This window comes from Callospermophilus lateralis, chromosome 8, assembly GCF_048772815.1.
Source record: "Callospermophilus lateralis isolate mCalLat2 chromosome 8, mCalLat2.hap1, whole genome shotgun sequence".
In the NCBI taxonomy this organism is placed as follows: Eukaryota; Metazoa; Chordata; class Mammalia; order Rodentia; family Sciuridae; genus Callospermophilus; species Callospermophilus lateralis.
The window spans coordinates 37453078-37728715 of NC_135312.1; the positions used below are offsets into that span (position 1 = coordinate 37453078).

The 275638-nt window shown below is 38.2% G+C and overlaps 3 protein-coding genes and 2 non-coding genes across 7 annotated transcripts; 2 read left to right on the forward strand and 3 right to left on the reverse strand.

Annotated features, from left to right (window-relative positions):
- The first annotated feature begins 37161 nt into the window (after positions 1-37161).
- On the forward strand, positions 37162-47264 carry Nipal1 (NIPA like domain containing 1). The gene is made up of 6 exons (XM_076864017.2): positions 37162-37183; positions 38749-39015; positions 41273-41329; positions 43838-43928; positions 45972-46132; positions 46636-47264. The coding sequence occupies exons 1-6, from the start codon at positions 37162-37164 to the stop codon at positions 47262-47264; spliced, it is 1227 nt and encodes a 408-aa protein (XP_076720132.2).
- Positions 47265-69692: 22428 nt separating this feature from the next.
- Txk (TXK tyrosine kinase) lies at positions 69693-111020 on the reverse strand. Of its 2 annotated transcripts, XM_076864243.2 has the most exons (14): positions 110950-111020; positions 109818-109920; positions 108944-109149; positions 106913-106978; positions 101859-101913; positions 96518-96597; positions 95560-95687; positions 89461-89532; positions 86538-86709; positions 79723-79939; positions 76647-76711; positions 74397-74515; positions 72424-72581; positions 69693-69761 (listed from the first exon to the last, which is right to left on the reverse strand). In XM_076864243.2, the coding sequence occupies exons 1-14, from the start codon at positions 111018-111020 to the stop codon at positions 69693-69695; spliced, it is 1581 nt and encodes a 526-aa protein (XP_076720358.1). The 2 variants fall into 2 exon arrangements, with proteins under 2 accessions (XP_076720358.1, XP_076720359.1); XM_076864244.2 differs by lacking the exon at positions 106913-106978.
- Positions 111021-129137: 18117 nt separating this feature from the next.
- Positions 129138-232752, reverse strand: Tec (tec protein tyrosine kinase). 2 transcript variants are annotated; one of them, XM_076863899.1, is made up of 19 exons: positions 232732-232752; positions 200163-200235; positions 198757-198942; positions 162927-163031; positions 157144-157225; positions 156322-156450; positions 153065-153105; positions 151546-151718; positions 149243-149308; positions 143968-144022; positions 141119-141198; positions 139649-139782; positions 136386-136460; positions 135494-135665; positions 135157-135373; positions 133356-133420; positions 130889-131007; positions 130653-130810; positions 129138-129422 (listed from the first exon to the last, which is right to left on the reverse strand). In XM_076863899.1, the coding sequence occupies exons 3-19, from the start codon at positions 198892-198894 to the stop codon at positions 129339-129341; spliced, it is 1893 nt and encodes a 630-aa protein (XP_076720014.1). In that variant the 5' UTR covers positions 198895-198942; positions 200163-200235; positions 232732-232752; the 3' UTR covers positions 129138-129338. The 2 variants fall into 2 exon arrangements, with proteins under 2 accessions (XP_076720014.1, XP_076720015.1); XM_076863900.1 differs by lacking the exons at positions 157144-157225; positions 198757-198942; positions 200163-200235; positions 232732-232752 and having other exon boundaries at positions 162927-162980.
- Positions 148631-148762, reverse strand: LOC143406589 (small nucleolar RNA SNORA2/SNORA34 family). The gene has a single exon (XR_013092234.1). It is a non-coding gene; the product is annotated as a small nucleolar RNA SNORA2/SNORA34 family (small nucleolar RNA).
- Positions 228169-228245, forward strand: Trnaa-agc (transfer RNA alanine (anticodon AGC)). Its single transcript has one exon. It is a non-coding gene; the product is annotated as a tRNA-Ala (tRNA).
- Positions 232753-275638: the final 42886 nt, after the last annotated feature.

Sequence of the window (275638 nt, forward strand, 5' to 3'; positions counted from 1 at the left end):
TTAGCAAGAAGATAGAAGCAATCTTTAAAAATAAAACAAATTCTTGTAAATTGCAAAAAAAAAAAGGAATTAAGAAGTATGAGGAAATTTTATGGGAACTTTGAGACAGAATTAAAAGAGAAACTATTTGGGTTATTGAGGTTCAAGAAAGACTAGATTGCCAAAGGTGTAGAAAGTTTATTCAAAGAAACAAGAGCAGAAAACTTCCCCAAACCAAGAAAAGAATACAAATATCCAGGCACAGAAAAGCCAAAGACCACCAATCAGATTTAACTCAATAAGGTCTCCCCCAAAATATTTTGTAATCAAGCTCTCAAACGTGATAAAGAGAAGATTCACAAGGCTATGAGATAAAAGAAACAGAAAATATATAGGCATGTCCCAGTTTGCCTGACACCAGACTTCTCAGCAGAAACCGTACAGGCCAGGAGAGAGTGGCTTGAGATTTTCACAGTACTGAAGAAATATAAAGCTGTCAGTCTAGAAAATTGTACCCAGAAAAATATTTTTTGGAAATGAAGAAGAAATAAAGATATTCCCAATCAAAAGCTGACAGAATATACCTTCACCAGACCCACTCTACAGTGTTAAAGGAAATTCTTCAAACTGAAAGAGAGGGGCTGGGGATGTGGCTCAAGCGATAGCGCGCTCCCCTGGCGTGCGTGCGGCCGGGGTTCGATCCTCAGCACCACATACAAGCAAAGATGTTGTGTCCGCCGAGAACTAAAAAATAAATATTAAAAAAATTCTCTCTCTCTCTCCCACCTCCCCACTCTCTCTCTCTCCCACTCTCTCTTTAAAAAAAAAAAACTGAAAGAGAGAAAGACAGTAATGACTAAGAAGAATATATGGAATCGTATAAATACTCACTTGTAGGAGCAATTATACAAACAAATTCAGAATGCTCTAAAATTGTGGGTATGGCACATAAACCAATCATGTCTTTGATGTACAGACTAAAATCAATCAAAAATAATAACTACATTTATATGTTAAGAGATAGGCAATATTGAAAGATATAAAATAGGATATAAAAAATTCAAAATGTGGGGTGCAAGTGTAGAGTTTTCACATCATTATATATATTGTCTCTTGATCGTGTGTGTGTGTGTGTGTGTGTGTGTGTGTGTGTTCCTGAAGATTAGAATCCAGGGCCTCTTCATGCTAGGCATGTGCTCTACCTCTGGACTAACATCCATAGCCCTTTTTATTTTTAATTTAAGACTGGATGTCACTTAGTCATCCAGGCTCTTTTGGAATTTGAGATCTCCCTGCCTCAGCCTCCTGAATAGCTGGAATTACAAGCATGTAGCATGATCCCCAGGTTGTTTCTTTATGATCATGTTAAGTTGCTATCATTTCAAAATGGCTCATGATAATCAAAAAGTGTTTTTTGTAAACTTCATAGCAACCACAAAGCAAAAGTCTGTAATAGACAAACTAAAAACAATAAGCAAGGAATTGAAACACACTAATAGAGTAAATCCTTTAACCACAAAGAAAAATTGTAACAGAGAAAAAAGAAAGATACTAAAACAAAAATTTAAAAATAAGTTACATAATATCTCTTAAGACTTTAACCTATCAATAATTACTTCAAATGTAAATGAATTAAATTTTCCAATTAAAAGACATCACATCAAGTAAATTAAAAAATAAAACAAGACCCAACCATATGCTGCTTACAAGAAAATCGCTTTACCTATAAGGACACATAGACTGAAAGTGAAGGATAGAATAAGATATTCCATGCAAATGAAATCTAAAAGGAAGCAGGGATAGCCATCCTCATATAAGATAAAATAGACAAATATAAGGAAAAGTAGACAAAGGGATTACATCAAACCAAAAAAGCTTCTGCACAGGAAAGGAAACCATCCAAAGAGGGAAGAACTAACCTACAGAATGGGAGAAATATTTGCAAACTATATATTTGATAAGGGGTTGGTATTCAGAATACACAAGGAACTCCAAAAACATAATAGCAAAATATAATAGTAGTAGCAGTAGTAGTAGTAGTAGTAGTAGTAGTAGTAGCAGCAGCAGCAGTAGTAGTAGTAGTAGTAGTAATAGTGATAATCCAGTTCAAAATGGGCAACCAAAAAAAGGTAGCTGGGCATGGTGGTGCACCCCTGTAATCCCTGCAACTTGAGGGAGGCTAAGGCAGGAGGATCCCAGGTTTGAGATCAGCCTCAGCAACTTAGCAAGACCCTAAGCAACTTGGTGAGACCCTCTCTCAAAATGGAAAGTTTTTAAAAAGAGTTGGGGATGTGGCTCAATGGTAAAATGCCCCTGAATTTAATCCCCAGTACCAAATAAATAAAAACAATAGATCTAAGTAGATGTATTTCAAAAGACATACAAATGGCCAACAGGTACATGAAAAAAAATGCTCAATACCACAGATTATTAGGGAAATACAAATCAAAACTACACAGAGATATTCCCTCAACCAATAAGAATGTATATTTTCAAAAAAAACTAAATATAACACATGCTGGCAAGAATGTAGAAAAAGGGAACCCCTGAACACTATTGGTGGGAGTGTAATGGCACAGCCACTGTGAAAAATACTATGGAATTTTCCCCTAAAAAATAAAAAAGAACTACCAGCAATCCCATTCCTGGGTATATATCCAAAGGAAATAAAATCACTATGGGAGAGACCTCTCCATTCCCGAGTTCATTGACGTACTATTCACAATAGCCAAGAAATAAAAGCAACCTGAGTGTCCATCAACTTAAGAATGGATAAAGAAAATGTGCATATACACAAGGGCATACCATTCACTGTCCAGGCACATACACACAAAAAAAATCTGTCATTTCATTCTAACATGAGTGGAACTGGAAATCATTGCTGTATTCAGGGAAATAGGAAATAGGCATATGTGGAATATAGAAAAGTTGATCTCATGAAAGTTAAGAGTATAATGGTGGTTACCAGATGTCAGGGAGAGTGGTAGCAGAAAAGCCATGTGGAGAACATTGATCAGTAGTACAAGTTATAGTTGGATAAGTGTATTCTGGTGAGCTCTTGCACAGCAGGGTAACTATGGATAACAACAAAGTACTGCACATTTCAAAAAGCCAGAAGGAAGGATTTGGAAAGTTTTCACCATAAGCAAATGATACATATTTAGTAGATAAATATGTTTAAAATGACTCGCTCACTACACAATTTATCTGTGTATTAAAACATTACATGGGCCAGGTATGGTGGTGCACACCTATAATCCCATCGGCTCAGGAGGCTGAGGCAGGAGGATTGCAAGATCAAAGCCAACCTCTGCAAAAGCGAGGTACTAAGCAACTCAGTGAGACCCTGCCTCTAAATAAAATACAAAATATGGCTGGGGATATGGATCAATGGTTGAGTACTCCTGAGTTCAATCAATCCCCAGTACCCAAAAAAATAAACCAAAAAAGCAAAAAAAAAAAAAAATTACATGATACCTCATTGAGATGTATAATTATTATGCTTTTGTGTATCATTTAATTTTTTTAATTTTTAAATTTTTTCTTTGTAGTTGTACATGACAGTAGAATGTATTTTGACATATCATACATATGTGGCATACCAGTTATTGTTTTTAAAAATTAAATAGCCAATGGACACATGAAAATGTGCTTAATATTACAAGTCATCATTTTCTTTTATAACCATAATTAAATACCATTTCATGTCAAGTACAATGGCTAAAATTTAAGACTGACAACACCAAATGATATAACACTGATGGGGGAGAAGTTGATACAATCTCTTTGGCAAAATGTTTGACTGTTGCCTACAAAAATAAACACACACCTGCTCTGCAAGACTCTACAACATTCCAGCTCTAGAAGTCTGAAACATTTGATGGGTTCTTACAGAAAAAAAAGTCCCAAGCAACTATTACAACTTATAATAAAATAAGTTAGGTTTAACTTTGAAAAACAATTGGTAAAATTCATTATATTAATAAAAGATACAGAGAAACAGCATATGCTCATTTCAGCAGATATAGAAAATGAATTTGACAATATTCAACACTGCTTAAAATAGAAAGGCTTAGCAAACCAAGAGTAGAAGGGAACTTCCCCAATCTGATAAAGAGCATGTGCCAAAAACCATGCAATTAACGTTATGTTTTAATGATGAAAGACAGAACATTTTTTCCCCTAAGATAAAAAAAAACTAATTAAAACAAATTTAAAAATTAAAAAAAAAATCAAGGCTATTCTAGAAATGTTCAACATTGTACTCTATGCCCTAACCCTTGCAATAAGGCCAAAAGGAGAAATAAAAGGCATTCTAATTGGAAAGAAAGAAGCTAAACTATCTTTATTTGCAGAGGACATAATAGCATACATAGACAACCCTAAAGAATCTACAAAACATATTAGAACAAATAAGTGAAATCAGCAAGATCATAGGATTTAAGGGCTGGGGTTGTAGCTCAGTGGTAGAGCTCTTGCCTAGCATGTGTGAGGCACTGGGTTCGATCCTCACTGACACATTAAAATTAATAAATTAAACAAAGTTTAAAAACAGTCATTGTAAAAATGAATTTTATTTCTAGACACCAGCAAAGTGCAATTGGAATATAAAATGAAAATGAAACCCCAACAACTAATCATCATCTGTGCTCAATTAATTAATAAATTGCAAAGATTACCAGAGCAGGTAGGAGTGGGCAGTGGATCTCAGAGCAAAGAGAAAATGGGAGGCATGGGATCTTGTGGGAATTTGAGATAAAGCTTCCTGAAAAGACAAGGCTACAGCAATCTTGGGCAGAGTAAACCGTTATCCGAGCACATTATGATGTAGAACAGGATTCCAGGCAGAAGTAGAGGAGGATAAAAAGAAACTCACGTGAAAGAACAAGGTGCTTCCAGCAACTGCTGCAGGTCAGATGGTGAAGAGTAGTTTATGGGAATAAATGGCAAAGAGAGGGGTGGGAGGGAGAAGGTGCAGGAGTTAGGTCACTGAGTCGTTGAATGTTCTATTGTCCAAAAAAAGATGAGGACTGGAGGGCTGGAGGACTCTAAGTGTGACACTGACGTTTTCCAATGCTTTGAGAACCTGGAGACGGTAGCACAGGTATGTGACAGCCACCACTGGCAAGAGAGAGCCAGGGTAGTAATTTGTAGGATCTCGTGGTATCGGTGGGATGCCAGTGATGGGACAGTGCACCACGGTGCTGTGACGCTGGGTTTTCTCTCACAGAGCTCAGTGGTTCACGTAAAAAGAACCAAAAATGTGGGTCTCTGATAGAAGCCAAGATTGCACAATAATCTCGAGATTAAGGTGTAGAAGAACAAGGGAACCAAGGAGATTGGGAGGTTGTGAAACAATCATTTGTTCTAGGCTGCAGGGAGAAGAAGGAAGACTGGGAACAGAACAGATTAGCAAATTAAGTCAAGGAGACAAATATCTCAATATGGTTGAAGAACCAGTCTAGAAGGAAAAGGAAAAAAAAAAAAAAAAGAGCTGGAAGCAGAGGAGCCTGTGGTCAGGAATGAGATGCAATAGTAGAGGTTATGATGGCGAAGGTGAAGCATCTCTGAGTCAAGTGCTCAGGTGACCAGAGTGGAAAGGAAGAGAAAGTCCCCAGAAGGAACAAACCTGTGATTCAAGGGACTCAGATGTCCCAGATGTGTCAGATTTCACAGCCATGCCGTTTGCCAAGAATGACAGTGAGACTCAGGAGGAAGAGGAAGTCAGAGGAGCATGCACCAAATAATCTGATAAATGTGGAGATAGCAGCGAGCATCTCAATGGACACCCATGACAAGGAGTAGAAGAGAAACCTCAGTGGGAAAAGATAAAGGTATAGTGAAGGATTTAGAGGTGGCAGTTGGAAGGCAGGAAAAATAAATCAGCCTCCCTAAGATGATAAGGTGCTTCCCGTCAGCATCATCAGAATCTTCCCAAACTCTGAGCGGTTCTTCAGATTTAAAGTGAAACATTTTTGATTGCCTCAGAGAAGGCCTCTGGGAATTGTTGGTGACAGGCAATTGAGAAAGGCCTTCTGGAATCCGCCTTCCGCCTCTACATTCACAGACCATAGGGACACAGAAAAGAGGGAAAGAACGGTTTATCAAATGCCTTAGAGCTTGGGCGTTTGCACATTTAATCTGAGACATGGGCCTCACAGTTTTGAAGCTCAGAGAAGTAAAGTGATTTGCTCCTGATCATCTGATTTTATTGTAGAGCTGGTGTGCAGAAACAAACTGAAAAGTCCAAACCATTTCCATGTAATGCAGAAAGGCATGGTAGAGGAACACTCACCAGCTGCCCCAGTGCTGCTTGCTAATCCCTGCTTCTTTCCTGTCAGTGTGGCAGCCTCCATGAAGGCAGAGGCCAGGCCTTTCGGACTTAGTCAAGTGCTTAAAATGCAGGGACATATTTTTAACCTGCATGTCTTAAAACATCAGCTAAGCATTAAAGGAGTCGTCTTGAGAGGTTTACCTTCTAATTTACCTTTTAGGATTCCCAAGCCACCCCCAAATAAAAACACTCTTCTAAAAAGTAAGTTTGGTAAGTAAATGCAGACTTTAAGGATAAGTCTAGGCTCCTTCTTACTGGACGGCTGCTCCTAAATTACAACTGTACAGAAATTCTGGATCTCTTACTGTCTTTAGGGAAAATACCAGAAAAGGTTTTTCATGGAATTTCACTAGACTGGGTTCTTTAAGGGAAGGAATAGATCTGGTTTTGAGTTTTTATTTTGTTCATCTTCTTAGCATTTAGCACAGTGCTTAGCACCTAGCAAGTACCCCATGAATTTTGTCGAAAAGGAAGGAAGGAAAGAATGGAGGGAGGGAGCAAAAGAGAGGGAGGGGGAGAAGTAGGGGTGAAAGTAATGAGGAAGTGAACCCCAAACCTCTTTTCTACCTCTCCAACTCTTTATTGAAGCCTCCTTCCCCATCTCTTCTGCTTATCACTTTCTCCCAACTCATAAGATCCTGCTGTAGCAGGTCAGGATTGTAAGGACATTCAGTTCTGATGATTCTGTGGCCAATAGAGAGGTGCATGGACTTGGCCTTCACTTTTTCTTTGATCAGTAGTAAGTTCAGGACCACCAAATTATAATCAGTTCCTAAGCACTGGAGCTTTCTCTGTTCCAACATTTTTTTTCCATTCTTCTATGTGTAGTAGTGGCACCATATATTATATAGAAATTAGTGGTCTACACGGTTCATGTTCAGCATCCTGCTCTGCTGAGGAACAGGAGGCTCCTGCTTTTACCTATCTTTCTCAGAGTTCAACCTTCACCTTTATGCAGGTACCTCCTAATTCCACATATTCGGCCTTCGCCACCTTCCTTAGCTCGTGCACCACATTTCATTCATCCATTCATTCCAAATATTGTGCATACTTCCTACTATTCAAACATCTTTAACTTTGTTTCTTAAACAACTGTATCAGAGTCCTGTGTCCAATATGTCCAAAGTGACTTTCACTTCTTTTCTCATTAAACCAGCTGTTTTTCTGACTTTCCATCTCTGTTCACAGAATCTGTTTTTACTTAGAGTTAGTTATTTTTGACTCCCCTACTCATCCATCATCCATGTCAAGTCTTGCGGTTGCCTTGCCTTTACTGTCATCTTTTCATTTGAATTTCCACTAAATTTGTTAGTGCTTGTTATTGCTTGTCTTTGACTAAGCCTTTTAACTGGTCTATTCAACTCCAGTCTCATTCTTGCCAACTCATCAGAAAAATTACTCCCAAATTAATCTCCTTAAGGAGCATCTACTATCATTTTCCTGTTCTAGAATAGTCAAGATATCACCATTGTCTAGTGAATTAGCATCCTTTTTTTTCTGCAACAGAGACCCAACTCTCCTTCCTCCTACCCTCTTCCTTTCTTCCTAACCTTTTAAAAATATTTTTTTTGTTTTACCAAAAACATGTCCCATCGGATGAAATACTATGAAGTCATTAAAAATAATAGAGTATATATATACTCTATTATATATATATATATAAATATATATATATAAACAGGTATTAAATATATCTCAGAAATATAGTATGCTATCATTTTTAAGGGGAAAGAACACATGTTTTCATGTGTGTGTGAGTGTTTGTGTGTATGTATGTGAGGAAGAGAAGAGAAGAGAGGGAGAGGGAGGGGAGGGGGAGGGGAGGGGAAGGGGGATCACACACATATGTGTGTAAAGAGACAGAAAATTATTTCTGAGAAAATGCAACCATCAGTGGTAATAGTGATTTCCTATCTCGGAGGGAGATGAACCATAGGATTGGAAAACAGAAGGAGTAGAAGGGGAAATATTTTTCACTGTATATCTTTTGTAGATTTTGAGTTTTATATAATGAATTACTTAATGGACATGTATAATACCCCTCATTTCAAAATGCAAAACAGTTTAAAATTCTATCATCCATATTTCTACCATCAGGAATTAATAATGATTGACTTTTGTCAAATTGGCAGTCTTTGGAGATGTGAAAAAATAAAACTTTATGACTAAAGTTAAAGCCTTTAACAAACAGTAACTCCTCAGGTCGTCCTTGTCTTCCCTTTCTCTAGCTCCTTAGAAACAGCCTCAACTCTAAGTCTGTTGTGCATCCTTTTACCTACATAAGCATCCATAACCAACATATAGTTTGCAGCACATATTTTAAAGTTTACAAAGCAGTATCTTGCTCTCTGCATACTTCTGAAACTTTTTTTCCACTCAAAAGAATGTTTTGAAAACTATGTACACTAATAGGTATAGAGCTATCTCATTTTATAATATTGTTTGTTAATATTGTAGCCGGTAAGTACTCAATAATTTTTCTATTTCATTTCCCTTTCTACTAAAGAAAAATGGGTTGGGGGTTTGGAGTTTTTTTCCTTTGTTTCTTTTTCTTTTTTTTTGCTCTTACATTTCCCCCTACACACTGATGGACTCTTAAAATTGTCAGTTTTAAAGTTTACTTCAATCCAAAGAGTGAAAATATTTTTGCACTATGGTTTTGATTTACATTAACCAATAAAGCTAGATAAACTCTTATATTTATTACTCATTTGGATTTCTTTTTTTAATATTTATTTTTTAGTCATAGGTGGATACAATATCTTTATTTTTGGGGGGTGCTGAGGATTAAACCCAGTGCTTCACACATGGGAGGTGAGCGGTCTGCCTCTGAACCATGACCCCAGCCCCTTGTATTTCTTTTGTGAATTACATATTTAGATTCTTGGTTCATTTTTTTTTTCAGTTGAATTATTTTATTCATTTAACATTTAATGCATATTTAATAAACACTTGCTAGATATCAGACATTATTATTATCCTACAAGAAACTAAACACCACTGGTCTTCTGACTACTAATTGTACTTTCATTTTACATTTCTTAAGTAAGCATAAAATTCTGCCAACTATTTATGTCATTTATGTACTTTACTAACTTGTAAATCCCTTAAGTCATATAGCAATATACTCTTACTCACCAGTTTATAGCTTGTACAGCGATTTAACTCATATAACCTCATTTGATATCTGATCATCATCACAACTATGTAGTGATTCATATATATATACATATTCATATATACGTATATATGTATATATATATATGTGTGTATGTATACACACATATGTATAAAGTAAAATTTGTGTAAAATCACCCAAACAGTGAATACTTCTGTATAAAATTGAAAACTAAATTGAGGATCCAGTTTGTAAGGTTGGCATAGCACAAAGATTCTAAAGAATCACTTTTAAACAAAGATAGTTATATTATGCATCTCAAAACACTCATAACATCTAAATATTTGAAGATGATCAAAGATGTACTAAGATGATTCAATGAATGCAAAGTGCTCTGTATGTTTGGGGTTTCTAGAATAGAATTCTGTGCAAATGTCCCTAAAGATTATTATAAACAATATATTTATTATTTATATATTATTTTATGTTGAATTTTAAAAATTCAATATGCATATTTTTTAAAAACACTGTTCTCTTCTCCATTAGTTCAGTTTTTATAAAGAAGATATTCCACTCATCAGTGCAACCAATAAAATTCAAAAAAAGTACAGCACACTAGGCACTAAACTATAAACAGTAGTAACTTCTGGAGAGAATAGAATAATACACCTTTGTATTGTTTGAATTTTATATAATGAGCACATATTCATTTTATAATAAAAGGATACACTTCAATATTTTTTCCTTAAAGAATATTATTTAACAATGTGAAAAAATGTTCACAATATATTGTTAATCAGAAAAAGCATTTTGCTAAGCAATATTTATATTGTCATAGCATTCTACTTAAAAATTGTGTATATTTACACAGAAAGGATAAGCACTTTAAAGACATTAAATTTGGAGTACTAGGATGATTGATGATTTTGCTTTTATCATAGCATTCATCTGTATTTTCTCCTACTTATATTTTAATGAGGAAATGTGTATTTTTTAAGCAGGGTTCTGTTTAACAGGAGAGATCATTTGTGTCAGCAACTTTGCTCTAAAATATTTTCCATTGGTGGAAAGATACATGTTGGTGACATGGTATAGAATGTCAGACAGGAGGATTAAGTTCTGGAGATCTATTGTAGGAACATGGTAAAATTTGATTCATCAGTCAATCCCATATTTCTGTCTTTGCCCAATCTCAGTATTTAAAGGTAGAGCTAAGTTTGTTTCTTCATATTTAACAATGCTCAAGAAATTGTGTAACACTCTGGAACGGGCTTTGCCTGCTCTGCAACAGACGGCAACTGAAAAACAGCAATCACCTGCTCAGCAAGGTCTTAATTTCTAGCTCCCAGCACTTCAGCCAATTGCTGTGAAACTTTGGCAGAAAGCTTTCTGAGCTTCAGTTTCCTCTTTTGTAAAGCAGAAATGATAACATCTTCCTGGTCTGCTGTAAAGAGTCTCTGTGGAGAGCTAATGAGATATATATAAAGATTTATTGAAAGCCATAAAGAGTTATACAAATGTTGGTACATACTATTATTATAGAATCTCCAAAATCAGAGAGAAAGAGAGAGAGAGAGAGAGAGAGAGAGAGAGAGAGAGAGAGAGAAAATTATCAACTTTTTACGGAGTCAAGACAGCTAACATGATTAAAATAATCTTTCTTTAACTCCTCCCATTGAACCATCACTTTGAGAAGTCAAAATTGACAAAGCAACAATTAAGAAAATAATGATTAGCTCCACAGGATCTGAAGCCAGCTATAATTCCCATGAAAAACAAAAACAGAGCTGACACCACATGGTTGTGATGTCAAACACAGGGACCTGTCAAGCTTGTTAAGTCAATTGTTCTCAGTGTAGGAAGAAATCCAAGTTTTTCTTCAGTTCTACCAAGGAGACCATTATTATCATGATCATTATTGTCTTAACTATCTAAGGAAAATTTACAAAGTATTCATCATACAATGAAAATCCTGATCAATCAAAAACAAATAAACAAAAGCCATCAAGTAACCTAATCTGTCTTACAATATGCATTTTATTAGTCAGAATATTTTAAAAGAAGACAAAGTGACATAGAAGATTGTTTTAAATGTCAGCACAATAGGAGAAAAATTTCTATGTTGCTCACTACTATAATCCAGTGTCTAGAATTATGAATATGTCAATTTGTTAAATAAATATAAAGAATTGTTTATAATATATAATGTATTAGTATTATTATATAATTATATTAATTTTATATTTATGTATATTATAGTGTTAGCTTTAATTACTATAACCTAAATGTATGACAATCAACTTATAAAGAAAAAAGGTTTATTTTAGCTCATAGTTTCAGGTCAAGATCAGGTGGACCCATTCCTTTTTGGCCTCTGATGGTGCCAGATGGCAAAGGCAAAAAGTGCTTGCTGAAGCAAAACTTTTCACTTCATTGCCAGAAATAAAAAGAGTAAGAGTTATGGGCCAGGGTGCAACAATCCACTCCATAGGCACAGATCCCTGACCTAACATCCCTCCACTGAGCCCAACTCTTCAAGGTTCTACTACCTCCTAAAAATACCAGCCTGGGAATCAAGTCTTTAACACATGAGCCTTTGGGGACATTCAAGATCCAAACTATAGCATATATATAAATTATGGCCCTGGGGCATCACAAGATACTTCATCATCAAAGAAAGTTTTTCTCTAAAATTAGTATGTTAGTATGTCACTTGATAAGAGTAATAACAAAGACTTTGCACAATCTTAGGGGGCTTAATGTGTCATACTTCTTACTTCTTCAACTCTGTTGGGTCAAGAAGTATTCTGAATTCTGAATTTGATCATAAAAATGGTAAATTCAGTTAAGCATAGTGGCACATGCCTGTAATTCTACCTACTCAGGAGGCAGAGGCAAGAGAACTGCAAGTTCGAGATCAGCCAGGACTACTTAGTGAGACCCTGTCTCAAAATAAAGAATAAAAAGGGTTAGGGATGTAGCTCAGTGGTAGATAGAGTTCTTACCTAGCATGTGCAAGGCCCTGGTTCAATCCCCAGTAATGGAAAAAAAAAAGAGAATAAATTCAGATTAACCAAAAATGTCCTTTCCTTTTATATAAGGGTACCTCACTCTAGTATCTATTCCACCATGAAATTGTTCCAGATATTCATGCTGATGACAGGTGTTTTGAAAGTCTAGCTCAAGGATTCATCTTTCATAAAATACTTTATGATTTCACCATCCATTGTCTATAGTGCCTGAATTTTAATTTATTCCTTTGGCCCTACTATGGTTTAAATGTCTCCTGCAAAACTCATGTTAAAATTTAATTTCCATTGTTACAGTATTAAGTGGTGGGACTTTTAAGAGGTGATTTGTCCATGATGACTAATTAATGAATTGATGCCAATATCATAGGAGTGTTAGTTCTTCAGGCTATGATTCCTAATTTAAAAAAAAATGAGTTCAGCCCACTTTTTTCTCCCTATCTCCAACATGCTCACTCACCTTCTGCCATGTTATGATGTAGCTTGTAGGACCTCACCAGATACTAACGCTGTACTTTTGGATTTTCCAGCCTCCAGAATTATGAATCAAATAAACTTTTATTGTTTACAAATTATCCAGTCTGTGGTATTGCATTATAGCATCAGAAAATAACTTAAGATAAGCTACAAGCATTTACTGACTGGTAAATGCTTGCATCTATGTTTAAAGGCATACATTCCATTTCCCCAACGTTCTGTAAACTTCTTAAGAGCAGGGAACTTATTTTGTTTCTCTTTCTTCTTTTATTACCGTCACACTTTTGGATGGCGATTCAAAAGGCAAGTAAACTTCTAAAAGGCAAACACTTAGAAGCCAGCATGTGAGGTTTCCTGGACACTAATTCCACAGAGATTTTGTAGGTCACAGTGAGTCCAACATGTAGGATAACTTTTTCCTATTTCTCATACGTTTATAACTTAACCCCAAAGGAGCACATTTAAAATAGCGTATTTTTACTGTAAATAATTTGTACACAACACCTAATCCAACCTGCACCTAATTAACACTTTTGCTTCTCCACATTTGTTGAGCATTTGCAATCACAACAACAACACGTAGTTGCTGAGGTATAAAGGGAAGAAGAAAAAGAAAAAGATAGAATGAGACAGACTTTCAGCCCTAGAAAAGCCAATAAAAGAAAACTGTAAGCAATAAAAGTCCAATATAATAATGTTGTGTGCAGAGGCCAATTCTGTTAGCGTTGGGAGAATCACAAAGAGTTTCCCAAAGGAGGAGATTTGTGACTGGATCTTGAAGAATGAGTACAGGTTTGCTAGACAGAGAGGAAAATGAATTTTCCTGGCAGAGGAAATATCATGAAACAAAAGGTGAAGAATGAAAAAAAGAATAGCTATTTCTAATGGCTGCTTTGATGAGCTAAATTGTATCCCCTCATAACTCATATATTGAAGCCCCAAATTCTACTACCTCACAAAGTGTCTGTATTTGGAGATAGGCCTTTAAAGAGGTGATTACACTAAAATGAGGTCATGGAATGTACCTAATCCAATCTGATTGATGTCTTTTTAAATTTATTTTATTTTTGGTACCCGAGATTGAACCCAGGGGTGCTTAATCACTAAGCCACAACCCCTTTTTTCATTTTTTATTTTGATACCAGGCTCTCACTAAGTTCATTAGGGCCTTGCTAAATTGCTGAGGCTGGCCTCAAACTTTCAATCCTCCACTGGGATAACAGGCACACGCCACCATTCCCAGCATGATGGGTGCCTTTAAAAGAGGAAATTCCGACATGCAAAGAGACAGGAGGGCATGCAGAGGAATGAGCATGTGAAGACAGAGCAGAAAGATGGCTATCTGCAGGTCAAGAGAGAGGCCTTAGAAGAAACTGAAACTGTTGACCCTTCAACCAAGGACTTCTGGCCTCCAGAACCGTGAGAAATAAATATCTGTGTGTAAACTACCTATCATCCGTCAATGGTGCAGTATATGCATATAACCTCCTTACATGATCCCTTATGCTTTAAATTGTCTCCAGATTACTTACAATTCCTAATACATTGTTAATGTTATGTAAATAGTTGTTGATGATAAGAAAAAAGTCTGCACATATTCAGTACAGATAATTATTTTTTAATATTTTTGTTCTGCAGCTGATTGGATGTGACTATCTTTTTATGACATTTCTAGTAGACCAACCCAGCTGGACTTGGGATGGACTGAGTGCTTCTGGTTCCTCCCCTGTACTCACAGAGGACTGAGAGCTTATCATCAGTGCAGTGACCTTTCATTTTATTATAATTCACTTATGTCAGTGTCTCTTCCACCAGACTTGAGACAGGCACCAGGGAGCTCCAGTTTTTCCGTCTTCAGCATCTTATACAGTGCCAGACTCATAATAAGCAACCAAAATTTTCTGTTCACTCTTTTATTTATTTTATTACACAAATATTACATGTGTGTCCAATTAAAAATATATATCTAGTCATCATCACTTTAATGACTTCATTTAAATGACTTTATTCCTATTTATTCTTATTCTATTATAGAACAATATGTACATTTATTATTGACAGTTGCCTTTAAAATAATTTTATCAAGTTTCCAAGAAAGCCCAACATATGCTTTAAAAGGAAATTTTATTAAACTTATGGGTTAATTTTGTGAAATCAACATGTTAACATTAAATTTGTTATCATATTATAAGGTATATCTTCTCACTTTTTAATAGCTTTTCAAAAATCTACTGTGTAATTTTCATTAAGTACACCATGCATATTTCTCATTAAATATACTCTATTAATTTAAATTTCTCATTTCTCAGTAAGTTCTGTTATTCCATTGTCTAGTTACTGCTGGCCTATAGGAAAGCTATTAATTTATAAATTGATTTTGTAACATATCATCTTACTGACTTTCTTATCAGTTATAATTTTTTTAGTTGATTCAACTGAGTTTTCTAAGTAGACAATAATCCACAGGTAAAGATAATTTTATCTTTTCAAGATATATATATATCTTATAGAACAATGTTAAATAATAAATAATATAATGGCACTTCTTGTCTTCTTTTAGCATCTAGAATTCCTTCTATTTTTTCCCATTCCTTTCAGATAAATTTTCCTATTGTGTTAAGGAAGTTTTATTTTAATTTCTCATTTTATCAAGAATAGATGCTAAGTTTTATTAATTATTTTTCATCAACTTCATATGAATTGTTAAAGCCCAAGTTGATTTGTACTTTGATATTTGGGAATTGTTAGTTGTAACTGAAAGCATTCATCCCAATGTAGAGAGTACCTACATTAGTATAGTTCAAAATCTTGGCACAATAGTTGTCTGCTGATTGGAAGGCACATCATATTTCTCCTTTCAGGAGATGGGGGAAAGGAGTGGCTGGGAAAGTCTGGTTAAGGCCACACCCACAACTTAAAACTACAGCAGCCCAACTGTCACACATTATCACCCAATGTCATGGCTATAACATGTGGATTTGCTTCCTTGACATGTTGATGGGGATGCAGTAGGGAACAAAGGAGTTTCTGTCAGAAAAATGTCTGGCATTGGAGTAGGTATTAAAGAAATACTTGTTGAATAAATTATTAAGTAAAAAATATTTAGGATATAGTGACTTTTTTTGGAGGCAGTTCTTAACATTTTTTTAAAATGTTTTTTTCTATTTTATTTTTTAGTCAATTTCTTTTGATTTTTAATTACATTTAGCCATTTGTTTTTCTATAAAATATTCTATTTTACCCAGACTTTTCACTTTTGGCATTAACTCCATAACTTAGAAATTACCTCCGTGAATAAGAGAAAAATCCACAACAGTTGTTTTGTCATTATTTTCAATGAAAGAGTTGTTGAGGTTTCTTTTCTTTTCCTTTTAAAAAATCATTTCTAAGAGATACTTTCTTTACTTTACATTTCCTCATTGATTTCTAACTTTAACCATGACCATAGAAGTTAACTTGTGTACACTTTTTGAGATCATTTTTATGATTAATATTTGTAAATTTTTCTGGAGTGGAGGGATATAAGGTGCAGTAGCTAAGGATTAGGCCTTTCAATTACATTTACAACCATTTGCTTCATACACTACTCTTTTTTATCTCCTGATTTGATCAAACCAGAGTGAGTGATGCTGGTGGATGTTGGCTGAGAGAAAGAACCAAAGTAGTAGAACAAATTGATTATGGTATCTATAAACCAAAAGGACAAAATGTAAAAAGCCAATCATAAGATGAATCTGTATTAATGGGAACATTTTAAAATTTTAGTTTAACAGTGTCTAATTTTCTAAATAATGAAATCACTAATATTTGAAAACATATAAACATCACACAATAAAAATAACAGTTTTTTAATTTATAAAAATAAAACATAAACAGTAGGTGATAGTAGCTATTTGAAGTCTAATTAAAATACAAATGTCTATCTAGAAGAATTAAGAAGGCAAAGTGGTAGAAATTCTAGTCCTGTCATAATACTGTGTTGTCTTGGGTGAGCCATTTCATCTCTTCAAGTCACTTACTCATTTTTTAAAGCAGGCTATACAGATTGTTATAAAAATGCTTTAAAGAACTTAAAACTTAAGGAGTTCCCAATGAGTTGGAGCTTATATTTTAGAATTTAATTCTTTATTACCATTTATGTGAATTTGATGTTTTTCTATCTTAAATTATTTTGAAGAAAATGAAAAAAATTATTTCCTTTGAGGAAAGATACATCTGCCAAATTTATTACTTTTGACATCTAAAAATGAAATTTAAATTTGCAAAACTCAGATAGTGTTACTCTATGGTCACATTCGGTTTAGCAAAATCATACTGCAAGGCTTTTATTTATTGTTATTTTTAACTGAATTGTAATTTAATATTTGCTTATCTGTCAAAAATGCAGAGAATCAATAAAGATGCAATTGTCAGCTGTACCTGAAAAACATCCAACATGGAAAACAAAGCAAAAGCTGATACTTTAGTAAATCAAAACAGAGGTATAAGCATATGTGAAAATATAACTGTACCAATGAGTTCTTACCTTTGGTTGTTTAAGTCCAGTACCTGTGTCCTCTACAGTGGAAATCAGTGCTATATCCCAAACAGACAGGGATCTACTGGAAATCTTGACATTGTCAAAATCCAGGCCTAAATTTCTTTGAAATAGTAAACATGCTGATTTTTTTCCTATCCTTAAACATGCACAAATGACTAGGTTTCTTATTCATTTCTAGAGGAGTGGAAAAAAAAATAGTTCTTCGGTGTTGACTAAGGAGGATTTTCGAGACTTGTATTGGATTTGGGGATTTATATGTGGATGAAAATAACAGCAACCAAATCATCATTATCCTTTGCTTGAACCTGAGTTCATTAATATGTATGAGAATTAGAGATAAAAGGGGGTTTCTCTAAGCCACAACTCTTAGCCACACCTGTTAGCAAATTCAAAAGCAAACCAAAGGTAATATTGCCTAGTGAAATTTATTAAAATTATAATGCCAAATTTTTCCCAGGCTTACAATTTTTTTCAAAATTGTCTAGGTTTTTAAAAAATATAATTAAATTTTCAAGTTTAGTACTATCATATTTAAAACTATTAAAATACAAACTGGGGGTGTCTTTAGTTATTCAGTGATCTTTTAATTGGGTATTTTGTAGAAGAACTGCATATTTTAAAATATCTGGTTGAGAATTAAGTCTGAGCTTGTCTAAAAGAATAATTCATACTTCAGTGTACAAAAACCATCACAAAATGTCATCTATGAGCTCAAAGTAAATTTCCCTGAGAATTCTTCATGCAACATCTGGCATTCTATAATATTCACAAAGCTTTTGTTTATGACCAAAAACCAAAAGGGCATGAAATAAATGCTATCACCTTTTATCAAAATTGCTTTTATTTTAATCTATCAACTCCCCAAACACATCATTCTCCATTACTTGCAGTATTTGTCCTACTAAATAACTAGCCATTGAACAATCAAGAGACATTTATTGCTTTAGTTAAATGGCTTCAGCTTCCAGTGGGATAGGAGGTTCTCAAAAGAGGAAATATCCCAAGATGCCTGGAAAAAAAATTTAGGAGGGTATTCCAGAATTTAAAAAATATTTTCTTTTTCTAATTATACCATAAAACATGCTGTGTATAATTTTTTATTCAAAAATGAAAATAAAACTGAAACATTTTTATCACTTGAGACAATCAATATTAACATTTTGGTTTTATCTACCACTATATTTTAAAAATAAAATCACTTTGATTTTTATTTAATACTATAATAATTTTATATTAATTAATATCTATCTAAACTAACTTTTTAAAGATTACATTAATATTGTATCATTCCATTATTGCATAATTTATTTATTGATTTCCCTGTCATTGAACTTTTTTTAAAGAGTTTAAAAATGAATGTTCTGATTTTTTAAAAATATCTTTATTTATTTATTTTTATGTGGTACTGAGTATCGAACCCAGTGCCTCACACATTTGAGTGCCTCACACTCTACCACTGAGCTACAGCGCCAGTCCAATTTTTAAGTTATGTATATTTTTAGTTGTTGATGGACTTTTATTTTATTTATTTATATGAAGTGCTGAAAATTGAACCCAGTGCCTCACACATGCTCTACCACTGAGCCACAACCCCAGCCCTTATTCTTAAGTCATTATGTCTATGGTTATTTAGTATTTTCTTATAAATTAGATTTCTAGATTGAAGTATATTATCTTTTTTATGACTCTAAATTGGGAATATAATGTTAAAAAGATCTATATTCTTTTTTAGACTTTGTAAAGTTAAATCACTATTGTTTGCATTTTATTAATTACTTTCAACTCACTGATCAATCAGCATTTTACCAAAGATAACATTTAAATTTTATTTTATTTGCAACTTTGTACTTAAGCATATACTCAGTAAACAGATTGTATGAGCATTTTTGATAAATCCCTTTCTGTTTTAATTTCCTTAAACTAATCAATGCAAAAACTCATGCCACAATTTAACTTTATGTTAAAATGTAATTGTGTCAGTCCCTTTATATTCCGCTCCTTTCTAAGAAAAGCTATGTATAATCTACTTAGGAAAATTAGCCCTTTGCCTTCCTTGGATAACATGGCAATATCTTAAACCTACCTCTATGAAATTAATTGTAAACATTTTGAAAAGCACAAAACAGTAATAAACATTACAGGTATAAAGTAAAATAAGTAATGAATAAACATATGGAGAGAAATTATTTACCTTTCTTAGTATTAAATAAATACTTTAAACCCTAAAACAATCCTGTGAAGCAGATACTTTACTTTCATTTATGGAGGAGGAAATGAAGGCTGGGAGATAAAGTAATTTGCCTAGGGTCACAACTACTGGTATTATACCAGCTGGATTCACACCTAGATTTAACAAATAAAAATACAGCATTATATCTCTATAAATATATCTCACATATTGTATGAGATAAACATACTAAAAATTGTTGTTTATCTGAAATTCAAATTTAACCGGGTATGCTGGTTTTTATCTGACATCCCTACACCTGGATCTCTCCGACTCCATAGTGCCATATTGCTTTTGTCATTTGGAAGGTGAAAACATGATTATTAGGTTAAGTCACCAATTTCAGCAATGTGCCTTTAATAGTGACAGCAAAGAATACTGTTCTGGTTAAGGCATTGCTGCTTTTCACCAACTATATAACTGCATAACTTGAATGTGCCTCAGCACATTACCTGTACGTGAATGCAAAAAAAAAAAATAGTTATCATTGATACTTTTTACAACAGTTTTATGTCTCCCACATCTAAGCAAATTTTTCCTCAAAGTATTTTAATGTTTCTTAATCACCCAATTTGAAAGTACTCAGGCCCTCTGTGGACCTCCTTAATATTTTCAGCTTGCTATTGCTTCTTGGGGAGTTAGGGTTTTCAGAAGATGACTATGTGTTGTCAAAAGTGGAAGACCCTTTTGTTCTCAATCCAATGTTCATTTTACCTCAGCCTCTTGTGCCAACTATTGCTACCTCATTTGGAGGAATTTTCTGTGACACCATTCTGGTTTTATATACAGGTTTTGGAGTCATGGGTCTGAGCTTAAAGCTCTATTTACTAACACTGGGATTTGGGACATGACAAAGTCCCCAGTTTCTAAGAAATGGGTATGATAATATCTCGTAGGCTTATTGTGAAGAGTAAAAGAAGATGTAGTGAAGATTTTATTACAGTTCCTAAAGCATGGTAAATGCTTGATAAGTGAATATTACGATTTCTAAAAGACAAATGTCAAAGTATATTATCATTTTACAATAATTTTTTGCACTATTTGCTTGGTTTCTTTTAAAAGTTGAAAATATATTTTCTGATGAGGAAGTGCACTAGAGTAAGAAAATTTTTTTTAGTCCTCCCTCATACACGGAAGATGAACTAAAACACATACCCCTAAATTAAAACAAGACAACAAGACTCTCGCCCCATATACAGCCACAGAACATTCGCTTTCTCATGATTTGCCCTTCACTTAAAACTTTTAAAAAATTATTTTAATGAGTTAAATAAAATGGTTGGAGCAGTAATTCTAGTAAACTTTCCCTCCTCCTGTCAACATAACTCCTGCTTGACATCATGAAATTTCATAGAACTTGTCACTTGAAAACAGCTCTTCCCCAATAAAACACACACACACACACACACACACACACACACACACACAGAGCTTTATGTATTGGGAACAACTCATTTATTTATTTTGAATGCTTCTTCTTTTACTAGCTCTCACACTTCGTTCATGCAACTTTCCCTCTCCAAAAATAGAACTAATTAAGGATAAATTGAAAATTACTGATTCTTGGGATAATGGATATTAGTTGTGTGGTCTTGAGAAAATGACATCACCTTTCTATGCATCAGTTTTTCAGTGTGAAATGGAAATATAATTCCTACTCTACTAGGTTTTTGTGAAGATAAATGGAGCAACATTATAGCATATCACACACTTTTGGTATATAAGAGAAAATCTAAGAAATGTGCCCTCGCTTCCTTTTCCTCACCTCTAAGCCGTTGGATGGCACCTAAACTGGAGTCTTATAGCCTATTGCTTGGACCTCACCTGTACCCAATATGTTTCAACTGGACTTTTGATAGTTAGATGCATGTGACAAAGTAACCAACTTAATATGTATATTAGTGAAGATATATTTATAAAATGTAAAGATACATAGTCATTATTTATATAACTTGTTTCTAAATAAGCTATACTATTCTAGCAAAACGTGACCAAGTGAAATAATCCGTTTCAAATTTTCAATGAAACCTGTGTTTTATGTGTGTCAAGTCCTTAAAAATGCAAAATAACAGCCCTTCATAAAGTTGTGAAATTCATTCAAGTATTTGTTTGTTCATTCGACACATAATTCCTGAGCACGTAGAATGTATAGGAACTGTCCTAAGGTCTAAGAGCACATAAGCCCTTTCCTCACCTTTCCTCAGAGACTATGCAGAGTGGGGAGACAGGCCACGGGAGGAAATGACTATGATACAGTGTGATAAAGAGCTGAAGGACCACAGACAAGGAACTCTAAAATTGGGGAAGGAAAGGAACAAAAATGAAAGACTTTGAGAGGGGGAATTTACCTTTTGCTGAAATTGAAGGGAAGTCGGATTTTTTTCTGCATATATAAAACACATGTCCTAGGATATTGTTTTAAATTTACCCAAAATTAAAAGGGTACAAGTATTGCACTTTGTTCTTATTCAGCTTTGTTTCCCCCTCCAACGGGTGATTAGCTTGACCCAGTCCACTGATCACTGGATTTCTTTCCTGGGACCTGCAGTAACCTTGACTGATAGAATATAATCATATTGGATTATTTATTTAATAGGCTACTTTTAATCTGGTTCCCTGTCTTGCTTTGTCAGCTCCCTCTAAATCTTTATAATCCCATGTAAAGTACCTCTAACTACAGATGCTTGCACATTTACACAACATTGATTCTTTGTATTTTTATTTCAGGATTTTATGTTTGAGAGATTCTCGATCTTGGCCCTAAGTTATTAAATATTTGATAGTCTGTCTGCCAACCCACTGAGACCTTCAGCCAGAGAGCTCAATGACATCTCCTCTGTGTTTATAACCATAATTAAAGGTTACTTAATTTAACCAATCAATTGTTTAATGACTATCTTCCCTGTAAGGATTATGAGTTTTAGGGTCTGTGTCTGTGTCGGCCTTTACTTGTCTATAGTGTACCTGAGCTGTTGGCTCAATGCCATGCATTGTCACCCATTCCACAACTATTGATTCGGTGCCAAGGCTCTCTGTTCAGCATTGGGGAGCCAACAGTTAATAGCACTAAGTTTCTGTCTTCATAGACATTCATTCTAATGGAGTGAGAAATACAATAAACAAAGCAGTAAACATATAAGAAGTCAGATGGTGATCAGGGCTATGATAAAGAGCAATCCAAGGTACTATCACTGGACAGGGGTTCCAGGTGATCCTCCAAAGAGAAGAATGGAACCTCAACACCCCAGTGAGTTCTTGACTTTACCTGCTGAAAATAAGCAAAGATTTTTGTTGTTGTTGTTGTTGTTGTTGTTTTTGTTTTGTTTTGTTTTTTGACAGAAAAGTGTGCACACCACAGGCAGAGTGTGGGTGCCCTTCGCCTCTCAGAGAAGACAAGTGATATACCCAGGGTTGAGCTCTCTAATTAAATATATGATTTTCCTGGGAAGCAATGTGCAGGTTTTCAGTCAGGTCTTTGAAAAGCAAGTCCATGGCAATCATTCAATATTTGGGGTTCAGAATATTTCTCTTTGGTCAAACAGTCTACCTATTAGTGATATGGATAGCAGATTGCATAAGTCTTTGAATCCAGTGGCTTTTAAATTAATTTTGTTTCCATTCTAATTGATCTGTTAAATGCTAGGCTGGAGATTTTGTTCATCTAACCAAAGGGACAAATACTCCTGGTCATGCTCTTAGAACTGGTTCTTCCTCTACTAAGTGTCCTTTTTTTCCTCTCTCTCCCCAAGCCCACATAAATTAGCAATAGGCTAAAAATGATATGAGGTGAAACAGAACTGTATTAGGTAGGGTATTTAGGGAAGACCTTGTGAAGCAGAGACTTGAAAATTGTGAGAGAACTAGCCACAACCACTTCCAGGGAAAGAGCCTGTTTGACAAGAAAATGTGTGCAAAGACAGAGCTATGTGGGTGTGCTTAAAGAACAGGAAAGCCAGTGTGGCTAACTTAGAAGAAGCGAGAAGAGGGAGTTAAGGTCTTAGAAGCCAGATCATGCCAACAACAGTTAGAAGCCTATTATAGTAATTCAGTGAGAGGTGACAGTAGTTCAGACCAGGTTGGTAGAAGTAAAATGGGGGAAAGTGGGATGGCGAGAAAAAGCCAGAAAGACAGAGTTAGTAAGATTTGCTAGTGGGTTGGTTGTAGATGTGAATAAAAGAGTGGGTTCAAGGCTGATTGTAGATTTTTTTTTTTTTTTTTTTTTTTTTTTTTACCTAAAGCAGTTAAAAAACAGGTCTTGATATAATGAAATGGGAAGGACACCAAGAAGAGCAGTTTTAGGGCAGAGGGAGATTTGGAAAATGGAAGAGTTGTGCATGTCAGTGACTCAGTAACATTCATTGGAATGAATGAATCATTCTTATACTTTCTTTTAAAAAAATATTCAACCAGGAAGAACTGGAGGATGTAGAACTCTATGGGTAGCAATATAATAAAAGAGAGAAACAGAACTACCCTCTACAGCCCTTTGAGTACCAAAGTTCTATTGTGATTTCATTGGCAGAGTTTGGGGGTTAAGGACTTGAGGCTATTATAGCATAATCTGATAAATCCATGAATGTGCTCTTTTCTGAGATGACCATCAATTTCTATCAAACTGTGTCCCCCAAACAACTAATATGAATCAATAAATTAAGACAATACATATCTATTTAGCGTCTGTTAATTCTTCCTCGGAGGTTTCAATTTAAGCTAAAATAAGTGAAATGTGCCAAAATTTTAAAAATACTGTTGTTCTTTCACTCTCTCTCCTTCCCTTCCTCCCTCCCTCCTTCCCTTCCCCCCCCTTCTCTCTCTCTTCCCCCCTCTTTCTTTCCTAAGAAACTCTCTTACATGTTGCCCAGCCTGTCCCCAAGTGATCCTCCTGCCTGGGGCTCAAGTGATCCGCCTGCCTCAGCCTCCCAAGTAGCTGGGAGTAGAGGCACACATGCCACCATATTCCTATTTTTTAAAAGGATGGATAGGAAGTGTTGCATGCTAAGCAGTGAGATAAGAAGTGTACATTATTGTCACCTACAGTGAAAGGTAGTTTAGCTTATTGTCAGAAGTATCAGCCTTGGACTTTTAGAGAAACTTTGGCTCAAATCTCAGTTCTTCTACTTGCTAGCTGTGTTACCTAGAACAAGTTACAAAATTCTCCTCCTTCTTAACTAAGTGGTCTATTTAATGTGTCAACTGTCTAACAAGAATGAGGTGCTTCACATATGGCTAGGTTTCTGCTATTAAGCTAACAAACTTTGATTATAATTTAGCCTCTCAGGTAGATTTGTTTTATAGGGAAACTCACTAATTACAGAATATGAGCATCCAGTCTGTAAAAATAGACCCTTAATGTTTGTAAGAAATCAGTCTCCAGAATCCTTTCACAACTGAATGTGTAAATAAAATAAAATATGAATTCCATAGGGTCACTATCCTACTCCTGAGAATTTTGTGCCTACTAAAGTACTGTATCATTTGATAGTAACTGAAATTATATCTTATAAACTATTATGCATTATAAAACAAATGAATTATTTTTATTATTACCTGATATTGAGAGCTAATTGCATTACTGAAAATTTATTGGACCAAACATTGAGGCTTCATAGATCCTTATTATTTTCACCATTTCCACTGGGTCCAGGTACAATCAGATAGAAGTTGATATTTTAGAAGGTCTCATTTATTGTCATAGCCTAAGTTTTAATTCAGTAAAGAAATTTACTGAGTTGTAGTGTTGACTCACTGAAGATTTTTTAAATGACCAACCCCGCTTTTTTACATTTATTCTTTAGTTATAGGTGTACACAGTATCTTTGATTTTATGTGGTGCTGAGGATTGAACCCAGTGCCTTGTGCATGCTAGGCAAGTGCTCTACCACTGAGCCACAACCCCAGCCCTTTTTAAAATGCCTTTTTTTTTTTTTAGTTAATTTAACAACATGATTTTTGATAGAAATAAAAATCCTTTAAATTAATGTCGCTCATGACAACCTCTATAGTGCAATAACTGCATAATATCCAAAGTCACCTAGAAATAGGCAGGGAAGAAAAATCCATAATTAACTTCTGCAGACAACATTTAAACTGGGAAAATAGTTGATCTGAAACAAGTTTAAGTATTTTTTGAGTGTTTTCTTTATATTTTTAGGGTTGAAAAAACAAGAATAATAACAATGTGCATCCTACTTCAAATAAAGGTACATTTTTAAAGTTTTTTTTTTTTTTTTGTAAAGCCCTATTACCAAATAGAGTAAGAGCACAGACTTAGCCAGACTTCCTTGATTAGCATCTCAGTTCCACACAGCTATAATGTTGATAGGCAAGTTAGCTTGCTCTCTGTTCCTGTTCTCCTGTGCTTTAAGAGGGAATAAAAACAGTGTCTACCTGGATGGATTTTAATAGCATTTAAAAAGCAAATTAAAATTTTAAAAGTGTTTAAAACAGTGCTTGCCATGTAAATGCTACATGTTTGTTAAGTGAGTAATAAATACCTTAGATCACACTTATTATCATGGTCAATCTTTGATAAAGGGAAATGTTCATGTCTGATGTACGAACATTTAAACAAAAGTCTAAGATTTGAGTCTTGTTAGCCAAAATTGGTATAAACTCCCCCCCTTTCCATTTTCACATATTCCCATTCCCAGGTCATTCCTTTTTCACAAGGTCACTGCATATTAAAGTGTGTGCCTTGGATTGTTATGTTGACTAATCATTTGTCCTTAACTCTTCTCTCATCAGCCTAAGAACAAGAAAAGCAAGATTGAGGCCTCTGCAGTGAAACTCAGGCAATAAAGTTAATAGCTGCTCATGACTACCTACAGCAAAGGCAAGGTAAGCAGATAAGAGTATTTTCCTCAGTGCTGAGGTGCCAGCCAAGGGAGTGGAACCCACCCCCCACCCCACCCCCATTTCTTCCTGGTTTCAGCAGGATTTCTGCCTTTTCTTCTTGCGTAAACACATGCTACCAAGCCTTCCAACCTAAGTTAAATTACTTAACTTACTCTTTGCCTCAGATCTCTCTGAAGAAAACCAAGTCCCACCTGCAAACTAGGGTTTAATTATGCTATGAGATTAACGAGTTAATACCTACCAAGTGCCTGCATAATGCCTACGTGTATAAAAGGGATGCCATAAACTTTAGTGTTGTTATTTTGTGGGACTAGATTTTTTAAGTTCCGTGATTGCTTTTTCCTTAAGAATTTGTTTCAAATAACTCTACTGCTCAGAAAAATGGAGAAGAGGGGAGATGGGGAAGGGGCCTGCTGGTTGGAAACCGAGTGGGGGTAGTTGGGAGAGGGGAGGGACAGCGGGAGACGCTTATAATAGCCCAGAAGGGCAAAGTCTGTTCTGGAGCTTCCAGAACAAACTTTAGCATGAGAATCCGCGCCCAACCCCAGGGGTCAGCAGCTTCTGCACAAAGCGGCCAAAAAAGGAAGGCTTCCAAAACCAGCAGGGTTTTCAAAGTCCAGCGCAGGAGATCTTTTGACCCCGGGAGTAGCCACAACGGGCCTCAGGACAGCCTCTACTCCACTAAACTTTCCCAGAGTCGCCTCGGTGGCCCTCACGCTCGGAGACACGCTGTTGCCCCGCCAAGTGTGTCTGTGTCTGCGCGGCTCTAGCAACCTCCCTGAGAGGCATCTGGTCCTCCCTTCAGCCATACAAGTGACCAAAGACTGCCACCAAAGCCACCAGCACAGTGAGGATTAGCACCAAACCCCGGGACCTCAGGGGCGTGGCTCGCGAGGAGGCCCCACCCGGCCACCCCATTGGCTAACGTTACCGCGTGGGTGGGATCCGCGGTCACCAGTCCTGGACCCGCAGCTCCGCCCGAACGTGGGTCCATGGGGACAAGAGGCCCAGGTGGGTGAGAAGCAAGCTCCTGTGCCCAGGAAGCCCGGTCCCCGGGCCATGGGGGCACAGGTGAGGCTGCCTTCTGGAGAGCCCTGCCAAGGAGGTGAGTTTGTACCCCGAAGCCGGAGAGATCAGGCATCTGGATGGCCAAGAGACCAGGTGGGCGGTCCCGGGGTACCTGTGCAGACGCGAAAGATGCACCGACTCCACGCAGTGGTCAGTGTAAATATTCACTTAATTGTTCAGTCAGTGCGCTGTGCCGGCCAACAAGTGTTTATTGGTGCTTACGATATTCGGGTTTCTGTGGGAAAGCCTGGGGGGATCAAGACAGTGGCGAGTCCCACTCGGTCCTGGGGGCTGGCCACTGTGAACTGCACGCAGCGTGCTCAGTATGTGACGGAGCAAGTCAGGACTATGGAGAGACTCCCAGATCCCGTCGCAGAAGGAGGTTTCCTCTGATTCAGACTCGCTTCCAGAGGGTGGTAGTCGTCACCCAGTGGGCAGAGGGCGTGCCCAGGAACCCCGCTGGAGTCGGGTGCCGAGCCCTGCGCTGGCTCTGCGAGGGTCCAGCACCCCGAGGGGTCATGCGCTCTTCACCTCCGGAAAGGGCGATGGCCAAGTCTGGGTCCCCTTGCTTCTCTTCTTCCTTGGATATGAAAACGACTGTAACCCGCTACCCTGGCTTCTGACTCGTGGTGCAGTTGTTTCTCCGCAGCTTAAAGAGAGAGCAGGATGGGAGAGAAACCCGGGAACCCGGGGCACTCTAAGTTGTTCTCGCTGCTTGCTGCTCTGGGTTTACAGCCCCTATCTGAGCCCTGTTAAGTCACTGGGCGCGGCCCCATGCACTTCACCAGGTGTTCTCAACACTGACAAGCTTTCTACACTTTCGACACAGAAGGTGGGTGTAAGCCTGGAGAAAAGGGAGGAAGCTTGCGGGTGAGAGTTGGCGGGGTGTGGGAGGGGAGTATATACCAACTGAAATAATGTTTTTCACGGCGCCACGAGGAAAGCCTATTTATGATTTACCTGGCAATGATGTAAAGACGAAGGTGGAGGGGGTAGTAAGGGGCAAGGTGAGAAATAGACTTTTTGCAAAGTTGCTGGCAACGTCCTTGGTTTCCTTTCCTTGGGCTCTTCCAACTTATTCCTGGATGAAAAAAAATCGGGGGTGGGGGCGGCAGTGAACTCGTTAAAACTGGGCAAGCAAGAAAGAAATACAACACTCCTAGAAAGGAAAAATGCCTGAACAATTTTCAAACTATTCAAAAATTTAGATTGGTGGTTACCAAGGCAGCTGTGTCCAGAATTATTTCCTAGATAGTCAGATAGTTGCCCTTTTTTCTAAATAATTCCCAAACCAGTAAGTCATACTGTTACTAATATACCCACCCTTGTTTACTCAAGGCTCTGTAAGTAAGGAGGGTGTGGAATTACACCCACTTGTTTGAGCATCCGGATGTTTTTCCTGCTTTGCTCATACACTTAGTTCCAACAAGAAATATTCAAGCTCAGTGCTTAATACCTGTGATTAATTGTGGTAATTAATTATGTAAAAAGATGGTGGGAAAGAAGAGAGAAATTAGAATCCATATTTTCAGTAGTGAGAAGAGATTAGGCTTTGGCATCAGACAGTCTTCCCAGCTTCAGTCTTTCCTCATCTGTAAAATGGGAAGGATTCCTACAGTTTACAGCTGTGGGGTAGATGCAGGTGGGATTATATATGAAGCAAGAAATAATGAATCTGACATGGGGTCAACATGGACTCAGTTTTTCATTTGTTCAAATAACAGATGAATCTCATGCGCCAAGAACTGGCCTAGGCACTAGGAAAGGCATTTGCAATATAGTCTAATCCTAAACTCTAGGAGTAGGTCCTGCTTTTGTGCAGCTTACTTTCCAACTGGCAAATAATACACAAGAAGCAAATTAACTAAAAAGTAGATTACAGCAGTGGTGTCATGAATAGTGTATTGAGGATGTTGGGGATATTTAGATTGGGTTACTCAAAGCCCCTTAAAGAAAGTACTTTAAAGAATCAATAGTATCTTCTCAATTTTATTGCTTGCTTGCATGATTGATTTTCTAGCTGAGACCAAAATGACAAGGAGTCAATCATAACATCTAAGAAATCAAGGAACTGCAACTCATTGAGAACTGGCTGAATCTCTCTTTTGTAATGATTAAGACATTTCCCATATTTATATATATAATCTTAAAAATTCAAATGTATCAGTTTGTCCTCACACATAATTAAATTCCATGAATTTTATTAGACAAGTATGTCCATTTTAAAGATATAGAAACCAAGGCCCAGAGAACTGAATAGGGTTTCATAATTATAGATCAAACCAAGTACAAAATTGTTTGGACCTTTATTTTTCCTGTGTTGCCTGCAATGGACTGAATGGTGTTTGCAGTTTATTGATATAAATGCCAACTTGTTGCAATATTATTCCTTAAATTCCTTTCCTGCATCTTCAGTTTATAAAACTTTTTTTTTTAATTTCAAGGAGATTTTTTTTATCTTTAACAATCTAGTAACTTTATTAATGAACAGTTGGTGAAGTGAAAACAACAGTAGCTCATGAGCTCTCCACTGTGTTTAGAAATACAGGTTTTATTTTTTTTAAAGAATCAATAGTACCTTCTCAGTTTGATTGATTGATTTTCAGTTCTGGGGATTGAACTCAGGAGCACTCAGCCACTGAGCCACATCCCCAGCCCTATTTTGTATTTAGAAACAGAGTCTCACTGATTTGCTTAGTGCCTTCTCATTGCTGAGGCTGGCTTTGAACTCACCATGCTCCTGCCTCAGCCTCCTGAGCCAGCCCCAGCCTCAATTTTATTTTGATTAAATGGAATAATGGGCATCTTACCAGTTATCACTTTATGTATAGATATGTCTAATAGGACATAATATCCCAATTTGTTCTAAGTTTTCATTCTTTTCCAAAGCTGCTATAAATTGTTTTCACCCTAACTTTGCTCTGAATTTGCTCTAAATGATTTTTCCTAACTGTTTTTCTCCCTCATTATTGTTTGCTTTTTCTCTCACTAAAATGGTCAGTTTTGTCAGAATAGAGACCTGTTCACCTGTCTTGTTGACCATTATCTCATCAGTTCTTGGGACAGGGCTGATACAGAGAGAAAGTACTCAATAAGAATCAGCTACATGCTGCATAGATGATAGCTAGCAGAGTGCCTTGAGCAAATCAATGAAATAAATATATGGATATACAGTGTTGTTACAAACATAATTAAGCTATAAAAAGTGTGGGAGCTATATATTGATGTGATGGAAAGTATTTGAGAGGATCTTTAGATTGAGAATGCAGAGAAGACTCTCTAAGGAGGTGACTTTGTGTGTGTGTGTGTGTGTGTGTGTGTGTGTGTGCGCACCCATGCCCCCATGCATGGACACACACACATACACACATACCTGCTAGGCAAGCACTCTACCACTGATCTACACTCCCATCCTCAGGAGATGACATTTCAGTGCTAAGAAGGAGCTAGCTATGCTAGCCAGCACTCTGTAACGTACTAGGTAATTACTATTCAAAGAGCTTTAAGATGGAGGAACAGGAAAAAAAAAAAATTTTTTTTAATCAGTATGGAATGAGGTTACAGAGATGAAGGTAGGATACTGCAGGGCCTTGTAGACTATGGTGGAGGATCTGGGGAGAGAAACAACAAGATTCGACCTACTTTTCTGTAGGCTACTACACCTGATCTTGCCCCTTTCTACTTTGACTGCATGTCGCACCATCTCCTTTCTGTCATTCCAGCCAGCCTGGCAAAGTGCAGTTCCTTTCACTTCCCAAACACATTCTTTCCTCAGGGTTTTTGATTTTTCATCTAATCCTGTTTTTAAAAATCTATTCATTCATTGATGCTGCTTTTACTACTTGCCATACTGGTCTTACCATATCATACAGTTATCTGTTCATTTGTTTATCTGTTTGCCCCACCAGAATATACAAGACCAGGGTTTTTGTTGAATTTCATGTTCTATCCTCAGCTTCCCCAAACTGCCTGACAGATAGTAGACACTCAATAAATAGTTAAATAAGTAAAAAGTTGACTAGTGTTGTTTCAGGGCTGGGTGAGAGAGGAAACAAGGCAATAGGATGTCAGAGGTGGGCATGTTTCAGAGCATACAAGGCTTTACAGTGGGGTTAGCTAGAAATTGAGGTTTTGTTAAAACCCATGGAGGGGATGGGACAGACTAAACAGGGAAGGACATAATCTGATTCACATTGGTCAGTATTTGGGGATAAATTGTAGTGAAGATACAAGATTTAATTCCATTTTTTCTATGCCACTTGGAATAGGCAGGTTTACCATATTTTTGCTTTTGTATCTGCAGGACAGCTGAGGGTTGACTGATCTAGACTTGGTTCACTTGGGTGTTTTTGATTCACACTGTAACCAGCTGGGGTTGGATTTTTCCTGTGGGCTGAGCAGGTCTTCTCCACATCTTTTTTGTTTGTCTGTTTTTTTCTGGGTGGGATTCAGGCTGAAGGAACAGCAGCTGCTCAGGGAATTACAGAGTTATAAGAGAGCAAATCTAACCAAACATCACCTCTGCTGTCTTCTTATTGGCCACAAAGTCACTTCCAACTTGATGTCAGGAGATGCAAACAATCACCCGAGATTATAGACTTCCTTTTATGGCTTATTTCATTTTGCAGTTTTGGAGGTTACAGTCTATGATCAATGGATCACATTGCTTTGGGCCTGTGGTGAAGCAGCACATCATGGCAGGAGCATGGGGTGGAGCAGAACTGCCCACCTAATCATAAGAAAGAGAATGGGGGTGGAGGGGGGATAATAAGAAAAAGTAGTCTGAGGATCACAATCAGTTTTATAAGGGCATGCCTTCACTTACCCAAACAACTTCCACTAAGCTCTACTTTTTTCTCTCTCTCTCCCAGTTTTTCTTTCTTTTTCTTTTTTTGGTGTGTGTGTGTGTTCTTTAATTACTTCATTATAGTTGTACATAATAGTTGGTTTCATTGCATGGAATTTAATTTTCTCCACTGTAGTCCCTGGTGACCCCTTTTTCCTCCCCTCCTCCTACCCGCTTTCTTTCCTCTACTCTATCTTCCTTTTACTTATTTACTTATTCATTTTATCTGGTGCTTTATAAATAAAGGTGGAATTTACTGTGGTATATTTATGTGTGCATATAGCATAACTTTGTTAAACCTTTCAACATTTCCTCCCCTTTCTCTCCTGCCCTCTCCATCTCCTTTTTCTTCCCCCACTGACCTTCCCTGTAGCTTTGTGATGTCTGGCCCCCTATGTTTTTTTCTCGCCCTTACTTTGTTCTAGCTTTCACATATGAAAAGATTCAACCCTTGACTTCTGAGTCTGGCTTATTTCCCTTAGTTTGATACTCTCCAGTTCTGTCCATTTACCAGAAAATGCTATGATTTTATTCTTGATAACTGAGTAAAACTCCATTGTGTATGAATACGTTTTCCTAACCCATTCATCAATATGATGGAACTACTTAGGCTGGTTCCATAGCTTAGCCATTATGAATGGTGCTGCTGTAAACACTGATGTGGCTATATCACTACAGTATGCTGAATTAAGTTCTTTTGGATAAATATTGAGGAGTGGAATAAATGTGTCATAAGGTGATTTCCTTTCTAAAATTTCAGGAAACTCCATACAACTTTCCAGAATGGTTGTGCTAATTGGTGTTGTCCCACCAACAGAGTATCCCTTTTTCTCCACATCCTCACCAGCATTTATTATTATTTGTATTCTTGATAATTTAGGTCCTACTTCTTAAGATTCCACCACCTCCCAATACCTCCACTTTTGAGACCAAATCTTTAATAATGGGCCTGTGCGGGACACTTGACATCCCAACTATACCAAAGGAAGAAGAGTCTACCCACAGGGACAGGATAAGGGAGTGAATGCCAGCTGAATAATCAAACTATCACAGACGAATAGAGGATGTTATGATGATTTCCTCAAACTCTACATATCTGGCAGTGATTAAAAATGTAGTTTTAGGGGCTGGGGTTGTGGCTCAGTGGCAGAGTACTTGTCTAGCTTGTTTGAGACACTTGACTCGATCCTTATTACCACATAAAAATAAACAAATAAAATAAAGGTATGTTATCCATCTACAAATACAAAAAAAAATTAAATGTAGTTTGATGCAATCATAGACATCCTAGAAACCAAATTTCGGTTTCTTTAAAATATCTTCTAGCTATCAGTGCCTATAAGTTGAGAATTGGTCCATCAGCAACATGTTTGAGTCAATGAGATTGTAAACAACTCTGGGAGCAAAGATAGATTATGTTCAAACTACAAAATTATGAAGATGTCTGTAGAAATATTGTGTCAAACTGCTTAAGAGCTCTTAAGGTAGGGAAAGATATAGTCCTATAGAATATCTAACTTTATTCTCAAATTTTAAAGGCATGTGTATAACCTATTACACCTGCTCATAGAAGGCACATATTAATTTGTGCCATATGAAATGCTATTTTGTAGGATCAAAAACTTATTATCAATTTTTTGATTCAACATCACACGAGAGTGTTAGCAAGACTCTTTGTAAAAGCAGAACATCATAAATTACCTAAATGTCCACCAATTATAAAATAGAAAACTTACTTGTGGGTTAATCATACTGCAGAAGTCTATAAAATAGTGGGAGAAAAAACAAACTTTGCAGCCACAAGTATCAACAATGATGAACCTCCAAAGAAGCAAGTCACCAGATAATACATTCTACACAATTTCATTTTTATGAGGTACAAAAGAGGTAAAACTAAACTATTTTGATGTATTAAATAGAAAAAAATCATTTTAAAAGCAAAGGAATGTTTAAGAGAAAATCAGCATAGTTGTTACCTCTGAGGGGTAATGTTTTAATTCTTAAATTGTGTGGTTGATGTACTTGGTGTATATTGAATTGTTTTTATTTATAACTGACACATATTTCCTTACTATTTATTACCCAGTAGTTTCAAGTGGAGAGAGATTATTCACTGACATTGAAGAATCCAATAAGTATAAAATTAAGGTAGTGATAAATGTTATATTTGTTAGTCTGAAAAGTACACCTATAGGCATTTATTTGAATGATTCACTCCCAACTTTCAAAAGAACAGATTGAAAAAGAAAAACAAAGAGACTCCTAGACAACTATATAGAAGACTATATTTTCTTTAAAAATGGTTATTTACAAACAGAACACATCAAAGAGTCTTCATTAGCGTAAAAAGTTTCATTCCGAAATATCGATCTGGAGATGATAGAGGAAAAATCAAAACATAATCATCTAAGTTTATCCAAAAAAGTTCTTAAATCCAATTTAAAATGTAAGTATCAGGCTGTTTACAAGAAATGAAATTAACAGAAGATGTAGCTCAGTAGTAGAGCACTTTCTTAGAATGCACAAGGCACTGTATTTGGTCCCCAGCATATTTTAAAAACAAATCTTAATCCATGGCAATGTACACCTGTAATCTCAGCTACTCAGAAGAATCGGGTAGGACGATTGCTGGTTCAATGCCAGCCTGGGCAATTCATGCTATTTCTGAAGGAAACAGTCTACCATAGCATCATCCTGGGCAGGGCTGGAGTGTGTCCCAGCTCCAAGGGCCTGATTGCAGCAGGTTGTGGCTGAGCTTGTAACCCTGTTCCAGATGTCAAAACAACAGGCCTGTTAGGATTAGCTGGTTCTTGAGGGTGGTGTTTCAGGAGGGGGTTGAAAGAGTCCTGCCAAAGCTCTGCTTTTCTCAAGACACAGGCAATACGCACTGTACCAGCACCTGGCTCAGTACTCCTGATTTCATTCTGAGATCCATGATTAAGTCCATAGTTTTAGTTAGAGTTGTCAATATCAGACAGAGAGATTCTAATGTCAGTTTTGCCATAGTCATGTGGTACCAGCCTTTAGGCCTCTGTTCATTCAAATCATTACTCAATATTGAGAAAAATAATAAAATTAATGAAGTTATATGTGCTTCCTTCTGAAAGGAGTATAAATTCAACTCCAAAGTTATACTTAAAGCCAGCCTCAGCAATTTAGCAAGGCCTTAAGGAACTTAGTAAGACTCTGTCTCTAACTAAAACATAAAAAGGTCTAGGGACGTGGCTCAGGGGTTAAATGCCCCTGGAGTCAATCTCTGGTGCAAAAAACAAAAAAAGTTCTCTACTACTGAACTACATCTCCTGTCACTATAAAGAGCTATTGAAACTGTCTATTAAAATAAACAACTAATATAATAGACTTTATCTTTCTATGCTAAATGAAGTCTGGATTAACCTCCCTGCAATAGGACTTTGCTTGCTCAGATCTTAAGAAGCCAACCTTGATTTGAGATAGCTTTGATTCCTCTAAAACACTGAACTCTCTGCCCACACACCCTACTTCTGCCATCTCTCCTCTGTGCCACTGCACACCCATCAATCCGCCATTCACTCCCTCCCTCCTTCAGTCACATCTACTCTGGGCTCTCTGCCTGACATATGCCCAAAACAGAGCAATCCAAGTATTAGGATCTGCAGTCTGACAAGATTTTACTTGTCCTGTTATGAAACTCAAAACATTCATGTCTGCCACTTAAAAATGAGAACTTGGAAAATGCAACAAAGATGATTTGCTCTCCCTTATCACCCTCTGCCCCCACACCCCCTAAAATGTCAGAAACATTTTGCTACGTCAACAACTTAGAAGGAATATTGTTTCCCTGGAATGAGATCCACCCACCCTGGCTTCAGAGATGGAAGTTTTGAAATGGTTATGTTAACTACATAGTAAATGACACAAATACAGCCGAGGAATTCACTGGAAAGCCAATTCAGATGTTTTCTCAGCAATGAATGTAATCAGAATTCTTACTAACAAAAATATACACACTCATTTCCATTCCTGAGGTTTAAATGAGATGAACAGTGGGCAGAACAAGACTACAAACAACCTACATGTGTATTCTCCAGTATTACAGAATATCCCTGAAAAAATATAATTGATTATCCTTTGAGTATTTAGAAGTTTTTGTTTTTCTAAGTTGATTAATTTACTTTAATTAGGTATACATGACAGCAGAATGCATTTTGATTTATTGTACACAATTCCTGCACAACTTTACATTTCTATGGTTGCACACAATATAGTGTAGCATCATATGTGCAATCATACCTGCATCTAGGGTAATGATGTCCATCTCAGTCCACCATCTTTGCTGCCTGCATGTACCCTTCCTACCCACCCTACCCTTTGCCCAAAGTTCCTCCATTTTTCCCATGCCTCTCCCCTCCCCATTATTTTAATTAGATATTAATTACTTTGCTTAGCATGATATTCTCCAACTCCGTCCATTTACCTGCAAATGCCATAATTTTATTCTTTTTTAATGCTGAGTAACATTCCATTGTGTATAGATACCACAGTTCCTTTATCTATTCATCTATTAAAGGGCATCTTCCACATTTGCTTCCATAGTTTAGCTACTGTGAATTGAGCTGCTATAAATATTTAGAAGTTTTGACTCAGAATTTATTCTGTATCTCTTAAGTAAAGTTAGTTAATTTCCAAATTACTATGAAATAGTAGTCATGAAAACCTTGAATTTGCCAGGTACTGTGGTGTACACTTGTAATCCCAGCTACTGGGGAGGCTGAGGCATAAGGATTGCAAATTCAAGGCTAGCCTCAGCAACTTAGTGAAACCCTGTTACAAAAGAAAATTAAAGGCTGAGTGTGGTGGCACATGCCTGTAATCCCAGAGGCTTGGGAGGCTGAGGCAAGAGGACTGCATGTTCAAAGCTAGCCTCAGCAATTTAACAAGGCCTTAATGAACTTAGCAAGACCCGGTCTCTAACTAAAATATAAAAGGGGTTGGGGATGAGGCTCAGTGGTTAAAAGCCCCTGGATTCAATCTCTGGTGCAAAAACAAAACAAAACAAACAAAAAATCCAACGCTTGAATTTAATTATTTATTTTTTCATTTTCCAGATAGTTGTTTACTAACTTTGTTTATAGTAATACTCAGGTGCCTTCATGATGCTTTGCCAGAGATGCCAGATCCACTTATGGAAGTTTTGTTGCTAAGACATTATTTGTCTATCTTTTGTTGTTGCTCACATGCCTTCTTCAGATTTTTGAGACATAAAACTGAGTTTTTCATTCAATTCTAAAATTATACTTAATAATCTTCCTTTGCCCTTTTTTGTATAGAGTAACTCAAACTGGGAATTTTCCTTTTTTTTGAAAGGAAAAAAACCCCTGAAAACAGAACATTTAGTGACAGCATCACCTTGTTGGTATCTGTTCAAGTGGCAAAGAGATTATAAAAATTTCTCATATATAGTAAGTCTTTTCATGCTGTATTTTAGTGTTTAGCTTCAAATTTTCAAGGCACTTAAAATAATAGGTCTGGTTCACGGGCTTTGCATATTTATTTGAATCTTATTCTTAAAAAAAGCTTCTTCATGTTTAGTTCATTTTTCTATTAGATTCGGCTTTATTTTAGAGAAGTTGGATTAGTAGACCTAAAAAACAGTCATTTTTTTTTTTCAGGAAAAGTTGTAAGCAAGGTTAAATCTACCTTAACACATGTTTTCTCAAATGCACAATTCATACTCCACCAAATGAGTTAACTGAATATCCTGTTATGGGGTAATTTATAGACCAGTGAGATTGCTGTGCTCTTTCCTATATTCCTGGGTCACAGCCCCTGCTTTCTGAGAGACAGGCTGGTTATGTGAAGCAGTGAAGTGACTGTGGGAGACTGGGATGAGTTGTTGAGGCCAAGGTGGGTCTACACAACCACTCACAGCTCCAGCAGGTTGCTGATCTGGTGGAGCAAAGACCCGAGTATTGCCAGATCTTCCAACTTACAAGGATTCCAGACTTTCATGTAAAATCCCTCATTTTTAAATGATGACAACTAAACAATTTAAAATCATTTTTCAGAACATGTACAAACCAAATCAGCAATGTCTATAGTTCTGTAGACCACCTGTTGAGTACTGCTCTGCTTGCAGTAAAAAAAAAAAAAAGAAAGAAAGAAAGAAAGAAAGAAAGAAAGAAAAAGAAAAGAAAAGAAAATATTTTTATACTGTCCACTCAGGTCTATGTTTCTTGCAGAAAGCATTAATATGTTTCCCTTTTATTGTTGACATTTCTCTTTCCTTTTTCCAGGCTATGTGCTATCTCTGGTCTGTCAGAACTCCTCCCAGTCTTGGTGTGAGATCACAAATGTGTCGCAGCTGCAAGCTTCTTCTGTCCTTTACGGAAACCTGAATTCCAGCACAACCAACTGGAGCATTTCAGCAAATGTAGAAAACAAATACAATCTTTATGTGGGCTTGCTACTGGCCATATGTTCTAGCATTTTTATTGGCTCTAGCTTCATTTTGAAAAAGAAGGGACTCTTGCAACTGGCCAATAAAGGTGTTACTAGAGCAGGTAAGGAACACATGCAAATAATGAACTCAAGTTTCTAATTACAGAAATGATTCCATCGTGAGACCACAATGCGACAGTCATAATCATTGACTCCATTTATCTAAGCCCGTGTGTCCTTGATTGAGCCAGCTGTCTCCCTCACGGTCCCTGACCTCCTACACAGAGTGGCTCCTGCTACCTCTCCAGCTTCCTGTGCCACCGTCTCACTCTTCTTTCACATTCTTGGAATAGACCAGCCTCTTTCCCACCCTGAGGTCTTTTTCATTGGTCTGGTACTCTCTGCTCCCTGTCCACTGAGCTGACTCACCCTCCAGACTTTGGCTTGAATTTCACTAGCCGGGAAAGGCCATCCTGGACCATCTTGTCTGGGAAGGTCTCCCCACCTTCATCCCCTGCTGCTCTCCATCATTGCATAACAGTTTCCTTTCCTGGAGTTATGTGTGTATTGCTTATTTACTTATTGTTAAGAGGTTTACTTGTTTATTGGTGGTAGAGAGGAACAAGAGAGGAACCTTCCTTTGCACAACATTTGATACCTGATAAATATTTCTTCATCTCTGAATGGATAGCAATAGAATTAGTCCACCATTTATACTGACATTTCAGATGCTACATAAGCACAACTGGACTATCCTTTAAGTCATGAATCTTCTATTCCTTTTCATCAAATGTAAGTCTTAATTAAATATTTTTCTAAGGTCCATATGGAAAAATAAATTAGTAGAAATTATGCAAACAAGTTTCTGAAACAGTACTATTGAGAGGATATTTGTACCTTCAGAAAACAAAAACATACTATATTAGTATATAAAACAATTTAGTATTAGCATTAAAATAGATACAGTAATAAAAGATTATTGAAAATTTACAGGTGGACTCAATTACATATCAAATTCTAATATATGATTTTTAAAAGTGATATTTCCAACAAGTAAGCACAATGAATTATTAAATTAAGAATATGCACATCAAGTGGAAAAAAGTAGAGGAGAAAAATGTGAGAGTTCTACTTTATACTATTCAGCTAAATAAACTCCAGATAATTTAGGGTTAAATTTAAAATAAAATAATTTTTTGAAAACCTAAAAGAAGTCCTTTTTATAAGCATAAAAATGACAAAGAACCTATTTTATGTAAAGGAAGAGATTTTCTGGTTTGGCAAAAATAAAAAAAAAAGAAAGAAAGAAAAAGAAAAAGAAAAAAGTACATGTGCACACAGTGAAAATACCATAGCTGAAACTTCAGAGCAAATGATTTATCAATAAGGGAGAATTATGAAATTATTGACAAAAAGTAGTTAGGTTCTATAATATAAAAACAGTGACTTACAGTCAACAAGAAAATTAGTGCCCTAACAGAAAATAGGCAAAGCTCATAGATAGGAAACACAAAATCAGAAATGCAAATGAAAAGAAAACAGAAGTGTGAATCGTTAATAAACATACATAAGTAAATATTATTTTACTAGGACCCAGAAGACACTAACTATGCAAATAAGGTTCAATATTGTAAGATGATTCTAATTTTTTCATTTTCGAATTTTGTAAGGAGAAAATTCTAAACAACCATGGTTAACTGATTTTGCAACTTATAGCATACATGTCCTATTGTTTAATTATAACAAAGCCATCAAGGTCCAATTCAGGGAGTTAGGCAAATTAAAATTGAGAAAATTCCATTTTCTATAGCAAACATACAACAGTGCCTTCAGGTCACAGGAAGGTGACTGGATTCTTGAGGACAGTTGTTTGTCCTTTTATATAGCTTTAGACAGAAGCTCAACTTCATTATGCTAAGGTAAAGAATAAGTGGAGTCCATCTGCCTAATGCTTGTTTCCTTTTATGGACTGATCCAAACTTCAAAAGCTTTCATGTCAAGCATCTTCTTCCTCGAAAGGTTACCAGCGTCATTTACAATTTAGGATTTTTTGTTTTAAATTTAAACCATGGCCAAAACAAAATATTCAGAGTATATCACATTCGATGTCCATACCTCTGCCTGAGATAAATACAGTGGACCTGATGACTAAAATTTCCTACCAAAACAAATAAACAAAAAAGCTTTCTGTAGAAATAAAAAATGAAGTGACATAATGGAAAGCTTCAAAAGATCTTTGGAAATGACCAAGGTAGTAAGCTCAAAGATTTTAGATTTTGACTTTTTCAACAGTAATTGAGTGTCTTTCTCCATTATCAATTGTTCTACCCTTTTTTCTCTAATTTGGAACCTAATTTTTATTTTTGGTGTTTTTCCTAGGACAAGGTGGACATTCTTACCTCAAGGAATGGGTGTGGTGGGCAGGATTACTGTCAAGTAAGTTCTTAATGGAGAGAATCCTGTTTACTTGTAAAATGATAAATCCATTACATGAAATTTTTCAAAATTAATTTTTCTTCCTGGCAAGGATGGAAGTTATGTGTGGTATAATGTATTGCCTTATACAGAATAGTAATAACAACAACCATTATTGTTACGATGTGTGTATCTATGTGTGTAATATATGGATTATTTTTTACTCACCACCCCCTCCTCTCAATACTGTTCTGGAACACAAAGGGGAAAGTTCATATTTGAAATATTAATATAAGCTCACAAATTTCTGATTTATTTTTTTCATGCAAAGTGAGAAAGGCGCTTTCCATCCATATTTTCCCAGCTCCTTATGTGAATCCATGACTATCCTAGCTGCATATTTCTCAGGAATGGGCACATTTTCCTTGCAAGGACCAACCATAGATAAATTGAGGGATCCTTTGGCTGTTGACACTGGAAAAAATGGGGGAGAAGATGAAAGTCGTTGGCACAACTTCTCCCAGACTTGCTTTCAGGATCAAAGGAGACTTGGCACCTGTGAAGGCGCCTTCTAAATGCTAATGTAATGTCCTCACAGAAGGAAGACTTGTCCCCCTCCACCCCTTCCCCTGTTTCACCCTTGCTCTTGCCTTCTCTGAACTTTCTTAAATCCCAAGCTTGAAACCTCCAAAGAAAGGGCACCATGAATGGTAGCTTCACACCACTCACTAATCACTTTCTTCTGCAGTCAGAAGTCGTCATGGCTCCCTATATTTCTCCAAACCAAGTAACATATTTCAGGTATTTCATTATTTGCAAGATCCTTGTAAGAAGGAACTTGGGTCCATTTCCTTAAAAAGGGGTGGGGGCATGGAATCCAAAAGGTGATGAATAAAACATATTTAAGTTTGTGTAGCCCTTTTGGTATTTGGGGGGGGGGCAGTTACCAGAGATTGAACTAAGGGGCACTCAGCCACTGAGCCACCTCCCCAGCCCTATTTTGTATTTTATTTAGAGACAGGTTCTCACTGAGTTGCTTAGCACCTTGCTTTTGCTGAGGCTAGCTTTGAACTCTCCATCCTCCTACCTCATCTTCCCAAGCCACTGGGATTACAGGGATGCCACCATTTTGATTTTTAAGATACTTGCCCATCCATTTCCTTACTTTAGTTTGAATCAAAGTTAACAAGGACTATACTGAGAAGATTCCAGATAGATAGATATGTGAACGATTCTCTTGTTTTTCTTTCTTGCATCTCCTCAGCCTGTACTCCACTTTAGAATGAGAATAGAAGGAGACTATTTTATGGCTGCATTTACTATTGCACTCTCACAATGTAAAAAAGTTGATGCTTTTATTAAGAAAGAAAAGTATACATTAGAGATTGCATCTAGTGACAAACATGGTACTTTAATCATGGAGTCAACGTTTTCCTGGAATGCTGTCCATAAAGATGAGAAAATAAGCAATTTAAAGTGTTCCAAAAAAGTTTAGTGTTCTGAGAAAAATGCCATAATTTGTTTTTTTGTTGTTGTTGTTGTTCTGCTAGAATAGTCTTCTAATTGCTCTGTAATTTTAGAGTTGTTTATAGTGCTTTCTTAATGCAGGATCCTCCTTTAGATTGGGGGAAGGAGTGGGAAGGGTTAGCAAAGCAGCCAAAGAAAGGGAAAAAGAAAACGTAGGCACTCGCACTAGTCTGGAGTAGTGTTATTTTATCTCTCCACAACAACCATTTGCTTGGTGTCGTTTGCCAGCATGAAATACTACATTCTCTGGGCAAGTGTCCAGTTACGATCTGTGAGAATAACTTGGCTCCAAGACCAGAGCCCGGCTCTAGGAGGGATTTCCCTCACTCCAGGAGTTGTTTGCACCACACTGCCTCATGGAAGTCTAGAGTTCCTCAGATAAGGAAAAGATGACATTCTGGAGCACTTCCTTAGGACTTTAAAACAGCTGCTTGGAACGTCCTGAGCGACTGAGCTTCTGTTACTTGCTACAGATCATCTGTAATTCAAGATGCCTGATGTCATAGACCTGGGGTAGGGATGTCTTAGCTCTCCCCTATGTTGACACTAGCTCTCCACAAAGCCTTCTAATTTTACAGATTGTTGTTGTCATTGTTGTTCTTAATTTGCCACAAAGAGGTATTCAAGAATGTCAAGTAGATGTTCTTGAGCAAATGGAATAACTCTCAGATTATTCCAAAGCCACCTCTATTAGATTTCATCAGGGTGACCAAATATGTTTTCAGGACTGAAATAACTAAAATTAATTCTACTTAAAATCATTTGGAATGTGTATTCATTTGTCACCAGTAGTAGAGTTTATATCACCAGGTGTATTGAGTTTATCTGACTCCCTTAATATTAATCTTTTCCCACTGTCCATTAAGAAAATGAAATCATTCGTTTTAGTTAGATCTTTGAGTGTCTTTGAGCTGAAAGTCCACTGTTTTGTGAGAGTCATTTGTTTTTCTCTTCTGATAAATAAATTCATCTCATATATTAATACTTTGACTTGCTTTCTAGTGGGAGCAGGAGAGGCTGCAAATTTTGCAGCTTACACGTTTGCACCTGCCACCTTGGTCACCCCACTGGGAGCTCTGAGTGTTCTTATAAGGTAGGTGAGCAATAAGGAGCTTGGCTTCTATAGGTATTTTAATAACATGGTCCACTTAAACCATAAGAAACACTGCTGAATACACCTCAAAAAAAAAAAAAAAAAAAAAGATTAGACTAACCTGGGATCTGAAAGCATAAAAGACTCAAAATAATTTCTGGGGCCCCAGGGAAGCTTTGAACAAGTCACTTAATCTTAGTTTCCTCATTTGTAAAACAGAGATTAAAAAATGATTTTTCTTATACTGTGGATGTAGTTGAAGGTAGAACACTGTGCAAGGCCTTGGATTTGATTCCCGGCACTGGGGGAAAAGCATTCTTGCCTTAAAAAAAAAAAAATCAATCACAAATTAAATTGAGAAGACTCCAAAAAATAGGAAGAAATAGATTATCATATTGTTATTTAAAAAAACAATGAGAGAGTAAGCTTGCTTTGTGATGATTCAGTGAAGCCTAACAGAGTTCTGTATTTTTCTACTCTTTTAACTCTGATCTGAATACATTTACAGAGTCCTTTTAATTCTTTCTGTTGTCATAGTGGTGAATGACTATAGAGGACTTTAAAAGGCATAGCATTTGGGCATAGCATAGACTTTAAAAGGCATAGCATTCTCACTGAAATGCTGTGTTGTCTGCTTTATACTTCTGTTTGTAGACCTGGTGTATTCTTTTAGTGCTGTTAACAGGAATGATTTTTATCTTTTGTAGTGTGTGGATCTGATGTTTCTAAAGTGATCTGTATTATGATCCCAAATGAATGGATCCAGTGAGCCCATACACTCTTTTATTTCATAACTATCATTTCGTTTTCATTCATTATCAACATTTACTATAAAATTTAGGATTTGGCCTCTCCATTTATCTTTACCGTCTTTAATGGATTGTTATGACAATTAAGAGTTAATACACATAAAGCATTTAAAACACTGGTCTAATGTTTTCACTGGGGTTGCAGTTCCACAAGTGGCCACATGAGGGAGACTCTAGGCAAGCCTAGTATTTGCTATAGGCTTGGGAGAAGATGGACACCATTAATTTCATTTGTGCAAGTGCCAGAGCGTCAGAGGAAGGAGACTGACATGCTGAAGCCCCCATTAGACCTACTGGTGGAGCAACAGGCTGGCATACTCTAATATCATCATGGTAGTGCCAATCTGAAGCTTCCTGAAGTCAAGGCACTAATAACAATTAAAGCATTGAGAGTATTGGCTGGGTGAAAGTACTAAGGTAGTAGCAGGTAATAAGGAAGTATTTCAATATTTTTATAATCTCCATGGTTGTACTGGTGCTTACTAGCTACATATCAGCTCTAAGCAGAGTAACTCTTCTTAGTATATATCCTTCTTTGAAATTTTTATGGGCACACATAATGTAAGTGTACTGGTTGAGTCCAAAAATCCAGAATCTACAATGCTCCAGAATTTGAAACTTTTCAGGCATGGACATGATGCCACAAGTGGAAAATTCCACATGTGACCTCATCAGATGGGTTGCAGTAAAAATGTAGGCACACCCAAAATATTGTATAAAATTCCCTCCAGCCTATGCATAATATATGTATATGAAACACAAATGAATTTTATATTTAGATTTGGGTCTCCTCCCCCAAGAGATCTCATTTCATATATGCAAGATTCCAAAATATGTAAATAAGTAGAATTGGAAGCATTTCTAATCTTAAGTATTTCAGATAGGGATATTCAATCTGTATAGTGCCAGTAAGACATAAAAGACCTTTGGCTTTGTTTGGCTTTACAGGAGATGTTACAATTGAAACTGAATTGATCGGAACTCTTAGAAGGTCAGGGATGTTGACAGGAATATAAAAGACTGTGATAACTCTTCAGATATAAAAGCAACAAAGCAGAATTAATTGACCATCACTTCTGAGTTTAAAACTAACTCAGATTTTTCAGTGTCATTTAGTATGTTTCAAGCCAATTTACTGGAATACAGAGTGGCAGGTACTGACTGGAATTCTGAGCTATTATAGAATCAAACGGCAATTCAACTATAGTGATTTTGCTTTTTTCTCTCCCAACAGTGCCATCTTGTCTTCCTATTTTTTAAATGAGCATTTGAACATTCATGGGAAAATGGGCTGCATATTAAGTATATTGGGGTCAACTGTGATGGTCATCCATGCCCCACAAGAAGAGGAAGTCACTTCTTTGCATGAAATGGAAATGAAATTGAGAGATCCAGGTCTGTGATTCAGCATAAAGAAACACTTAAAGTCTGCTCCCTTTTCCTTCTTCATCAAATGATATTTGTAACAATATTATAGTAGGCTTCCTACAAGTCTTCATGTGGGTTGTGAAATACAAAAAATTTTGCTTGTTACAAGTCTTCTGAAAGGAACACAGTTTATTTTTGTATTCATTCTTCCCCTCTATACAATGAAAAAGAGAGAGAGGAAGAGTAGGGGCAAAAGATTTATCGTTAAACTCAAAGTTTTGCCATTTCTTGCCCATATAAAAATCAAAGGGACAATACTTGCCCTACCTCACAGTGTTATCGGTGAGGTTCAAATGATATGTTTGTAAAAGTCCTTTATAAAATAATGTGAATAATGCAATTTGATGCTACTTTTAATTTAATCTCACTTCTATTTCTAAAATATCTATGCTCTCAAATTCAGGGCTAACAAGAAAGACCATGATTCTGTTAACATTTTCTGAAGTCTACTCCTGTTCTCTTCCTGACAGGATTTGTTTCCTTTGCTGTGATCATAACTGTGATCTCCTTGGTGCTGATTTTGATTGTGGCCCCCAGGAAAGGACAGACCAATATATTGGTCTATATATCAGTCTGTTCTTTGATTGGAGCATTTTCAGTTTCTTCTGTCAAGGGCCTGGGAATCGCCATTAAGGAACTACTAGAATGGAAGCCAGTTTACAAGAATCCCCTGGTCTTTGTTTTGCTGGCTGTACTTGTGCTCTCAGTAACTACACAGATAAACTATCTCAACAAAGCACTGGATACCTTTAATACGTCCCTGGTGACCCCCATCTATTATGTCTTCTTCACCTCCATGGTAGTGACTTGCTCCGCCATCTTATTCCAGGAGTGGTATGGCATGAATGCCGGAGATGTCATCGGGACCCTGAGTGGGTTCTTCACCATTATCAATGGCATTTTCCTTCTACATGCTTTTAAAAATACTGACATTACCTGGAGTGAACTGACATCCTCTGCGAAGAAAGACATCCTTTCTCCAAATGGCAACGAGAACAGTTACGTTTTACTAGAGAACTTAGAAAGTTCGACCCCAGGATATGATGATGATGTCACCTTATTTAGCAAGACTGAAGATCAGAGTCCCCATAAAACCTAAATTGTAACCAACATTAGATACTCGAAGAGGAGAAAGAAGATTTATTCTCGAAAGGACTTCAGGGAAAGTTAGTGTTTTTAAAGTTCTGGTACCTTAGATGTAAGTCCAAGTTCCATGAAATCTGAAAGTCAAGACCTGATATTCCTCCCAAGGATTTCTGCATGTTTTCACTGCTGAAAACTTTGAAATATCCCTTAAGCCTAAAAGAAGTCCAGGAGTTATATTTGTCTCATAACAAATCTTTTTCTTCTGGTCACAATGGATTTGACTCTGCCAGGTGGATCTTCACTTCTCTGGTAACTATTCTTAGATTCACAGTAATTCATAAAGTTAACTATGTTCTAATAAACAAGAGTACCAATCACCAGGCTTTGATGAGTCATAATCTCAAATTATTAAAACTGAGAAGAGAGAACTCTGGTGCTCTGAGCTCCCTTCTGCAACTTCCTTCTTTTAAAACTAGAGAGTAAATGGGCAAAGGGTTAAAGAAAAAAAGAGGCCTGCTTTGGACTCCATTCCTTCCTAAGCCAAAATGTACAAAACACCCTCACTCCCATGAAGGGTTTATGAATTACAATTTTTTTCCAAATATCATATGACTTCATTACCAATTACAGAGGGAAGACTATAGGAAGGAAGAGAACACTTGACCTTTGGGAAAGGAAACACAAGTTTTATTCTTTTTTCATAAAAACACAGAAATGATTGTTGCCATAGGTTCTTTTAACGGAGACCCTGATGACATAAGACAAAATAGACTTTCTGTAGAAGTAAAAGTAAATCAGCTTTGGAATGACTTATATTCATTTCATTTCTTTCTTTAATCATTTTCCCAAAGGTTATATTTCTTATTGACAAAGAGATTTTTTTTTGTAAAACCTATATTATTTTAGGATTATACTGTGCCTTTTTTTTTTACTAACGTTTTATCCCTAAAAGGTGAGTTTTCCATAGACTGTTTTAAAACAACTAGAAAAATCTTTTTGAAAAATTGGAAGAAATTATGCTAATGATTCTCTTGAAATTTTACTTTCACCCTTAATAAGGAAATTGTAATCAGTTACTAACTTCTCAAAATAGGCCTATCCTACCACAACAAGTGCTGGACAGCCTTTTTCTGCTAAATTCATCCTGACCATGTTTTCCATGCAGCTTATTGATGGAGTTAGAGAAGATAATGCTAAGTGAAGTTAGCCAATCCAAATAAAAACAAATGCCAAATGTTTTCTTTGATATAAGGAGGCTGATTCATAGTGGGATAGGGAGAGGGAGCATGGGAGAAATAGACGAACTCTAGATAGGACAGAGGGGTGGGAGGGGAAGGGAGGGGGCATGGGGTAATTAATGATGGTGGAATGTGATGGTCATTACAAAGTACATGTATGAGGACATGAATTGGTGTGAATATACTATGTATACAACCAGAGATATGAAAAATTGAGCTCTATATATGTAGTAAGAGTTGTAATGCATTCCACTATTATATATAAATAAACAAATAAAAAAGAAACAGTAAAAAAGAAAGAAAGAAAGAAAGAAAAGCATTTGGGGAGAGCAGGAGAGAGAGTGAACTTCCTTGAAAATTATGAAGACCTCAGAGGCTACTATAGGGAATATCTTGTACATATTAAAACTTCCATACAATTTTTCTATCTCATTCCAGATTCTAGGCAAAAATAAGTTTTTGGTTGTTGTTAGTGTTTATAGACAGATTTCCCCTCACTCTTGATTTATTGAAAAGACATTACCTATCTTAATTCTAGACTAAACTTATTTCTCTGAAAACATAACAAAAATCTTGATCAAAAAGTTGCATTTGAAAAGAAAATTTTAGGTTGACTGAATTTTTTTTCTGCCCTAACATCAAACATTATCAGTTTTGTTTTTCCTTTTTGAGCCAGCTCAAGCATACCCAGGGTAATAATAGTAACCTGTGCTTTTCAGAATTCTATTAAACTGACTTCAGCATTTCTACAGTTCTGCTGAACTGTGACTGACATTCACTGTGATGACCTGGGATGACTGCAAAGTCTTAAAATGCTTTAGAGTCTTCAACGTAGTTTAGTGTTGAGTGCAACTCCAGGCATTCTAAATTTTTGAAAATTCATGGGTTGATACCTCAGGCTAAATGTGTTTACTCTGTGCATTGCTGGTTCGCTTTACCTGTACATCAGCTATATAAGCTATGAACACAGTTTGTATGAAAAGTATCTTCAGACAAGGTAATATGTGAAAAAATTGTAGAAATTCTTTTAGCACTCTTCTTTTTAGTATTGAAAACTTTATTGGTTTCTCCAGGATACCTTCTTGGTGAGGAAATTAATAGCATTTTTCTTGACATTTAACCTGAGGCTGTGGTATTTCTCTATTCTAATGAATTTAAGTTTCAGACATTTACCAAATGTTACCTGTTACTTGACCACTTCAATGCCAATTCTGCCCTTGGTACATTGTGCCAAGGTCAAAAGTCCCTGTAACACAGGGATCCACGTGTACCTGGATTGAAAAATGAACTGGTGTCGACATAAATGCCCAGGAGAAAGACTGAGAACAATTTCATGTGTTGAGTATGTGGAGAAACAATGAACTATTTGAAAACCTCTCTATAAAAATCAATGGTGGGCATATGCACTAAAAAACATTAAAATGTTGCTGCAGATCTAACACAAAAATTGATTTCTTTCCCCAAATCAGAAGATACTATCTATGGAAGAGTAAATGCTGGATTCCTATATTAATACTATATTATTCTTCTATAGTTGTTTTATATATGTATATATTTCAATAGATATGTTTTAATTGTCATCATATAGATACCTTAGGATTTATTATATGAATATTAGTACATGTGTTGTTAAGGATTATAAAGTTAGGTGAGCACAAGACAAATTGAAAGCTTTTCCTAGTTCTGTGAAGTTAACGGTTTTATTTTGACTTCTAATTGACTCTTATGTCAATGGTTAATGATTTTATTTTTAGTTCAGACTACAGAATGTTTATAAAATCCTTTAGATTTAGCAACATGAAATCAAGTTAACACCTATTTTTAAAACTATTAAGCCAAATACATGGAAAGCACTTTTATCATGTCCAGTATATAATAGGCACTTGAGAAAATTCAGTTCTCTTTGAATCAAAATTTTAATTCTCACAGTCTTGTTATTAGAAAGGTAAGGAACACTGAATGCCAGTTGTTGTAAATCCCTTATCTTTTCTCAATATATGTCACATTAACTCACTTTAAGTACAAGTGAAAGTACATTCTAGCATTATACTATCTCAATAGCAGTACAAAATTAACACAACAAAAACATTTAATTTTTCTTAATAAACACCAGTAAACAGAACTAAATGCTATTTTTACCTTCCAACAAAGCTTTGTGAAAAAATAATTTATTTGAGTATATATGAAATGTCCTCATATATTTTAAATAAATCATGTTCATGAAATGGTATATTTTTAGATGTTTATAAATAATGTTTATTTTAGGAAGTTTATACCTTTTAAATGGTTATGTATATTTTTCATTTGTAATAAAATAATGTGGTTTAATTATGCTTTTTAGAGTTTATAGATGGTACACATATGTAATGGCAAAGATATCCTTGTTTTGAAATTAAAAGAAGGCTCCACAGTTAAAAGAAAGCCTGCACTGATGTTTATTTTACCTTTTCGCTTTCCTTATTACTGAAATTTGTTTTTAGAAGGCTGTTCACAAAACTATCTCCCGTGGGACAATAGCTTTGGCACCTCAACAAAAGAAACTGTCTTATCCTTCAGTGATTTCATTGAATCAGACAGGAGTTGAAAGTAGTCAATATAATGAAATCTCCCCTCAGTTCAATAACAGTTTCTTTTTAAAAAAAGAAAATACAACCATCTACAGGGTTGATTCTAATTCAACCATCTAATCGGATTGATTCCAGAACCCCTTGCAGATACCAAAACCTGCAGATGATCAAGTCCTTTATTTATAATGGTGTAGTATTTGCATATAACCTGAGCACCTCTGGCTGACTTGTACCTAACACAATATACATGCCATGTAAATAGTTTTCCCTGTTTTGGCTTGAACGCATGTTTGAGAACAACTTCCTCCTTTGTTTCCAGTTCAGAGAAATGAATTGTCTAGTACGAGAATTATTTATCTCATCACTATTTCAGAAACAAGGAAACCTACTGTGCTATTCCTTGAATCAATAATTAGAATGAGGTCCAACACCCAAACCTCCAGCACCCCAATGGCTGAGTCAGTGGAGTAAGACCTACGTGAGAAGGGCTTGGTGGGGGCTGCTGTGTATAAGAATAAAGCATCCACAGGCGAGTCAGAACTAAGGACAGGCTTCCTCAGCAAGCTAGGCTGGTACCAAACACATGAATGTCCTGACTATAGCGTAAAGGAAGCCATTAAGAGGTATGCTTGGGTCACAAAGATTCTTAAATTTTCCTTTTAACAAAAGAGCAATATTTATTTTTTCTGCCAATTGAAAACTTTGGTTGGGGGTGGGGGGAAACAGCTGAGAGAACTGACTCCCTGAGCCTCTTCTGGATTCAGTTCACAACTCATGAAGAAGTTTTCTTCTTGAGAACTGAATCTCTCTATAAATGCTATTCACGTAGGAGAGAACTTTGACGTAGCATGGATCCTCCAAGGCAGTTGAGGGAAAGGAGGGTTCCCAGATCTCTGGGGGCCAAGCTCTTCTCAGGAGCCTCCACTTTACCATCTACTCCAGGACCCTCAGTTTCCAACTGCCTCAGGTGAATGTCTAGCATCAGGAGACAAAGTCTCACATCAGCTTTCCCCATGGGACATCCACTAGTCCACAGTGAGGCCTTCTGCACAGCAGCCAGGTGTAGGCCCCAGCAACCTCTTGACTGGGGGAAACAGAAAGGCTAGTTGGCAGTGGAGGTAGAGGAGCCATTTCTCTTTCCAGAATTCCCTGCCACACTCTGGTCCCATGATCCAGCCAGTAACTCCTGATTGTCAGTAAATGGCACACAGCTAAACCAAAAAGTTTGTGGACTGCTCTGAGAATGCTTTCTGGAGGTACTCACCAACCACAGAAACCAAATCAGGGCCCTGGTCATTTAGTCTGTGTGGAGAAATCCATTAGCTCATCTCTGGAATTGCTTTGGCTATGGGGTAATGATATGCAGCTGCTTCCCATGTTAATTGTGCCTATCAAACATCCAGAAAGTAAACTCAAGGAGACCCTTAGCTACATCCAACAAAACAGGTTGTTTCCATACACCAGGAATGGGCAAAACAGCCCTCCAGCTCACAAAGGTCCCTTCTCTCAATTAGATTTTGCCTTTGTTTTTCACTACTAAATTTCATTGTATTGCCAAAACCTCTTCAGGCAAAGGTAATTGGACAGCCAGGGCTAAAAATCCTTGTAGCAGGTAAAATAGTTTGTGTTCCTGTTTGCATTGGGCTTCTTATGCTTGGTGGAATCAATAAAAGAGATCTCTCTTCTGTTAACCTGTGGAACTGTAAAATTGTGCTATAATAAACAAGACTTGGAGGAAAGAGACAAAAAAAAAAAAAAATGGTATGGGCAGAATGCAATGGGGCTTTATTTACCAAGGTTATCTCGCTTGAACTTAATTCCTTCTGAGTAATCTTGCATGCACGGAGAAATGGGCAAAGCTCTCTATTAGTTAGGAGAGTCTTTTTCAGGATCCTGGAGAGTAAGTTTAAGTAATGCAGTGATTCTGTCTTTTCAGCAAGTACTGAGACTAGGACACTCAGCAAAGAGAGATTGCTGTATTGAGTTCACTTGGGCCAAAGGGAGGAAAAGCATCAACTAATATGCTAATGTTGTCTCACTGTGAGAACCAAACTGGTTTAGAATGAGACAGACTTAAGGAATTCAATGCAATTCAGGTTATGCACGATTCAATTTCACTTAGAGGGAGGCACCTGCTGATTGAAGATTAGCCTGCAGCAAAGGGGAAAAATAAAGTGTGTAGGAGCTGGTCAAACAAGACCAAGTGTTAAACTATTTATTTTGCGTACAATGGCGAGTAGCTGGGACTGGAGGTACCCACAATATGAACATGTGATCTACTTTCACAATATCCTAGCAAATCACAGTACAACAGTGTGAAGATTAACCACTTCTACCCAACACATTTCTGTGTGTGGTGATTTTTAAAGGGGATAATTTTGCAATCATGAATGAGGTCAAACAGGTGAGATGCCAAATAGGCACCATGTAGGAACAGATGCAATTCTGTTACCAAGCAGACAACAAAATGAGGCTGACTTTGGTGAAAAACAAACAAACTAGCCCTGATTTTCATTTCACTAATCAACTAGCAGACTCCACAAAATAACAAATGCCCTTTTAAAATATTTGAACTTCTGGCTCTTTCCTGAATTTAGTGGAATTCTGCATGTAGCATGGTCCCCTGATCAGATGTATTAGCTTCTCAGCAACTTAACTATTTCGTACTGAGAATAGATATTGAAATCAAGTGAGAAGAAGCTGTTAAGTTCTAGCACTCAGCTTCGGGCTTTGGTAATACGGTATTATATTTGCTCTGCTGTCTGTAACTTTGATTCCATAACTGTTCTGGTAACTAACATTGCTTTTAACCCTTGTCCAACAGTGAAATCACAGGAAAGCCAGCTAGAGCATGTGAGGACATGTAGAGATAGCTGTTAAAAAGTAGTTACTCACCAAGCATTGGAGGAATGTCTCTTTCTTATTTTGTTCCATCTCTTAATAAATCTCATAAGAAGCCCAATGCAAACAGAAACACAAACTATTTTATCTGCTACAACGAATTTTAGCCCTAGCTGCACAATTACCTTTGCCTAAAGAGTTTTTTTTTTTTTTTTTTTTTAATTTCCTTGTCTGGGGTCCCTCCCAGGCCAATTATATAGAAAATCTGTGGGTGGAATCAAGTGCACAATATTTGTTAAATTCTTCTCAGATGATTTTTAAAATTTTGTTCTTATTAACATGACAGTAGAATGTATTTTGACATATTATACATATATGGAGTATAACTTCCCATTCTGGTTGTACATGATGTGGGATTACATTGGCCATGTATTCATATATGCATATAGGAAAGTAATGTCCGATTCCTTCTATTATCTTTCTTATTCTCATTGCCTCTCTCTTCCCTTCATTCCCCTTTGTCTCATCCAAAGTACTTCTATTCTTCCCCCTTATTGTGAATTAGCATCCACATAGCAGTGCCTGTTCAGTTCCTTCATCCATTTACTGATTGGGATTTTTTTTTTTCTTGGTGTTAATTTTTTTTTTTTTTTTTTTTTTTTTTTAGTTCTTTGTATATCCTGGAGATTAATGCTCTATCTGAGATGCAGGTGGCAAAGATTTTCTCCCATTCTGTAGCTTCTCTCTTCATGATCTTAATTGTTTTCTTTGCCTGTGAAGACGCCTTTTAGTTTGATTCCATCCTATTTGTTGGTTCTTGATTTTACTTCTTGTGCTTTAGGAGTCTTGTTGAGGAAGCCAGTTCCTAATGATGTAGATTGGGGCCTACTTTTCTTCTATTAGGCACAGGGTCTTTGTCCAATGCCAAAGTCTTTAATCCATTTTGAGTTGAGTTTTGTGCAAGGTGAGAAATAGAGGTTTAAGTTTCATTTTTCTACATATGGATTTCCAGTGTTCCTAGCACCATTTGTCGAGGAGGCTATCTTTTCTCCGATGTATGTTTTTGGCACCTTTGCCTAGTATGCGATAAATGTATTTGTGTGGGTTTGTCTCTGTCTTCTATTCTATACCATTGGTCTACATGTCTGTTTTGGTGTTCCCCAGATGACTTAAATATGCACCTAGGGTTGAAAACCACAGATCTAATCTAAGACTTCACCTATTATAAATTGCATCCCAACTTCAGAGCTGTTTTTTTAAAAAGTGCTGAAATACAATATACACGTTCTGTGGTTGTGGTTGTTCTCAATTTCTTAGATTTCAGCAATCTTTGAAATGAGATACATCATTTGTTTCCACTGTCCCCCAACAGTGATCCTTACCCTTTGCACTCTTTTTCGAAAAACAAAGGTAATTTAACAATGCTATTCGTAACACACCTGAAATGTTTATTTACAATGATTAAAATAAAGTATTTTTGTATTAGTCAGCTTGGGCTGCCATGACACAATATCATAGACTGATTCACTCAACAGAAAGTTATTTCCCACAGTTCTGGAGGCTAGATCAGAGTTCCAGCATGGAGGTTCTGGCAAGGGCTCTCTTCCTAGCTTGGACATGGCCAACTTCTTGCCATGTTCTACACAGTATAGGGAAAGACAAAAGCTTCAGGATGTGTCTCTTATGTGCATGCTTCCCTCTCAGAACCTCATCTAAATCTAACCTCATCTACCTCCCGAAGGCCCTGCTTCCAAATACCATCACAGTGAAAGTTAGGGCTTCAATAAATAACATTGGAGGGGTGGATTACAAACATTCAGCCCATAGCAAGCAATTTGATAATTTGAATTAAAAAACTAAATATTAGCTAAAACTCATTAAGTACTTACGATGACACTATGCTAAGTATCTCACATACAGTCTTATTTAATTCTAACAACTCTGTAAGATATAGACTATCATCCCCATTTTATAGAGGAAATAAATACAAGCTGGCAAATAACATAGGGAACTAAGAAGTAGCAAAGCAAGACTGGTGGGCTGGTCTTTGGCATTGGTAATGGCTGCTACTCTTAGCATCTTTTGTAGAATTAAGGACTTGGTAAAGATTTCTAGGTAGAAGTGTACAGTACAGAATCTACCCTCAGAAGCGTCAGTGGAGATGTATTATTTAGGAAAAGACTTGGCTCTGGGTAATGGTGGCTTGAAGAAATAGGAGCTCAATCCAAGTCTTGATGTGGAAGCTTCAAAATTGATGTCATGGCTCAACCATTCTAGGAGGAACCAAGACTCTGTCTTCATACTTCATAGGTAAGGTTGCCAGATTTAGTACATTTGAATTTCAGATAAATAATGAATTTGTTTTAGTATAATCACATCCCATGCAATATTTGTATCACATTTTTGGTAATAAAGAGTCTGACCCCATTTTTTGTTTGCTGATGGCTTTCAAGCCCCCCCCCCCCCGTGCCTCTCCTCCCTGCCTACCCCCCCCACCTTCTTCTCTGCCCCACCCACACCTGGGCAAGATGGAGAAAAAGCCTGGGTGCTCCTTTTTTTTTTTTTCTTTTCTTTTTTGGTGACTGATACAAGTTCAAATCACACAAGCTTGAGATCCTCATAAAAAGGGTCAATTATAAAAGAATAAGATTAGACCCTCCCCATGTCTGGCTTCCTCTTTCACCACCATGCCATCCTCCATGATGAGACACAAACAAGGGGCCCCCACCAGAGGTTGAACTAAAGGGAGCGCTTGATCAGACTTTCAGTTTCCAAAATTGTGAGCTAAATAAGCTTGATAAAGTGCCTAACTTTATGTATTGTATTTTCTGTTATGGTAACAGAAAATGGTGTAATATAGGAGTCGATCCACTTCTGGAGGTGACAACCTAGAGAGTGACCACAACACATACATTAAAACTACTTCTTTGTCTCATATTCTGAGTTATCTGGCAACTCATTTTATTTGGTAAGCCTATATCTGGGTCTTCATCTTCATAAATGTTTCATCAGAATCACAGATTGGGACTATACCTTCAGTTCCCAAAGCCATATCTCAAGCAGAAAGAGACACTTCCATAAGGCTGTTTGTTTGTTTGTTTGTTTGTTTGTTTGTTTTTTAGTGATATTGGGCTTTTTATTTGGTAAGGGAAACCCTCCTCAAACACTTCTGTCTCTATCTAATTATTTGGAACTTTCTCATGTGCTTGTTCTTGATTTAAGAATGTCTAGAAAACTGAGTATTTTCGCTTTTCAAACAGGAAGAATGAATGTAGCTGACTTTTGGAAGATAAACCCAGGGTCTACTAGGAAGCTGTCTATTGCCACCTGCAGTGGGCACAGTATTTTTAAAATACCTCCATTTACTTATAACCTCTTCCTGTCTGCTGTTAGCTAAAAGGGCTGGAGGAAGAAATGTAGCCCTAGGAAGAATAATATTGTCCTAGGACGAGCACCTTTGTCATTATCTAGGCCCTACCTCAGACCTTCTGAATCAGAATCTACATCCTAACAAGTTCGGAATTGGTTGCACATGCATTAAAGTTTGAGAAGAACTGAGCTAGAAGAATCCTGGTTTTCATATTTGGCTGCCGCTGAAATAACCCAGGGAGCCTGAAAAATACCAATGCCTGCCTTGTAGATTTTGATTCTATTGGCCCACAGCACAGCCTGGACATCAGTATGCTTCAAAGTTCACCCAGTGATTCTAATAAGCAGTGACATTTAAGAATGACTGGCCTAGAGCAGTGACTCTCAACCCTGGCTGCCCATTGGAATCATACGAGGTGCTTGATTTTCACATTACCCAGAGTAGTTAAGTCAGAATTGGGAGGGAGTGGTGATAAGACAGGACATGGGCAACAAGTATTTTTTAAAAGCCCTCAGATCATTCGAGAGTAAAAGAAGAACCACACCAGGAAGAGGAAATGAAAAGCTCACCTCCTCAAGCCTGGTGGTTTGTGGGCAGAAGAGGGAGAATGGTGGAGGTGGGTTGAAGGTCTTGCTGTGATAGGAGGGCTGGGTGGAGAGGACTGGAAAGGGCAGAAGAGAAGACTTTGGCTCTGATTTCTATGTGGATTCCTGGATGGGGTTACCTCACACACAGTCACTGCCCAAGTCTGGAAAACAGCCCTGGTAAGAAAAACTGTGCCTCATGACATGATTAAGCAAGAGGGTAAGGGCAGGGGTGGGAGTGTGGAGGCCCAGCTTTGGGGTTCTACTCAGAGCCCTTGTTCTACTCAGGACCTAGAAGTTCCTATGTGTGCTCAGGATGGGATCCTGGGAGCAGCTGCGCTGAGAACAAGAAGCACCATTGTGAATCCCCAGCACTGCAAGGCAAGGTGACCTGCAGCCTCCAGGCAGCTGAGGCTGGGAAGATCTAGAGTGAGGTCATGTCATCCAGGAAGTGCTTCCATACCCTGGCCAGGTCAGGAGACCAGCCCACACCAGTCACCAACTACATCTGCAAATGCCAGCAGTGCAGGCCAAAACCAGAGTGATAAGAAATGTTGTTGGGAGACCAGAGGTGCCAGGGGACACTGCTCTGGTACAAATAGCCTTTCCCCTTCCCTTCACCACTGCAAGGTCACCTTGCCAGGGCGATGGCCACAGTCCACATTGAAAAGACTGATTTTGGCAGTTTGGGCAGTCAGCATTCATTCCAATTGATCTGTACCTGTGCCAAATCAGTTGTTAAATATTTTTAATATCATCCCTGGATAAAGTCACCTCTTTCCCCTCTATGCCCAGCTACTATATTGGGCAGGGACAGAGGGAGGGAGAGGCAAAATCAGAGAGACTACCTACTCTACCTAAGGAAAATATTTTCATTGTTGCACTGGACTAAAGTCTTAGGGTTAAACTAAATCAAATTTCTCAGTGCTACGCAGCCAGCAGGGGCCCATGGAGCAGAGAAGTTATAGACAAAATAAAGTAGCTATAAGTTGTCTGCACGTCTAGGAGTAGTATGAGAAAACTTCCATCCCTGCTGCAGACAGAAGGGTAATCTGCTTCCTCTATTAAGCATTTATCTGTCCACAAAATATAGATTCAGATTTTTATGTGGATGTATTGTCTTTAATCTGATGTCAGTCCCTAACATAATACATTTTTTTTCCTTGCCTACTTAAATAGGGAAAGGGAATATAGAAAATTGTGTGTAAGCCAAATTGTTCAGGGAAAAAGCCAGGTCTGTACCAAAAAGGACTGCTGACTACCTGAGGTCATCAGATGGAACCAGACAGAAAAACAGTGCAAAAGCAATGGATTGTTCCAGAATCCCAAGAGGAAAGCTGCTCACCAGCCTGCTCCTGTCTCTGGGAGATGGAGCTTCTGGATGATTCCACAACTTTTATTCCATTAGGTCATTTTGTGAATATTTACTTAGCTCATCTCTATGCTAGACTCTGTGCTAGGACCTGGGATACAGCAGTGAATAAACAAAAATACCTGCCCTCACAAATGTTATAGTTTGGGGATGGAGGATAATTAGCAGACATTAAACCAAGTAAATAAGGAAAGATATAGGATTTGTTATATAGTGTAAAGAACTATCAGGGAAAAGCATACAGAAAAGGGAGACAGGGAATATCCATGGTAGGGTTGCAATTTTAAATAATGAGGTTGGAGACAGATACAGGAGAGGGTGACGTTTGAGGGTGACAACCAGAAGAGATGAAGAAAGAAGTCATGCAGCTCTCTAGGTGAAGCCATGCTCGAAAAGGAAACAGCAGGTGCAAAGGCCCTGAGATAACTAAGAATGGGCCCAGCATGTGCAGGGATAAGCAAGGGGGTCAGGCAGCATGAGGGAACCGGGGAATGGCAGAAAAGAAATCTGTAAGCCTATGTGCTCAGGTGACAGAGGACAATGCTCTGATCCAAGCAGAGGCTTCAACTGCATTTTCAACTTTCCCAGGAAGCTTAGTGTAGTAGAAGCTGCCCACTACAGGGGTCCTAAGACCACACAAGATTTTCAGCTATCTAAAACATATTTATATATTTTTAAGGTTCTCTAGTTGTGAGAAAGTGTACCCTCAGATGACTACAAATCTCTAAAGTGCTGGAGAAAACTGGGCCAAGGACCTGAACAGACACTTCTCAGAAGAGGATATACAATTAATCAACAAATATATGAAACAGTGTTTATCATCGCTAGCAATTAGAGAAATGCAAATCTAAGATACCATCTCACTCCAGTCATAATGGCAGCTATTAAGAATACAAACAACATTAAGTGTTGGTGAGGATGTGGGGGAAAAGGCACACTCATACACCGCTGGTGGGACTGCAAATTGGTGCACCAATATGGAAAGCAGTATGGAGATTCCTTGGAATTGGGAATGGAACCACCATTTGACCCAGCTATCCCTCCCCTCGGTCTATACCCAAAGGATTTAAAAACAGCATACTACAGGGACACAGCCACATTAGTGTTTACAGCAGCACAACTCACAATAGCTAAATTGTAGAACCAACCTTGATGCCCTTCAGTAGATGAATGGATAAAAAAAATGTGGCATATATACACAATGGAATATTACTCAGCAATAAAAGATAATAAAATCATGGCATTTGCAAGTAAATGAATAGAGTTGGAGGAGATAATGCTAAGTTAAATTAGCCAATCCCCCCCCCCCAAAAAAAAAAACAAATGCCAAATGTTTTCTTTGATATAAGGAGGCTGATTCATAGTGGGGTAGGGAGGGGGAGCATGGGAGGAATAGATGAACTCTAGACAGGGCAGAGGGGTGAGTGAAGGGAGGGGACACGGGGTTAGAAATGATGGTGGAATGTGATGGTCATCATTGTCCAAAGTACATGTATAAAGACACGAATTGGTGTGAATATACTTTGTATGCGACCAGAGATATGAAAAATTGTGCTTTATATGTGTAATAAGATTTGTAATGCATTCTGCTGTCATATATAAAAAAAACGAATAAAAAGAAACATGTTTCATAGCTGAATAACTCCAACTTGTTACTAGAGAAGAAGGTAGGCAACATGTGAAATGGCCAGAAAACAAGAGAATACATGTGGCTCTCCATATTCACAGGTCCAGCCTCCAAAGACTCAACCAACCCTGAGTCAAAAAATTTGAAAAAGAAAAAAATTTAATCTATACTGAATGTGTACAGACAAAATAAGAACAAAATATAAATTATGTATGTAGTATTTTCATCGTTCTAGCTATTATAAATAATCTAGAGGTGGATTAAAGTATACAGGAGGAGTGTGAGGGTTGTATGCAAATACTGTACCATTTTATATAAGAGACTTGAGTAATGTCAGGGGTCCTAGAATCAAGTCCCTGAGGATACCAAGAGATGACTCTAGAAGGAGAAGAGTGCCGGGTATTTGTTGGTTAACATTCCAGCATCCATTACTCCCCTTCACTGTTGGCCCTCCCAACACCTCTCAGTTCCTATGGTCAAGATAAAAGGACTTCCAGGTGAGTGGATTCCACCCTGGCTCTTGAGAGAATACCTGGCTGAGGCTTAAGTCAATCAACCCTTTGGGCCTCTGGCTACAGAGATTTTGTTCCAGGAGGCTGCAGTGATCCAATCCAGACAGAGAGAATGCCAGGACTCTGGTGGAAAGGCCTGGACAAAGATGTTCTCTCCCTCTGGATAGTATAATTTATCAGGGTCAGGTGTGAGATTACAACATTCTCTTTTCTTCAAGAAGTGGTGGAAGAGGAGGCAGCCTGAGGAAGGAGAAATGGAGCTTGAGTTTTGATCATAGGATGAATGTCTGCGCCCCTGGGACCCGAAGTCATAAGGCCTAATGTTACTCTTTTCAACCTTGGCACCACTGACATTTTGAGCAGGATAATTCATTGATGTTGAGGGAAATGCTGTGCATGACAAGATGTTTAGGAGCATCACTTGTCTGTGCTCATTAGATGCCAGTAATACCCCTTTCCTGATGGTGAAAACCCAGTCTAAATTGGAGTTTTGTTATGTTTGGTCTTTTGAAAGTGACATGGAACCACCCTGGCCTCCAGAAAGATATGATTGAACCACTTTCCCTCCAACTAGCCAGGGTAGGCTGGAGGAAAAGAGAGGCTGAAATGCCAGCATCCAGCATCTCTTTCTGCTGCCAAATGTGGGGGCAATAGAGATGCAATTTATCACAATTAGTGAAAGACACAAGGCAGGTGAGGAGGGGAATGCCCAGGTTAGAACCCAGGACCAGTCCTGACAATGTGTGAAAAGGGAGAAGCAGATGGCTCTGAGGGTGTGCAGGGCTTGGCTGGCTCTGCACATTGGGAAAGAACCCCACAGGACTGGCCAAAGCAGATCCCCAGGGGTTGCTTTTCAGCCAACTGTAAGCAGCTGACCCATTGTCTGTGTGTGATTCAGCAAACATTCCTCCAGATACAGAAATCCTGTTCCAAACAGGAGTCTTCATCTTTTTTATTCCAAAGATCCCTTTGGAAGTCTGATGAAAACTTTATCCTCCCTTGTGGAATAATGTTTTCAAATGCATAAAATAGAATACACAGAACCAAAAAGGAAACCATTAGAATAAAGTTATTGAAATATTTAAAAAGCAAATGTGTGTATTTATGATATGTTTTTGTGTGAGTGTTAAATGACTGTATCCAGTGGCAGTCCTGAAAACTGTCATGACATCGAAAAAGTGATAAATGTAAATTCAATCTCAAGAAAGCTGCAACAACTCCCACAGGATATGAAAGTAATATTATATTTTGACAGTGCCACAAAAACTGCTTATAGAAAGTACTAGAGCTTAGTTTTGAAAAAAATGGTTTTTTTCAACTATATTTAAGATTGTAAGAACTGCTAAAATTTAGTGATAGATCAGTAAAAATAAAGATGTAATTTTTTCCCCTTCCATGTTTAAGAATTATTCAGCCCAAAATGTGAACAGCACTGAACCAGGGGAAGAACACTTGGGTCTGGAGAAACTAGAGTCAGGAAGGAGCATATTCTCCAAGGGAGTTGAGAAATCTGTCCATCACCCAAACCCATCCTTAGGCAGCCTGAAAAATCTATCCCACCTCCACCCTTAGGGATGCTGGTGTCCAGAGATGTTTTCACAGTAACATAATTCAAGGCAGATAGAAGGGGAAAGAACAATACAGGCAACGGAACAGCATCTGTTATTAAAGGAAACACAATCGACTGATAGGACACCATCTTGGGTGCTCTGGTTTCTCTGTGAATTTTGTCAGGAAATAAGGAAACTGTCATTCCAGGTGAAAATGGCAGGGTTGTGATGCTCAAGGTCTGTGCTCCTCACAACACCCACACGTCCCAGGATGGAAATAAATCACACTTCCCAGGATGAAATTTAGATCCAATGAGGCCGATTAACCTGGACATGGGTGGAAAGTAGGTGGAGGCTGGTTCTCAGAGTTGAAAAATAGAGAGCCTGTCTTCTCTGAGACTGGCAGCTAACATGATGGGAGATGACAAAGACTACCCCCTTGACCCATTTGAAGTCAGGCTCCACTGAGCCCTTTTCTCGACTAGGCCCCATCTGCTGCCATCTTTGACCTGGCTTAGCAAGCATCCTGCTAAGTCAGTTTAGCAGGAATTCTCCACCCTGCATATCTGATCAAATTTCTGATTTCCTTGCCAAATATCAAAATCCCTGACTTACTTTGAGTTAGAATCCTATTAAGCCAGTTTGGCAAGATTCCTTCCTCCATGATGGGATATTTCTTCTAAGTTAACTTTGTATCACTGACCCCCTCACTAGTGCTATGACTCCCAGCTATTTTAGCTGTATTCAGAGTTGAGATTAGCTTTTCTTTCCTACCACAATAGCCTTGACCCTCATTGCAATTTCCTTGAATTAAAAAAAAAAAAAAAAAAACATTTAACAAATGTCAAAATACTTATTCTTTAACAGTCAAAGCTAAAGCTCTGCAGTTCTGAGGATGGGAAGATGATTCCATGAATATGTGGAAGGCTGAGCACTAGAGGAAAGGCTTTGTAGAGAGCAGTCGCTAGGCTTTTGGCAGCTGAGAACACTATCAGCATGGGAGTTTCCTGCAGGGGAAGCAGACAGTCAGGGGCAGCTACATTCTGGAAAGGAAAACAAAACATACAACCCCAGGACAGTCTTCTCTTTGCCCACAACCATCATCTCTGTTGCTCATACAGCAAGAAACTTCAGGATTCTTGTACTTCCCTGGGGAGTCAGGCATAGTGTCTTCCCTCTAACACATTTCCGACATTCACAGCAAGGGAGAGACTCAGACCAGATTTAATTTGATTCAGAAAAGCAATGTTAAACTTCTTACACTAAGTATTGTGGAATAACTCTATACCAGCTTTCTGTGAGTGTGGTATCTCTGTTATGAGGTTGTGTTAGTCAGTTTCTTGTTGTGACAAAAATATTTGACCAGAACACCTTAGAGGAGGAAAAGTTTATTTTGGGCTCACGGTTTCAGAGGTTCAGTCCATGGTCGGCCAACTCCATAGCTCTGGGCCTGAGATGAGGCAGAGCATCATGGCAGAAGGAGATGGCAGAAGAAAGCTGCTCAGTTCATGGCAACTAGGCAGCAAAGAGATGTGGGAGTGGGGAGGAATCAGAGACAAGATTTAATCCAAGGCCACTTCCCCAATAACCTACTTTCTTCAACCAGTTTCCCTCTCCTAGTAGTCTCTTCATCTATCAATGGTATAATCCAGCAAATGGATTAACGCAATGATGAGACCAGAGGCCCTAATTATTGCCTACAACTTCCACCTCTGAACCCTGCAGTACTGGGGACCCTCCAACACGTGAAGTTTTAGAAATATTACAAATTGAAATTAGAACAGAGGTTCTCCAGTTGACATTCAATTTCCTCTCGCAAAAGGAGTACTAAAATTCTTCTTCAGGTGTGGCTCAGAAAAATGACTCTTCCTGGTCCCAGACCATGCTTTTCTCCTTCATTATATCATTTGCTGGTTCTCTTCGGTTAGATAGCCTGTTCTAAATTTCATACCGTTTACGTCTGGATTTGTCCACTAATGCTACTATCACCCAGGTGTGAACTCATTGATTCTCCAAGTTACCCAGGGTGATTTGAAGTTAAATATCTGTAACCCTGATGTTAACTATTTAAACTGACTGAAACTACCTCTACCCCATCTTCAGTGTAGCAAGTGCACAACTGATATGTATCCAACTTCTGAAAGACATAGATACATTCTAAGGCACCTTATGTGCCTGAAGTTTCCTCTGCCTCTCAGGCTTCTGCAAGTTTCATATGGTCTTGGTACTGCATCATGTAGAACCACATATGAAATACATCCTGTACATTCCCCACACATGCAACAAAATCCATTCAAACACAGCAGTCATGATCCCAGCACACTCTACTGAATAACTAGAGGGAACAGGGAAGGAAAGATCCATCATGGACAGCCCAAGAAAACAGAACTTCCTGCTCTCTAGTTTATTACTGCCTTCAGGAATGTCATATCCAGCTATTTATCTGCTTCTGTCCTTCCCTGCCCTTCTCCAGTTTTTCCATAGGTCAAGCGGTGCATCTGACTCCAATACTAACTCCCAAACTTGTTTAGCCAAACCTATCAAATTTCTCATCAAACATTTAACAAGACCCATACACATTACAAAGCAATTAGAGACACAAGTTGCCAACTTTGTGTGTGTGTGTTTGTGCGTGTATGTGGATCCCTCAGTTGAAAAGAAGCTCACATCTGTTAGATCTCCAGCTCCAAATTCTTCTATCAAATTTTTCCTTTTTTATTCTGAATTACACCTCTAATTTTATCTCTTTTGTGTCACACAATGTCTTCAATCCTCCCCATTACTACATACTTTAGATTATACATGTAACACACTGTGATGCTAACAACAAAGAGTGGGAGAAAGTGATTACATTACAGAACAGCTCAACAAACAGAACCAAATCTGAGCCAACTTAACTCTTAACAGCTCTTACATCCTTTTCAAGGCCAATAGAGATGAGTCCAGATGTTGAGGATGTGGATCAACTGCAACTCTCCCACATGGCTGCTATTGTGACTTTGTTTATATCCACCTGGGAATACTGACTAACACTGTTTACAAAAGCTATGTGTGTACTCTGCAATTTCATTCATACCTAACAAAAATGTACACATATTTTCACCAAAAAGACATGTAGGAAAATGTTCATAGCAACACTGATTTTAATAGTTAAAAATCAGAAACAACTCAAATACCCATCAAAAGTAGAATAAATGAATGAAATAATTATACAATGTAAGACAACACAGAAATAGGAATAAGTATAACTTAACATGAATACAACATGGATAGGTCAAAGGAACACATTGAGTGAAAGATGGCAGATCCATGTTCTGGCTTCTGTTCATGGAAGGATTTCTTTATGAAAAATTAAAAATAGCCCATACCAATTCATGGTGTTGGGAGTCAGGATATTAATTACTCTTGGGTTAGTGAATTGAATAGGGAATGAGAATGGCTCCTGCAACTCTGGAATGTGCCACTTCTTGATTGTGTCTGGCTACACAGATGTGTTCACTTTGTGACTGTTAGGAAAGCTATACACTTATGGTCTGTGTGTGTGTTTATGTATGTGTGAGTAAAGGGTTAATAGCAGGCCTGTACCCTTTATCTCCAAGACCTAGGTCTACCTGGGGAAACTTTTTTATTTACTATCTCCCAGCACCAGTCCTTTGGAAATGACCTAAGTTAAGATAAATTTGGAATGTCAGGTGCCAAGTCAGATCCCTGTTATGTACATTGTGAAACCTGTAATCTGAGGCACAGCACAAAGAGCTGAGAGACCTGTGGACTGTAAGCCTATATGACTGGTAGGCAACCAAGGGAAACTGTTTCCATGAAGGTGAGCCACAGAGCACGGCCTCATCCCCAGCAATCATGCACACTCTAGGCAGGTGAGGGGGGAGCTAGGCATCCGAGTCCACGGAGAGTTGGGAGACTTGCATGGAGACTGAGGGCTGTGCGTATTCTGTTTCCTGTCTTGTATCCTTCTCCAAAGCTAAGAAAACTTAGTGGTAGATGAAATGCTGTCATATCTTGTCAGTTTGCTTGCCAGTCTCCACATATTATCTATGAGTTGATGGGACCATGTATTGGACTTCAATAAAAAGTTTACTAAAGAAAGAAATTCCTGTGACTATTCTTGCCCCCAAATAATTTTCACTGATCATATCTCCTGCTTGGCCTCCAAATCCCTTCCATTTTTTCTAAACCTCCTTTCTGCCATTTGACCTTGTGCCTGAGAGGCAAGCACTCTACCAACTGAGCTATATCCCCAGCCCCTATTGTCTCTCTTTTTAGGACTGTACAACCTGTCCCTAAAACACTTGTTCATTTCTCATGCAGAGCTGTTTAAATATTGTACTGTCTCAACTACCCACAGAGACCTTGTGTCAATAGTAAACATTAAGACTAGTTGCAAAACATAGCCCATACCCAGGAGAAGTTGTGTGGTAACCTCTTTATTTATTTTTGTTTTATTTCTTCAGCTAAACAAGGAATGGAACATCTCTGTCACAGACATTTGTATTCACACTTTATCTGGAGTCTTATTTATTGAGAAATAGCTCTAGTTATTCTTGTTTCTAATTTAGTATCTTAAACTTTCCTGAAGTGTTAAAACAAAGGTGTAAAGATTGCCTCCAACTGCCAATATGTACTCTGGGAAGTGCAGTTGCAGTCACATGACCCCTTAGAATGACTTATCTCTGGGTGTCACTCTTTGCTCTGTACTTTGTACCTCTTTAGTGATGGCAGATGCCCTATAGTGAGTGCGAGCTTCTCACTGTTTGTTTCTGGGACTTTGTTAATTTGTTCTTGTTGGTTTTCTTTTTTAAGGGAATGAGGAGTTTAAAGCTTAATAAAAATAGAAAAAAAACCCACCTTATTTCATATACAGATAACACATTAGTTTTTGTATTGTGCACTTTTGCTGTTAAAATAGTCACCTGCCCTCTTGAGATAAACTTTGTTTTATTTGAATTAAGGTCTCAATAGTTGGAGTGTTCTCTCTTTCTTCACCATGGCCAGAGTCACAAAAGAAAGGGTGTGATAGTGTCAGAAATATCTCAATATCTCATGCAAACATTTCTGAAACCACTACTTGATTGATCAAATCTTTTTCTTGTACCTTCTTCTTATTTGATGTAATGCAAATTTATTGAGCACATTGATATTCAAAGAATTCTGAGTGGAGAAAATATGATCTAAAAGCCACCAGCAACTTAGACTCTAATGAGAATCATAAACCATGTTCCTCCAGAATATCATGTAGGGTGGGAGAGTATACAATTAACACACATATATTGTTAGCCTTATGGTAATTACACTTGTGCTTTCTTCTTATAGGACTTCTGCAGCACTTAGAATGATTAAAACCAATATCCAACCATTTCTACAAACAGTGCAAAAGAAAGTAAGATTTAATCATGATTGCTTGTTATTTCATTTTGAATTCAAAGTCCTAGACATCAGAAATAATGAGTCAATGTCACATTTGGTAATCTTATTTTGTGTCTCCTGCCTTGGAAAGAATAAGTCATCTTATAGAAAAGTATAGGAGGCATTTACTATGACAAAATAAGGTTTCTTAATTTGTCCAATCTCACTTGTACACAGTGTGAAATCTCAGAATTGAAATCAGTTCTGAAATCCCCTAACAATGGTCATCACTGGAAATGGAAATATCACCAAGGTCTGTTCAAAGGAGAACTTTGGTTAAGTCCTATAATAATGTTTAAAACTGGAATACAGGCAACCATGTCTAAAATAATCACATATGTACAAAAGACTGTTAAATAACATATGGTAAGATTTACTAAAGACATTTCAGAATGCTCACTTTCATGTAGTTCCTAAAGGTATGATTTCTATAAAGATCTGTACAGTTACAAAGCACAAAATTCTGCTACAGAGGCTCCTTTACTCCATGACCTGGCAGAATCCACTTTCACCTTCTATGCATGGAACACTGAAGTACAAAAGTCACTCTTCTTTAGGAAAGAAATTTCCTTAGCCTTGGGATGATTCCGGTTCTCCTGTACCCTTGAGGGTTCTCAGCTACCGCCATGAAGAGCAGTCAGTCACTAGGAGATTTGTTATGGAACCTGTTTTAGTCAGCGTTTTTCTGTGGTGACCAAAAAAACCCAATAAAAACAACTTTAGAGGAGGAAAAGTTTATTTTAGGGTTCACGGTTTCAGAGGTCTCAGTCCATAGACAACTGGCTCCATTCCTTAGGGCTTGAGGTGAGGCCAAATATCATGGTAGAAGAGTGTGGTGGAGTACAGATGCTCAGGACATGGCCATAGGAAACAAAGAGAGTCCACTCACCACAGACAAAATAAATACTCCAAAGTCATGTCCCCAATGACCTACATCCTCCAGACATATCCTACCTTCTTACAGTCATCACCCAGTTAATCCCTATCAGAGGATTAAAGCACCAATTAGATTAAGGTTCTCATAACCATTCATTTCACCTCTAATCTTTCTTGCATTATCTCACACATAAGCTTTGGGGGGACTCTAATATCTAAACCATAACAGAGTCTTTTTTCCATCTTCACATAAGGATGTGAAAGATAAGACAGGAGTGTAGAAATCCCTCTCACACATGCAGAAAAAAACTATTGTCAGAATGTTCTCAAACTTAAAACAATTTGAAAAGCCTGTGATCTCTGCCCTATTTCCAAGAATCAGCAGCTCTACAGGAAGATATTCCCTTTAGTGGCATCCCACTCATGATCAGCTCTTGTGACAATTTCGCAAGATGATCCTCTGGGTTGGCATTCCATTTCAGGTCACCAGGTTTCTGCAATTTCTGTGAGCACTTGTAGCAACTCAGTAAATGCTGGGCGGCCGTTAGGGGTCTGGAAAAGGGAGATGAAGACGTCAGCTCAACTGATAACACTCAGACACCAGCTGTGGATCTTGTCGGCAGAGAACGGGATCCAGCCTGGTTCTCCACAAAAAGAAGAGAAAGACATCTTGGCTGATACACCATGGCGTGATTTGCATTTGAACAAGGCGAGAGTGTGAAAATTTAAGAGTAAAGATTACTGCAAAAATAACATGGCTGGAACTGACTAGCTGGGCATGGTGGTGCATGCCTACAATCCAAGACTCTGGGGTGGGTTGGGGTTTAAAGCAGGAAGATCACAAGTTCAAGGTCAGTCTTAGCAACTTAGTGAGGGCCCCCCCCCCCATGTTAAAAAAAAAAATAAAAAGGTCTGGGAATGTAACCAGTACCCAAACAAACAAACAAAAAACTATAAATACTAGCCACATGTGGTTGTTTAAATTCAAATTAAATAAAATTAAATAAAAGTTCAAGTTCACTTCTTCAGTCACATTAATCACTTTTCAAGTCCTCAATAGCCAGAGGTAGCTACAATATTGACAACGCAGATACAGAACACTTCCACCATTACAGAAATATCTATCGGACATCAGCACCACCCTGGAACCCTATTTGGATGATCTGACACATATAAGGGCATAGAAGGATTTCACTCAAACAGCAAAAGACTTGTTTCCATGAGTGACTTTGTGGATCCTGGGACACAGGCTGTGCTGTCTTTAGGCCCAGTCAATAAAATCCCTGATCATGGAGCCAGGAATCAGAACATTTTTTTCTATTTCACTGATGGATGTGATTTGGCTCTGGATTTGTGAGGAAGAAGAAATGGCGCTGTTGTTTTCGGCATCCTTGAAATCTATAAGAAATGGAGTTATTCACAATATCTGCATTCTCATGCGGGTCACTGCCAGCAGGGTGGGGGAAGACACCACACTTAGTGGCTCATAAACAGAGGGTTCCAACAAAAAGGACAGAGCAGACGATAAGAGCACACATTAGAGTCCTCTCTGAGACTCCAAAAATAAATTGTGGAGTCTCTTGAAGAGGCTGAAGTTCTGCAGGCAGAGCCTATAAAATGTGTTTATCAATGGTAATGTGATCTCATTTGAATCTAGGGGTGCTTAAACACTTGGCACAAAGTAATGGGCAAAGTCAACTTTTGCTAACAAATAAGCCAACATAATAAAAACACTGTTTTAATCAGTTTTCCAATGACAGTTTGAGATTGAGGTCATTTGTTGATCTTTGTGGGAGCATCCATTTACCCCTGCCCCTTCTCCGTCTCACATTCAACAGATACGTAAAATCTAAGTATTCTATGCACACATACATGTATATTGTTTCATATACATATGCTGGAGTTATGATGAATTTATCCCCTAATAAGTCCATCATAAGTTGAAAATATTATAATTCAAAAATGCATTCAATTCACCTAATCTATAGAACATCATAGATTAGTAACACTGTCCAACCTAGAGTATTGGTTGTTCACTGTGATCATGTGGCTGCCTGGGAGCTGTGGCTTACCAACTCTGCCCACTGTCCTTCAAGAGAATCATACCTCATTTTTCTATCCCAGGAAAAAAAAATCAAAATTAAAAATGTGGTTTCTATTGAGTGTATGCCACTTTTGTACTGTTGTAAAGGTGAACTTTGGTAAGTCAAACCATTATAACTATCATGTGTATATTCCTGAGCTCTCTATGTTGTTATTGCAAGATGTTCTTAAGACAGCTGTTTGCTCCCAACGACTTACTTAACATTTTTCTGTATCTTTCAAGATTCCCTGTGAACCAATTAATCATGTGTAATATATTTTAATACATTGGGAATTTTCATAATTCCTGAAATGGGTACAAGCACATTGCTCTTGAAATACTGGCTTTTCCAGTGTCTGTGGTCTAGGAATGGAGTGATTTTTTTTCTTTTAGGCAGGAGGAAACTTCTCATTGGGCTGTGATTTTTCTAGCCCGAGACCATCAGCGGCAAAGAGAATAGAGCTCTCAAAGCCGCAGGGGAGTCTGATGAGAGCAGAGGGGTGTGTTGAGTCAGTGCCCAGAAAAGGCAGAACTGGGACAGAAACCCCTCTACTTCATTTTTAAACTTGGCATTTCAACAAAAGAAGAAATGGGGCTCCTGAGAGATGATTTCTGAGTGGTGATTGCTGGCACACACTCTGCTTTCATTTCTAGTTTGCTTTTCTCTCTCCAGCAGGAGTCTTAAGTGCCATAGAGAGATGAAACCCATTCCTTCCAACCTTGAAAAGCAAGGAAAATCAAAGTGGAGTGAAGGAAATAAAACACCAGCCTTCTTTTTCAATGTGGAAGTTTAGCAAACCGTGGTTCTACCCTTGGGTTCACCGACCAATTCTTAAAAGGTCATATCTCATCGTTTTGGCTTCAGTAACACCAACGGTTTCTGCAAAAACTCATCTTAGAAAGATAAGATTTGGCAGATATACTGAGCTCCTCAGCAGAGAGGCCACTGTGAAAAACAAAATGCACACATGACTGTACAGTGGGAGTTTCAAATAGAATGAGATGTTTGTCCCTCAGGGTCATTAAGAAGACAAGCAGCTTTTACTGCCACGAGAGTCTTGGGTAACGTTGGTGAGAACAGGTTTGCTTTCATGTGCTGGGGCTGCCAACCAGGAAAGGCAGGACACTCACCTCATGCCAGCAGCTGTACATAACTTCATATACGGACATGGGTGCCAGGTGAGGGCGATACAGCCGGAAACCTTTAGAAATGGCTTCCACAACTTGGAGATTTGACTTATTTTCAAAAGGCATTTTTCCTTCTGTGAAAACTTCCCACATTAAAACTCCTGTGAATAAAATGCCCAAAAACAAGAGGTTGGTGGGGAATTGTTACTTAGAACTGCAAGAACAGTTGACTTCAAATTACTGTTATTTTATTTTATTTTATTATTTTTCTTCTTCAGCCTTTGAGTTATAATCATCCCAAATGAGACTCTTCTCTCTAGGAATCAGGCCATGCACACCTGAGTTTTTGAAGAGTACTGTAACTCAAACACAACCCCAGAGAAGGCAAAATCTTTCCTTTTCCATTTGTCTTGATGACCTCCATATTGGAAGAAAATGCTGGCGGCAATTTCATTTCCAAGTACCGCTCACATCCCCACACCCTGAAATCAATGAGCCTTTCTGCTACTCCATAGAAAATGACAGAATTGTGTGAACCTCTGCTGCCTGCTAAAGACTAAGTTTTTCAGCGGTGGATGGCCCAGGTTCCTCTTTTACTGAAATACCACACTGCTGGGCAGGGGCCTACACTGTCTAGTGGGAACTCTGTACATAAGGCAGTGTTTAATAATCACTGATTGATTGTTGATTGACTAGTGAAACTCCTTTAAGAACTCCCAATTTGAGTTCATTTAACTATAAACCTGTTTTACAAATATTTATTTGGTATCGGATAGAAACCAGGCCTATTCTAGGGCCGGATGATTCTATAAGAATGAAACTAGTTCACCTCCTTAAGAAGTTTACTGTCCAGGGAGGAAGAGAGAAAAGTGGTCAGGTAATATTTAGGTGGTTCTCATTGTTCTGTAGCCACTTGATGAAAGAGATGAAGCCCTCGTATCACTATTCAGAGGTCTCATAACTCACCTATGCTCCCCAGTGAAGCATAAAACATTACCTACAGCACCACAGGCAATGGAGAGGTAATGAGAGCAACAATACAAGCATAACCTTACTATGGACAATAAAATTCATACCCTTCTTAGGGCCCAAACCCAAAAGTTATCCAGGAAGTTCTGAATGAAAGAAAATAGATAGGGTTTTGCATATTTATTGCCATGTTTTGAGAATCAAGCCAAAGAACAAACTACATTGGACATGGCTCCATGGTTTCTCTCCCTCAGTGAAGAATATCACCCAGTATAAATTAACAAACAGATCCTAAAGACACCTATGTCTAAACCTACAAAATGTAAAGGTAATGAAGTCAATGAGATGGAACCACTCTTTTTTTTTCTAATTCAGGTTTTAAATTCAGGTTGTCAATTGAGCAATTGACAAATAGGCTGCTTAGTAGTTAAGGAATAAAGTTTATTAAGCACACATGAATTCAGTAGTGACTTATGATCATTTTTCCTTAAAATCTTTGTAAGATAGAAAAGTTGGTTGGGTTTGTTTGCTAGATCAGTAGAGTCTTTGCTAGGGTTTTAAAACAAGTGCTCACTAAGGAAGAAAAAGTTCCAAAAAGACAGACTAATGTAAAAGGTGTTTGATGCCAGTTGCCAAAGATGGTCTGGATGTGGTTAGAGAACAACAGGAAGCACAGCTACAAAAATACTTTTTTTTTTTTTTTTGGTACCAGGGATTGAACCCAGGGGCTCTTAACCACTGAGCCACATCCCCAACCTTTTTTACATTTTATTTAGTGACAGAGTCTCACTAAGTTGTTTAGGCCCTTGCTAAGTTACTGAGGTTGACTTTGAACTCTGGATTCTCCTGCTTCAGCCTCCTGAGCCACTGGGATTACAGGCATGCGCCACTGAGCTTGGCATAGGAAGACTGTTTTTTAAAGGTCGCCTTTTATTAAGAAATAAAGATAAAAAGATTACCCATTTGATTAAAACAAGCAGCACCAAAGGAGCACTGAATGCACTCACCAAATGACCAGACGTCAGATTTACTGCTGTATTTGTTGAAATGAAAAACTTCAGGCGGGGACCACTTGATTGGGAACTTGGCTCCAGAAGAACTGATATATTCGTCATCCAAAACATACCTACAGTCACCAGATTCAAAACACACTGTGTTAATTACCTCCACGATCTATTAACTTAAAATCCCTGATTTGCCAAAAGACATATTTTACCCCAGAAAGGTTCTATATACATTCTCTTCTCATTAGCAGAGTGTGAAATTATCCTCCAGAGGGTTTTCTCCCCAAACCAAATCTCATTGTGTTTATTTTCATTGGATCTTAGAAAACCATAACAATTCTTCAGTTCAAAATAGTGGCCTACTCTATATGTTTATTTTGACTCATTCTTTACTATATAAAGAGGCATTCCAAATGTTCTAACAACCAAAATTATTAAAAAATAAATAAAAGACCAGCCTTCTTAGACTGAAAAAGAATTAATTCTAAATTGAATGCTATATTTTCTTTCATGTTCACATTTTTGTGAGGCATAGAGAAGGGGAAGGGAGAATAAAAGCATATTAGCAGAATACACTTTGATGTGAAAAATCTCTAATATATTGGTATGATAAAAAGAACTAGGAATTGGAGAATATAATGCTAAGTGAAGTTAGCCAATTCCAAAAAACAAATGGCGAATGTTTTCTCTGAAATAAGATGACTGACTCATAGTGGGGTTGGGAGAGGGAGCATGGGAGAAATAGACAAACTCTAGATAATTGTCCTCTCCTTAAAAAAATATGAAATTCTCTCTCTCTCTCTCTCTCTCTCTCTCTCTCTCTCTCTCTCCTTTTTTTGTACTCAGAAATGTCAAAGTATGGGAATCTGGAGAGAAGATACAACAACTAATGTGTGCTTGTTGCCCCTTGAATGCACAATATAATTTTTAAATTGTTTATTATTATTATAAATTATAATTATAATTTTAAAATTATGTATTAATGCTGCTCCCATACTCCCACTTTTCCCCCATGTACTCTATCTCACATTCTACTTGGATAAAGAATGAATAAGAGGAAATAAAGGAGCAAAAGCCATTTTCCATAGACTTGGAGTTTCTAGAGTCTACACAGAAAAGAAGGACTGGGTTATTAACAAGACATTTGGGGAAATGGATCATGAATTCTCACCACCACCACCACCACCATTCATCCATTTACCTAGAAAAAGATTCCCTGAGCTAAGAGGAAGGAAGAACTGAAGGGAAAGAAAAGGAGCACCAGGCATTGGTGATACCTTCTACACTATTAGGGCTGCCCAGTCACATAGCAAGAAAAGATGCTCCCACTCCTATGTTGGGTCAGTGAGACTCAAGATCAAAACAGAACATATGCCTTCTTTTCCAGATGATGGCCCAGGAAAGGCAAAAAATCCAGAGAATAAATGACTGTGGATGTGCCTAGGTAAGTGAGATCTATGGAATTTTCTAGTCATAGAGAATGCCAGTTCTGAAGGAATTTGCAGACAGAAATTCAGAATGAGTGAGAAGTCACCTGTGTGGTTGGCTGGCTGAAGCAGGAGGATGGTGGTTACAAAAATGTCATTGTGCATGGATAACAGCAGGAGCAGAGAAGCCACCACCCTCCCAGGACCCAGTCCCATGACACATCTAGAACTGGGACACTGATGTTGAAGAAAGTCAGAGAGAAACCCTGGATTCATTGATGTTAAGTTTCTAGCGCCCCAAAGAAAAGGGGACTCAAAATGTAAACTACATTGAATTTTAGAATACATGGCTAAATCTCTCACACTCTTGAGTTGTAGACTTGAAGCCAGCTACTCCACTCCATAATACATGTGTTTGATGGTGACCTAGAAAGTCAGGGCTGAACAAATACATCTTTGCCTTTTTCTTCCAAAAATCTACACTTATCAGGAAAGTATTTTTTTTTTTAATCTTACACAGATGAGTGGACTGAGAAATTCTTTTTGATTTAAGACCTACCACAGTTTTGTTAATGATGACCTGAAAGATAAGAAAGCCCACAATAAATAAATGCCTATCTCACAGTTAAAACTGGCACATGTCCTGAAATCCAAAGTGGGTCAGCGGGCCACACAACCACACCAACACTTTCCCCAGATGAAAAGAGCAGAGGAGAACATCTCTAATTTCTCCATAGATAAATGTAAGATTCTTTATAATGAGTGAAAAATATAGATACAGATATAAATATAGCTAATTTAAATTATATCTAGATTTATCACTTACCTGGTCATTCCAAAGTCCGAAATTTTTACTATACATGTAGAACTGACCAAACAATTCCTTGCTGCCTATAAAAAGAAAATAATCCAATTTGACTATAAGTTTTTCCTTCAAGAGTTTCTGAGCTGGGGGTGTTGCTCAATGGTAGAGCCCTTACCTAGACTACACAGGATGCTGGGTCAATCCCAGCACTGAAGAAAAGTATCTGCTCTCCTTTTCCTTAGTTTTCACACACCTCTTGGTGTGGCCAGCCATGCTATTGTTATGATGATACCTATCAACGTTACATATGATTTAATAGCCTGCCTTTCTAGGATGAATTTTAGTGATTCTTTAATGTAGTAACAAATTGAAATGTCAGCAGTTTTTAAAATGTTTTATCTTTCTCATGAAATATACTTCATAAATATGAGGATTAATTTAATCTAACAATGATAAACAATGAGTCTTTGCCTAAACGTAATATGTTTGTTACTTATCAAGTAAAAGAAGAAACCCAATATCCATGATAGATAAGAAAAGTCATTTCATATCTTTAGGATCTCTACTAGGTGATAAAAATTAAGAAATTATAGTTTAAAAACTGAAATTTCACTGAAGATAACTATTTATAGTGATAATTTCATATAAAATTACTGCAGTGAACTAAATATGGTACAATATAAAATCAACATAAAATAGTTGATGCCCAAACGATCCATCTTTACCAACTTAATCAAGAAAATCATTAATTTGGTTGTTTAGCATCATAAAGTTGAACTGCTTGATAGAATTTTTTTCTTTTCAGCCAATTTGTGGTTCAATGGGTCCAGCAACAAAAGCAAAAAACTTAGCCAGGTGCAGTGGTGCACACCTGTAATCCCAGTGACTCCAGAGACTGAGGCAAGAGGAACACAAGTTGAAGGGCAACCTGTGTAGGGATTCTGACCGTGGAAATGTACAGGGAAGCATTCCCCTGGTAAGAAAACTCCCGGGGGGTTGGGGGTGCGGGCAGTAATAGGCACCCTTAGAATGCCCTGTAATCTCTCTTAGGATCTAATAATATAGCTAATAAATGTGCAATGTCTAGCTGGTATGGCAATGCTCTGAGATGCCTCTGTGTTAGAGCTTCAACAAGCCTCGCCCTTGATTGTAGGCACATAGCTCCTGGGAATAGAAGAACTTGTTTGCTAGATAACTACAATGTTTCATCAAGCTCCTGTGCTCCTGGAGCTGCCTGCCTAACAGTAACTTCAGACAATGGACTTTCTTGAGAACTACACAAAGCTCCTAACATTGCATATGGTAACTGCGAAATGTACCTGCAGAATAAGCAACCTTACTGATACTCTAAACAATAATGTGGTTATGGTACTAATGACCTAGTGTGACCTAGTGGTATAAATAAATGTGGCCCCTTAGACAAAGAGCCCTGCCTCTGCACCTTGTCTCTCTGTCTCCTCTTTATTATTATTCCTTACAAGCCTGAGCAACCTAGAGAAACCCTGTCTCAAAATTAAAAAAATAAATAAATAAATAACAAGGGCTGGCACCTGTGGGCACAATCTGTAGTATGAAAAAAAAAAAGAAAGAAAGAAAAGAAAAGAAAAAGGCAAGAAAGTTGAAATGGTAAACTGGAAGGAGCCAGCAAGAATAACGCCGGCAGGTACCAACAATGATCTCAAAGCCAAACCATAAGAACGTCCTTGGCAGAACAGACTCGTTATTAGCTGATAAGTTTTATGGAGCATGTAGGTAGATAAAATAGAGTGTAAAGAAAACAATCAAGGGAGATACCAGGCATAGGAGAACCTGTGGGAAACTACCTGGAGCAAACAGAACAATGAGGATGGTCGCACAACTGAGTTTTGAATTATAACCCAGGAAAGACAAACCTATAGAGACCAGAAACATGAGCTAGGTGCAACAGATACCACATCCATCCATTCAAAAATTTGCTCAATAGCTCCTGTGTGCTGGATACTAGGAGATGTGCCATGAGGGATGAAGAACAGGGGTCTGTCCCTGTAATAGCCACAGTTACATTGCAGAACTCTCAGATGAGCCAGGCACTTGCACATAGTCATTCATGGAATCCTCCCACCAAACCCATACAAGGGAGTTACTATAGTTAATACTGTTTTACTGGTTAACAGGCTGGCCCAGGGTCATACAGCTAGTAAACAATGTAAAAAATTAACTATTATATGAAGCAGTAAAAAATAAACGTCATGAGAGTTCTGAGTCATGGGTGGGATAAGCTTACTTCCCAAGGTGTACCAGAGCCAAGGTAACTAGGCCTCCTTTCTCTCCCCTATATAACACCTACAAGTGACAGAAACAGGAATGTGGTCACTCCTGGTCAGATGTGATGGAAGAACAGGATTAGTTCTAGGTGACAGTGTCAGAGGTTTCTTACAGAACCTTCATATACTCATTTAAGTTAATTTTTATATTCAGAAATGAGACATGGAAGGATGTAGAAGGAATAGAATGAATATCTTGAGTAAATGTGGAATGAACAGAACACGTTATTACAGGGGAGCAGTGCTGTTAACATTTGTTTGGGACAAGATAGTAACTTTTTAAAAAATCAGAATGTTCTAAGCATTTCTAGTCTCCTTCCCTCAGTAATGCCAATAACTGTCTTGCAGTACTGTCAGGACCAAAACAGCTGCACACTGTGGCAACTGCACCCCGGGGAGAGAACCACTGGAATTCGCTCTTCGCTGTTGTCTCAAGTACCTAGAAGAGTGCTTGGCATAAACTAGGCACTTGGCACATGTTTGATTACAAGTTCAAAGGCAGTAAGGTGGAAGGAAAGTAAACAGAAGTGAGAAAGAGGATAAGCCAAAGTAAATCCATTGTGATTAACTGATGGACTAGGTGGTTAATTAATTCAAGGCATATTTAGAATAAAATACTAGGTTACAACATCCCTGGGCAATAAAAAAGTACATTTCACAACAAATTACATAGGAGGAAAGGTTTTAAAATGAAATCATAGGATATATTCTTCAAAGTATTGAAAGTAATGACTGTCTCCTTCCAACCACAGGTACAGTGTGTGAAACAAGAAGGGAATTTGCACCATACTCACTAAATCTCTATGGATATAGCAGTTCCTCTCCAGGTATTCCATTCCTTCACACACATCCTGGCACACACTCAGGAGCATCTCCTTCCTAAGTTTTCCTTTTCTGTCCCTGAGGTAGTTAAGCAGGCAGCCATTTTCCATAAACTCTGTCACAATATAAAGGGGCTTCTGCTGTATACATACCCCATAAAGCTGAACCAGCCTTGAATGGGATAGTTTCCTGTTGGAGAAAAACAGAGCAGTGAGCAGAATTGGTTTTGCAATTCAAAGTGTTTGTTTTTACACAAGTGGTAATGTTTGCCATCCATATGTCATTTTCATTGTCAAGATAAACATCAGCCCAACCACAAAGAGAGTATTTTTCTTTCCACTTCACACACTGAGAAAGTGGGGTCAGAAATTTAAGCAGCGCTTCCAAAGTCATTGTTGCCGTGTGTCATATTCTACTTGTTAGCATTCTAGTTTTCTCCTTTCCATCTTGTAAGCCTTCTGCTTCCTCATTACTGCTTCTCCAGGCCCAGGCCTCAGAGATCTGCTCCTTGACTCCCAACCTTTCTAATTTTCTCCACTCAGACAAAAACTCCTGGATGGATAGAAGAGAGGAGTGATCACAACCATCAAGCTGGGCACAGTGGCGTATGCCTGGAATTCCAGCAGCTCGGGAGGCTGAAGCAGGAGGAATTTGAGTTCAAAGCCAGCCTCAGCAATCCTGAGGCACTAAGCAACTCAATAAGACCTGTCTCTAAATAAAATACAAAATAGGGCTGGGGAGGTGGCTCAGTGGTTGAGTGTCCCTGAGTTCAATTCCTGATACCAATAAATACATACATACTTACATACATACATACATTCTAAAGAGTAAAGGCATTTTCAGTGGCTTTAGAAATTTTTAAATAGAGACTAAGAAAACATTTTCCAACATGAAATCTTGCTTTGTATTTAATAATTACATACACACATACACACAGGGACCTTGAATGTTGTCTGTTAAAACATACCCAGAAATTCCTAGTCATCTAGACTTCAAAAGTTTATTGTTTCTTCTGTGGAATATAAAATGCAATCTCTAAAGGACTTTTATGCTAACTGATCACCATGGAAAACAACTTTGAATTAATGTTTGTAATTTTTCAAGATGTATAATAAGCAATTCTCTGTTAGTCAAAAGTATTTTGAAAATTACCTCTTCTTCTCCTTCAGAACAGAAAAATAAACTCAGTGACTCTGGAAGAATGTTTACCTTAAAACAAAGTACATGATGTGATTACAGACACATTACCATAAAATCGATTTGTGAAAACACTCCAGTTAATGGAGAAAAGGCACTCAGAGACCCTAAACATTATTTTAATCTTGGAGATATATATATATATATATATATATATATATATATATATATATACACATACACACACACACACATACATACATACATATACATATCTACATATCTTGTCAGATTTACCTTTCAAGTTCTCAAAGTATACTTTCAGTTAAGGAATGCAGTTTATGTGTGCCAAGCAATGGCAGAAAAGCAAGTCTTGAAATGGAATATTAATTTGCCATAAGAAAGCCACCAACCTAATATCCACAAGGAAACATTTGAGAATTGAAACGTTACACTGCATTGGCTTACAAGACCAATGGCAAAAACCTATCAGAAATAAGGCAAAAACATATAAACAAACCCTCATGTATATTCAGTCTAACAAATAAGACAAATATTTCTCATTGGCACAGGAAAAGTACATTCTTGTTTGCTTTAAATTTAGTACTTCTTAATAACTTATATGAGTCATTGTAGAGCAAATGTCATTAATTTATCAAATATTAATAAGTACCATTTATTAATATATTTGCTTATTAAAAATTATTTATTCTACATTTATTTAAATTTTTCAAACCCATAGTAGATTTCTCCATTGTCCTTTTCTATTTATTCCCTTTCCTGTTGAATCAAGTTTCATGGTTTTAAATATCATCACTGGTGATCACTCTCAAATTAATGCCCTCCACCTTGACCTTCCTCCTGAATTCCAGACTCATGTATTCACCTGACCACTTGGTCACCACTGGCTATCTGATAGGGCTCTCAAATTTAACATTTCCAAAGCAAAATTCTTAATTTTTTCCCGAATCTATGTATGTCAATAAGTGAAACCCTCTACCTAGCGGTGTACTTTGGAATCACTTTTGTTCTCCTGGTTTCCTCCCATTATCTTCCACATTTGGCATAACAGGTCTTGATCACTTTTTATCAAACATGTGTCTTGAAACAACTCTCTTCTTTCATCTTCACCTTCATTCCACCCACTGTCATCTTCCACCCGGACCCCTGCAATAGCCTTCAACCTACTCTCCCACCCCTGATTCCTATCAATCATTCTCCACAAAACAACCAGTGTGACCTACATAGAATATAAACCAGATGAAATGCTTCCAATCTTCCTTGACCATCCAATCCAACTGAGCTCCCCAACCTGCCCCTAATATCTTTGTCATATCATCTTGGTTGGAGTCTTTATCCTTACTTCTCTTCAAAGCTATACTGCTCCGTTGTTTGTTGGTCTGCTATCTGTTTTCCTCCCCATTTCCCACTAGAGCATGGGCATAAATGAACTCTTCAAGAGTAGGAAATTGACCTGGGCTACTTATCGACCTATTTCTAGAAATTAGTACTTACAAAATCAACAACAGACATTTATTGAGTGAATCGATGCAAGAAAACTGAATGATGACCCTGATGCTATTTTTTTTTTAACGAAGCTGTAAAGGATACTATGAAATCTTTGTGAAATAAAATATTTCTAATTCAAGAGATTGCTGTGGATATCATAGCAAGAGTTTGCAATGTGATCTGCATTTATGCATGGTTTAGCACAAACTCAGGCAATTAGAGCCAGGCCCTGTCTTTCCCAGAAGGCTGCCCTTGGGGTGTTCTGTCCTCTTTCTTTCTAAATCCTTACAACAATAGAAGAGCTCCTCAGAACTTACACTTCTGAAAAGTAGATTTTCTTTTATTTTTCCTTTCCCTCTCATTCCTGAATCCTCCTTCTTTTCCTGATCTGCTATACTTCTAAAACTTTCTCTTCATTCACCTTGAAGTTTTTATTCTTTAGGCAGAAAAGAAGACTCACTACAATTTTATAAAAGATTGGATGGAAAGAATAAAAGCTATAAAGAAATATGTTAGGAGAGATATTATATGAATCCTCTCCCTTTCTCAGTTTTCCAAATGTCCTGATTTTAAGTGATATTTAAAATGTGTTTCTTATAATATTATTATGTAAAAGCATTTAATTTTAATAATATCAATTATTTAATGTAAGTAATAGGGTCAAAGAATCCAATTAAAAACTTTATTATTAATTAATTGCCCCTGGAGAAAATACTTCAGTAGGGAGAGAGAATAACAAATGGTATTTTCAATTCTTGATTCAATTCTGTTTAGCATTAATATAAAATGTTAAAGCCTGTTTTTCAAAAACTAAAATATTCTTCTGTGAAGACATGACACAGACATAATGAATCAAAAGAGATTCACATCAAAGCTCTTAGAAAATTAGATGTACTTACACATATTTTTCTTTGTTTTAAATGTTACTAGATCATGTATCTCCAGATAGTGCAAGGCTATTGATATGCTACATCTAAAGATACAAACCCACAAGTGAAAAACTAAAACAAAGGACCCACTAAAGGCAAAGCAGGGGTTTAATAACTTAAAGGGAATAAAGTACTCCTGATCCAAAAAACTTCGTTCAAGTTTTGTTTTGTTTTCTGTCCTATTGGTTGCATGACTGGAAATGACTTATTTAAACTTTCTAAGCCTCAGTTTTTTATGTGTGAAATGAGGATAATAAAACATGCTGTCCTTGCTCCCAGGGAACATTTAAGTGGGATCATATTTATGAGCATATTGCTCATAATATAAACCCAGGTTAAAAATTTAAAAAATGAAGATGTATTAGAAGGTTTAATCAGATTTTACATGCAGAAGTTATCTAAGGTACAGACTGATTTTCTCTCATTTTGAACATTTTTAGAACATGCTCTGTAAACCCCAGCTAACAGGCCCCCCAGTGGAGGCAACATACAATGATCAAGAGCACAGCATATATTTGAATTTTGTTTGTTTGTTTTGCTGCACTGGAAAAACTATATGGCGACAATATTGGCTAACAGTTAAGGCAGCGACTCTTAAGATCTGCATATATTGATTGATTGTTGATTGTTGTGTTAGTTAACATTATGGGCTTTGTGCCAGATAGTTCAGGGTCCTGATTTCAGTTAGAAACTCAAATTGTGGGACTATAGATAAATTACATAAGCTTCCTAAATTTCCTTTTTCTCATCTATAAGATTAAGATCTATCTCCTAGAATTGTGGTGAGGATTCATTAACTTATTCTATAATCTACAAATTCTTATTTTTAGCACCAAGTCCTGACTAGTCATCGTTGGGGGCACTCACCAGGTTGAATTGAGAGACACAAATAAATGGCCTTGTTATTATGGAATTCACATTCTAGTAGCGGACTAACATGAAGCTTCCGAGTGGTGACAAGTATTTTGATGGAACTAATACAAGGTGACAGAACAGAAGGTGCCTGGGACTGGGTGCTCCCACTTCAACAGAGTAGTCATTGAAGACCTCCTGTAGGAGACAACATTCACACTGCACACCTTCAAAAAGGAAGTAACGTGGGCAGAGCTGTGGATATGCAGCAGATAGAACTCGATGCATGTCAACTATTTAAAGATGAATGTATTTGCAATAGGATGCTAGAATGGAGCTTTTCCTGCCTTACTTAAAAAAAAATTTTTTAAGACACGTTCAAATCCAGGAACACATTATGTCCATCTGAACTGACTTAGAAGTCGTTGGCCTCATTCCTGCTTCTATAAACTGCCAGAAGCTGTTTCTATTCTCACACTACATACATCTTCCATCACCTTCAAAATATTATCCTCGGGAGATCAGTGGAGTAGATGAGGGGGATTAAAAGGGAGGGAGGAGGGACAGAAAAAGGGAGGAACTGTGGAATGAAATTGACCAAATTATGCTATGTGCATATATGAACATACTAGTGAATTCCACCTTTATGTATATCTATAAAGCACCAATTAAAATAAATAAATTAAAAAGGAAAAGCAGTTTTTCATTGGTTCTTTTTAGTTATTTTGTTATAATTATACAAGCTTGGAATATATCATATCCTAATTAGTACTCTATTCTTGTGGGTGTACACAATGGTGGGATTTGTTGTGGTGCATTCATATAGGTACATGGGAAAATTATGTCAGATTCATTCCACTGTCTTTCCTTTTCTTGCCCACTCCCTTCCCTTCATTCCCCTTCGTCTAATCTCCTGAACTTCTGGAAACCAGTTTAATAGAAGAAGGGGAACAGGGGGAGGAATGTGAAAGGGAAAGAGGAAGTACTAGGGACTGAAATGGAGCAAACTGTTTAACATGTACGTATGATTATGTCAAAATGAACCCCACTATTATGCATAAGTATAATGCATTAATAAAAACATTTTAAAAATCACCCCCAAAGATCCTAACCCAATTTCCCAACCAAGCTTGAATCATTAAAGAATTCCCTCATCATGATATCAGATATTGCTAATTCTTGTTTGATAGAGATTCCAATATGCCTTCAATTCCCTCTGAGTCCTACCTCTCCCACTCATTTTCATATTATGCCTATTTAATCTAATACACAAGACTATAATTTTTGTCCTTTAGACATAGGAAAACCATGGTCAGATGGATATCACATCAAAGAGAGCAGAGGCCAGGCAGATAGGTGCTTGAGCTACTTTGAGACACAAAAATGTCATTGGGAATCTGATGTCACTGGAAAATCGTGCTTATCATAACCTTCCTCTGGATTCATTCTATTATGTGGCCAGAAAGGACATTTTGATCCAATACTTGGGAACAAAATTCAGAAGAACCAAGACATCATTGCTCTGCCTTCCAAGGAGAATGGGTCCAGCTGATCAGTTTGGGTTGTCGTTTGTCAGTTTTGGCATTGTTTTGTTTCCCATTCTGCAAGTTTGAGATGGAATTAAATTGCCCTGGACAACGAAGTAATGCTATTTGGGGTTATTCTTCTTCAGGGCATTGATCCTTTTCTAAGTAAAGTTGAACCAATATTTAAAGAATGTTGATTTGAACTATGCCAAATTATTGATTTGTCCTGGTTCAATCCAGGTTACAATTATAAACCACAGCTATGAGTTCAACTTAGTCAAAATGGTGTCCTGGAAACATTAAAATTTTAAGAGCACTGCCCAATGGTCTACAATGAACCACTTCTCTTTTAAAGCTCAGTATTCTTAAATTCTCTGAAAGTAAATACTTTATCCTTACCAAAAGAAAAAAAAAAAGAAAAGAAAAGAAAGAAAAAAGAAAAGGAAACCACTAGGGGATGCCCTTTCAAAAATAAGAGCAATATACTACTACCCAAACAAAATCAACATTTTTCTTCAGGGAAAAGGAAAAATATAAAGAACAATCAAGCACCTATTCTTGAACTGAAAAGAATTATACTTGCTGGTCTATTTTGTATCCTCATATTCAATTCACACAACGATCCAGAGAAGTAGGTAGTGTTATCCCCATTTTACACATGAGGACACTAAAATAATTCATCCAGGACACAGAGGTTTAAGAATTTGTCTGGATTACACAACCAGTTTGAGCAGAATTGTGTCATAAATCCATGGTGGGCCGATTCCAAAGTCCATGTTCTTTCCATGACACCAGGTATCATGCAATATTTATCTGTGTATTCCGTATACTTACATCATCACTTTGGCTTCTTCAATGAAATCCTCTTCAGACATAGAGCCTTCATTGATGGCCTTGATAGCTACCGGCAGATGTGCTCGCCATTCACCTAAGTGAACCACCCCAAACTGACCGCTTCCAATCTCCTTGATAAAAGCCAGTTCAGTCGGATCTATCTCCCACTTTTCTGGGAAAGTAAAACATCCATGTTACAAGGAGGGGAAAGAATGCTAAAATTTTAGAGTTAGAGAAGATTAAGGAATTATCTATTCCTATCCCTTTATTTTACACCGTGGTTAAAAAAAATTCATAAATGAGTGGAGAGAGGGTATAACGACTTTTAATACTCGCATTGTGGCTTACCTGTGCAATTCAAAACTTTGAGTTTAAAAATTCAAACTCTACTTCCTTGGAGAGCAATGTCCAACAAAGTGAGAATATCCAAACATGTATAAGAAATGAAACTCATTTCCATGCCTTTCTAAACTAAGCTGACCAAAACTAGGTCTGGGACATAAAATAGGTATGTCCCCAGTTTGGTTGTGTCCTGGTTTTAACTTGTAAGGCAGATGAATTTTGTGATACTCCCTTTCCTCCTTTCAGCCCCTTCTAGTGTTCTCCCTCACTTCATCCTAAAGAACTTTTCTACCTTGGTGTGTCCTCATCTTATGGAAATCTAATCAATTCATCTAATAAACATGTCCATTGTCAGAACTCTAACCCACACACATCTAAGAGTATATTTGAGGGGTTGGGGTTGTGGATCAGCAACACAGCGCTTATCTAGCACATGCGAGGCCCTGGGTTCGATCCTCAGCACCACATAACAATAAATAAATAAAATATAGGTAATGTATCCAACTACAACTAAAAAAATAAATATTTTTAAAGAGTATATTTGAAGTAAAATTTGTGTTACTGTGTATTTCTCATTCTATAGAAGCAAATGGGGTGAAGGGGAGAACTATTTCTAAAATAACCTTCATGAGTAGTGTTAAATATCAAATCATTTTTTAAGCATCTCCCTTTTATACATCAATACCAACACCTGCTGGAACTTTAGAGTAATGCACTTAAAAAAAACTATAAAAGCTGATGGCCTCATTCCAACTATATAAATTATTCCTCCTCCCAGGGGTACATTTGAAAAGGAACCTGGTAGAATATAGTCATCACCTTGGTATTAGCATAAATTTATTCAATAGAATATTATCATAAAGGAAAACAGTGAAAAATTACAGTTCATAATTTCATCTGTTCATCAAAAACACCCCATTGAGAAAGCAAAAAGGTAAGTCACAGACTAGGAAAAGATATTTCTAAAAACATATATCCATATTTATATTCCTATTTATAACATAAATGAACTAACTAGAAAAGACATGTAGCAAAAGTTATTTGGTCATAAAAGAGAATTCCAAATGGCCGCTAAACCTATGAAAGAGTGATCAAAATAAATACTCATTAGGGATATACAAATTTAAGCCATAATAAGATACTACTTCTACACACTCACCAGATTGGCTAAAATAATGATGTTTTTTGTGTGTGGTGTTTTGTTTTGTTTTGGTACCAGAGATTGAATCCAGGATTGCTTAACCACTGAGACACCTCCCCATCCCTTTTTTTAATTTTTTATTTTGAGATAAGGTCATGCGAAGTTGCTTAGGGCCTTGCTAAGCTGCTGAAGCTGGCTTTGAACTCAAGGTCTTCATGCCTCAGCCTCCTGAGCTTCTGAGATTAGAGGTGTATGCCATCATAGCCAGATAAAATGTTTAAAAAAGAAAAATAATTAATACTGAATATTGACAAGGTTAAAAATATGGAGCAACTGGAATTCTTGTACATTGTATGTGGGAGTGGAATTTGGTATAAACGTGGGAACCTGACCATAGCTACTAAATCTAAGCATGTGAATACCCTGTGACCCAATAAGACTGCTCTATGGTATATATCCAACATTCACTGGAGCACATATGCGTACTTAGCTTCATCTAAAGGTGTCGAGTAATGTTAGTAGCAATACTGTTTGTTAGGGCCAAAAGTTGGTCACAACCCAAATGGCCGTCTAACTTCACATGAGTAAATCATCAGGGGGTCAGACCGTCCTGGAATATAGCACCATGTCACAGCAAAAATGAACCTACCATGGCCAGCATCATGGGTAAAATTCACAGATGTAATGAGGACAGGAAGAAGTCAGACACAAATGGAGGTACAGTGTCAGATTATATAATATTTGATATATAAATAAGGTGATCAAAACAAGCAAATGCACTGTTTTATATGTGGCAAAAAGTGGAAAAATTTATTTCTAAGAAATTAAAGAGCATCTATTTAACTTAAATACATGGCTGATAGTGGCACTTTTATTATATATAGTTTCTACAGGGCACAGGAATGATGGAGGCAACCTGAAATCACCCTTCCATCCACTTCACCAAACAACACCCTGATATAATTATGTCATCATGATTTTCAGCATAACCTGAGTACCACTAACGAGAGAGATTTAAGGGAACAAAATACTGCCAGATTATTAAACAGGACTCCCTGGCTCCCTCTTATTCTCACAGATTCACAAATACCACTTTCTATAAAAAACATGAAAAAGACACTTTTAACGGTATTTTTTTTGGTAGGTTCTCTTGGGGTTCAGTTGTTTCCCAAACACCCTTGTAACCAGAGAGTAACACCCTGAACATCCAAATAAAAAGAACTGTCATTTATCTCAAGGGTGAAGATTAAGTCTCCTGGTGACGTGGAGTGAAATATGAAATATTTCTCCCTGGAGTTGAAATTGCCTTTATGAAATGCATTATTTAAACAGTGTGGGAGGGTTAAGCTTTGAAAAGAAGTTTATCTAAATAGACATTTCAGAAGGGCTGAGGATTTAAGGTGTCCATGGTAGGTTCTTTACTAAGTGTGCATACCTTACCATAGCTAAAGCCAGCTGTGGCTGGTAAACAACCCATCAGCCCAACCGGGCAGCGGAGGCGGGTCAGGAGACCTGCGGAGAAAGAGAAATCTGTTTCAAGCCCAGTTACTGACATAGAAGAAAGAAAGAGACACACATTATTCTGGTTGCTTATTCTTTCCATTTGAAAAACATTTTTTATAAAATAATGTATGTTCCTGGTACACAACTGAAAGATAATGGAAAATATAAAGATCCCTCCTCACAAGATCTTAGTGTCAAGAGAGAAATGGTTGCCACTTTGGTGAAAAATCTTCAAAAGAATTTTTATATGCACAATTGAAAGTATATACACATTCAATAAATTTTATGGAAATGGAAATGTTTTGTTATATGATTTTTACAGTATGCATGTAATTTATGTATACCAATGACTATAAATAGACCTTAAAATTATTTCTAAAATTTCACTAGTATAAAATATGCTGTATATTATTATTATTATTATTATAGTTTTTATATAACCTCCCCTCCTTTCTCAATAGATTTTATTTTTTAGAGCAAGTTAGGTTCATAATGAAATTGTGTAGAAGGTACAGAGATTTCCCATATATTCCTTCCCCCTATACTTGCATAGCTTCCCCCATCATCAGCATCTCCCACTCAGAGAAATGTTAAAACTAATGAACTACATTGACACGTCAGTATCACCCAGCGTCCATCATTTATGGGTTGTGTTGCACATTCTGAGTTTGGACAAATAGGTAATGACATGTGCCCACCATTACAGTATGATGTAGAGTAGTTTCACTGGCCTAAAAATCCAGTGTCCCACCTATTATTCACTCCTTCTCCCTTTTAAGTGTTTAAAAACAGTCCTGTACACAGTCAACCAAATTGAAACTTTTTAGTCAGATTTCTGCAGAGTGCTGTATATTCTTGAACATACATTTGTATGTACTTCTCAAATTATTGTCTTATAAAATGTGATTTCAGGTTGAACAGTGTCCAGAAAGGCTACTGCAGTTCATTTGACCACCATCAGTGTTTAAATGTACCCATTTCCTTACCCCCACCCCTTTGAGAGTAGTTCACTTTTTTCTTTCTTTTTTTTGTACTAGGGATTGAACCCAGGGGCACTTAACCACTGAACCGTATTCCCAGCCCCTTTTTAATATTTTATTTAGAGACAGGTCTAGCTGAGTTGCTTAGGGCCTTGCTAAATTGCTGAGGCTGCCTCAGCCTCCTGAGCCACTGGGATTACTGACGTGCACCACCTCACCCAGCTTAGTAGTATACTTTTTTGAAAAATAGCATGGTAAAGTAAATGGAACTTCATTTGACTGGGTCAATGTGCAGAATTCCAAACAATCAATTTTAATTTAGTTCAATAAGCACTTATTGTTTATTTCTTTCATTAATATTCACTAAGAGCCTGGCATGAGTCATTTACTATCACAATGTTGGGTCCCTCGGGGGCGGGAAATAAACAAGTGTATGGACACAAGAAAAGGTAGCTGAGGATAAGTGAAAGCAGAGAAGATAAAATACAGAGACTGTAGATATTTGCTCAAGGAAGCCCTTCCTGACAAGATGACAGTTATATGGCTTTGATTGACAAGGAGTCATCTCAGAAAGATGCAGAGAAAGATTCTTGCAGGCAGATAGAACAACATGTGCAGAGACTGGAAGGCAGAAACAAGCTTAGCCAGTATAAAAACAGAAAGAAATTTTTCTATTAAGTGCCTTCTGAATGCAAGACACTCATCTAGGCAGATCCAAAGATGAATAAAACAAGGGAGCTCTATCTCAGTAAAGAAGGAAAGGAGAGGCTGCTCCAACATCACGCACTGTGCCAGAGATGCACGCAAAGTTTGCTGGGATGTGGAGAGGGAGCACTGAACACATGGCTGGATTTTGAAAAAGAAGTTTTATGGGAGGAAATGACACCTGAGGTGAATCTGATAAGTGGAGTAACTCACGAGGAAAAAACTGAAAGGAGATTCTAGGCAGAGGTGACAGCATGAATGATACTGAGAGATGTGAAGCAGGAAGGTGGGTACTTGAACAAAAAGCAAGAGGTAGGGAAAGGCAACAAGTTATACTTGAGAAGTAGAAGGTATTGTGGTTGTGATGGGCCTTGTAAGTCATGCTAGGGAGCATTACATTTTCCTGCAGGTGGGAGAGAGCCATGGAGATGTCCCAATTAAGGAGGTGAAATATTCATATTTATATTTTTGATAGTTCCCTCTGGCACCAGAACAGGGTTGGATTAAGGGTGAAAGAGCATCAGAGACAATGACAGCAGTTAAGAGCCTACTGAAATTTTTCACCTGAGCACTGATTAGGGTAGCACTAATAGGGAGAGGCAAGGGTCGGAGGAGACACTTTTAGGGTATGAAATTGATTCCACTTGATAATTAATAAGAAGTTAGGCATTGAGAATAGAAAAATCAACTACCAACACATCCAGTCTCTTTAGCTGGCTAAATGATAGCAACATGCCTGAGATAAATAACAGCAAGAAGACTAGATTTGGAGGGAGAGAGAGGGTATAAGATGAAGGACCCGACTTCACCACTGAAGTTCAAGGCCAGAGAATTCCAAGTGTCTGTGTCCACCAGGTAGAATTTTGCAAAGGGAGAACCCTAGGGTGAGATGACGAGTGATCAAGGATGGACCCCTGTGGAACATCAGTGTTTAAAGGAAGAAAAGAAGGACTCTTTGGGAAGATTCATAGGGAATGATGTGAATTAGAGAAGACCAAGAAAGGATGATGTCAAACATCTAGGGAACAGGAAATTCAAGAAATGTCACCACCAGATATAACAAAAAAGCCCAAATATATGAGCACTTGAAAGCTACACTGCATGTGCCCAAGTGGGGATTACTGGCAAAGCACAGAGCTGTGGAGGCTGGAGGTAGAAGCCAGATTCCACAAGCACACCAAATGGAAAGTGAGGAATTGGAGGCAGTAGATGTAGACACATTTTTTTTTTCAAAAGTATGACTAAAAAGAGCAATACACACACACACACACACACACACACACACACACACACATACTAAACAGAAGTTTGTTTTTGTTTCTAAAATAAAAAAGTCTTAAGCGGAAGGAGGACTGTAGGAGAAGGTTAGGGAAAAAAAATGGAAGAGTGACCAGAGATAAAGGAGCCCCAGCAGAAGAGGAGAGATGGGAACAAGAGCAACGGCGAGGCCTTGGCCTCCTTACTGTTGGAGGGTTGGAGGGAACGAGGGTGATGGCATTGGCAGTGACAGGAGACAATGGAGGAAGGTTACACCAAGTTGCTTCCATTTTTTTTTTTTTAACATTTATTTTTTTAGTTATAGGTGAACACAGTCTCTTTATTTTATTTTTATGTGGTGCTGAGGATTGAATCCAGGGCCTCACGCATGTGAGGCAAGCACTCTTTCTCTGAGCCACAATCCCAGCACTGCTTCTATTTTCTTAATAAAGAAGACAGCTAACTGATGTGCTAATATAATAGGCCAGTGGTTACTACTGGCAAAGGGTCTTGAGGAGAATGGTAAAAGTTTGAACAAAAAACAGAAAACAGTATTACCTAGCAACTCTGAATACCTACTTGAGGTTAGAGCTTCTCCCTAGTTGAGTTATATATATATGTATATGATTGTAGTTAGACATAAGACCTTTATTTAATTTTTTTATTTTTATGTGGTGCTAAGGATCAAACCCAAACCCAGGTCCTCACACGTGCTAGGTGAGTGCTATACTGCCGAGCCACAACCCCAACCCCCTAGGTGAGTCTTTATAGCACATGATTCAAGTAATGATCCAAGAAAGGACGATGTCAAAACATCTAGGGAACAGGGAAATTAAAGAGAGGAATTGGAGGAATTTTCTCTAATTTCAAAGTTTTTATTTGCCAAATATTTTTATCCTGGGAAATACTACCAATGAATTAGTGATAGTCTTTCTGTGACAGAAAGAAGTCTGTCACTCTCTTGGCTTTGTCCTTACTTCTGGGTAAGATGGTGAATCATCATGGGTTTATATGTTTACATGTACACAGAAAAAGTCAAAGTTTAGGTAATAATTTTTTAAAATTCGGAGACAGGATAGCCGTGGACCCCAATTCACAACTTTTCTAAAACTGAACCTCCAAAATATCTTCCAATGACATTTGAGTTGCCTCTTTCTGGAAGATACAATAGACACTGGAAACAGAGGGCTCAATGATTTCAGTAGTTTCCGGGACTTCTGTGGGTTCAAATCTCAGCATAGGTACTTATTAGCAATATGACCTTGAGCAAGTTACCTCAAAGTTACCTCAAGTTTTTTCATCCATAAGATGAAAAAATCTCAACAGCACCTACTCATAGGTTGCTCTGAAGATTAAATAAACATAAAAGCACTTGAAACAGGATTTGCCCCAAAGTAAATCTTTAGTAAATATCAATTATTTCTGGGGCATATGATTTTCTTCTTATCCTTATCACCCTTTTTTTTTGTTTTCTTACTTCTTTTATAGTTTATTTTCTTTCTTAAAAAAATAGCACCATGGTTATGAATTTTTTTTCTTTTTGACTTTTGTAGTTGTAGATGGAGAGCATACATTTATTTTATTTGTTTATTTTTACGTGGTGCTCAGGATGGAACCCAGTGCCTCACATGTGCTAGGCAAGCACTCTGCCATTCAGCTACAGCCTCATCCCCTGGTTATCAATTTTTAATCTCCTGTTTTCACTTTTTTCTTGTTTCAGTTGTTTTATTTTTAAAATTATCTTTGTGGTATTTTGTAGATGATAAGAATGGTATACATGCATTTTAATTTTAAAAACTCTAAAGCCATCTATAAATCAGAAAATAAAATTGTCCTTTACTCCGAGTCTCAGTTTCCACAGATAAACATTAACAATTTATAGTCTGTTATAATCTTGTTTGTAAATCATATATATGCTTCTTTTTACCAAGAAAAAAAAAATGGCACTATGATCTGAATATATTGCTCGGAAATTTTTTTTAACTTATCTGCATTTTTAATGTTAGTACATCCTAATCCACTTCATTATTTTTCTTAACATCATTTTTAAAAATTATTTTTCTTTGAAGGAAGGAGAAGGAGGAATGAGCAGAAGAAACTCAGAGCCTGTCTCCTGATTCAGGGGGTTTGTATCTCCAGCCACACCTGTGGCCTCCCAGGCCTCCCCCTCTCAAACCACATTCCCTGTGACCATCTAGAATATCCATGTGGGCTCATCCTATAAATGGATACAAATTTCTTTGGGTTTATTCCTAATATTTAGGGCCAGTTTAATGGAAAAGTGGTCTCTTTCCAGAAAGGATAATTTTGGTCAACACAACTTTTCATGAGTGAAATCAAAACAGCACTGCGTGACAAAAAGTCAAAATAATATGAGAAGTCACCGTGGGTTCCAAATGCTGTAATGCTGATGTCAGAAGATTCCCCCGTGGACTCATAGTGGTCCAGCCCACAATGAGTAGGGGCTGAAGGCCAGAGATGTGGTTGCAATTGTGGTGGAACTTTCTGGGATCCTATTATCTTTATGCAGATGATAGGTTTGCACAACTGACAATGTGGCAAACAATAGCCAGGAAAGGAGGTTAAATATTTCTTCAGAATATTTAGGCCAAAGTGAACCTATAAAAGGCTGGATTTTGTATAACTTTTTCTTTTCTCCAAACTAGAAATAACAGAGAGAGAGAGAGATTTAAAGGGAGTTTTCTGTTACATTTGTCTAAAGTAGAGAGCAAACCTAGGAGAGGAGAGTAAAGAGAAGGAGGCATCATCATTTAGGGCATTTGAAACCTTATCACATTTTGCCCTCCATAAATTTCCAGAACAAATGCATAATGACCAAAAGGCCTTTTGCTTCTCAGCCACCCATCATTTTTCTAACTTGGTAGAAGTGTGAAAAATAGACTCACTTCTTGCCCTTCACTAGAAAAACAAAGGCACATCAATGAAGAGAACAGTGGCCCAGAAAACAGTGTTTTTCAAGTTCCTAAGCTCTTTGTAGAGGGAGACTTATTCCTGTTGAGTGTCTGATACCCACCATGCATTGCTCTCCAGAGCCTGGCTCCCCAGCCCTCCCAGCCCCATGTCCCTCACTTACCAGCGGCATTGTGCTGGTGATACCAGATCAACTCAGGCACTGATGGAAAAAGGTGTCTTTCAGCCACATACCACTGTCCGGAATCATTCCTTTTAATCTGATAATGCTTTATTGTAGCCTCTGTACTTCTATAGCAGATAAAATGTGAATTAGTAAACAATCAAAAGGTCACTTTAGAACTGCGACGATTCTTTAAGCAATAGAACTCAAATTCTCAGGCCATCAACACCATACACTGAAGAGAGGATTGATCAGTTTAACATGTGCCTGACCATCATCGGAAAATTCCTCAATGGTCTTATTGAGGCCTCAGATTCAAACATAACTTCAGCCAATACTGTTTAGGTGAAAAGTTCAATGTCCAAAAAAGTGGAGCTCATCATGGAATACAGAATATTTTGAGCAACTTCAATCCTTCTAGGAATCTATGACAGACTGGAGAACATACCTCAGAACTGCCCCACAGAAGCACAAAAAAAAAAAAAAAAAAAATCAGGTGTTTATCCACCAGCTCCCATTCCTCATTGATGGAGCGCTGCTCCTGATGTAACTGCAGGCATTTTCAGCCTAATCAATGGGTCCTATTTTCTTCCACAACCAGAGAACATTCTCAGGCAGGAAGACATGGGAAACTTTCTAAAGGAAAAAAACCTTCCTGCAGGTCAATTCCAGAGTAGACCAAGGGACAGGAGGAATGCAGCAATAGTATCTTCTACACCTAACCTTATCTAACCCCTTTATTTGATGGTTGAGAAAAGGAAGACAAAAGAGGTCACGGAGCTAATGTAATATCACACATAGCGTGTTAGGGATACAATGTGGTCTGGCTAGTCCTGACTTCCAAGCCAACAATCCTCTTCCTAAACTAAGCTCTCACCTCTATTTTGTACATGATGGTATCACTATAAAAACAGATTGTCCTAGGGCTTATATATTAACCAAAGTCACAGCTGCTTACCTTCTAGCTCTTATAAACACGGAAATGGTGTAAGACCCCAAATGTCTTGAATCTCTGACAATAAATGCACCTTCTTTAGCCTGAAAAACAATTTATTCATTACATAAGCCTATTCCTGCTCAGAAAGACAACATTATATCTTGGTGATGAAAACCAAAGCTATACCAACTTACTATAAGTCACTTACTATATTCTTACTAAAAAGAATGAGACTGGAAGTATACCAAATGTTTTATATCCCCTATAGGTTTAGAAATCACATTTCTAAAAGTAGTGTAATTTGGACATGAATTTATAATGCAAGAGTATTTAAAAACCTTCTGATTTTTATAAAAAGAAAGTTCTGTATCTAAGAATCTTGTACCCCACTTATTAGTTATTTTTATTGTATTAATTGGGACAACAGATAAAAATAGCTGATTGATAAGATAAACTCTGAGACTGACAGGCCTGTACTTTGGAAGAAGAGAAATAAGGTAGTAGATAGGATGAAGGAAGCAGGTAAAAATATTTTTGGAAAGACAGAGAATGGATGGAGAGATCAGAGTTCATGAGACAGAATGGATTTGGGAGAGCCTGAAGGGAGAAAGAAGTTGCTGTAGGGGTGGGAAGAAATGAAAAGAGAAATGGCAGGAGAACATTTTAACAAGTGTGATACTAAGTTAAAAAGCAGGTCCCTTGGGGCTGGGGACTATATCTTAGTTGGTAGAATGCTTGCCTTGCATGCAGAAGGCCCTGGGTTTAATCCCTAGCACTACCAAAAAAAAAAAAAAAAAAGATTCCTGTGGACATTCTTCCAGAGACTCTGATAAGGCTGAAAATTGCTTTAAAATAATTTTGAATATTAGATTCTTTTGATTTGTTTGTTTCCTATTATGAAAAGTTTCAGTCTCCCTGGATATTTTTTTTTCAAATGGGAAAACTTTTGGAATCATGTCAAACCCATGGCAGTTTACCCTTAGCAAGTGCTGTGCCCCTTAACCTGTGCTTGCAAACTGTATGACCCAAAGAGCAAGGTCCCCTCCAGGTGCCTATAATCCATTGCCAGAATCTTTTTTTCCTCCTACCAGGCATAAGCCTCATTCCCTGGTCAAGTGTTTTATTTTTATTTATTTTTTTGTTTGTTTGTTTATCCAGTGGACATTTGAGTTATTTCTACTATTTAGCAATTACAAGCAATGCTGCTATGATCTCTCATGTTCGATATCATAGGACATAGTTGTTTTTTTTTTTAATTTTTCTTTAGTTGTTGATGGACATAGTACTTTTATTTATTCATATGTGGTGCTGAGGATGGACCCAATGCCTCACACCTGCAAGGCAAGCACTGTACCATTGAGCCACAACCCCAGCCCCAGGAACATAGGTTTTTAAAACTCTTGGTAGAAACTTTGAAGTGGATTTGCTGGCTCATGCAGAACTACGTGTTTAAATTTTTGAGGAGCCTCCAGATTGCCATCCCCAGTGTCTGCACCTTTTAGATCTCACTAGAAGGGTAGAAACGTTCCAGTTTTTCCATATCCTTGGCAATGTTTGCGATTATCTGTCTTTTTTTTTTTTTTTTTTTTTTTTTAGTTCTCGGCGAACACAACATCTTTCTTTGTATGTGGTGCTGAGGATTGAACCCGGGCCGCACGCATGCCGGGCGAGCGCGCTACCGCTTGAGCCACATCCCCAGCCCTGGTCAAGTGTTTTAAATAAAAGAATCTTTTATAGTCATTTGAAATCATAAAATCTATCTTTCACTGAATTCCTACAATGTTCAAGGGTTGTGTTACATATCAAAGGGTAAAGGCGTAAAAGACAAAGATATAAAAAGCAAAGGTGAGTGTACAGTTTAGATTGCATATACAATAATATATATACATGTCAGTATATGTAATATGCAGGTAATAAAGTTGCACATGTAGTGGTCTCCTCTTACAAAGAATCAAAGTTGAAAGAACACAAACAGTATTTCCTGATCACAAAGCATTAACACTAGAAAGTCCCAACAAAACCCCAAATAAAATGCTCCTACCTCCTATAGATTTTTAATATTCTCTCTCTCTCTCTCTCTCTCTCTCTCTCTTTGTGGTGCTGGGGATTGAACCCAGGGCCTTGTGCATGTAAGGCAAGCACTCTACCAACTGAGCTATATCCCCAGCCCTCTTTAATTCTCTTTTATATAACTCAAGGAAATTAAAACAAAAATGAAAATATCCAGAAGATAATAAGGAAACATCATCTTTTGCTATGCAGTCTAACAGTACTCAGAAGTAAATTCAGTGTTATTATTTATACCAATAAGTAAAAGAAGTAAAAATAAGCATAGCCAACTCAATAAGTTAGTTATAAAATCCAAGTACAATAGAAGAAATAAGTTAAAAATATCAAAGTAGAAGATAATAAATTATTTTTAAAAAGTAGATAGAATATAAATTATAAGTATGATAGATAATAAATCATTTTTAAAAAGTACAAGTAGGAATTAAGTTCAAAGTCTGGTTGCTCAGGGAAAACAATAGATAAACAGCTAATTCACCTAATCAATAACTAATGGCAAAAGTTTATAAAAAAATGTGTCATAAACCAGGTATGGTGGCACACACCTGTAATCCTAGTGGCTCAGGAAAGTGAGGCAGGATAATCACAAGTTCAGTCAGCCTCAGCAAAAGCAAGGCACTAAGCAACTCAGTGAGACCCTGTCTCTAAATAAAATACAAAATAGAGCTGGGGATGTGGCTCAGTGGTCAAGTGTTCCTGAGTTCAATCCCAGGCACCCCATCCCCCAAAAAGTCATAGGTACAAATATGCAAAAATCCAGAAAAAGTGAAAATTTACTCAACTCTATACAATAAATTTGAAAACTTGAATGAAATGGATAATTAATTAACAAAACATAACTTGTTTTAAAATTTAGTCCAGAAGAACTGAAAGTTTTAATAAACCTATGAATAAAAAAATGGATGTTTTTAAAGAGCTAAATTTAAAAGCACCATAGTTACACATTTTGATATACTAAACCTTAAAAAAAAAGTACAGAGATTAAACTAATCCTGAACATATGAAAAGAACAAAAACTTCTAAATTTATGTACAGGTTGAGCTTAATATCAATACCAACAACCCAACTGTGCACAAACAAAAGTACTGACCAGCTTATGTCAACTTACATCACTTAACACAAAAAGTCTAAATAAAATGTTAACAAATCAAATCCAGTAGCACAAAAGAATAATACACCATGACCAAGAGTCATTCCTGTTTGTCTACAGGAATGTCAGAGAAATTCAGTGTTAGAAATCTCATTAATATAATTTGTCATACTAACAGATCTGAGGAAGGAAAAAAATTCACAGTCATCTCCAGAGATGTTGAAAAGGCATTTGACAAACTACAACTTCTAGTACAACTTTTAAAAATTCTCCTTACAACAGGAAGATATTTGTACTTCCTTACACAATAGCTTCTTTACCCTAGTCTCAAGTCCTTTATTATGCTTTATATGGATATTATTCCAAATAATGTCAGGAGAAAAAAAATCATGCCCACTAACAACACTAGAATTTATACTATTCTAGTAACATTAGGCAATGAAATTGAATGAGGAACAAAAATTAGAAGTACTGTATTAATATTATAAAAGAGTAATTGAAATCATCACTATTTGTTGCTGGTAAAATCATGTATCTGAAACCTAAGACAATCCAGTGAAAAACTACCAAAATTATGAAAACTCCCCAGCATTATTGGGTACAAAATTAATTCACAGAACTCAAAATCTTTCATAAATAAAAGCAAGATATATTCATGTATGATAGCAACACAAAAGATAAATGTACAAGCTACATGAGAAAAACTCTTTTTAAAAAAATTAAATAGGAATGGATTGGAGGTATAAATACACAAAACAAAACCACTAAGTATCAAGAAACATAAGGTTTTTTTGGTGTGTGTGTGTGTGTATTTGTGTGTGTGTGTGTGTGTGTGTGTGTAACCTTAGAGTAGGGAAGATAATTCTGACACAAACTCTCAATTCTTACAAAAATTTTCTGGACAAATTCAAACATACATAATTCAAATATTATTTATGCCAGAAAACCATATGACAATTAAAAACTTGGAGTAAATACTGCCACACCCCAAAGAATAATTTCCTTAATATAGCTACATAGGTCCTGAAAATCTTAGAAAAGGAAAAAAAATAGAAAATTATGCAAAGGATATGAACAGTTTACGGAAGAGGGAATACAAACATAAAAAATTTAATATATGAATAATATTTAAAATCCCCAGAATAAGAGAAGTGCAAATCAAATCCACACTGAGATGAGGTGTCAAAGAGCAAAGATCCAGATGTTTCCTATAAAGCACTGGCTGGAGAAGTTATGGGAAACCAGACACTCTTCATTTCTGATAGGTATTCAAGCTGATACAATTCCCACAGAGGGCACTTCAGTCTAGGAAAATCAAAAATGGACATTCTCTTTGAATTTACTAACATCATTTTACAAAAGCCTGTCTATGGGACCATGCCAGGGAAACACCATATTTATTTCAATTTCCTCTTAACAAACAAAGCTCTACCCCAATATTGCCTGAGGCTGGGTCTCTGACCCTCATCCTGTCTGTCCCTCTGCAACAAAGTGAGTCTATCCTGCTCCTGAACCATTACAGGTATTGAGTTTTAGTTATAGAACTGATTCTTTCTCAGTCACATTTTGAGATTTCCTCAACATCCAACAGCCGTGCTTAATGATACAATACCTCTTATCTAGTTTCTAGTTTTGACTCTATGTTTCCCCACAGTTAATATTTACCGACTGCTGGAAATTTAACTATATGCAGTTTTGTTTTGGTTTGACCTAAATGAGTAGTTCTGATCTGAATTTGATATTTTGTCTACCCTACTCTCCCCTTGTTTCCAAAGAATGAAGAAACTACTACATCATGTATTTTTCTGTTTGTGTTTTTAATGAGTGTAAGTTTGTGAGGTTAGAGAGTATATTTAATTGCTTTTGCAGCAGAGGTTATATGAGCAACTCAAATACAAATTCTATAGGCAGAAAGCATGTTAGAATGAAGGAAGGAGTCTCAGTACATTGGAGTTGAAATCATTTCAGGAGAAATAGATTTCTGAAATTATGAAGAAAGTTAATGGAAAACATGATCTGACATAAATATATTTGACTTACCAACTTACCAAGAAACATGTATTGGGGATGAAGTCTTAATAAGACTTCAGAATTAGAAAGAACAAGAAGCAAGACACCTGTATAGTTGATTAAAGTCTTCATAATATGCCTTTCTCAGACATTTAGAAAATATTCAGATTTATTCATCACTACAATGATAATTACCTCCTGTTTCAATAGACGTTCTGCCTGATTTCTGGTAATGTTCCTATGGTACCACCTATAAAAGCAACACAAATAATGTTTAAATTTTTTATTAATTTTTTTCCAAAAATAATTTAACTCTATTTCCTTCATTTTAAAGACCTTGGTTTAGAATTAATTTTAGAATGTTCTGGTTTTTTTAAATTCAGATAAATTATGATAGAATATTACAGGACAACTGACCAGGTTTAATACAATTTTACTAATTTCAGGCCTGATTGTCTGGTTATTCTAGTACAGCTCATTCAAACTTTCTGACATACATGCTTAGCACCTGTATGTGATTTTGATGGACTTAAAATCTTGTAAAATTCCATGAAAGGCTTGTGGGTAAGAAGTCACCACCTTCAACAAATGCTGTGCTTTAGCAGACAAACTAAAAAGTAGCCAACTTTCTTTACTCTCAGGAACTTCTTATTTGAGTGCTTTCATAAGTGTTATTTCCCTTTCCAAAATTAAAATTCATCCTAATGTATCTGATTCTCTCAAGTCCATTCCCTCTGAGTAGAGAGGGTAGTTAACAGAGCTCATGGAATGGCTAGCATGGGACCCTGCCCCGGAGCCCTCTCCTGCCACATCTCTTCCCCACTCACAAAGCTTTGTCGTGTTGGGGCTCTTTCCTCCCCAGACTCACCAAACCCCTTTCTGCCTTCAATTGTTCTGTTTCCTCTGCATTAAGCAGGTCTTTAAGTGACCAGAATATCTGAACACACAGTAAACATGATTAAGTAATATTATAAAGTAAACATATAGTTTGATATGACCATACCTAGACAGTAAGCAAATGTTATGCAGAAAGCAGAGAAAAGTGGTAGAACAGGGAGATTTTTAAAAATTGAAAAGCCTTCGTTAAAAAAAAAACAACATTTTTACAAAGAATTTGGAATTTAACCTAATACTACCAGAAAGACTGATTTTGTGGATAGTAGAAGAAAGGAGGTGTATATTTAACTTTGTACTGAGTCACCAAAGGCCGGCCAGATGGTGACTATCCAACTCCTCACCTCAACCTGTGGACTTCTCTTCAGAGCCAGAAGTAGACAGCTGCCATCAAGTCAGAATGGTCAGTTATCTAAAACACTGATGTCATCAAACTGAAAGTGAACTTTAGGAAGATAATCCACAGACAATGTGAGATGACAGAGGGCTCTGACCACTGTCATCTGACCACTGACCACTAGTGTTGGAAGAAAAGTTACTCAGTGTTACACTGTGCATCATTCTGAACTTTTTAGTCAATACTAATATTCAACTGAGGAATTTCAAGATGAGTCTGAGAGTTCTTGTTGTAGGAAGAAAAAAAAAAAAATTCTTCAAACTAATTAAGACACAGGGAATTAGCGTAAGGAGCCCCCACTGGTTAGGTTGTGAAATTTGGATGTTAAAAGGAAAATAATGATTATAATTCACTAAAGTAAATTGAATCTGTGAAAAGCCGTGACTGCATGATGATATTCAAAAAGGAAAAAGTTAACATAAATTATATATTTTTTAAAATAATGCTTTTTAAAAACATTGAGCTCGTGCTGCTTTTGTGTTGGTGTTAATTATATTACTTGTATTTATTTATCAGTGATAAATAGCATAAGTAAATTGCCAATTTTTTTTAAACATAAATTAAAAATTTATACATATGTGGCTATCGTTAGAATGACTTCAAAGTAGTTACCCAAGAGCCACATAGGAATATATCACAAATTCAGGGTCCTATAAAATAAAGCCCAATTCTGTTAAGTAGTAAAAGGATTCAGTGAAGGTAATTTAAGGGAGGTTGGGAGGATAGTATTTTAAAATTTTATCTAAAAGTCAGAAAAGTCTTATTTAAAAAATAGGAAAGTCCATAACTTATACTTTTAAAGCAGTGTTTATAACAGGTACAAAATAATATGAACACAGGAGTTGGGGCAGGGCTTCTGTTGATTAAAAAAAAAAATTAGCAAGTCCAGCTACATTTGAGTCAAAACTTTTGTGTATATATATATATATATATATATATATATATATATATATATATATATGCAGGCCTTGAGTTTCATGCCCAATCTTAGATTTCTAATCAATAAGTAACAGTATCGGACTCCTGAATTTCTGACTTGGAAATCCCACCAGAGCTGAGAAGGTACATCAGTTTCCCTTAGGGAGTTGCTTTATAACCCTGGGAAGATCAAGGACTCAGTGTAGAGATGTTGAGATAAACTCCTATAAGAAGTTCAGGATACTCCATGTTTTGGTATTTAAACTGTCTACCACTTTGAAAGAATCCAATATATTCATTTTTTGTCTCTGATTTCAAATGCATAATCAATTTAAAACTTGTTATTTGAAATTGAAGAGAATTTGATTAATACTTAACAGATATTCATACAGTTAGGAGAACTTGATTTCTCATATTTACAAGTTTAATTTATTAGATTTGTAGAATCATTTAAAGACTTACATAGGGCTCATTACAATTGTGAATTTGCCCTGTCAAATATGTGAAGTATTTAAAAAGATAATTGAATGTATTCAGTTTATTAATGCTAATTACATGTTTCAGGAAATTTAATTAACTGAGCTTATAAATAGAACTGGTTGTTTAAGAACATTTAGTATGTGGAGGGTGAATAAAGGAAATTGTTCTTATTTATTTAAATTTATAAATACCTTTCCTTAGAAAGGTCTTCCCAACTCAACATCCCCATCCACTTTATATATCCTCTTCCCTGTTGTTTTCTACCACAATGTCTTACACTCTTCCTTCATAATACTACAATTTAGAATTATATATTTGTTTTTGAATTTAGTGTTGTTTAATGTCTCCATGAAACTGTAAGTTCCATGAAGGCAGGGAAGGTTCTGTGTGTTCCATGTTGTATCTCCAAGGCTGAGAACCACTCACATCTGACCCATCTTAAATGTACAATAAACACAGAATTAACAAATAAAGTGATTTGTGGGCCAATGTAACAAAGGCAAGGCTTTTGTTATATTGCATAAGTAAATTGCCAATTTTGTTTAAATATAAATTAAAAATTTTATATATATATTTATATATTTATATTTGCAATACTAAGCAAGGTGGATCAAAATGTAAATGTCTTTTCTATTTGTGGAAAGAATAATAATCACTAGAATGTAATGATCATTTACTAGATACCATACAAGATAGATATAATTGCCCCCACTTATGAGATCATCAGAGGTTCAGAACAGCCAGAGATATTTGGAAAATTTGCTTAGAATCAAAGAACTAACCAGTGGGGATGCCAGAATTTGGAGCCATTTCCTGCATCCCCTAAGCTCATATTTCAGTATTTCAATCTGGGGCAGCAATTCTTGTCCATAATTAGAAAAATGGCTGGCACACATGTAAGTGATCAATCAACTTTGTGATTAATAATGATACCTATTATGACTATATTTTAACAAATTTGGTTTTTTAAATAAATAAAGTTAAAAGTCTTCCCAGAATTAGAATGATTGATAAGGATGAATTTTCAAACATCAAAAATAAATTTAAGCCCCCCAAAATGAAATGGCAATGGTAACCCCAGAGTTGTTTAATTCAAATGATGTGAAATCTACAGTGTAAGTAAGCGTTGCAGCCAGAGCCCAAGCCTATTCTAAACAGTGGTGGCGATGAGCAACTTAATTAACAACAACAACAACAAAGAAAGTAACAATACTGGGTAAAGTAGACACTGTCACAGATGACTCCTTTAATCTTCCAGAAAATCCAAACTGGGGTGAAAAATAATCTTATTTTTCTTCTTATTATTTTTTTTGTAGCCGATTTTCATCCAAAATCTCCTATAACATGGCCTTCCAAAAGTCCTGTTTCTGTTGGTCAACCTCCACCCAGGGGACAGTTAGACCTGTGCGAGGCATGCCTGAATAACTATAGATAGTTGTAAAACTGTTTTCTAAGGAAGGTGTGAGTTCAGACACCAAGGGCTTGGTTTTTACTGGAGACTGGAGTCTTGGGTCAGGACTACAAAGCTCAAGTTAACAGAGCAGACACGGCAAATGGGCTGAAGGTAGAGAGAAGACAGAGGACAGTGGTTTGTAGGAGAGAACAGAGACAGTCAATGGAAAAGCCTGGTAGAGTTGTCCTGTGGTCATCTCCTTCTACTCTCCAATAAAACCTACATTATTCACCAAAGATTTACTTTAGGGAAGAAAATACTGAATCTGACTTTCAGGTGTGCTTCAATTAGTAGCAAGGCCAAACAAGTTTCTCTCATTTCTTTGATGTGTGGTTCTCAAAAAGCCCCTTAGTGTGGCAACTCCTATCATCTACTGCCACCTTCTGGAAACATTTGCTAATTGCAAAATAAGTACCTGAGGAAGGAGGAAGCGAATGCTCAAACTGAAAATCTAAATTTATTTTAAAAAACAGGGCTAGTACCAGCTCTGCCACTTTCTACCTGTAAGTTAATCTGTCAGCCTTATTTTCTCACCTGAAAAATGAGGCTCTATAAAAAGTGGTTGTGAAGATCTCCTTGTTTCAAATCTATAATTGTATTAAAAATATCTTTTGAGCAGAACCTTTTTGAACATGCCTAAGTTTCTCCCAAACGATAGCATTAGCCTAGTTCTTATCTTCAGCAATGTCTAATATACCTCAAAACGTGAGCCAAAATATAGGAATTATTTACATAGTAAATACAATTTACCACTCATTGAAAAATTGAAAGATGTTATTTAAAGGAAACTTTCCACTAAGGATATATAGGTGTGTGTGTGTGTGTGTGTGTGTGTGTTTTTTTTTTTTTTTTAGTGCCAGATGGCCTCATTCTGTCCCTGTTAAAAAAGAAACCTGGCCATACAAAACAAAACAAAATGAAGTTTAAGAAAAAGAAGTTTCTAAATCAATCATGATAAGGACCAACAATCTCTCTATTCCTAAACCTGTCAAATGTGTTACTTTCTTTTCTTTTCACAGACCAAAATAAGTGTCTAGACTTTGAAACTGCCAGAATGTCCCTGATTTTCATAGGTTTACCACACAGCACACTTTGGAAGACACTTACTCATATAATTCCAAATTGGTGAGTCTGTTTTCAGTCACATAGTTGCTTGGGATTAAACCCTCGTTCCTGCAACAAAAAAAACGCAGCAAAAATCAAAATGTTAAGCACACTTGTGACATTGTCATGACAAAAGTTCTTTAAACTCCCAAGGATGCAAGAGAAAATCAAATGTGTTTACTGATTAAATTCTCAAAAGAAGAATAAAACATTTTTTTTGCATTCCCAACTCATCAAAAATCCCTTTGGAAGAAATACAAAAACCTTAATTTATAAGATGAATAGTTTAGGAGGTTTTGTAACCTCAAAATAGTTTCAAAAAGGAAAAAAAGGCACTTAAATGATAATTTGAAGTCATAGTGACTAAGTTAAAAAAAAACACAAAAAACAAAGATGCTGGCTTTATTCTTTTTAATTGCTGCCACATATTCTATAGTGTGGACATTCTAGTTCAGCTGCTCCCCTATTGAAAGCAGTAATCCTTGAACATGCCTTCTTGTGCACAAGAATATTTCTCTAGGCTGGACCCCAAACAAGGAATTGCTAAGTAACTAAATATGTGCTTCTTTCAGAAAACACAGCAAAATGCCTTTAAAATAGGATATACCAATTTACACATCTACCAAAAGGGTGGGGGCTGGGGAGAGGGGGTTCTTCTCCTGTGCCTTCATTGCATTTAAAATTGCAAAATGATCTTCAAGACATGTTATTGAGAAGTAGAAGCAAGTTTCAGGGCAAAGCTTGGAGTGTGGTAAGATTTAGGTCAATTAAACCTACAAACGATCCCATATATTTCAATCTATGTGTATCAGCTCATTGAACATGATCTAGAAGGCTGCTCACTAAATGGTTAATGATATCTGCTTTGGGGAAAGATACTGTGTTTGGAGGATGTAGCAAAACAGAATTTCAGCATTATTTTAAAAACTGAATTCATCTAACTATGAAATAAAATATTAATACAGTGTTTTGGGGTTTTTTATAATCTGAGGCATGTTGATAGTCTACCTACAGAAGTGATTGATGACACAATTTTGAACCTACTAATGCCTCTTTTTCCACTGAAAAAGTCATCCCATGATGAGCTTAAACTCAGAACTAAGACAGTCTACATCAGGAAATATAATTCAGAATTAAGATATGTAATTGAAATGCTCATAATACTTATATACTTACACTCTCTAAATCTTGTCAAATACCAGAAATCAATGCCAGCTTTCTCTCCCAGGGAACCCAGAAATCCCTCAGAATTCTTCTGAACCCAAGATTATAGTCAGGCATTAGTAATCTATTGCATCTAACATGATGAGATCTATTTGCATCCAAGGATCTTTTTTCTTTTCAGTCTAATTCAACAACTTCTGGAATGTTTGCCTCCAAAACTAGTCATCATAGAAATATAAAAGTGAATAAGATACTATTTCTGTTCTTACCTTAGAGCTTAATAAGAACAAAAGAAAAATTCCCAACTGAAGAAAGTACAAATCAGAATAAGAACCTGTATGATAGGAATCACATTCTCAAAAGAAGAATAAAACATTTTTTTGCATTCCCAACTCATCAAAAATCCCTTTGGAAGAAATACAAAAACCTTAATTTATAAGATGAATAGTTTAGGAGGTTTTGTAACCTCAAAATAGTTTCAAAAAGGAAAAAAAGGCACTTAAATGATAATTTGAAGTCATAGTGACTAAGTTAAAAAAAAACACAAAAAAACAAAGATGCTGGCTTTATGGTTTATTTATTTACAAATAAACTCGGGGTGGGCTAGTAACTTGCCTAGGACCCACAGCAGTAAATGGCAGCATTAGGGTGTGAAGCCAGGTGTATCTGGTTCTGAGCCTCCCTGCCTGCCTGAAATCATGGTGGACTAATGCTCAGTCTTATAGATGGAGGTAGGGCATGAATTCTATTCCATGCAAAGGGAGGTTATAAAGGAGAAAGTGAGCCACCATATAGAGTCTTCTTTATGTTCTAAAGTTTTCAGAGGCTAACGGAGGAGAAATTTGATAAGGACTAAGCCATGAGCCTTACCCTAAACGGTCTCTCGCCTTCCACCAGTGAGGATCATACTTCTCCAAAATCAGGTATTCTTCTGCTCTCTTTAGTGCTAAATTACAGGGTTCTCGGGGCAGGAAATCATACAGCGCCTTGACCTGGATCTTCTCTTCAGCAAGCTCAGAGGGTGGAAGGGGAGGCAATGGCTTGCGTTTTGAAGGTTGCCCACAGCTCCTGTTGGACTGTAAACAGAGGAGTAATGTCACTCTTTTTTTTTTTTTTCTGGTTAATTACTTTTTTAGCAATCTGTACTAAAAAGCAGTGTGGATACAGCGCATCTACCTGCTACTTCATGTCTCCCACCCAGGTATACACCAAGACAGAAATCAGGGTGGAAGACTAATAAAACAGCCTTTGGGGCCAGCGACACACATCATTTTGTGATTTCTGAGATCATAACTTCTCTTAACAACATCACACTGGGTTTGGCATGTTACAAGTCTTAAGAGATGATTGACTCCTAAGTAGTTTCACTTTGTTTTAAGGATTCTTGTGAAAGAAGAAAAGTGGCCACCCCCTTTCCTGTGCTATAAGCTTGTATTGAGTTCACCTCACTTCCTAGGAACACTTCTTCTCCCAACACTGAGCTGAAATTTTCTCCTTGCCTCAAAATGGCAGGAACCAAAATACATTTCTCTTTCCCCATTCACTGTTCAGGTTCAAGTTCTATCTTTAAATACAGCAGAGTGGGCTGTTTTAACTGTCCTTTTTTCTTTCTTTCTTTCTTTCGCTTGCTTCTAGAACATTCACTCGCTATGAGCACTTGTTACAGGCCAAGCTAATGGTAGGTTCTGGGCCTGGTGACAAGCAGGAATCACTGGGTGCAGACTACCTTGGACCTGATACTCACGTGCTTCTTACTTGATGGTTCGCTGAGCCACCATCTGTGACGCTGAGTGTAGTTTTCTGGAAGTTCTTCATCTCTGCTCAGGCTTATTTGTGTTCTCACTTGTCTGGCATTGAAAAGCAATCGTGTTACAAATAGCTATAGGTATTAAGAGTATCCGTACATCCACTAGATTAACACAACCGTAGTAGAGAGATCCAGGTATCTAGCCATCTGCTTTTTTATTTAGAAGGTTTCTTAGCTCTCTCTCCTCAGGCACATTGCCAGTTCTCAGAAGTGAAGTTTCCTTCTCTGAGAGCTAGAGATGCTAAGAGTATGTAGAGTAGTTATGAAATAAAACTGAGAGAACATGTCGCACACCTGTTTAGAGTCTGGTGCATATTAGGGACATAAAATCACAATCACGATAATGAAAATCTTACTGCGTCAGGCACAACATTTATCGTCTTGTATGCATTACCTCATTTGATGGCATCTAATGTTATAAACACACATGGTGTCCTGATTAATAACATGAGTTTCAGTCCCAACTCCAACATTTCACAGTGTGGCCTTAGCTAGACAGTGTAACCTCTCTAAGCCTCAACTGCCTCATCTGTAAAGTGGGAATTGTAAAAAGATAAGACCCTGGGTATTTTTGAAAGTTATGTGAATGAATAAATGTAAACCTCTTTGCATAGCGACTGACATGGGGACATTCTTCTTAAATGTCAACTGTTACAATTAACATGGTACCTTGGGTTTAATATTTTACACATCTACTGGACACCAAAGTATAAGACACACCAATAGTTTGGGGGAGATTCTCAGGTAACTAAGACAAGTCTCTTTAAAGGAGAGAAAGTAAAGAGTAGAACATAGACATAAAAGTAATAGATACGAAATAAACGTCAGGTAGAGAACCAAGTGGCACAGCTGCGGGCATATGAGGGAAGGAGTGACTATCAAGAAGGGATGGAGAAAGATCACAGACCACCTGACTTTTGACCTACACCTTTCAAATGGTCAGGCAAAATAGGAGAAGGGTTCCCAGGTGGAGAGAGCAGCAGATACAAAGAGACACAGAGACCCAGCAGATAATAAGGAAACCATGAAAGAATTCATTTCCAAGAATTTGCTTTCGGAACAGACTTACCGCTTCTGTACTGAGCAGCAACAGCAGCAACAGAAAATGGACTGGAAGGTATTATCTGAAAAGCAGATCATTCTCACTGTTAGGGAGTCACAAATCCATGGCATTGGATAGATGAATCTGGGGGTGTTATCCCAAAAGAGGAAGCCACTAGGGACTTATCAAGCATATGACCATCTTGAAGGTGCCCTCCTTCACCAGTGAAGGACAAAAACTGTCACGAAAGCAAAAAAATGAGTTACTAACACACTGGCCGATGTGGTTTCCCTTCTCAGGCTCCCCTTTCCTGGTCCGCCTTACGCATTTCCTCAGTCTGCACATGATAAATGACCAGTATATTCTTCTTTACCTTTGTCAGGGCTCACATTAGCTAATAAATGTACAGAAGAGTAGGATCCCAAAGACATCGTTCTCCTTGGAAATCTGTTAGCAGGGATTCTGAATTAGGTATGTCATATTTCTCTAAGAATTTTAAAAATAGAAACAAACTCTTAAATTTTCAGTGAATTAAGTCTATATATAAACTGAATATTTAGAAGAAAGAAACTAGACAGTAAATCTGGGCCATGCTTAGACTTTTATGGTGCAGTTTAATCTTTATTGCCTTTTAAAAGACCATAAATAAGTCTTACAATTCAAATGAATGTTTTATTTTCATAGACCTGTATTTTGCAATCAGCTTATGCTCACATTGATACCTGAAAATGAATTGTTACTAAGGCAGCAAAGTATGGTAGGAGATGACCTTTAACTTTGAGGTTAGAGCTGGGTTTTAATCCCAGCCACACAGGTAACTATATCTTAGATAGGTTCCTTTACCTCTCCAAGGCTATTGTGTAGACTTATTGAATCAATTCATAGGAAACACTGAGACCAATGCCAGCTATATAGTAAGAAGTTTATCAAGAAGGCATATTATAATAGGGTTGTTGTGAAGATTAAAATTAGGTATCATCTTTAAAGTCCCAAGGACACAGAAGGAAACATTATCAGTGAGGATCCAACAAGAATCAGAACACTCAAATTAGAATGCGTTGAGCAGACTTCATTTATAAAAAGAAGGTATACAGATGTCCACAGCGGTGAAGAGTACATGGTTGGATATGCAGGAACAGAATAGAACTGTTCTTCTATTCTATGAAGCCAGATATTTTTGAGTTAAAGAGTACACTGGTAATATATTTAGGACACCATTAAGGCAAACACCAATGAAACCAAAAAAAAAAAAAAAAAAACAGGTTAGCTGCACAGAATGGGTCATCTGGTCAACCTCTGGTTGCCTTTCCCCATTCTGTCTCAATTCTAAGAGTTTCAGCTACATTCCTCTCCCTCGGTGCTTCTTGTCACCAATCTCCCAATCCTCCTCATGCAGTTTTCTTGAGATTTCTGGATCTGCTAGGACCTCTTTCATCATATACCACTTTCATCTTATGATGGATAACTTCTGCATGCCCAATTTCATAGTTCATTGAATCAATAACACTAAGTTCATGATATGCAATTTGAATCCCATAAATATTTTATTCATGGCCAACCATGTACTCTTCACCAACAGCTACTTTTCAAATAGAAGATCGTTATCAGCATGAGTCAAGAAATTATTCCAAATTCATGGAGATTTGTGCTGCAATTTTCATACTGGGACCTTCCAGAAGCTTCTTATAGACAGCAACTTGAGATGTATAGAGTGGAGAGGAATGAATATCAAGATGTGGGGATCACTGAGTCATTTTGGGGCCAGTCTCCTACATTTTATCCCTACAGGCTCATCCTTCCAGTAGAATAAAATGGAAAAGAGTAAAGATATTCAGGCAACATCATGGGAACAAATTTTTACTCCTCACACTTCAGATACAGCCCTAATATCCAGAGTATACAAAGAACTCAAAAAATTAAATAATAAGAAAACAAATAACCCAATCAACAAATGGGCCAAAGACCTGAACAGACACTTCTCAGAGGAGGACATACAATCAGTCAACAAGTACATGAAAAAATGCTCACCATCTCTAGCAGTCAGAGAAATGCAAATCAAAACCACCCTAAGATACCATCTCACTCCAGTAAGATTGGCAGCCATTATGAAGTCAAACAACAACAAGTGCTGGCAAGGATGTGGGGAAAAGGGTACTCTTGTACATTGCTGGTGGGACTGCAAATTGGTGCGGCCAATTTGGAAAGCAGTATGGAGATTCCTGGGAAAGCTGGGAATGGATCCACCATTTGACCCAGCTATTGCCCTTCTCAGACTATTCCCTGAAGACCTTAAAAGAGCGTACTACAAGGATACTGCCACATCAATGTTCATAGTAACACAATTCACAATAGCTAGACTGTAGAACCAACCCCGATGCCCCTCAATAGATGAATGGATTAAAAAAAGTGGCATTTATACACAATGGAGTACTACGCAGCACTAAGAAATGACAAAATCATGGAATTTGCAGGGCAATGAATGGCATTAGAGAAGATTATGCTAAGTGAAGCTAGCCAATCCCTAAAAAACAAATGCCAAATGTCTTCTTTGATATAATGAGAGCAACTAAGAACAGAGCATGGAGGAAGAGCAGGAGGAAAAGATTAACATTAAACAGAGTCATGAGGTGGGAGGGAAAGGGAGAGAAAAGGGAAATTGCATGGAAATGAAAGGAGACCCTCATTGTTATACAAAATTACATATAAGAGGTTGTGAGGGGAATGGGAAAAAAAATAAGGAGAGAAATGAATTACAGTAGATGGGGTAGAGAGAGAAGATGGGAGGGGAGGGGAGGGGGAATAGTAGAGGATAGGAAAGGTAGCAGAATACAACAGTTACTATTATGACATTATGTAAAAATGTGGATGTGTAACCGATGTGATTCTGCAATCTTTGTAATGTTTTGAATAACCAATTAAAAAAAAAAAGATATCCAGGCAGTAATTAATACATATTAATTCCATTCCTTGCAAAGAAGTTGATCTTCCAAACCTACATTCATGCATTCGCTTTTCTATGATTTGAATATTACTATTGCTCATTCATTGAGCCCATAACTTGTTGGTGGTCCAATAATAAATTTTTAATTACTGCCCTGGATATACAGATCAAACAACTCACATTTGCTACTTTACCACTCATGCCAATTTAATAACTTTCTCTCTTTCTTTCCTGTACCCAAGTTCTATCCGAAGGCTTATTTCTGGAAATAAAAGTAAAATTCATTGATTCCTAAAACTCTGCACTGCATCATGTTACTCTGTTTTTGGACTTCAGCTGCTTCTGTCAATTTTTATCTGGTTTGTCTGATGGTATTTGCATGAGCAATTTGCCAACAGACAAGCAAAAATACTCCTTGGAGAGAGTGTACATTAGCACTTGAGGGTTCTGTCTATTTTGGCAGGAGTGAATCTAATTTACAGTTTTACCAATTTATTCCAGTGTTGTTTAGAGCCTCATTAGATCTGTATCTGTCTGGGCCAAGAGATGCAAAATTAAATGTAGGTTACATAGATGCGTGAAGCAGGTTATAATAGTTTAACGTCTGTGGCAAAGGTGCAGTGCTCAAGTCCACTTGGAGATATTTGAATTTAAATATTCAAAAACATTCCCTCTCTCTCCTATATCACCATTTTTACCCTTTCTACTGTATCATGCCCATCCACAAATATACTGCTACTTCAGCATATTGGAAAACAAAACAAACTCCTCAGTGATTGTATTTCCTCCATCAGCTTCGCTCCCTGTTAATGGTAAAATCTTGAAATGAGTATTCTGTACCTGCTGCCTGCAATTATTTTCCTTACATTTCTCTTACCCCAATCAAGTAAAACTTTTGCAGCTCTCACTTCTAAAACAAATAAACAACAACAACAAACAAACAAAAACTATTGTTAGGGTCACCAGTGACCTCGAAACCACTAAACCCAAATGGTCAGCTATAAGTCCTCCTCCTCCTAGATGTCTCAGCAGCATTTGGCAATCTATCCCCGTGGGCCTGCTCATTCTCCATTTCCTCTGTTGCTACTTCTCTACCTCCCTGACCTTTGCATGTTAGACGGCCCTCAAAGTTTTTGATGTCTTTTTTTCTCTGTCTTATTCACTCCTTTGATTATCTTACTCCCTCCGATGGCTTAAAAGCCATTTATCAGTTGATGACATCCAAATGCACACATCTGGCCCAGTTCTAATGAACTCCAGATTGTGTGCCAAATGCACTCCTGAACTCTCCACTTGGATTTCTAGCAGACACCTCAAACAAACATGAGATGAAATCTGAACTCCTTTTCTTCCTTCCTTCCCCAATTTTCTCCACCCACCCTCCCCCATCTTGTCCAAAGCAATTCCATCTTTCCATCTTTCTTGCAGTCATCTTTGACTCCTCTCTTTCTCTCATACCCAGGCCAATCTGTCAAGAAAGCATGCTGAGTGTTACTTAGCAATATATATATCTTGGCCTAGGAACATAGCTCAGTAGAACACTTGCCTAGCATCAGGTGCAAGGCTCTGCGTTTGATCACCAGCACAGGGCAAAGGGTGATATATATATATATAAAATTTCAGTTCAGGATGATGAAAAAGTTCTGGAGATAGATAATGGTAATCGTACGATGATACGAACGTATTTAATGTGTTAATATCACTGAAGTAAATGTTTAAAAACTGTTTAAATGGCAAATTTTCTGTTGTGAATATGCTATAGTTTGGGTCTTTAATGTCCTCCAAAAGCTCGTATTTTGATGGCTTGGTCTCCAGCCCATGGCACTGTTGGGATATGGTGGGGCCTTCAGGAATTAGGGTCTAGCAGAAGGAAGTTAGATGATTAGATTAAGGATAAGCCCTTGAAAGGGCTATTGGGACCTCAGCCTCTGCTTCTCTTCTCCCTTTCCTTCTCTGAAACTATGAACCAAAGCAAACCTTTCACTCTTTAAAGTTGATTATTTCAGGTATATCGTAATTAAATTAGGTTAACTAACCTCAATTTAAAACATACACATACATACATGCATAATCTCATGGCTTTTTCCCTCCTCATCTGTTACTAGTATGATTAAACCACTGTCAACTCATCTGGCTTACATGAAAAATCTAACTTCTTCTTGCTTCTTATCTTACCAATCAATAGTTTATTCTCAGCAAAGCAGCAAGAGTAATTAACTAAAAACCTAGTAGAGCATGTTACACCTTGTCTGCAAACCCCACAGTGGCTCCCCACCTCACTCAGAGTTGCAGCCAACCTTCTCCCAGTGGCCTGTGAAGCCCTCCTGTGGAGTTACACAGCCTCCTGTTGCCTCATCTCGCCAACTAGCAAGGCCTACTTCCCTCCAGCCACACTGCCTCCCTGGAGCTGCTTCCGGAGCGTTCCAGGCCTGCTCTCACCTTTGCTTTATGTAGTTAAGACCACTGTGTTCTCAACTGCCTCCACTCTCTCCCAGACTTTGCTCCAATCTCAGCTTCTTGACAGAGTACCCTAATTGTCACAGCCACATAGACTCCTCATGCTGACATTTCTCACTCTGCTTTACTTTTTCTTTTTTTTTCTTATGGCATTTTTTGTCTTCCAACATACTGTGCAATTTATGTATTTATTTCTGTATTGTGCCATCTATATTCCCCCTAGGATGTACATAGAGATCTTTGTCTAATTTGTTTATAGTGACATCCAAATAGACTAGATCCATTTTTGACGCATAATACATACTTAATAAATGTTTGTGGGTGAAGGAATGAATGAATAGGTTTAAAGAAGCACCAAAGCATGAGCTTGCTCTGAGAACACACCTGTCTTGATTCAGTCCTAAGGGGAATATGCAAGCTGATAGCAGAACAAGCAGGTGCAATTAGAGGATAAGATTAGATTATGAAAGTCCTTGAACTAAAGAAAGATAAGACTCTGAGCGTCTATACAGTAGGGAGTCTTAAACAGATACTAATGATGAAGAACCATTTAGCCACTGGCCAAGGCAGAACAAACTACACCAGAAACCTTTATAAGATGGTCCAGGAAGGTAATCTGTGACCTCATGTTTTAAAATAATCTTAATCTATTTAACATCATCAAATCCAAAAAAGTATAAAATGTGGTCACATGGCTTTTTAAGGAATCCCTAGCATGTTATATTAGTCTCTATTTTTTTACATATTTGAAATAAAAGGAAAGTCCCAGAAAAATCAAGTTGGCCTACGATTAGTTATGTACTAATTAGTTAGGTACTGTTCTAGGAATGCTGACTTTTTTACATAAATATGAATTTTAGTGATAAACTCTACACTAAAATTTTTCCTTTGTATGTACTCTGTCCGAGTCCTCAGCAGTTCACAGCTGCATTTCTACATTCATTCATTTAATCCTGACAATGACCCTAAGGAGTGGATGCCTCTTTACAGATGTGGTTATCCCATACTGAGAGTAAGTCTACTCAACAGGGAGTCAGGATTTGAACCCAGGCATCTGACTCCAGGGTATCTGCTCGGACCTGGCTCTGTTGATTCATTCTGTAGACTTAGTACCCTACAAGCAAGTCTAAGTCAGCTGCCCTCCCCCTTCAGCAATATATTCTCCCTCATTTCTGGCCTTCTGTAATTTGACTGGCCCCACCCTGACCATGTTCACCAATTCCCATGGCATTAGCTTCCTCCACTTGCTCTAACCTCAGAAAAACTTCGCCCGTTCTGAAAAGGACTTCCTCTACAATCCACTCGTATCATTTTGGGATTCCCAAAACATCTGTGATCTGCCCTGTCTATGGCTCTCAACTAGGCACCACTTTAGATGGTTATTTCTTTGAGGAGGCTTCATCTCTCACGGGATTTCTCAGCCTCACTGTCATCAACAAGTAGACTGGATTGTTCTTCATTGTGCAGAGCTGTCCTATCTGTGGAATGACCAGCAGCACCCCTGGCCTCTAGAGCCTAGATGCCAGCAGCTGCTTAGTTCCCCTCTCTTCTAATACCCACACCACTGCCCCCTCAAGCTTTAACTACTAAAACGTTACCAGACATTGTCAAATCTTCCCTGGCGGTAAAGTCACCCCAGGTTGAGAGCCCCTACACCCTAAGTTCTTGCACACGTCGATTCTCAGCTCTTGTAGGCTCTGCAATTTCAGGACTGTGTCTTACACTTTTTTTTTTTTTTTTTTTTTTTTGTCTTCTCCAAATCATCCAACTTCCGTTTCTGACATATCTCGAGAACTTGACAAAGAGTTATTAAGCAAAAACTCACCCGTCTTTATGCCATCCCATCATACCCGTGTCCTTTTCAGTAACTCATTCTATCAGATAGTACCTTACAGCTCACTGACCACAGAGAAAGCTAGATGGACCACAACCTTTTGACGAGGCAGAACAGCAAAGTTGAAGAAAACTGTGTGCTTCTGGAGCCTTAGGTAGTAGCATTTATAGTAGGCAATAAGTCTAACTTTTTGTTCAGATCTATTTAAAAAATAGAAAATAAAAATAATAAAAATGAGCTCATCCAAAAACAAGCATCAAACATGAGATCTTAATTATGTGAAATTATTAAAAACTCACTGGTATTCTATTTTTTTTTTTTTTCTGTATCAGGACAGCACACAAGGTTGAGAAGCCTTTTGTATCAGGTAGATATGGTCTAAAAATGTTGCGTTATCTTATAGCAATAAGGTGACTCTTGGCAGCTATTCGGATGCCTCATCAGCTAAACAGGTAATAAAACCTAGCTTCTAGGAATTGCTATTGCCCATTTCTACCAATATAGCCCTTACCGTATGCCAGGCACAAAATATGAACTAAGATATTACTATACCGTATTGACTGACTCACTTATTGTGCTAACATTGAGATATGTTCCATTATTTTAGGTCCTATAAATAAAACGAGTTACAGAGAGGTTCAGTAATTTGTTGAGTCAGATGCTAAAAAGCAGGTGAGACAGAATTCGAGCCCGGAGAGTTTTGCTCAGAGTCCATGACCAAGACAATGAGATTGGCCTTGTGACGATTAAGATAGCAAGGGCAAAGCAACTAGTTCATGGCAGTTAGTTGCTCTCCCACCTTTTCCCTCAGCCAGTTTCATGGAACTCATTCAGTGAGTACTTATCAGGTACTCACAGGAATATTTAAGGTAAACCCATAAAATCGTGGTGGTTCTCTGAAAACACAATTGATTGGCGAGTAAGCCAACACAGATCTTCGGTCCTCCACTTCTCTCTTTTAAGTCCTGTCTCTACCTCTGACTCAATGTTGCCTCCACTCAAGACTCTCCCCACTGTCAAAACAGCTCTCAAGAGAGACTCTGACCCTTGTTCTCAGTGAGGTGTAAATGACTGATGTGACAGGAGATGTGTTGTATTGCTGCATTTTTTTTTTTAGTGGTCATGTTTGTAACCATGGCATCTGTATTAGGATGAACAGACAGGGAGGACTGTTTTAAAGAATTGGTTCACATGACTGTGGAGGCTAGCAAGTACAACGTCTAAGACTCAGGATAGGGTTACGGTGGAGTCCAAAGGCATTCGGGAGAATTCCTTCTCGTCTAGAGGAGACCGTACTTTTATCCATAAGGCTTTCAACTGTGAGAAGGCCCAGCCACACTATGGAGGGTGTTGCGGTTTAGATATGAGGTGTCCCCAGAAAGCTCCTGTGTTAATAATGTTCAGAGGTGAAATGGTTAGTTTATGAGAGCTGGAAGCTAATCGGTGGATTGATCTATTTGAAAAATTAATAATTTGAATGGACTAACTGGGTGATAACTATAGGCAGGTGGGGCATGGCTGGAAGAAGTAAGGGCACTGGGTATGCACTTTTGGAGTTAATATTCTGTCCCTGGCTCCTTGTGTCCCCTCCCCCCACCCCCCTCCTGACTAGCTGCCATGAACTATGTAGCTTTCCTCTGTCATTCCCTTCTGCTCATGATCCTCAGGCCCAGAGCAATGGAGTCAGTGGATGATAGACTGCATCTCTGAAACCATGAGCTCAAAATAAACTTTTCTCCCTCTAAGCTGTTCTTGTCAGGTAGTTTGGTCAGAGCAACAAAAACCAACACAGAGGCAATCTTCTTTACCCAAAATCCACCTATTTAAATATTAATCACATCCAAAAACACCTTCACAGAAACATCCAGAATAATGTTCAACCAAATAGCTAGGCACCAAGGCCCAGCCATGTTGACCCATAAGATGAATTATCACCGCACTTTAAGTACATGAAACTTCAAAAGAGAAACTGCTGATATCAGACACCAAGCAGGAATTATGATAAGGATTTGAACTATTTCCTCAGAAGACCAGGAGCAGTTGTGAGCAGAGAGGACAGCTTCTGCCTTGCTTATTTATGGACCCATCCTACTGACTGCACATGTGTTGGCAGATAGTTGCTGCCCAATAAATAATTTTTGGGTGAATTAGAAAAACTATAAGACAAACAGCTCTTTGGTGTCCCCTTGCTGAGCCTAACACCCCAAGATTCTAATTATCTTTATAGGTAAGAGTATCAGACCAAAATTTATCCCAAAGCAGTTATTAATGATTAATAGACTTGTGGTCATTTTCTGTTACAACATCACAGGACATCTGGGTGAGGAAGTAAACACAGAACTCCCTTCTACAGGCATTCTGTGATTACAGAAGTCACTCTCTACATCCTTGTGTTAACCCACAAGGGAGAAAGCACTTGCCCTTCTAGAAAATTCCTAATTTAAGCAGGAACTCATGCATATCAAAGGCCTTTGCCAGAGAGACTAAAATGCCCCAGAGATGGACAGTGACTATTTGGAAGGACATGTGGGAGGATGATTACTGAAGGAGCAGGGTTTCTTCTCCTACAGTAACATCTGCGCTGTTCTTTTCATCTGCTTATTCCTCAGCAAATATCTTTAATGTTATGCCGTAGGCCGGCAAATTATTAAAAAAAAAAAAATCATCGCGTCCAGCTGTTGTCTCTGTGACCTTTGCACATCTCTTGAGGGTCATGCGGTTGAGCCTCTCATTTATTTGGTATTTGTGAACTTTCCTGGGAAAGCTTTGTCCTCCTTCTGTCATTTAGCTGGGAGCCTGCTGAGGTTCCTTCCACCCCCAGAGGTTTCTGGGTGGTGGCAATAGTGCTCTGATTAGGAACAGACTTCCACCAGGGACACGGGAAGGAAGTGAGGGTGAGAAGTGCCATTTTTCAGGACAGTCCGTAAGGTCACCTCTCCACAGGGAAAGGCATGGAGGTAAAAATCCCGGTCAGGGCTGTCTGAGAAGCAAAGCAGCTGTCATTGCCTTATTTCCAATGTCTTAAAGTTTACATCAAGTAAACCTTGAGTTCATCCCCCGTCATCCCCCAATCCCACCTCCACTCTGCACATCTGATATCAGAGTTTCTTTTTGAATCAGTTGTCTCGAAGGAAATTCAATCCTATTGAATTTGATCATCATCATAACTAGCACATGGTTAGTGCTTTTTATTTAAAAACATGGCTTGAAACTGGCTTATTCAGGAGCTGCCTTGAGCCAATGGCCAGGCTTGTTGGCCAACCCAGACGCCACAGGCTGTGGTCTTAAGACAAAGAATCTCTGGTGCCAACTGCAGCTCAAGGGCTGGGGAACACTTTATGAAAGTGTGGCTTTAAGAAAATGGCTTTAGATGAGTGGAGCTGGTCCTGTAAATTGGCCACACCAATAAACTATGTCTTGTCTTTTTCCAGAAGTTTACAGAAAAACCAAACTTCCTTAATCCCACCACTAGTTCTATTTTTAGGGCCTTTGAAGACACATGATTTTTATTTTTATTTTTATTTTTTTAAATATTTATTGTTTAGTTTTCGGTGGACACAACATCGTTCTTTGTATGTGGTGCTGAGGATCGAACTCTGGGCCGCACGCATGCCAGGCGAACGCGTTACCGCTTGAGCCACATCCCCAGCCCGACACATGATTTTTAATTGAGTTAAACTAGATTAAGTGGGCAGCGCAACACAGCTAGCTTTCCTATAGCATGGATTTGTGCCTCTGATCAGGAGTTAAGTTGGTTTTCCAGACACCAAAAAAAAAAAAAAAACCATAGGGTCATTGAGAAGGAAAAGGAAGGAAAGGCGGTACATTGAGTTGATCATAGCAGTTGATCATAGCACCAAGACCAGACCCTGGACCTCTTATAACCTAGTCTCCAAGGTGACATCCCATCATTTTTATCAATTTAGAAGGCTATCCCTATTCTGTTTATGCCCTTTGTACATATAAGTTGTTAAATCATCCTGAGTGTGCATGTGTGTACACACATGCTCGTCCTTTGGATACTCAAATGTCCTCTCTTCTAAGACATGAAGTTCACCAGAGACCTTAACTTTTCTAAATGTATTGACCAAATAAGTGAACAACTCTGTGTTAGAACCCAAACTGTTTTGTTGGCATTTAGGGTATCTGTGAAACCTTGAAATGGGGAAATTGTCACATTAGGGGATTCATCTGGAAGGAAAAATGTAGCTAGTGGGACAGCAAAGGGATAAATGAGGTGGAAGGCAAGAATGGTGCTTAACCTCTCTGGGGCCTGAAGGGGTACAGTGTGGGGGAAGGGGCACAAAGAAGACTCTAGAAGCCTGAAGAAGCGGGATGGGCATCCAGCACAATGGTGACTAGTGTTCCCCTGAGTGAAGGGTCCAGTAACAAAAGGCAGTGAGTCTCCCTGAAGAAGGCTCAGATTTCTCAGCCGCAGCCAAAACACCACGCAGATCCCCAGTTCCCGGAAGCCCTTGCTTGCGCTATGCAGGGATTTTGATTTCTTCTAGGAAATGACCAGCTGTGAGCTGGACCTTACATTCAACCTCTCCCCTCCCCCATACCTTGGAATCGTGTTTCCCAGAACTCTGGTGTCTGTGGGCTCAAAGTTGATGATGAATTTTCACATATCACACCCAAGACACCCTAGACTGCTTGCAAGGTGAGGAAACACCCAGCCAGGCCACAAGGCCTGTGGGCACAGCTGGCACTGGACCACAAGCTGTGCTCACTGACTCAAGATTCATTCAAGGCAGAAAACACGGGGCCAGTTGGCTCCACAGAGGAGCCGTAGGATCTGCAGGTCTGCACAGAAGAAAGCAGAGGAACCACCCAGAGGCGGTTATAAGCTGCGATTATCATTTTTATATACTTTTTTCAGAGGGGGACATGAAATAATTTAAGTCATCAGAACAACAACAACAACAAAAAGTCTCAATTAAACTGAACACTTTTTGTTTTTGGTATCAGAGTTTGAACCGAGAGGTGCTTAACCACTGAGCCACATCCCCAGCCCTTTTTATTTTTTATTTCGAGACAGAGTCTCACTCAAGTTGTTTAGGGTCTAACTGAGTTGCTGAGGCTGGCCTCAAACTCACAATCCTCAATCAGCCTCCCGAGTCACTGGGATTACAGGTATATACCACTGCATCCAGCCAACATTGAACCTCTTTTTGAGTAAGACCAGAGGCAAATGGTTGTGAAAGCAGACAGGTTTGTTTCTGACATGTGGCTCTGCCTGCTTTTTGCCACTTGGTTAGTTACCTGTTGTTAAGAATGAATCACTCTCAAACCTCAGGAAACTATGATCTCATGGTCTCCATGGGTCAAGATTTCAGGAACAACTTAGGTGGGCACCTGTGGCTTAAGGTGTCTAGTGAAGCTGTGGCCAGGCTGGGCTCCACTGGAGCTGGAAGATCTACTTCCAAGCCCACTTCCATGGCCATTGGAAGGCCTTGGTTTCTCAAGACAGGCTTACTCACGGGTGGCCTGAGGGTGCGCACATGGCAGCTGATCTAAGAGTCAAGAAGCCAGAGAGCACCAAGACCAGGCCCTGGACCTCTTATAACCTAGTCTCCAAGGTGACATCCCATCATTTTTACCAGGTTCTTCTATTCATGAGAAGTGAGGAACTAGGTCTGATTCATACTCAAGAATAGGGATTGCACTAGGGCGTGACTACCTGGAGGCAGGCCTCACAGAGGGGGCATCCTAGAGGCTGCCTCCCTCTGGTCCCTCAACTTCACATTAGTGATGATAGTAATAATGGACAATTTTTGCTCCTTACCTCAACCTCAGGTCAAACTATGGAGATAAGTCCAAAAACCATGGTTGTCAACTGGCTTCATCTGATATCACTGAGCTTTGTCAAAGCTTGATTCCATAAGCTTCCAGAATTAAAATCAGAGGCAGTATTTTTCTTCCTTATTTTTAAATTATCTGCACAAGTCCCTAAGAATCCTGGAATTAAATTAATAACACTATCCCAGGCATCCTTCAAGCACACTAGATTTAAGAACCACTTATAAAATTATTTTGCCTTTCAACTTTATACATTGGAAAGAAAAGAAGTGAGGGAAATTGGAGGTGCGGGGCAGGTGGGAATGGGCTGCAGGGAAGGTCAGAGGTAAAATTTTCTAACCTTCAACCATTGCACCTGTGCCCTGTTCTCTAAAGAATTCTCCTGTCCTAGGCTGGGGCTGCTTTCAGCACAACTGTTAGCTGCTGGAAATGATGGCAATTCAAATTACGTTTTACTTATGGAAATTCTCTGGAGCAGTTGCCCCCCTACCCAACTCAGAATCTGCCATCACTCAGCAGGATCAACATCCCAGCTTCCAGAATTACCTCCTTCTACCCTGCAGCAGCTTATGAAGCCAGACTGCCATGACTGCCCTGAAAACAGCAATTGCATTTGGCAGACAACTCTGAAAAGCACATATGAACATTTTTTTTTAATTAATTTTAGTCTACTATGAGGACTTACTGGGCTTTCTCCTTGTCCATAGTAGACAACTTATTCTTTTACCCAGAAGAAAATGGAACCATGTGTTAGCTGCAGTTTATGGCTGAAGGAAATAGGTGATTCTCACCATCAAACCAGATCATCAGAAGTTGAGAGGCACTGAGATCACACCCAAACCATCCCCTTCCATGGCAAAGAGAATGATCCTCAAAATACCCCAGAGGTATTCTTGCTTCACCCCTCAGGCAGTCTAAACCCTGACTCAGTCCTCACAAATTGCTTCTCTCACACTTCACGTATACCCAAACCCTCCCTGTTATCATTCACAGAGCCTTCTTCTCTCTAGTTCTGGCCTAAGGGAAATGAAGAACTCCTTGCTCACAGAACTTTTAATATTTAAAGATTCTTATGTCACTGCTCAGCTCTGTCCTGCCATGGGGTCGGGGGAGGACCATATGTTGCTGCTTTTTGGCTTTTTCTGCTTTAATCTGCTTGGCCTTTATTTCTGATTACAGGCAGCCTTGGGGTTTTTTGGTGATGTTTTTATTAGTGCATTATAGTTACATGTAACAGTGGGTTCATTTTAACATAATCATACATGTATGGAATATAATTTGCTCCATTTCAGTCCCCTCCTCCCACCCCTTTCCCTTCCTCTACTCTGTGGTCTTCCTTCTGTTTATTTAGGTGCTCTTTTTTTTTTTATTGGTGCTTTATAAATATACATAAAGGTGTGCCTGCCTTTTCCTGTCCCTTCTCCCTTCTCATTTATTCCCTCCTCTGCTCCACTAATCTCCCTCTATTTCCTGGGACCCTCGTCCCCCGCCTTTCCCCTATTTTATTCTAGTTTCCATGTATGAGAGAAAACATTTAACCCTTGACTTTCTCAGTCTGGCTTGTTTCATTTAGCATGATGCCCTTCCGTTCCATCCATTTACCAGCAAATGACATAATTTCATTTTTCCCTATGGCAGCCTTAGTTTCTATCAGAATGGATTAAGACTATAAATTATATTGGGATAGACAACTAGAATAGCATGGTTTATTTATTTATTTTTTTTTTTTACAAATTCTAGCAATAAGTATTGGGTCCCAATTTAGCTGAAACAGGTGATATTTTAAAATTAAAATCAATTTTTCTAAACACCACCTAAAAATCAGAAATGGAAGACCTTGACTTCGTGATCTGTCCTAATCTGACATTGAGCTTTGTTGAAGTTTCATTCCAAAATAGGCATCCAGATTAGTCTTCTAAATTGACTCCAGAATTAAGTTCATGAAGCACCCATCATTTTTAGCTGTTGTTTCTTTGTGATAACTCACTAGTGGGTAACCATAAAGGGAGTCGTCCTTTTAAAGACAGAGGCTTGACAGAAAGAAGTTGCCAAGGATAACCCACCAAGACTGCCACAGAACCACAACTAGAATGTGTCCTCTGGCCTTCAGCACCGAGTTCTTTACATTAAATATCCTTCTAGAATCTAATACTTCACACTGATTACGTTTTAACTCACATTAGAGATGTAAGGACACTGGTTTTCGCTATTTTGTGTTCTCAATGCCAATTATAGAATTATACTAGAATTATATCACCACTGTGGTTATTAAAACAAGAAACGAAATACTGTCAATATGTCTGGGGGAATTATCTGCAAACTTTCACAAGTTCTACAACTTAGACAAAACTTCCTCTGATGTTCCAGAAGAATAACACGTCCAGAACAAGCCCTGAGAACAAAGCCCATCTTACTTACAGGTGGACAGAATCATGGCTGTCCTTCTGCAGGGGCACATAAAGCCGTCCTCAGTTCTTCAGCCACGCTCCACGCACAAAAACACATCTTTAAACTGAAATCATAGTTTACCCAAGACGATTCTCAGCAGCAAAGTTAACCCCACCTATTTTCCTGTTCTAAAAACCTCAAAGTCTGTGAATGACAACCTAATGGCCTACATAAGAAAGTTCACAGATCTGCATCCAGATCTATGAGGGTGGTTGCTATTACTTCCTCATTCCCATATGTGTGGGTGAGTCTAGCAAACAACATTTTCAAGAAATCACAAAATTTTAGTAAAAGGCACCTTAAAAATCATTAAGTCTAATTGCCCTCTGTAGACAGAGAATGAAATATAAGGAACAGACAAAGAAGGAACTTGCCCAAGGCCCCAGGAAGTGGTAGAAACAGAACAGGATTCCAGATTTTGGAATATGAAGCCTAGAAGGTTTTGTCCTCTGACTTAGGATTGTCACTTCTGGGACTTTGGGGAGAAGGAGAAAATCCAATGATACACTTAAAACATGACTGAGGTCTGGCCAAAAACCATGAAAACAACATCAATAATGCAAATTACATTGGGGAGCTTTGCTTCGTCTCACTGGAAAATATAACCAAAAATTAGCTAATTAAGGGATCAACTTTAATGAGGACTCAGTGTATTCTCAGGCTATTTCCTGCCTCATAGAGTCAGATCTTTTGGCATTCTGGGAGAATACTTCTACTTTTACTTTGTTTTTGGCCTTAGCAATGCTTTTCATATAAAGCTTTTTCTAAAGTTTTAGTGAAGAAAATGTTACAAGTGTTGCCAGTTATCATCTGTCTTGTTTTTTCCTAACATTCATGATGATTAGGACAGGAACTAGACCTTCTCCTGATCCTCTTCCCCACCATCTGTTCTTCCCACAGCTCCACAAGGTGAAAAGGAAAAACTGGGGGTGAGAGACGAAAGAGGTAAAGGAGGAAAGTGTGACAGTCACTCTAAGGTCTAGCTCGCACATGACCAACTCCTTGAATGAGTTACAAGTCAGTAAAAAGTGTGCATGTTGCCAGGGGTAGCGGTGTACACCTGTAATCCCAGCAATTTGGAAAGCTGAGGCAGGAGCCTCACAAGTTCAAGGCCAGCCTGGGAAACTCAGCAAGACTCTGTCTCAAAATAAAAAAATAAAAAGTTTTGGTGATGTGGCTCAGTGATTAGAGTCCCTCTGGGTTCAATCTCTAGTATCTCAAAAAGAAAAAGTGTGCATGTTATTGTGAAAGGGAGGGGAAAAATGAGGCGGAATGTGGCAGATTCTGACAAGAACTGGGATATTTTGACTTTTTTCTATTATAAAGCATTTAGTGAAGGAATGAACACAGCCTTTGGCAGATGGGCTGCTGGTACATAAAACCCAAACCAAAGACATGGTTCTCCTTATGGCAGCCTTGTTTTTACCAGAATGGATTAAGACTATAAATTATATTTGGGTAGACAACTAGAACAGCATGGTTTTTGTTTTGTTTTGTTTTTTTTTTACAAAATCTAGCAATAAGTATTGGGTGAAGATGCAGCTCAGAGCAACTACCTCTGGCCTATCACCAAACATGTCACACTGCAGGACAGATCATGGCAGCCCTCAGAGAGGAAGGAGCTCCTAGAGGAAGGTCCAAGTCTTCCTCAGTCTTGTACCCAATGAATATCAACAATATGTTGGGCAATAAATGCTCTCTGCTGTTGGTGACCCAGATAATTTCTTTTCCCTGGACTCATGAAGAAAAAGGAGGGCTCTAACTCAGTTGGTGTCTTAGATGTTGTAAGGGTGAGAAACCCACCAGAACAAGCCTGAGAGAAGTCCATTGTGAGGCTGTACAGACAGTCTCACTGATCCAAGAACCCAAGACCAGCCATGCCTCCTGAGGTTTTCAAAAACCCATCTCTCCATTTGCCTCAGTAGCTCCCTGGACTTTTTGCCACAACCTGAGTTGTTCCTGGGTTGTGCTTGAGATGGGGACAGCCTTTGTTACCAACATTACCTAATCTGTCTGCTCCAAGAGCCCAGCATCTCCAATCAGAGCAACAGTGCCCTGGGGCAGATTCTTACGATTTAGGAACTGACTGATTCTCTGGATCAAATATTCAACAGACTAGCTGTGGCTACCATAGGCAGGATCCTATACCCAAGACAGGTCCTACTGGGGCCTATGCTAGACAGGCATCCCCAGCTTATTTACTTGAGGAAGAGCATTAGCAACAAAAGGACCCACACTTTCTTCTCTTCAGTAAGGAATATTTGATCCCCAGGAAAGGAATTGACAGCTTTCATGTATAGTCCCTAAAACAAGGAGCTTATATATTACAGAATTAAAAGTTTCAATTAAAAGACAACTCGTGTTTCTTATAAATATATAACTTTATATATTATACGTATTTACAATATATACAGCACACAAGTATTTTAAATGTAATACTAGGAACACTCTTGAAAACAGCTGTTTTCCAAAAAAAAAGATGGATACTTATCCAAGGTGGGCTCCTGATTCATCTAGAACTTAACTCTACACAATGCCGCAGGCCTCTGTTTCTGCGGAAATCACAGAGAAGTGAAGGGTTGCTGGAACATGGGTCTAGTACTGTTCCCCTTCCCCCAAACCCTGGCTTTCTACTGGTACTAGTCAACATGGTCCCATGAACACCCCTAAAACAGGCAAACCCCAGGGCCTGAGCATAGTGTCTGGAACTCAAATTCGGGAGAAATAAGAAGTGAGTGCCTTGAATCACCAGCTCTAAGGCAGCATCTCCACAATTGGGTAAACTCAGTCACAGAGCCAAGGTTGGTATAGAAGCAAATGCCTTAGCTGTGTATACGTAAAACGTCTACACAACCAGGTTCCAAATAAGTTATCCACAAAGTGCCATTTCTTTTGCATGCGTTGGAATCTTGGAGCCACTGGTCACAACACCACTTATCTTCCAAAAGTTTCTTCACATTCAACCAATTCATCTATGGTGCGCAGCAAATCTTCAAATGAAGGCCTCGCCTCTGGTTTCTACAATTAAAAGTCAAAGAGAAGCTGTGGGTTCCATAATCCATTCCCAAGAAAAGTTTCATTGCTCAAACTCCTAAATCTAACTCACTACAAAGAGGCATTTGTGGCTTTGGGCCTGGAGAGTGCAGATATATCCCAATAGTCTGTCTCTGCCTATGTCTCATGACCATGCATGTCCACCCTAGGTGACCCTGCATGTCCATCCCAGTTGGCCACATGCATCGCTGCTAGACTAACCTTTCCAAAGCTGTTTTCAGGTCCCTGTTCAAAGACCTACTAGAGCTCTGCAGAGCCTACAAAATTAAGTCCTGTTAATTTGCAGAGCCCTCTATAACCTGCCCCTCCCCAGGCCTCTTATCACCCAATTTCATTTCCCATGAACAGCCTCACATGGGTTCTCTGCTAAATCAGACTAATTTCCACCCTCATGTTCACAGCATGTTTATAACCACCTCCTTACCTTTGTTCGTGCTGTTCTCTTTCCCCCTAGTACCACTTCCTGCCTATCAGGTCTCTCTACCCGACCCAATCAAGGTTCTTGGGAGGTTATAGCCAGTGATTGAAAACTTGGGCTTTGGAGTCAGGTGAGCCTCTGCTGCTCTGTAGCTAGTTGGCCTTGAGCAAGCATCAACCTCCGGAGCCTTGATCTTCTCATCTATAAAGTGGTCATAGGAGAAATATCTCCACCTCAAAGAGTACTTTGAGAACTAAATCTAAAGCACCCAGCACAGTGCCTAGTACACAAGGCACATGAGCTACTATCACTGTCTTTCAAAAACCACTCGGCACATAATCTTTCTGTGAGATGATATTTCGGTCCTTCCAGAGACTAAGCAAAGAGACCTGGGGAAGCTGAGGTTTAAAGGAAGAAACCTCTTTTGGTAGAAGAGTAATATTTAAAACCCAAAAGTAAGCCACAGAAAGGAAGCGAGCAACTTCTCCAGGCATATTTTTTTTTTTGTCCATGGCTCAGGCAACTGTGGCAAGATTCCCCCGTGGGAGCGAGGCAGCAGTCTGAACGTATGCAGTTCATTATTAGTATTTCCACTTCACATTCTTCCTCTGATTATTCAGAACCAAGTTGAGAGGGTTGGCGTCCTACCTAGCTAGAGTTTGGAATCACTATAAAACATGCACTGCCTACCTGGGCCTTCACATTATCCAGCTACTAAGTCCAACCCCTAAATGTTTTAGAGATTCCCTAAGAGAACACAAAATAAATATCTATACCTCCTGCCAACATCTCAGCATCACCTCATACACATATAGGGATGCCAACTTCGGCCGGTAGAGTCGGTGGCCTCGAGTAACCATGGTTACCACTTCATAGTTGGTGTTCTTTTCAAAGGGCATTCTGCCTTCAGTGAATATCTCCCACATCAAAACACCTGGGGAAGGATAAGCGTTAGTCCACGATGTGTCCACTTCCTCCCCAGAGCAGAAGCAATGTGAAGCATGGCTCTTACCAAATGACCACACATCTGATTTGCTGCTGAAGCGGCTGTAATTGAACACTTCGGGTGGACACCATTTCACGGGGAATTTAGCACCAGAAGAACTTGTGTACTGATCATCCAGAACATACCTAGAGTAAGACACACCGTGGGTTTACACCTCTGAAGTACGATCTTTGTTTCGTATGTGTGCTTTCGTTTTTACCCCCTTAGAATAAAAAAACACAGTTGACTGAAATCTATAAGCATCCGGTTGAAGCTAAAGGTTCACCTCAGTGACCACACCTAGTGATTTCCATCTTCCTCAGCGTAATTTAAGGGGATGAGAGGGATATATCACAACATCAGTACCTGAACTTTCGTTTTTCTGTTCATCTTTCTGTTTTATTAGGCAACAGAGGCAGAACACAATAGAACAGTTTGAAAACTTTTTGGTAAGCAGTTTTGTTCTTTAAACAAAATTTTACTCAAAGGCCCCATATGTGAAAGATCTAAAGCAGAGCTGTTCTAAAGGAAGTGGTGAAAAGTTTCTAGAGACCCATGTTTTGAGCCCCCATAATTCCACAGAACACAATTTAAAACTGCAGCATATGAAAAAAGGAAATGAAAAAAAAAAAGCAAAATGAAGTATGTAAATGGTGGCATGTATATTTATTTTATTTATTTATTTTTGGTACCAGGAATTTAAGCCAGGGGCTTTTAATCACTGAGCCACACCCCAGCCCTATTTATTTATTTATTTGTTTGTTTGTTTGGAGACAGGGTCAGTCTTGCTAAATTGCTTAGAGCTCCACTAAGTTGCTGAGGCTGGCTTTGAACTTGATTATAGGTGTACCACCATGCCCACTATGTATGTTTATATACCATGACATCCCCACAAGCACACATACTCAAAATAACACCATATTATTATTCTATGTGAACAGAGTTATGCCCTTCTGGAAGGACACACAGACAATGGTAACAGTAGCTGCTTCTGGGGTGAATCACTGACTAGAGGTGGTAGATGTGAGAACTTCAACCCTTGCTATAATATGTTTGGTACATATTTATAAGAAGAATGTATTTATAGGTTACCTGTACATATAAAGTTAATTTCTAAAAGCTGCTGTGAGAAAATATTCAAATAAAAGCACAAACTTTCTTTGTGCAACTAGACAGATAAAATCTGTCATGGATCAAATCATGTCAGGGGAATCAGAGTTTAGTGAATAAAGATTGTTTTATGGAAGTTGCTATAAAAGCAAAGATATTCTGAAAATCAGACATGAAAGTGGAGGACGCCTATCAGATGTTAAACATCTTTATAAAAAGCACCTCGAGAGTCAGAAGTTGATGGCAACATCTTTCTAACCTCCCTAGGCCTGAGTTTCCTTAGGAGCTAACCTTGGTCCCTGACCGTGGCCTCACAGCACCTGGCCTTGCCTGCCATTTTAACTGTTCCTAGCACTACCTATGGGCCAGCTTCCTTGGCCCTCTTCCAATTCCCCAAGTTGGCCAAATTTATCCCAGACCTCAAGATCTAGCACTTGTTCCTTCCTCCTGTAATATTTTATGCCCATATTTTCACCTAACTGGTTACTTCCTGCCTTTTGGTGTCTACTCACTATCCCCATCTCAGAGAGGCCTTCCCAGTCAGCTGATCTAACGCAGCTTCCCTCACCTCTGCTCTACCCCAAGTTATCTCTCGAGGGGTCCACAGACTTTTTCTGAAGAGGGACAGTTATTTGAGTACCCAAAATGCTTTGGGTTTCACAGGCCATATAGTCCCTGTCACAACTCCTAGCTGTGCCTCTGCAGGGCGAGACCACTGACAGATGACACATCAACAAAGAAATGAGGCTCTGCCTCGATGACACTATTTATATGGACACCAACTTTGGAATTTCAGATAATTTTCAGGTTTCAATATTCTTTGAATTTTTTCTAGCCATTTAAAAATATAAAAGCCATTGTTGGTTTTCAGGTCACACACAGAAAAGTGTAGGTCAGACTGACAGGCTGTCATTTGCTGACCCCTGCTCTATCACATAAATTATTCTCAGATCTTGCATTTTCCTTCCTCTAGAACATGAGCTGTATGTGGCTTAGTCTCTGCTTTGGTTCATACACCTGTGTCTGGCATGTACACAGCAGGCACCTGATTTTTATGAACAGATCAAAGAACAGAGGGAAGGAGAGAAGATAAACAATATACTTTCAAAAAATATTTTCTACACTCTATTATAATTGCAAATATTAAGACAATAAAAACGCTGCAGATGTGGAGATACTAAGTGCTGGACCACAAAACACATTTTGGTGAAAACAAATCTAGAAATCTAATCCACATGCAGGAGAAGAACTGTATATTTAACGGGCTATACTACCACCTAGTGGAGAGAACTATTAACACCACAATGTAGAGTTTTTTCAATATATTACTTTCTTTCTGTCTCATTAGTGCAAATTACTCCTACACGTATGAACTAAGACCTACCTGGCCATTCCAAAATCAGACACTTTCACAACTCCCGCCTCATTTACTAGACAGTTTCTGGCAGCCTGGAAAACATTATGATGATATATTCGTTAAAAATTTACACCCAAAAAATGCAGAAAAATAAAAAGTCCCGTCACATTAAATTTATTATATGCCAGTCAACATTTGTATAGGGTGGAAATGTGTCCTTATAAATCATTTTTAGCCCTATAGAAATGTCTCCAATGTATAACAATTTTTTAAGTAAAAAGGTCAAAAAAAACATATTTGCAATAAGGTATTATGACATTGTCTTTACCAATGACCATGCTTAAATAAAGATTAATAGGTGGGTCGACCCTCTTTCCCCTCCTCCTAGTCTTATTAAATAGTGTGATTTTCTTACTGATAATGACAATATTTCTTGCTTTCCCCAAGATAAGGTCTGTAGACAAGTGCAGTCTGACACATTCTTGAAGATATTCTACTTTTATTAGTTTTTTAAGTACAAAAAAGAGCAATGTACTGTTTCAATATGACTGAGAAATAGTCTGTTATCACTGAGCATAATAACCAACACTAATGTCGTACATCACATCCACTTTTAATCCCTTTGCCTCGATTATACACTGACCCTTAAAATAGTCTTATGAGAAAAAAAATAACACAATTTATTGCTGTGGAAACAGGGTCTGGGGCTCAGAGAGATTAGGCAACTATCCCAAAACACACCGTGGAAATCAAGTTTTCCAACTCCAAATCCCAAATTCTCTATTACTCGTTAAATCTAGAGATACTGTCACACAGTGGTTAGAATACTAACTCCGGTCAAAACCCCAAGTTCAAAACTGCCTTCACAGTTTATTTGACTATTGATGTATTTGCACCTCTATTTTCCCATCAGCAAAATAGCAATAATAACAGTACTACTTCCTAGGATTATTATGATGATTAAATGAGGGATTGTGTGTGTGTGTGTGTGTGTGTGTGTGTGTGTGAAGTAATTATTAGAACAAGGTCTCTTTAAAGTGACTGTTAAATTTTTAAAAATGCCTTTCTGCTTCTCTAGAAGAAATGTGTCCATACTTTATCACAAAAAAAAAAAAAAGCTACAACTAAAATATGACGGAAAGTCCTACATGCAAATCACTTTTATTTTGGTGAAAGAGTCAAAGTAGAGTGATAGTGTGACTGATATGTTGAAAACAGACACATTTGTGAAAACAGGTGGAAAATAAAAATGGAAGGAAAAGAAGAATGCAAAAAAAAAAGAGAGAGAGAAAGCAGAATAAGAAAGAAAAAGTTAAGGAGTGTCTTTTAGAACCAGTAATAGGTTTTCTTTTCTGGTCTTGTCGGAGGTTAACACATTGGATAAAGGAAGTGAACTAAGAGATTTCTCTGATAGTTTCTGTTTACAGTGTGTGAGGTGGAAAAGAGCTTAGGATTTAGCCAGAAGGTCAAGGCCAACCCTAACTTTTCTGTTTACCACATTAGGCAAGGTTTTCACTTCCCTGAAGCTAACTTTCTTATCTACAAAACGGTGAGGGTAATAAATCTGCTCTGACTTGCTATCTCATGGAACTCTAACAGAGATCTAATCTTTAATGCACAGAAACTTACCCAGAGATATCAACTCCATAAATTATTAATTTAATAATTATCTTTCCTTTAAAATTATGAAAATGAAATCAGGTTCAAAAACAATGCTGAAACATTATTATGAACAAAAATTGGATACTAATACATCATTGCTTATTGTTTCACCCACTGTTACAAAGCAATCAGGCCAGTGAATGGGAATACAGTGACTCGTAGTTACCAGGTCTCTGTGGATGAAGCTGTTCCTCTCCAGGTACTCCATCCCTTCACACACATCCTGACACATGCTCAGCAGGATGTCTCTACTGAAATGGCCTTGTCTCTGTCGGAGGAAATTCAGAAGGCAGCCCCGTTCCATGAACTCAGTAACAATGTAAAGCGGTTTCTGCTGGGTGCATACACCATAAAGCTGCACCAACTTGGGGTGTGTCAGTTTCCTGGGAGTGAAGACATACATACACAGAGTTACAACAGGAAAAGAAACCAGCAGGTGTATTAGCTGAGGAAGAGCCACTTTCTAACACAAACAGGGAGCCTGGCAGGAGAGAGTAACTTACATCATAACTTTAGCTTCTTCTATAAAGTCCTCCTCACACATGGCACCTTCCCGAATGGCTTTGATGGCTACTTTGTACTGGGCTCGCCACTTGCCAAGCCTCACCACTCCAAATAGTCCACTCCCCAGTTCCCTCATAAAGGTCAGCTCTGAAGGGTTAATCTCCCACTTCTCTGCAAGACAGGAGGGAAAAGTGAGAACACTTAATAAAGAGAACACAGCATGAACCAGTGTTGAAAAGAAACTGTAACCAAGTTCTGCCTCCAAGTCCTAGGATAATGGCAATCTGTCTAGACAGCACAAAGGGGCTCTCCACCCTCTGGGGAGAATGTTCCTGCTTGGCCATCACTATACAAGCAAAGTGAACTGAAGAATCAAGATGCTGCATAATAGGAAAATAACATAGCTGAAGGTTAAGGTACTTTTTTGAAGACAAATACTTCCTCACTTACCACTCTTCCCTCTGGATTTTTTTTTCTCTTTTAGTTCCATCAAGTTAAAAAAAAAAAAAAAATTAAACCTGCTCTTTAAAAGGCTTTTTCCAGAAGCAACAAAAAACAATTGCCTTGGAAGAGTTCTCCATTACCTCTAACCTTACATCCCTGAGAGTAATCAACAGCAGTGAGAACCAGGAAGGGCTATGATTTATTTTAGATATAACAGGATAATGTTTATTTTTCACCAACAGAAACTTTTCCATTGAATTACAAACAATCATGAAAATAGGAAATCTAGGGTTACTATAGTTATAAAATAGAATCATCTAAAAACTCAAGAGTACAAATTTATAAGAATGGTTCCACTGTTAGGAATTCTACACATCTAAATTTTTCTTGTGATAGTGGATTCTTTTCATGGAAAATTAGCTGATACAACTACAAAATGAGAGTTACCATAGCTGAATCCTGCAGTGGTTGGGGCATTCTTCCCCTTTGTACTAACTGGGTACCGCAGCCTTGTGACAAGTCCTAGAAATCAAAGAAAGTATTACAGGTGAAATCGCTCTTAGTCACTCCACATGACCAAATGCTAATCTAGAAATATACAATTCATTCATTTATAAATGTACTGCTCTCCCTCTGCATACACACATAGCTCTATGCCATAGACTTTCATTCATTACACACTCCTTCTAAATATTAATGCTGCACTGTGCTAGCTTCCTCACAAATATTTTAAATGATATTAAAAGATTTCTGTTAGTATTTCATGTTCTTTTCAAATATGAAAGCTGAACTAGGAAAGAGAATTATACTGAGCTGCTAAAAATTAAAGTGATTCCCCTGATATAACTCAATGCTAGCAATCTTAGCATAAAAATAGGCTGCACAGATTAACCATTGGGAATATCGACCATTGGAAATCAGGAAGGTAAATTAAAATCTTTTAACCTAAGTTGCTTTTAGTACTAAATAAGAAATAGGATGTGCCTTTCCATCAACACCAGAAGCACTCTGTATTTGCTCTTTTATAGCACATCTCACAGTAATTTAAAATTGTTATGTATATATCCCCTCTGTGATAAGACCTGGGAGAATCAGAATCAATGACTATTTGATCCATAGCACTCTCCCCCAAACTTGGCTTGGCTTCTAGCATGCAGTAGGCACTAAATATGTGTTTGTTGAATGAGTTGAGATAGTGATTAAAAAATAAAACTTACAAAAGAAAAAAATAGAGGAATGTGGACACCAAAAAGGAAAGAAACAGAAAAAACAAATAAATTATTTGGGAATAAGTCAATATGAATGAGCTCCTCAAATATTAAACACAGGATTGCTACATGACCTAGCAAGGCCACTCCAGGTAAATACCCAAGAGAAAAAGACATATTTTCATGCAAACACTTGTATACAACTATTCACATCAGCTTTATTCATGAAAAATGTAGATGCAGCCCAAATGTCCATCAACAGATGAACAATAAACAAAATAAATAAAATCCATATGATGGATTATTTTTCATCAATAAAAAAGAATTGATACCTTATCCAGCAGTCTGCCTGAATTTAGAAATTCCATATTCCCCAGGACCTCTATCCTGTTACATGTCAGACCTAAGCAGAACACACAAGCCAATTTCCAAGGACGTGTGTAGCAAGTCAGGAAGAAAATGTTATCAGGTATTTATGCTGGCCAGAATCCCTACTGATACCTCAGCAACTTTTTTTTCCTATCCTCATGACTTCAGTCTGTGCATACTCAGGCTGTGTGTTGGTTTCCATACGCAAATAAGATATGACTTTCTATCACAACAGGTGAATGTTAAGATAACTCCCCAGATTTGGAAATAGAGGGGTGGATCCTCCATCTGACCATTTACCATTCACTGAAGTTAAAACTTTTTTTGAAGAGATAAAGGTAGACTTGTATGTTGGCCTGAGAATCTATATATTACACAAATATTGAGCTAGGCTCTGCATGGTGACTCAATAATTGGTAGAAGTTGTACAATTCCTATATCTCTAGCCCTGTGCATTTTTATATTACCTAATTATTTGAATAAACTTGTGATAGCTTTTGTTTTATTTAAAGAATGGAGCTGGGCACAGTGGCACATGCCTGTAATCCCAGCAGCTCAGGAGGCTGAGGCAGGAGGATCAAAGGTTCAAAGTCAGCCTCAGCAACTTAGCAAGGCCCTTAGCAACTTAGCAAGACCCTGTCTGAAAGTCAAAAAGGGCTGGGAATGGTTAAGCACCACTGGGTTCAATCCCTGGTACCAAAAAAAAAAAAAAAGGAATGGAATACTTACGCATGGTATAACATGGACAAACCTCAAAAACCATGGTATAACATGGACAAACCTCAAAAACCTTATAATGTATCCAAGAAACAAGTCACAACAGAACACACATTATTCCATTTATATGAAATGTTCAGAATAGGCTAATCCACAGAGACAGAAAGTAGGTTAGTGGTTGCCTGGGGCTGGTCTGGTTAAGGAGGGGTAATGGGTGTTTTCTTTGGGGAATGATGGCAATGTTCTTAAAATTATATGATGGTGACAACACAGCTCTGAAAATATACTAAATGCACTGAACTGTATACTTTAAATGAATGACTTTTATGGTATAGAAACTGTTCTTACCATTTTCTGAAAAAAGTAAATGGACTCACTCAAAAACAACAGGCTTTGCAAAGGGCCTTTGATAAAATTATAAAAGTTCACTTTCCATGCTTGTCTGTTCCCTGTTCAGTTACATCTTTAAAATCCAGGAGTAGAAATCATGCTGTATCAATCCCATAGAACCTCAATGGCATAAATGTACTTTCCATTGGTATTTTTTGGTGTTTGTTTTGATCCCATTCTGGTGCTGAGTTTAGCAGAAATTCAGGAAGATAGAGAATTCATGGGACATGATTACAGACAGTCTGCAACTTATGCAGGTTCAACTAGAATTTTTCTCAACTTTATGATAGTGCAAAAATGATATCATTTCACTAGAAAGCATTCTTCAATTTCTGAATGTCTAGTGAATTTTGAATTTTGATCTTCTCCTGGGCTAGGGATATTTAAGAAGTTACTCTCTTGCAATGATGGGAAGCTTCAATGAGTCATAGCTCCCAGTCAACAGTGGACTCTCCACAGTTACTAAGCTATGTGTTTGGTAGGCAAGGTGGATTAAATGCACTTTTGACTTAGGATATTCTCAATTTACGATGAGTTTTTCATCTACTCTTTGGAAGCCTACAGCATAGGATGAAATCCTGGTACATCTGGCAGCTCCTTCAGTGACTACAATATCTTTTTATGAGACAGGGTCTCACCATGTTGCCCTGGCTGGCCATGAACCAAAGGGATCCTCCTGCCCCAGCCTCCCAAGTAGCTAGAACTATAAGCACATGTGACCATGCTTGGCTTAAAACAGACTTCTTTTTAGTTTAGTACTAATGATACAAAGCACAGAAATGTCAATACCATAATCCATCGAAATAACTCATGTCCTAATGTCAAGATAGAACTTTTTATGAACCTTGATATTACTTCTGATTTTTCTTGGATATATCACTTCTTTAACATACGCAGATTTTATACCCATCACACTTTACAACTAACTAACTACAAAATAAAACTTCTCACAGAAGAATTCATTGGGATGTCTGATCATCTGTACCAATACCTAACATTTGAAATAATTGTTGACAGGTCACTTACCTGCCGCATTGTGCTTGTGATATTCAATAATCTCAGGAATTGAACTAAAAGCATGCTTTTCCGCTAAGTAATACTTCTTTGGAGATGTTGTTGTTTCCTTTATGTGATAATGCCTGAAACCTGATGAACCTTCTCTATAAGGAAAATTGAAATGTGTTACAACCAAGCTGGGATAACATAACTTCACTCTTAGATGTTTTCCATAGGTGAACCACAGCCTTTCTCTGTATGGCCCCTTCTATTCCTGGCATGAAGTTTCTTTCTTTCTCCGTGTTCTTTAGATTTTCCTTTCACATTAATAGGTGGAAGTTCTGCAAGTGGTCACTGATAACATACTTGGTCCCTTTTATGAGATTGAGAAAGATAACATTCCCCAGCTCCATTCAACAACAACTAAAAGTCTCAAAAAAGTCATCAGTGGCTACCACCTTTTGTCCTTGCTGTTGGCATAAACTTGAGAATTTTCAGAGCACTTGCACTTCCCATTTTTTTTGTTGTTGTGGTTTGATTTGGTTTGGTTTGGTTTGGTACTGGTGATTGAACCCAGAGGCACTTTACCACTGCAATACATCCCCAGCCCTTTTTTAAAATTTTTTATTCTACAATGGGGTCTCACTAAGTTGCTAGGGTTAGCCTCAAACTTGTGATTCTCCTGCCTCAGCCTCCCAAGTCACTGGGATCCAGCATTTCTAAAAGTAAATAAATCAGGCTTAAAAATGTACACACTCCACTTTAGATGTCTTTCTAGAATGCAGACCTTCTCTTGATAAAAATGCTTTCAAGATAGTCCTGGACACTGACCTGACCTGGCTTTGGCTTCTACCTCTCAGGTTTCTCTTCCTCCCTCTCTGGGTTTCTCCCTACAGTCCAGCTACACACGCTGTTTCAGTTCTTTGAAATTCACCGTATCCTCTCCCACCTCTGGGTCTGGACAGTACCCTGGGTCAGAAACACTCTTTCCTTTCCCTCCAGTGTTTTCTTGCCTTACCTATGCGGTCTCAACTTGAATTGAGGACAACAGATATGTCTTAGCTCTGCAACCCCAACACCCCTGGCCCCAATATCATCTTCCTGTCACAGTGCTTCCCCCACCCAGCCTGTTCGCTTGTCTACAGCCCCCACTGAGCTAGGAAGGAAGGAGGCCAAGTCTGCGCCTACTCTGCTCACAGAGGTATGCTCAGTACTTAGCTCCGTGTACAATAATTATTTTTTTTGAACATTACTAAGGTTTCTATAGCCATGCGGAACAAATATACTTATGGAAAACTATGGGGTAAATTCCTGAAAAAAAAGGAGACTTTAGAAATAAAGTTCAAGTTTTATTTTTTTTCTTTACTGTTGAATGCAGAATCTTTTTTTTTTTTTTTTGGAAATTAGGAATACATACAAAAATATAGGAAAATTCACATAAAACTCTACATTAAAAATTAATTAATTAGTTAATTAATTAAATGGAGCAGGATTACTCACCCTCCAAACTTTGTATAAAGGGAGACGGTGTACAAGCCTGGTTGACTGGAGTCCCTTACCATAAAAGCACCTTCTTTATCCTAAAATAAAAGTTAAGAAATTGCTTTTTTACTCCAATAACTAATACCAATGCCAAGGAAAAGATGTGAGAACCTGATCTTACAATTTTATGAATATTATTCTTTATTGAGAAAATGTGCTCTGGAGAAGTGCAATTTACCAGTAGGGGTCCCTGGTTTCTCCCATCTATGTGGCTTTCTACTTCACACTACTGAGCCATGAGACCAGTTAAACAAAAGCACGCTCACAGTTCCCCACAACTGCAAATTCTCACACACACTAAGGCAGACATTTCAACCAGATCATTTCTCAGAGCCCTTTCAAAACTAACAGACAAGGTTTTGCAGAGCATGTAAGTCCTGGACATGTGGGAAAACAGTCATTGAAAAAATGACTTGCTCGTCACACACGCCTGTAATCCCAGGGGCTGGGGAGGCTGAGGCAGGAGGATCACAAGTTGAAAGCCAGCATCAGCAACTTAGTGAGGCCCTAAGCAACTTATCAAGACTCTGTCTCAAAATAAAAAATAAAAAGAAGGGCTAGGGATATTTCTTGGGAGTTAAGCACCTCTGGGTTCAGTCCTTGGTACAAAACAAAGAAAGAAAGGAGTATTGCTTAACAATTAGATTTCATTTCATACATTTTTTTCTTATTTGCTGTAAGCTTTGAATCCTGACTCAATATCATTTTCCATCCTCATAGCATTATTCCTGTAAATAATTCGTACTCTTTATAAGAATGTACTTAAATATTCTTAATTCCCCTGGAATTTCATGTTAAATGCCAATCTTTACAAAAGGAGAAATGGAAACACAAGTAACTAAAGTGGAGAAAATCAAAAAGTCAGTAACAATTCTGAATGAATAAAGGACAAACCTTCAGCAGGTCCCAAGAGCAAGAAACAGAAGCTATGAACCTTAAAGTACTCTACCACTAATGTCATGTTCAATCTCTAGTATTTATGTTGCTCTAAGATGAAAAATGTGCTTAATAGTTGAAAAGTAAAATGAATTGTATTCTTTCTCTTTGAAGCCAGTATCAAACCCAGGACCTTGTGCATGCTTACTAAGCTACACTCCCTAACACCTTAAATTTTATTCTTAGAAAGACAATGGAATTAAATCAGGCCCCACAAATATATCTGATAAGAACAATTAGGGACAATAATTATGGTAGTTAATTGATAAGTAAGAACATAATAGCTACCATTTATTTATCAAAAACCTATTCTGTTTTAACATGCCCTGATATGTAAATGCACTTAATCCAAACAGTCCTATGTGGTAGGTACTCCTGCTGTCCCCACCCATCTTCACATGTAACGAAATGGGCATGGAAAGGTGGGTAACTTTCCTCAGGTGAGAAAGTTCATAAGTAGTGAACCAGGATTTGGACCCCAGACCATCTAGCTACCACATCCCTAGAGCAGCCTCTCATCGCGGAGCCTCTAGGGAGACACATAACAATACTGCAGAAGTCCAGCATGATGGGGCATGCCGGTATTCCAGCATCTTGACAGGCTGAGGCAGGAGGATTGCAGGTTCAAAACCAGCCTCAACAACTTATCAAGGCCCTAAGCAACTCAGCCAGACTGTCTCTAAATAAAATATAAAAAAGGGCTGAGGATATGGCTCAATGGTTGAGTGCCCCTGGCTTCAATCCCTGGTACCAAAACAAACAATCCTGTGGGGATGGGCATGGTTAGGTGGAACCCAAATGAGCAAAGCCACCTGCCACTGTTTCTATAGCACATACTACAGAAACAAGTGCTCAATAAAACCTTGACTGGTAACAAAAAGCAGGAGAGAAAATGAGAAAAAAAAAACTGCTTAAAAGACCTGGAACTATTACTAAATAGAATAACTCTATGTGTTTAGATCATAAACACAGGGAATTACAGAGGTCATCTTCTAACCCAACCTTCTTATCTTATGCAAAAAGTGGACTAGAAAAGCTACAGCTAAACTCAGGTCTCCTTCCTTAGCCTAGTACCATTTCATCTAGATCATTCTTTTGGTACTTTTTAAGATGTGAGAATGTAAGCACATTTATTTCTATAGGCAAATATTTTATTAAAATTTCATTTACAAAGATTCTCAATATCAATGTGAATTATTCTAAAATGAAGTCTTCAAGCAAAAAAAAAAAAAAAGAAAAAACACTAAAATGCTGAAAGCAAGGTAGCAAATGATAAATCAGTATGAAAGAAAGAAAAAATTGCTCATGTACAGCTATTACCTACTGTTATAGGTTTAATTGTATTCCCCTTCCCTGACAAAGAAGCTCCTAAGCTCCAGTATCTCAGAATGTGACCTTATTTGGAGACAAGGGTCTTTACAGAGGTCACTGAGTTTAAATGGAGTATTTATGATCAGCTCTAATTCAACATGACTGGTGTCCTTATAAAAAGAGGACATTTGGATACAGAGGCAGACATGCACAGAGGGGAGTAATTGCCATTTCCAAGCCAAGGAGAGGGGCTTAGAAGAAATCCTCACCTCACAGCCCTCAGAAAGAACCAGCCCTCCTGGGACCTTACTTTTGACTTCCAGCCTCCAGGACCATGAGACACAGTTCCGTTGTTTAAGCCCCTCAGCTCGTGGCCCTTTGTTACTGAAGACCAGTGCGCTAACACACAAGTAATCTCTTTAAAATGATGTGGAAAAAACCATATTTATATCATAGACATTTTAGGCTTTAGAAACAACTATGTGGGGCCACTTGTTAGGGATTCATTAAAATTAAGCTGTATCGAGATCAAACCCATAAAATAAGCACAAACAACTTACCTCAGTTCTGAGGAGTTGCTCTGCCTTGCTTCTATTTGTATTTCTGCAATACCATCTGAACAGAAAAAAGATATACCTAAGGCCTCATATTATTTAAAATTATGTTTTTATTCTTAGTAGGATTAATTAGATAATAAAGCTCACCAATAATAAATACAATAAGTAAAAACTAGGCAAGATATCACTCATAATCTAAATAGGCAACCAGTAACATATTGATGCATATAGTTTCAGATATTTTTACCCATGTTTTTATGAAAACACACATCTATGCCTGCATTATTTTATTAAAGTGGGATCAAACTCTACTCGATACATCATAACATGAATTTGTCACATGACAGCTCATAGCAATATAGTTCTATAAATCTTGATATGTATGTACCATAATTTGTTTAAGGTATTCATTATACAATATGAAAAATCATCTCCAATTTTTTGCTGTTCCAGTCATCATGAGAATGAATTTTATTTCACTGATTCAAACTTGCAGACAATGTCAATTTACATTTTTGTCGTAAATTCAAATTAAATCTTGTTCTTAAGCTCCCAGCACACCAACACTGCAGATTCCATCTCAAGTCATTATAGTGGCTCTCCCGTCAGATTTCATGAAGGTCTCAAGTATCAATGGAAAAGAAGGAAAACCTAAGAGCAGGCCTTCTGGATTTTCCATACCTGCTGACTTCCAGAATCCTCAAGCCCTTGTGGTTGCCTGAAGCTGTACTAGAAAAATCCCTGTCTTATTACACATATAGAGCACAATTTTTCATGTCTCTGGTTGTATACAAAGTATATTCACACAAATTCGTGTCTTCACTTTGGATAATGATGTCCATCACATCCCACGGTTATTTCTAACCCCATGCCTCCTCCCTTCCCCTCCCACCCCTCTACCCTATCTAAAGTTCGGAAAAATGTTTTTAAGCATCTCTGGACACTGACCAACTCCTGACATCATCTATTATGCTTTTTTTTTTTTTTTGTACCAGGAATTGAACTCAGGGGCACTTGATCACTGAGCCACATCCCCAGCCCTATTTTGTATTTTATTTAGAGACAGGGTCTTGCTGAGTTGCTTAGGACCTTTATAAGTTGCTGAGGCTGGCTTTGAACTCCAGATCCTCCTCTCTCAACCTCCTAAATCACTAGAATTACAGGCGTGCGCTACCACAAAAAATCCCTGTCTTGACCAAGTAGTCCTCCCACCAAGCCTAGCCACAACCCTGTGCCATGCCCCAAGGTCCTACAGATCTATGCCCCTTCTTAACCTCTGGGAAACCTTTCTCCTCATATTGTCATCTCTCAACCTCATCCCTAGAGGTCCTCTCCCCTCCCTTCGTTCCCAGCACAATCCCTCTATACAACTATTAGCAAATGTTCAAAAGAACATGAACTGAGATCATTTGGCCTTCAGTTTTAAATTTGTTTTATTAAATGATTTTTAGCTGGAAAGGAATCTTCCACTATAGTCAAATACCCTGAAACTGAATGTTATGAAGTCAGCCTGACCCTCCGGCCTTTGAAATTTTCACCACTGGATCAGGTTTTCCTAAAAGAACCAGCACCTGACTGGTCCAGCAAATACCCTGAGACAAGTGAATACAAAGGCCTTCCCTGATTGAAGAAGGCAAAAATAGAAAGATAAAATACAAGACTTTTTTCTATCTGGATTCTTTTATACAGCAGCCAAACACAAATTACAATCTCAATGTGAATTGAATGATGTTGGATATTTTATTTAGAATCTGAGGTGGTGAACAACACCTCAGAATTGTCAACATCTCATTTCTGTGGCTCTCACTTTAAAAATGAGACCAAGTGGAACAAAATTGCTATTTTGATAAATCCATTTCTGAATGCAAATGAGAAATATATAAACTAGGAGAACAGAATGAATTCTGTCCCTGAAGCTTTTCCACTCATATGAGAAACATTTGTCAGCTGCCAAAAGCAGTCACATAAATTAGCTAAAGAAAGATAACCGGAGCTCTAATACACAATATAAACTAATAGGGTGTGAGGGATTGGAAAAATTCTATTTATTAGTAACAGAAGATCCAGTTCCATGTCTTCACAGTGAGAATAAGTGATGGGGATTCATATGCAGGACATTAGGAAAGCTAAACTGTGGCTCTCAAAGGGAGACCAGATATAAAATACTCAGAGAAAGAGGGAGGCACCTTCTTCATCTACTATATTCTAGCTCCTAGGAAGGAATTAAAGAAATAAGGAAAGAAAAGGGATCAGGCTCTTTGAACTCCTCTTCCAAAGGGTCCATTTTTATGCATTTATGCATTTGCAGGTTCTCTGAAAAGGATACTTTCATCCTTGGGATATGCTATCATCTGGCTCTGAATTGCCCCCTAAAGGTCCGTGTGTAAAAGCTTGGTCCCCAAGATGGCACTGTCAGGAGGTTGTGGAACCTTTGGGAGGGAGGCCTGATGAGAGATCCTTAGGCCATGGGGGCAATGCTCTTGAAGGAAATTGTGAGACCCTAGCCCCTTCTTCTTCCTTCCTTTGCTTTCTGCTTATTATGTAAGTAGTTTTGCTCTGCCGTGTGTTCCCACCATGATGTGCTGCCTCACCACAGGCCCAAGACAATGGGTCTAATCCATCATGAACTGGAACCTCCAGAACCCACGAGCCAAAATAAACCTTTTATCTTTATAAAATAATTGTCTCAGACAATTTCTCAGAGTAACATGAAGCTGACTAACATAGGATATAAACTCAGATCTTTCAGTGTATATTGAAGGAAGGAGAGAGGAAGGACTGATGAACAAATAAACAGGTGAATTAACTAGTGATATTTCCTAATACCTCTCCATGGCTTATCTCACCTCTCTTACAATACCTATCCCCAAGCAAGGAGAAAAAGACCATAGGGGCTCTGCTGGGTTCATTCTGTCAGAAAGAGAGATACGCACCAGTAAAATGTAAAGGAGCCTATGTGACATGAGAAGACAGAGGTGCCATCCCACATAGCTCTTTCACAAGCCTGCCACAGAGATGTGTCATTTGAGATTAACACTTTTTGCTAAAGGGACTCTGCATCTGGAAATAATGCCCAGAATGTATAGGTAACATGTCAACCTGTCCTCGGACATCAAAATGCTGATGTGAATTTTTCAAATTGGCTGGTCACCTCACAATATTCCAGAGAAATAGGACTTTGTAGCAGTGTCTGAATACAGGGAAAGAGGAGGTTTGAGGACATTCAGTCCTTTCTGGAAAGATCACACCCTGGTCAAGCTTTTAAGGGCAGAAATGTCATTTTATTTGTATAGTCATGCATCACTTAATGACAATGAAATGTATTTTTATGCAATTTCATCACTATGTGTACATACATAAACCTAGATGGTATAGCTTAACACATATCTGGCTACATGCTTCAGATTATTGCTTCTAGTCTACAAACCTGTATAGCATGCTACTATACAAAAAAACAGGGTGTGGTGGTACCTGCCTGTAATCTCAGCAGCTCGGGAGGCTGAGGCAGGAGGATGGCAAGTTCAAAGCCAACCTCAGCAATTTAGTGAGGTGCTAAGCAACTCAGTGAGACCCTGTCTCTAAATAAAATACAAAAAAGAGCTGGGGATGTGGCTCAGTGGTTAAGTGGCCCTGGGTTCAATCCCCTGTACCAAAAAAAAAAAAAAAATAGACAATTATAACATAATGGTAGGTATTTGTGCATCTAAACACATCTAAACATAGAAAAGGTACAGTAAAATACCAGTAAAAAAAACCTTCAGCTTTATCTTAATTTTATGAAACCTCTATCCAATACACAATCAATTTTAGCCAAAATGTCATTATACATCACAAAATGTATTTAGTTTATATTTTCTACCAACTTCTAAAATTTCCTTAAGGGATCATACTGCTGAGCACTGTGACTCTTCGAAACTATTTGTCCTCATCTAGATTTATGTTACCATAAATGACATGAACAGAGGCAATAGCTTGCTGCTGTTTTTAAGGAAATGAATGATGCATGAATACATTATCTCAAAATGACCACAAGAGTGTGTGGTGTGTACAAGCTTTGCATCAAGGCCTAGCCATACACTTTGTGTGTGCTAGCCACACACTGCTAGCAGGCAGAAACAGGACAACTTCTCTGACAGTACTCAGCAGAGGTCTTAACACGTTCAAACACACAGCCTTTCAACATTAGAGGTGTCAATTTTAGAGCTCTCATTTAGGACAGTACTCAAGAAGAGGTTATCCCAGTTATTTTTACATAGCTAAGATGCCTGAATCAACCTAATGCCCCACAAGTGACTACCTGCTGTACATCCAGGTGCAATAAACTCGCTGTGTCCCAAGGCCTTGCAGAACACCTGAGACATACTAAGAATTCAGTAAGCGAATTTATGACTGAGTGAAACATAATGCATCTATGAAGATATTTTCAAAGAATATTCAGTGTCAGGAGCAAATGTTCACTCATACTGTTCAGAGGGGAAAAAAGATATAAAACAATATATACAGCATGGGTCTACTTTTAAAAAACAGTAAAAGGATTTTTAAAATATATACTAATGTTGACAGACGTCAACTGTGATTTGTCTTTGAGAGCTTTTTCTTATTAATATTTTTCCTATTTCAGGGGTTTATTTTTTTCCTTTTCTTTAAAAAAAATTTTTTGTTTCTATCATGTTTCTTCTGAATGAATTGACCATTCCCACCAAGATAGTGAACAGCCAAAAGACCAAAGGAAGCTATCACTCTTGCTCCTGTTTGAAACCAGTAGCTACCGCAAACATCTGTCTTGATTCAGGACCGATTATTTTCACGGTTTTTAAAATAATAGTCATACTTAAACAATAATCATATTTAAATATATAATATTTAAACAGATATTGTAGTCGAACAAATCATTTTAAACAATAAGCATAATCTAACTTTTAGTTAGAAAAAGGAAACAAACTTTTTTTAAAGACTACTCTGGGAAATATTATACCATATCTTGAATGAACAAAAGATCTATATTTCAAAATCAGCTAAGCTATAATTTGTTTAAAATCAATTCAATTGTATCTGTTTGTATAACTCCATTCACACACAGAACCTTCAGGAAAAATGCCTTATAGATACTAATTCTCAGGGTTTTACCACACCAGTTGTCTGGTGTGGTAAGAATATATTGGTACCATGTTCTAAAGGTTATGAAAGAAGCCCATCAATTTTCAAAACGCCTTACATAATGAAGAAAATGAAAACATTTTCTGGATTTTTCCCATTTATAAAATAAACATCTACTCACTCATATTGATCTAAGTTGTTTGATTTCTTTCCTGTTACATAATTACTTGGGATATAGCCTTCACTCCTAGAAATAAGAAAAACACTGTGGGTAAACCGATATTAATTTATTGAGAGGTTATTTAAAGAAAGGAAGATAAAAGACGTTCTAAGATAGTTAAAGCATATTGCCCAAAGCTCATAAGAAGGATAAGCTCAATGCCAATAATTCAGGATATCTGTATCATTTGACACATTACAAAGTACTACCACGTTTGATCCTCACAAGAGTTCTGAGGCAGGCGGGCGTTACTGTCCCCATTTTCTGGTGGGAAAAGCAAGGCTTAGAAAGATTCAGATATGTTCCCAAGGTCCCAAAGCCAGCCAGCAACTAGACCAGAGCTGAAACTCTAGACTTATAATTCAATGTAGAAATCCCCAGAATTCACAATTTCTTGGTATTTTTTTCCTCCACATTTTTTATTCATGTATTATAATTACATATAATACTGGAATTTGTTGTTACATATTTATACATGCTCTTGGGATGTTTTAAAGAAACTAGAATATTCACAAAAGCAAAAGTGCTAAATAAAGGCACACACTACTCTAACACCTTGACAGTACTTATAAAATAGCTTCACTGAGGTACTTGTTAAAAAGGCAAATTCCTTAGCATGAGCAAGGCTCTGGATTCTATTCTCAGCCCCACAAAAAGCAAAAAGGCAAATTCTTGAATCACACCCCAAGTCAGGAATTAAGAAGGCCTACATACTCCAATAGCCCAAGAAAAACACACCAGGAAGATTGGTAAATCAAGATGGTAAAAATGTTGGTAATTTTTTAAGTTAAGTAATGTTATTATATGTTTTTGTAGATGTTTGGAAATTTCTACAATACAGGTTGAATATATCTTATCTGAAATGCTTGGGACCAAAAGTGTTCAGAGTTTTCTGAATTTTAGAATATTTACATAGACTCTACCAGTTAAGCATCCTTAAAATTATCATCTGAAACCCAGTACTCCAAAAACAAAAACTTTCAGAATATCAACAAAGTACTTTGGATTTAGGTTTTTGGATTAATGTTGCTTCAACTGCATAAAATTATGAATAAAATATCTGGTAAAGAGGAGCAGGAACTTCTTATAAACACAAAAGGTTAAGAATCCCAAGAAGGTAATAATGCTCAACAAACCAGCACCCAGGTGACCAGAAGTGCCAAGAGCTGAATAGAAGAGGGGACCCTGCCTCACCCAGAGGCTACCACTGTTCCCAAAAATGAACTGAGGAACAGAGAGAGGAACTGGGGATGGGTCAAGGAGGTGAGAACAGGTGGAGAAAGTATTTTCTCAGGATAGAAGACCCCTGTTCTTATCCACTGGAACTCATAATGTAAATGCATAGTATATCAGAGGTAAACACAGGATATAGTTCACTTAATGAAGCCCAAGAGAGACTCATCCTCTGTGTTTAACTGTATCTACCTATATATTTAAAATAAGGTTAAAAGAATTGTTCAAATTAAATCCTACGTTATCTGGTGCAAATAATGCTGGGGTTTTTTTTGTTTGTGTTTTGAGATGGGGTCTCACTATGTTGCCCAGGCTGGTCTTAAACTCCTAGGCTCAGGTAATGCTCCTGACTCAGCCTTATTAACACTGGGACTACAGATGTATGCCATCATGCCTGACAATACTTGCTGTTTATTTCCTGTATGCATGTATGCATGTTTGTGTGTGTGTGTGTGTGTGTGTGTGTGTGTGTGTGTGTGTATATATATATATAATATATTTATTTATTTTATACATATACATATATATATATATATACATATATATATATAAGTACTCTCCCTTCCTATTTCTCTTTCTGATGAAGAGAGGGAGAGAGAAAGACAATTTCAAGTGACAAGAGGCTCCATTATATCATGTCTGTATATATGTACACATGTACACATAGAGAGAGAAATTCTAAGAAATATATGATAGATAATGCCTTAGAAAGACCTAAGATTACCTACTTAGATAATCTTAAGGATTATATATAACTATTTCTCCTAAGGTCAAAATAGTCAAATAAAACATATGGTGGATGAGAAAGAGATGAGTATAATCTCTTCCAACCTCTGGGAAGAAGTGATTGGTCAGTTTGCATTTATTGAGTGACTACTAAGAATACACAGTGGTACTACAAAGTAATAATGTATACTTTGACTTCTGGCAAACTACAACCTCATTATATGACAGATAGAGTGCATATACTTCACTCAATACTTCACTCCTACCCACTCACTGCATGCAAGGGCCAGGGAGAGAATGCTTACCCATATTTATCTCTTGCTCTCCACCAGTGGACATCATTCTTTTCCAATATGATATACTCTTGACCTCTCTCTAATCTGAGGTCATGCGCTTCTGTTGCTTGGAAATCATACATTGCAACAACTATTTCTTCACTACTATCTTCTTCAGGAGGAATTGGTGGGGGAGGCCTTCTCTGAGCAAACAAGATAACATGTGAAAGTTTAGTCTTCTATCTGAAACTGATCTTGAAATAAAACAGTAAAACACTGAAGGATTCACACATTACCAAAGAATAAGGCAGAGCCCTCTAATCGAACATGTCACCTGATAGCAACCAGAGAACCCTCCAATCTTAGATGCAGTAGATGCTACCACATCTCTTACGGGTTTTCAGAATACAGGACAAGAGCAAAAACCATCTTGAAACATGGAAACAATTTTTATGTGTCAGGAATAGTTTTCCAGGGAGAGGCAGGGGTAATACATGAATAGAGACCAGGAGAACTAAAGGGAGACCCATCACTGAAATGTCCTGCAGGGGGGAAAGCCCACCATGGAGTCTGTTAACAGGTCTCCTCCCATTCAAAGGGATTTGCACTTCTTTATGCCCACACTGCTCAAGGCACATGCTTAGGATCTAACAGTTTTTCTCTTTTGTTCTTAATATTGCTTCCATGAAATACAGCATAGTAACTCCCATGTTACCACTGAGGCAACAATGGTTTACACAGTCCCTCCAAAGTCATTCATATCAGATTCACATCAGCTCAGTTCAGGACTGGGTCCAAAGTCCATGCTTTTCCACCATATCCCAGTCTTCAAATACATGACTAAATCACTAAAATCACTCATGGATCATACTGGGGGTTCCTTGTTTTGTTGCAGGTTTTGTTTGTTTGGTTTGGTTTGGTTTGATTGTTTGTTTTTTTAACCAGGGATTGAACCCATGAACCCAGGGAAACTTAACCCCTGAGCCACATCCCCCAGCCTTTAAATTGTTTTTTTTTTTTTTTTCATTTTGAGACAGGGTCTCACTAAGTTGCTTAGGCCTTGCTAAATTGCTGGGGCTGGCCTTGAACTTGAGATCTTCCTACCTCAGCTTCCTGAGTTGCTGGGATTTCAGGTGTGCGCCACTGCACCCCGCTGTCATATTGTATTCTTGAGACCAAAATTTTCTTTTTAAAAAAGTCCCACACTTCTGATACAACTCTTTCAGCCAAGCTACAGACAAAATGCCAGATAAGAACAGGACTCCCAGTGATAAAATCTATACAATTAAATTGATATTATTTCACATCAAGGAAAATTCAAATAAGTCATAACCTATCTGCTTCCAAGATGGTCGTCGGGGAAAACCACATGACAAAACTAATATTTTTACTTATTTTAATATTTTAAAACTCATTTTATTTATTGTTAATATCATTTTAATATTTTATTCATATTAAACATAATTAATAAGCTGCAAATCCCTCTAAAACCTAAGGACAGAAAGGCTGAAAATTTAGACGTAACTGCCCAATGCAAGAGATCACCTACCTTTTTCGTTTCTGGGGCTGGAGGTAGTGCTTTTCTTACACCTGAAAATGCCAACAACAAATATAGGTCAAAATGCTGTGTAGCAATGATCGATAAAGATAATGCTGGCTTCAAGGAAAACAGAACACTCAGGCAAGGGACCTGTTCGCCCGACTAAGGGGGGTGATGCCAGTACCTCTGCCTCTGTGTCCCCACCCCTGTTAAACTGGGTTCTCCATATGTATATTCAATTAAAAAATAAACTGAATTACAGCAGTCCCCCATATCTGTCATTCCACTTTCCACAGTTTCAGTTATTCTGAGTCAACCACAATATGGAATATTAAATGGAAAATTCCAGAGATAAACAACTCTTAAGTTTTTAAATCGAAACTTTCTCTGAGGGATATGATAAAATCTCAGTCCCAACGCAGTCCCTCCCAGGACATGAATCACCCCTTTGTCCAGCACATCCACGCTGCATGCCCTCCCGTTAATCACTGAGCAGCCTCCGTTGGTGAGGTCATGGTGCTTATGTTGAACCAACCCTTACTTTACTTAATAATGGCCTCAAAGTGCTACAGCAGTGATGAGTGATGCTGGCAATTTGGATATGCCAAAGAGAGGCCATAAAGGGCTTCCTTTAAGAAAAAGCTGAAATTTCTTGAGTTAGAAGAAAAAAAAATTGTATGCTGAGGTTACTAAGATCCACAATTCAATAAGATACTTTGAGAGAGAGACCACATAACTTTTATTACACTAAATTGTTCAATTTTATTATGGTTGTTGGGAACCTCTTACTGTGACTCATCTATAAATTAAACTTTATTCTAAGTGTGTATGTATAGAAAAAAATCATAGCATATATAAGGCTTGATACTATCCATGATTTCAGGCATCCACCAGAGGTCTTGGAAATATTCCTGTGGATAAGAGGGAGTGTTGTAATGACAACACTATGAAATTAAGGTCTGTCAGTCTGTCTCTTCCTCTGCCAGAGCTCTGCTGGCACATGACTATCCAGCTACACATATGAGATGAAATTCTAATCAAAGAGCTCTATGGACAAATGGGGTGTGCCAATTTTAGATCTGGTCCCTAAAAGGTTTTCCCACAGGCATCCTTGGCCTCTTTACCCCTTTCTGATACCAGGAAGAGAGAGAGCACTGGAACTGGAACAACCCCAGGAACTACCTGCAGAACCACCTGCCAGCCCTGGACCAGGGATTACACCTTGGGATTACACCATGAAACTGAGATGAACTTCTAATTTAAGTCACTGCAACTTCCAGGTCTCTCTTCCTCGCCCCCTCACCCCGCCTCTGTCTCCCTCTTTTAATTGGCTTTTCTTAATTTTACATGACAATCAAATCCATTTTTATAAAATTATATAAGCATGAGATATGTCTTTTCTAATAAGGACCTCATTCTTGTAGGTGGACACAATGGTGGGATTCACTTAGGCATTTTCATAATATGTACCCTGGAAAATTATGTTAGATTTATTCTACTGTCTTTCCTATTCTGATCCCCCACTCCCTTCCTTTTGTTCCTCTTTTTCTAATCTACTGCACTTCTCTTATTCTCTTCCCCCACTTTATTGTGGTTTAGCTTCCACATATCAGCAAAAACATTTGACCTTTGGTTTGGGGGGATTGGCTTATTTCACTTAGCATGATAGTCTCCAGTTCCATCCATTTACCAGCAAATGTCATAAAGTCATTCTTCTTTATGGCTGAGTAAAATCCATTGTGTATATATACCACAATTTATTTATCCACTCATCTGTTGAAGGGCACCCAGGTTGGTTTCATAGCTTAGTTACTGTGAATTGTCTCCTATAAACATCGATGTGGCTGTGTCACTATAGTATGCTGATATTAAGTGTATGGATATATGCCAAGGAGCAGGATAACTGGGTCAAATGGTGGTTCCATTCCTTGTTTTTTGAGGAATCTCCATACTGTTTTCCAGAGAGGTTACACCAATTTGCAGACCCACCAGCAATGGTGTATCTTTTTCCACCCCATCCTCACCAATATTAAATTGTTACTTGTATTCTTGATAATTGCTATTCTGACTAGCAAGAGATGAAATCTCAGTGTAGTCTTAATTTGCATTTCTCTAATTGCTAAAGAGGTTGAACATTTTTTCAAATATTTGTTGTTTATTCATACCTATTCCTTTGAGAAGGGTCTATTCAGCTCTTTTGCCCATTTGCTGATTGGGTTTTTTGGTTTTCTGGTGTTAAGCTTTTTAAGTTCTTTGTATATTCTGGAAATTAACACCCTATTTGAAGTGCGGATGTCAAAAATTTTCTCCCATTCTGTAGGCTGTCTCTTCACGTTCTTGATTGATTCTTTTGCTGTGAAGGGACTTTTTAGCTGATACCATCCCATTTATTGTTTTATTTTTTAACAGTAGCTTACATTGTGCACTAACACTAAACCTTAAGAATTGAAAAATTAGGAAATAATAACAGACTTGGAAACTTGGACCCTCTCTTTAATGTGCTAAATCAATGTCAGGATACCCCAAGACAATCAGGTGGAGAGACTTACAGAATCAAGGCCAGTTTTTTGCATAAGCCAACATCCCTACCAAATAGCCATTCTGCTTATATCTAAAAGCTTGATGGGTTCTGATTGATATGGCAAGCACCATGTATGGTGCCAGCAGGAAAACAGAAGCACAATATCCACTGTCCTATCACACTCGTAATTTTGAGTCCTTGTGTATTTTTATCTTATGACTAAAGGCCTCTCATTTTCAGGATTTATAAGGTGTCAAGATTAACCCTCGACATTTTTATTCATCTGAACATTTACATGTGAGTAGCACTGTGACACTTAATCATTCTGACAGACTGTGAAGCCATTACTAAAGTCCACACCTCAAAGCCCCATCAAAATGAGAATGATACTAACTTAAACTGCAGATGAACTGCTACACGAGGTTTCTAGCAACACATCTGGGAAGAGTTTACTTGCTGACAAATACATAAACATTAATGAAGAAAAGCTGTTGATGGTGACATATTAGGCTCATGACTTGGAAACAGATTACAGGCTCCCTGTAAGGGACCTTTGCTTTTGATTCCATGAAAAGGTCCCACTGCTAACTTAACACATTATTCTAATTATTCTTATAAAACACACCTACACACTTGCATTTTCTAGAAAGTGTGATGAACTTAATCCAAATCAAATTCATGCCACCGTACCAACGATATGCCCATTTTGAGCACAATATAATTATAGAATAAAATGAATACTTACTACTCTCAAAAAGATTATATTTTTCACATCCAGGTGCTAGTTTTTCAGTTTGTCTGCAACACTGATAACTTCCATCTGCCCAGAATTTTGGATGATATTTAATCATAATATTATTGTTGTTCTTTATTTCTGTAATTCACAGACACATTAATGATTAGTGAAATAAAACAGACTACAGAATGTTTGCTAAGTAACATTGCCAATCATTCCTTGGATACCATGTTGATTATGAAAACACCCTCATAACATCATGAGACCCAACATTCAGAAAAGCCAGATGCTTCTCTTTCACCTTCTTTTTTTTTTTTTGAATGAAACATCCTTGTGAGTTTGTGAGCAGAAGTGACTGATACTACTCCATGATGAATAAAAGCAAAAGTTAGCCCACTACCACTTTGTATTTTGCTCCAAAGGACAAGTGATGAGGATAGTGCAGCCATTTACCCTTTAAACACTTGGTGTGTGTGTGTCAATCCATCCACACCAAATATCAACTACATAAGGCATTTCTTAGAAAATACTAAATCCTGTTATCATAAAAGCCCATTCTTTATCACCTTCAAATACATCACACATTAAATATCACACATTAAATGGAAGCATGCTTTTCTTAGAAACTATGTACCACTAGAAAGAATCAGATTTTTAAAATCTGATTCCATCTGCTGGTTTTCACTTGCTGTAGCTGACTGGCCTTGGAGAAACATGTAGTGTCAGTTAAGAGATTAGAATTGCAAAATATATTGGCTGTATTTCTGTTTTAGTCATAATGACATGTTCGAAAATGATGCGCAGATTAATATTTTATTACATGAGTTTTACCTTCTTTTAACTTCTTCACCCACCGGTCCCTGCTTTGTGCACTAGGTGCAAAAATGTAAAGTGTGTTAGCATCATGTACAACCTAAAATAAAATAAAAAATTAAATCAGTGATAAATATTTAGACACAGCACTTCTGTCCGAGTCCTTGGAACCATGGGCACCAATAAATGAGTTTCAAGTGACAGAATGAAATTATTTACTTCAGTCACTTGGAAGGCTAAGGCAGGAGGATTACAAGTCAAAGTCAGCCTCAGCAACTTAGCAAGACCCCATTTCAAAAATAAAAATAATAAAATAAGAACAAGTCATTTAAGCCAGGTTTGGTGATGCATGCCTGTAATCAAAGCAGCTCTGGAGGCTGAGACAGGAGGATCATGAGTTCAAAGCCAACCTCAGCAATGGCAAGTCACTAAGCGATTCAGTGAGACCCTGTCTCTAAATAAAAAATACAAAATAGGGCTGGGGATGTGGTTCAGTGGTCAAGTGCCCCTGAGTTCAATTCCTAGTACCAAAAAAAAAGTCATTTACCTCAGATCCAAAGAACCTAAACTCCTTTCTCATAAAAGCACATTTATTTCTTTATTTCTACAACAAATGGGGCACACATTTTGCAAAAGACTAATTTTTTTATAAAAAAAAACATGCAGAGATCAAGATGTTTCATTAATCTTGTTATTTCTTTCAATTTAATTAAGATTCCTTAGATAAATTTGATGGAACAGGATTATTATTCTAATCCAATATTTTTCTAAATAATATTTTAGATAAGTTGACTACTCCTTCAGATTCACTCCTAGAGTTTCCTTCTGCCACTATCAAAAATTGTGGTATCCAACTTAATTAGTACTGGCAATCTTGGCTCTCAGCTAGATGCTCTATAGATACTAACTCAATTTGTCCTCCCATCAAACTATTTGCATTACAGAAGAGGAAAATATGGTTATCTACAGGCCTTCCAACCTCAAAAAACTTCAGGAGGCACTGAAATGGTGTCCCCTAATGTGTGCCACCTAACCTGCCCATCATAATTTGGCTGGTAATGTAGAAAGCTAGGATTTTGACTCCAATAGCCAAGCTTTTAACCATAGCACCTCTTTCAGAGGTAGGCTGTCTGGCAATTAGTCTTTTTGTTGTTGTTGTTGTTGTTGTTGTTATAGGTAAACATAATACTTTTTATTTCATTTATTCATTTATTTATTTATTTATTTATTTATTTATTTATGTGGTGCTGCTGAGGATTGAACCCAGTGCCTCACACATGCTAGGCAAGTGCTCTGCCACTGAGCTACAGCCCCAGCCCCGTAATTAGTCTTATTTTTATACTTTTAATATTAATAATAAAGAAGGCTGGAAATTAATCCAGGAATTTCTTCACTTTACCCCTAATGAACAATCACAAAGCTGAAAAACGCTGACTGACCCCAAAGTAATATGAGGTTAGAACCCTCCCTTTACTACATCAACACCCACTGAATTGGAAAACAATCACCCATTGATAAATGGCTGTTCTTGACCCTGGTCAGTAAACATTAGGACCATTTCATTAAAATGGTCCTTTCTCATTCATCTTAGTGAAATTAATGCACTCTGACAGAATGTGAACACCATGGGACAAATAGTTGTGGAATATTCTTTGGTATGACTAAGACACAAAAATGAATCAAACATAAAGGCTAATTCCAAGACAAGTCTAGAAAACCGTATTACAAGGCAGAACATGAGCAGGCCACAATGGTGCACACCTGTAATCCCAGTGGCTGAGGAGGCTGAGACAGGGGAATTACAAGTTTGAGGCCAACCTCAGCAACTTAGCAAGACCCTATCTCAAAATAAAACACAAAAAGTGACTTGGGATATGGCTCTGTGATAAAGCATTTGGGATTCAATCCCCAGTACCATAAAGAGAAAAGAAAAAGAAAAAAAAATAAGTAAAGGTGAGAAATGATAACAGAAAGATAAAGTGCAGAGGGAGATGCGTAGAAAGATGTTTCCTTATTTGCTACATATTTTTCACACCTAACCCAGATTTGCCCAGACAACCGATAGTACAAAAAGAATGAGATTAAAATGCAGCAGTGAAATTATTCTGAATTCTCACTGATGTGTCTGGAAAGAAGTACAAAGACTTTGGAACTTCCAGAAACTTGTGGGATATTATGAGAATAATTTATTTTATTATAATGACTTACTTTACGGAGTCACTACATGGGGTTAAGTACTTTATATACACTTCCTTGTTTTATTCATATAGCAACGCAGGTCTTTATAAGTGTTAGAATTTTCATTTTCCAGATGAGAAAACCAAAGTGGCTGAGGTTAAGTCATATGAATAAGATCTAACTCCCAATAGTGGTTTGAATCTGGAATGTTCCCCAAAGCTCATGTGTTGAAAGAGATAGTCCCCAACGCAGCAAAGTTCTGAGGTGGGGCTTTTAGGTAATGATTGGATCATTGGGGCTCTCACCTTATCAGTGGATTAATCCATCTGATGGTTAGATGGACTACTGAGAGGCGGGACCTAGTTGGAGGAAGTAGGTTGCTGGAAACATGCCCTGGAAGATTTTATCTTCTTCCCAGTCTCTTCTCTGCTTCTCTCCTCCTCTCTCTCTCCCCATCTACTTCCCAGCTGCCATGAGATAAGTAGCTTTCCTGAGCCACACCCTCTGTCACAGTGCTGTGCCTCATTTCAGGCCCAGGGCAATAAAGTTGGCCAACATGGACAGCAACTCCTTAAACGGTGAGCCAAAGTAAGCTTTTCCTCCTCTAAGTTGTTCTTGTCAGGCATTTTGGTCACAGCAGCCAAAAACCAACTTACACACTCCCAGACATTTTTCTTATTCATGTATTTTCTCCCAAACACTTCAAATGGCCCCTTGATAGTTCCCTCCTAAAGTCTGTCTTTCCAGGCTCCATGCATACTAATTTCTTCACAAAACTGAGCTCATATTGTACCATGAGCTTTGTAACTTTGTTAAAGTTCATTAAAGACCAGCTAATCCCAGCTGGGGTTGTAGCTCAGTGGTAGAGCACTTGCTTAGCACACCTGAGGCACTGGGTTCAATCCACAACACTACATAAAAATAAATAAATAAAATAAAAGGTATTGTGTTCATCTGCAAGTAAAAAATAAATAAATAAACTAAAAGACCAGCTAATCCAAGTAAAGTTAATCCAAATTTAAAAGAGTTCCGATAATTAAAACTAGCTTGATATATTACCTCGCTCCCTTGGGGCATTTATATTTGTACAAGAAATTTCTAGAAATACCACCCTAAACCCAAATAATAAGTATCTAATTTGGGCATCTCTGATAGATTGACAGGAAGGAGAGATATTTAGGGGCCTGAGTCTTCCCTTCATCAAAGCCCAGATCACACGTCGGGTCCATCTTCCATGTCATCCTTGTGGACAGCACCTGTGGCAGGGTGAGAACTAGGTTTCTCAGGTGCCTCAAGACTTCTGGTGAGTCATTGTACAGTAGCAGAGGTTGTCAGGAAGCAAGAGCTTGGCCACCTTCCCTTGTTGAAGGGCAGAAACCATTTCAACTGGGAGGAAATACTCATAGTACCTTGACAGTTATCCTCCCTCCCATTTAAATCTACATTCTGTTCAACAGACTTTCAACTACAGTGTAGTGCAGGAGAAACTAGCACAAATGAAGCAGGTAGATCTGGGTTTAAAACCCGGGAAGGACATGCCACCTCCTGGGGGAACCTTCAAATGACACCAGAAAGCACAAGCTGTTTCCTCTGTCCTTCCTTGGGCTAGAATATGTGGAGAGGAAGCAACTTCCTTTCTTCTCCTGGTGTCTTTTGAAAATGTCCACTTCTTCTTTTTTTTATTTTTCCCCCATTTGGATGTAGAAAATTTCACTTTTCAAGATGTGAAACTAGAATCTCCACTTCCTTAGTTATACTTAAGTTACAAGAGGATTTCTTTTAACTTTCAAATCCACTTGGTTTAAATTACATAGTCAGAGCTCAGGTTTATGTCTTCTAAATTGATTTTAAGATTTTTTAACTGCTCTTATGTCTATTCATCTCAACTACTGAAAATGGTTCAAGGATGGAATACTGTTCTATTTTTTCCTGTTTTTTTTTTTTAATCATCCTTCTTAAAATGAATCCAAAGCTTGCAGAATAGATCTCTTTTCTTTTAGAAATACTCTAATTATCAAAAATCCTAATTCTTAGTCCAGAATCATGAGAACCATTGATCCCCATTGCCTGCCACCGCCCCCCCCCCCAGAATGTCTAAGAGCCATCAGAAGTGTGGCAGGGAGGGTTCTTCACCAAACTTCAAATGAAATTACACAAACACATAATTATAGATGCATTCGACATATTTACCATGAAGAAGATTTAAATTGGCCTCATTCTAGATTGGGGCGGCGGGGGGGGGGCGGCAGGTGTAGTAATAACAGCAGCAATAGCAAGAAGGTACCAATAACAATAATAATAAAAGCAACTAACATATTACTCTTACTACATGTCTCAGCTATTTCTTCATGAACCCTCACGACAACCCTGTCACATGACTGCTATCGTTAGCATTTTCATTTAGAACAGGAAACAGATATAGAAAGGTGAAGTGACTCAAAGAAGGTCACAGAGGCAGTAAGTGGTAAATCTAGCAGTGTGGCTTCAGTGTCACCTCCTTCAGCACCTAACTCTCCTCCAGGCCCTTCACTCAGAGAAATAAAACAAGGAGTGGAAAAATGGAAATGTAGCCCTTTCTCCTTTAGTGTTCTTAGTGGAAAATAATCCAGACACAATTTTAAAGCTTGGATGTTTTAGCTCACTGCATCCAGGTAATATTGATCTCCAAGTTGGAAAATGTTTTCAAAGAACTTTTTTTTAAAATAAAATTTTGTTTTGTTTTGTTAAAAAAAAAAAAGCAAACAAAATTCCACTGTAATATTATCTTGAAAGAGATTTTTTTCAGTGTGCCCCTCAGGTCATTGTGAGACCATAGCCATGGATAAAAGATGACTTCCATGATAGATGTACATTGCTCAAAAGAAGGCATGGAAATGGTCCCAACCACAGAAGGGACTGGTTAGGGGATGGACAGGGTCCTGTGCTGTCTGCAGTAAACTCTCGAATACCAATATCCAACTCCTGAATTCTCAAGGTACACTAACCTTCAAAGTGTACACTAACCTCCTGCCATGGATGTGGAGTAGCCTAGGATTGGTACCCATCCTGCTTGAGAGCAAGAAGATGTATGTGCACATGGCTGGTTTTTAATTCACAAAGTGGCCCTGGATGAGCCATTTAACATCTCAGAGGCTTATTCCCCTCAGTCATAAGCAAGAGAGTATGATATTTACCTCCCTTGTGTTCAGGATCATTGTAAGGAGAAAATAGGAAATAATATGATCATCCTTAAAAATATAGTTCAATTAACATATAATGCTAATACTCTATTTCCCACCAAAAGCAGCCTTTGCATCTCATTTCTGATTAACAGTAACTCTTATCACTTCCCAGCTTCTCAAATTCAGAGAGAAAACTTCATCATAGTTTGTTCAGCCCTCCTGATAAATTTAAATACTAGTAGATAAAACCTGAGGTTTAGAGACTCAGGACCCCTGGTATAATCTAACAACCAAAAAAGAAGAAGATAATATTTCAACCATGATATGAGTAGTCCATGAAGAAAAGCAATTACCATTAAAGTGGCAAATGAACCTAAAACTCAGTCACCAAACTAGTGACAAATAGGAAAACTGGTGACAGAAAGCCCAGAGTCGTACTATTGCAAAAATATACCAGCTTACCTGAAATGGATACTTATTTTGACAGGGAATGACACCGTCATCATTCTTAACAATTTCCACACACTTGATTTTTGAAATATCAATAAACCCCTTTCTGTATTTTTTCTGTTGAAAGAAAAAAAGGGAAAAGCATTATAATCATAACATATAAGAAAAATGTTTTAATGGTAATATTTGCTGATGAAATTACCGATTCAAAATACTGCAATGTCCTTAACAATGAACTAAGTCATATCTCCCTTTAACTCTTAAAAAAGTATTCAACACTGAATAAAGAAGTTAAAGATGACCTTAGAAGATGGAAATACCTCCACGTTCTTGGATAGGCAGAATTAATATTGTCAAAACACACTAACGAAATCATTATACAGATTCAATGCAATTCCCATCAAAATTTCAATGGCATTCTTCACAGAACTAATAAAAACAGTTCTAAAATTCATTTGGAAAATCAAGAGACCCAGAGCATTCCTGAGCAAAAGGAGCAATGCTGGAGACATCACAATAAGGGACTCAAATTATACTACAGAGCTATCATTACAAAAACAGCATGGTATTGCCACCAGAACAGACATGGTAGAATAGACCAGAGGAATAGAATTGAAGACACAGAAACACCCCCACATAAATACAGTCATCTGATACTAGATAAGGATGCCAAAAACATGTTGGAGAAAAGGCAACCTTTTAACAAGAAATGCTGGGAAAACTAGATATCCATGTGTAAAAGAATAAAACTTAACCCCTATCTCTCACCCTGCACAAATTCAACTAAAGTGAATCAAAGACCTAGAAATTAGACCGGAAGCACAGGAACTGTCTGAAGAAAATGTAGGCCCACCACTCCAACATGTCTGCTGAGGAACTGACCTCCTCAACAAGATTCTTAAAGCTCAAAAGTAAAATAACAAATCAGTAAGTGGGATGACATCAAACTAAAAAGCTTCTGCACAGCAAAGAAGAAACAATTAACAATGTGAAGAGAGGGTTTGTAGTTCCGTGGTAGAGCACTTGCCTAGTATGTGTGACGCACAGGGTTCAATTCTCAGCACTGCATATAAATAAATTCATTTAATACAGAAAAAAATTAATGTGAAGAGAGACAATACAGAATAATAGATCTTTGTCACTTATTCCTCAGGGCATTAATATCCAGAATATAAGAAGAACTCAAAAAGCAAATAACCCAATTAATAATGAGCAAAAGAATTAGAAAGACACTTCTCAAAAGAGAAATACAAATGACCCACAAATATATAAAAAAAAATGTTCACTATCTCTAGCAATCAGTGAAATGCAAGTCAAAACTACATGGAGATTTCATCTCTAGTCAGAATGGAAATTATCAAAAATACAAATAATAATAAGTATTGGGGAAATACGGGGGAAAGGGTATAGTCATACATTTTTGGTGGGTGTGCAAATTAGTGCAACCACTCTAAAAAGCAGTATAGAGCTTCCTCAAAAAACTAGTAATAGGACCACCATATGACCCTATCTCACTCCCCAGTATATATCCAATCAGCATACTGTAGGAATGCAGCCACATTAATGCTTATAGCCACATAATTCACAATAGCCAAGGTATGGAACCAACCTAGGCGCCCTTCAACAGGTGAATGGATGAAGAAAATGTGTTATATAAACACAATGAAATATTAGCCATAAAGAAGAATGAAATTAAGGCATTTGCCAGTAAATGGAAGGAACTGAAGACTATCATGTTAAATGAAATAAGCCAGACCCCAAAGGTCAAAAGTCAAAAGTTTTCTCTGATATGTGGAAGCCAGTCCAAAATAAGCGGGTGGTGGGGAGAGAAAGGAAAGATCAGTGGAGTAAAAGAAGGTGATTGAGGAAGAGGGAGGAGGGAAGCAATAAGGGAAGAACAGTGGAATGAATCTGACCCAAGTTTCCTGTGCACATATATAAATATACCACAGGGAATCTCACCATTATGCACATTCACAAGACCCAGTAAAAAATTGTATAATAGCAGAAAGATCGGTAGAAGAGAGGGAAGGAAATGGGGTGGGGTGGGGGTGATGAGGGGAGGAGGGAAGGGAAAGGGGAAGTACTGGGGACTGAATTTGAGCAAATTATATTCTATGTTTTCATAACTATGTCAAAATGAATCCTAATGTTATGTATAACTAAAAGTAACCAATAAAAGACACTGTGATGATTATAATCAAAACCATTAAATCCTTTAATTTCTAAAAGATGAAATTGTTCTGTCATTGCCTCAAAAAACCTCCAGAACAGAGAAATAAACTCCCTTTCATCGTCTTTCCCTCCCAGCACACACCTTGTTTGATTTCTTCAACTTCTTGACAGTAGTGTCCCCAAAGAAAAGTATCAAAGGCAAAACCAATCAAAACTCCACTGACGCAATCACAGATGCAAATTCAGCCAGCTGTGTCTCCTCCTCCGGTATAGATGCCTCTAGATGCCTCCCGTAGAGGTGGCACAGGGGGCTCAGCAAGGTGGACCGCGGTGCTCACAGATAGCTCCCCTGGAACTCTAGCGTTGACTGCCCTCCTTTACTTCCCTGTTGGCCTCCCTCCCTGCTCACTGCACATCTGCCTGAAGCAATTAAGGAATGGCAGACCAAGAGCTTCCCCTCCACCACCATCCACACCCTTGAGCATGGTAATGTCACATCTGGGAATTTGTTCCAGGGAGAAATCCAAAAGAACACAAAGTAGTATCTGTGAGGATCATCTGATATCATATATCCATTAAAATGATCATGAATACAATACAGAAATTTTAAAAATTGGCTGAATAACAACCCATTCCACACTAAATTTTGTATAAAGACTAAGGTGACTTCCCCCCTCCCTATGGTAGATGTTCATATGATAAACAGAAGGAGAAAAAAAAAAAGAGAGAAGTAAAATCATTGTTCTATTGGGGCTGACCAGCCATGTCCTGGCCTCAATCACTGAAAACTGTTTCACCTAATTCTGTGAAATTCTTCTATAACCTTTGGGTTCACCACCCCACTCCCAGGGACCCGGTCTGCACCCTCAGTGTCACCACACCTCTTTATACCTGCCCCACTCTCCGGCCATCAGCAGCTCCCACTTGACTGGACTATCCCAGCTGCCATTTTACCAGGGCACCCTCTCCCTTCCTCCTCCTCCTCCTTTCTTCTTCTTCTCTCTCTCTCTCTCTCTCACACACACACACACTAATATCCCACCCCCTTACATTTTTATCAGTTCCCACTGGTGTCCACACTTTTCCCAAGTCCCTTCTCACCTGGCTGCAGAAGTTCACCTGCTCTCTCTACACCTAGCCAGACCTTCACTGCTGCTCTCAGACCTTTTATTTATCTTTAGCTGGTGGCCTCAGGGAGACCAACAGCTCTGTGAGAACTGCAAACCCTTCCTATTCCCCTCACCTCAGTGGACAATCTTCCTCCCTGCTTTGTGGAGAAGACAGCAGCCATTCTTCCCAACTTCCTACCCCTGCAGTTTAACAGTATTCTAAGGTTTTGTCCTTTTCTCTTCTCCATCATTTTGTCTCCAAGAGAAGGTTAAAGGGACACAACAGTTGAGACCCTACAGCTGGCATTTAACAGAAGGACTTCTTTCTATGCTCACAAAATCCTTGGGTGGTAGGTACTCTGCCTGTTCTACAGATGAGGAAATCACAGCTCAGACAAGCTACACACATTTCCCAAGAACCTCAACTGACCCCAATCGCACTGGACCCTGGGATGCCCCAGCTGCAAGAATGTAAGAGAATGAACGGAGCCAAGTCTAGGAGGGTCAACAGGGATTCAACAGGGAATGCACCAGGATAGAGAGAAGGGCATTCTCCCCAGTTGCTCTCTTCTAAGGATTTACTTCTGTCTACAGAATTGTTCAACCTCCCCACCCAAACCAAGATCCCTTCTCTGGTCCTGCTAATGCCCTAACTCTTTTTCTCCCTTCCTGAAAGAGAAAAGGATTGCACCCCCAGCTTTCATTTCCTTTCCGCCCACTCTTCCTTAACCACTTGCAATCTGCCTCTCACCTCACAGACTGCTAAAGCTCTTCTCAAAAACAGCACTAATGACCAAGCCCAACGGTCTTTTCTGAGTTGACATCTGCTTTCTGAGCATCTGAGAGTGCCAATCCTCCCTTCTCCCTTGGTGACCTTGACTTTGGGTCATCCTGGTTTCCCTCCCCTTTTCCCTGGATTTATTGACAACTGCCTGTGTCAATGATTGTGTCACAGGGCACAAAAAGACAAGATAGGAAAAGCTCATTTCCTGCACGTGTCATCTTGGAATTTGCCAGGAGCTTTTAATCCTCACAGTTACCTTGCAAGGCAAGGATTATGATGCCCACAGTACAGTTAACTACAAAATTAGATAACTTTTCCTGGTTTTCCTGAGGGAGAGAATAATACAGAAACCATTATACAATTTAGTTGGTGCTATATAGAAAAAAATGAATTATGATTTACATGTCAGAAAAGGGACGGTAGAGAGAAACATCCTGCAGAAAGAACAACATATGAAAAAAAAAAAAACATATTCAGGCATGACTTCAGTTTCCTCGTCTATAAAATGGGAATAATACTAGTTCCTATTCCATAGATTTATTGTGACAATTAAATGAACTAATACTGCAAAGCACTTAAAAGAGGGTCTAAGCCATAATGCAAGACCTGCCAATATTTGCTAAATTAAAAGCAAAAAAAAAAAAAAAAAAAGACAAGTGTGACTAGAGTAGGATGGAAAGGTAAGCAGAGAGCCAGCTTGTAAAGAACCTGCTGCATGACATTCAAGGGTCTCCCCAGACAGTGCTACCCACCTGGCTCCTGAGTTCTGACCCAGTTAATGAGTATAAGAAACTGTCTGAGTGACACTCACTTAAGAACAAGACACATACAGTCATTGTAGAAACCTTAGAAAACACTAATGGCACAAGGAAGAATCTAATGACCCCTAAGCCCCAGCCCTGAAGGAAATCACTCTTGGCATCATGAGGTTATCCAGATATGGCTCTGAGGTGGCATATCTCACCTGCCAGCTGGTTAAGAGCAGGCTGTGGCCTGCTTACAAAATGCCCATCGCCACCCACCGCCTGCCCCAGCTACTGAAAGCAGATGTCAGATGTTGCTCAATCTGTTCAGAAAATTTTGAGATGGCTTAGATAGTGGGCTGACTCATTCACCCAAGACTCGTGCTTTGTGATGTACAGTCACTCAATATATTAACATTTGGGCTTTCCTACCCAAACATCTTCCTTTATAGTTAGTATACAAATGTCCAAAATTTCATTCATTCATTATTTCATCTACTCTGCTAGTAAACACTCACTGGACACCAACTAGTTTCAAAGTTAGGGAAAGCCAAGTAAGGGTCTCTACAAGAGGATTTCACAATAATACGGTGAATGGTGGGAGAAGTGGGGTCATGAGTCATAATCCAGAAATGATAAAGTGGTGTGCTTTTATGGTACGATATGTATGTCACTGCACTGTGGGCAATGACGGGCCTAGGACAAGTTGGGGGTTTGGGGGAGGAAATGACATCTGGATTTGGTTTTTAAAGGATAAGTTTCCCTGTTTAAAAAAAAAAAAAAGTTGAGGGTTCCAAGCTGCAAAAACAAAAAAGCATAGAATATTCTGAGAACTGAAAGAAATTCACTGTGGCTAAGGCTGAGGATGGCTCAGGGGCGCTGTGGAAAATGACATCAGAAAAGTTTTTTAAGGCCAAATGAGAAAGAGGCTTATATGCCAAACTTAGGGGCTTAGATTTATCCTGAGTGACTGTAGGTGGGGAATGAGGAGGCCTATGCCAAGGCATGTTTTTGAAAAGATAACTCAGGCAGTGCAGAGAATGGTGGAGACAGAGAGGCTGGCCACTGTCATACTCTACACCTGGCCCCATGCACTTTCTCCCACTTTAACTCTTGGTGAGAGATAATAAGGATCTGCATCAACTCAATGGCCGTAAGTAGGGTAAGGAGAGCAGGGACAGTGTATGGGTGGGGATCGGGGGACTTAGAAGGCAGAGTCCACAAAACTTTGTGACCTTAAGTGTGGGAATGAAGAGCAAAGGAGTTAGGCAGGCTCAGGGATTTTGAGTTGGAGTGAGCACCAGGCCCTGATACCTGACAGAGACCAAAGGACAACCAGGTCTGAGGGAGCAAGGCTGGGAAATGTTTGATGACAGAACCAGTTGGAAATATGGAAAGAGAACTGAAAATATGGGGCTAGGGCTCAGAAATGCATGGCACCTCTTTAGAGATGGAAGTAATTCTGCTTTACAGTATTCACAGTAGTACCTCATTCGGACCACATCTTGGTGGCCCTGGAAGCAAGACATGGTGAAGGAGACTCACCACAGGGAACCCCAAGTTACTTAGAGAGCCATATGCTCCTTTCACCTCTGGTCCCGTGCACAGTCTCCCATAGTCCACTTTGGCATAAAGCCTTTCAAAGCCACACCAGAGGGACCATATAAAAGTAATTGTTAAGAACTTTGGGAAGTAACTTCTGAGCAGCGAACCTTGAGAAGGAACATGCAGGTTTTTCTCCACCTAGACTATTCCTCAGAATGTTTTTCAAAAACAAAATTAATGGGCTGGGTTGTGGCTTAGTGGTAGAGTGCTTACCTAGCATGCATAAGGCACTGGTTTCAATTCTTAACACCACATAAAAGTAAAAAATAATGATTGTGTCCACCTAAAACTAAAATTATATATATAAAAACAAAATTAATTCATGAGATATAGTATAAATTATTCTGAATAATTTATTATAATATTGATAATGTTATAATCCAAGGAGAAATAGCCAAGTCTTTATTTTTTTGTGTGTAAAATTCTTTTCTATTCTAACATCTTTGTTCGACCTGCTGGCCTGGAAATTAGAATGAAGCTAAGAACTCCTCATACTCATTTTTGAATCCTCCATGCTTAGACTGCCTGGCATTCAATAGGTATTAATTCACAATATGCTGAACTGGTATACAAGAACCATATGAGCAATACTCTGTGTTTTGTGTGTGTGTGTGTATGTGTGTGTGTGTGTGTGTGTGTGTGTGTGTGTGTGTTTTCTCTCTTGCATATCCTCTGTATTCTTTGCAAAGCTTGAACATGAGGTAATAACCATTTTACAAACATCACAAATGGAGGAACTAAACAGACAGATAAACTATAACTTGCTTAAAACTGTAATCCTGCTGGACAGCAGAAATGAAGTTAGATTTTTAAAATTCTGTCCCCTAGAAAGTTTTACAAGGCACACCATTTTCCTTTATTTCAAGAACACTCAGAGTTTAAATAATATCAATATCAATCCTGAATTCAAGCAATTATATTATAAAAGAATGTGCACAACCATCTGGCCTCCAGGTGAATTTAAGAAGTCAGTCATTTTCCTTCTGGATACCCTGCTATCATTTCTCCTAGCACTTGAATCCCCATTATGCATGATGAGTTATCAGAGTTTCCCTTCAAAATTCTAAATAATCCCACCCATTCCCCATACCATAACTATTATTCCTGCTGTAGCTACTTCCAGTGTCCTGCCACAAAGGAAATCTGGATGAATTTCCTCTGTACTGCAGGAAGAACTCAGGTAGAGAGCATGCACTTTGGAGACAAGCAGTTCCTATTTCCAGCATCATTTTTGCCACTTATAAGCCATATGGCCTAGGGCAACCCCTGCCTCTTCTCTGTGCCACAGTTTCTCTCTCTGAGAAACAGGACAATACTTTATCAATCTATTGATGGCATTACAACTAGTGAATATAGGTGCTCAGTGCAATGTCTAGCACATGGAACTCTGTGCTGGTTAAATGTATGTGTCGACTTATTGAGCCAATGGGTGCCCAGATGGCTGGTAAGACATTATTGAGTGTCTATGAGGGTATGTCTGGAAGAGAATCAGTGATGAATAAAGAAGAATCAGTGATGAATGCATCAGTGATAAATAAAGAAGATTTACTCTCTCCAATGTATGTGGGCATCATCCAATTTATTGAGGATCCAAACAGAACAAAACAAGTCAGAGAGCTAGGACAGCCCTCTGTCCTTGGGCCTCTGGGGCTTATGCCATAAGCCTCCTCCCCATTTCCAAGTTTCAGTCCTTCATCTTCAGTCTAAAGTTCCACCATTGGCTTGCCTGACTCTCAGGTCTTGAACTTGGGGGAACTACTACAGTACATGGTTTTACTGGGTCTCCAGATTTCAGACGGCAGATTGTCAGAGTTTTCAGTCTCCATAATCATATAAACCTCTTTCCATAAAAAATCTCTTATACATCCTCTCTCCCTCCTCCATATACATACATATACATCATATACATGCATGATGTATGGACATTATCCTATTGGTTCTGTTTCTCTGGAGAACCCTGACTAATGCAAACTCACTCCCTCAATGATAGTATTTCCTATTAGTTTTTACAATAACCTTAAGCAGTAAGAAGCTGTCAGGAAACTGTGCATCTGAGAGGTTTTAAGATTAGCCAAAGATCATAAAAGGTTATGCCAAAACTGAACCCAAAAAGACCAAAGTTTTTACCTAATTCCAAGCTTTTCAAACTTTAATGTTTATGGGCTCTTATTAAAGAAGTTATGCTGTGACCAAAGCTAACAACTACAGAGCACTCAACTATGAGCTGGACACTGTCTTAGCCTTTTATATAGATAATCTCACAGCATTATAACATGAGAACTGCTGCCATCCCATTTTACAGATGAATAACTCAAGACTTGGAGAACATATTAACTTGCCCCATAACTTAGGGTTTGAATTCTACCTAATTCCAATTCTAAATTCTTAAGTGTCACATACACTTGGGCCACTTAACTATTTTTAAACATAAACTCGGTGAAAATTTCTTATGCCTACAGCCCTTATACAAACAAAACTACACAACAAATAAGGCGAAATTGATGTTATTGGCATGTGCTGAATGGGGTGCTTGCTGGAATGGAATCCTTCTACCTCAGTTCTCTTAGCAGCCACTTTTCCTCTTGACTGTAGGCCACGTGACACTCTCTCCTGCCCCTCCTCTCAATTCCAGCTGTGGAGAACCTCTGTACACTTACTCCTATCCTCTCATTAGATCCTGTGTAACACCTCCAAATTGCTTGATATTCAATCAGCCTCCTGTTCTTTCTCAGTAGACGACAACAGTTAAAATAGACCACAAATTCAAATCCAAATTGGGACTACAGATACAGCATGTTTAGTAATGAGAGACCATCCAGGAAAAGCAAAAAAATAAAAATTAAAAATCACATATACACACACATAAAATGTTACTGAAGGGGATAAAATATTGTCATCAAATCAAGAAGACAAAATTTTAAATTCCTAGAACTTTCAGTCCTCAATATACACAAAGCACCAATACTTGTGGCCAACATTCACTGCATTCTTCACGACAATTTTTATTTCTATTTAATCTGTGAACTAGATATGGTCATTCATTTAGTCACATTCATCAAATATTCCATCCTTCCACCATCTGCAAGATCCAGATACCAAAATACCATGATGGAGATAAAAGCATACAAAATTCCTTGACCTTAAAAAATTTACAACCAGACATTTGCTAAGGTTCAGGAGAGGAATAATAATATTCATAAGGAAAATTCAAATGGGTCAAAACTGAAAGGTAAAGAGTTTCAGTCAACTCTGCAACAAAACAGAAAGTATCAAAATTCCAAGTGAGTCAGAAAGGCCATTCCATTCCTGAAAGTAGTCCTTTTCCCTGTCCACTAAGAGCAGAGTTCAAAGAAGGGGTCTCAAGTGCGACAGGACTCATTAACAGGAAAAATAAGGGAAACCTCAAATACACGATGCTCAAGTCCTATGGGTTTTGCATGTGAAATGAAACCTACAACTACAGTCCTACTGGGCACATGATTCCCACTCTCTTGTCCCAGCATCCCCACTCAGGATGGCTTTGACATTTTTCATGTGCATACTGAGAATAATTTTGATACAGACGTTTCTGGGGTCAGATAAGATGGAATAAAAAAATTTCAAAGCACTAGGAGTTTGGTGATAAATTGCCTTTTTTTTTTTTAAACCAAGTATGAACTTCTAATAGAAAACAAAAGCAAAACCGAAAATTTAGCATCCCAGTATCTTTTTTCTCTCTTTTAACCAGTTCATCTTACTACTTCTTAGGGTACTTTACATTTTATAATGGGCTTTTATGCTTTAACAACAACAAAAAAAAAAACTTCTGCATTGAGAAGCAAGTAGTTGCAGACATAAACATGTTTTAATGATAAAGTTTATGGTTTTTAAAGTAATATCCAGAAAAAAAAACAGGATGTTGAAAAATCTCTGTAAATTATAAGAAATTGGAAGGTAAAATTCCATTTCCAGAATCAGAAAATAATCTTCAGATAAGATTGTGCTGATGTAGGCAATCATAGTTTCTGGAGATGTGGTTTCACTGTATTTTACAGTCCAGTTGCAGTCCTCAGAGATCAAATGACTACTGCCAAGGGATTCCACAACCACAAGAGATGGTGGTCACTGGCTGTGTTGCTGCAAATCTCATTACTTTTAACTTTTTAGCAGCAAAAGAGACAGAAGGCCCTTTAGCCTCGGTTTCAATTTTCTTGGGTTTCAACAAATGACACCCACTGCTGCAGAACTTTCTGTACTAGGGTGTGTGTGTGTGTGTGTGTGTGTGTGTGCACGCGCACACACACACACATGTCACATGTCCGGACTTTGGGGCTTTTTTTCTTTCTTAAGTGATATTTTATATCTTTATGAACGTGGAAATAACTAATATCACATAAACATGATCTCCTGTCAAGAGGAACTTAGGAGAGATAAGCTTTGTTAGTGTTGGGCTGGTGAGACTTACAGACATCGAGATAGAAACCACAGTTTCTGACATAGGTGATGAGTAGCAGGGGCAACTAGTAATTCAAATACACAATGCTCAAGTCCTGTGGTTTTTGCATGTGAAATGAAACCTACAACCACAGTCCTACTGGGGACACTATTCCCACCCTCTTGCCCCAGCATCCCCACCAGAAATAATCCAGTCCTGGGAATTGAATGCTCTTGTGACATTCCCCACAGTCTCACCCCAAGGCTGGGTTTCTGGAAAAACATAAAAGAGGGAGACTCACAGCCTGTCTAGGACTTTGCCTTTACCCTGCCCAGACCTGGTCATTTCCTCCACTAAGAAACCCCTCTTCTGTTTATCTGGTGTTAGTGGAGGGCCCCGGGGTATGCATATAAACATGAACTGAAAATATAAATCATTAACATTAAACAGAGCTTCACTAGAGCATTGCGAAGACGGAGAACTAAACTGGTCCTTAACAAGCTACTGCTGGGCCCTATTTTTCTCTAGCTCTCCTCCCCTGTTAAGGAGATTACACTGCAGTTCTTGTTTTTGTTTGGGGGGTTTTGGTTCCCCCCTCCAAAATGCCTTTAAGAGACTACACTGCATATAATGAGGCTTCCCTACTATGGTTTGCTGTCTATAAGAGGGCAATATCTCCTACGTTATTTCCTTTTCCAGTGAATATAATCAGCCATGCTGGGAGAGTCTCCTTCCTTTTACTTCTACAAGGGAGGAACCTGGGGAAAATGCATCACCATAACAGAACCAACAAGAAAAAGAAAACGTGTTTGAGAATCAGGTCTCTAGTGAAGGATGAACTGCCCATCAACTTTCCTCTTAGTAAGATATTCAAAGAGAAATACACAGAATTTCCTCATTATGTATTCCAGGATTTCCTACAGGCCTAATAGGTGCCAGTCACTGCATTTGCTATGGTTTCTATAGGAATATTCATTCCATTTCTATTGCAAATACCAATTTACAGTAAATTTTTGTAAGGCAACCTATCACTTGGGATCATTCTTTAGATAATTTTTTTGGGGTGCTGGGGATTGACTCAGGGGCACTCAACCACTGAGCCACATCCCCAGCCCTATTTTATATTTTATTTAGAGACAGGGTCTCACTAAGTTGTTTAGCACCTCGCTTTTGCTGAGGCTGGCTTTGAACTTGGAATCCTCCTTACCTCAGCCTCCCAAACCACTGGGTTTACAGACGTGCACCACTATGCCCAGCCTAGATAAAATTATTTTTAAAGCAGTTTTCCACTGCCTGGGTGCTTGATGTTATCAAGGAAGTTCTGTTGATATATTTAGAAATGTGTCGATATATTTAGAAACTTAGTATACATTTGGGAAATGTATACTGAAGCATCTATAGAAGAAATCATGTGATTTCTGCAAGATAATCTGCTCAGGATGGGATCTGCTACAGATAATGGAGGTAGGGGAAGAGCCACAGGCTTTGCGGCTGCCTGATAGGCACAAGGGTTCTCTGTACTATTCTTTCTACTCTCAAGTATGTTTAAAATGTTCCCTCTTAATTCCCTTGCTAATGAATCCAATTAACCCTCATCTACTGTAGTAAAAATTAATCCTCGTTGCAAAACACCTTGTCCATTCTGAGAGACGTCCCTCAGATGCAGGTCCCCACTGGCCAAGAGACACCCACTCACTGAGAACCACCAGCACCCGCAGTGGGAGCACTATATGCGCTTCTCCTCCTTGGGCCTCACCTCCCTTCCAGTGCTTCAGAGACATCACATTCAACTCCCCCACACAAGGCCTTGGAAGGCTTGAAGAAACTGTGTGGGTTACCTTGTAACACCAGTGAGTATGTCTGAAACCTCGGTATTACCAAGCACTAGCTTTTAAGAAGATTCAGAAAGAGAAGTGGCTTTTCTTATCAATTCACTAAGATAATATTAGGTCAAATCATAATAAGTTGCCATTTTTGTAGGACAAAAAAAGATGATCCAATACTGGTCATTTCAGATCATTCTGTTTAGTATGCTGGGGTCCTACTCACCCTCTGAAACATGAGTAGCCTATACCCTTCCAAACTTCCACATGTGATGACTACAGTTACTATTTGTGTGACTTTCTGTGGAATACCCCTTGCCCATGACAGACTCCACTATCCATAGGTGCAAGAATGTTGTCCACCTGGTGTGGTCACCTCTGGCTCCCAGCACTATCAGAATTCAACTGATATTTGGCATTGACAACCCAGGAAAATGTTAGAATTTAAATTAGATTTAACTGAGTAAATTTCAGACAGTTAACATAGAATGATAACGAATGTTTTAAATTATACACTACTTTGATTGCCAAGATGATAATGGTCTCCCCGTTGCATGCTTCATGGGTTTCATGATTATAAGCTTCCCAATTTGTAAACATTCCTGGTTTCGAAATAAAAGAGATCATACTGAAAAGCCTGTCTCAAAATCAAAGTAATATATTCCTTAGATAGTATAATAAAGTCAGGAATTGAGAAAATATCCTCTTGCCTTTCCATAGTCTCCCCTGTACCATAGAACTCCCCTTCAGTTCTTTCACCCAACAGTTATGGAGCATCTGGCCAGAAAGACAGCTCCTCTCCTTAAGGAACTTCCACCTGACTGGGAAGGCAAGAGAACCCCCACGGCCATGAGCAAGTCCCTTCATTCCCTCCGGGGGACAATCAGAGGTGGCTTCACCAAGGAGGTACCTCTTTGAGCCAGGCCTGGAATAGTGAATAAGAATATTCCCAACAAAGAAAGGAGGAAAGAGTATTAAAACTACAGAGATCATCACAAGCAAAAAGCTGTAGTTACAAAATAGTACAGCAGGTTTAGAGTCTGCAAGCCTTTTAGTGGGACCGGTGTGTTAAGATGAACTAAGAGGAAGTAGGGGGGCAGGAGAAGAGAATGGAAGGTGCAATGGGAGCAGATTATCAAGGGCTTTGGAGGTACCGCTAAAAAACTGCACTTGGTTTTCACAGCAATGAGGAACCACGGCCTTAATATTATACTTTGGCAGGCAAGTGCCCAGGCTGATATAAATAAATAAATAAGTAAATCAGAAAGCTGATGCTGTCTCTGTTGCTTGGTGGAATTTTCTTAGGGAAAAAAAAAACTGGGGGTACCTTTTGAAATACAAAGAAAAAAGACAAACCACCTTACTTTGTTTTCCATCTGTTACTTCCCATTAGGTGAGAACCAACAAGAATGTTTAACAATAGAGCTAGGCTTACAAAGACTCTGGAACCCCACTGAGTTTGAATCAGCTGCTACTTATTTACTGTGTCTCCTTGGACAAGTTACTTAACCTATCTTTGCCTCTTGTTTGTTTAGCTACAAAATGAATAACAGCACCAAGAACTTCATAAGTTTGTAGTAAGAATTAAAATCATCAATTTATGCAAAGCTTTTGGAACACAGCCAACAAATGGTAATTGCACAGTAAATATTAATATTGGCAAAAACATACCACCCCTAGGAAAAATAAAAGCAAAACCTCCCAGGTTTGTTTAAGGAATATCTCTCATATCTACCTTCTAGATTTCAAGAAGGCTCTTCTGAGAACTGAGATTAAATGAGACTGTGTCTTATAAAAGAAAATGGCATAAATGAGATTCTTCTCTGGGTCATGGTATACAGAAGCTTCCCCAAATTAGAGAAAGGCAAAAGAAATGACCCTCTACTAGCACCTACTCTTTTTACCAAGAAAAAGGGGTTAATCTTTATTTCACATATTTTGTAAATCCGTTTTTAAAAAGGACAGTTGATGCTGCATGTGACTGTACTATTTTTACCCTTTGAGGCTGTTATTTTAGTCTGTCTTACAGTATGAAACCAAGACCGAATCAGCAAGTGACTATATTAGCACTTCCTTCTTACCTTAGCAACAGTCGAGCTCGGATAACCCCAGCCTCTAACACATCATAGCAAGGATTGCCTTTCAAAAATGTCTCTTCCTTCAAAGTGTAAGAGAAATATGACAAAGACACATTTTTATCCGTTTGTTAGACTTCTTCTTTTTTTTTTTTTTGTCTAGTGCTGCGGATGAACCTGGCCTTGCACATGCTGGGCCGACAAGCCACCACTCAGCTGTACCCCAGCCCTTATTAGGCCTCCTTGAGAGCTAATTAATATTCTGTGAATATAAAAATTAATATATGTCTGATCCTCATGCAAATACACAATTTGGGCAGCCAAAAAGTATCACAAAGTCATCCAGAGACAGCACAGTACATAGTTCAGAGTTCTGGAATCAGACTGCCTCTGCTGTGTTCCTAGCTCTGCCACATACCGACTGTGTGATGTTGAGCAAGATACTCAACTTCTCTGTTCTTCGGTTCCTCATCTGTAAAATGGGAATAATAACTTCATCTACCTCATTCAGTCGAGAGGATTAAAGTTAATATTTGCAGAGCATGGAGGACCATGCTTGGCATAAGACAGGCACTAGTAGGGCAGCAGAGTACACCAACCCCAAATAGGCCACATGGGCACATAGATTATTTTGAGTTACAAGCACTTAAAAGATAGCAAATGCAGGGAGAGCACAGTGAGCTCCCTTTTTATTCCTATAATCATGAAAGGTTCCCGTACTAACAGAAAGAAAAATACTTTCTTATCATCAGAGACAAGGAGCTGAAATCTGTATACACCAACCCTGTTAAATCAATCCTACTTTCCTAGTTACTTTTCCACATGAACTGCCCAATCCCAAACCCCAACTCCTTATCTCGATTTTACAATCTGGCAGCCGTCTACTCTTTGTTCATCCTAGTACATAAGCTGCTCTGGGCCTTCATTCTCCTTCCTTCTCCCATGTACATGGAGGAATGACTAAATGAAACTCTTGAGCTTTTCTCCCGTGAATCTATCTTTAGGTAGTCTAATTTACAGAGCCCCCGCCAGGAGAACTAAAATGGGCAGAGAAAAGAAGACTTTTCCTCTCCTACCCACTATGAAAGTATTTGTGTAAAAAAAAAGAAGAAAAAAAAGAAAAAAGAAAAAACTAAAAACATCTCCAAAGCCTTCCTGGGCTGAAGCCCAGAAGCTGATCTCGGTTTTCACTGTGCAAAATGTGCATGCGGGCCTAACAAGAAACGAGAAAGAGAATAATATTTTCTATTATCTCAATTTTTAAGATAGAAGTACTTTCATTCTTTTAATTACTTCGTGTCTCTTAAACCAAACTGATAGAAGGGTTTGTAATATTCTGTCTGCAGAGTGTGTGCGTGTGTGCGTGTGTGCGGGGGGGTGAGGGGGCAGGGGTAGACATCTTCTACATTCACAGATGAAGGAATTGAGACTTTAACCAAACGCCCAGTGCCACAGCTGGTGAAAGCAGATCTATCTGACTTCAAAGCCTACTGCTGGCCCCTCCGGAAACTGCCTCCTTTTAGAATAGATAGCATTACATGAACTAGAGATGCTGATTCCAAATTTGCTTCTCTCACCCCAACTTCTCACTTGTGTCCTGGATCTGTATCTCTAAACGCCAGCAAGATTATCTCTCCCTCATTCTCTCATGTTTAACTCTTTAACCAGATATGCAGGGAGAGCACAGTGAGCGCTGAATCTGAATTCCACCCAAACATTTGAAAACCATTTACTGACTATTTACCATAGCCTGGATGCTAGGCTAAATCATGCCTCTGTAAAGCTAAAAGGTGGGCTGAAAAAAGAGTTGAACTAATAATGCATCAAAATAGAGATAGGTGGGACAGAGTAAAAGTGCAAGATGGAGTTACACAGGGAAAGCTAATCTAATCTGGATGATCAGGTGGAGGTAGGGAGGAAGTGATATGCAAGCTGAAACCCCAAGAGGGGAGAAGTGAGCCAGTCAAGGGAGGGGCGACACCGGTTCTAGACAGCAGACCCAGCTGGTACACAAGCTCTGAGAGGGAGGATGCTGGTGGCTTCAAGGAGCAGTTTAGGTGAGCCAGAGGGTGGCAGAGAAGGACTGCAGATCTGTGTATACAGGGGGCATCCAGTGTCCCATAGGCCATGCTGAAGGCTCCTGAGATTGACACTGGGGATAATATGAAATTCTTGATGAGTTTTAGGCAGGGGAGGGTCAAGAACATATTTGTGTTTTCATAACGGTGGTCATTGTGTACAACACACTAGAGAAGGACAAGAATGGAAAGAGGAGCCAAATAGGATGTGCCAGAGATTGCTAGTTGTCTACCCACAACAATCATTTCTGTCCAGTAACAAAACTCACTTTACAGTGGGCCTGTTGGTGCCCAGAATAAAATACTGTATTTCTCAGCTCCCTTTGTCTCTAGGTACGACCATGGGGTTAGGTTCTGGTTCATGAGATAGTTTACAGGCAAAAAGGTCTTGTGTGGATCAAAAGGTAGACTGCTCAAGGGAGCTAACTCAGGTAGGAGAAGTTTCTTTTTGCTTTTCTGCTGTTCTTCCTTCTAGCTTTCAATTCAGACAAGATGGCTAGACCTCTACCAGCCATCCTGGGCCAAAACACGAGATATTAAAGGAGACAGAGAAGGCAGCCAGGACAAGATGGCAATTGAGGAGGTTGGGGGCAGGGCCAGAACAAAGGAGCATGGGGAGGGTCTTCTGATGAGGTCAGCTTCCTGCTTGATGAAAGTGCTCGTGGACACAAGCTGGGGACCCAATCAGGCAGACACTTCCCTACAGGTGTTCCTAAGTGGACATGAATAGAGAGCTTGCAGAATGGCTCTTTCCATCTAGCCAGAACATCTTAAGCAACAAGAGAAAAGCAAATTAGAGAAATTCCATCTTACTCCAGTCACAATGGCAATCATCAGGAATACAACTAACAATAAATGTTGGTAAGGATGTGAGGAAAGGATACACTCATACATTGCTGGTGGGACTGTAAACTGCCTGCAATCACTATGGAAAGCAATATGGAGACTCCTTTGAAAACTTGGAATGGAACCACTATTTGACCCAGCTGTCCCACTCCTCAGTTTCTACCCAAAAGACTTAAAATCAACACACTGCAGTGATGCAGCCACATCAATGTTTATAACAGCTCAATTCACTATAGCTGAACTATGGAACCAACCTTAGGTGCCTTTCAACAGATGAATAGATACAGCAAATGTGGTACATATTCACAATAAAATACTACTCAGCCATAAAGAAAAATGAAATTATGGCCGTTGCTGGTAAATTAATGGAACTGGAGACAATCATGCTAAGTGAAAAAAGCCAGTCCCCCGCAAAACCAAAGACTGAATGTTCTCCCTGATATGTAGATACTAACATACAATGGCGGCATGAAGAATAAAAGTTCATTGGAATAGACAAAGGAGAATGAAGGAAAGGGATTAGGAAAAAAAAGTTCATTGGAATAGACAAAGGAGAATGAAGGAAAAGGGATTAGGAAACACCGTGGAATAAGTCAGACATAACATTCCTATGTTCATCTATGAATACAGGACCAGCGAAACTCCACATCATGTGCAACCACAAGAACGGGATCCTAACTGGAATAAGTCATACTCCATGTATGCATAAATACGTCAAAATACACTCTACTGTCATGTATATCTAAAAAGAACAAATTAAAAAGAAAAAGAACTAAAACAGATGCATGGACAGAGGGGCACCAATCAATAATATTGAGGAAAGCATGACCAGGTGAGGTGATAAGCAAAGGAGGAAAGTTCAGAGACCATAAAAAGAACAAACCAAAACACCCCCACCAGTTCCAGGACCCTTCCCTTCAGAGAAGTCTGTCTCTGTCACTTTTGCAATAAACCTTCTGCTTGCTTGCTATCTCTGTGTCCTGTTCCTCAATCTTTTGCTGAATGGAGACAATGAACCAAGCACCCCTAGACAGTAGAAAATATAGGCCAGGATAATGGAAGGGAAGGACAACAGTCAAGATCCCTAGTTTGGATCTTGTTCTGCACAAGTTGCACAGTCTGCCTCTAGTTTTCACTCCCATCCCGTACACTGAGAAAGAAGAAAATTCTATTTTTTATTACTATTTTTTAGGGATTTTTGTGTGGTATGTAGCCTACCTCAATCCTCATAAAGAAGTTACTATCTTCACCTAAAAAGAGGTATTGGTAGTTTGGATCATGGTGGTGGTAGAGATGGAGGGAAATGGAAGGACTAAAATATATTTAGAAGGTGAAATCAGTCAATCAGATGAGGGTTTAGATATAAGAGCAATGAGAACGAGGGTAAGCTTAGCCAGAACCTCAGGTTTCTGACACAAGCAGCTGGATAGATCTTGATATCAATTACTAGAGCTAGAAGGGGTGAGGGTGGGGGACACCTTGAATTTCATTTCACACATTTAAAATTTGAGATGCCTGTGAGCACTCACAGACCTCAGACCAGATGGGGCTTGGAAAGAGAGACTGGGGAAGTCATCAGCATGTGGATGCCAACCAAAGACACCCACAGGATCTCCTGAGGTGACTGCCCAGTGAGAAGGAGCCAAAAGGAACACCCACATTTGAAAGGTGGGCAGAGAAAAAGCAGTCCTTGACGGAGACAGGAAGAAGTCAGCGGTCAGAAGAGAAGCAGGAAAACCGTGGAGTTCACGGGAGGAGATACCTGCCAACAGTCTACTGCACCAAGAAGGGCTGAGGCCATCAAAGAGGCAGGGGTTTAAGAGCAAGGAGGCAGGATCCCAGAGGAGGGAACACAAGCTTGGAGGAGGACAGGGTAAGAGGGGAAAGAAAGAGGAGAGAGAAAGAGATGAAGCAAAATGTTCCAAGTCTGGAGAGGAGTGTGTGTGTGTGTGTGTGTGTGTGTGTGTGTGAAGGTTTTAAGGTTTATTAAAATAAAGTATTAGCAAACAATATGTGAAAATAAAGTCCTTAAGAGTTGTGGCTTTGAAAAATCACAACATAAATAAGCAGAACAAGCACAAATAAGAAGTAGACCTATACTGCAGCCATTGGTTTGTTTTTATCATCTGCACAGGGGAGGAAATTTTTTTTTTTTTTTTGTATTAAGGATTGAACCCAAGGGCACTGAGCTACAGCTACTGAGCTACATCCCCAGTCCTTTTTATTTTTGAGGTGAGGTATCACTACATTGTTGAGGCTGGCCTCAAACTTATGATCCTTTTGCCTTAGCCTCCCAAGCCACTGGAATTACAGGTGCACACCACCACACCTGGCAGGAAAAGTCTTTTTAAAAGAATATGAACAGGTACGTACATTTAGTTTTCGTGTACCTGGCCTCCACCTGCTGAGACAAGCTGGTGGCGGGGGAGACTATGGAGGGTCTCCCTGCCAAGTGAAGGGAAGATAAATCATTCTCTTTCCCCCCAACAACCAAGTGTGAGGTCAGTGGTTGCTCAGCTCACAACATCAGGGAGAGTCAAGGGTGGAGCCCCAGGCTGCCTGAATGCAAAGCATTGTGGCTTGATTTAAGGTGGACAGGCTGTCACCTGCCACACTTTAACTTTTTTCAAATAATTATCTTAAGATTTTTATTGCTGAGTAAAAATATTACATAATTAACTAAAATGAAGCGTTCTTATGTTAAAGTTTTAAAGGAGTGTGAAGTCGAGAGTAAGGAATTTTATTTATTCAAATCAGTATCAGCAATCAAAAAGAATGGATTCTGACGAGCACGGTGGGGCACACCTGTAATGCCAGCAGCTCAGGAGGCTAAGGCAGAAAGATCACAAGTTCAAAGCCAGATTCAGCAATTTAGCAAGGCCCTAAGCAATTTAGCAAGGCCCTGTCTCAGAATTTAAGATTTTTGAAAAAAGGAGGGCTGGGGATGTGGCTCAGCAGTTAAACAACCCTGAGTTCAATCTCTGCTATCAAAAGGGGCGGGGGGAAGAATGATTTTGATATCCTGAGAGTTCATAGCAACAGCAATGTTATTAGCTTTTCTTTAAGCCCCACTCCATGCCAGGTTCATTTACTGCACCTTTTTAGATGCATCACTTTAAACAACCCCGTGCAGCCCAGTGAGGGCTATTATGGAGACTATTATTGTGTCCATCTTACAGATGAGGAAACTGAGGCACAAAGTGGTTGCTTTTTGTCTGGTCTCATAAAAGCTAGTGAGTGCCGGAGCCCAGGATCTGAAAGTGGGTCACCTGAGGTTAGAATCAGTGCTTCTTGCATTAGTTAGAACATGTTTCTCCCAACTCTAAAGAAGACCAGTGCTGGCCATTACCTTAAAGAAAGTAATGGAAAAATAACTAAGCAAAGACAGATGGGAAAACAATGTTTTACTTCACTGGAGAGAATGGACTGAACTCTTCAGACAAAAAAAAAAAAAAAAGTAAAGTTGTTCATGTTTTCTTTTCTTTTCGTCAGTCTGTCATAGGAACTCAGCATAAAAGGAACCTAGGTTATCATCAGCTTGTGGTAGCAATGGTCTGCTCCTTCCCAGAACTGTGACAGCAGAACTCCCTGGAAAGTGCCTGTGATAACTGAATACACGCAGACAACTCAGTCAGCCCCTGTGCATGAGAACAAAGGACGGTGTGGCCCCAACATGTGACCCAGACACCAAGGTGGCCAGCCGGAAGAAACAGTTCCACTTTTAGTCAAAGTTCACTCATGTAAAAGTGAGTCTGAGACAAGGTGTCTGGGGCTGTGGAACAAAAGAACCACTATTTCCACTGAAAACACAAATAGCAGAGCTTAGATACTCTAATGTATTCATACAAAGGCCTTTGAAAACAGAAAAGTCACTGAGAAGTCAGGGCCGGGATTATGAAGCTATGCCAAGGCACGCAGGATAAGCAACTCATAATTCATCACTGTTTGGAGGACAGCAGTCCTGGGCGAACTGAGAGACACCTCCAAGCACAAAGGCACTTACTTCACAGACACAGAGGAGCTGTGTCTCAGTGAGGATCTACACCACTCAGGACCCATTATGAGAAACTCACTCTCCATCAAGTTCTCTGCACACACTTTGGGGGAAGGGGGAGAAAATGATAAACAGACATGGGCTCCATCCTTTCTCAGTCTGCTTTCCTATTTTTACATTTGGCCAGTGAGCAGAAAACAGTTAACATAGCAGGCCTGGACTGCTGTTCTTAGAAAGGTCTATTTGCCTTTTCAAAGTTGACCTTTTGGCATCTGAGAACCTGGATTTGGGAAAGGGCCTACCATTCCCACTGAGCCTAAACAGTTTTATTTTGTTTTTTAATGATTTATACTGAAACACCTGCTTTTCTTCTGGAAGCCTGGAATTTGGGTGCATACTAGGCAGAGGGTGCCTAGTATGTGACCAGTCCTCAATAAAAAAACCCGGGACACCAACTCTCTAGTAAGTTTCACATGGGGAAGACAGGCAATATTCCACATGTTGTTGCAGCTTATTGCTGGAGGTTTTAAGCAAGTCCCATGCTATGTGACTCCACTGGAAAAGGACTCTTGGAAGACTACACCTGGCTTCTTCCAGATTTCCCCCAGATCCCTTTCCCCTTTGCTGATTTTGCTTTGCATTTTTTCACTGTAGTAAATGATAATCATAAGCACAACTATACACTAAATCTTGTGTCTCTTCCTAGCAAGTCACAGAACCCAGGAATGGTCTTGGAGCTGCCCAACCCCTGAAACAGTGGGCGAACTGGAATGAGCTCTGGAGTAAGAAAGACTTTGATTAAGTCCCAACTTTGACCCTTAGTAGCTGTAAATCATTAAGCTAGTTAAGTTCTCCAGACCTTAGATTTTTCTGAAAATAAAATAGTACAACTTTCCTCAGAAGACTGTGGTAAAGAGTAAGTGGTAGATAATAAAAACTGTATCCTTTTCTCCTTAAAGTAACATGCAAATGGCATCCCCTATTAGTTTCACAGTGCCCCATCTGCACAAAACCAGGCAGCCCCAGAGAAGCTTATCACACCCATTCCTCCCTCCCTCCCACAGGTGTGCAGGAGTTAGCCAGCTCATGAGATCCTGCTGGGCTCCATGTTATGCTGGATACCAGTAATCTGACACGGTGGGAGTACTTACACTATGGAAACTGGCAAACTAAAAATCAGGGCTCCTCCCAGTTCCTGAACATTTACTTGGATGCCACTGTTCCCTTCATCTAGAGAATGAAAAAAAAAAAAAGGATGTGCCTACGTGCATTTTAAAAAGAATTAAGTTATAGGGAAAAGATGCTCAACCTTATTATCCTAAGGATAATAAGGCAAAAGCACAATGAGCTACCCCTTTATACCCTCTATGACAGCAAGAATGACAAAAGTGAAGCAGGATTTGGAGAAACTGGTACCCTAATACACTACCAGTGGGGAGGTGAAATAGCACAGCTGCTTTAAAAACAGTTCTCTAAAAGGTTAAAGTTAGTTAAAAGACAAAGCAATTTCAATTCCTATACCCAAGAGAAATGAAAACATATGTCCACACAAAGACTTGTACATGAATATTCATAGCAGCTCTATTTACTATAGTCAAAGCGTGGGAACAACCCAGATACCTATCAACATGACAAAATATTTATGATACATCCCAGTGGAGTATTTAGCCATAAAAAAGAATGAAGTGCTGATGATGCATGCCACAACACCCATGAAGAGCATCTCAGTGGGAGAAGCCAGAGACACTAAAGGTAACATGTGTACAACTTTATGTTTATGAAATACCCAGAACAGTCCGATTCAAGACAGGAAATAGGTTAATGGTTTCCTGGGAGATATGAGGAATTGGCGACCTACTAGGATAGTTTCTGTTTGGTTGATGAAAAAGTTCTGCACCTAGATAGTGGTGATTTTATACAATATTATGAGGTGCTTTATGCCACTGAATTGTACACTTTTAAGAGGCTATAATGGTGAATGTTAGGTTATGTGTATTTTACCACAATAAGTAAAATATATTAAGAGAGTTAGATAAGCTACCAAGTACAAAGGTTTGATCCAGAAAACATATTTGATATCTTATAAAAAATAAACCAAGAAAAGTCAGAAAACCTAAAAGGAAAAAGTGTCTAAATAAGTATTTCAACAGAGTAAATGCTAATGGCCAGGGAACTCTAATTTCCTTGAAATGCATTGGGTTCCCCTCACCTCAAAGGGACACAGTAAGGAAAGAACTTACAACTGGTAAAAGAACAGCCTCTTCAACGTCTGACATATAAGGCCAAAAGCAGCCAGGAGGAAGGAAACGTGAGCATGGAGGTGGTCAGTGAAGTTACTGTTGAAGGAAGTCCCCTGTGTGGGAAGTTACCCAGTGCGGTTTAACAGATAGCACACTCACCAGAACGATAAGGCATCTTGAGGCACGTACTCAAATGCGAAGGCACCTGACATTGTCTGTCCCCTGGTTTCTTCATTTATAAAACAGACAGTGGACAAATTTTGTGGGTTATTTGCAAATACACATGATCTGGAATCTAATCTAGGTACATTTTAAGAACAGAAGGAAGTCTGGAAGTCCAATAGGTGCAATGGCCCCCACCACCACCCAACTGAAATCCAAAGGTCAGTGAGGCTGAGTCCTGGATGATCAAGAAATGCACAGTGAGGGCCAACAACATGGGTACACAGGATAAGAAACAGGAACCCCAAGTCTCAGGGCCACCTTCGCAGCAGAGTGGAGGCAGCATAAGAAAAAGTAAGCCATCATGAGCCCAGAAAGGCAGAGATTCAGCAAAATCCGACTAGGAGCTTAAGGAAGCCAGGACCATTCATCTTTTAATTTCTCCGTCCCTGGCATACTTGCTCTCTCTCTGCTGTACAAATGAAGAATAAACTAAAACAAAGGGGCTGCCTCCCATACTACAAATTACAGTATATGGTGTCTCTTCTCCTCGGAAATTATATACACAAGCTTCTAGAAGGAGCAAAATTTACTAGGCTGCAATCTCGTGAGCAAGGATTTACACATTCATGTTACTTTTGCAGTGGCAAATAAATTTAAGGAACAGCTATATCTTTTTAATATTTATTTTTTAGTTGTAGTCGGACACAATACCTTTCTTTTTATTTATTTATATGTGGTGCTGACGATCAAACCCAGGGCCTCGCGCTTGCTAGGCCAGTGCTCTACCGCTGAGCCACTACCCCACTATATCTTTATGACCACCTGGAATAAAGACAGAGAGTGAAAAGGTGTTCTCATAGAACTAGAATAATGTGAAAAATTTTCTCCCCACAATCTTTTAGAAATCATTAGAGATTTCACGGAAACCTCTTACTCATTTGTTGATTTAATTCATTTATTCGGCAATCTTTCTTTTCAGGTGTTTACCAGTGTAGAATCATGCAAATGTTAGTTTTCTAAGTTTAAAAATTTTTAAAGGGAAGGGAAGAGCTTTAGTAATAGGATATAACTATTTTTTATCTGAAATCATCATCATTAAACTTTAATATTCATTTTAGAAATACAATACACAAAACTCAAAGCTAATAATGCTAAGAGTTCTCTTAATAGAGTTTTCTTATTGTTTAATTTTTTGAGTTCTTTGTATACTCGGGATATTAGGGCTCTATCTGAAGTGTGAGGAGTAAAAATTTGTTCCCATGGTGTAGGCTCCCTGTTTACCTCTCTTATTGTTTCTCTTGCTGAGAAAAAACTTTTTAGTTTAAGTAAGTCCCATTTGTTGATTCTTGTTATTAACTCTTGTGCTATGGGTGTCCTATTAAGGAATTTGGAGCCCGACCCCACAATATGTAGATCGGAGCCAACTTTTTCTTCTATCAGACGCAGAGTCTCTGATTTGATATCAAGGTCTTTGATCCATTTTGAGTTAACTTTTGTGCATGGCGAGAGAAAGGAATTCAGTTTCATTTTGTTGCATATGGATTTCCAGTTTTCCCAGCACCATTTGTTGAAGATGCTATCCTTCCTCCATTGCATGCTTTTAGCCCCTTTATCGAATATAAGATAATTGTAATTTTGTGGATTGATCTCTGTGTCCTCTATTCTATACCATTGGTCCTCTTAATAGAGTTAAAAGAATTAATTCTACTAGATCAATTCCTGAGTAACACGAGTGTTTCTAGGCCCCAATCTGTGCATTATGTTCTACGTGTCTCTAACCAGTATCAACCAATGGCTAAGAGCTGGCACATCTGAAATAGTCTTAGAAACACCTCAAAATGTTGTTTCACTTTCTCAGATTGCCACATGATCTCTTCTAACAGATTCTATTCTGGTTGCTGGTAACAATGTCCACCTTTTACTTTGTGGGAGTGATTAATACTAATAAACATTAAGTGAATATACTTTCATGTCTAAATTTAAATAATGCATCTCCTCAAAAAACAAAATGAAGGTCTGTGGTTGTAGCTCAGTTGTAGAGTGCTTGCCTAACATGTATGAGGCACTGCATTCGATCCTCAGCATCACATAAAAATAAGTAAATAAAATAAGGGTATTGTATCCACCTACAACTAAAATTTTTTATTAAAAAAAAATGAAACAAAATTACATGAGAAAGCACTCCCACAAAGATCTAATGATCTTTTTGATCACTTTAAATTCTTACTAATCATTAGCATTGTAATCATTACCAACAAAAACTTTCTCGAGTTAATAGGCACAAGGCAGGGTATAGTATGTTTAAATTATGAAGCAACAATTATGGGCCTCAAGAAGATTATTATGTTCAGATAGTTGATGAGGAAAAAAGGCAGTAATAATAATGCATACAGATGGGAGAGTAACTTAGAAAGGGCAAGCCATTTACAACCAGGGGAATCTCCAAGGTCTTAAAAGGACCCAAGATGGAACTCCCATAACTGGAGAGCTGTCGTACACTGCAGGAACAAGGCTTCAAAGGTAGGAAAGTGTCAAGTGTTTTTGAGCACAGGGGTCTTAACAGTCATTAGATCTGCTAGCAATTAATCAACTTTTTTTTTTTTTTTCTTTTTTGTGGTGCTGGGGATGGAGCCCAGGACCTCACACATGCTGGGCAAGTCATCAACCACTGAGCTACATCCCCAGCCCAATGGTATCTATTATAATCACAACCACCACATTATCTAAAGTTGAATAGAACCTTTACCTTTCCAGAACTGAAGCAATGCAAGTGCAGAGGCTAATCTAGGAACATCCGGATATAAGTTTCAGTATAGGCAATCAGCTACTGGGTGGCCCAGAGCAAATCATCTCCTTATCCTCAATTTCCATAAGTAAAAAAAAATCTGGAGGTATTTCTTCAAAGTCTCTTGAAACTCTAAAATTGTGTGATTCCTCTTTATTACTAACAAATCAATCACCACTTTTTATGAGTAATTATCAGTTATATAAACCTATGTAGGTCTGGGAGCAAAACACTCCACAAACACATTGAGCCCAGTTTCACTCAGGGTCACTGTATGAACTGTTCCCTCTGTGTAGCATAGGCTCTGTGTCTATCACTGCTCACACTCTAACTCTTGGAAGGTCAAGTAGAAACCTTCCCCAATCCCTTCCTACCTCCACTCCCAGGAAATTTTTTTTTAAAAAGTACTTTTTTCCTGTACTTTTGCCACCAAAGCTTCCTCCATTCATATAATTCAATTTCTTTTTAAACTGTCTTCCAGGATAAGTGTCACCATACCTATCATCAATAAACACTTAACAGAAACTACTAGTTATAAGAAGTAGCTTCAAAGAAGCTACTAAGAATCTTCAGCCCAGTACTTTATGGTATTGCAGAGAAATAAAATGCAATTTACATAAATCACAATGTCAAATATGACAGTTCTTAAAAAGTTTTTTCAAGAACTTGCATATAGTTCTAAGGCAAGTTTCCTTCAAATAAGCAAGTGGAAAAGGAGGGATGGGTATAAACACTGATTATTTCAGCTCTGAGACCACTTCCCAATCTTTCTGGGAACCAATCTCTTCATATTTGCTTTCCCTGCCTACAACGCACTCTTCTGAATACATTCAGTGGAAAAATAGCTAAATAAAACTTTGATGGAAATTTGTCTTGTTGATATCACTAAAAATTGCTGAAAGCCAAGTTTTATGAATAAAATAAAGCAGATGATAACTTTTCTGAGAAAAAAGGCTGATTTTTCTTATAGCCACTGTATCTCTCCTCATCCTACAAATAATCAGTAAATAGAACACAACTATCCAGCCAGATCCAAGAGTGTTTTTTTTTTTTTAAGATCAAGAATATTTTTATTGCTTCTACTTTTAAGTTGCAGGAGAATCAAACCTTTGAGTAAACTTCTCTCTTGATTTAAAGGATTACATATACTATACTGTTCTCCATAAAAAGCCATATGTACCTAACAACTATTTTAATACAAAAGAAAAAGTTGAAACTAGAAAGTGAGGAGGTGAGAGATTAGTAAATTGGTGAATTTTACTCATCCTAGTGGATCATGCTAAAATAATTTTTTGTTGGGAAGGGGATCTTCAGTCTCTAATGATACACATGAGAAAAAGAGTAAGAAAATAGAGGACACAGAGCAATTTTTAAATCAGATTTCATGTTTGGAGACTCTCACATGCAATCACTAGGGATTCACAATATAGTTGGCATTTTATAATATAGAACAAAGAAGAGCACACTTCCACATATTTCTCTTCCTCTCACTATGAACATTTAAAAAAACTTTATTTCTTGACTAACTAAATGCAATGTGTGATCATGAATTAGATCCCAGACTTGGGGATAGAGAAGGAAGGAGGTTGGAAAAGAGGACCACAAATGAAACTTGACTATGGACTGAGATTAAACGTCTTGATATTGATCACTGAATTGTGGTTATAAAAGAGAATGTCCTTGTACTCAGACAACACACAATGACCTATTTAGTCGTAAAAGGGGAGGCGACAATGTCTGCAACTTAACTCTCAAACAATTCTGGGGGAAAAAATAGAATCATTACTTAAAAGTTCTGTATGCTCTTATTGTAAATTTTCTATATGCTTGAAACTATAGCAAAGTTCAAAGTTAGCAAAAAATATCAGGAGAGTGGATGAAGGGAATGGTATTGCTCCCTTCAACTATCTTACATAGACTTCAGCTTCCTAAGAAAAAAAAAGTGAGTATTAATTTATTGAATGAAGATAGACAACCTGAAAAATTAAAGAGATAAATCAGACCCTTAGATTTGAAACATGGTATCTTAGCCTTTTTGAGTGATAAAGGATAAGAAATGTTGGATCCAAGAGAGTAGAATAAGAAGACAGGTATAAATCAGAAATGGGAAAAGAGATGGAAGAAATTGAGACATTAAAAGGAAGTTCTTCGTGCTACCTTATTTCAGAAACAAATAGTTTCTTAAGTGGCTTAAGTGCTGATGAGAAAATGAGTTTTCTTGGGATAATACAGTTGAGAATTTTTAGAGCCAGAAAAAGTCGTGTCACACATTAACCAAAGTACTGTCCATGGACTACAGTGTCCCTCAGTTAGTCACAGTTTTGCTTTCTAAGATCTCAGTTACCTGCTATTAACCACGATCCAAAGATATTACATGAAAATTCTAGAAAAAACAACTCATAAGTTTTAAGCTTCATACCATTTTCAGTAATGTGATGAGATCTCAAGCTGTCTTACTCTATCCCACTAAGTACATGAATCATCCTGTGTCCAACACTACAGGTCCATTAGTCAATTAGCAGGCAACTTGGGTACCAGATCCACAGTAACAGCATCACAGTGAATGCTTGTGTTCAAGTAACACTTATTTTACTTAATAATGTTCCCTGAGGCAACAGTAGCAATACTAGCAATTTTATTATTTATTCTTATAATTGTTCTATTTTACTATTAGTTATTAATCACTTGTGCATAATTTATAAATTAAACTTTATTGTAAGTATTTATATATAGAAAAAATATGTATAGGGTCTGGTGCTAGCCATGATTTCAGGCATCCACTGGGGGTCTTAGAATATAATCCTCAGAGAGAAGACACTATGATATTGAGAACACTGCTTTTTACAAACTGGTAAACTTCCTGTCAACCTCTAAAGTCTGATGCTAATGCTTCCAACTACCCTGAAGCAAAAGGAGCTATTTTTTTTCCACCCCACATTAACTCCCCAAAATTTAAGAAACTACTGAAAGATACAAAACTTCAGGAGGGCCCTGTAAGTTTGGGGTTCCCACTTGGGCATCCACCTAATCCAAGGATACAACTAAGAGAGTAATATCAGATCATTTCAGAACCCTGGTAGACTTTCATCTCTGCATGGTTGAGAGCTTCCAGGTTCCTGGAACTGGTCAAGAAAACAACCCTAATATGACCAGGCGACCCTATAGAAATATGAGGGATTTCCAGGGTGTTAATAGATAATAGTAAGTGTGTAGATGGTTGGATCCTGGCACACAGGCAGAGAAGTATGTCACTGGGAGCAGACGGGGCAATGTTAGCAAAGGCAAAATGTGAAAGAGCAATTTCAGGTTAGCAACAACAACAACAACACAACAAAAGATAGCTGAGAATGGAGGGAGATGAAAGAGAGGAAAAACTGCATAAAGCACTTTGTTTTCCAAGTTAAGGCATTTTAACATGATCATAGAGAAGCTATAGCTTTTCAATATCTCTCTGACGTCTGGATGAATCAAAGATGATAATTCAAGAAATGAACCAGATAAGGTAGTAATCCACCTAAAAGATGGAATTGGGGACTGTAATAAACTGCAGCAGAAGGAAAGAGAATTTTCAAAGTGATGCTTAATTTTATATGTTAACAAGGTTCCCAGATAATCACTGTTTTTCAGTATGTCTATGAGGGTGTTTGCACATGAGAGTAGCATCTGAATTGATGGACTCAGTAAGTAGATGGCTCTCCTCAATGTGTGGTCATCATTTGATCCTAAACAGAACAGACGGTAGAAGAAAGAGGAATTTATGCCTTTCTCCTCCCTCATTTATGGAGTTGAGACACCCCCTCCCATCAGTTTCTGCTCTTGCCCTGGGATTTCCATCATTGGTTCCCTGGCTATGGCCTTTGGACTTAAATTAGTATATCACTGGCTTTTCAGGGTCACCAGTTTGCAAACAGCATACGTATCACAGAATTTCTCAGCCTCCACAATCATGTGAGCCAATTCACTTAATATATCTCCTTTTATATATATAGATAAGCATATATATTTATATATGTATATATATATACATACACACACACATACACACATATATGTTACATATATAGATTTGGTAGCAGATCAGATGTGTTTTGGAGTTGAATAACTATATATATACATTTTATATATATACATATATATGAAAGGAATTTTTAAACTATACAGAGTGAAGAAGATTATCCTAGAACATCCAATTAGAAGTAGAAAGAGGACAAAAGACCTGTTTGGTATTAACTTTTCCTATACAAAAAAGAAAGTTTTAAAAAGTCATAACGAAGCTGGGCACAGTAGTACACGCCTGTAATTCCAGCAGCTCGGGAGGCTGAGACAGGAGGATCATGAGTTCAAAGCCAGCCTCAGCAAAAGCAAGGCACTAAACAACTCAGTGAGACCCTGTCTCTAAATAAAATACAAAATAGGGCTGGGGATGTGCTTAGTGGTTGAGTGCCCCTGAGTTCAATCCCTGTTACCAAAAAAAAAAAAAAAAAAAAAAAAAGTCATAATGAAAGTAATAAATAAAACTATTCTCAAAAGTTTTCAAATAAAATGTTATCTATATTCTGGAGAGCTGTAATAACCACCCACCCCCAATTTTCCCTGGAATATCAAGGTGGTTTCAAAGATAGGCTTTAAAGAATAGCCCTGCAATTTCTTACGTGTGTATGTAATTTTTTGCTTGGTGTATGTTATGCAGGTTTTTAACTTTTCTATGCCTCAGTCCCTTATTTTGAAATAAAGTCTAAAAAGACTTAATATAGCATTGCTTAGAGAAATAAAGGAAATTATATGTCAAATACTTAGCACTGCAGCTGGCTTGTAGTTAGTGTTCAATAAGTCGTATCACTTTTATAACTAATGTGCAGGAAACAGTTAATATAACAGCTGAAGTTGGTATCCGGCAACTTGGACTTTGGCAGGGTCCCACCATTCCCAATACTGATAAGGGTATTCTCACTGTGCCTCAAGAGTACAAGAAAAGTATTTATGTTGGACATCTACTTTCCTTCCAGAGTCTATAGTTTTGGTATATTCTATGCAGAGGGTGTCTATGTGACCAGTCCCCAACAAACACTTGGGCACTGAGCCTCTAATAAACTTCCTCAGCAAAGATCTTATAATTGTCAGAATTCAACGCTGGACAGAAATGCACATCCTTTGTTACTCCATCAGGAAAAGACAATTGGATGCTTGCATCAGGCCCCATGTTCCTGTTCACTTTGCTGATTTTGCTTTGCATCCTTCACTATAATAAATCGTAGCTGAGTAGGACTAAATATTAGGATCTAGGAGTCCTCATAACGAATCAACATTGTGAGGCAGAATGCCTGATACTACTAGTCAACCTATTCCTTTGATATTCTAAACTACTTGCCAGAGTCTATACTGGGGCAGTATTACAGACAACAAACCAACCAAACTAAGACCATCAAAGTCCAATTATAAAAATTCCTGCTGGGTACAGTGGCCCAGGCCTGTAATTGAGGCAGCTCAGGAAGCTGAGGCAGGAGGACTGCAAGTTCAAAGCCAGCCTCTTAGGAAGGTCCAGCAATTTGGCTACACCCTATCTCAAAATAATAAATAAAAAGGGTGGGGATGTGGCTCAGTGGTTAAGCTCTCCTGGGTTCAATCCCTGATACAAAAAAAAAAAAAAAAAAAAAAAAAAAATATATATATATATATATATATATATATATATATATATATATATCCTAATTTCCTAGCAAATAACGGTGGTCAGTTTACATACTACTTGAAATTTATTTTATTCAGCAAGTCAACATATAGATATCTCTCTACTTTTTTTTTTCTCGTCTTTATCCAGTTGGTCTTTTTCCTGATAAAACTCCAGTCCTGCTCCTCCCTGGTTTCCATCTCAGTATTACATGGAACCTCCAATGGAACATCAAATGGCCTATCCCATGGGTCATTTAGTTCCACAATTACAAAGCAACATCACTTGCAAAACCTCCATGACCCTTTGATCTGTGTTTTTATGAGTAAGATCAAACAACAGCTGTCAGGAAGATCTTTTTCAGTTCGTTTCAATGTATGGAAACACAGGGCTAATTAAATAACCACCAGAAAACAAAGGAGGACAAACTGAAGAATGACCCAATGTAGTCACTGGAACACAGATTTTCAGGAAATATCTTGTCATCCAGAACAGAACTTCTCAGTATACTTCCAAAAGCACAATAGGCAGTATGCCTATTAGAAGCATTTCAATAATAACAGCTTCTTGTCGTCATGTTGAAAGAGATGGGGTCCAGACAATAAGGATGGGGTGGATATCTGTTTGCCATTATGATTGACTGAGAGTTTTAACATAATACTAGTAACCACTTGATTGCTATGAAGACCTAGGAATCATAGCTACTGGATCAACAGACAGCCTCCTGGCTTAAAAAAAAAAAAAATAGGACAACTATGAACAACTTAAACATCTCTAGACTATTTATTTTAACCCCAAATAGCTTCCAAGTTTTTTTCAAACTCATTTCTAGAGTCTTACATCTTTAACAAAATATTATTTTTACAACTCCTCCAGATTCTCATGCAGTGCCCACCTCATAGCACTTTTTGAATCGTCACTTCTAATGCTAGGGAGATGAAAACCAGAAGATTGTCACCAGAAATCAGACAACTGAGCACATTCACCAAAATGGGAAAGAAACATAGTAGTGACGTGCTATGAGCTCACCCAGAAGACAGGCTGAAAGCCATCATGTGAGAATTAGCCCAGAATAGTCAGAATTGATGTTATTTCAAGAATTACGACTCTTATCTTAAAATTCTTAGTTTTTAAAAATATTGACAGCTATTTATTTTTAACTGTGAGAAACAAACAACTCTACAACCACTTGGAGCAATAGGTCACCAATGAATGTCAGGCTAAGAGGAAAGAAACAGGAGGATAGAAGTGCCCAGTAGTTCCAGAAGAGTGAAAGATAGGCAGGAATTAAGCCAATGGCACTAGGATCTCTGGACCACTCAGCAGCGATCAGGAAGGAGAAGGAATCTGACCCGAGGTATTTGAAGTGGGATTTCACATGTTGGACACCACCTCGTTTGATCCTTTCTGGTTCTCCCTGCGGGTAAGGCTGGGATCTAAGTAAGAGGAATCACCATGCTTCAGACAAAGCAAGAAGTGCACTTTCAACTTCATTCAGTCAGCCCTCCACATCTGCAGGAGCCACATCCACAGATGTGACTGAGCACACACAAAAAATATCCAGGGGAAAAAGGCTGCATCTCCACTGACCATGTACTGACTTTATTTTTTTCATGTCATTATTCCCTAAACAATACAGTATAACAACTATTAACAAAGCATACATTGTATTAGGTATTATGAGTAAGTCTGGAGATGATTTGACATATTTCAGGATGTGGGTAGGTTATAGGCACCTACTCTTTCTTTATAGAAGGTGTTTGAGCATCTGAAGATTTGGGTATCAGAGGCAGGTGCCTGGAACCAATCCCCCATAAATATGAAGGGACAACTATAAAGCAATCATCTTCAAAGTAAATTAACAATTACAATGTGTTTTAATACTATCAGGCATATTTCTAAGCAGATAATATAGGTTTCTGAGGCTTTGTAGCTAGAAAAGAACCACATTTACCACGTTCACTGCTACGCTTCTATTTTCTCCTTCAATTTACTATATAAGATTCAAATTATAACAGATCTTTACCACACAGCAAAAACGTGTGAATGTTTCCCTTAAAATCTGCTTTATATTTTAAAGTGATTCATATTTCTGAATTTTTCAGATTTAATAAATATAATATAGCACACGTACCACACATTACATAACACAGGGACTGAGACAGTCCCACGCAAACACTATTCGCATTTCTGTATGCACACACACAAATATTCACGATGAATAGGATATAGACAAAAACTGGCTTCCACTAAGGCATGCTTTTGCAAATAAGAGTTTTTGAGGTTTTGGATTTTAGCATTTTGGGGATTTAGGGTTAAGAGACTACGGTCTATGTGAAACTGAATAATCTCACAATGACAAGCCACAGCAGAACTCAACAGAGTTGAAGACCATTTATGAGCAACAACACAATTCTGTCTGAACTGGGGGAACCCAGCCATAGAGAAATCAGTGGGAGCAAAACGAAAACAGAACAAGTCAATCAACTTCTGAGGATGGTACTCTAGGAAATAAGCAGAACCAAAACCAAACATCAGGATCACCAAGTGCCCACTGTAACCAAGCGCACAGCAGCATGTGGCCAACCAAGAAGAAACCCGGTCCCCAGCCACTCCCTAAAAGCCAAAAATATTTCTAGCAGAGAGGACCTTGGCAGTATTAGAAAATGCCATTCCCAACATGTCAAGAGCCAAAAAGTGGGCTGATGACTACTCATTCACGCACCCCATTCAGAGGTGGAAACAGAAGCAGAAGCAAACGGAAAAGTCAGGGGCTGGTGAGCACGGCCTTCCTGGAGCACATGCTCCCTGGCCGGGTTTCTTAGCTGCCCCTCCCTGCTCCTGTCACAGGAACTTGGCAGTAGCTGCTTATCATGAAAAGAGCTGAACATTTCTGCTTTAGGTCAACTTCAGGACCACCAAATCACTAACCAGTTTTAAGTAGCTTCTATTTAATGATGAAGCAACATTATTATGAAGCAAAGGACCCAGAGTACATGTTTGCTAAGAAAGACTTTGATGATTTGTGGGAAATAGTGCACAATATAGATAATTAATCCATAAGGATCTAAAACTTATAAAGGAATTTACTTTCTCTGGCCCATTTGTTCAGTAGTTTGTTATAAAATGAGCATCAATATGTCACAGGCCTATATTTAATATAACAGACATGTAATTTCTATTCACATGCTAAATTCCAGCTTTCACATTCAAATGAAAACAATTCATAACCTTAACTTCATCGTCCCACTGCTCATGCCATGAGACCAGAGAGCAGAGTAGTGTAACAAGTCATATCCACACGGAAAGCGGCAACATATTGCTGTGATGTCTCCTACCTCCGCTCGGCCCTCGTAATAGGTTAACATGGACTTCGTAAGTACAAAAAGTCTCTCTTTGTAGTTTAAGGGTGATGTCTTCTTTTTCTGCTGGGACCGTTTAATGAGAATCTCTTCTAGAATACTGTTAAAATTCATCTCGGTCTCCTGATCACTCCTTCTGCTGCCATTGAAGATCCCAGTGTTCTAACGTGAGAAAATAAACAGTGAAAATGTGACATTTTAATTACACAAGGATGTTGCCATTTCAGACTACCAATATAGGCTTTTCCCTCACCCTCGCGGAACCCATGAATGTTATCCTCTGAGCCTGGATTGAGAATAACCAGGGCAAAAAGGCTCAGCCTCATCTCCTACCCTACTCTCCACCCTGCCCAGTCATTTCATAAGAAAAACCTCTTTTGTTTTCCCCAGCATCCCTTGGCTCTCTAGCACACTCTTCTTCGATTTGATTGCAAGGTACAAAAATCTCAGATGGCAAAATCCATTTCATTATGTAAGTGTTTGTTGAGGCTGGCGCTGAATTGTCTCAAGATGTTGGTAGGTAAAACAGAGGACCACATAAACATCACAGGCTCTTGAACAAAGTGAATTGCGCACAGTGGAAAATCAATTCACACTCTGAGAAGGGTGGAAGCTCCACCCAGCACCCTAGTCACCAGGGCCATAGTGACTAGGTGTCTACACTACCATACTCCACAATTCCCTTCCCTCTGGCTCCTGCCTCAATCATAAAAGAAAGGAAGCCCACTCAATCACAGCTAAACCGAGTCCACCTGGATAAGAAGGTCCTCAGTCCTTTATAAGGGAGTCCATCTCTCAATACTGTCCATACCTATGCCAGGTCCTATAATAATCAACAAAATTTAAATCTGAAGGCCTAAAGATACTCAGAAAAGGCCCAAAGATCTTTATTTGAGATAAACTGAATTAATGACAGTCTTTTCTTCCCTTGTCTCCAATGCACCCTTTCAAGAAGTAATTGCATTGAGGAAAAAGGAGTCACATGAAGAGCACTACGTGGCTATTTGATAGCAGAGCCAGTGTCTACTGAGGGACTCTATCATCCTCCCACCCAATCTGATAACTCTCTGCCACCAAATGGCCATCCATCTAATCAGGCTCTTCGGGGTTTTTTAAGGTTACTTTACAATAGCTTAACCTCTGAAAATCAGGTGCTTCATTTATAAAGTATGGAGGGAAATACCACAAGGTTTGTGAGTTTTAAATGAGATGTGGGGAAAAAACTTATTATGAAAATCCTACACAAATGTGAATGGCTGTTACACTCTACTGCTGTTTTCCTCACTCAGAGCAGTTCATCCTCACACCTCAACCATGACAGCAGCTGCCCCACCGGCCTTCCTTTCCCCAGGCTCTTGCCTTATTTTATTCAAACAACATACCCCGAATTCCTGTTGAAGCCGTCTTCAAAGATTCATCATGCCATTTCAGAAATCCTCACTGTCTCTCCAACACCTGTAGGATAAACAAAAACTCCTTAGTCTGACCCTGGAGACTGTCCACAATATGGCTGCAACCTGACATCTAATCTTTACTTCCACTCTTCCCCAAACAAGCCACACTTCAGTCAAAATAGCCAGTTAATCTCTAAGGACTCCTCTTGCAGCATTCATTTCCTAACCTAGAAAATTCTGCTGACTCTGCTCTCTCCATCTATGAAAATTCTACCAACTCAAAACTTGACTCCTTCATGTAGTCCTTCCCGAGACTCTGATTGATTCAATACCTTCCAATTTCTGTACCAGTCACCTCTCACTCATCATAGAGTGCATCATGTTCTTTCATGTCTGTAGTAATTAATGTACATGTTGTGGTTTGAATGTGGAGTGTCCCCAAAAGCTCATGTGTTGGAATCATGGTTCTAATACAGCAAGGTTCAGAGGTGCGGACTTTAGGCAATGATTGGGGCTCTGACCTCATCAGTGGATTTTGCTGAATTAACCACTGACAGCTGAGTGGACTACTGGGTGGTAACTGTAGGCAGGTGAGGCACGGCTGCAGGAAGTAGGTGACTGGGGATGTGGCCTTGGTCTACAGATGTCCCTACCCCTGCCCCTTTCTCCTTCCTCCAGCTGTGTTCTTACACCATGATGTTCTACCCATCTTAGGCGCAGAGCAATGGAATCAGCTTTGCAAGGATTGAGACATCTGAAAATGTGAGCCAAAGCAAACTTTTCCTCTAAGTTGTTCCTGTCAGATATTTTGGTCACATCAACGAAAAGCCAACTAACAATACGTGTTTTAATTTTTCAACTAGTTATTAGGCTCCCAAAAGTATCTAAGGGTACACCAGAATCACTTAAACAGTGTTTTGGTTTTGGTTTTTAAATATTGATGTCCTGGCTCCACTCCTCACCCTCCTTTTTTACCTTCATGGGTCTTGGGTGAGCTCTAGACCTCAGGATGATATATACAAGTAGGATTGAGCATCACTATCTAAATGAAGAAACTGGGATCTTGCATTTCTTTTTACCTCTGTTGGTATTTTCAGTAGCCTCTCAATAAGCAGTTAAGTCATGAACGCATTAACCAATGAGCTGTCCTGAGTACTCAGAGCAAAGCTCTTCTTCTCTTCGGCTCTAAGGTGGCTGGTCTTATTCCATATTAAGATTCTACTACTCTATTTTGTTTTCCTGTGAAACTGTTGGCATGCAAATGCTACTTCTTTAGAAATTACCTTATCATCTTTGTGCGACACACATTCAGTGCAAGATAGAAATGACTACTTACAAGAAAGGCTGCCAGGAAAAGTAAGCTATGCTCTGGAAAACAGGCCTCACACCAACGTGGGGTTTCCAACCCAGTGAGCAACACCACAGTTACCAAATGAAAGGCAGGCTTTTGGAAGGCCCAGAGGATAACTAGGGTGTGGCTTATCTTCAATTCTAGAAGCAAAAGGTCTCAACATCAGGGACAGGAAAAAAGATTTCACGTTGCATGCTCTGCGGGGGAGTGGGATTCACCTTATCTAATTTATGTGAGAGATAAATAGTCTTAAATCGAATCATATCACTTCAGTAGAAAGGTAACACAAACCAAGACTAGAAACAAAGACTCCTGGTTCCAAGGAAAGGATTCTCCATTCTAAACCACACAATTAAAGTGCACCGCTGTTGAGATCATTGTCAATGCACAATCCTGGCCAAAGCAAACTATTAAAGTTCACAGGGATGTAAATGAAGGACAAATCTCCTCTTGTAGACTTCTAGCTAAAGATGGATGTTCAGTGCAAACATTCACCTTGATTCTCTCCTGAAATTCCATTTAAAAAAAAAGGTAGTTTGTGATTATTATAGGAAAATTGTGTCAGATTCATTCCACTGTCTTTCCTCTGTTCTCCTTCCCTTCATTCCCCTTTGTCTAATCTAATAAATTTCTGTTCTCACCCCCCACACCATTATTGTAGGTTAGCATCCACATATCAGACAGAACATTCAGCCTTTGTTTTTCGGGGGGGATTGGTTTATTTCACTTAGCATTATAGTCTCCACTTCCATCCATTTACAGGCAAAGGCCATAATTTCATTCTTCTTTATGGCTGAGTGGTATTTCATTGTGTATATGTACTGCATTTTCTTTATCTATTCATCTGTTGAAGGGCAGCTAGGCTGGTGCCATAGCTTGGCTATTGTGAACTATAATGCTATAAACATTGATGTGGCTGTAATACGGGTCGTGTATTCATATATGAACAAATGAAAGTTATCACCAATTCATTCTACTGTCTTTCCCATTCCCATCCCCCTCTCTTCCCCCGACTCTGCCTGTTCAATCCAGTGAACCTCCCCACTCCCTCTCCCACCTCCACCTATTTGAGCCAGCATCCTCATATCAGTGAGAACATTTGGCCTTTGGTTTGTGGGGACTGACATATTTCACTTAGCATGATAGTCTCCAGTTCTATCCACTTAGTGGCAAATGCCACAATTTCATTCTTCTTTATGGCTGAGTAATATTCCATTGTGAATATTTACCACATTTACTATATCCATTCATCTGCTGAAACACATCTAGATTGGCTAGCTATTGTGAATTGAGCTGCTATAAACATTGATGTGGCCGCATCACTGTAGTATGCTGATTTTAAGTCCCTTGAGTATAATCAAGGAGTGGGTTAACTGGGTCAAATGGTAGTTCCATTCCCAAGTTTTCTGAAGAATCTCCATATTGCTTTCCATAGTGGCTGCACAATTTGCAGTCCCACCAGCAATGAATGAGTGTACCTCTTTCCCCACACGCTTGCCAACATTTGTTATTGCTTGTATTCTTGATAATTGCCATTCTGACTGGAATGAGTTGAAATCTCGGTGTCATTTTAATTTGCATTTCTCTAGTTGCTAGTGATGTTGAACATTTTTTCATATATTTACTGACTGATCATATTTCTTCATCTGTGAAGTACCTGTTAAGTTTCTTTGTCCATTTATTGATGGGTTTTTTTGTGGTTTTTTTTTTTTTTTTGGTTAAGTTTTTTGAATTCCTTATATATTTATATATATATATATATAAATTATATATAATTTTAAATTATTTATAATTAATGCTCTTCTGAGTGTAGGTGGCAAAGATTTTATCCCATTCTATAGGCTCTCTCCTCACACTCTTGGTTATTTTCCTTTGCCTGTGAAGAAGCTTTTTAGTTTAACACCATCCCATTTAATGATTCTTAATTTTACTTCTTGCACTTTAGGAGTCTTGTTGAGGAAGCTGGGTCTACATTTTCTTCTAGTAGGCACAGGGTCTCCGGTCTAATGCCTAGGTCTTTGATCCACCTTGAATTGAGTTTTGTGCTGGGTAAGAGACAGGGGTTCAATTTCATCCTGCTACATACGGATTTCCAGTTTTCCCAGCACTATTTGTTGAAGAAACTATCTTTCTTCTAATGTATGCTTGTGACTCACTCTTTATTCTAAGGATTAGCAACTACAATCTAAACAGGGTTGATTATGAGATAAACATATTTCTACTTACTTTTCAGGATAAACTTGAATCATACAGAGTTCTTTCTTTCTCTTTTCCTCTTACTATTTACTGTGAAATTTAAGTGGATTCACTTTAAGTGGCAATATTCTGCCACCTATACTCAACTTGACAACTTGAATACTAACTGCATATTGATGGTATCAATATTTGCTCATGTATTAGTCAGCTTTTTGTTGCTATAATGAAATGCCTAAGGTAGCTAACTTTAGAAAGAAGAGAGGTTTACTTAGCTCACAGTTTTGAAACTTCCAGGGCAAGGTACCCATGGGTCTGGTTCTGGTTCTCAGCTGTGTCACACCCCGGTGGATGGTAATAGCAGGAGCACATTTGAGAGCAACCAATCACATCTCACCATGAAAGAGTGGTCAGGCTCAGGCCTGCACAACAACTCCCTCACAAGAACCACCTTAACCTGTGTGACAGCACATCCCCGATGACCTAAGGTCCTCCTACTAGGCCCCACCAATTACAAGTCTCATCTCCCAACATCACCACATTGAAGATCAAGCTCCCAACACATAGACCCTTGGAGACAAATCAGATCCAATTCTTAGCAGCTGGTAAAAATCTGTTTGATAATATTAACATAATTAAAGGTTATTTGACAGTTAAGAGTGGAGGTGGGGAATAATCACATCATGATTATATTATTAAGAGTTCCTATCTCTTAGAGATACACACTGGAAAATCTACATATAATTTTACTGTCTGTGCTTTGCTCCATATCTGATGAGGGGTATGTGGGAATATAAACAAAATAAAACTGTTCATGCCATAAGTGCTGAAGCTCAGTGGCAAATACAAGGGCTTCCTTATACTCTCCTATTTGCACTTATCTTTGAATTTTTTCCACAATAAAAAGTATTTAAAATACTTGGTTTTGCATGTCCCAGTCATGGAACCCTTTGGAACCAGTAAGAAAAAGAATAGAAAAAGGGGAAAGAAAGGAGAGAAGGGAGGGAGGGGAGGAAAGAACCAAGGTAGTAGGCAAATAAAAGGAGGAAAAATAGGCGGGCTCCCTTCCTCCAGCATCCTTACTACCACTGTACCTAGCAAAGCCCTTCCAGTGGATCCGGTGACTCTGTGAAGCAGCCTGAAGCCTCATGACATTGTAATGTGACACACACACACACACCCTCTGAAAAACAGGAATGTGTGGTTTCTAGCCACCAAAAATAAACCCACAGTCTAATGCAACATCTGTCCTTGTGATAACTCCTCTCTTCCCTCTACGTTATTTCCTTCCCTTTTCCCTGATCAAATTTCATGGAACCCAAAGTTTGGTTTTCAAGTGTAGAGCATAAGACGAGAGAAATTCTGCACAAACTGACCAAGTACCAAAGTCCAGCGGGCTGTCAGGCAAAGTGAGTCTGTCCAAACTGCAGCCTTCTTATAAAAGAATCAATGAAAAGACCGTCAAAGGTCAGCGTCACAACTCAGCACACTAGAATGAGGTGGCCAATTTGACCAGAGATATTTTTACCCTTACTGCTAGGCTGTATGATTCTTAGCAAATAAAGAATTTCCAAAACTGAAATGTAAGCTTTTACATACCTGATATCTAAGAAGAAAAAAATAAATAAACTGGTAAAATACTAATCCTATAGGAAACATATCTCACCCATCACTTATAAAAAAAATAAAAATTATAAACTATTCAAAAGTGTCATGACATCAGCCCAATCTAACTATTGTTTGGAAATGTCCAGTGACATTTTCCTCTGTCCCCCCAGTGATGAAATGAACTGATAACCACACTCTTCTGTTCTTTGCTCTACCCATCATTGTCATTATCTGGCTGGTGTCTTTAAATATAGCTACAAGTTCATTGACACTCATTCCTCTCATTAAGAGTCAGGGTCTATGTCCTCTCCCTTGGAATCGGAGTGGGTTTGTGGCCCCTTCAACTAATATACTACAGCAGAAGTGATACTATGTGACCCTTGAGCCTAGGTCATAGAAGCCAAGGAGCTCCACCTAGTTCCTTTGAGCCTCTGGTCCTTTGGTTCCCTGTTGGAACCCAGCCACCATACTGAGTGAATCCCACACCAAACGGAGCAACCATACGCAGATGTTCTAGTGCCAAATTCTAGTGAAACCCAGCCTTCAAATCATGCTAGCCCAGGAGCCAGTCATACGAGTGAGAGAACTTTAGACGATTCCAGTCCCCACTCATTTGAGTCCCTCCCAGCCATTCAAGTTTTTCAAGAGAAGCCCAGACTCTGTGGAGCACAGACAACACATCTCCATTGTGCCCTGTCCAGTTGCTAACCTAGAGAATCCATGAGTGTGCTAAAGCGGCTGCTCATGGTGCCTTCAAATTCAGGGTGGTTTCTCACACAGCAATAGATAACGGGGACATAGACTTCACCTTCTTGACTACACCATTCTCATTTCATTTTCTCTAATCCCTGTCGACCTTCTTCCCTCTCTCAAATACTTCCTCTTCTCCACTCAAGTCATCTTTTCACAATTTTCAGTTCATGAGCCAATTGGTCCACAGGAATAGTTCCCGGCATTCATTCTGACATTCATTCATTCATTCTGACATATATATGCATTCCCATGATATAGGAGGAGCCAGGCATGAGGCATTTGGGTGATTACGAAACTAAACAAGACATGATCTTTGCTCTGGAGAAGCACGGGAAAGACTGATTTAAAAACAGCAACCCCGCACTCTGGAAAGGGCGATCAAATTGACATTCATGAATTATCTTGGAATCACTGCCAGACCTAATAATCACCAGTCTATAATCACTGAAGAGGAAACAACGGCCCCTTTTCAGAGTATTGCCCACGACGTGGCAATGAGGAAAACACACAAGAACAGAATTTTAACAGATGGCTAGAGATATGCCAACACGTGAATCAACGTAGATGCTAATGTTCTGATCTTAACACCCACGTCCTGATATAATGCAGACAGAGATTCTTTTCAAACTTGTTTAATTTTAATCTGAATCATCAACAGGAAATAAAGGTTTAAAAAGGCATGTGTTTACTATTTCGTTTTCCCAAGTTTCACAGTGAGTTTTGAGTATTCAGTTTGAGTATTTAAACTCCACCTGAATTTTAATTTTGAGTATTTTATTAATGCAGGGATGAAATTAAAGAGAAAAGCAATAGTGTTAGGTACAGAAAAATTGACTTTTAATTATACATATTATTCACTTTTTGGACTAGATACATTCCAAGCACATGGCTTAAGTGAAAATAAAATTTACCTAGAATAATCTTTCTATCTAGATTCAATCCTAGGATCAAAATTATATACCCCCAGAGAGGAAAAATTATTCTGTACACATAGTTAAAAACCTTTAGAAAGAAAAAAAAACATGTTGGGATCCTTTGGGGCACTAGGGAACTGAGGAACAGTTACACAGAACTTTCAGAATTGTTTAAAGGTTTTAACAGAAACATTGTATTTTATACAATTTTCCATTTCCCATTACCCCCAATCTTGTACAATCTTCTCCAAAGAAAATAAATTTGGGTTACTCATAAACTTTCCCTGACATATTAAACTCCTCAAGCTAGAAACTCCTCCCTTTGTAATATTATCTGAACTAAATTTCAATATTACATTTTGCCAATATAGTCTGAAAATTACATGAGTTGAGAAATCATTTTCTACAAATAAATCAATGCCCAAGTTTCCAATGCTGTGTGAAATTCTGAAAATCAAATTTACTTAAATAAGTGATAGTGATATTTAGAAAACCACACAGAATAAATTAGTTAATATGTGCATGTACACACATCGCACATGCACATAAATCTCTGTTTGGTCCCACACAAATTTCTCTAGAGCATATTTCTTTTTTTTTCCTGAGTCCTTGGTCTTACAAAAATCACAAATCAAGCAAAATAAAATTTATTTGACATAACCTGGTGCCCAGAACAGTACCTAAAAATCCATTAGGTATTTGGTAGGTATTCAGATGACTCAATGATTTCACTTTATTTAAGTCTTGTTGCACTTTCTTCAGAAGCCAAACCTCAGGTAAAGGAAGCATCTACTTCAGATCCACCACCACTTTTAGTTTCTCTGTTTCTTTTATTGTCACTGAACAGACTTGAAGGAAAGCTCCTATTTCAAAAATATCCATCTGCATTTTAAATCAGCTTCTTTGGCATCATAAATTAACCAACAACCAACAGGATCTTTGTCTTCTAAGATGCTCCTGAAGATGGATTCTGTCCTGCATAGGTGTTCTTTTTCCCTGTGGGGACTGGAGGCTCAGTTTCCCCATCTACCTGAGGAGCCCAGGTCAGTCTCAATGTGTCACTGATGAAAATGAAATGATGGTGTTCCAACCACACTCTCTCGCTCTCATCACTTCAGTGTGACAGTCTGTCCACCACTATTCTGAATTTCCTGTTAAATATATATATATATATATATATATATATATATATATATATGTTTAAACATATATATGTATATGTGTGTATGTGGGTGTATATATTTTCTCATGGTGTAGACTTCTCTGTCCTTAACAAGAAAACTGAGGACAAAATTCACAGACTCTAAGGTCCCTGTGACATCATTTGTAAGATTCAAGGTTGAAGCCAATGGTCTCTAAGGCTGTTATTCGCCCTATAATTCAATTATCCAATTATTCAGTGTAGCTTAATATGCTAGAAGCCCACTGGCTCCCCATATAACTATCATCTTAAAACACATAAAAGTCAACTACCTAGAACATAAGCATGCACCTTTCGACATATTAAAAGATCAATTCTTTCTTTGAGTTAGGGTCCTGCTACCTTGCCCAGATTGGCCTAGAACTCTGGGATTCAAGTGATCCTTCCGACTCAGCTTCCCAAGTGGCTGGCACGACAGGCACATACCACTTCATTTAGTTTCTAAAAGACCAAAATTTTAATTTGCCTCCTGACAGAGCCATAGGAGACATATGCAATGGTTCTTTAAACATTATCTTAAAGATTTATTTTCTTATGTCATCCTCTGTCACCTTATCCCACCAATTATTGACATTGGACTTCTGGTTAAGTAGCATGATTTAGTGGAAGGAATTGGAACTTCTGAGCTGATTAACTGGCTCTGAATCTCAGCTTTGTTGTTTATTAGTTACATAAGCTCATACAAGTTATCAAACTGCCTGGGACTATTTTTTTATCTGTAAAATGAGAATGGTGGCATCAACCTTACAGGATTATTATAGGAAAAAAATAAGAAAATGTACCTTTAGTTTCTTACACATAAGCAAACACTTGGGAAAGCAACTGATGGTCAGTCAACTGTTGCCATATCTTTATTATGAATTGATTCACATTTACACACTCAACAACTATTAACTGAGCATTGCTAAGTGCCAGATATGTTCTCAGGCTCTGAAACTTAAAACACAGCCATTAAGAGAGCCATATCCTAATGGAAGAGACAGACATAACAGAAACTAACACTTTCATTGGCATGTTATTAAAGCTAGATCAGAGATGGCTATAAGTTTCAATCCAACCTGGAGATGAAAAGCAGATAGAATATCAGCATCGGTGAGACCTGGGCTGGGCTACAAAGCAAGGTAAGCCATGAACGATGAAAGAGGGTGGCGCAAGGATGTCCCCAAGGCCAAGAGCTCAGCATTGTAAAATGCAAGGTGAGCATGAAGAAACAAAAGCAGTAGAAAAGCTTGTATTGATTTAAATATATCCCATGTCAATACTCCTTCCTCTCCCTTGTCCCAACCCAACACACACACACACATACACACACATTCCCAAGGGAGAGAATACTATTTCCACTATTTAAAAAAAAACAAAACAAAACTTATTCTTTTCCAGCCTTTTCTTATTTGTTCACTCACTTTCCAATGAAGCATTTTATTTAAAATCCACTTGGATCAGGCACCATGACAGGAATAGACAGAAAGCTGCTGTATCCAGATGCTGCATTACAAGGTATGAGGCCTGGGCACTCTGAGATTGGAAATCACTGGATCCAAACTTCTCAGTTGAGAGATAATAATATTAAAGCCCCAAAGAGCTGAGTTGACAGACACCTCTCTTTGTTCATTAATATTATTACTGATATACCTTAATTTAAAAAAAATTAAACATTTGCCACAATTACTTTTGAGAACTTTACATTAAAATTATGGGATTTTGATGGGCTGGGGTTGTGGATCAGTGGTAAAGTGCTCCCCTAGTACGTGCAAGGCCCTGGGTTCAATCCTCAGCACCACATATAAATAAAATAAAGGTATTGTGTCCAACCTACAGCTAAAAAATAAATATATTCTTTTAAATGGGATTTTTTTTTCTCAGTGTCACTCAAAAAGTAAGACTTCACACACACACACACACACACACACACAAACACAAACACAATCACACAGTTCTTTAACATTTAAAGCTATACTCCATCCAGTATTTCATTTCATTAAATAAGTTAATGCATGTAAAACATTTGGAATAGTTAACAATAGTAACATATGTCCATATGTTTGCTTGTCACTATCACTGTTTTAATTTTCATAGTATTATTATAAATCACTAAGAAACTGAAATGTGAGGGAGTAGATGGCACTTTGACAGGTGCCTTCTATAAATTAATAAATAAAACCAAAAACAATATAACCAAAATAATAATGATGTTAAAATATCAACAATACAGAATTGATAGTCTAGAAATAAACCCACATGTCTCTATAATCAACTGATTTTTGACAAATGCTAAGGCCATGCAAGGGGAAAAGAGTAATCTTTTCAACACATGACACAAAGGACAGCTGGATACAAATGAATTTGAGCCCCTACCTAACACACAGACTTGAAGAACTAAAATTATAAAATTTTTAGAAGAAAATGTAGGCGTGAATTTTTGTGCCCTTAGATTAACCAAGAGTCTCTTAAATATGACACAGAACATAAGCAACAACAAAAAAAAATAGATGAACTTCATCAACTTAAAAGTTTTTGCATATCAAAGGACATCATGAAAAAAAAAGCTAAGACAATCCAAAGAATAGGAGAACATATTTGTAATATAAAAAGAACACTTACAAGTGAACAATAAAAAGACAAATAACCTAACTGTAAAATAGGCAAAATGAGTCAGGTATAGTGGCATGTGCTTGAAATCTTAGTTACTTGGGAAGCTGAGGCTGGAGGAGCGTTGGACCCAAGAGTTTAAAGCCAGCCTGGTAATACAACAAGACCCCATCTCAAGAAAAGAAAAAATTAAAATAGGCAAAGGACTTGAACAGACATTTCTCAAAAAAAAAAAAAAAAAAAAATATATATATATATATATATACACACACACACACACACACACACACTAATGGCCAATGAACATATGAAAAGATGTTCAACCATCATTAGTCATTAGGAAAATGCAAATCAAAACCACAAAATACCACTTCACACACACTAGGATGGTTAAAAATCAAAAAAACTGAAACATAACCAGTATCTGCAAGAATGTGGAGAAAACAGACCCTCATACATTGCCTGTGGGAATTAAAATGGTGCAACCATTGCAAAAAAACAGTTTGGCAGTTCCTCAAAAGTTAAACACAGAGTTACCCTATGACTTGGCATTTCCACTCCTAGGTATAAACCTAAGAGAATTGAAAACATATTACTCAAACAAAAACCTGCACATGAATGCTCCCAGCAGTACTACCCATAACAGCCCAAGAGCGGTAACAACCCAAATGTCTATCAAATGATGAATGAATAAGCAAACTAAGGTCTATCTATACCATGCAATATCATTCCACCAAAAATAAGAATCAAATACAAAATATGTAACAACATGAATGAATCTAAAAAAACATATTAAACTAAAGAAGCCAAACACAGTTGTACTGATTCCATTCATACGAAAGATCCAGAACAGGTGAATCCACAGGAGTAGAAAGTAGATTGCTGTTTCAATGGGAAGAGGAGTGAGAAAGGAAGATGGAGTTTTCTTTTGAGAAGGTCATATAAATCATCTGGAATTGGATAGTGGTGATGGTTACACAATATCACAAATAATACTAAAAACCACTGGACTGTGCTCTTTTAAATTATTCAAATGATAATTTTTATGTTAATTAAATTTATTCTCAATAAAAGAAATTTAAGAAAAAAAATTCATGTACAATATATGAATAATATGCTTGCTGGGGACATAGCACAGTCATAGAGCACTTGCCTAACATGTCCCTGGTCCTGCATTTGATCCCCAGCACCAAAAAAAAAAAAGTATACATATATATGAAGATATTTATGAATATAAGTATGTATGTATATGTGTGTGTGTATATATATATGTATATATACTCATATATATATATACATACACACACTGATAAGAATTAAAAGTGATAAGAGATATTAGAAATAAAAATGGTGGGAAGAAAACAGTGGAATCCAAGTTTATATGTTAAGTGGAGGTGGATTCCCACATCAGCACATATGGCAGAAACGGAATATTGTCAAAATTAGCCTTGACTATTCCTCAGGAGACACAGGTCACAAAGGAGAAAGATACTCCATCTCTGAATAAGTCCAACACAGCATTGGCAGAAATGTTCAGAAGCCACTGGGAAATCTATCGGTCAGTTTTTGGTAAGAACAAAAAGCAAAACCTGTTCCATAAGTAGTAGCATAAAACAACAAAATATTAGTTCTCAGGATTCCACAGGTTGGTTGGGCAGACCTGGCCTGGATGTCCCACCTAGTCTAGCTCTGGTAGGCCTTCAGCCAGACAGAGCACATGTGGCCCCTTCCGCAGGAAAACGTGGGCTTGATCACACAGTCCTCAGTTTCAAGAGCAGTGAGAGCAATCAAACCCCAATACACAACACAGTTCACACCTCTGGATGCTTTACTGGTCAAAGCAAGTCACACTACCAAGGCCAGAGTCAAGCGAGAAGGCTACCAGTCAAGGGGTGTAGATACACCAAGAGGGAACCGTAAGGCTTTTTACAAACAGATTTGGGTGTTTGTTGGTGTTGTTGTTGTTGTTTTTTAGTTTAGCATGAAAGTCACTGGCTTGGGCTTAGCACCAGCTGTTGTGAAAAGGTATTAGTCCTGAACCACAACAATCACATGGAGCACTGAGAGGCTCCAGAAAAGCTGTATAAACCAAGACTGAGTGAGGGAGCAGCAGGTTCAGGAAATGCACACACCCTTGGGACATTACTCACCCAGAAGAATGGTGAATAGAAGCACGCACACTCTTCGTGTTGTTTCTCTTTTCTTTGCTGGCACACAGAATTCAAGTCCCTGAATTCAAATTCTTATACGCTATACTTCTACTATACACAGATCACCAGAACTCTGAGACATTGACTGCAATAGTGACATCTGGAGCCTCCCAAAGTCCAGGAGGAAAAGGATAAACTATCACAGAAGAATGATTTTTTTTCATATCAATTTATCAAAAAAAAAACTTTCTGTCACTAAATTCTAAGGAGAAATTAGTTTGAGATCATAATGGGATAAAAATGAGTTGGTATCAAAATTCTTTGAGGTCAAATTCAAGGTTTACTCTCCAATATGTGACTTGAATATAAATCTTATTTTGATAATAATATAATGCAGTGTATTTAAACAGCATACCTGGGAAATTTTAAAAAGGCTAATGTGTACCTTCCTGACAGGCCAGGTACCTCACAGTGTAGCCAACTGAATGACTCAATGTAACAAAAACACCACCACTCTTAAAGACCTATGTCTTCACACTGGAAGCATGCATATTTGGAGATTCCAACTTCATCGGTGATGTAAGTCCTCTCCTTGACTTCATGATCTCTCTGCTAACATTGAGCTAACACATCTCAGATGGATGCAGCAATTATAAGACCCCGGCAGGTGTTCTTCTCAGTGTGATTTCTGCCAAATCAAAAAGCTCTCAAGTAAAGCGACAAATTATTTATAGTTCACAGTACAAGAAGACACTCATATTTTTAATTAGTGAAATAGCAAAGTGGATTCAAGCCATGGAATAAAAATTTTCCAAGGCTTTTAATACACTGTAAGACAGGGTGCTGCATCTCTTCACTCAATCACCCTCACCCATTGCACAGTTAGCATGTACCCCAAGGGGGTGATAAAAAAAAAAATAAATGCATAAGTAGTGCCAAGTGTACACTTGTCCTTCATCCAAGTACATTTCAAATTACCATTTACCTGACACATTTGCTTCACATTATACTTTAAAATTTTAGTTACACTAGCTTAAAAGCATGAAAGGTAAAAACTTCTGTCATTCAGTGAGAATTCCAGAATGCACACCTTGCCTGGGATCTACTGAATAGCATCCTAAAGTCTTCTAGTCTGTGCATATAAGGTAATACCTGCATTGCTGAGTGCAAATGCTTCTTTATATTAATCAAAACAATCAAATCAGACTGGTGTAAGAACCTGGAAGAAGGAAGGAACACACATATTCACATTCCCCTTTTGGCTCTGAGATCTTCCCAATTTGTGAACCACATCAAAATCTAAACAACTGAATTTACCAGCTTCAATAACCATCGTAAGAAATGCTGAGCATGACAGACATCACCATTCCAAAGAGGCCTGTCCTCAATAATATCACCTGAATGACTCTACTACACAGGCAAATTGCCCAGTGTGACAACAGAACTCACATTTAAAACCTTACCCTGCCAGATGGCTGAAATGGTTCCAATAGTGGATATACTTTCATTCCACAATTTAAAATAAAATATGGAAAGCAAATATCCCAGAAGATGATAACTAACATACAAACCAAAGTGAACCCCACTAGGTGTGCTCAACCATCCCCCTTAGCGGTCACATGACTTACATTCTCAGCCATAAACCATTCAGTCCACCCACTTGCACCTCCAAGCACCATGTTAGTTCTTAACCCCTTTGCAACAAAAACTACTGAAAACCAGATGATCTTTGCTCTCTCTGCTTCTCACACCACATGCTTTCCTCAAATCCCTCTACCAATTCACTAAGACTGTCTTCTTCAAGTCACCAACAACCACCAAGTTGCCAAACTCAGTGGTCCCTTATCAGTTCTTTTCTTATTTGACCTTCCAGAGGTATTCACCACGTTCTGTCCTTGTAATGTTTGCCTCTCTTTTGGTTCTCTGTGACATAAAAATTGCCTGTATTTCTCTGATCTTAGAGGCTATGTCTTCTCAGTCCCCTTTGCTGGCTTCTACTTTTCTGCTTTACTTATAAACACAGGCTCTTCTTGGGTGGCCTCATCGAGTTCCAAAAATGGCTTGAAATATCATCCATGTTGGTAACTCTGGAATCTACATGTTCAACCCACGAATCTCAGATTTCTTGCTCAATTGCAAACCTGACATCTTTTTGTCGATATCTAACAGGTATCTCCAACATATTCTTGCTAAAATAGAAGTCTAGATTTTCCCCTAAAAGTTGCTCTTTTCTCAGTCTCTGCCATCTTAGTAAATGGCCTCCCCATTTCTCTAGCTGCTTATCTAAAAATATAGGAGGTATCATTGATTCTTCCTTTCTCTTATACCTCAGGTCCAATACGTCAGCACGTTCTTTGGATTGTGCCTTCAAAGTATTTTTGGAACCATTCAAGATTCTCCTACAGTCCTGCCCCACTAGTGTAATAAATTGATTGCTGTTAAGGCCTTGATTTTTCAGATCTCCCTGTCTCTTTCATACCTCTCTGAATACTTGTCCTTTATACCACACCCTCCCACACTGACTGTGAGTATTGTTGTGTGACCAATAGGACAGAGAGAAAGTGAACACAAGCTAAAATTTTGGAATGTGTTTTCTTGTTTCTACTTCTTATCTTGCTTCTTTGCAATCACCATGAAAATATGTCTGGGCCAAGCTATCCTACTAGAATGTTTAGTGAATTTGTGAACCACATCAAATTTCAACCTAATGTCACTTTCACAAAAGGGCCTTCCCTCAACTCCCAGTCTACAGGAGGCAGCCAGTCACCCTCCCTCACTCTGGTCTCCCATTTTAATTATTTGTATTCTACTTATCACTGCAAGACATTTCTTTGTGTGCTTTTATTGTGTGCCCTCCCCACTGGCTGTAAATTCCATGACAGCGGGAACCTAGTCTATGTATTCAGAGCTGGATCCTCAGCTCCTAAACAGTTCCTTCACATAGTAGGTACTCATTAGAGATGTAATGGATACTACTTGATTCATTTATTAAATGAATGAATCAGAACCTTTCTGACATCAGGTTTATAAAAAACGAAGAGACAGGCGTGCTAAAATGGAAAGAAGAAAAAACAAACTGATTCTGAGAGAGAAATCCTGAAGTCAAGAAATCACTTTGGGGTTGTGGCTCAGAGGTAAAGTGCTCACCTAGCATGTGTGAGGCACTGGGTTTCATCCTCAGCACCACATAAAAATAAAATAAAGATATTGTTTCCACCTATAACTAAAAAAATAAATATTAAAAAAAATCACTTCACCTGATACAGAATGAAGGCAAGAGTTTGGACTCTGAAAACAACCTATGGGAGCTAGGCTCTGATCCTTACTGGCTGTGTATGTAAACATGGACACATCACTCACCTCTCCGCCCTTGCTTCTTCATTTATAAAGTAAGGTGACAATTACAACTTCATAGCGTGGTAAAAATTAAATTAAAAAGTCTCTACATAAAGTACTTAGATATCTGGATCAAATAATTACTCTTATTAGTGATGACAATTGTGGTGGTGATGGTGGTGGTGGCACATAGTCCACCCTGGCGGTGTCGATTAAACTGGCATGTCCAAAGTATCTCACTCAACCTATTGTGGCTACTTGAATTCTCTTTAATTTTCAGGCACTTCAAATTGTCCCTTGTCATCAAGAATGGAATGAGCATAGAACCTACAACCAGAAGAGCTGGGTTCTGGCTCTGGTTCTGCAACTAACCATCTGGGTAATCCTGGGTGAGTCACCAACTTCCCAGACCTGAAAGTTTTCTTGTCATTTTCTCAGTCCGTGCCCAAGACAGGAAGTGCAGAAAATATTCTGTGAAGAGGTGGCAGTATGAATATAAGATAGGGACATGAAGGCAGAGAGACAAATCACTACACTTTCCATTCTGGAGCATCAAAAGGAATGTCTGAATACCTTAAGACCTCCCAAATCATGTTCCTCAGAACACTGGACCAGCTGAATGATTAGACATGCTTATTCCAAACCAAAATGGCTTAAGCACAGGAATACCACCTGCCTTGGTTCTCCACTACATGAACAGGGGCCAGCACAGCACCCAAAACACACTAGCATGCACTTACTAGTCCATTTATGCTTGTTGAGTGATCGGACAAACATATTTGGGGAAAGCTGGGTTAACCTATGTCAGACTGGTTCCTTATGAGCATTTCTCAAAGACTTTAATATGTGAATCACATAGCATGCAGTGTTTCCCAACCTTATTTGATCACAGAACTTGCTCTATTTCCCTTGAACCTCATTAACATCTCTGAGTTGTAGAATTCTATAAAACACTGGGAAACACCATAAGCTTATGTAAGTCATTTTTACTATCATGCTATTGCATGTGTTATCTTACTCTTCATTCACCAGGTTATTAAAAGGCCGAGTAATTTGATTCATATCTAGTATACAGCTGTTGTCTCCCAGCATCCTGCAACCTTAAGTCTCCTATTGCTAGGCAGGACCTCATCGTCTCCTAGCTCATAAGCAGCAGGAGGACCTGACTCATTTCCCTGCCTTACTCTCTGCGCCCTCATAACCACCCTGTGCTGCCAATCCAGCCCCCTCTTCTCCCACCATCTCCACTCTACAGCCCTACTCTGTGAAGTTTCTTAAACTGCTATCATGACTCCTCCTCCCCCTTTACAACCACTCCAACCAAGTTTTAATCTTGCCATTTACACTATCACCCCACCTCTCTCCTTTCTATAATAAAGGCTGTCTTTGTCTTGCATTCTCCCTCCTGACTCATGTCCAATCCAACCTGGGTCCCCTCTTCCTTTCCTACCACTTATTTCCCAGGAATCAAGCTCTTCATAACTCCAGGCCTCTGCTCAATTTTGCTCTCTGCCCAGAAGACTCTTCCCTCTTAATCCTCCTGTTGAAATCCCACTCATTTCTCAAAGTCCTTTTTCTGAGGTGGATCTTAAATATGCCCCAAAGACCATGTGCTGAAGGCTCCGTCACCAGCCTGTGGCACTATTGGGAGATGGTGGAACTTTTAGAAGGTAGGACCTAATGGAAGGAAATTAGGCCACCGAGGGTGTGCCCCTGAAAGGGATATTGGGAAGCTGATCCCTTTCTCTGTCTTCATTCCTTCCTCTATGTCTTCATTTCCCAGCTGCCCTGAGGCAAATAGTATTCCTCCACCATGCTTACTTGCCAACCATGATGTACTGTGCTGCTATAGGCCCAAAGCAGTTGGGTCAAGTGATTGTGGCCTGAAACAATGAGCCAAATAAATCTTTCCTCTTTCTAAGCTGTTTATCTCAGATATTTTGTTGTAGTGGTGGAAATATAACCCAGTCCTGAGCACAAGTAATCTCTTTGATGAAGTCTCCCTTGCTTTCTACTCCCACCACAACTATGAGCTCCCATGAACTACCCCAAGGCATCTGCTCAACTATTGCAAATATATTAAGTTAGTTGTATATACGAATGCAGAAAGTGCAAAGCTGGGAGAAAAGACTAGGAAGCACGTGAGTCAGTCCTGGAGGATGACCAAGAAGTTGATGGAAACAGAGGAGACCAGGAGGATATCTACAAGAATGGCTTGAATGCTAAATGAAAAAGATGTTTTGCATGAGGGTTGAAAAGTGATGCCCTGAAAGTTGTGAAGAGAAATCAGGAGAAGGCTACAGCAGAGAGAGCTGCGGGGAAGGGAGTGTTTTCATGTGTGAGGAGGCTGGGGTGTGGGAGAGTTGATTCACTGTGGAACAATGCTCTCAGAGGGCCACCGGAAAGACTTGGGAAGCAAGCCAGCCAAAGGATGGGAGTTCAGAATCATAGGGGGGCTGAGAGTACATAGGAAGATTGCTGATCAGAAAGGCTGGAAGTCAAGGAAAATGGGGATAAGAGGCAAGGGCTTGGCCTAAGCTGGCTGAGAGCCCAGATGGTGTCAGAGGCCAGATGAGTTCATTCCAGAGTCTTTGATCAGCATTCAAAAAGGAGGCTGATGAACAATTTTTCTGATGTCTATGAAGAACAGATTTCTCTAATGCTCCTCTCATGGTACAATCCATGTCCCACCCAGATCCATGTGTGTGGGCTACACCACGGGGTGGGAAAGGGATGGAAGGGCTGGGTGTGGAAACTTCTTTCATTTGGGCAGAGCTTAAAGGCCTAAAAGGGAAACAGCAAGCTGACCACGGTTCAGAGTCTGCAGAGATCAAAGGCCTCCTGGCACAAGTAGAAAAAGGCCCTAGAAGCAGTGGGTTTACTCTCATCTAAAGGTAGACACAGAATGGCAATGGGGAAGCCAAGACAGAAATATTCATTTTCTAAAAAGTCTGTGACTTAGATAGGATTGTTTTCAAATGCAAATATCTAGATTTAAGTAAACAACAACAAATGGAACATATTGGCTCACATAACCAAGCTGTCCTGGGATGCTTCAGGTGAACCCCGAGCTCCAAATGATGCTGGCCATGCTCTCATGACCACTTCTCACTGTGTGATGGCCTCACTCTCTCCTAGTACAAACGGCTTCCTCCATAGAGCAGAGCCATCATCAGCTCCAGATTACATCACACAGCACAAAAGAAGAAAGAAAAAGGCATCCCAGAGGAAAGAGTGCCTCCTTTCCTAAGGTAAGCAGAACGGGAACCTCATTGAGCCAGCCTGGATCATACATTCTCCCTGGGTCAATCACTTAGTCAGGTGGAAGGTGTGTTCAGATCACCCAGAGCTAAGTCACATGACCAGCCCTGAAGTCAGTGTCAATCCCAACCAAACCACATGACCCGGAGAAAGAAGTTCCCCAAAGAAATAAAGTCTGGACAAACAAATAGTAAGTCCACTACAGATGGGCACTTTTCCATACAGCCCCAGATACCAAAAGCAGAAGCTCCGGGCTGGTACTTAAAGCATAGAAGAGCTTTGAAGTCAACCTGGACTGGATTTGACACTTATTAGCTGTATGGCATCATGCAAATTACTTAATTTCTTAGTGTCTCCATTTCCTCATTATAAAATGGGAATAATCATAGTGCCACATCCTAGAGATATTTGCAAAGGTTAAATGAAATAATGCACATAAACTACTAAGCACAACACTTGACACAAAGCAATCAATAAATAGTAGTGCTATTACTAGTAACAATAATAATAATGGCTGTTAGTATCATTAGAATAGGGCAACCCATGAAGGGTAAGCAGTGACTCAATGAAAGAGGGAGCCATGTCAGCATCTGCATGAATTGGCCAAGGTCAAGTATCATTAGGGGCAACTCAAACACAATAGAGGCCCATGAGTCAAAGCTAGATAACAATTCAAATTAATGTGTTGAGCATCATTATGCACCAGGCCCTGGGAACACAATATGAGTGAAACACATATGGATGGCTCCAAAGAGAACTATGGCACTGTGCACTATTCTGAGGGAGAGGAGGGTAACTGAGGCTGCTTCCATTCTTTCAACAACAGGCAGATTGCCCCGGGATTGTGCTGAACATAGAAGAGAACAATGCAAAAAGCCTAACTGATGAAGCCATAGGAAAAAACAGAGAAGCCACAACCACTCACCTATCCACCCCCTCAAAATATGTCTCTGCATGCATTAGAAAAACCCGCCCCTTCCTTTGAAAATTTTACTTCCATTTTCTTTAAAATCATTGCATGCATTAAATAAGCAAATTTGTTAGGTTTATAATGTAAATGAAACCCAAGAATTCTGCAGTATACAACCTGCACAATTGTACATCATAGCTTTGGGCACAGGCAAAGGAAATTAAGATGGGAGCTAAGAGGAATGAGAGATTGGGATGGGGATGCAATGCCTGGAAGTCCCTGGGCCTTTGGGACAGAGCACCTTTTGTTTTAGAACTGCACTGTTCAATATGGTAGCCACATATCACAAATAACTACCGAGCACTTGAAATGTAGCCAATGCAAGTAAGGAAAGAAATTTTTAAATTTTTAAAAATTTTAATTTAAATTTAAAATGTAAAACTGAAGCAGTATAAAATATATTTTCATTAATCACAACTTTATTGTTTGGTAGAATTACAGTTCACTTTACCCAATATAATACAAAATATTTCATATTGTTTTATACTGCATTTGTAGTATTGTATTGCTCCTCAGTTGTTTCTAATATCTCATTAATAATTTTTATGATTACAGGGTAAAAGTATTATATTTTTATATGTTGGGTTACATAGCATATATTATGAAAATTAATTTCTTCTGTTGCTTTTTCCTTTCTTCACATGGCAACTAGAAATTTTTAAATTCCATCTGTTGGTCACAGAATATTTCTACTAGACAGAGTTGCTATGAAGACTTCTTAGGATCTACAGAGTTCAGAGGCTTGGAGCAATGCCCAGAGAGACTGATTGGTTTTTATTTGAAGCAGACCTTTGCATTTGCTCCTACATTGTCCAACTCTATTTAAGACAGCAAGAGGAAAGGAGAAGAGCTCACTGTACAGAGCTCCAAAGAGAACATAGCAGAGAGCCCTGGACTCATACTGCATTATTCTGAACTCTGTTATCACCACTTACTACTTACCAAGTGTTATAGAACCTCCCTGAAATTTAATTTCTTTATCTATAAATGCTGAAAATATCTTATCCATTTCACAGGGTTCTCTGAGGATTGCATGTGATAATCCACCTAAAGAATTAAGCATGGAGTCTGGCACATCATATATACTCAATAAAGATTTGGAATCTTTAATATTTGGGAATAAAAAAGGTGCAAATGAACGGTTTTCCTCATATTATTTAGCTCAGTTTCCATAGTTTAAGCAGGTCCACTCTGTCCACAGGTCTCATTTATCTTTCTAGACTGAATAGCTAATGGGAATATGTCACTCAGTCTTCTATGTCACTGATTTGCTTGCTCTAAGTGCATTACATATTTTAAGGTACAGTGATGAAACTTGCAGAAACTATCTTAGATGCTGAAGCATATGAAAATGAAATAAAATTTCTGATTTATTTGTGACAATAGTTAAAATTAGTCAGCATGTTCCAAATTATCTACCTTGTCAATGTATTTAGTTAAGAGTTTACAGTAGCTGGGTATGGTGGTCCACGCTTGAAATTCCAGTGATTCGTGAGGCTTAGGCAGGAGGATCACAAGTTCAAGGCCAGCCTCAGCAACTTAGCTAGGCACTCAGCAACTTAGTGAGACCCTGTATCAAAATAAAATATAAAAAGGGCTGGTGATGTGGCTCAGTAGTTAAGCAACCCTGGTTTCAATCCCCAGTACAGAGAGAGAGAGCTAGTTAGTTTACGATAATTTCTGAATCTCTTTCTTGAGTCAAAAACTGAAATGTATATCTGCATGTACAAATTGGATCCATTTTACCTAAAGGTATTCTTTGCAATGCCTGCTGTTTTGCATAGACTTGATAAAAGCAGTTTGACTTTTTAGTGTCACAGAGGGTTCATGTTGACTATAAACTAGGAGTTCACTAAAGTATTCCCTCTCATATATTACTTACTTAAAAATAATAAGAAGAAGACTATTGTAACTACATCTGTATTCTGAGAAATGTTCTTTCAATCCTCCTTCAAATCCTGATTTTAACAATATTTCTCCCTAACTCCCACTGACCCTACTTAAGAGTCTTTGTGTGGAGTCTTCCCAAAATCCCTTTGAAAGTTACAGTTTCAAGGGCTGGGGTTGTGGCTCAGCGGTGGAGTGCTCGCCTAGCACATGCGAGGCACTGGGTTGGATCCTCAGCACCACATAAAAATAAATAAGATAAAATAAAGGTATTGGGTCCAACTACAACTAAAAAAAAAAAAAAAATTTTTAAAGTTACAATTTAGATCTATCTACCTTTCCTATTTATCTAAGGCTCTCTAATGCTAGTGAATTTTTCAAACATAATTTATCCTTATAAAGGAGTAGCCTATTCGCCCAAAATGTTAAATTGCTTAAAGTAGTAAATATAAATGTATTTTGCATCCACACACACAGTCATGAAGATTTTATTTTAGATTCCACTTGTCCCACCAAGTCCAAGGAAAACTGAATGAACATTACGTTAAATTTACCCTCTGATTCTCAGCAAGTCATTATTTTCTCTGACTTCCCTGCAATGAACATCAGACAAGATGGACTTTTCTCATCCATAAAATGAGTATAATATAGATGTTCTTTGCCCAACATGGCAAGCCACCTCATTATTCATGAATGTGTATAAAACGCTCTCAGGAAAAGCTCAAAGTTCTTTACAAGCATTAAGCCATGAATCTTTCTGAAGTGCACTATTAATTATGTGTCATTATGCTTTGTGTAATAGGTGGAAACCCTGAAGCATGGGAACATAATGCCAGCTAATAGTTAATCTCGAAATACAGCTTAGGCTTTAAACATTAGAACATCCAGACATCCAGAAAGATGTCAAGGGAATAATTTAAACAGGAATTCACTCTACTCTAGTTCTTAATCAAGAAATACATTCGTGTAAATTTTGATGATGGGGCTCACCCTGCACACCTTACTGAGCCTGGCTTACAGACTCCAGGAATGAGGAAATGAGTGGGAGGGTTGGAGTTTCCCAAGAAAATAAGATGCCTTCCCAGCTTACCGGAAAGGTCATAAACCCTGGACCAGGTACAGAGGTCAGACGAAGCTGCAGTTGCCACAACAACCTCTCCACCTTTTGTTACTAATCCTTAGAAACTTTTCCTACCAAATATCCAATAAAATGAAAATAGCCACAAAAACACAGTTTCTGTACATGGTCCTGTCAGGTTCTTCAAACTGTCTTATCTGACCTACAACCAGGTACATAAGATGGTCTCAAAGGTTCTTGTGTATACAAAGAAGATACTGTTCATCTTAAAAAGTTAAAAAAGAGGATAATGGAAACTCTATATAGCTTTATATAGCTAGAAATTTTTTAATTGTTATTTTTGTTTCCTTCTGATAAGAGTTAATAGAAGTTAGAAATCCCTAATCCCAGAATGATGTTTTGAAAAATATTCTCCAAGGAAATAATCCTCAAAGAAAAAAAAAAAAAAGCATAACTATTTGAAATAATAGGGGGTGGGGGTGGGAGTGTGGGGGAGGGTATAGCTCAATGACAGAATGTTTGCCTAACATGCACAAGTCCCTGGCTTCAATCCAAAAATTAATTAATTGGTTAAGAAATAAAAATTTTTAAGAAGGAAAATAATCCAAATGTCCAACACCTGAAGAGTTATTCAAAATACTATCATATATTAACATGACAGAATATCCCCTAGCTATTAAAAATCATAACCATCCCTATAAGAAAATGCCCACATAAAAGATCACCCAAAGAATATTATACATGAACTATTATGTGTATAAAAAATTAGTATCGAATTCAGAAATACATAAACAGTTTCACATAATGCCCATCAGGTTAACTATTTTCTAGGATGTTACTGAGGATTTTTAAGAAGTCCAATGAAAACAGAAAAGAGAGGAGACTCAAAGATTCCTTCTGGGATAATTTCAGGGTTATTTTTTTTTAATTTCTTTTTTGTAAGCTTCAGTACTATTTGCATTTTTAACAATGAATATGTAAAACTCTACTAGATGACATTTTTTTAACGATGACAGGAAGAGTTCGAGGAGCACATTATTGAGTCTGAGAACCTGGGTAGTACCCAGAGATCTATCCTTGGACTGGGGAATGTGGGATGATCTGTCAACAGCTCTAAACCCAAAAAACATCTTCCCACTAAGACTCCAGAACCCATGACCAAGAATTCTTTAATGCAGTGGTTCTCTAAGTGGTTTGACTATGTGAAAAAGACATTGGAAATCCTTTTAAAAACATTCAGTTTTTAAATGAATGCTCTTGGCAGTGGGAACTTGAAAGTCAATGTCACCCTGCTTCAGTCAAAAAAAAAAAAAAAACACATTCAGAAGCATGTATACCTAAATTTACACATATGAGCATTCATAACCCAACTGAACTATATCTCTGTGTCTCTTCATGGATAAAGGGTCAGGAAATTTTATTTTAGCAAACAATAGAAGCAATAGAAACAATAGAAATTGCCTTCTATGAAACAAAAATAACTCTAATGGTAAAAACTAATGCATGCTAAATAAAACTGGCAGAAAAATGAACTGGAAATCGCTCTTGTATGGGGCAGGAAAAAAAAAAAAGCTTCATTTTTTGGGCAATCATGTGGAGATCCCACAAGATGTGGCTGAAATCTAATACTGGAGGGCATAGAAGGACGCGAGAGTTTCTAAAGAAACAGTAACAGAAAAGATGCTGTTGGAACTTCATTTTGGATAAAGAGAAAACATTAACATTTTTTCCTACTAACTCAGCTTAGAATTTCGCAAAAAAAAAAAAAATGAAAATTAAAGGGAGTAAGATATTTACAGAGTTTTACAGAATCAGGATCTCATCTACTATGTAAAGACTACAAGTCTACCACTATGACACTCCATAGCTAAGCATTTTAAACCTTGAAAATAATGACATACAGCTACAGAAGCTAAAAGTAAATGTATTATTAAAATCCAAACAAAGGTTTTCCTCCTTTAAGTAAATGCACCAGTGTAGGCAACCTAATCAGCATATACTTCCCTCCTTCCTCCAAAAGCCATTCCTCTTTGCCATTAAAACAACAACAACAAAAAAAATCCCAATACCATACTAAGTAGAAATACATGGACAGAAAAATAATATTAGTTTCAGTGAGGAATATTTCTAAATGACATGAGAAACAATACACTTGGAAAAACTTAAGTTGATTGTCGTTTGCTTCAGTCTATATACCCAAAGTGAAGTAAAGTCTAATCAGGATTTTGTGAGTTTAGAGTATTGGAACACAACTTGTATAATTATGATCAAGTATTTTTTTTTAACTGCAAAGAATCCAAAATTCATTCAGAGCATTGACCGAATATTTATTAGGTATCATCATTTCTCTAGCAGAGTTTAATAATCAGCTGAAAAGATAAAAAGAGCTTATGTTGAAGCACTCAGGACATTAGAGAAAACTACACTGCATGGAGAGACTGCAATAGCACTCTCTTTAGAAAAGGGAAAGTGACCTGCATAAGTACAATGGGAGGAATGAGCCTTGCAGCATTCTCCTGGACAAATTTTCATTCATATGGGTTACCGGGTACCAGCTAAATAAGTCTTTTCTTTTTTTTTTTTTTATTTATATATAACAGCAGAATGCATTACAATTCTTATTACATATATAGAGGACAATTTTTCATATCTCTGGTTGTATACTTAGTATATTCACACCAATTCATGTCTTCATACATGTACTTTGGATAATAATGATCATCACATTCCACTATCATTTCTAACCCCATGCTCCCTCCCTTCCCCTCCACCCCTCTGCCCTACCTAGAGTTCGTCAATTCCTCCCATGCTCCCTCTCCCTATCCCACTATGAATCAGCCTCCTGATATCAAAGAAAACATTTGGCATTTGTTTTTTTTTTTTGGGGGGGGGGCGGATTGGCTAACTTCACTTAGCATTATCTTCTCTAACTCCATCCATTTACCTGCAAATGCCATGATTTTATCTCTTTTATTGCTGAGTAAAATTCCATTGTGTATATATGCCACATTTTTTTATACATTCATCTGTTGAAGAGCATCTAGGTTGGTTCCACAATTTAGCTATTGTGAATTGTGCTGCTATAAAAACTGATGTGGCTGTGTCCCTGTAGTAAGCTGTTTTTAAGTCCTTTGGGTATAGACTAAGGAGAGGGATAGCTGGGTCAAATGGTGGCTCCATTCCCAATTTTCCAACCCACCAGCAGTGTATAAGTGTACCTTTTCCCCCACATCCTCGCTTATTATTGTTGTTTGTATGCATAATAGCTGCCATTCTGATTGGAGTAAGATAAAATCTTAGAGTGGTTTTGATTTGCATTTCTCTAATTGCTAGTGAGGATGAACACTTTTCCATGTGTTTGTTGACTGACTGTACATCATCTTCTGAGAAGTGTCTCTTCAGGTCCTTGGCCCATGTATTGACTGGGTTATTTGGTTTTTTGGTGTCTAGCTTTTTGAGTTCATTATATACCCTAGAGATTAATGCTCTATCTGATGTGTAAGGGGTAAAGATTTGCTCCCAAGATGTAGGCTCTCTATTCACCTCACAGATTGTTTCTTTTGCTGAGAAGAAACTTTTTAGTTTGAATCCATTCCATTTATTGATTCTTGATTTTAATTCTTGTGCCACAGGAGTCTTATTAAGAAAGTTGGGGCCTAATCCCATATGATGGAGATTAGGGCCTACTTTTTCTTCTATTAGACACAGGGTCTCTGGTTGTTAAATAAGTCTTTTCTAATAACCCATCCTTCGCTGACATCCACCTGAGATAAAATCCCTAGTGCAACTGCTGTGTTGGAGCAATTGCCAGCACTGGTGTTTTCTGTCTTCCCAATGCACAGTTGCCCTCAGAGGGAGCTAGAGCTTCACCTTTGCTGCAGGTAAGATGGTTTGGGAACAATGCTCTTCCTACTTCAGTGGAGGCTAAAGCTTGTCAATATTCCCCTGTGCATAACCACGAGAATGCTGCTGTCATAAAGCCCCAGGAAGAGAATACTCCCTCCACAAAGGGAGCCTAAGCAATGACTCAACCCGTAAATGGGTCGGGAAAGTTGCAAAGAGCAGGGCAGGTCAGTCATCTCAGCTCGCCCAGCCAGAAACAGGAACTTGTTGCACATTCCAAGAAGGGCCCCAGCTTGCAAAGGGGAAAAGAGGATCTCGCTGCTGGCAAGGAAGCTGTGGGATACCCTGGCCTCCAGAGGGAAATCATAGGAATTTCCACTGAGGCCACAAGGCCACCTCTGACACTAGGTCCAGTTTTCAAAGTGAAATAATATTAGACTCACCAAAAGGTAAGAGATGCAGAAACCAAGGAAACAGAATGATTCTTCCTAGACAAAATGAATTCAAGAAACAGGAATAAGCGCTGAATGACCAGAAAGCTATACACCAGCCAAGTTAGGGTTAGGGAGAAGTTTTAGCTCCTATGACAGCTGGGATTAATTAGTAAAGAAACAAAAGGAATCTGAGATCCAAACTGAGCTCAATGGGAGAATATTCCAGGTTAATTAAAAAATGTTTACCTGTGGGTTGAGACAAGGGAATCAACAGCATGTTGCCCTGACAGACCCAAACGAGTCTCTCAGTAGAGGTTGGTTAAGAAATCTATATTCCAGGCACTTACGGCAGATGGAACAGAAACCTTGTCGAAAGCCCGGTAAAATGTCAGTGAAAGAATTTTTTTTCTTTAATGTGTAAACCAGGGCTGGGGGCATAGCTCAGTTGGTAGAGTACTTGCCTAGCATGCACAAGGTCCTGGGTTCAATCCCCAGCCCCACCGGAAGATTAAAAAAAAAAAAAAAAAAAAACCTATGGTATATAATGTGTAAACTAGCAAGGACAGAGAGGGTGGGAGAAGAGACAAGAGCAAAAACATGACGGTGGGGTGAAGGAGAGCCAATAAACAATCTGATTTATATAGCAGAATCTCCAAAAGGTTAAGTAATTAAAGGTAATTGGGCCCTATGTAGGGTGAAGTGTGGGCTGAAAAGAAAAAAGACTGATTGCAAGCCTCCCCCACATCCCTCCACCACTCTGAGCAGTTAGGTGACAGCCCCTTATCTATTACCAGCAAAAAGCCTGGAGTTGCCTTCCCACACATCCCCATCCTCCAGGGTCTCCGGACATCAGGCACATTTCAGGCATCCTACGGAAGACAGCCACCCACAACTTCAGCTTTTACCCTCCCACTCAAATGTCAGCAGACAACCAAGGGCATTGGGGACACAAGAAAAGCCTCCAACAGGAAAGTAAGAGACCCAAACAGTGAAAAGACAAGAGCAACATTTGCAAACTGAAACTGTAGAAGAAAGAAAAAAAAATCCCCCCAAAGTCATTAAACTTCCCAGGGGGATAAGATCCTGGAACCACAAAGAAGAAATACAAAGAAAGACACACACACACACACACACACACACACACACACACATAAGTATATGTGTGTGTATATATATTCAGAAAACAAAAAATAGCTTTTAATTGAAAATATTAAATAAATTATTAGCATAAAAATCTCGGTGAAAGGGTTTAGATAATAAAATTGAGAAAAATCTCCCCAAGAATAGAATCTGGAAATAAAAAAACAGATGTTATGAAAGAAAAGGTAAGAAAATTAGAGGCCTCATCCAAAATATCCAATATCTGAACAGTAAGAGTTTCTTAAAGAAGCATCATAGAAAATGGAGTAAATTACCAACAAGATCACTCAAAAAAATTCCCCAAACCAAACATATAAGTTTCCAGATTCAAAGAGCCCAACCTAATGGGTGAAAACAGACCCACATAAAGGCACAAAATCATGAAATTTAAGAATTGTAGAGAAATTTTATGAAATTCCAGAGAGGACATAGCAGGTAAGGAACTTATATGCAGCCTGCAAACAAAACTGAGGGGTTGGGGCTGTAGTTTAGAGGTAGAGCACTTGCCTAGCACATGTAAGGCACTGGGCACATATAAACAAATAAATAAAATAAAGATCCATCAACAACTAAAAAAAAAAAAAAATTAATTGAGGATTTGGAACAGTTCTGAATTCCTCAACAGCCACACCATAATCTAGAAAGCAATGGAACAAAGCCTTCAAAATTCCATCCTAGAATTCTGCACTCGGCCAAATTATAAACTGTCATTGGAAAATAGATATTTTCAGGCATTCAACAGTCTCAGAAAGATAGATATCCTATTCACCCTTTTCCAGGAAGTACCCCAGGACATGTGCTACCAAAACAGGGGACTCCACCAAAATAGAGGAAGACATGTTCTGTGGGTACCAGGAGATCAACACAGGAGTGAGATGATGGGAATCCCCCCTCCTTTAGGGAGGCCCTTGGGGAGAAATATACAATGGCAAAGAGTCCAGATTATAGCAAGCCAGGAGGCTCAGGACTGGTTTCTTAGAAAAAATGAGATTAACAAAAGACCGATTTGAGGCAAGACTTACAAAACAGGCCAAGAGTTGTAAATTCAATTAATGAGTACAAAACGGTAAAATAAAGCAATTATTAACTCAAAGAAAAAAAAAGTGCTTAGCATAGTTAATGAATATTGATCTAGCCATTAATCAATACTCTGCTTTAACTAATGCAAGGGTGGTAAAAATAGGGAAGCTGTGCTTGTGCTGGGGGGTGGACAGAAAGAGAGCCAACTCATCGTCCTCCACAGTGGGAAGTCAACAGATAATGCTTAAAGTTGAAAACCTCAAGAACTATCAACTACAAGCAATACGTGCCAAAGAATTCTAAGGGTTGTTTCTGGAACGTTAGAAAAGCAACATGAAAGGCTTAAAATTCAAAGTAAAACAACACTGGCTTCCACGCCTCACACATATTTACATTTGTTTGGCTTTTTCTTTGTTTCCCCCATAGCAGACTGTTTTGAAAAATTCCTTTCTTGTTTTTCTAAACAAAAGAAAATATAATTTTCTACATCTATGCCACAGTAGTTGTGGTCATCTGAGCCCTGAGCAGTCACGTAGTGAGGAAATTAATAGTCATAATCTGTTCCAAGGAAGGACTGGTTGAGCCAGGGCAGAAACAAAAAGACAAGCCCATGGGAGGCAGGTTTAGAGGTGTGGGCGAATACTAAGCCCCCCCCCCAGGTTGGGTGTTGTTGCAGTTTTCAGTAAAGCTCTTCTAATGGCATAATTGCATTGCCACAAGATAATTTTACAATTTGTCAGTGACCAGGAGCCAATTTCAATTCTTTCTGACAGAACTGAATGCCCAATTTACAACGCTAATTCAACTAAGACAGCCAGCCCCCAGGACTACTGATCTGGGTTCAACTTCAGTTACTCTATTTTGCCTGATGCAGACTAGACAAGAGGAGAGCATAGGAAGGATGCGGAACAAGTGACAGTTTCATCAACAGACATTTGCCATTCATGGGGGACCCAGCACCAGGATCAGGATTAACACTCCTGCTGATGCTGTGGACCAATGCTCCCTGTCCTGAACAATAGCTGGGAATCTGGGTGGGGGTGAAGCAGAGGTCAAGGAGCTAGAAGAACAGGGGCCAGGAGGAGAGGCACCAACCTAGTCAACAGGGAGGAACCTGTAGGCAGAGGCATAATCAGAGACCCAGAGCCCAGGCTCCTAGCACTCCGGATGCCTGGAAGAATGAAGCAAGGCCAATAATTCTTCCCCAAGCATAAATATGGGCCAGTCACTACCCACAACTTCTTCAACCTCCCTGCCAAGGGGTCATCCTCAGAGAGCAAAGTTTGCCATTCTTTGAGCTTCACTGTGGTTTCATAAAACATAGCCCTTGCCCTTGAATAAACTAGCTACTAAGAAAACAAGACCATCTTGTTACAGAATAAAGTAGGTAAACAGCTTGAAATGCCACAGCATACATGAATATTCTAGACTCTTTCCTATTTGGAAGGATTTGAAAATTCTAGATCAAGGACCCAAGTGGGGCAAAGTTATAGTCAATTAGAATTGATTTGCATGTGTTTACAACACTTGTTATACAGTTCCACAAATCAGAATGTACACACCCTTATGGGAAGAATCAAGATCATTAACATAAACACACTACAGTATGCATCCTGCATCGGCAGGAGTAGTTAAAGTATTAGTTAAGAGTAGTAAGTTGATTAGATTAATTAGAGTATAGGGAAAGTATGTCATTTGTAAACACTGAAAACAAAAACTAAGCTAAAAATATTATCAAATATTATTGTGAAAATTACCCATACTTGTCTTTTCCCCATATAAATCATGGTAATTTTATATGCAAAATTTCATAATTGCATATGATTCTTGTGGACCAAAGAGCTATCATTGTGTAACCTAATTTGTTAAATCCCAAAAGTTATTTGGGAGACCTGCTGTTGGTTCTTCGGTTTCGGGTTTTTTTTTTTTTTTCCTCCCCAACTCTATAGGAAAGAATCAACCAGGACGCAGTAAATTCAGAATTTCCTAAGAGGAAAATGAGCACTCACTGGAAAAAGACAGGACATATGCACAAAGCATGTAACTATTTTAGATAGCCTTCAAGCCCACTTGACCGCCAGCCATTCTGTGGTTCCAAGCTAACACTGAGATCAAGTCTTCTAATCAAATATTCCAGTTTCCAAAGAATGACAAGAGATGAGATTGTTCCTGAACCTGATACAACGCCATATGTCTGTTATTCGTCCATAAAATAATAATAATAAAGTCAAAAGAAGATTTAGGATCCCAGGAAATGAATGCACACTCACGCATCAAGGCCCTAATTTTTCCAAATACATCTATTATCCAAGCCCCTATTTTCAAGATCTACACACTATTTCCCGTTTAAAAAAAAAAAAAAAAAAAGTGAACTTGATGGAGTGAGGCACGAGGACATATGCAACAGTGGAACATCTTCCTGGATTCTGCCAACTTTGGATCAAGACTGCAGTGCCTCGGGAGTGGAGAGAGGAACCAACTCCGCCGCACAGCTGGGAAGACAACCCAACGCCTGGCGGCTAGGGCCCTGAGATCCAAAGGAAAAGGGGGCGGATGCCTCCCCAAGAGAGGTCAGCACCGGAGCCCGGGGTACAGGCTGCAGCCCCAGGAAGGCGCGGCCACGCAGGAAGCGCACCACTCCTTTCTTCTAGGAGCGAACAGGACGGGTCCCTCACCTGGCGTGGCACGCCCGCGATCACTACAACCCGAAAAGTAGAAAATCCTTCCCGGTTCCACGATGGTCAGTTTGGGCATGTGGAAGCCACCTCTGTCCGCGCGCAAGCCAGTCCAGACCCTCCCCGCCGGAGTCCCGGCCCGCGTCGCCCTTACCTGGCAGGAGCGCGTCTGCTGCGCACAGCCCGGGAGAGTGTGAGGTCTGCTGGGTTGTGCCAAGTCCGCCTCTGGGCGCCCTCCGCCCCGGCCCACCGGTCGCCCCGCCCCCGCCCACCGATCTCCCCGCCCCACCCGCCTCCGATCGCTCCGCCCCCGTCGGTCGCTAGAGCTCACAACCACCGTTTGACACCGTCCTGTGACAATTTGAAGGCAAAAAGCCGGAACAGATCGCAAGCGTGTCCAGGGCCCCCGCCCCGCAAGTTTCAGGGGACACCCTTATGCTCTCGGACGCAGCGGTGGGCCTCCCTAGGCTTGGGCGTCCCAACCCAAGAGAACCGCCCTGTTAGGGCTCCTACATCCCCGATCGACGGGGACAACCCAGAGCAGTGCCACCTGTGGGTGACTGGGAGCCTGGTAGAAACTAAGAACCGCAACTCCTCTTCCGCTAAAGGTTGGCCGGTCAAGCGGGTGTTGAGGTACCCCGGAGTGATACAAGACGTTATACCAAAAGAATAAATCCTTTTACTGTCAGAACTGATACTTACAGGGTCAAGTGCACAATTAATGAATTAACACTTCGCTCGTTGAAGAACAGAAAATGCGCTGTTCTAGATACTGTACCTGAAATTCCTAGTAACAGAGACCCCATTTTAGATACGGTGAAAATAAGGCATATAGAGAAGTAACAACTTGTCTAGTGCCAAACAACTAGTAAAGTAAGAAGCTAAACTTCAAATCTAGATAGTCCTCCTGGGGAGCCTTGGCTCTTAAATACTCACTGAAATGTGAGTGTCCACCGTGTGCCATAAACTGATGCAGGCTTGTGGAATACAAAACAGAGCTCTCCCTTCAAGGAGCTTTTATTCCATGTGGGGATAAAGAAAATAAACATGAAAGATATGTAAGAAGGGTCTTGGCAAAATACAGATGGATGATGGAAAAGTGGGTGACAGAACGGGGTCGGGGGTGGGGAGCTTCACAAGACAAGGCGGTCCTGGAGGTTTCTAGGAGGAAGTGACAATAGAACTGAGACCTGAAGGATAACACAGGCAGCCAACCTGAAGATGAAAGGGAGGAGAGGGCAAGTGCATTAAAAGTTATCATACCCTGTGCTTGTTTGGGACTAGAAACAGTGCCTTCCTATATTACTTCTCCTTTGATCATTATAATTACCCTGAGAAGGAGTCGGACAAGATTCCATTTAACAGGAAAAAAAGATAAGCATCAGAGAGATTCTAAAGACTTGGCCTAAAGTCATTTAACTAAGATAAGGGGGGGGGGGGGGTTGGAACAAACAGAAGTTTTCTGATACCAAATCCTCTCTCACTCCATCCAAAATCTTGGGCATACATAATGACATACTATAAATGAATATAGTAAAATTTCTCTCATATAATCTACTGTCTCCTCCCTACCCTACTCTTTCTTGCCTCTTATCCTGTTCAGATGCTTGTTTTGAACCATTAACATAATTTCCCCCAGGACCAATGTTCTTTGAGGGATGGAGGGTCAGGAACCCTCTGAAATTCTATGCAAAAAATCAAAATGGGATGTGCGTGAGGAGAGAGCTAGTTATAGTTATTACAGTAATAAGGTTAATTTTCTCCCAAGAAAAATGCTCAGATACATAAGTGAGAAGACTTAGAGCTTTAATTATTTGACTTTTGTAAGTATAAATGCTCAATATCAGGTTGACATTGTTTCAGTTCTTTGAGAGAAGAAAATACATCTTTTTAACTTTCACATAGATTCCGCATGGAGCACAAGAAGACATACAAAATCAACATGGCAAGTTTGTAAATAAACTAGTATTTGTATTTGGAGCTTCTTGTACTCCTTTCTGTAAGTCTCTGAATTCTTTTTTTTAACTTTCTACTTTCCCAAATGAGACTTAACTCATCACAGATAATTAATAAATTCTTGTTGAATAAATGAATGATGCTGGTAATAATACAGTCCTTATCAGTTTTGTATGGAGAGTCTGTTCCTACATGAAGATGACTTCATTGTGATGGTATGATATGTCTGTCTCTTTCTATCATGTGCCAAAAGTAGTTGCTCCTTTGGAACTAATTACATAGTAGGAAGGAGCAAGTTTTAAAAGTTGGACATGAAGTCAATAATCATATTCCCAGGAATGTTGCCAAGTAATTAACTCAAAGGAAAGAAAAGATATCATATTCAAAGTGTGTTTATAAAAGCATCATTTATAATAACAAAATAATTAAATGTCAAATAGGGAAATATTTAAGAAAAATATATTAATACTATGGAATGTCAGGTTACCATTTAAAATATTATCTGTGTTAATATAATAAAAATGTGGAGAAAAAGTTATGAACAAGTTTATTTGGAAAAAAATAGAACCCAAGGCTTTGTGTACTCTGTGATTACTACTAAATAAAAATTATGTGGGGAAAGGTTGAAAGAATAAGAATTACAGTTAACAGCTATTTGAGGGAAATCCTACGTACTAGGCCCTTTTCTAAATGCATTATTTCATCAAATTCTCACAAATGTGAGAGGCATACAGTTGTTATCTTTGTTGTACAGATGAAGAAGCTGAGGCAGAAAAGCTTTAAATAGTTTGCCCAAAGTCACACAGCTATCAAGTGGAAAACCAGAATGTGGACACAAAGCAGCATGGCTCCTAAATTTACACTTGGCTTTTTGTTTGTTAACTTGCTTGCTTTGTTTTTTATAGTACTAGGGACTAGATACTGGGCCTTGTGCACACTGGGCAAGTGCTCTCCACTGAGCTACATCTCCAGCCTCCGACTTCACACTCTTAGCCATGCAAAGCTGCCAGAGAAAATAAACATTGAATCCTGGATCATGTGGGGTTATTTAAAAATATTTCCTTGTATAATGTTTTTCTGCTGGCTTGGTAGTAAGTGAAATTTTTTAAAAATACAGAGCCAGAGAAGAAGGCATAGAAATAAAATCAGATTATGCTTAGAAGAAGAGAAATATAAAGACAAGAATCACATCTGGCTTAGGCCAATTTATATTCTAGATTAAAATCTAAATAGTGTTTCGAAGAACTCCAATATCTCAATGACTTTGTAATTTATGAAGTTTGAGTTAAAATTACTTTTGTCATAATAAAATGCAATATTCAGTATTACTAATATGAATTAAAAAATTATTCTGGGGGAAAAAATTATTCTGTCCTGGGCTTATACTTCCTTTTCTCTACCCAGAATGCTCTAACCTCAGATGCTTCTGAAGCTACCTCCTTCTCAATAGTGGTCTTGAAACTGTGGCCATCACTGCATGACCAAGAGGCTGAGAAAACAGGCAAACAAGGCAGACAAAACTTCTACTATGCGGGGCCCCACATTCTGGTGGAAAGTCAATGGTCTAGAATTCAATTTAGCTGCAAGTAACAACATCCCCTTGTGGTGAGGCAAATTAATGTCCCTCCCAGTGATGCCATCTTCAATCCCTGAACCTGTGAATACATTAACCTACATGGCAAAATGTGAGTAAATAAGAATCTTGAGATGGGGAGATTATTCTGGACTATCTGGCTAAGTGAAGTAATCTCAAGGGTCCTTATGAGAAGGATAAAGGAGGGTCAGAGTCAGAGAAAGAGATAAGAAAAACAGAAGACAGGAAGAGAGAAATTTGAAGATGTGATACAGAAAGCTTTGAAGATGAAGGAAGGGACCACAAGTAAGGAAAGCAGAGAGCTTCTAGAAGATGGCAAAGACAAGGCAACATATTTAGAGAATCCAGAAGGAACCAGATCCTTTGATACCTGAATTTTTAGCTCAGCAAAACTATTTTGGACTTCTGACTTAAGAACTGTAAAAGAAAACATATATATTATTTTAAGCCAATAAGTTTGTAATATTGGTAACAAGCGGCAACTAACAGAACATTCAATAAGTTTCTTTCTCTCTCTTATGGGTAAGAAGTCAATGTCAGGTAGGCATGATATTCTGTAGTATCAGGACCCCAGCCCCTTTTATCTTTGCAAGTAGATGAGAGAAACTGAAGGGAAGTATGAGTATTTCCAGGGACTCATAATGCAGGCATTGAGCCAGGTAGTCATCCGTGTCAGTGTTTCTCAAACTAGTAAAGTATGAAGCCTTTTAAACAATACATTTTCATTGTAATTCATTTAAATATACATAAAAATATAAAACTACTTATACATTCTTTATTTTCATAACAATATTTACATTTGTAGCATTTATATACATAATTAAAGGCAGAATAAAATTTCAAAATAAATTTGATCGACACTAAAAAAACAATTATTGAGGGCACACACACTCCCACCACATGGTGTCCCTGGAGGCCATGCAAGGAACAGTAGCAGGGCACTTCTGCCCCTCCCAATCAGGAATACATCAGGGGAGGCCAACTGGGGACAGGGAACTCACTATACCAAGAAACAGGAAGATCTCAAACTGAATGAGAAAGACAATCTATAGAAAACAGCACCAAGATGACAGGATGTCAAAATCATGTGACAAAAATTTTAAATTATCTATCATAAAACTGCTTCAATGAGCAATTAAAAACAAGCTTAAAATCAATGAAGAAAATTGTCTTGGCAAAAAGTAAATTAATTAAAATAGAAAGTATCAGTAAAGAAATAGAAAGTATCAAAAAGAACCAAATGAAAACACAAGAATCAAAATTTAAAACTCCATGGATGAGCTTCAGCAAAATGGATGAAACAGAGGCAAAGAGTCAGTAAACCAGAAAACCAAGCAATAGAAATGACCTAATCTGAACAACAGAGACAGAAAAAAAGATCCACAAATAATCCCATGGGACTATAACAAGAGATCCACCATTTGTATCATAAGAGTTTCAAAGAGGAAGACCACAGGGCTGAAAAAGCACTCAAGGAAATATTGGTTGAAATTTTTTTAAATTTGAAAAACATGTAAACCTATACACCATGAAGTTGAGTATACTTCATTCAGGATAAACAAAAATCAATTTATGATAAAACACATCATAGCTACACTTCTTAGCATTAAAGACCAAAAAAGAAAAACTGTACAAGTAGCAAGAGAAACATGACACTTTTTTTCCCCTCTTTTTAGTTACACATGACAGTAGGATGTATTCTGACATATTATACGTACATGGAGTACATCTTCCCATTCTTCTGATTGTACATGATGTGGAATTACGTTGGTCATGTATTCATATATAAACATAGAAAAGTACACCTTTTCTATAGGGTAGGAAAGAATTCAAATAACAGCAGATTTTTCATCAGCAATCCTAGAGAAGGAAGTGGGCATGGCATTTGTTTGAGTACTGAATAAAATAACTGTCATCCAGTTCAGAATCCTATACCTAACTAAAATAGTTTTCAAAAGGAAGGGCAGCTCAAGGTTTTCTCAGATAAAAGAAAATTGATAGCATTTATCATCAGTTGATCTATCCTTTAAAAAAAATGGCAAAAGGAAGCTCTCTAAACAAAAAAGAATCAATAAAGGAAGGAATCTGGAACTACTAGGAAAGAAGAAAATACAATGAGCAAAAAAATACAGGTAAGTAAACATTCTTCTTCCTCTTATTTTTTTTCTAAATTATAATGGACAGTTCATGCAAAAATTATAACACTGAGAGGTTCAAAGGTATGCAAATGAAATCTTTAGGAAAATAATAAAAGGGAGAGGATAGAGGTACATAAAGGGAGCTAAAATTTCTATGCTTCCTTTCAATGGGGGGAAAAATGAAGTTACATAAATATAATGGAGAAAGTAACCACTAAAAAAATACACAAAGATAGCCAGGTGCTGTGGTGCATGCCTGTAATCCCCACAGCTAGGGAGTCTGAGGCAGGAGGATCTCGAGTTCAAAGCCAGCCTCAGCAAAAGTGAGGCACTAAGCAACTCAATGAGACCCTGTCTCTAAATAAAATACAAAATAAGGCTGGAATGTGGCTCAGTGGTGGAGTTCCCCTAAGTTCAATCTGCGGTACCAAGAAAAAAATATATATATACCCAAAGAGATATACTAAGAGTTAGCAAAATCACTATGGATAAGTCAAAATCAAACTCTAAACACACATACTGTTTGAACCATTGATAGAACACAAAGAAAACTAGCAAAAATATTGAGTTCAACAGCATCATGAGCAACTATACAAAGAGCTCTCAAAATTCAGCAGTTAAAAGAAATAACACACTTAGAAAATAAGCAAAAGACTTAAGAGTCATTTCACAAAAAGGATACACAGTGAGCAAAGTAGCACAAGGGAAGACCTTCAACATCGCTGAAGGCTTGGTAAGTACATATTAAAACCACAATGAGCTGTCACTGCAGAGCTATCAGAATGGCTAAAATTAAACTTGGTGACAACACCAAATGCAGGTAAAGATTGTGGAGAAATTTGATCACCCATGTATTGCCAGTGAAAATGGAAAATGGTATAGCTACTCAGGAAACCAGCTAGGCAATTTCTTAAAACCTAACCATACAATTACCAAATTACCCAGCAATTGTACCTTCAGGCATTTGTTCCAGAGAAATGAAACCACATGTTCACATGAAAAACCCATATACAAATGCTTACAGCAGCTTTCTTCCTGGTAGCCAAAACCAGGGAAAACCAATCCATCCTTTAATGGCTGAATAGTTAAACCCAAACTAGGTATAGCCTACCAAAGAATATTACTCAGTAATAAAAGGAAGAAAACTATTGATACATACAACTTAGACATGTCTCCAGAGAGTTATGCTGTTGAATTTGGCCAATATCCATCCCCAGCAAATAGCCAACATTTATTGTATAAATGTTGTAAAGTATAAGCCTAAGCACTTAATCCACTTAATCCTCACGACAAACAATTGATATAGGCACACTCATTGTTCTGTTCTATAGGTTAGAAAACAGAGCATCAAAAAATAGAAAAATATTATTAAAACTACATCAACTTAAACCTAATTAAAAAAAAAACAACATTGACATTAAGTCTGAATTGCAGAATGTTTTTAAGTAACTGTAATAAAAACAAATGCAAATAGATACTGCTAGTATTGCGGCATATTTTTTAAAATAAAATAAAAAATCTTTCTATAGGTCTGTACATACTACTAATTGCTTAGTTCATTACTTTTCCAAACTAATTGTCACTAAGGCTCCTTTCCCGACCTCACCCCTACTATGCTAGCTCTCAGTGTCTCTCATATGTCCCTTTGCCGTTCATCTTTCTCTTAGGTTCACGAATTCCTCCTCTGGCGTCTTCTGCAGTAGGCTTTCTCTTGTTTTACCTTCAGGGAGCAGGCCAGAAACGCCAGAAGTGTTAACATCCCCAAGGAGCTGCCACCAGATTATGATGGAAAAGAAGATAAATACCCTAATTTTCTTGTCCCCTGGATGGGACAACTCTGAAGACAACTTCTGGTACCCGGGAGGATTGAAGGCAAGTTTATATTGATATTGACATCTTTCCTTTCCTGTCTCACCTCCCCACTTCCTTATAAGTGCTTTCTGGAATCCTCTCCCAAATAAACCATTTAAACAAAATTCCTTTCTTGGTTCTGAAGATAACTCATTTTAGCCAAAGACACCCATTCCAGGAAAGAGGGTGTTTTGAAAAACATAGCCTCACCTAGGAGAAAAGAAGATTGGCTGTGTTTCTAGTCAGTTGAGGAGGATTAAGTTGGCTGATTTTCTATAGACAGATAGTATGTTCCAGCTTCAAATTGGGAAGGGAAGGTAAAGACAAAATCATGTGAAAACTAAAATTACATTCTTTCCTCCTCACCTCTGAATTCATCCAAATCTGAATTTTCATTCCCTTTACAACTGGTGAGTTTGCTGTCCACTCTGGGGCTCTACTTAATTCCTTCAAGGCCAAGTGTGATGGACTGAATCACATCCCCCAAAATTCAGAGGTTAAAGCCCTAACCTATGAATGTGACTCCACTTGAAGATTCGGTCTTATAGACCCTCCAATGTGACTATACTTGGAGATAGGGTCTTTCAGAAGGAAATTAAGGTTAAGTGAAGTCATAGCGTGGAGCTCTAACCTAAATAGGATTGTGGCCTTAAAAAAAGAGAAATACCAGAAGTTCACACACAGAGTAAAAGCCAGGTGATACAGTGAGAAGGCAGCCATCTGTAGGCTTGGAAGAGAGGCCTTAGGAGAAATAAACATTGGAGCTCCAGGCTTCAGAACTGAGAAAAAATTAATTTCTGTTTTTTAAGCCGCCTGGAATATGACATTTTGTTATGGCAGCTAGGGCAGACTAACACAACAACATTCTACAGACAAAGGACAAACTGCATATATATAAAATTTTCTATCTCCACTCCTTTGAGCAGACAATTATGAATGGCACTTAGTATGCTGCTCAAAGATTTCATCAGAATTAAGCTCCTCTTGCTCAATGCATTGCCCTCATTACCCATAATACACCTTCATTTGGCCTTACTACCTTCCCTGTCTCACTCTTCTTCCCCAGGATCACTCTACATATACTATCAACATAGCATGTATATACTTATCTCAGGCTTTTCTTTTGAAGGAGCCCAAGCTAAGACAAGAACTACCACCAATTCCAGATTAAAATTAGGATCTGGAGTCTGGGGGGATTTCTAGGAATGGCAGCTCTCAGGACCCCAGTTCTGTAGTACCCAAGATGCATCTCCACAGATACTCCAAGCTTGCATCAAGCAAAGGTCTACTTCATTCACCACAGCTTTGCCCACTGCATCGCCAGTGATCAGCATCCACATCAGCAGGAAGAATCAGTGGGAATGAAGCCAATATCTGTCCAAGGACTAAGTATGCAGGAAGCCTTCCCAAAGCTCCTGACACTATGAAAGTCTATGATTCTTGTATGACTCCATGGAAGGGAATAAAAGGACTTGGATACTGACCAAAATTTTATTTCCTGCCAGGTAAGTGGATGAAGGCATAAGGCTGGTGACATCTTACACCCTGGTGTTATGGACTACTACAGTGGTTGTAAGAGAAACTGAGAATAACACAGGTTCTATGCAAATTTCCAGAGATCTTCATCCACGTGCTCAGCCAAATGAACTCCAGGTTTAGAATTGGTAGTACATGTATGGTGAAGGAAGAAATCTCTGCCTCTTCTGATTCTTTTTTCCCCCATGACTAATCTAAACACAAAAGAAACAAAAGAGTTATAAAGAACTCCCTTTTGCTGTGCTTGTTTTTCTAATGTTGTGTGTTTTTCATATAATTACATGATATGATGACGAAAAACAAGTAAGACTACTTTAGTTCAACTTATTTTTTTGGCTTCTGAACAATAGTGGGAACAAAGCCCATAGGAAAATCTGGCCTGCCAGACACATTGTTGTGATGATTAGGAAATATGCTAGAACTGATGATAACCCTCTTGATCTGTTTTAAAAGGTGAAAATTAACACCTCTTTCTTTTCATTTCTTCCCCTATGTGCCAATTTTTCTTCCCCTATTTTGGCAGTTTCTGTATTTTGAACTTTTCAGAGACACACTAAAATTTTCTTTTGTGAGATCTCTTAATAACCTGCAGGATATTATGAAATTAGCACCTACTGTGTACATTCACCTTGCACCAGGATAAGAGACTCTCATCAAATTGTCAAATGGGTGAATAAATTAGTAAATTTCTCTTTGTAGGAGAATACTGATTAATGAACTCAACTCTATTTTTGAAATTGCCTTTATTCTGCATGGCTGAGGCTGTTTTTCCACTCCTTATAATTTCTTGCATTATTAACCTTAGTGGAAAAAAATAATCTTTAAGACTTACCTGAACCAAACAGAAAGTTCTTGAACACTCTCCCATAATAATACAACTGGCATCCTCTGAAGCTGGAAGAAACACCAGCTCAGGATAGTATCTATTCCTCTGATGGATCCCAAGTGTAAGCACTTTGAGCATAAACAGGAAAGTATTATGAATGTGACTACTTTCTTTACATTGGTAAAGTTAGAGAAAGATCATGTTGAACAGGAAAGTTAGCCTCTCTCCTTTTGCAGCTTTTTATCACTGTGACCAAAACACCTGCAAGAACAACTTAGAGGAGGAATATTTATGTGGAGCCCACCATTTTAGAGATGTCAGTCCAGGGAGAGCCAATTCTATTACTCTGGGTCCAAAATGTGGCAGAACATCATGGTAGAGAAGCATGACAGAGGAAAATAGCTCAGGACATGGTAGCCAAGAAGCAGAGAGAGAGGAAGAAAGAGGCCTCAGGGCCATGCCTCCCAATGACCTACCTCTTCCAGCCATGCCCCACCTGCCTACGGTTACCTTAACCCAGTTAGTCCATTAGTTACATGTGTGACCCTCAACTAACTACTCCTGATGTGATGAAAAAAATAAACTCTGTACTTTATTATGAAATGGAAAAGTTAAAGATTCACAATAAAAATAATATCCACATCTACACACATGCGTGCACACACACACACACACACACTCACACAGATCAATGGTATTATTCAAAGATTTAAGTAAATGGTCACATGCATGTATAGAACAAATTTTAACTGTCAAATTTACATATTCACAGACTTAACTGTACCATGTTTTTTAATATACCACCTAAATTTTTTTCCATCTAAATAAATACACTTAATTAGAAAACTTCAGTTTAATAGTAGAATGAAATAGTAATATTTCACTATTATACTACTACCTTACCCACTTTCAGCTATAGATCCCAGCCACAGCAGTCAGCCCCTAGTTCTTTATTCACTTTTCCCTTCTGTTGACCATCAAATAAATCCTCCTCAATCTGCCTAGGTAGAGCCTTCTCTAGTGGTCCCTGGCATAACTCCCAGTTTCTTGTGGGAAAATGGACAGGAGCTCTTCTAATAAAATTTATCCAGAACAACTAACAGAAAAATTATATGAGCCTCAAATGTAATTGAAAATGCCCTAATAGCCACATTGAAAAAAGAAACAGGCAAAATTAATGTTAAATTTAAAAATAATACTAATGAGACGATCTATATTTTTTGTACTAAGATTTCACATTTTGATATATATTTTATACCTACAGCATGTTTCAATTTGGATTAGCCACTTTCAAGTACTCAGTAGTCATGCATGAATAATGGCCCTCTGCGGACTAATTTTTGTTGTCATGTAACTTGACTAGATTAAGGGATGCCTAGAAAATTAATAAAGCATAGTTCTGAGTATATCTTTGGGGCTGTTTCTAGAAAAGATTGGCATGTGGGTCAGCAAACAGTGGGCAAATTGTGCCCTGAATGTGGGTGGCACCATCCGAAGGACTAGGGATCTAGCTGGGACATAGAAAGCAGAAGGGGAAAGAAAGCTCTTGCCCTCCCACACTGGACCCTTCTTAAGTAGGTGTGTTTGTGGCAGCTGCTGTCATCCATGGACATCAGACTCCAGATTCTTCAGCCTTTGAATGTGAACTTGTACCAGTGGCTCTTCAGGGACTTTCAAGCCTTTAGCCCTAGACTAGGGTGACATCATTGGTCCCTCTTGTTCTGAGACTTCCAGCTTCTTGGACTGAGCAGCTGCCAATTTCCCTAACTATCCACCCTGCAGGTAGCCATTTTGGAACTCTTCAGATTCTCATTGTGTAAGCCAATCTAATAAATCCCCTTGCAATTATATATATATATATATATATATATATATATATATATATATATATATATATATATTCTATCAGCTCTGTTCCTCTGAAAAACCCTGCTTAATACGGGCACCATGTTAAATAATATAGATGTAGGACATACCATAATAGTGCAGTCACAGAAAATTGGGTGGGGAAAATGGCATTGTCTAAAACATCCTAAGTGTCACAATTTGGGAAACTGCCTTCAGAGTTTCCACAGCCTGAGCTCTTGACCTGAAGGGATCCCTAGTCATCTTCCAATGAATGAGAGTCCTTAGTTGACCTTGAAATATCCTATGACTTTCTCAGAGGTATTGCAGGAATTTCCAGGCTAAGAATTGATTACCCTGTCTTATAACAGACCTTTCAACCTAGAATAGATCCTTCTGGATGCACTTGGGTCTAAATTGCCACTCCTTTAGACCATTGCTAACATCAGACAACACTCTGGACTGGAAGCTGAAGAATACTTTGTTAAGAGAATAGTTTCTATTTTCCCTTTTCTTCTGACAAGTTCTGCAATTTTACAATGCAAACTTTCGAAGCTATTGAATGTCAACTAGCTTCTCCAGTAGTATTTCTACTCTAATTCTATTTTATTTCAGAGCATGTGCAGAGTCAATATGGAGTGTGGAAAAGGCTATTTAAAGCATAGAATTGTTTTTTTAAATTATTCTCACTACACATAAAAAATAGCATACTCTGTCATCTTGAGTGAGAATTGTTGAGACTAGTCACACAGCTCTGCTATCCAAATCCACTGGACCACATAACTGCTCAACAGTATATGTATGATCTAATAGTAACATATGTATGAAATATGTAAAAATATGTAAAAAATAAGTTGTTTTATGATTTTTAAGTTGTTTTAAAATAAAAGAGAAGAATAATAATTAGTTTTTTATTTTTTCACCATTTGAAAGCCAATGAATCATAAAATCATAGAATTGCATACTTTTGTAGATTGTGAAGGGGTTAGAGATCCTCCAGGCAAAGACTTTCTTCTTGTAGTTGAGGACAGGTTTTTTAAAAATAACTACAAGTCTGGATCTAGAGACTTTTCCAAAAAAAAATCAAGGTATTTAAAATCATTATATTTTAAGAAATGATTAGTAAAATAATTTTAAAATCCTAAAATGCGATTTATTTATTTGACAGTCATTTATTGGGATCCGCCCATTTGCCAAGAAGTCTGACAGAGAGAGAGGCTGGGGTTGTGGCTTAGTGGTAGAACACTTTCCTGGCATGCTTGAGGCCCTGGATTCAATCCCCAGCATCACCATAAAGGGGAAAAAAAAAGAAGAAGAAGAACAAGAACAAGAACAAGAAGTCTGATAGATAATAAGACTATAAGGACAAATTATTTGGTTCCTGTTCATATTTATTTCAATATACTACAGTGTGTTGTGATGGACATATATAATTTATAATTCTTTCAATAAATATCTAATAATTTAACCAACACAATATTATTCATTACAATGCATAAAAATACTTTTTCCTTTGTGGTTAACCACAGTGATGACATTGGTTAAACAACAAACTAAAACTTCAGCCAGAGATAAAAGAAACATTAAAATAATAGAGCAAAAGAGATTTAATGGCAGATAGAAGCAAGACTTCCTGAGAAGAAAGGTACTAAAAAATTAGAAGGGCTTACCACAGGAGAATTATCTTTATCTGTAAATATAGGTTTTTCTTCATTATTCAAAGTCTGTTCAAGAAAACGTATCTGCAAGCAAGGAAGGATATTTCTATATTCGTTTCTCTACTTATGAAACTAATTACAAACTTTAGAAAACAGAGATAAAATTCTCTCCCACAACCCCACCACTCTAAATGTAGATAAGATTTGCAATTTAGTATTCCTCATCCCTGTTTCATTTTCTGCATAGATGTGTTTCATTTTATATAGCTTTAATCATGGTATAAATGCATTTTTTATTCATTTCACTTAGTATGACTTAACTATTCCTTCATCTAAAACATAGTATTCAGAAGATATGTGATGAGATTCCTAAACCCTATGAATTAATTAATCTTTGATTCTTCATCCACATCTCCTACAGGTTTTGGGCAATTGGGAAGGAATAGGCTTCTATGTATGCATTTGATTCCACATTTTTCAGGGCCTTACATCTGGACATTCCTCTTAAAGTCTTTATTCTCACACCTAGTATTGACTGCTGCCTGCCATATCCAGATGGTGGCCTCTTATCCTGTAACACCAAGGGCACAGATAGTCATGGGTCAAGGTGTTGTGGGGAGTAAACACATGGATAAACACCTCACAAAATAATCTCCCTCAACTCTCATATTTCAGTTCCTGTATGTGTTGGGAAAAGTATTGGCAATGAAGTTCCCCCCAGCAAAACTGAGAGTTCTGGAGTCAGTAATTCTACTTGCTGATCCTGCCTTGAACACTGGTAGTCTTACCAACTTATGGAAGAATAAAGAGAAGACTAGAATGAAGCAGGGGAACTCTACAAGAACCAAGTTTCCCATGGGAACACAGAACAATGTGTGCTTACATATCGCCATGTAAAGGACTCCAGTGAACATCAGTAGTGTGACTTGGAACAAGCTGGGGTTCCAGGTAGAACTGTCAACAGGTAGATGGATGGTAACTTCTTCTCTACACATTCTAAAAAGAGACTCTTTGTGCCAAGACTCAGGTGGGTACATTGGGGTGGAGGTAAGGTGAGTGTGATAGGGGTGTGGATACAGATAGAATGCAGGGAATTTCCAGATGTCTGGGAGAGCATTGAGAAAGCTGATTGCCCTACATCTGGAGCCTATATGGGAGACAAGTTTGGATACAGTGCTTCTTGCTGCAGAGAAAGGGAAAACCCCAGTTTCAACATGCTCATTTCTGAGCCTCCAAAGTCATTTATCAATTGCATTTTGTATCCACAAACATCAAAGGTTTAATACGTCCTATATTCTCTTGTAATCTAGATATCATGGAATTCTAGAGTCTTTATAGTCTATATAAATGGATGATTGCTTATAGAAAAAAAAGACTGAAAATCTTTAAATGTCTGGCACAGATAAGGATTCAACTATTTGTTGCAGGAGTGAATATAAGGGCAGTAGAATACAATAAATTCCATTGAATACAATTAATTCTATTTGGAATCAGATTATGAGTCTATAAAATTTGATGTATCCAGTTTATGGAAAAGTTTTACTCTCTGAAATAATCATATCTGCTTAAACTCAATTTTTAGTCAATTACTATTCAATTATCCATGAATTTATCCAAATACTTGTTAACTTCTATAGTTTCATACTGTAGAAATTTTAGGGATAACAATTTCTAAATGTTTATATTAGGATACAAAGATATGTTTCCATTCAAAATCTGCCCTTTTTTATATATCTTGTATACATCCTTCAGTGATAAGGCAGTTTGTGAAGGAAACTAAGGTTTTGCTTGTTTTTTGTTTTTGGCACAGGAGATTTAACGCAGGAGTGCTTTACCACCCATCTACAGCCCCAACCTTTTTTTATTTTTTGTTTTTATTTTGAGATGGGGTCTCACTAAATTGCTTAGGGCCTTGTTAAGTCGCCAAGGCTGGTTTTGAACTTGTGATCCTCCTTCCTCAGCCTCCTAAGCCACTGGGATTACAGGCATATGCCACCATGCTGAACTCATGGTTAAGTTTGTAAATTGACTTTTCGTCATCATGATAGACAATGGCTGTCAGATTAGCGGTTCCAAGTATACATGGTACAGACCTCTGCGGGTGGTACTCCAGCAAATGGATTCTAATGGAGTCCATCAAATACTAAAAAACATAATAAAACCTGATATAGATTATTTGTAGAGACAATAAACCTAACATCTTATTTGTAAGAGTAAATATAGAAGTTAAACTCTTTTTTAAGTGTATACATTACACAAGTTTAATCAAGGGATATCTTAGGGGCTGGGGTTGTGGCTCAGTGGTAGAGCACTTGCCTAGCATGTGTGAGGCACTGAGTTCAATTCTCAGCACTGCATATAAATAAATAAAATAAAGGTTCATTGACAACTAAAAAAAATATTTTTAAAAAGCGGGGGAAGAGATTTTGTAGTAAATATCAAAAACCTTATAATTTTGATTACCATTTCATTAAACAATTCTAATTCTTGGACTATGTATTAAAGAAATGTTCATGGACATGTGTAAATTATTTTTAAGGATGATTTTTGTCACTATTAAAATTTTTAACATAAAAATTAGAAATGATTGGAGTATTTATGTTATGACCCAACTGTGATAGAAAATTATTAATGTTTTATATGCATATAATAATTTTTAGAGGAATATTTATTGATATAGTATAATGTTATAGCAAAAATGATATAGCAAAAAAAATAAAGCTATACAACAAATGGATTTTATAATCTCATCTTTGGTTAAAATGAACAGCTACATGAACATAAAAGGATTGAAATTGTGTCCTAAAATATAACTGGATGTAACTTCTGGGGAGTATGTTTACAGATTTTCATGTTATTAGATTTAGGGAGGTTTATAAAACATTTTTTTTTACAATTAATATGTATTTTTTTCTATGATAAAGTGTTAAAGGTTATTAATTTTTAAAAAATCACTCTCTCCTGCTTAACAGTTCAACTGAACTTAAGGTCATGCTTTTATAAAATGAATAAAAATTAAATAGCTTAAGAATAAAATTGATGATTAATACAGGTAGGAGAAATTACTATGGAAAATAAAGAAAGCTTTACATAAAAATGGAAAGAGGATTAAAGGAAGTGATCACTTGAGACAAGCCTCTCTATGCCCCACCTCTCTAGAATTTAATCCATCAATATAATTATCAGTATCGGTACCGATTAATAGGTTGCCCCTTTATTTTGCTTTAAAACAATGTGTGGGGCTGGGGTTGTGGCTCAGTGGTAGAGCACTTGCCTAGCATGTGTGAAGCACTGGGTTCGATCCTCAGCACCACATATAAATAAATGAATAAAATACAGGTCCATCAACAACTAAAAAATAAAAACAAAACAATGTGTATAATGAGTAGAAGATTAAATTCATAAAAGATTGACTCAGCTACATAATCTTATGGGGAAAGTGACTTTTCTAGTTCTCACAGTTATTAAAAAGGAAACTGAACTCCCTTTTTCTTTCTAGTTGGAGCAAAATAGATTATTATATCAGCTTTGTACAGAGCCCACTGTCCTGTATTCAGCAAGGTGCAGTGGGTGTGAGCTATTTCATATTGCATAAGAAAAGTAGCCACCTATCTCTTCCTTCCAGGAAAGAAATTTCTTAACATATGCCAGAGTGTGAGGCATCAGGTGTTACAAAAGCCCAGCTGTCACCACACAACTAGCAGGCTGTTATGAGACATATCCTGGCAATTCTACCAGTAATGTGACTCAAGACGTGGTATCCTTTTTTGTTATTTTTTTTTCATTAAAGAGTAGCATATTCCAGATTATGAATATTCCATATTTCTGCAAAAACATATATTTTAAAATTTTATTTTTTATTTTCTTTATCTTGGTGGGGGTGGGGCATACTCAGGATGGAAATCATTGAAATTACTTGCTAGGTAAATTACTTGCTGTACCACTGAGCCATACCTCTGGTCCCAAAAACATACTCTTAGGCATACTGTGAACAATAATTATTATTAAGCAAGAAAAGCCCATTTACCTACTTCAACCTCTGCCTCCAAACAAAACAACACTGGATACTATAATTGTAATTATGTGCAAATTTCTTCTATTTACATTGTGGGGGGGGGAAGCAGAAAGTATCCTAACTTGCCATTTCTTGTGGCCAGTTTTAAGTTTCCCCTCTATATTGATACTCTAAGATTTTGTGTCAATTTCTTCTGCTCCCTTAGGCATCAGTAAAGATACAGAAACAAGGAATGTGTGTAATGGTGGCAGATAGATTTTATTTAAATGAATTTTCTAAATAATGTTTGCTTGCTTGGTTTTCAAGAAACAAAACAAATTAAACTAAATAGGGGTGAGAGAAAGTGTTTGAAAGATGCAGAACAAGCAAAGGACTAAAGTTTATAATAAGTAAAGAACTCTGATAGATAAAAAAAGAAAATAACAAATGACCTAATAAAAATGGGTAAAGGTTACAAACAGGGTTATTACAGAGAGAAACCCCAGCAGCAAAAGCATGTGAAAAAAGGCTCTACCTACTTACTACTAATTAAGAAATACAAGTTTGAGCAATAAAGAAATAATAGTTCACATCCTTTCCGTTGGAAAGTTGAATAATATCAAGTATAAAAGATGTGAGTTTCTGATAGGAGTATAAATATGTATAATCATTGGAAACAATTTGACAATAGCTGGTAACACTGAAGATGTCCTTACACTGCCTCAGTTTTTTGGGTTTTGTTTTGTTTTGTTTACTCCAGAGAGACTTAACCATATTTGCATAAAGAAGAATGTGCTCTTGAATGTTCATTACATCACTCTTTAGGGCAGCATTAAAAAAAAAAAAAATTGGCCAGGCACAGTAATATGTGCCTATAATCCCCCAACTTGGAAGGCTGAGGCAGGAGGATCACAAGTTTGAGGCCAGCCTGGCTTTTAGCGAGACCTTGTCTCAAAATAAAAAATAAAAAAGGTTTGGGAATATAGCTGAGTGGTAAAGTACCCCTGGGTTCAATCCCCAGTAAATATCCCCCAAAATATAAAATACTCTAATCCTGTCAGTTCAGAAATATAAATATATAATATGTGACTATTCATACAATGGTTTATATATCATAATTTAATGAATAAATCAAATGTACATTTATCCAAATGGATACATTTCAAAAAATATTATATTAAGTAAAAATGAAAGTAAATCACAATAGAATGTATTCAGTATAATAAAATGTGTAATTTTGCATGCACAAAATAATGTGCATGTTATTTTATACACACACACACACACATTATTTTTCAAAGCGTAAACTTTGGCAATGTGTCATGGCAATGACACATTGACTGGAATGGCTTACCCTAGATAGGGAAAAGAAAGAGATGAAAGCCAGGCACAGTGGTTCACACCTGTAATCCCAGCTACTCAGCAGGATAAGAAAGGAAGATGGCTGGTTCAAGGCCAACCTGAGCAAGTTAGTGAGACCACGGGAAACTTAGTGAGACCCTATGTCAAAATAAAAAGGGCTAGGAATGTAGCTTAGTAGTAAAGCACCCATTAATTCAATCCCTAGTATCAAAAGAAAGAAAAAGAGAGAGAAAGAATGATGGAAATTTCGTTTAGGTACATCCTTAACATTATGTACCCATAAAATTTTATTTGTTTAAAAAGTTCTGAAGCATAGATGGCAAAATGTAAATATTACTTAAACTCAGATGTTAGATAAGTGATTGTAATATTGTTTCCTGTATGCTTGAAGAATTTAATAATTAAAACAATTTTATTTAAGTTATTAATAAAGAAAACACTTAAATTGTTAGGAGAAATACAAAAGCAAGGCATATATGTATATAGAAACAATCCAGAAAGCTCAAGTTCATGAATAGAATTAATTGTGTCCCTATGACAAGTTCTTGATGTGACAGAATTAAGCCCTAAGGAACATCTGTTTTATGCTTATCTTAGGTGGAGGACCCCTTTTAATTTATTCCTCAAGACAGTGTGATGATTAAATCTTAAAGGTTCATTCAAGCTTTTTTTAACTTGACATTTACAGGTCAAAAGATAGATTTAGGCAAATGAGAGACTCAATCATACTTCCAATCAGTTTTTATCACATAAGCAAATTATCTATTTGCTTTTGCCACTTTATTTCTGTGGGTTACTAATCTCAATTGTTTGATTCGACCCTGGAACAGAGAGAAACTGGACCCAAGTCTCTGACATTACACACGTTTTACAAAAATGCAAATAAATATGCTTTAATAAATTCAACCTAAAGAGTATCTTTATACTGTGGGTAACCATCACAGTTAATAATTGGTTCAGTCAATCAATAAGGGATTGGGGATGTAGTTCAGTGCTGGATCTTTTGTCTGGCAAGCTTGAGGCCCTGAGTTTGATTCCCAGCTCTGATGATAATGAGAATGAGAATGCGAATGAGAATGAGAATAGAATCATCAATGGATGGTGTATATTTGTAGGGAAATAAGACATAGTCTCAAAGTTATCTCTCCATAAATTACTTTTTTAATTATAAAGAAGGAAACATAGTAACTTCACAGCACAGAAACTAGGCAGACTTTTGAACTGATTGACAGCTATATGTTAGGTGCCTCTCAATGTGAAACAAAAGGAAGTATACAGTAATATGTGTGAAGTATCCTTGCCTCAATAAATAGGTAAACTTGAATCTAAAAGAAGTCTCTAAATCTGTTTATAGAAAATTCTACTCGACATTCATTGAAATGATAAAACTTGATAACTCTGACCCTAGGAAGCTTGGCGAAGATGTGGAACACTGGAAACTCTCACCCCTTGCAGGTAGGAGTGCGAATTGGCCCAAGTGATTTATATTTGACATTACTTGTACGCACACAATGGGAAAAAGTCGCCTTCTGGCCACTAGATGGCGCATATTGACTTTTGAGTATTTTATTGTATTGTATTGTCTTCTATCACATTGCTGCATTTCTTTTTACTTCTGTGAGATTACTGAAGGTGGCACTGGGCACTAGTATGTAGAACTTCACTAGAAAGTTGCAATCTGGATCCAGGCAGCTGTTCTGTTCTCTGGCTACCACACCTTATGGCCACTGGAGATGCATCTCTGAGGCTTCCTGCCTCTCCAGCCACTTCATTCAGTTCCTTAGCACGATCTACCTCTAATACTCTGTCAATGGCATTTTTCTAAAGAACATATTTTAAAACATAATCTTATTATTTTTAATTACTTTTCATAAAGGCTATGCTCTCTAAATTTTTTGAGAAAATTTCAAAATTATGAAACACAGCTACAAGGAAATTTTGTCCATCCCTCCCTCAGGACCCAGTTCACCACCTATTAACTTTTTGCTATTCCATTTCTTCCCCCCACCTCTTTCTTTCTCTCTCCCTTTTAAGAGTGATGATGATGATGATGATCCATTGGTCTTTAAAAACAAGAGCACTATTTTATAAAACTATAGCATACCTATCAAAATCAGGAAATTAACATTAATATATACTATTTAATTCGTAGACCCCCATTTAAATTTCATGATTATTCCAATAATGTTCATAAGGGTAAACATAAAACAAAGCAAACAATAAAATCCCCATCTTCCTCCTTCCTTTTGTTTCTGTTCTAGGGCCCAGTCTATGATCATGCACAACATTTAACTGTTGTTTGTCTTCTTCAGTCTAGACAGTTCCTTAGGCTTTCCTTGTCTTTATTATAATATTGACATTTTTGAAATCCAAATACTTTGTATGACCCTCAATTTGGGCTTTTGTGGTACTTTCTCATGATTCAAGTTATGATCTTGCAGGAGCAGGGATATCACTGTCTTATCAATGCACCAATCAGGAGCCACACAATGTCAACTTGTCCCATTTCTGGGAAGTTAACCATTATCATTTTCTTTATTGTTAATCAAGTAAATTAATATTTTGTTTATTAACTAATAGGTAATTAATAAGTACTTTTTGGGGAGATATTATGGGAGTATAGAAATATCTTTTTTCTAATAAAACTTTCACGCTATTTTTCCCAAATTGATTCTTACTATGGTTGTTACCAAATGATGTTTTCTAATTCCATTATTTTTTTTTATCTTAACTAGTTACTAGTGTACTGTAAATGAGATCTTTACAAATATTTATTTATTCATTTCTTTGTTGGTAAAGACTCACAGATTCTTCTTTATTGATTTGTGATCCACTATTAACATTCATTTTGATACTCTTCCCATATTTGGCTAATGGAAGCCCCTTCATGTTGAATCCTGTGTCTATTAACACATTACAAATATACTTTGAGGGCTTCCTTGTTTTCTGGTGCAAAAAGATGTTTGTTTCATCTTGTCCTTTCATTAGCACAATCTGAAACAGACAAGTTTCCAATGAACTCTGGTTCTTTTTAGGGAAGTATTTAGAAATGACAATCTGGTTGTAAAGTAAGTTATTGATACAAAGATGTCATTGCTTCTAGGCCTCTTACCAAACAAAGCCCCCAAATTCATCTATGTTTTTACCTACACTTGTTCTAACATGAGTTCTGTAATTCCAGTTCTAGGCCACAGAACTTATTTTAGCCTTTCCCTTTCTATTTATACTCCCTCAGTGACAGTAGGAAAGTTGTCTTTCATCATCCTTAATATATTTATTTTCCCTGTAAGTAACTAACATCCAGATCAAGTGACCCCCCTCCTTGACAGAAACCACCAAGTCAAATGCACAGGTTACTTCCTCAGCCCCAGCCCTGCCAAAGATACATCGTTTGAGTGCCCATGACCCCAAATGACCTCAGTCACTTATGATTCCTCCCTCTCCCTCACTGTGCCCACACAATCAAGCACCAAGGCTGACTATCCTGCCTCCTAAACATTTGCTGAATCTGGCCATTTTATCCTATTAGTTCTATCCAATTGTATGACCAGAAAAGCCTTACTGTCACTGCTATGCTGGTCACTGATATAATTAAGAGAGCTAGCGTGTTCTTTCTCCCTGACCCTTTGATATCTTTTGGCTGATGATCAATTATTAGGAATCTCATTAATCATGGTTAAAGATTAACATGTCCTCCAGACCATGCTTGCTGTCTCCCTAATGATTATTCAGGGAGCCCAAGAATGGGATTTGAGAAGTGAAGCCCTGTTCCTGGCCGGCAAAGCAGGAAGAATGGTGCTCAGGAGGCAGAGCTGATCTGAGTAAAGGATGGAGGGAGCAGCAGAAGGTGAGCTGCTGCCTCTATGAGCCCAGTTTCACTGGCTCTTTATCTTCTAACTTCCAGTCCAGATCTCTGAAGAGTAAAGCCTAAAATGCTCAGCTCTTCCCTACTATTCTCGAAGGTAACAGATGGTATTAATTAGATAGAAATTGCTGAGCTTCTATGCAGTTCAGGTTGTTGCCCCACACATTCTAGTAATTTGCACAGGAATCCAGTTGAACCACACTTGTCACTGTTGTTTTGATTATTTCACCTTGTCAACAACCTTGCTATATCATCTTAGAGTTGATCTAAGAGGCCAGAGGTGGGTAGGGTTGGAAAAGGCATCCTTTCTTCTCAATATAAAAGAAATCATTATGTTCTAAAAATGCATAAAAAAATAAATAAATAAAATGAGAAAAAATCACCCCTGATATAACATCTCCTTGATATAATTTTTCTAGTTTCTTTTATTCTTTTATAAACTAAACTTGATATTATTATAGTATTTACTTTCATACCCTGTTTTTCTTAACATTATAATACTGAAAAGCCAGCCTGTACCTCAGAGCAAAGCCTGTCCATGGAAGGCGGCATGACCCTTGTCCTTGGAAAGACCCACAGAGCACTCCTAGGCACATTCCCACCCTGCTGAGTTGTTTGTCTGTAAACAACAGGAGAGGTCTGAGGCTCCAGGTGTCCCTGACTCAGTCAGGCTAGGTGGGGACCCATAGCAACCCCTTAGCAGCCATCAATCAGCATGAGACAGGGAAATACCTGGGATGCCAGATGACCCTCCCAGTAGTTTATGGTGGTTGATAACATGTTGGGAAACCATGTAGTTCAGCTTGTACACCCCTCATGGTTTAAACCACTCAGTTCAAACGAATCCCTCTCTTGTACTGATCAATCACCCCTACCCAACTTTTTCCCCGCCAGTGAATGTGCTAATCATGTTTTAGAGTTGTTGTTTGATTTTCCCACGATGTATGATGATTTGCTAAGAGATGCTACGATGTATGTGAAGTCCCTGCCTTCCCCAAAGAGTGTATAAAACTGCTACAAACCTTGGGCTCGGGGCCTCTCAACGTCACCAGTTGCTGTGAGCACGGAGGACCAAGCTAGCTCGCAGTAAACACCTCTTTGCTGCTTACATGGATCTTGGTCTGGTGGTCTTTTGGGGGTCCTGAATTCGAGCATAACAATACATGCATATTTCCATTTCATTTAAAATTCTTTTAAAACATAATTAGTGTTTTTAAAAATTAGATGTTTAATTTAACAAAGTATGATTTTTTTTTTAAGAAAAGAGAAAAAAGGTTTATTGCTTTGCTAGCAAAGGAGAAACAGAGGATTAGGGGTCTCCTGTCCCAGAGGTTGTGATTCTGCCCATCAGCAGGAACAGAGGGCTTTTATAGAGGTGATTCAAAAGCTGCATTCCCTGGATTTGCTGTTGGAGTTGTAATTCACTTGTTAATTTGGGAGATAGTCATTTCTGAGATCTTCTGATACCATCCCCAAAGTCTGGATTACTTCATTCCTATGGTGGGTGTGTGCTCAAGGATAGTCAAATCTGCCTAAAATGGGGAAAAAAGACAATCCTGTTTTGCCTGAGATTAGGAAGGGGGAGAGATTAGGGAGGAGCAAGGAAAAGAAAAAAACTTGTCCATTTCCTTTTTTGGGGGGGGGGGCGGGGTGGTACCAGGATTGAACTCAGGGGTATCTCCAGCCCTATTTTGTATTTTATTTAAAGACAAGATCTTTAAATAGAATACAAAAAAGACAAGATTTTATTTAAAGACTGAGTTGCTTAGTGCCTCAGTTTTTGCTGAGGCTGGCTTTGAACTTGCCATCCTTCTATCTATCTCAGCCTCCTTAGCCACTGGGATTACAGGCACGCACACCACACTGGCAGAAATACATCCAGATTAAAAATAAATTGTAAACCATGCGAGGTGACTCATGTCAGTAATCCCAGCAGCTCAGGATGCTGAGGCAGGAGGATTGTGAGTTCAAACCAGTCTCAGCAACTTAGGCCCCAAGCAACTCAACAAGACCCTGTCTCTAAATAAAATGTAAAAAAGGGTTCAGTGTAAGGGATGAGGCTCACCGAAAAGCATCCCTGGGTTCAATTCCTGGTACCAAATACTAATATTACTACTACTGTTAATAATAATGATGTTTCAGTGGCAAAGCAGCAAGATCTATAATCAAAGCATAAAATAGACTACTGTTACATTTCCTCACAGTCAATTTCTACATTCCATTTCTATGGAAAACAGCTCCAAAGTGTAAGGTCCTTGCTTAGCATCTGGATGGCCATCTTACACTTAAGATGCCGTTTTAAGAAAGCTTTCACTTTTCTGCCCAAGGGTTTCTGAAAAAGGCTCACCACTCCCTCATACCAACCCCACCCTTAACCACAGCATTAAGACCCACTTGTCTCTAATCCCTGAGCCTGCCCCATTAAAGTCCCAAACCCCAAGCCTGTTTTGTCTCTCTCCGTCTATGGAGAGATGTGCCTTTATTTGTCAGCTCTGACAAATAAACACTTGTATCTCTGCCTGATCTCCATCTTTCATTTCTCACTTACCTGTCTTTCTGTTCTTCTCTTTCCTTTCACAAACTGCTTCCTGATGAAAGGGAGTGAATTTGGGGGAAGTAACCCAAAGGCAAGGCATGAATTTTTACATGGAGATTGTTTCCAAGTTTTACTATTATAAATATTGCTGGGACGAAAATGTATGCATAAAAATCTTTTTCTCCATTGATGATACTTTCTTAGGTTAGACTGCCAGATGTAGAACTCTCTGGCTCAAGTATCTGTACACAGTTAGGCACTTGCAGCATACTGCCAAAGTGTTTTTCAAAAAGCTTGCTGTGGTTTACACTTTCAACAGCTTTCTCACTCCAACAACATTGCATCTTAAAGGACAGGGTAAGAAGCGACAGGATGAAAGGGGGAGGTAAGTGGAAAGGGAGAGAACATTTACTTCTGACTTCTGTCTTTCTACATGAGGATGGGATGGTGCCATTTAGTAGCCATTCTGATGTTCTGCAGGGCTTTTAGCGTTCTTTCTTTCTTTCTTTCTTTCTTTCTTTCTTTCTTTCTTTTTTTGCATACATCTGGGAAAACAAAAGCTCCTAAATTATAAGATGCTTAGGCACTACTGGCATTCAACCTCATCACTTGGTAGGAAGGCCAAGAAAATTAAATTTCCCAGGCTGGCCACCTTGGAAGATTCTCCTTACCTCCTTTTTTCTCACCCTTCCCATCTAATTGTAAGGGGACAAATAGATGTGGATGGTGGGAACCCGAGATTAAGAGAATAATTCTATGAAATAAGCCCACTGCACTGACTTCCCACATGCTTTCTTTGCCAAAAAGCAATCTACTGCAACCCTGCCTGGCCTAAGGGAACAGGATATGTGACATTCTTCAAAAAACCGAGGCAGGGGGCAGGCAGAAGATCTGGTCATCAGTGTAGAATGATGAGGGTTGAGAAGATGAGAGCTGGTTATCACAAAAAAGACACTGGGTTGCTAACAGCTAGCCTCTAGGAGAGCACTTCCCAGGGCCAGGAGCTGCTAGTGATTACCCCCCTGTGCTACTCTTTCTAGGCATACATGGGGAGAAGAAAAGAGAAGGTGAGTGCCGCAGTCTGGCTGGGCATAAATCACGAGTCACTGAATCAGGAACAAACTTTATTTCTGAACTCCACCAGCACACTCCACACACGCTCCTGGGAACTCCCCCCGAACGCCACGCGGCTCCTCCAGGAACCAGCAACCGGAAATATCCCTCCTCCGGCATTTCCCCAACCAATGGGAACTCTCCGGGAATCCCCACGGGAGCTCAAGAGGAACTCAATGGGAACTCCCCCAGAACTCAAAAGTCATCATCTTAATGTCTCGCTAGCGTCACCTCTCAACCACTACTTCTGGCAAAAATGCCATGCGTCATCCTGACTCGACTGTGGCCCTCCACAGGTGAGGGGTTCTGGGGGTCTACAGAAGAGCAAGACACACCCATTCCCGTGGACACCCAGCTAGTTCTGGGCCTCACTTCTCTTTAGAGAAGTCTGCTATCTTTTTCTTATATAGAACTTGCTTTCTGTGCTTGCCTTGGCATTTCTCAGATGTTTAGTCTCAACACTGGGGAGAGGAGGACCTGATTCTGATTCTCTTAACCTTGTGTTCCCACCAGTATCATAATCAATCAGCAAATGCAGACAATCTGCCTCCTGTCTCCCTACCACCACCTTTCCACCCCTATTAGCTTCTCTCACCTGAATAAATACAAAGACCTCCTGGCAGATCTCCCTCAAGTCCATCCTTCAACCCAAGTAACCTGTCTAATGCACGACTCTAGCATCTCAACCCCAGTTCAAATACCCTCAAGATGCCTCACTGGCTACAGAATAATGGTCAAGCTCTTTCTCCTGAAAACAATGGTGTCCCCATCTACTCCCCATCTGCTAATACTCCTTCCTCTTTTACTTTCTTCTGCCTTGAGTGAGCATTATGCTCCATTAATAGCAAATTACTTATAGTTACTGTCCAAACCCTGTTCTTTTTTTGCCCCTAATTTGTGCCTGCCTACTCAGACCTTTTCTCCCTCCTTGACAATGAGTTGGGTAGTAGTTTATTCTCAATATTATTATTCTTTTTCAAAAAATATGAATTGCCCCCTGTTATGCTCGAATTCAGGACCCCCAAAGACCACCAGAGACCCAAGATCGATGTAAGCAGCAAAGAGGTGTTTATTGCGAGCTAGCTCGGTCCTCCGCGCACACACACACAGAAACTGGTGATGCTGAGAGGCCCCCAAGCCCAGGGTTTGTAGCAGTTTTCTACATTCTTTGGAGAAGGCGGAGACTTCACCTACATCATAGCATCTCTTAGCAAATCATCACACACCGAGGGAAAATCAAATAACAACTCTAAAATATGATTAGCACATTCACTGGCGGGAACAAGTTGGGTAAGGGTGATTGGTCAGTACAAAAGGGGTATTCATTTGAGCTGATTGGCTTAAGCCAAGAGGGGTGTTCATGCTGAACTACATGGTTTCTCAACACCATAATCTACTGGGAGGGTCATCTGGCATCCCAAGTATTTCCCTATCTCATGCTGATTGGTGGCTGCTAGGGGGTTGCTATGGATCCCCACCTAGTCTGACTGAGTCAGGGACACCTGGCGCTGCAGATCTCTCCTGTTATTTGTAGATAAACAACTCAGCAGGGTGGGAATGTGCCTAGGAGTGCTCTGTGGGTCTTTCCAAGGACAAAGGTCATGTCCCTTCCTTGGACAGGTTTTGCTCTGAGATAGAGGCTGGTTTTTCACCCCCCTCCATCCTTACTCAAAAATATAAATTGATCTTCCCTAGGGTAATATCATACTACTCTGCCCCACAGAAATCAGGTTTGACCACATGATTTGTTTTGGCCAGTGATATATTGGCAGATGTTATGTTTTTCATTCCAAACAGAAGCTTCAAGGACCAGGATGTGATTGGCTATGCTCTTTCTCTCCCCTGCCCCCATTAAATCACTAATGTTCTAGAGGCTATTTCCACATGGGTAGTAAAGTGAAACGGTATTGGAAAGCTTCAATGGACAGCAGTGGCCATTGCAGAATGAATGGGCCTTCCTTGCTATAAAGCCATTGAGATTTGGAGTCATTTGTTACTGCAGCATAATGTATTCTATTCTGACTGACATACTGAAAATCTCTTGTCCATCCTTAAGACTAATCATTTTCTCTAGTGGATACAATAGTTGATGATATAAATAATATCCTGTTTGGGGAGGTCCCCATTGCATGATTTTTGGCAGGGGACAAGTTTTGCCTCCCACTAAAGAAGCCAAAAATAACAGATACTTGTTCTCCTAGATTCCTCATTGTAAGGGAATAGGCATATGACTATTGGAAACTCCCTACTCAGGGCTTGATGCAAAGCATGGATGGTTTAGTATTGCATTAATTCTACTGCTGGTGGCAGTATCCAGTGTCCAGTAGAGTGACCGCAGTGATAACAGTGGTGAGGAATTAAAGTGAGTGTCCATTAGTGACAAGATAAACAGATTGTTCCAATGGTAGGATCTGGCTGTCCCCTCAGTTCCTGCTCAGTCTGAACCTATTTCTCCAGTATTCCCAGTGATTCTTTAATGTACCCAGTCCCTCTATCAATCAGTTTCCATCTTAAATTACCAGGATTGTTTTCTGTTGCCCACAACTAAGAATCCTATTTCTACCAATTCCCAGGACCTGAAGTAGCCTGGTCTCCACTTGGAGTTACATAGTAAAAGCCTAATCCTGCATCTGGAATGTTCTTGTAAGAGTCCTAATCTTTATTTAGTACCCATGAAGAACATTGAGAGGATTCCATTCATGAGTCATATTCACCCACACTCATTCATCCTCCTCCCTCCCTCACCTCCACTGCAAGAAGGTTCCCATGCCTAGAAGTCTGGAGTCTCAAACAACTGCCCCCTCTCTCTCTGAGCCTAGACCGCCCAACTCTGGGACCTCTTTTCCTCTTACACCTACTCTGTGCCTAGACTGCCCAACTCTGGGACCTCTTTTCCTCTTACACCCACCCCACCTCTTTGCTATCTTGATCATCTTACTTCATCTGGCTGACCTTTATTCATCTCTCCCTCATTTTCTCAATTCTGCATAACTCTGGGGATCCAGCTGGACAAGACAAAACTCTCTTTGTGTATAGAGGTGGTAAATTTCTTCCCACAAGTTGCATCCAGCCTCTCAACTTTAAATTGTGGAGTGGTACTGTTTTCTTTATTGAGTTTATTACCAACATATAACAGTGGAGACTTTCACCTAAAAATCTGGATTTTCAGATCTTCTTTAAAAAAAAAAATTTCAGAAGATCTGGTGACATTGGGATTTTATTTCCCCATGAGAAGATCAACTGGAGATTGACAGCAGGCACCTTTTTGGAAGCATCAATCCAGTTCTCCATGATCCCTGCCCATTGGTCATCACTCAAATTATTTTTCTGGCTCCCACAAGCATTTTAATTTGCAGTCTCTGCTCCATAAGATGCATGGGAGGATTGGACACATCTGTGAGGTTAAAAAGCATATCCTCTTTAGGAATGGGGGAATGGTGGATAATATAACAGGAAGTGTACAAGAAGGGAACAGTGCACATTATAAATCCTGTCCTGCCACATTAGGACAAAAGGAGGAAAGAGTAATGGAAGAAGAAATGCACAGGAGCGAGTAAGGCAGTTTCAGAGAGTGGGGTTAGGGGATGACACCCAGGACAAGTGGATTAGACATCTAGCTGAGAAGAAGAAGGAAACTGTAATGTTTACAGTCTTTTGTGAGCTTGCATTTTGGAGGTGCTGGTACTCTCTTTTTCCACCCATCCCTCACTTGTATCCCACTCCCATCTCTGTATCTGAAAGTCATCATTCTTGATCACTCAGCCCCTCCAAGCTCCATAGTAGAAAGAATAGCATTCATGATTTAGAAGCAAACTGTATTTCATTTCACTTTGAATGTAGAAGGGAGAAAGCTTTTGAGACGAATCAAAAGGTAAAATATTTACCTACCAAAGTTTTCTTATATTTTTAATTGTCCTAATTTTCGTGTGCAGTTAGATTTTTATTAATGTTAGATCAAACAATTGGGCCAAAATTTCTTATGCCAAATTTGTTATTTTCTTGTAAATTTATCATTGACCTCCATTGAGAAAACTTATTAGAGGTTTATATCAATATCTCTGTATTAGATCTCTACATGAAATAGTTTTAATTCTTTAATATTCCAAAATTGTAAGTGAAAATAAAATGGCAACTTTTGAGCTTGTAGGTAATAAACTGATAGAAATATTTAAGGAGGAGAAGGATTAAATGAAACAACTGGATTTTGAAGGAATTCAACCTCAACATGGTTCACACCTCTAGAAAAAAAAATAGAGAGATCAATATTCATAGTAATATATCACCTTTACACTTTTTTAGGGACAATCTGAGAGTTGAATTTTGCTTAGAAGAAAAGGGAAGTTGAGAGTGGCAAAATGTTGTGTCTCATTTCTTGTGTGTATACCAAAGAAAGAATTTATAAATGGCAGATCCGGGTTACTTTGCAATTCGGTTTTAGCTTCTGTTCCTTGTCAACTTTCTTGGCATTTTCTTCTCCTTTTTGTAGTATTTGGTATTTTGTATAGGATAGGCATGGACAGCAGAATGTTTCACAAACTGATTCCTTCAGGTAAAATGATATAATCAGTTTGAAGAATAATTGGGAATATCTACACAATTCGACATTGCATGTATCATGTGACCTGTAGGTTTATATCCTAGAGAAACTCCTCCATGTGTGCACAAGACACATATAAGACTGTACTTGCTGTAGTGTTGTTTATAGTTTCAGTAGAATGAATAAATAAATTGTGTTCTATTCATTGAATAGAATGACCAAACAGTAATGAAGGGAAATTAAGACTTCACTAGACTCATTCATATCCACTGTTCCAGCCTCCCCAGCACAGAATCCACTTTCAGCACCTGCTGTGCCACCACCTGATCTTGGTCTGTAAGGGTCTATCGAAATGTGGGAGGAAGAGACCACCAAGAGACTGACTTTATGCAATTTGCAGAAGGGGGTTTATTGAGGATCCATTCCAACGCGCTGGGGCTCCCGGCTCACTCCAGAAGGCAGAGCAGCCAAGAGCCCAGAGCAGAGGTCAAGCAGTGCTTAAGTACACTTTTTGAGGAGGGCGGGGGCTATGCACACATCAGAACAAATCATCATGAGGCGCGGGAAAATTGAACAACAATTCTGAGACATGATTGGTACATTTATTGGCGGGAACAGATGGGGCAGGGGTGATTGGTTACTCCTAAGCGGGGTACACATTCAAACTGATTGGTTCGGACCCTGTATGCCCTAGGCTATGAATCAGCAAAATAGCCAGTAGGGCGTTGTCTTAACTGCCTCAGGGTGTAGCAGAGGAATTTAAAGAAACTTTACCCTTTCAGGTCACCATCATCTCTCTCCTGAACAAAGCTATAACCCCTTAATTCGCCCTTTCACTTACACCTTTTGCTTTTCTCAATCCATCCTCCACACAATAACAAAACTCATTTTTCCAACTATAAATTGGATCCTGGCACTCAAGTACTTAAAAATCTTCAATAGCTTCCCATTCCCCATAGGATAAATCCAAACTCCTTACTTTCCCTATAAGACCCTGAATAATCTGGTCCCCACCTAAGTCCCTACCACACCACCTGTTATTCTTTCCCTTCCTTAATAATATAACTAAAACTTGTTCTTCTCTCTCAGTTTTCAGAATTCTCTTTGCTTTCCAAACTCGTGGCTTTGACATCTATCATTTTTCTGATATGTATCAACCTTCTTTCTTATCTTTCACATTCCAGCTTAAACAGATCTTCCCAATCTCTCTATCCAGAGTAACCTTCCTTTTTACCTGTCTCTACATTCCCTTTTTTAATTTTCTTCACAGCACTTTTCACTATTCACAACTATAATGTGTTTGTTCACTTATTTTTTAGGCTGCTTTTCCCATGAGAATGAAACTATAGAACCATGTGACATTTACTAATGTAGTACCAGCATCCAACACAAACCCTGAAATGTTGTAGCTGCTCAACAAATACATGCAACAAATAAATGCACTTAAATGTACTTAGAAAACTATTGAAACAGGGCATGATAATGCACACCTGTCATCCACATGACTAGGAAGGCTGAGGCAGGAGCATCACAAGTTCAAAACCTGTCTTAGAAAATTAGCAAGGCCCTAAGCAACTTAAGGAGAACCTGTCTCAAAAAATTTTTTTAATAAGTAAATATAAAGGGCTAGGTATGTAGCTCAGTGGTAAAGTGTTCCTGGATTCAATCCCCAGTACCAAAAAGAAAAAGGGGGTGAGGGGAAGAAAGGAAAGAAGAAAGAAAAAAAGAAAACTACTTGAATATTTCCTCTCCTTATTTTCAGAAACCAATGCTTTAATCTAATTGTGATTATTTTGATTGCAAGTAATGAAAGCCCAGTAAACCTAAATAAAAAATATATTTTATTATGCAGAAACAAGGCTACCTCAAGAAGTTGAAAGGCAAAGATATTGATTTTCTTAGGAAAGAACTCAAAGCAGGAACTCAGAGATTTTATCCCCCTTGGGAGCTAACAAGTCAGCCTGTTCTAGAGTTATAGATTATGAGAGAAGTCATAAGATTGCTAAATTACAGACAAAGAACTATATATCACTTGTAGGAATATTAGTAGCTAGTATATCAGCATTTGCATTATTTCCAAGCTCCAATTCCCATAGGATGGCATGAGGAGAGCTAAGTAAGGCTTATATACCCACGGTGCTATGCCATATGTGAGAAATCCCAAGCTTAGGGAGTCCAAATATTTTAGAAAAGTCTATAAGCACACTTGACCTTTGCCCCTGAGAAAGACCTTACTTTTATCTTCATATTGAATAGTAAACAAACCAGTGAGAGATGTTATTTCAAGATTGTTTGTCATATAAACATCGAAATAATCCAAAACAAGATAATCCAAAACAAGAGCAGTTAATACCTTGCTCACAAACACAAGAGTTTTGTGGAGAAACATCACCCAACAAACAGGCATGAAGGAAGAGGAAGAGCTAAGCAAATCAGACTGTACACTCCCACCACAGGCCCATCTTGGGAGCTGTGGTGCCTTCTAGAATGGCTGAGGCAATATGTTTAGCACGTTTTACAAATGAATTCAGGAAATATTTGCTCATTTGTATCTTATTAAATCTTTGCTGTTTGAGCTGCTTTTCTTGAGAAAAACATTGATATCTCTTTCTAAAAGGTGATTTTGAAAATACTATTGACATTTTTTTCCCACAAAAGTCAGTAGGGAGAACAATTTAAATTCTTGGCAATGATGAATTTTAAATAATTGTTTTAAAATAGCTTGTCATTTTTTAATTTTTGGTTTCTGTTTTCTAAGGAGTATATGTGGCAGAGAGGCAAGTGAGGGTCTTGCTTGGTATTTTAACTGCTCAGGGGAATTTGAAGTAATCTGATTCTGCGTGATAAAATAAAACTTGGAACACTTCTGATTACTTTTAAAAAGCTCCAAGGCAACCCAAAGGGGATTAAATGCACTGGTAAGTCTCCCATGACCATTTCAGCTATTTTTATCACATCTGTACATGAATTTGAAATTCTGGTTTGCCAGAATTCTGGGGATGATGAAGTCATATACTTAGGAGATGAATCAATAGTCAAAGCTTACTGCTACCAGAGTAAACTTACTCTATAATTTCTCTCTGACTTATTTAGAATAGTAGTTTGTAAATAAATAAATTATCATTTCTTCACTCACATTTGTTGATTTTTTTGTCTTAGGTGGTAAAACCATAGATATTGGTCTTGAATTAGTTTATTTCACTTTATAGAGTTTAGCAGGTAAACTCTAGTTTATATACCTGCTCAATTAAGAGTCTGACTCCCAAATCAATGACAGCATGAGGATTTTCAATATCCATGGAGGATGAGTGTTTAGAAGTTTATTTTCCTCTAAGTCATTGTTAATATTTTTTCTTTCTGTCCCTGAAATTTAAAAAAAAAAAAAAATTCATTCCTGTTTTTTCTTGTTTTGCCCATTTATAACCCAACAGAAAATCAAAACTATCTTAGCTATATTTAGCAATTCAGTTAATGTGTGATAGTGTATCTAAATAGAACAAATTCCATGTTTTCACATGTGAGAAAATATGTTCAACAAATAATGGAAACTACATGCAAAACACTAATTTATTTTATGAGAAAAGTAAAATAACAACTTCATATTCATATTCTTTAACATACTCATTTGTAATATGAAATGCCATCAACCTCTCATCATTATTTCAGAATTTAACTACTATTTAAATAAGTAAATTTTAGTATGGTGCTACTCAAAGTGTAGAACTATACATTAATGGTGAATGATGGAATTAAAACAGAAATTGAGACTAGGCATTTAGCTACTTACTACAATCTGACAAAGTACTTTTCTGTCTATTAAATCTATTAATGAAACATTTAATAGGATGGGGACATAGTTCAGTGGTACAACACTTGCCTAGCATTTGTGAGGTCCTAGGTTTGAGACCCAGCACAGCAAAGCAAACAAAAAACCACTTAGTTTCCATTTTGTATATATTTTAAATTTTTTTTCTAGGAATTCACTTTTTGGTACATTTTACAAAAATATCATTCACCTATAGATTGGAAATAAAAATTTTAAAAACTAGTCCTTACTATAAATATTTTTAGAAGCCTTGATTTATTATAAAGTCATCAATTAGAATAGTTATATATGGTGATGATGATGATGATGATGATGATGATGATGGTGGTGATGTTACTGAGCATCATAGATAGCCCTATCATAGGATTCTAGGCTGTTTATTAGATATGCTAGATTTATTAACTATCATGTATTTTTTGAGAAAAATACTTGAGGTACTTGATGAAGTTGATGTGTTAACCATGGCCTCTCTTCCTATATCCCCTCTGGGAAATATTACAGGACTCTGCACACTGCTGACCCTGTCCTCAGCTTATGGGATCTTGGTAGACTAATATTAGTCAATCTAATAATACATGAGTCTAATATTATGTCACTCAAGAATCTGGACTTGGGACATTGAGTGACTGAGTAATTAGGTCAGAGTAGACACATAAATGGACATGTCAACAGTTGTTACAACACCAAACCAAAAGCCACAGGCAAGATGATATTGGGATGAGAACATACAATCATGAATAAGCAGAAGTTCTGACAGTAGAATAAGGGAGGTGGAGCAAATGGCAAACATGCAAGAAGCAGAGAAGGTTCTGTCAAAATATCAACGGGGTCCTGTTACCATAGGTGAAGAATTCTGCTTTTCTTATCTCAGTGTAAAAGTGGGTCCTTCCAACTGCCTCAGCATCTATGGAATTGTCCCTTCCTCTCTGTGATAACCTCTCCCACTGCCCTCCCCTTCACTCACGCAGACCTTATTTTTTCTTGAGAGCAGGTGCATTACATCTCTAGGGCTTTCTATTGGCTCTTCTGCTTGGTGCGCTTTCCCCCCACCTTTCTGCAGAGCTTGCTCTCTGCCTCCTTCACCTTTTGCTCAGTGGAGGCTGGGGGTGACACTCGGTGGTAGAGTGTCACCCTGCCCCATCACACTCACTATCCCCTGTCCTGTAATTATTTTTCTCCATAGCACCATTTCTGTGTCCTTCACTCTATCTCTCCCCCAGCCTGGCCCTTTGGTTACCATTTTTTACAAATTTTTAATTTCTTCTTCTGTTGTTTCTTTTTACAAATATAATTGTATATAGATAGATAGATAGATAGATAGATAGATTCTTTCCTTCTTTGTCTACTAAAGGTAGAGTACTGTAAGTGCCATTCTGAACCAGTTAATCTGAAGATATGTGGAAATCTTTCTCTCCTTTTTATTGAGGTATAGTCATCCCTTGTAGGAGTATGTCATAATTTTTTCAACCAGTATTTCCATACTGACAACATTTGGGTGGCTATTAGTCTTTTACCATTACAAATAATAGACAATAAATAAAAATACCTTTGTTTATAGAGCCTTTCTATTTTTGCCAGTTTTCTTTTGGAATAGATTCTTAGAAGTGAGACTTATGGAAACCCTCTTTTTAAATTGAGACTATTCAAGAGGTTTTCTGTTTATTATAACCAAGTTGTGAGTATGATAGGTACCCATCACTGTATACCCATCACATAACACACTTCTGGTAAAACTCTTATTACAGGCAGAGGTGGACAAAAAGCAGTTGTATTTTTCTTGTTCACATCACTCCCATGGCAGTTTTCACATGTTGCTCTTTATGTATGGTAATCTGTGTATTCCTCATCACCTTAAATAGACAATAACTGCTACAGATTAAGAAGCACATTCTTATAACCTTTATTATCTTGAGAGTATATGTACCTTGAACTAGTAATGGATGATTGAATGGCTAAAAACAACAGGTTAATCCTGCACATGACAATGTCTGGCAAAATATATATTCATTTAGATCCATGACTCATGTAATACATGAGACTAAATCCCAGGTGGACTCAAGAGTCAGAAGTAAAACGTGTAAAAAAAAAGTAAAGGAAATTATAAGGAAAAGAGAAGTGATGTTTATTATTTGGAAGTCAGTGAAAGGATTATCTGAAACTTGTGACTTTACTTTTTTTTTCTTTCTTATTTGTTCTTATTAGTTATATATGATAGTAAAATGTGTTGTGATATATTATGCATATATGAAGTATAACTTCTCATCCTTCTGATTATACATGACATAGAATTACATTGGTTGTGTTATCATATACACACATAGAATAGTAATGTTCAATTCATTCTACTGTCTTTCCTATTCCCATTGCCTCTCCCTTCTCTTCATTCCCTTTTGTCTAATCCAGTGAACTTCTATTCTTCTCTAATTCCCACCTTGTTGTGAATTAGCGTTCACATATCAGAGAAAACATTCGGCTTTTGATTTGGAGGGATTAGCTTATTTCACTTAGCATGATATCTCCAGTTCAATTCATTTACTGGCAATGTCCATAATTTTCTTCTATTTTATGGCTCAGTAATATTCTGCTGTGTATATGTACCACATTTTCTGTATCCACTCATCTGTTGAAGGGCAGGCACCTCGGTTGGTTCCATAGTTTGGTTATTGTGAATTCACCTGCTAGAAACATCAATGTGGCTGTGTCACAGTAGCATGCTGATTTTAAGTCCTTTGGGTATAAACCAGGGAGTGAGATAACTGGATCAAATGGTGATTCCATTCCAAGTTTTCTGAGGAATCTCCATACTGTTTTCCATAGTGGTTGCACCAATTTGCAGTCCCACCAGCAATGTATGAATGTACCTTTTCCCCCACATCCCCACCGACATTTATTGTTGCTGGTATTCTTGGTAATTGGCATTCTGACTGGAGTGAGATGAAATCTCAGTGTAGTTTTTTTTTAACCTTTATTTTATTTATTGTTTTATGTGGTGCTGAGGATCAAACCCAGGACCTTGAACATGCTAGGCAAATACTCTACCACTGAGCCACTGAGCCACTACCCCAGCCCCTCAGTGTAGTTTTAATTTGCAATTCTCTAATTGTTAGAGATGGTGAACATTTTTACATGTATTTATTGGTATTTCTTGTGAAATGTCTGTTCAGTTCCTTACCTATTTATTTGGTTTTTTGGTGCTAAGTTTTTTGACAAAACTCAACTCAAAGTGGATCAAAGATAGGCATTAGAACAGAGACCCTGAGCCTAATAGGAGAAAAAGTAGGACCAAATTTTCATCATGTCAGCTTAAGAACTGACTTCCTTAACAAGTCTCCTAAAGTGCAAGAAGTAAGATCAAGAGTCTATAAATGGGATAGAATCAAACTAAAAAGCATCTTCACTGCAAAGGAAACGATCAAGAATGTGAAGAGAGAGCCTACAGAATGGGGGGAAATCTTGGCCACCTACACCTCAGATAGAGCATTAGTCTACAGGCTAGATAAAGAACTCAAGAAACATGTGACATTAAACTAGACTCACCCAATAAAAATGAATGAAACATGTGACATTAAACTAGACTAACCCAATAAAAATGAATGACTCATGTGACATTAAACTAGACTAACCCAATAAAAATGAGCCAGGACCCCTTTAACACATCATTTTGGATCTTCTCAAATAACTCCTGTCCATATTTTTCTCAGGGTATCAATCCTGGCAGGTAGCCCATAAAGGAACAATGAAAAGTTATTTTCCAAATCTAAGGTTCCAGAGTTAAGTCTACTGCTACAACCATGTAGATCTGGCAACTCCATTGTTGTGCTCAGGAAGGATACCAATTTCTGTATGGAAATGGTGGCCTCTGTAGTCTTTTCACTGAGGAGCTGTTTGGAGGAGCTGTTTCTGTGTGTTCACATTCCTTGCCTGAACATTACTAGTTCAGGCTACACCTACTCATGGAGGGGATCTTGTGCAACATTATGATATAGCTCTGAATACGTCTCTTTTAATCTCCCTGTTGGAGAGGTTGGGTGAGTTTTTCACCTTCTCCCATGTAGCCTGCAATACCATCTTTGAAAGCAATATATACTTCCCAGTTATCCTATGTTATACATACCCTCTCCCTGCCAGGACGATCACACTTAACACCATGATCTGTTCTGCTGCCAATGCACAGCAATATTTTGGTGGTTTCCTCGAGAGTTGTCTACAAATGATATCATATCAAGATTTGGGTCCAATATTCAAGAGATCAGAGGATGCTTAAGCAGAACTGCTGATAGGTGCATTTGACTCAAGGCTGACTAAATACCTGGCCACACCTTCTAATAAACTGACCTGGGCTGCCAAAACAGGCAGTAGAAAAAACTCGAAAAATTTGGGAGTATTGTAGTAGTGGGAAAGAAGAAACAAGTCCACCAATAATGCCTGTAGACAACCATGCCAACAGAGCAGATAGGTGCCCCATCTGAGGTAAACCATACATGCTGATAACAGGGGAAACACCTGTGCCAAGTCCTACTATCCACATCTTCTCTGTCTTGCCTGACACTTTACCCTCATTTCTTGAGAGTAGAGTGCAGATGTGAGATGAAGGCTATCTGATTTCCAGAAACTAGATGGAGATGGAATCTATTTACACAATGGTGGACTGGTGGACTGTTGTATATCAGAGAGTTTAGCAGATTGGGCTGTAGTCCAGGGTGTCAGGTTTCCAATTTATCCCAAAGCTAGAAATACCCTGCCAGGCAACAGCATCCCTGACTCTTTAAGTATAATCATCCTTCCCACATGCTCTACTACAAAACAGCATAGAATTGTCTGAAACCACTTTGTTTTGGCATTCACCAAGAATTCTCCTCTCATTCAGGATTGAACCTAATACTCCTTGCACTCATGTTTCCCTGGCACTATATATTTAAAAATATTCTCCTTCCTGCCCCTGTACTGAGAATTGAACCAAGGGTGACTCTACCACTGATCTATATCCCTAGTTCTTTTTGAGACAGGATCTCACTAAATTTCCAGGCTAGACTTAGACTTGAGATTTTCCTGCCTCAGCCTCCCAAGTCACTGGAATTGCAAGCTTCTGCCACCACACCTGGCTATACTTTGACTATTTCTAGTATTTCTTAATTCAGGACCTGTTCAAATTTTCATTATCTGGTATATAGGCCTAGGACTCTTGCCACTAAATTCTGACTCTTGAATCTTCTTGCCTTGTTGATTGTGTTAATACTACTGCCTCAGGTAAGAAACTTCTCCCACCAACTTCTGCCCAGTAAAATCTACACGAGCTAATTCACCAGTCTTCAGAATAAGAAACTCAGATGACAAAATTTCATTTTAACAAATTGCTAACAGATGGGTCTTCTAGTCTTCCACCTCTCAAACATCTGGATAACTGTCCAAGTTAATGGCCTTTTAGAAAGTCTTTTGAACAAGAGATAGAATAATTGCTTCACTATCTAAGGACATGTTAGTTTCATTGTGTTGGGTCCTAGAGGTGCTGAGATTCCAAATCTATAAAACTTGCTCTTAGAGCAAGAAGATTGGGTTGTTGGGTATCTCAAAGTCAATAACTCAAGCTCTCAACATTGTTCCCCAATTCCACCCCAGATGGTAGCTAATTGAGATATCAATACTCTTTTAAGTAAAATAATGGAAAAATCATTATGGGTATGGGCCATTGGGCACTGTGAGTATAGATTCTGGAGTCATGCCAGCTGGGTTCAAATCCAGCTCTATCACTTCCTGCTATGAAGTTTTGGGAAATTATTTAATTTCTCTTATGTATCAGTTTCTTCATTTGTAAAATGGACATGATGGTAGTAATAGCAGCTACCTCAAATGGCTATCTTGAATTTTAAATGAATTATTAGATGGCATAAAAGTGACCAATACTTGTCAGCTACTGTTATTATTAAAATCCAGAGATACCTGGATTTTGCAGAATTAAATATTCAGGGCACATATAAATTAGCCTAAATAGGGAGGATGAGGAACACGAAGTAACTTTGTATAGGGTAAGGGATTTAGCTCAATGGTAACTCTTGTGCTTGTCTAGCATGCACAAGGCCCTGGAGTCAATCCCCAGCACTGCTTCTCCCATCTCACATGCATACATGCAAATTAACTTCTATACAATCTTGGCCAAATTGAATAATTAATGATGTCCTTCAGTCTGAGGAATAATCTAAGAGAAATGGAATTATCCATAATTTCCTAGATAGAAGAGAAATTACATAAATAGCTTGCTTTACTAAAAGCCTCTATTCATAATCGATTGCATACTCTATTGCATTTCTAAGTTAATGCTCAGAATAGTATATTTTAAATCCTAGATCAGATTACTGGGATTTATTTTACTGAATGGGAGATTTGGATTATTCCTAACAAGTTTTCTCTCATCTTTGATAGTTTCTCTAGAATATGAAGCACATTCAGAAGTGCTTCATACTTCATTTTCCAACTGAAATAATAGTAAATGCTATTTAACAACCTTATCTTTCCATCTGCTACAAGAAGGAGGAGGAGGAGGAGGAGGAGGAGGAGGAGGAGGAGGAGGAGGAGGAGGAGGAGGAGGAGAAGAGGAAATAAAGTATTGTTTCATTTTGAACTAGGACAGTAGCCTCCTAAGAATTCAAGAACCCATTCACCTCTGCTCTGAACATAAATTTCCCACCCCTACAATGATATAATACATGCCCCCAGAGGACCCTCCCACCTCTGCCACTAAGGTAGTGGTACCTGCCATTTAAGTCACTGTTAAGGCATCCAATGAATGTAAGATCTGATCACTGCTAAATGGAAAAAATATAGATCCAAATTTTGATCCTCCTTCTTTTTGCCCCCAAGATTTCAACTCAGAATTTCTTATATATCTGACTTTTAAAGTTCCCCGGGACTCCTTCCTAATATTGCATTATGCCAAAACAATGAATAAGAGGCTCCTTGACAAGCCAGAGAGAGGCATATGTGGGGAAAGAATGCTTCTGAGGAATAAATGAGAGAAAACAAGGAGAAAATGTCTGATCACATATGTGCCCATGAAGATACAATGGATGGATGGGATAGTAAAGCTTTGCCAAAGAATTTGAGGGTTTGTTAAGCAAGTGCAAATATTCTGAAAGGACCAAACAATTTCTGAACTATTTTGGGGTATGAGCTTACACATATGTGCACACACACATACTCTTAAGGATTTTAGCACTGTTAAATGCCTTAAGTCATTGAGTAATAGTTTTTCATTCTAAATACTTTTAGTGGTTTGTGATATTTTTACTTTGTCAGGAGTTTCACTAGGAGCTAACATGCAAGCAGGAGCAAGTTATGAGAAAAGGTCACACCTACTTAGAAAAGAAAAAACTCCTCCATTCAGCAACAAAATAAGCTTATTGTAGAAGACACCTGAAAAGCTAGTTGGGATCACTGTGATGCATACTTCAGATAAGTACTAGTTCTACTTCTTCTAACTACTTAAGAATCACTTTAAGAATGATTTTTTTAAAACATGTGCTAACATGTGTGAGTCACTGGAGAAGAGAGTGTTGCAATTAATATGAAAGAGGAAGATTCTTGCAAGGTTTTTAATAGAAAATATTCTTTTTTTTAAAGAGAGAGAGAGAGAATTTTAAAATATTTATTGTTTAGTTTTCGGCAGACACAACATCTTTATTTGTATGTGGTGCTGAGGATTGAACCCAGCGCCACGCGCATGCCAGGCTAGCGCACTACCGCTTGGGCCACATCCCCAGCCCTAGAAAATATTCTTATCTCCATACCTCTCAGTGAGAACATAAGACTACTTCAGCAATTCTTCAGGGCTGTTGGCACTCAGGATATGGAGCATGACCTTGTTTGTCTAGTGACATATGCAGCATGGTATGTTGCTCTTTTGGAAGAAGAAAATATAACTTTAAAAGCCAACCATTCAAAGTGATTAGGAATTTCTACTTTAATGATTTGAGACATAACCATCACACTTATCTGAAATACTATCTTAGGAGGCATAACTTGACCTAAATCCATTCATTTAGCAAACATTTATTGGGCACCTCCTATTTACTAAGCAGTGGGAATGAAACAGTGAACCTTATTCTCATGAAGTTCACATTCTACTAGGATGCAGAAAGAAAGAAAGAAGTGTCTGAAGAAAAATGATGCAGGATAAGAGGATGGACAATGATAGTGATGATATTTTTTGAGAACAGTAATATACAGGATAGTGAACCTAGGTGACATATGAGCAGACATGAGCAAAGTGAGGGAACCAGTCATGTGACAACAATAGATTCTGGATAAATGGATCATCAAACACAAAGTTCTGAAAGTAGAAACATGCTTGACTTGAAGAAGATCAAGGTCAGTGTGACTAGAATAGAGGGATAGTCAATGAGACACTTGCAGAAGTTACTATGTATCTAG

What these genes read in the sequence shown, in the direction of transcription:
- Nipal1 (XM_076864017.2), top strand. Translation starts at nt 37,162, where the DNA reads ATGAAAACCTTGAATTTGCCAG. An exon ending in TAAAGGTGTTACTAGAGCAG is followed by an intron (nt 39,016 to 41,272) that starts GTAAGGAACACA and finishes TGTTTTTCCTAG; the next exon opens with GACAAGGTGGACATTCTTAC. An exon ending in GTGGGCAGGATTACTGTCAA is followed by an intron (nt 41,330 to 43,837) that starts GTAAGTTCTTAA and finishes CTTGCTTTCTAG; the next exon opens with TGGGAGCAGGAGAGGCTGCA.
- Txk (XM_076864243.2), bottom strand. Translation starts at nt 111,020, where the DNA reads ATGATCTGCTTTTCAGATAATACCTTCCAGTCCATTTTCTGTTGCTGC. An exon ending in AAGGCGAGAGACCGTTTAGG is followed by an intron (nt 106,979 to 108,943) that starts GTAAGGCTCATG and finishes TTTTTGTTGCAG; the next exon opens with GAACGAGGGTTTAATCCCAA. An exon ending in ATCTGACGTCTGGTCATTTG is followed by an intron (nt 72,582 to 74,396) that starts GTGAGTGCATTC and finishes TTTTATTCACAG; the next exon opens with GAGTTTTAATGTGGGAAGTT.
- Tec (XM_076863899.1), bottom strand. Translation starts at nt 198,894, where the DNA reads ATGAATTTTAACAGTATTCTAGAAGAGATTCTCATTAAACGGTCCCAG. An exon ending in AACAACTTAGATCAATATGA is followed by an intron (nt 144,023 to 149,242) that starts GTGAGTAGATGT and finishes TTTTCTGTTCAG; the next exon opens with ATGGTATTGCAGAAATACAA. An exon ending in GAAGAAGCTAAAGTTATGAT is followed by an intron (nt 135,374 to 135,493) that starts GTAAGTTACTCT and finishes CTTCACTCCCAG; the next exon opens with GAAACTGACACACCCCAAGT.